The sequence below is a fragment of the Pleurodeles waltl genome, chromosome 2_2 (assembly GCF_031143425.1).
Source record: "Pleurodeles waltl isolate 20211129_DDA chromosome 2_2, aPleWal1.hap1.20221129, whole genome shotgun sequence".
NCBI classification, from domain to species: Eukaryota; Metazoa; Chordata; class Amphibia; order Caudata; family Salamandridae; genus Pleurodeles; species Pleurodeles waltl.
The window spans coordinates 1,181,019,700-1,181,263,492 of NC_090439.1; the positions used below are offsets into that span (position 1 = coordinate 1,181,019,700).

The window sequence follows — 243,793 nt, forward strand, 5'->3', positions numbered from 1 at the left end:
TTTTCAGGTTTCTTGATTTTCTTGAGTGGTGCCTCCACTCAGGAGGGAGATCTGGGATGATTCTTGAAGCCTGGGGGTCCCCTGCATTTCTTCGGGTTGGTCCAGTGTCCAGCTCCTCTGCAGCGGTGATTTCTTGGTCCTGGGTACAGCAGGCAGGGTTTGGCGCCTTTTTTTTTGCAGCATGTCCTCAATTCTCTTGCTGTGGTCTTCTTTTGGACCTGGTCTTCTTTTCTTCTTCGAATCCTTTTCAAATCTAAATTCTTGGTCTAGGGGAGCCCACTAAGTACTGAATTTAGTGGGCGTATTAGGGAGAACCTGGTAGTGTCCAATGGGTCACTTACCCTTGGGTGGCTACACCCACTACAGTGACCACTTCCTGTGGGAAGAGTCACTTCCCTAAACCATATTGGCTATTTTCCTCCATTCCAAGATGGAGAAAAATGAAATGAACGGTCCTCTTCACCTGCAAACTCTAGGGGTGGTGCATGCTCAGTGAGGTCACTCCTCCTACCCTTTGTGTGGTATCCTGTCGTTGCTCCCTCCAAGAGTCAGGGGTTGCAAAGGGGGAGGCCATCTGCTGCTAGCAGCAGGCCTTGGAATTGAGTTTCAAGGACGGTAGCCCTTTGAAGCTCACTGCCAGGGCAATGCACATTCCTGAGGGAGGGGGAGTTAGCTCCTCCACCCAGGAAAGGCTTTGTTTCCCAAACCAGAGAGACAGGGCTTTCCCCAGGGTTTGTGTATTGGCTGTCTGGATGTGGCAGGCTTGCTGGAACCAGTCAGCAACCATGCCAGGATACTTGGCTTTTTATAATACATCTAGTACTGGCACCAGTTTGGATTTATCATTCTGAGTTGTTTGATACCAAACAACCCAGGGTTCAGAGTAGCTATTATGTAGCTGGAAAAGTTGTATTGACCAGTGTCCAGCACATTTATTAAAATGGCTTCTCTGTTTACTCACTATGTCCCAGGTTTGGCAAGGATACAGTGGGGGCATAGCTCATGCAATAATGCCCTCACATGTAGTATGGTGCACCCTGCCCAGGGACTGGAAGGCCTGCTAGAGGGGTGACTTACCCATAACATATGCAGTGTAGGGTGGACAGGGCACACAGGGTGTGCCATGTTAAGTTTGTATTTTAGGTTTGCATCAGGACACTCTATGCTATTATGCTATGGCAGTCCTATGTGCATCTGGATGCATAGCTCTTGAGGGTGGCAAAATAAGTGCTGCTGCCCTCAGGGGCTTTCCCATAGTACCCCATGCCCTGGGTACCTAAGTATCTTTTACTAGGGACTTATAGTGGCAGCTAAAGGTGTATCCAATTACTTTTACCATGTCTTAGAGAAAGAACACTGGCACTGGGAACCTAGTTAGCAGGGTCCCAGTGCACTCCAGTCCAAGTTACATTAAAAAACAAGGCACAAAAGTGGGGGCGGGAGGTACTGCAACAAGGAGCCAGTCTCTCACAGATACCCCACTGTGTAATACTACTAATAGCTAATGTTATGTGGTTCCTACTTTTTAATAAGTCTGCATGTTTAGGACGGCAGCACTGTCGATTGTGGGAGAGTGAGTGCACCCCACATTTTTAGTAGCTGCCGGTCCAACTTCTAGCAAGCTCACAGGGCGTCATGCAAACTTCCAAGCCTTTTGGGTTAAAGGTGGTTACGGAAACCTGAATATAGCACTCCCGGAGAGGTTGTGAAAACAAACCGTACCCCTTTCATTGAGTTACTCACACGTCAAGGCGAGACATAAGATGAAAAATACATTTTGAATACATTTGCTGAGGCAATCGCAATCTGGTATAAAAACCATGCACTACGATAATTAGGCAGATGAAAGAAAGCAAAGTAACCCACATTATGGTCACAGTGAAGAAGATGAAGAACTCCACCATGTTGTATGTGGCTCTAGATTTTCTCGAGATTCTAGAGATTCCTACCTAACCCCATGTCTATGTTTGAGAGCATAGTGGTTGTGACCCTCTGCCTGGCCTGATCTAAGGGATTGCCCCAGTAACAGGCAATACCTCAATAATGAGGTGGACAGTTGCACAAGACACATCACACAGTGATGTACACAGGAGCACCTAGGAATGAACATCGCAGGCAGTGCCAGTGAACGCACCTTAGTACATAAAGCTGATATCCTGTCATCCTAGATCCAGAACAGAGTCAAACTGGCCTACAGGGCAATATGGCAGTGCCCGAAGGGCTGTTCTGACAGGTCAGTGGGTGGGCCTGTTTTTGACTGTTTGTGGGCCATTTCTATGCTCTGCTGGTACAGTTTTTGCCATTGATTTCTCTGATATTACCTTCTCATATCTTGGCAAACGCTTATACAGCTTGTCTGTAGAAGGTTAAAACTGCACTGATTGCTAAAGGGATCATTCCTAATTGATGCCTGGGCCATCCTTTCTCTCCTAATCTGACCCTGGTCTAGAATGGTGCAATGAGTGTCAGGATGATTTTTTTCTATGCCTTATTTAGCATAGGGACGATCCTTTATGGAATCAATCTATTACCTGTTTTGTATTGTATACATCATTGTATTTTGCATCTTCTTCATACTACACAAATTTGGATTGAATGACCAAAGGGATGTATTTGCTTATTTGATAAACTGATTTGCTGATTGATAATCATACTTTTGACTATAAATTTGCTAATTTGGACACAACACTCTGTCATTCGTGTGGAGTCAAACTGGCTTTACTGAAATTTGAATTGTGATGCTGATGGTACCTCCTTTCACACATTTTCAGTCGATAACAAAAGGTCCATAGGAACAGCAGCAAATTCTGTATGACGATTATGAAAAAGATTTTAGGTATAGAGATGTCTGCTGGATCACATCAATAGTAGACTAAGGTTTAGGTGGCTGGAAGTAAAAAGTAGTGACTGACAGAACCTCCATGCGGGGCTGCAGATTGAATTTACAGAAGACTCCTGACCTCTGTGCTTGGCTCAGTCTATGTGCTAATGGGTGAGTCTATACCCCAACATGCAGATTAATTTGTGTGTGCTTTATGCAGGACTATAGTAATGCTACACTACATAATGCGTGACCGTGTGTCCATGAACACAGCAGTTCTTGTGAGGAATCAGCTTGTGTGTCACTGTTTTCTAAACACTGGGTCACAAGTGAGCTCTTTGGGCTTCAGGCTTATGGCTCTGAAGAACTGGCGAAGGTCCAGGGAGGAGTAAGAGGAGGGTGGCAGGACATGGCATCACACTGGGAGTGAAACCCCAGCTCCAATTCCACCCCTGGCATGCAGGCAGCAGGTCTCAGTTCTGTTTACATTGTTCTGGAGAGATGCTAAAAGCAGTATTTACTAAAAACATTTTCTAACAAAAGAAGGGTGGGAGCACACAGCTAATGTTTAGTTTTTCACCCTTGTTGGAACAGCCACTGGCTGTATATTTCTAGACTAATGTTTCTGGATTTAGTCCTTCACCAGTAGAGAGCAACATGTCTTTTTGGGAGGTGCTGTAAATGCTGCCCAAAGTCTTCTCGGGTCTCTAACTGGGCATAGATGCCTCAACTAGAGCTCTTAAGCTCATTAGCACAAGGGAGCTTTTTCAAACAAAAGTAGGTTACAGACACACTGCCTCACATGCCAACACTCAATTTGCCCCAGTGCATTATGGTAAATGCAGTGCATGATAACACTTACTGAAAACATACTGGGTTCTATAGAGACTGGAGCAAAACATAGTATCAACAAGCAGAAGAGTCCAGAGTTGCTAGCATTTTCAGTTTAGAAGCTGGCAATTTCAGGCAGCTGGATAAATAAGCAAAATGATCACAGCCGCATGGAGGGCAAGCACACTTTTGTGGAAGCACATAAATTCTACCCAATCAAAACTTACTCCTTTCTTCAAATATGTGGGTGGAGCCCAATTCCTCCTCTAGTGATGTTCAATCAAGTGTGTTGCAACAGATGTGGTCTCAAGCCAGACCATAAAAAAGAAAGCACAGTTGATGGTTAATGACGTTCCCAAACACTGCACTCCCAGGACACAAACAGCAGTGCTCAGGTCAGGACTATTACCCAAGTCCTGGTCGGGGATTCTTATCACTGGTAGATAACAAGTGTTGTCAAAGCCAACATATCTGGCTGTTTTATAAGTGAATGCATGCAAAGAAAGTCTGATGAATGAGTGAGGACATGAATGAATGGGTGAATAAGTGAGTGCATGGAGAAATGTTTGTATTTGTTCACAAATGGATAAATGAGCAAAAGAGTGCATGAATCAATGAAGACTGATTACATCAATCTTTTTGTCTGAGTTTACAGACAACAGTAGTGATATTGTTCCAAAAAATATCAAGAATTACCAATACCATGCCATTGCATGCAGGGTGATGTCCTAGCCATCGATAAAAGATCTTAAGTCCAATTCCTGACCACAAATGGTACTGTTGCTTCATTACTTAGTCAAGGCTGCATGTTGCTCAAGACCCAGATTGGGAGAATGCAATCCCTTTGGGTGAACATATAGGCCCTCATTACAACCCTGGCGGTCAGCGATAAAGCAGCGGTAAAAAAAGAGGAATTTTGACCACAGCGGAAACCGCCAACAGAGACAGCCACTTTAACACACCGACCGCCACAGTGGTAGCAACAAGCACTGTGGCGGTAACCGCCAACAGCCAGGCGGAAGACAATGTACCGCCCATAGTACTACAACAAGCCAATCCACCAGCTTTTCCAGGGTGGTACCAATGCTATCAAAAGCACAGCGGAAACAGTACACACTGACCTCTCGACACTCAAGGAAGAACCACAACGCCATGGAGCTCGAACTGCGGATCTTCCCCATGCTGGTATACCTCCTCCCGTACCAGGAACACGAACGCCGGCGAAGACGACCACACTGAGTACTGCACCTAGCATACAAGGGGGGGAGGAAAAAGAGAGTGACACACACACATGCAACACCCCCCACCCCACCCCCAACACCATACACACAAACAGATGCAACAACATTACATATCCACCCTGTACCACTCAGGAATAATGCAAGGACAAAAGGAAGTGAGTAAAGCCAGTGTAATGATATACATTTTGAGAAATACATAATTAAAGCACAAAACAGTATCTATAATATATACAAATGGAGGGACAATGCCAAGTCCTCAGCCGGAAGATGGTAAAATGCCACTGCTCCTGGAGGGGCTACATGCCCTGTGCGATGTCCTGGGGAGTGCAAAGTCACAGTCTCTCTAGTGGGTGGTTTGCCCACTGCTTGATCCTGGGCAGTGCAAAGCCACACTCTCTCTAGTGGGTGGTTTGCCCACTGCTTGCTCCTGGGGAGTGCAAAGCCCCAGTCTCTCAAGTGGGTGGTTTGCCCACTGCTTGCTCCTGGGGAGTGCAAAGCCACAGTCTCTCAAGTGGATGCCTTCTTCCACTGGTTCTGGAGGGGGCTTTGTGCCCAGTGTGCTTCATCCTACCAACGATAGAGTGAGTGGATGCCTTCTTCCACTGGTTCTGGAGGGGGCCTTGTGCCCAGTGTGCTTCATCCTGCCAAGGATAGGGTGAGTGGATGCCTTAATCCACTGGTTCTGGAGGGGGCCTTGTGCCCAGTGTGCTTCATCCTGGCAAGGAGGGGGTGAGTGGATGCCTTCTTCCACTGGTTCTGGAGGGGGCTTTGTGCCCAGCGATGTAGATCCTGGATGATGCAAGTTCACAGTCTCTCGCTTGGGTGCCACACCTACAGTTGTTGCAGGGGCCAGGACGCACTACAGCCCATGTAGGCACGACTACACACTGCCCGCCGGTGATGACATCTGCTCAGTAGGTGCAGTTGCGGGGCTGGCGGCGGTGCTGCCAGTGGTGGGGGAGGCTCCAGCCCTTTCCCTGCAGCCTCAGACGGCTGTCCACTGGGGTTTCTGCTGCTGGCAGTGGTGCAGGTGGAGGTGCAGGTGGAGGTGCTGGCGGTGGAGCAGGCGGCGGTGCAGGTGGCGGTGCTTTCAGTGGTTGGGGGAGGCTCCGTCCCTTCCCCTGCAGCCTCGGACGGCTGCCCACTGGGGCTGCTGCTGCTGGCAGTAGTGCAGGTGGCAGTGCAAGTGGTGGTGCAGGTTACGGTGCTGGCAGTGGTACAGGTGGCAGTGTTGTCAGTGATGGGGGAGGCTCCAGCTCTTCTCCCACAGCCTTGCACATCTGAAGTGTGTAGGAGGCTGGCCTGGCTTATAGTGGGTCTTGCCACTGGCTTGGCAGGTCACACAAGATTTACAAAAGTCTTTTGTGTCCTCTGACATATGAGGCCAGTGAAACAAGGGGACAAGTCTTTCCCAAGTTTTCGTCTGGCCCAAATGCCCAGCCAAAGGAATGTCATGAGCAAGGGTGAGAAGAAACTCTCTGTACTACAAGGGAATGACCAATCTCCTGGCAGCTCCAGGTTTCGAGTCCCTTGACTCTGTGTACAAGAGGTTGTCTTCCCAGTACACCCTATGACTATCACTGACATCCCCATTTGCTGTTTGACAGCTTGCTGTCTCAAACCCTCTAGTGTGGGACAGGTTTGCTGTGCCACACTCAGCTCTTCCCTGGCAGGCCCCCCTCCACCCAAAAGCTCAGAAGTGTCTGCTGCCAGCTCCTCTGGTGTAGGTTCTGCACAGGGAGAGGATTCTTATTCCTCAAAAAGGGAATCATCTGTAGAGGGAGGGATAGTGGGCAGGGATTTACCCTTCCTACCCCTAGCTTTTGGGAGCACTTGGTCCATTGTTCCAGGATCCAAGTTTCCCTGTCCTTTTTGCTTCTTGGCCTGAGCCCTTGTCAAAGCAAAAATATACCCAGGAATACCCAGCATTGCTGCATGAGCCTCCAACTCCACTTCTGCCCAAGCTGATGTTTCCAAATCGTTCCCTAGTAGGCAATCTACAGGTAATTCAGTGGCTACCACAACTTTCTTTGGACCAGTAACACCCCCCCCCCCAGTTGAGATTCACAACAGCCATGAGGTGGCTAACGGTGTTGTTGTGAGCGTCTGTCACTTGGTACTGCTGACCAAGTAGGTGTTGATCAGGGTGGACCAGTTATTCTATCACCATAGTTACCCTGGCTCCTGTGTCCCTATAGGCCTCAACCTCAACACCATTGATTAGGGGTAGGTGCTTGTACTTACCCATATTAAGGGGACAAGCAACCAAGGTGGCAAAATCAATGCCACCATCAGAGACTAAAACAGCCTCTGTGGTCTCCCTAGCAAGACCATCCCCAACTACATTGCCAATAGTGAGCCCAGCTACACCCTTGGATTGGCTATTTGTAGTAGATTTGGGAGGTTTTGTGTTTTTCTTTGGACAAGTGGACTCAGTGCCCAATGGCCTTTGGCTTTACACAAAAAACACCAAGGCTTTTTCTGATTGTTTGAAAAGGATTTGGACCCACCACCCCCAGAGGATTTTTGTGGGCCTGATGAAGACTCAGAATGTTTACTTTTGTCCCCACCCTTCTCAGAAGACTTACCATCCTTCTTCTTGCCATCCTTGTCACCCCCTGAATGAACTTTTCTGTTCACCCTTGTTCTGACCCATTTGTCTGCCTTCTTTCCCAATTCTTGGGGAGAGGTCAGATCAGAGTCCACTAGGTATTGGTGCAACAAGTCAAACACACAATTGTTAAGAATATGCTCTCTCAGAATAAGATAATATAGGCTTTCATAGTCAGAAACTCTACTGCCATGCAATCAACCTTCCAAGGCCTTCACTGAACAGTCCACAAAATATGTCCAGTTTGGTGTCTCTGAACTTAATCCTGTATTGTTCAGGGGTTAAGCCAAATCCATCCAAGAGTGCATCTTTCAAAACTTTGTAATTATTGGCATCACTTTCTCTGACAATAAGGAACCTATCCCTACCCTTTCCAGTAAAAGATAGCCACAAGATAGCAGCCCACTGCCTTTGAGGGACCAACTGTACCATACAGGCCCTCTCAAGTGCAGCAAAGTAATTATTAATGTCATCCCCCTCCTAGTAAGGGGGGACTATCTTATGCAGATTCCTGGAATTTTGCTCTCTAACAGGATTGCTATCAGAAATACTGCCGCTGCCACCATGGAGAACTAACCCCAATCTCTGTCTTTCCCTCTCTATGTCTAGGGATTCCCTATCTAAGGCCATCTGCTGCTATTTAAGCTTCAGTCTGGTCCTTTCTACCCTTAGCTTTCTGAGTTCCCTTTCCATTAGGTTATCCTCAGGGTGGGTGGGTTGGGAATGTTTGGAAACAGAGGATATGTGGGAATTTTCAGAGAGAGACCTGTCCCTAACTGGCTGGACCCTAGTAACCTGGCCTCTAGGAGTGAAAGATGTCCTACTGACGTGTGACCCTCTAACACTACCAGTGTCACTAGGTGTCCTGCTAGGGGGCAGGACATTGTAAGAACCCTCCCCAGCTTCTTCAGGGAACTCCTCTGAGGCTGACTGGGAAGCTTCCCCTTTTTCTTCCCTCTCCTGAGATGGGCCAGACTGGTTCTGGTCATCTTCAATGAGCATGTTAAAGAGAAACTCTTTTGTTGGATTCTTACCTATACTTAAAACTCTATCCAGGCAGAGACCCCTCAAACTCTTATAATTCAAACTCTCATATGTTGCATTAACAGTTTTGGGAGTGGGCTCTACTGAAGACATGATAGAAAAGATTTAAGGATAGTGAGAGAAAGTTTTAGAACTTTAGAAAGCACAGAGAAAAACTTTTTCAAACTTTGGGAAAACTTTTTAGAAGTTTTCAAAACTTTTCAGAAACTTTGTTAAAAGTTTTAGAATAGAAAAGTAAACTGTTTTGGTTCAATGTACATGTACTTAACTATTTGGTATATGATTTTCTTATGAAAAGCACCAAATGACAAAGTGGTAAAGCAGTTGCAAGTACTTATCCCACCGCTGCACCACCAATGTAGGAGGCTGGCCTGGCTTATAGTGGGTACCTTGTGGTACTTACACCCTGTGCCAGGTCCAGTTATCCCTTATTAGTAGAATAGAGGTGTTTCTAGCAGCTTAGGCTGATAGAAGGTAGCTATGGTAAAGCAGCTTAGGCTGAACTAGGAGACATGCAAAGCTCCTACTATACCACTTATAACATGTAGCACAATATCATAAGAAAACACAATACTCAGAGTTACTAAAAATAAAGGTACTTTATTTTAGTGACAATATGCCAAAAGTCTCTCAGAGAATACCCTCACTTAGGAGGTAAGTAATATACACAAGTTATATTTACACAAACCCAAAACAGGTAAGTAACAGTAAGAAAAGTAGTGCAAACAATGTAGAATCACAATAGGATGCAAAAGGCAAACATAGGTCTAGGGGCAACACAAACCATATACTCCAAAAGTGGAATGTGAATCACGAATGGACCCCAGACCTATGGGAGACTGTAGAGGGTCACTGGGACTGTGAGAAAACAGTAAGGGTGTCCAAAATACTCCACCCCAAGACCCTGAAAAGTAGGAGTAAAGTTACCCTACTATCCCAGAAAGACACAATAGTCGTGATAGGGGGATTCTGCAAGAACCACAAGCACCAGGAAAACACTGAAGACGGATTCCTGGACCTAAGGACCTGAAAACGAAGGGGACCAAGTCCAAGAGTCGCGATAGTGTCCAGGGGGCAGGACCCCAGGAAACCCCGGATGAAGGTGCAAAAGGGCTGCCTCTGGGTGGAAGAAGCCAAAGATTCTGCAACAACAAAAAGGGCTAGGAACTTCTCCTTTGGATGGAAGATGTCCCACGGCGTGCTGGATGTTTGCCCTGAATGATGTGGGGGTACCTTGGCTAGTGCCAGGGTGCCCACACACTAAGTAACTTGGCACCTTACCTTCAAAAGGTGAGGGTTAGACATATAGGTGACTTATAAGTTACTTATGTGCAGTGAAAAATGGCTGTGAAATAACGTGGACGTTATTTCACTCTGGCTGCAGTGGCAGTCCTGTGTAAGAATTGTCAGAGCTCCCTATAGGTGGCAAAAGAAATGCTGCAGCAAATAGGGATCTCCTGGAACCCCAATACCCTGGGTACCTAAGTACCATATACAAGGGAATTATATGGGTGTACCAGTGTGCCAATGAGAATTGGTAAAATTAGTCACTAGCCTGCAGTGACAATTTTAGAAAGCAGAGAGAGCATAAACACTGAGGATCTGGTTAGCAGAGCCTCAGTGATACAGTTAGGCACCACACAGGGAACACATACAGGGCATACACTATGAGCACTGGGGTCCAGCCTAGCAGGATCCCAGTGACACAAGGGCAAAAACAAACATACATACAGTGAAAATGGGGGTTACATGCCAGACAAGATGGCACTTTCCTACAAAGTGCCATGGCCGGTGTTTTTTCCACATATGCTGCTTCAGCACCAGGCAACAGGTACATCCTTCCTGCGGCATCTGTGCCTTTTTCCTTGCCCTTGGCAGCTGGTGTTCCCTTTCTGCCATTGGCAGCTGGTGGTGCCTCCTTGCTTCTGCCAGCTGATGTTCCCGTCCTGCCATTGGCAGCTGGCGGTCCATTTTTGCCCTTGCTAGCTGGTAGTGCCTCCTTGCCCTTGCTAGCTGGTGTGTGTCCTTGCCCTTGGTATCTGGTGGACCCTTCTTGCCCTTGGCAGCTGGTGCAGGCACACTGGCAGTGCTGACGGGTGCCTCCTTGGAGCCTCTCACACCTGCAGTAGCTGCAGAAACTACAGTGGCCGTGGACCGGGTGGCTGAAGTGCTGGCCTGGGTTCTGCCCACCCTGGCCTGAAGTGAAGGACGGGGGGGAAGGGAATAGGTCAAGGGTGGAGAGGAAAGGCCTTTTAGGTACACTAGGGCTGGAAGAAGGTGAAGGTTTGGGAGTGGAGGAAGAAGGAGTGATTATAGGAGGTGTCTGTCTGCTGTGTTTGGGTGCAGGTGCATGGGCTGGATGCTGCCGTGAGGTGGATGGCTGTTGGGTGTCTGAGTGCTTGTGTATATGTACTTTGGGAGGAGGGGGCACAGACACAGTGGGAGAGGACACAGGGGAGGTGTGCATGGATGTGGGGGTGGTGACTGCCAGTGAGGGGCATGTAGTGATAGGCGTGATGGTGATGCTGGTAGTGGATGAGGAGGTAGTGCATGCTGGTGTGAGTGGAGACGCTACTGGGAGGGAGGTGGACGACGAGGAGGAGGGGGACACAGTGGAGGCAGTGGATGTTGGTGTGTCTGCATCTGGATGGTGCTTGTGTGAGTGCCTGTGGGATGAAGTGTGGTGCTTGTGTTTGCCTGAGCCACTTCTGTGTGTTGATTTGCGTGCATGCTGGTCTGAAGGTATGCTTGGGATAGGCTGGGGTTGAGGGGATTGGGACTGGGTAGAGGAAGTTGGAGGGGGAGGCTAAAGACAGGGACAATGGCTGCCATCATGGAGTTGGCCAGAGCCTGGAATAATCTCTGTTTGGCTGCCACCCCAGAATGAATGCCCTGCAGGAATGCATTTGTTTGTTGCAAATGCCCTGCAAGCCCCTGGATGGCATTCAGTATGGTTGACTGCCCAAAAGAGAAGGATCTCATGAGGTCAATAGCCTCCTCACTGAGGGCAGCAGGGCTGACTGTGGCAGGGCCTGAGGTGCCTGGGGCAAAGTTGATGCCCACCCTCCTGGGTGAGCAGGCACGGGAAACATGCTGAGGGGCTGCTGGGAGGGGGATGCTGGTACGGGGGTGGCGGCTGTACCTGTAGTTCGGGTGAGCACAGAGGTGTCCGCCATCGCCAGGGAGCTTCTATCCCAGGAGGTGTCGCTGTCCGAACTGTCCCCTCCAGTCTCCGCCGTGGTGCTCCCCTCGCCTTCCATCCCACTGGTGCCCTCACCGTCGGTGGATTCAGCCTCATGGGCCATGTAGGATGCAGCTCCCTCTGTCGCCAGTGCCTCTGCTCCTCCATCAGATGATGCTAATGCACACAAGGACAGGGTGACAAAACAAAAAGGGGGGGGACAGAGGATACACTTGGTCAATGCCAGCAACACCACCACCATTGACGTACACATCACACATCACACACCACCATTGACGCACACATCACACAGGGAACAGCCCTATGCACTAGGCCATGCACTAGCAGTTACAATTCTAGTCACCATGCTATGGGGTACATTGTCTAACGCCAATAGCTGCACACCTGAAACCCACAGGACCCTGCCCAGTAATAGATGCCCACTAGCATTTTTGGGGTTGGAGTACATCTGAGCCTTTCCATCATGGAACCTACCCTGCCATGTTTGTCCTGGTCTAGGGCACCCACAGACCCACATCCCCCACCCAAATAACACCTCAACATGCGCAATTTCATGATTCTGAAACTGTACTCACGCCCTTGTGGCTGCTGTGATGCCTTCAAGTGCCCATCCAACTCCGGATAGGCCACTGCCAGGATCATTGGAACATCAGGGGGATCAGGGTACAAAGGGCACCCCTTCCTCGTTGGGAGGCCATCTCCAGCTGGGCCTCCACCGTCTTCCTTGCACCGCGGCACAGGTCCTCCCACTGTTTACGACAGTGGGTGCTCCGCCTGTCAAAGACCCCCAGGGTTCGCACCTCCTTGGCGATGGCATGCCAAATACCCTTTTTCTGATGGGTGCTGACCTGCAGAAAAAGATATATAAGAAAAGGCATTAGTCATACCATCCGGCCTGTTACACTCATGGCCCACCACATCTCTCCCATCACCCTACGCACAGACATTGCCCACCATACATGCAGCACTCTGCCCAGGACCCCTCAGCCACCCCCCCACTCGAGGCTTACACACACAGCACTCCATACATTCATACCCCATGCATCGTGCTCACAGTTTACTCACCTGTTGGTCTGGAGGACCATAAAGTAAACGGTACTGGGGTAGGACCCCATCCACTAGTCTCTCCAACTCCTCTGAAGTGAAGGCAGGGGCCCTTTCCCCAGACACTCGAGCCATGGTCGCTTCCAGACACAGGTCACAGCAGCACTTGCAGTGTAGGTCCTCTCCTGTTGAAGGTCAGGTAGCAAGTGAGTGAATAGATAGAAAATGGCAGTCACATCTGGGGCTGTGCGTACCGTCACCGCTGGTGGACATCACCATTGGCTCCTGGAACCCAGAGGCCCCAAGGATAACCAACGAGGTGTTGCATGGCAGTCGTCGACCGCCTCCCGCAACGGCGCACAACGTCAGCTGAATTACCTCATTTCCATTTGTCCTTCCTCACAGGTCCGGCGGCCGCCATTGCAGGGGGGAACAGGCCATGGCACCTAACTGCATCACAGCAGACATAGGCACACCAACTGACCTACACGTTCACATACTGTTTCTGTAACAAAATGCAAGGCATTTTACTCTGAGGACATATTTGAATATGACCATCTGCTCACCGTTTCTCTCCCTAGAGTTCAACCACTGAGGATGAAAATGAGATCGAGACATTCCCCTGTGCACAGACCCCTGGTGGACCTGGCGACAATGGAGGGCACATTATCCTTACCTACAGACTTGAAAGGGCCACAATCCAAGACCTGTGTGCCCAATTGGAGCCAGACCTGATCTCAGCTATCTGCCACCCCACTGGTATCCCCCCTCTTGTGCAGATCCTGTCAGTGCTCCATTTCTTGGCAAGTGGGTCCTTCCAAGCGACAGTGGCCATGGCAGCAGGGATGTCACAGCCTATGTTCTCAAACATGCTGACCAGAGTCTTGTCAACCCTGATGAAAAACATGCGCAGCTACATCGTATTCCCCCAGGTGGAGTATTTGGCCACAGTGAAGGCTGACTTCTATGCACTGGGACATATTCCCAACAGCATTGGTGCTATTGCTGGTACACATACTGCCTTTGTAACCCCCGGAGAAATGAACAGGTGTTCAGAAATTGAAAGAGCTTTCACTCTCTGAATGTGCAGATAGTGTACCTGATGGATCAGTACATTTCCCATGTCAATGCAAAGTATCCTTGGTCTGTCCATGATACCTTTATCTTGAGGAATAGCAGCATTCCATATGTGATGTCTCAACTCCACAGGCACAGGGTGTGGCTAATAGGTGAGCCCATGGTCCCCACCCAGTGTCTGTTGGTATATGGGTGTGGGGTTGGCCCTAAGGGTGAGGGTCTGGCTAACAGGTATCCCTCGATATTTACCGATGACTCTGGTTACCCCAACCTCTCATAACTACTGACCCCAGTGAGGAATGCCAGGACAAGGGCAGAGGAATGTTAAAAGGAGGCACATGGGCGAACAAGGAGGATCATTGAACGCACCTTTGGCCTCCTGAAGGCCAGATTGCAGTGCCTCCATCTAACAGGTGAATCCCTCTGCTACTGACCCAAGAAGGTGTACCAGATTATCGTTGCATGTTGTATTTTGCACAACCTGGATTGGAGATGCCAGATGCCTTTTCTGCAGAAGGATAAGGCTGGAGATATTCGTGTGGCAGTGGTGGAGCCTGTGGACATTGATGAAGAGGAGGCAGAGGAAGAGGATGTGGACAACAGAATAACTATAATTCAACAGTACTTCCAGTGACACACTGGTAAGACACTGTAACTTCACCTTCCATTGTAGTTTTGTGTTGGACATTGTACATGGCAGCCTGATTTTCCAAATTCTATGGACACTTACTGTACTCTTTGGCATCTCTATTTTCAGATATCTGTGCCCCACTCTGGCTTCTGGTGTGTTTACTGCTGCCTACTACAGGTCATACCTATGTATACATAACTGTACAGTTGAATTGCAATGTTTACAGCTTGTTAAATTAATACATATTTCAATCAATTGACAGACTCCATACTTGTATTTGTTTCAAGGGTGTTTATTTATGTGCTAATAAGTGGAGGGGGTATTGCAATGGGCTGGTTTGCTGATGGAGGAAAGTCCAGGATAGAGTCCAGTCTATTGGTATCACAGGTGCATTGTCCAAGGGGGCATAGGAAGTGGAGCAATGGCAGTTCAAGGTGGACAGGGTCACATAGTGGGACACAAGGGTGACATTCAGGGGAGTCATATTTCCTGGTAGGGGTCTTGGCATTGTTCTCTGGCATCTACCTGGATCGCAGGGACCTTTTGTTGGGTGGTTCTCTTTCTGCAGGGGAGGGGTGCTGGTGGCCTGTTTTTCCTGTGGCGGGGCCTCCTGTCCACTAGCGTCAGCGGAGGTGGAGGGCTGTTCATCGGTGTGGCTAGTTGGTGTGAAACTGCCTCCCTCATGGTGTTGGCCATGTCTGCCAGCACCCCTGCAATGGTGACCAGGGTGGTGTGGATGTCCCTCAGGTCCTCCCTGATCCCCAGGTACTGTCCCTCCTGCAGCCACTGGGTCCCCTGCAACTTGGCCAGTATCTGGTCCATGGTCTCCTGGGAATGGTGGTATGCTCCCAGGATGTTGGTGAGTGCCTCGTGGAGAGTCGGTTCCCTGGACCTGTCTCCCCCTGTCGCACAGCAGTCTTCCCAGCTTCCCTGTTGTCCTGTGCCTCTGTCCGCTGGACCGTGTGCCCACTGCCACTGACCCCAGGTCCCTGATCGTCCTGTGTTTGTAGGGTTGCCTGGGGTCCCTGTAGTGGTGGACACGCTGCTGATTGACATGTCCTGGGGACAGAAGTATGGGCCCGCTGGGTGGGTGCTGTGGTGGTGTTTCCTGAGGGGGGAGACTCTTGGTGGTATGGTACTGTGCCTGGGTCACCGACTGTCTAGAGGTCCCTGATGGGCCAAGTTGGTCATCCAGATCCAGGCGTGCAGAGCTGCTGTCATCACTGTGGGCCTCTTCTGGGGGGGGGGGACTGGATGTTGCTGGCACCTCCTCTCCAGTGATGTTGTGTGGGGGTCCTGTGGGTATGTGAAAGCAGTGTTATTGTTACTGGGTGTGACATCTTGTGCATGGGTATGTTTCGACCTATGATTTGTTATTATCAAGGCAGCTTTGGCTTGTGTGAGTTGTGATTTAGTTGGCTAAGTGATTGTCACTAGTGTGCATGCTGTGGTGATGGGTGTCCATGCAGGGCTATGAGTGGTGTCCATGCATTGGTGGTGCATGCAGTGCTGGTTACTGGGATGGGTGGGCTGTGATGGTGGGGTATATGTGAGATGGTGGGTTGATGGGTGAGGGTAGGGGTGAGGGTATGTGATGGCATGCAGGTAGGGGGGTGAAAGTAGTAAAGATTTGACTTACCAGAGTCCAGTCTTCATGCTACTCCTGTCAGGCCCTGAGGATGCATGATTGCCAAGACTTGTTCCTCCCATGTTGTTAGTAGTGGGGGAGGAGGTGGGGGTCCACCGCCAGTCCTATGAACAATTATCTGGTGTCTTGCAACCATGGAACGCACCTTTCCGCGTAGGTCATTCCACCTCTTCCTGATGTCATCCCTTGTTCTGGGGTGCTGTCCCACGGCGTTGACCCTGTCCATGACTCTCCGCCATAGCTCCATCTTCCTAGCAATGGATGTCTGCTGCACCTGTGCTCCGAATAGCTGTGGCTCTACCCGGATGATTTCCTGCAACATGACCCTTAGCTCCTCCTCTGAGAACCTGGGGTGTCTTTGTGGTGCCATGGGTGTAGTGTGAGTGGTGTGTTTGGGGGTATGTGGGGTGATGTGTTGGAGGTGTGTGCTGTAAGGTGTGTGGATGGTGTATGGGTGATGGTGTTCTGTGGCTCTGGTTCTGTGGGTGCTCCTGACATGTCTCTCTCTCTCTGTTGTAAATTGTTTGTAGTGGTAAAGGGGTGTGGGTAATGTGGGTGTGTGTTTTATAGTGGTTTGTGGGTGTGGGTGTGGTGAGTGTATGTGTGTCAGGTGTGTGTAGTTTGAATTGTCCAATGTGGTGTTGTTTTGTTAGTGTGTGTGTATTTTGAGCGTGGCGGTATGTACCACCAATGGTTTACCGCGGTTGAATGTCCTCTGTGGTGATTTGTGGGTCATAATGCTGTGGGCATATTTCTGTTGGCGTAACGGTGTGGGTTTTGGTACCGCCAGTTTATCACTGACCTTTGGTGTGGCGGACTTGTGTGTGTGTCTGTATAGTGGCAGATTTCTATGTGTGGGTCATAATACGTGTAGCGGTATACCGCTGCGGTATGTTGGCGGCAGTCAGCATGACGGTAAGCAGCACTTGCTGCCAATGTCATAATCATTGCCATAGTGTCTTTGATATCTGCATGCTAGGACTCCTGCGGTCCTGGGTGGACTCTAGACAGGAATTATGTAATCTGATGGGATGTTGAAGTGTGGGTATAAAAGTTATAACACAATGCATGCAGATCCCAATGTTATGTTGAAGAATGAAGACGTCTGTTACAGAGCTCTGTGTGTGGCTTATTCATTTGTATGGTTCTGGGCTGGGGAAGACGCTACACATATCACCCACTGGGACAGAGTTTACAAGTGAAGTCGAGCTGTACCAAATTTAGATGTCACACCTTGGCCCAGCAGTGATCTCCCTACCTACATTTGTACCATCATTATGGTGGCTCCTCTGAAAGTGCCAGGCGTTTGCAGGATGGCTGCCATTGGTCTTGATTGCCTAAACAATAGGAGATGTTGCCAAGCACCTACTAAGTGCACATAAAGTATTCATGTAGTCTCACTGTACATTCCATGTCCCAGAGGTCCCACTGCTGGAAGGTTTCTTACTCAGTTCTATTCTGTTCCTACTTCCAAAGGGGCTATGCCCCCATTTTTCACAAATGTGATACCGGTCCAGTGGCTTTCCCCTACCCTGGATCCTGAACAAAACCCCACCCCCTCCTAGAGCTTGGTGAAATACCAACACAGCCCACACTGACTATCATATACAGTGCGTTCTGTTCATTCCTGATATTCCTGAGAAGCCATTGCACGGTAGACTTAGTGGTTGCTCCATGGCTTATGGTCTTCATTCTGGATCGTAGTGCCCTGGTGGGACTGAATGTTTGCTTGCTTAGTTTGACAGTATTTTCGAGCATCATTGTCATCCCTTAACAAGGGTTTGCTCAATCCCATCTACTGGATTTCCAAAGACGTTGAGCAAACCTGATGCTAGAGTTGCTCTCGCCAACCTCTTGTGTACCCTGGTTTGACTCCTACTTCACTTTGCCTGACTCTTGTCCTGCATCTTTTTTTTATTTAGATTTCCTCAATACTGTCTCCAGAATCCCGATCTCATCTGAGCAGGAGGCAAAGTAGCACAATCCAAAGAACACTCTAATCCCTGTAGATTGACATCTCCTGAGGAAGAGTAGACGGCCCAGACTCTACGGTGATGCCACTACAGCTGCTTTTTGAATCCAGCTTAAAATATATTGAACCAGACCTGAACTGGCAAAATCCAAGTTCTTGTGCTACTTATTTGCTTCAGCAACAATTCTTCAAGGAAACTCTGTCCATCATAAGAAACTTTACATATGCACCATGTTGAAACCCTCAGTTTAACCTTCACAATCTGTCTCTTTATTTAGATGTACTCATGGTGGAATGCACCCCTTTTTGATTTTAAGACATTAGATAAGCCAGCTCCATTTTTGGACCTGCAAACTGCAACCACTTCTGCCTTCCACGTGTGGGGAAACAAACCTATTACTTGTACATTTTACGCTTAAATCAGTTTCCCTTACAATCCATGGCCATTGATGTCTTCCAAGCGTCACACGTTGCGCCCACCATCCATTACTCAATTTCTGATCTTCATCTTTTCTTCCGGCAGTTCTCCTCACGTAGCCTGATATGAGTAATACCGGTATCCCTTCACTTCTGCGCTCTTAATAAATATAAATGATATATTTTTCTCAGGAACAATAAGGTATAGACAGGGCTACTGGAATTATGTGATTGTGCGGCTGTGGCAATTTTCGCATAATTATGAATTTGCCGCTATTGTGCAAAAGCCATCTTCTGCTGCATAATCTCAGATTTTAGCAAAAAAATGTGTTGTTAGCTCAAACGGTTCAAAAGTTACTAAAAATGTAATGACACCTGTTGCTGCACAGTGGAAGGCCATTTGCAAAGCTGGACTGGTCACCTTCCCGTTGGTCATTGCTATATTTGAGTGGTAAAGTGGTAGTAATGAGGTGCAACTAATGACCAGATAGTGCTATCAAGTTTAGAAATGACGTAATAACAAAGTAATCTTATTACAAAATGTGCCACATTGTGCTGCATAATTTTCCTTTTCTTGACACACAATTTATTCAATCTTGCCACATAATTTGGCCCACTCCTGCAGTATAATTCCAGTGGCCCTTTGGGTAGACTAATCTGGTAGCATTTCTACAGACAATAGGACTCTTGAACTAATGAGAGAAGCGTTAATTACACAAAATACAAACTCACAACATCTGAATGATTTTAGCTTAAAGTAGATGAATATTAAGCAATCCACAGACACATTTCAATTCAGTTACCTTGCTTTGCTTTAAGATTATAATTTGGTTGTAGGTATAATTCTCATTGCAGACAAATGTCTCCTTGCCATAAACATAATGTTCCATAAGGGAAGGAAGAGATAACATCTATGACTTGTTACTGTGGTAAATAAAGTTCAGTGATGGACATTCACACATCTCATGGCTGTTTTCAAGACTGTTGACTGAACTTGGGTTCCTCTGAAGCCAGGCTGTTAAACACAGCAGATACCATAAACAGACTTTGATGCAGTAGCTAATCTCTGTACTTGAAGCATGATGCTTGCATGCCTCTGTCTTTCACTCAATCCCAAAACCTGCAACCTCCCTTTTGTGCCCAAGAGTACAGTTTGTGGTTAACCTCACGACAATTCTGGTATGAATGTCACATGCTCCAGTAGTGAAGAACCAAAGTCCACATCGGGACTACTCCGCCCCTGGTCCTAGCCATTGGCGTGCCCCATTACTTGTATTGTAAAACAAGTTTTTGCACCTACAAAACCAAGAGAAGTCTGTAGCTCCTAAAGATATGTTGCGCTTTTTAGGTCTGGCGGCAGGTAACTTTAGTTGTCTGGAAAGACCTAATGTCACCAAACATCACATACCATAAAACCGACATCCACACATACACATACAGATACAGAAAGGGACTTGAGTTCAGTCTCCTTCAGCCGTTAGCTTGTTTGGGTGAGGCGTCTTCAGGGGTTCGCTTCCTGGACTGCCCATCTCATTTATGATCAGTCAATGGCATGTTGCTGATGTCTACATTAAGCTCAGTGACAATTTAGTTTGTTGATGAAAGTATGAGGTAGTGCCTTGAAGTGAAAACGTCTAAACAACTTGTGCACCTGCACTTGCTGGTGACTTAGCACCTTCCATCCCAGCAATGGAAGGCCTGAGTAACAGGGCTTTTGATTGACATTTGTGATGAGCCAATCAAAATAAGGCCATACTGAATATAAGTGAAAATACTGCACATGCCACCTCTGCAAAACTCCAGGGGTTCTTCTTGCACTATATGGATGCCACCTTGGAGAGGTATAATTGTAGTATTGGCGTGTGATGATTGCTTCTGTTGTCTTTTGTTTATGCCTATGTCTGAGAATACGCCCACAGTACCTGTGCTGCCTGCCACACTTACCACACTGTCATCAAACCCTTTGTCACTGCACATGGAGTGGCAGAGTCAGCCAGTCAAAAACAACTTTATTCGGTTTATCAATATACAAAAGTAAATAATCAATTAAAATTCATGTACAAAATTTCTATTTTGCAGTTTGTTCAATTGATCTCAGCCACCATGATCTAACCAATACTTACAATATATTTTCGGATACCAAGCACTTTGTGAAAAGTCATCTAATTGATTACCTATAAATACAACATTCATTGAACACTATGTCAATAAAATACATTAATATCATAAAATTATGAACATACTACAAAAAATATTAAAATGTATCTACAAAATGCTTGAACATATACAGTTCCAAATTTAGCATCTATTTTAAATTGATCAATTAACTAAAACCATACCAGATTAAAGCCCATATTTATACTTTTTTAGCTCCGCATTTGCGTCAGTTTTTGACGCAAAATCGGCGCAAAACGTACAAAATACAAGGCCCATATTTATAATTTTTTTAGCGCCAAATTTGTGTCACAAAAGCAGGGCAAACTTGCAAAATACAATTTTATTTTGTAAATTAGCGCCGTTTTAGCATCAAAAAGCGGTGCAAATGCGGTTCTACAAAAGTATAAATATGGGCCAATTGTATTTTGTAAGTTTACGCCGATTTTGCGTCAAAAAATGACGTAAATGCGGAGCTAAAAAAGTATAAATATGGGCCTAAATCTCTCAAGTGCGCGACATAACCGCATAAAGTGCAATCTTCAGAAGACTTTTGAACGTGTTTGAGGTGGCATTTGTGATGGGATGAAGTTCTCTCAAGACTGCTTGCATTTCCCCCCCTTGCAGGCCCAAGCAAAAAGGAAACTCGTGCCGGCGTTACGTTTAAGCTTTATCTGAACATTGTGCACTCCATGGTCTGTGTCCACAATTCGATCAAGACCTGCAGCTGTGGTTTCCCTCACTTCACCTTTCACCCTTGATTAAACCGCTTGTGACGGGGCAGACGTCATAGCGACTTTACTCACGGTCTGCTACCCAGTCCAATTTCATCCAAACTAGTAGTTCAGTGAACTAAGCCTTCAACATATCTGCTGCTACACTCGGTCATCCTCTGCATCGTTTGCTGAGGGCGCCACTTTGAATAAATTCAAAATAGCAATACATGTATTTACCTTGATCAGGCGTTTTCTAATGACGAGTAACAATATTACTGAGGGGCGTATGTGGTGCCGTCTAATCTAGACTTCCTCAGCTGCGTTCGTTAGTCATTAGCTGTATTTTCTTATTTTATGTCAAGAACGGAGGCTCATATTATGCTTCTCTTACTTGCTTTAATTTTCAATAGCAGCAGTCAAGAAAACTACAACTCCCAAAAGCCTTACAACAGAGAAGACAATGGGAGAGAAAAAACGTAATAACAAATGCACCAATCAGAACCATGGAAGCTATGCATACACCAAGCTTGACTGCGACCAGCCCTCTTTCTTGCTGCTCGCAGTCAAGATAAGTCACGTTCTCTTTCGCTTATATATATTTGTATTTATGGTGTCTATTATGTTTGTTTGACAATACTTGGGTATTTATGTTCTTTAAAAGTGTACCGGCGCGTTATTATCGTTTTTCTGACAGCGCACAGTGTTTTATTCGAGTTTCAGGACCCGTTTTCGTATAGCGCGCTCGCGCGCGTCTGATGCAACTTCTCCGCCTCGAACGTTCTAATGGACGCGCTTCACTGGTCATGTGGGTCAATATATAGCTTCCAGGTTAAGGCTTCCCCTGGACAAGCAAACGAGAGCTAAGTTAAGGTCAGAATGCCCCAGACCCTCTCTCTCTTCCAACATCACCACTACCCCAGTGATTGATGAATCACTTTTGACTTTCTTTTCTAAATTTGGCAAGGACCCCCAAAAAGGGGTAGATAAGGCCTGGTCGAATTGCCAGGACAAGCTCCTTGATCTGGTGGGTCCTCTAGCTCGTATTTTGGATCTGGCAGAATCAGCCAAACCAGACAATGCGGACATCGACCCTTCAGAACTCTCCCTCTGGACTGAGAGAGCATCCTGTTTGTTGGGCAACGCCAATGCTGCCATCACCCACGAAAGAAGGAAGGGATTGTTACTTAAATTAGATCCTAAATAATCTAATCTAGCGTCCATGGATCCTGGGATGAAAGTTGAGGGTCGTCTCTTTGGTGACTCGTTTATTAAGGATTTGGGAAGGTTTTTCGCAACCTTTTCCTCTATCGACAAGGCCCAGCAGAACATCAAAAAAGTGTTTAATCAATGGGTTTTTGCCAGGGCCGGTACAGGCAGGAGCCGCTCTACCGGCTGATTCACTCATCCACAAGGATTCAGAGGCTCCTCATTCTCATATTCGAACTATGGATATCAATCCTACAAGCCCCAGTTCTACCCTCAGAGAGGCAGAGGTTACAGGGGCCATGGACAACGCAGATTCAGATCCAACAAGACCGAATGTAAGCCTTACCTCTGGCCCTCCTCCAATAGGGGGCAGGCTACATTTTTTCATTCAAAAATGGCGCTCTTTAACTACAGATCCATGGGTTCTGAATACTATTCAGGGATAACAAATTGAGTTTTATTCACAACCTCACCAAGTTTATTTTCCCCCTCCACCAAGTTCCTCGACGGAAATGTCTCTTCTTATTTCAGAAGAAGTAAAGTCTCTCCTTTCCAAAAACGCCATTCAAATCTCATCTTCAGATCCCTCAGGTTTCCTCAGTTCGTTATTCCTAGTTCAGAAGAAAAACAAAAAGTTCAGGCGAGTCATAAATTTAAACTATTTCAACCAGTTTGTCGTCTACCGACATTTCAAAATGGAGACAATTCTTCATTTACGGGATATTCTCCTCCCATTGGACTTTATGGTACGATTAGATCTTCAGGATGCGTACCTTTCGGTTCCCATTCACTGGGCAAGTACATTCAGTTTCAGTGGCTCGGTCTAACTTACCAGTTTTCTTCCCTTCCGTTCGGTCTCTCGTCAGCACCCTGGTGCTTCACAAAACTGATGAAACCAATAATGGCGCATCTCAGATCCTTGGGCATCAGGTTACTGATTTATCTCGACGATATCGTTACCTTACATCAGAATCGCGAGACTCTTCTTTCCCATCTACAATTAACTTGTTCTCTTCTCTCCCAACTGGGGTTTCTAGTCAACGAAAAGAAATCAAGCATGGTTCCTTTGCAAAGAATCCAGTTTATGGGGTTTTAAATAGATTCTTCTTCCTCCACCCTTCATCTTCCCCTTCAAAAAGTGAACTCCATCAAATCGGAGATTCTGCGAACGCTCTGAAAATCTCAGATCTCTCTAAGATCCCTAGCCAGGATTGTGGGCCTCTTGTCCTCTTCAATTCAAGCTATATTTCCCGGCCCTTTACATTATTGAGCTCTTCAAAGATTAAAAATCCGTCATCACAGAAAAGGATCAAGAATCCCGCCTAGAACTCTAATGGTGGATAGACCATTTAGATGCCTGGAATGGCAGAACTATCTTTCCATCAGCCCCAGATCTTGTGTTAGAGTCCGATCCAAGCCTGACGGGTTGGGGCGCCCGCTGGGGACCAATCTCGACTGGCGGTACATGGTCGTTAAGGGAGTCCAGATTGCACATCAACTATTTAGAGATGCTTGCAGGCTCCTTTGCAATAAAGAGTCTGGCAAGAGGCAGGGTTCAGTTTACCATCCTCCTCCGCATGGACAATGTTTCGGCTGTCCGATACATAAATCATTTAGGAGGGACCAGATCAAAGCTGTTAGCAGACCTGGCAAAAAGCCTGTGGGAATATTGTTTGAGCAACGAAATATCGCTCACAGCGGAATATCTCCCCGGCTCCCTCAATCAGACGGCGGACTGGCATTCTCGCTTCCTCAGGGACTACAGCGATTGGAAACTTCATCCCTCAGCATTTCAATCTATCCTACACAAGTGGGGCCCCTTCAGTATAGACCTCTTTGCCTCCCGCCTCAACGCCCAACTCCCTCTCTTTTTCAGTTGGCGTCCGGATCCTTCAGCATTGGCCTCCGATGCGTTACTTCAGGATTGGTCCCAGTCAACCAATTATGCCGTTCCTCCTTTTATTATGATCACCAGAGTGCTGGCCCAAGTCAGTCGTCAGGAAGCAACCCTGGTCCTCGTGGTACCTTTTTGGCAATCTCAAATTTAGTTTCCCCCTCTGCTGGAACTGGCAATCGACTTTCCCGTCCTTCTCCCCTTTTTTTCCTTTCCTTTTGCTAGATCCCTTTGGGAATCCCCATCCTTTGGTACTCAACAAGACACTCACCCTTTCAGGATGGAAGGTTTCAGGAATGCCTCATCTACCATCCCAATTTTGGAAGAGGCTACTGACTTCATCAATAAGGCCTGGGCCCCCGGCACCAGGAAAGCATATTCTTCCGCCTGGTCTCTTTGGTCTAGCTGGTGTATGGGAAGGGACCTCAATCCCATTTCAGCAGATATAAATTATGTAATTAACTTTCTGGCGGCGCAAGCTAGTGCAGGTAAGTCTTACAGGACAATTAATTTATATAGGTCTGCTATTTCCATGCATCACGCCCGTGTCAACGGGAAACCGGTAGGTGAACACCCTCTACTCTGTCGGCTATTGAAGGGAGTAAGATTTTCAATTCCCCCATTACCTAAATTATCTGATGTCAATTTGGTTCTGAACTTGTTCTTGTCTTGGCAGGACAATCCTGACTTGTCTTTGAAAATGCTTTCAGCAAAACGTACTATGTTACTTTGCTTAGTTTCTATTAAGCGCTTATCTGATGTTAGAGCACTTGATGTTACTTCCCGACAGTTTGCCCCCACAGGGGTACTATTTTCCATTAACAAACGCACAAAAAACAACTTACTTACAGTCTTTTATCCATATTTTCCAGATCAACCTAAGCTCTGTGTGGGACAATGTCTCAAATGTTACGAAGAACGAACAGCTAATCTCAGAAAGTCCTCTGTTTCCCAACTGTTAATTTCTTTCCAAAAACCACATAAACCCGTATCTGCTAAAACTCTTGCCAGATGGGTTCGTTGGGTGAGGTACCTTGCGGGTATTGATACCTCCATATTTGGAGCTCACTCAGTTAGAGGTGCCATGGCTTCCAAGGCCTTCTGGGTTGGATCCAGGTTAGAGGACATTCTGAGATCTGCTGATTGGTCCAATGAAAATGTGTTTAGGACATTTTATTGTAAACCAGTTCATACTGCTACATCAATAGTGATTAATATGCTTTAAAATAGCATAATATGAGCCTCCGTTCTTGACATAAAATGTAGATTTTCCTAGTAGTGTATGACGGAAAGTATTAATTTTATTAAAGACACGGAGGCGATTATTATCCCGCCTCAACAAGGAGAGATTTCTGATTTGTCTTGTTTTTTCCCTCCCTTGCAGCTGCCTCCACTCCAGCTCAAACTTCTACCTGATCAGAAGATGGTTTTGCCAAACACCAACATATCGGCTGGTCAGTCGGATTCCTTCCGAAGCACTCCTTCTTCTCCCTACAGGATACCTGCTTCACTACGGTTTTGTCTAGTATTGATCCAGGACTTTTGTTCTCTAACTTTAGCAATTGCTATAATCTTTGCCATTTTTCCACTGTTTTCTCGTAATTCCTAGCCTTCTCGCATCAAGAAAGAGGGCTGGTCGCAGTCAAGCTTGGTGTATGCATAGCTTCCATGGTTCTGATTGGTGCATTTGTTATTACGTTTTTTCTCTCCCATTGGCTTCTCTGTTGTAAGCCTTTTGGGAGTTATAGTTTTCTTGACTGCTGCTATTGAAAATTAAAGCAAGTAAGAGAAGCATAATACTCGCCTCCGTGTCTTTAATAAAACTAAGGCCCATATTTATACTTTTTGACGCAAAACTGCGCTAACGCAGTTTTGCGTCAAAAAAATTTGCAGCGGCTAACGCCATTCTGAAGCACCATGCGGGCGTCTTATTTATTGAATGACGTTAGCCGGCGTTAGCCGCCGGCGCCGTCTGGTGTGCGTTAAAAAAAACGACGTACACCAGGCAGCGCCGGCGTAGGGGAAAATGGAGCTTGGGCGTCAAGAAATGGGGCAAGTCAGGTTGAGGCAATTTTTTCGCCTCAACCCGATTTGCGCCATTTTTTTTCACTCCCAACCCCCATAGAAATGACTCCTGTCTTAGCAAAGACAGGAGTCATGCCCCCTTGCCCAATGGCCATGCCCAGGGGACTTCTGTCCCCTGGGCATGGTCATTGGGCATACTGGCATGTAGGGGGGCACAAATCAGGCCCCCTTATGCCACAAAAAAAAAAAAAACACTTACCTGAACTTACCTTAATGTCCCTGGGATGGGTCCCTCCAGCCTTGGGTGTCCTCCTGGGGTGGGCAAGGGTGACAGGGGGTGTCCCTGGGGGCATGGGAGGGCACCTCTGGGCTCCTTCAGAGCCCACAGGTCCCTTAACGTCTGCCTTTTGCAGGCGCTAAAAAACGGCACAAAAGCGGGCGTACGTAATTTTTTTTGACCCGCCCACTCCCGGGCGTGAATTTTGCCCGGGAGTATAAATCCGACGCACATGCCTCGGAGTCGATTTTTTAGACGTGAACGCCTACCTTGCATCTCATTAACGCAAAGTAGGTGTCCACGCTAAAAAATTACGCAAACTCCATGGACTTTGGCGCTAGACGCGTCTAACGCCAAAGTATAAATATGGAGTTAGATTTGCGTCGAAATTGCGTAAAAAAAAACGACGCAATTCCGGCGCAAACGGAGTATAAATATGCCCCTAAAACTTTCTGTCATAAACTACTAGGAAAATCTACATTTTCCTCACTTGTTTGTCCTGCTTTCTTCGGTTCTCGTGTTTTTGTTGCTGTCTGTCGGCCATCTTGGCTCTTCTTCCTCGTTTTGATAAAGTAGACTTTAATTATAATTAAGGCAAACTGTACCAATAACAGTTTTTAGTGTTTTGTCACTACTGATTAGTCTCATACAAAAGCATGTTTCTTTTGCCCATATAACCCACTTCATTGTATCTGATGTTGATTATGAACATTCATGTGAGCAGGAATGCATAGTTTGAGTAAGGATTCATTGTAGTGCTTTCTTCACTTCAGAGATTGGCTAAATAGTTTTGTCAAAAATATTGTTCATAAAGTGCATTTTTCTCACACATTTCGGTGAGACATCAACGTCTTGCTTCTCTAATATTGTGGATGTCTATTAGTTTAATCTCCTAGAAAACCCTGCCTAAGCTCTTCCCTCCTCTTCCACATCTACCTCACCCAAACCTCACTTTACCACCATGATCTCCCAAACAACCCTACTAAATTCTCCCTCATTTATCTCACTTTTGACTCATCAAAACCCCTCCTGCTACTATGATCTACCTAACCCTTTCCACAGACTCTTCCATCCCCCCTTTACTCATCCCAAGCATAAATCCTATTAACATAAACTCCAAATTAACACTTCTGGATTCTTCCCTCCTCCACCTCTCCATTACTCAAGTCAATTCAACTAACAAACTCACATATCCGGGGCTCAAATTTACTCATAATAGTACTAAACCTGCACTCATATTTCCCTATAATAATCCACCACTAATTCCTCTTGGGTTCCGGAGTAGCGTGCTACTCACCGAAAAGCACTTTGACGCCTCATCAGGGGTAGTAAGTGCTATATAAATACTATTACAATACAATACAATATACATAACTGATGGATTATTTACAGTCTAATGGGGATCTAACAATAAACATTAGCATACAGTATGATCATAATTGGGTCCAATCCCATGAATACCCTGCTAGTTGTCCCTCATCGTTTTTCTACTGCGGATAGCCTGTTTAAAAAACACTACACACTCCAATGCAAACATCTGTATTATCTAACAGCTGAAGAAAGATTAAAGCCTCTTTACACTTTCGAATAGCTGATTTTCTTAATAAGGGTTTAAGGCATATCTGGAAATATCTCCTATAATAGCCACAGAAACACATAAAATGAAGTAGGGATTGGTTTGCCCTACCATTGCAGGGACAAGGTGGCAGCAAAGTACCCCACATGTCATTTTCATCATTAAAACAGAGTAGTTGCTATATTGTGCCTGACCTGGACCTGAAAAGTAACAATCTCTCTCATCTTGACATCTCTAACGTAAGGTACAGGGGAATATCACCAACTGGCAGAGTAAAATAAAATTTACAAATACTCGATTTGCTAAGAGCATCGTAAATCCTCTGTCGGGTGGTATACTCCTCAAATCTCTGCCTCACAACCCTCTTATCTAATTTGAGAATCGCATCAGTGTTGTTAAACAAGTCTGGAAGGCCAATATTGGTCAAGGAATTAGCTATGAACTTTAGCCATGGGACAGTGGGCCCTTTATCAAATTTCAAACAATCCTTAATTATTTCCCTGTTGAGACTCACCTTATTATTGCACCACACACTAACCCAGAGCAAAAGAGGTGCCCGCTTTATCACATCCGTAAAATATTCCAAATTCAATTTAGAAGGAGGGAGACTCAATAAACGCATACAAATTCTATTTACTTCAACCTGGATTGCTGAGGAATTTTGATATCCCCATACTCCTGTGCCATAAAACGCAGTAGGTATACATTGCATTTTGTAAATTTTCATAAATGGTGTAATCGTGGACCTGCCATATTTTCTTACTAAATTAAAAAGAGAGCCATCGGATCTACCAAGTTTCTGGCAGGCTACAGAAATCTGATTTGACCAGGAATTGTTTGTAGAAAAATCCAACCCCAGATAACAAAAATTCCTAACAGCGCTGAGGGAATTATCTCCCACACTCAAGGCCGCTACTGTTCTCATGCCATGTCTAATGGCCGTAATATAGTATTTAATTAAATTAATGTTCATATCAAAATTATGCATAAAGGTCACAAAAGCATACAACAGAACCAGCACAGGGAGATAAAAAAATAATGGTACATCCTGTGCAGAGCTAGAGACACTAACATTTAACTCATTTATGTAGAGAACAAGAAGGAGAGGTGGTAAAAAACACCCCTGCCAGAAAAGGTGTCCGACAATGCACCCTGCTGACCATAACGCACCTTGGCACCTAAATTTTCATGGAGACCATGTAAAAAGTTCACAAGGGCAGCATCCACTCCGAAGCCAATTAACATCATCCAAAGCTTACTTTTATTTACCCTGTTGAACGAGGTAGACACATCCATGAATGCCAGGTACACTGGGCTGTGCTTGGCAAAGGTATAATTACTTACAATGAGATGTAAATTCAAGCTTTGCTCCACAGTACCAAGACCTGGTCGAAAGCCATACTGACAGGGAGACAGTATTTTATTCATCGTGGTCCAAGCCTGCAAACGATTAAAAATAACTTTCCCTATTAACAGAGCTATCAACTAAAGATATGGGCCTGCAGCATTTGGGTGACCCCCTGGCTCCTTTTTTAAAAATTGGGACAATTATAGGGAGTGACCAAGACTCAGGTATCCTGTTGTATAATGAGTTATTAAATAAGTTTGCAAGTAAGGGTCCCCATAGACCTGGATCTAAATAGGTCCATGGGAATCCCATCCGGGCCTGGTGCCTTTCCACTAGAGCACAAAACTATAACCATCTCAACCTCCTGAACTGTTACTTGCAGCGGGCCTGAGAATGCAAGTGCTCTCAGCAAGACAGTCTCAAGCTCTCTATCTATTTCCTGTGAGTAAATATTTTTAAAGTGTATTACCCAGTCATGACCTGAGATATTGCTACTTAAACGGTTTGTTGGTGATACATCCCATTGATAGAGCCTACTAACTTTCTCCCAAAACACTTTACTATTACTTTGAGCAGCAGCTCGTTCCAGCATTTCCCAGAAACTGCTTCCTTTCTTTTATGGCCGCATTAAAAAATCGTCTTTGCCTCTTGAACCTCTTTTTTATCTCAAATTGCGATTAGCAATAGAACACTTTGCATCAAACCAATGGGGATGGTTTATTTTAGGCTTAAAAGGTTGTAATAACATATTCTTGGCAGCTTCACACAATAGCATATAGAGCTTGAATCACTCAACACCAGATCCTTCCTCTAGCCAGCCCAAAATAAGTGGGAGATTGTCTTTGATAAGGCCCATTAGCGTTGCTATAGGTTCTTTTAATTGCCACACTACCCTTAAACCATCCCTGGTATGTTCATTAATGCCACCAGACATTTTTAGGTTCAAGGGAAAACACGCATCTAGGCGGATAGCATTATAGTCACTGCATGAAGTTTCTATGACCACGCTATTTTTACACCACTGAAGACAATTTGTTGTAGCAAATATATAATCAATGACTGAACCATGACCCCCTCCTCTATATGTTGGCTTATCTGGGCTGGAGCCTTGGAAAAGATTAACTACATCTATCAAGTCATACTGGGCTACTACATTCCGCATTTTAGCATTAAAATCCCCACAAATTAACATGCTCAGTTGCTGAATGGTACTCTTCCCATAAAACCTTAGGCCTCCGATAAAACTAGGTCACCAGGTCACTATAAGTATTGGAAAAATTATTTTTATAAAAATTTACTAAATATTAACTAAAAGACCGCTTATTGTCAGGGCAGGAATAACATGAAAAACCATTTGAGTAGTGTCCCAGGTTTCTTGAAATACAATAAGATCATAACCCTCAATGAAATATAGGCACTATAGATTGTTAGATTTTGGGGGTCATTACGACCCTGGCAGTCGGTGCTATAGTGGCGGTATTACCACCAACAGGCTGGCGGTACCTACCTCCACTATTCGCCAAACCGCCAAGTCAACACACCGACCACCACGGAGGTAATGACAGCAGGGCTGGAGACTACAGTCGCCCATGGAAATATGACCCCTCCCACTGCCATGGTTTCCGTGGTTTCTGTAGCGCCATGGAAACCATGGCGGTAGACACTATCAGTCCCAGGGAATTCCTTCCCTGGCGCTGATAGGGGACTCTCCCGCCCCCCTCCCCAGAGGCCTCCCCCACCCTCCCATCCAACCCCTTCCCCACATATACACACATACACGCACATACATACACACCCATACACACACAAATACGCACATTCACCCACTCATGCATACATTCATACACACTCACAGCAACACTCAGAAACATACATCCAGACACACACTCACACCACACAACATGCACGTACACACACACCCACTCATGCACACACGCATTACACACGCATGCACGCATTCACAGTCACCCCCCCACACATGCACCCAACACCCCCCACCCCCTCTCCTTTTGGAGAACCCAACTTACCTGCTTGCAGGGGGTCCTCCGGCAGGAGACGGGACCCAGCGAGTCGCGTCCGCCAGCAAAACACCACCAGGGCATAGCAGCAGCGCCAACTTACCGCCATCCGCCGTCAGTCAGTAGCCACAGCGATGGTATGTTGGCGGCCGTCGCCATGGCAGTAGGTGGCATTTGCCGCCGAACTCATAATGAGGGCCTTTGTTTCTCAAGCCGGCCGCATTACAACTTAGCAAGGAAAATTGTCCATCCCACCATGGCTATTACAATGCCCCTCACTTCCTTGAACTTTTCCCCTCAATAAGGTATTTAACAAAGGCAAGGGAGTGGTGGGAGTGACCCGGTCTAAACAGGCTCGACATGATGTGAAAACACATTATGATAAGAAGCGTGTCTAACGGGGACACCCCCATCCAATTTCCTATCCCTGACACATAAGGCTACCTTCTGCAGGCCCCTATACTGTCAGTCCACCTTGTTAAGGTCTACAAATGGATCAAACCAGTTTTTACATATAATGCTGGAAATACCTAGGTGGCTGCACTAGGCTGGCTGAAGAAGTAATCATGGACTTTCGGGGGTTATTTGGTCTATAAAAAAAGCAAAGAGGTAACACTCTAAATTTGCCAGAGTTGCCAAAAGCCTCAAAGGCTGGAAATGGATTTGTGGATACCTACAATTTGCAATAATACAGTCACCAGGAATACATTTACCAGAGGGACCGAACCAGGTGACACAGTGGGTCAACAAAATATTCCCGTAATCGCTAACAAAAAACTTGGAATGATTCACTAACCAGTGACATACCTCATTTTGAAGTTGGAGAGTAGATTCTGAATATAAATTTGACTGGAAAGGAACACCGGCCAAAACAACAACATATGGACAACAAGCAGGAGGAAGATTAATCACCGGTAAGTATGAGGATGATGTAACGGCTGGAGACTCTTGTGGCGCCACACCAGGAATTGCTGAAGACACACTGGGAGCAGGTAGATTAACAATAGGGGCTAAAATGGATGCAGGCAGCTTATCTTGCAGACATAGGCCAGGGCACAGTCGGCTATATCCTGCTATCACTTTCTGACTAGTACTTTCGAGAGGAAGAACATTCAATAAAGTGTCCTGAAGGGATCTTGTCAGGGTTACTTCTAGCAGCTATAGGCCCCTGGAGTGGCAGCATTTGCTGTCCCTGACATATTCCTAAAATTTTCTCTACTTCTACTTCTAATTTCCCCCTTTCTCTCAGAGGGGTTAAACACTCATTCAGGGAAGTTATAACTTTTTGGTCAACTGTATCCCAATCCAGTATTTGTACAGTACCCAGGTTGTCTATTTCACCTTGCTTGATTTTGGTGCTCCACATAGGGGTTAGATGCCATGCTACTGACCATAGGGGCATCTGAACTAATTAAAGGAATAGGGCAATATAAGTCACTGATATCCTGCCCTTCTATCTCAGTTTCTACGCCGGTCGTCCCTATAATAGCGGTGTGAGGGGAACTTGCGCAACCGAAAGACAAACACCTCTCTGCCAAATCAATCTCCTTGGAGACAACACTAACTGCCCGCACCAGAAAGGAATCAATAGTTGTAGAATTGCATCCTATTGTCCTCTTACTGTAGGCTACCCTCTTCTTACCCATGACTGCTTTCTGGCCAGATATTGCACCCTACCAGTGGCCGTGGGCTAGATATGGCCCCAAAGCAAACTTTATTACACACCCTACTTAGTACACCATTTTCTATACTGTGTAAGCCAAAATCCAGTGCCTATACATTGGATCATAAGTCAAAAAAATCAAGAGAGTGTGCCCAGCCCAGTCTCTTCTTGCCGCTGACGGCTTCAATGAACTTTATAAGCTGTGCGTTGATCACATTTTCGGTTACCTTGGCTGGAAAAGGGAGCAGTGAAATAGGTCTGTAGTTTTTCAGCTCTGAAGGGTCTGCAGAAGGTTTCTTCAGGATTGGCTTTTTCTCTGTGTGTTTCCAGGTGCCCAGGAAGGTGGCAGTTTAGATGGAGCAGTTGATGGTGTAGTATAGCTCGGGAGCGATGATGGCGCTGGCTTGATTAAAGATGTGGTGGGGGCATGAGTCTGAGGGTGCCCCAGAGGTTGTGGTATTCATGAGCTTGAGGATATCTTCTGGGGAGAGGAGGGTCCAGTGTTCCACGATCAGTTAGAAATATGCGCCCATGGTGGCGCTGTGGGTGTGGGGGGCAGTCCTCTACTTGCAAATGTCCTGAATTTTACGGTGGAGGAGGGTGGCAAAACTGTCACAGAGGCCTTAGGAGGGCGGGATGTCTGTGGTGTCCTTGTGGGGTTTTGAGAATTCCTTGACTATGGTAAAAAGTTCCTTTCTGTTGTGCTCGTTAATGTTGAGTCTCTCCTGAATGGCTGATTTCCTAGTCGATCTGATGAGCCAGTGGTGTGATGTGACGGCATCTTTGAAGGCTTTGTGGTCTGTTGCACTCTTGCTGTTTCTCCACTTTCTCTCGAGTTGTCTGCATGCGCTCTTGGATTCTTGGAGGTTGGGGTAGAAGCAGATCGGTCTCCTGTGATGATTGCCAGCAGGTTTCCTTAGGGGAGCTAGGGTGCTGGAGCAGTCAGTGATCTATTGGTGGGGGTTGTGGGCCCAGGTGTTGACGTAGTGTCTGGTGGTGGGGAGTGGTGGAACGCGGTGGTGAGCTGGGCTTCATTGAGCTCGGTCCAGTTCCTGCACAGGGGGCTTTGGGCTTGGTGCTGTTCAACCGTCTTGGTGAAGGAGAAGTGGAAGCAGTGGTGGTCAATCCAGCTGAGGGCGTGTCCTGCTGAGTGCGTGGGGAGGTTGACCAGTTGCTTGAGTCAGAGTGTGGTGAGATTCTCCATGAGGCTAGAGGTGTTTGGGTTGCTGTGGTTGTCGAGGTGAAAGTTGAGGTTGCCAAGGAGTATGTAGTCAGGTGAGGTGAGGGCACGGGGCCAATGAAGTCGGTCAGTGCTTTGCTGAAGGGTGGCTAGGGCGCTGGGGTCTGTAGAGGAGCATTCAGAGAAGGGTGGTGTTAGGATTAGTCTGGATCTGATAGTGAAGGTGTTCAGCAACCGGGGTCTGGATATCAACGCTGGTCGTGCGGTGGAGTGACTTTTTGTGGATGATGGCCACACCTCCTCCTGGTCGGTTGACGTGGTCTTGATGTCTGACCTTGTAGCAGTCGGGGATGGTAGTGGCGATCTCTGGAGCTGAGGAGGTAGTGATCCAGGTCTCCGTGAAGAAGCCAGTATTGGGGTTAATGGACTTGATGAGATCCCAAACATCTATAGAGTTCTTGATGAGGGAGTATTCATCTGAGGTGTCTGGGAGGTCCAGCGGAGGGGGCGTTTAAGGTGTGAGGACAGGCGAAGGTGCAGTTGCGACAGTAGAACAGGACTTGGGTGTCCTTGGGCGAGGTGCAGTGGCAGGTGGTAGAGCCTCTGGCGTTGAGGATGTGTAGGGTTCTGGCGTCTTATCAGTGGATGGAGCAGGAACTAGGGTCTGTGGTGCTGGGCCTGGTCCAGGCTCTGATGGCACAGATGGGCTTGTGCCAGCGATGTGGCCGCACTGTGGCCACCATTAAAAAGGTGAGAGAAACGGGAGGGGTTGCTAAGCAGGGGAGGCATGGGGAATGGAAAACAGAGGCAAAAAAGTCAAAAAGGAGTAAACAACTGAAATAATGGCAACAGAGCAAAAAAGGCAGAAAAAGGGCACAGAAAAGGCAGAAGGCAGCAGAGAGAGATAGAGACAGAAGGCAACAGCTTGGCCACCAGGGATGAGGGGCAGGCGGAATTCTGCGGGTGGAGGAGGGCCTCAAGCACAACGAGCCAGGCAGGCTCAGAGGGAGAAATGCAGCAGCAGCAACAGGTGGAGCTGTGAGGGGAGCAAAGCTAATGCTGACCAGTGACATCTTAGAAGCGGGGTCCTAATTCAAGCCCAGCTGGGCCTGAAGAATAGAATTCTGGAGTGGTATAAGAGTCCTGTGCTGGTAGCAGAGGCCTGGGGCAGACCCAGCCTGGTCCAGCTGCACCTCACATACACATCCAGGGCTTGCACATGACGGCTCCACTGTGTCTGTTTCTGCTGTATCACCCTCTGGTCTGTGGCCACTACAGGGCAGGACACCTTACGTTTGAATTTTCAGTGTTAATATGCATATAGATTTATTTAACAGACATTACTTTCCTGCAGTGACTCTGAAGCTCAGGCACTTCAGAGGCAGTGAGAGGTCGGGACAACAAACTGAAGAAGGCTCTTTATAGGAGAGTGCCTGGTGCCATCTAGCGGTGATAACCATGGTGGCTGCCTCCTTAATTAATAAGCTTAAGTGGGCTCTTCATAGCATAGGATGTGACGACATCTAGCGATGTTTCCCATGTTTGCTGCCTACTCGTCAAAAAAATGAAGTGGGCTCTTCATAGCATAGGAACTGACGCCATTTAGTGGTTTTAACCATGTTTGCTGCCTGCTTGTTTAAAAACTGAAGTGGGCTTTTCATAGCATAGGTTCTGGCCCATCTAGTGGTGTTAATCATGTGAGCTGCCTCATCATTAACACACTGAAGTAGACTCTTCATAGCAGATGATCTGGCGCCATCTAGTGTTTTTATCTATGTTGGCTGCCTCCTCATTAACAAACTGAAGTGGGCTCTTCATAAGACAATGACCTTGCGCCATCTAGTGGTTTTGGCCATGTTGGCTGCCTCCTCATTAAAAAACGGGGTGTCTTTCTGCAAAATCCATGAACAAATGTAGCAAGAATGCAGGGAATTCAAAAAGCAAGGGACCATGGGAATAATGACCCCTTGGCAAACCCTTCTGCAAGATGGCCAGGATTTTATTTTGCCAGTGAATATGTGGCATTAACATACAGATTTTCATTACTTACGTGCAGATATGTTTTAAGTCATTCGGAAAGTGGGCTCTGGCCCAGGGTCCCAGCCTTTCAGAAGGTCCCCCTTATTACAGCCTTCCCAACTGTCTGCCAGAATCACTTGTCTTATTCTGACAGTCCTGCCCTGATAACCTAGAATGGTTCTGAAAAATGTATTCCTTTAAGTGCAATGTATTTTTGTTCACTTTTATTGAGGAGGAGACAGACTGGATGAAGTGAGAGTCCAGTACATACTTTTTTTTCAAACTTGTTGCACTTATGTTTTTTTTAGCCCAATGCTACCTCAAAAAACGTTAATTTAGAGCCAAACAGTATCTCACTCATGAGCATAGTGAGGGATCCAAATATTCTATGTTTAAGGAGTCCAGTGAATTGCACCTGTTTCATAATATTAAAAACTCACATGTAACTGTTTTGACTTCTGAAACATGTATTCTCAATATTAAATATAAAACATTTTAAACCGAACCAGTGCATGGCACATTTCTATATGTTGCATATTTTTACGTGGTCCCTGATGTCTCTCATCCATGGGAATAAGGTTTGCTTTGGCTGCTGCCTGCTATGTGTGAGGATGCTGAAACTCTTGCTGCATCTTCTACGTGTGATGGTGTGCATGATAGGACCTTGCAAAGTTGATCTTTACTGTGCTTGACTACGTATGTATCTACGAGAAGCTCACACTGTTCATGTCTCCTCTGTATCTGTAGGTAGCTCTTACTGTGATGGCCAGGAGTGTTTTGCAAGTGATGTTTGTAGAAATCTTGGCTGAGTTCTCCTTGATCTGCTGTTGCTTGCACTTTTCTGTGCAGCTTGTGAAGAAAGAATGCAAAGCTGATCTCTTACTTTGTCTCCTTGATAAAAGGGGAGTATCCAGAATTACTTAGATATACCTTTGCCACACAACGTCTGAGCCTGTGAGATAATGTAGCATGATATACTTCTGTGTGCCTGATTATGCATCATTTCCTTAACATAAATGATACCTTTTCATTATATTACTGAGCCTGCAAATGTTGTGTAACATGATGGATAATTTTACTTTGAGATGCTTTAGCATGTATGATCACTACAACCATAGAGGATCCCTGAAGTTAAAATCCACTGAGTCACTTCTACACCAGGTGACAGATGTGGGCCCAACGCATCCGGCTCTCTAGCAGCACCTCACCCAAACCCAAGTGATAAAGGGGATTTGTGGCAGCCGAGCGCATGGACTCTGAAAAACCTCTAAGGGAAGTAGTTGTGAAACAAGTGTCGCACCTTTCTCTCATTAGGTCATAAGGGCCATATTTATACTTATTGCCACAAAACTGCACTAACGCAGTTTTGCGCCCGAATTATAGCACATGATATGTGCCATTTTTCACCGCAATAGCGTCAAAAAGAGACGCAAATGGAGCAAACAGTGCTAAGGAGCCCTAAAGTGGATCCCAGAAGCCAGGAGAGATACCAGAAGCCAGGAGAGTCCAGGAGGACACAGACAAGACCCGGGGAGAGACAACAAGAAGAGGAAGTGTTCCTTCAGCGAAGAGGAGTATGATATCCTAGTGAGAGAGGTAATGGAGCACCAGCATCAACTCTTCATCACCTCTAAATTGCCAATTGGGAGGAGAGATGCAATTTGGCAACAGATTGTGGACAAGATTAACAGTGTGGCACAGATCAGGAGAAATGTCACTGAGTGCAAGAAATACTGGCATGACTGCAAGCACAGGCAAAGGAGAAAATGCCAAGGAACAGGAAGGAAGCACTGCAGACCGGAGGTGGGAGTCCAGCACCGCAAGATGACCTGGACAAGATAGAGGAGATGGGTGCAGCCGTCATCCCAGAGGAAATCGTCTCTGGTATTGCAGGACAGGACAGAGCAGACTACCAGGAAACAACACATATGCAGTGTAAGTTGCATGGGGGACAAAAATGCCTAACTACACAATGCATGTCAGCCCTGAAAATCAGGCAGTGGAAAGGGCAAAGGGGTACAGCACGGGACTCCCTGCACTGCCCATGCCAGGTGCATGGGCTGTGCAGGGGTGTTGGAAAATGGGTTATTGGTAAGGGCAGGTAGGCACCTACACTTAGCAATAGGCCACTAACCTCCACTTAGGTCCAGTTAGGTCTCAGTAAATTAAACCCAGCTCAACCCTTGGTAGCTTGGCAACAAGCGACAAGGCTTAACTTAGGAGACAGAGTGTAAAGCATTCAAATATCACAAAACAGTAATTAAATAAAACACAGGAAACAGTTTAAAAATCCACAACCAATTTATAAAAATAGATTATATTTATATCTTTAAAATGACTCAAAAACAAATAAAATCGGATAAGGGGAACAGGAGATATGAATTTTTAAAGAATTATTGTTTTTTAGCACCTAGAAACAAAAAGTGCCAATCGGGTCATCTGGTTGCACCTCGACCGGGGCAAAGTCAAAGTTTAAGGCCGACCGCGATGGAGCCCTGCTCGGCTACAGCTCGTGGGAGGCCTCGGTCAAAAGTTTACTTTCAGACTTAGGCGGTCATTCTGACCCTGGCGGTGAAAACCGCCAGGGCCGTGGTCCGCGGGAGCACCGCCAACAGGCTGGCTGTGCTCCTTTGGGCAATCTGACCGCGGCGGTACAGCCGCGGCCAGAAACGGAAAGTCGGCGGTGTACCGCCGGCTTTCCGCTGCCCAGGGGAATCCTCCATGGCGGCGCAGCTTGGTGCGCCACCATGGGGATTCCGACCCCCATACCGCCATCCTGTTCCTGGCGGTTTCGGCCGCCAGGAACAGGATGGCGGTATGGGGTGTCGTGGGGCCCCTGGGGGCCCCTGCAGTGCCCATGCCAATTGCATTGGCACTGCAGGGGCCCCCGTAAGAGGGCCCCACTTAGAATTTCAGTGTCTGCTTAGCAGACACTGAAATTCGCGACGGGTGCTACTGCACCCGTCGCACCCCTTCCACTCCGCCGGCTCCATTCGGAGCCGGCTTCCTCGTGGAAGGGTGTTTCCCGCTGGGCTGGCGGGCGGCCTTTTGGCGGTCGCCCGCCAGCCCAGTGGGAAACCCAGAATGACCGCCGCGGTCTTTTGACCGCGGTACGGTCTTCTGGCGGTTCCCGCTTGGCGGCCGGCTCCCGCCGCCCGCCAAGCTTGGAATCACCCCCTTAGTCTCTTTTCTGAAGATTTTCTTCAGCGGGACGAACCTGCCAGTCCAATCCGACCTCCTGGAACTCTTCTCCGGATACGCGTTGCGGGAATCCTCGGTGGAGATTTTTACCTTCGGACTTAGTCGTTTTTCTAGATGAAAATCCTTCGACTGGGGCAAACCTGGATCTTGATCCGACGTTCCTGGAGCCCTCCTCAGATACGCTGGCTGGGAGGTCCCTGTCAACTTTTTATCTTCGGACTTAGGGGGTCTTTATGACCCTGGCGGAAGGCGGAGAAGCGGTGGTAAGACCGCCATCAGGCTGGCGGTCTTTTTTTGTTGTATTATGACCATGGCGGTTACCGCCATGGTCATCCGCCGGTTCTCCGTTCCGCCAGGGCGGAGACGACCGCCGGGCTGGAGACCTGGGTCTCCAGCCCGGCGGAAGTCACTATACCGCCGGCGGTATTGTGACCAGGCTTACCGCCGTGGATATCCTGCGGTTTGAACCGCCATGAAATCCATGGCGGTAAGCACTATCAGTGCCAGGGAATTCCTTCCCTGGCACTGATAGGGGTCTCCGCCACCCCCCACCCCCACCCCGACTCCCTCCCCTACAACCCCCACCACCCCTGCCACCCCCCAAAGGTGGCAGGGCCCCCCTCCCCACCCCAACCCCCAACATCACATCACCCATACCCACACGACACGCACGCAGGCACCACCTACACACTTACACGTACACACACCGTCATACATGCCTACATCCACACACACAGTCAGACACACACACCCACATACAAACATGCACGCACACATCCATACAGACATACCCACAGACATACACGCACTTATTCCCAAAACACGCAACACCCCCGCAAGCATACACGTACTCACACACCCCCTCTACATACACAGACGCACACCCCCATGCACCCACACAACACCCTCCCACCCCCCTCCCCTAACGAACGATCGACTTACCTGTTCCGTCGATCCTCAGGGAGGAGACGGGAGCCATGGGGGCAGCTCCGCCGACACCACACCGCCAACAGAACACCGCCACGGCGAATGACAGGACGTGATTTGCTGGGCGGTGTTCTGTTGGCGAGGAGGTGGAGCAACCTCCACTTCCCCGCCTCCTGTCAGTATGGCTGTTGGCGGCTCTCCGTCCATAAAAGGACTGAGAGCTGCCAACGGTCATAATATGCCGAGCGGTCTTCGGCACGGCGGTCCCTCAGCAGTCTTGGAAAAAGACCGCCGAGGTTGTAATGACCACCTTAGTCTCTTTTTGGAGATTTTCTTCACTGGGACGAACCTGCAAATCAGGCCGGGTCGCGGTGGAGGCAAGCTGGCTAGAGTTGCCAATGCGGGTCGGTCCCTCTATGGAGCTTTTTTTCAAAAGTACTCCAAACTTCTCCAAACTTCTGGGGGTTCTCCCTGATGTTCTTTTAAGGTTCTTTTGGGGACACAGTTCACCCCAAGGGTCCAGAAGCTCTGAGATGGCTCTTGGGGGTGCAGACTACAACTCCCAGAATGCACCTGGCGCAAACTCCTTTTTGGCCACTGGGCAGTAGTCAGCTGGTTGATTTCTTCAGGAGTTGGTGCAGGGGACTCTGGCTGCCAGTTTTATCCTTGCTCCTGGGTGAAAAACAGGGGGGTCCTGATTCTCCAATCAGGTGCAGGGTCCTTCCCCCTGTGATGACCACTTCCTGGGAAGTGTGGCAAAAATCAATCCCAGGAGGCAACATTCTTCAAAAATCCATCATGGCTGAATCTGATTTTTGGGGGTTACATCTGGCTGAGCCCACCTACTGGTGTGGCTAAAAATCATAAACACACCCCTCTCCTGCCCTCTCCTAATCTAATCAAGGGGGCACCTAGTTGTCTGGGGTTGCAGGATATGGGGGTGTTGCTGGGTTGCTCCAAATGTGCTTCTCTGCCTTTGAAGACCAGTTTGGCAGCCCCCCCTTCCTGCCTCACCATCTTCTGAAGGGTGAAGCCATGCCACTTCATACCTCATCAAGGCAGCCTGGCCAGGCTGCCAGAGGCTGGCCAATCAGGGCACAGCAGCAAAAACAATGCAGGGCTGAAATTGGCAACTTTTCATGTAAAGTTTAAAACTCTTTACCTGAACAAGTTATATTAAATCCAACACCTGGAAGTTGTAGGATTTATTATAACAATTAATTTGATACCAAACTCTTTGTATCCATTACTTAAGGGGACTTTTAAAATTAAAATAAAGTCTCCTCATTCTAGCCTATGGAGGACATTCACTACAATGAGGGAAAAACAAATTTGGCTGTTTTACCACACCAGGGCTTATAAAACTATTTTATAAGGTCCCTGCTTATAGTTACATGGCACCCAGCCCTAGGGGCACATAGGGCACACCTTAGGGGTGACGTATATGTAAAAATAAGGTAGTTTAAGACTTTGAAACTACTTTTAATTCCAAAGTCGAATTTGCATATAACTTTAATTTAGAAGCAGCCAGCAAGGCGGGCCTGTCTTTAAAATGACACTGGGCACCTCAGCAGTGCACCTATGGGTGCACTACCTATGCTGTGGTCCCTAATCCTACATGCCCTACCATATACTAGGCACTTATTGGTAGGTTGACTTAGCCAATTAGAGTCAGGAAAACACCAGCAAAAAGTGGAAAATGGGGGCAAAAAGTTAGGGGCCTCTGCAATCAGCCCTGTTTTCTCACAAGGGGCATCCAGAGACACAGCACAACACAACACCAACAACCTGTGCATGAGAGTACACCGCCATGCCAAGGCTGCAGGAAATGCTGAAGCAGACCAGGAGGGTAGGTTTGAAAGTAAAACTGGTCTGGTGTCACAGGACAGCTAGTATTGTCAAAATGTAAACTAGAAGACAATGCCCAGTCCCAGGCCATTGGCTCAAGCAGCATTCACCATTGACAACAGTTGCCACTATTACCTGTGCTGTGTGTGCTGGTCAATTAGGAAATGGCAGTCAGGTGCCCATGGCACAAACACACTCAAAATGAGGGTTCAGTATGACATGTGATCCATCCCATCAATCCCTATCCATGTGCAACTCCTGTTAACTGCTCATGTCAATAGACCCAATAACCATTAGGCACCATCACATACATAATGATGTACACAGCAATAATCTCATACCTATGCTGTCCATTCCTGGGTATAGCCCTGTGCCTGTGCACAATAGCTGCAATGCCACCATGCAACATCTCAGGTGTCATAGTGCTGAGACAACTGAATTGAGGGGGTGGACATATGTGTGTAGGTATGCAAACACACCCGCACAGTCATAAGAGGAAATGGAACTCTGCCAGGCCCATCAGTGCAATGCAATGTAGCACACATACGCAAACATCAACATGAGAAACTACCAATGGTGACAACTGTATTGTTTCATCGAAATGAAAGACATGGTATGGTGCTAAGTCTCAGCACCACATAGGTGTATGCGAAAAATTATAGACTGGGACTGGGCCATATTGTCATGTGTGGTGCATGTGGCATCAGCACACCAACAATCATTGCAAGACCTCACTATGCTAATGGAAGCAGAGGGAGGGTTGATGAGGACAAGAAGGTGGCAAGCCACATTTTGGACAAAACACACATCTAGAAAATGTGAGGCAGACAATTGCCCACACTACATGTGACATGCAGGTGGGGCAAATGTGAGAAATTAGCCGCCTCTTTGTAGCCTTGTTACCCCCACTTTGGGCCTGTTTGTGAGTGTATGTCATGGTGTTTCCACTGTCTCACTGGCATCCTGCTAGCCACGGCCCAGTGCTCATAGTGAAAACCCTATGTTTTCAGTATGTTTGTTATGTGTCACTGGGACCCTGCTAGTCAGGATCCCAGTGCTCATAAGTTTGTGACCTATATGTATGTGTTCCCTGTGTGATGCCTAACTGTCTCACTGAGGCTCTGCTAACCAGGACCTCAGTGGTTATGCTCTCTCTTTACAAATTGTCACTAACAGGCTAGTGACCAATTTCACCAATTCATATTGGCATACTGGAACACCCTTATAATTCTTTACATAACGAATGCAAGAGCTCATCAGAGTTCCTCTGCATCTCTCTCTTCACCTTCTGCCAAGGAATCGACCGCTGACTGCTCTGGACGCCTGCAAAACCGCAACAAAGTAGCAAAGACGACTACTGCAACCTTGTATCGCTGATCCAGCCGCCTTCTCGTCTGCTTTCCTGGTGGTGCATGCTGTGGGGGTAGTCTGCCCCCACTCTGCACTAGAAGCTCCAAAGAAATCTCCCGTGGGTCGACGGAATCTTCCCCCTGCAAAGGCAGGCACCAAAAGACTGCATCACTGGTCCTCTGGGTCCCCTCTCGGCACAACAAGCGTGGTCCCTGGAACTCAGCAACTCTGTCCAAGTGACTCCCACAGTCCAGTGACTCTTCAGTCCAAGTTTGGTGGAGGTAAGTCCTTGCCTCACCACCCTAGACTGCATTGCTGGGTAGCACGCGATTTGCAGCTGCTCCGGCTCCTGTGCACTCTTCCAGGATTTCCTTTGTGCACAGCTAAGCCTGGGTCCCTGTCACTCTAACCTGCAGTGCACGACCTCCTGAGTTGTCCTCCGGCGTCGTGGGACCTTCTTTTGTGACTTCGGGTGAGCTCCGGTTCACTCTTCTTCATAGTGCCTGTTCTGGCACTTCTGCGGGTGCTGCTGGCTTCTGAGTGGGCTCCTTGTCTTGCTGGGCACCCCCTCTGTCTCCTCACGCAATTGGTGACATCCTGGTCCCTCCTGGGCCACAGCAGCATCCAAAAAACCTAACCGCAACCCTTGCAGCTAGCAAGGCTTGTTTATGGTCTTTCTGCGTGGAAACACCTCTGCAAACTTCTCCATGATGTGGGACATCCATCCTCCAAAGGGGAAGTTCCTAGTCCTCTTCGTTCTTGCAGAATCCACAGCTTCTACCATCCAGTGGCAGCTTCTTTGCACCCTCAGCTGGCATTTCTTGGGCATCTGCCCACTCACGACTTGAGTGGGACTCTTGGACTTGGTACCCTTGTTCCAGAGGTACTCTCATCTGGAAATCCATTGTTGTTGCATTGCATTGCTGGTGTTGGTCTTCCTTGCAGAATTCCCCTATCACGACTTCTGTGCTCTCTGGGGAACTTAGGTGCACTTTGCACCCACTTTTCAGGGTCTTGGGGTGGGCTATTTTTCTAACCCTCACTTTCTTACAGTTCCAGCGACCCTCTACAAGCTCACATAGGTTTGGGGTCCATTCGTGGTTCGCATTCCACTTTTGGAGTATTTGATTTGTGTTGCCCCTATACCTATGTGCTTTCATTGCAATCTACTGTGACTGTACATTGCTTGCATTGCTTTCTATTGCTATTACTGCATATTTTTGGTATTGTGGTATTTTTGGTATTGTGTACATATATCTTGTGTATATTTGCTATCCTCATACTGAGGGTACTCACTGAGATACTTTTGGCATATTGTCATAAAAATAAAGTACCTTTATTTTTAGTATATCTGTGTATTGTGTTTTCTTATGATATTGTGCATATGACACCAGTGGTATAGTGGGAGCTTTGCATGTCTCCTAGTTCAGCCTAAGCTGCTCTGCTAAGCTACCCTTTTCTATCAGCCAAAGTTGCTAGACACCTCTTCTACACTAATAAGGGATACCTGGACCTGGTACAGAGTGTAAGTACCCCTTGGTACTCACTACAAACCAGGCCAGCCTCCTACAGCAAACATTAATGAAAGGAACAATGCATGGGAACCAAAATTACAATGTACCACCAATAGGAAGTCAGTGAGTTCACATCACAACTGGCAACACACAGACACACTGATTGTACAATATCTCATTGCAGATCCTGTTGATCTATCTGTCCAGGACTACCTTGATGACCTGGATGACCAGCTGACAACCATCAGCCACGAAACTCTCCACGATGTCCTGGGAACCCTCTAGACTACACCTCCAATTGCAAGGAGGAGCACACGTGTAGCAGCCATCCCAAAAGGCCCACCCACCACCCCAATAGTACAACCTGCCAGCTCAAACACAGCTAAGGACTCTGATGACACAGGGACCACCTTTGAGAGGACAGTAGTGGGAGTACAGTGGGAGCTGGCCAAGGAGGTGCGGGTGGGGACGCAAACTATGGCAGCCAGCCTTGACGGGATGCACATGTGCATGATGACGTCCGCACAACAGTCAGCAGCCATACAAGCCACACAATCCCCAATGTAAGGAGTCCAACAGTGTGTAAGGGACCTCACCACTGCTGTGAGGGAGTTTCCATAACACCTGCCATTCCAATGTTGCAGCTGCATTCATGAAAACAAGCTGGACTCCATGCACCGGGAACTGGCCTCCCTCAGGGCAGACATGGCTGCCTACCACATTGATGTTGCTGCCTTACTCAACAATCAGCAGCTCCTCCTTGCTGCAGTGATGGCATATACAGTTCCACAGATGGCAGCTGCCGGGAATTTGGAGTCCACTTCTCCAACCACTGAAGTGTGTGTGGCCCCCTCAAACCCACCAGCACCACCATCAAGGGCAGAGGAGATGACACACACATCAGAGGATGAAGATGTGGAATAGATAATCTTCACCCGTAGAGGAGTACCCGGTAGCACCAGCCCATGCCGCATGGGCACTGATTTTCCTTTATCCTGTGCTTAACAACATGCCAGTGTTGCTACAGTTGGTGACATGCACTGTTCACCGACACACTGTTAACCTTACCATTTGTCTCTCACTACTCAATTAGCAATTCATGTTCCTCTGCACTGAATGGCACTTCATCTCAGCATGTCTAATGACATCTCCCTCAACCTTGCACTTGTGTTGCGTCACAATAGAATACTTTACATTAATGGGGTCACAGACCTTGACTATGTAAATATTTCACTACAGCATTTTAAATAAACAGCACCTATGCACCCACTTTGCCACTGTGTAATGTGACACATCTACTTTGCTGTAGATTTTTGATGCATGTAAAATGTCTATGGTCACAGAGTGTCAATACCAGAGTGCAGAAATAATGTGGGCAGATATCTACGCACAAGGGCCCTGATTTGTACTTCTTCTGCGCTGCAGTTGTATCATTTTTGAAGCAAAAGCAGTTCAAACTTACAAAATATCATTGTATATTGTAAGTTTGCGCTGCTTTTGCGTAAACAAATTAGGCAATTGCAGTGCAATAATAGTATATTTCAGGGCCAAAACATCTACAAGATGAAAGTCAATGCTGGTCACATCCCCTACAAGCAAGTCATTGTGTATGTGACATTTGCTTTAAAACATACATGCCTCACCCACAACATACAGCAGGAATGGCTGAGCAAGAGTGTTTGGCCAATAACGTCAGCTGGGAGTACAAGTAAAACACATAGGCGTGAAATTTGCATACTTGACCTCATCTGAAATTGACACTACTCAGTTTAGCAGTGTTAATATGAACTTCAGGCTGCAGGAAGACGTCCCACAGTGCCCAACATTCTGACACAGGACCCTATCAATGACAGCTTTAAAACCACACCTACCTGTCCAATGCATGGGAAACAGTTGAGTGGAGGCTACAATGGATGTCAGATTAATTGAAAATTAGATTTGTTGTAGCTGCCAATGTGACAGGTCAGTTGGAGCTGGGGAATTAACATGTCAAGAGAGGGATGTGGATGTAGTACGGAATACACAGGCCAACAGATAATTGGCACTGTACACTCATTCAAAGACCCTGAGCCTCAAGCATATGACACATGCAATAACGGAGTACATACATCTTTAATAACTATGTACAAAACAGAACTTAACACTATGTAACACATTTATTCTAACCTAATCTATCCTAACTATACAATACCCACAACTGGCCCTAACTACCCTATGCTAAGCGTACTTACCACATTTAACAACACACTCTAAACATTTGCCCCCCACCCCACGTATATGATGAGACACATGTAGGACAACATATACTAACCTAAACCTATACTAACTCTAATGCTAAACAAATAAATATATATATTTTTTTTTTTAAGTCTTTTTTTTTTACAATACACAAAAATCTCAACATTAACCCCTACCCACCCACTCACAAACTAACATGTAATAATATGAAACCCCCCAACCTACTTATCCTATCTAAACTCCTACCCCCTAAACCCACTAAAAAACTGGATGAGGAATGAGAAGGGAGGGGACTGAATTCGGGTGAGGGCAGGCAAGAGTTTACAGGTTTACCCTCCTCGTGTCTTCTTAATAGCTTTGAGCCTCTGGGTATTTTTGCCCACATCCCTATGTATAGTGTCAAGCTTTCTCAAAACTTTCCTCATGTCCCTCTGGAGCTCAGAAATTGTGACCATATTCAATGCAGCTGATGTGGTGGTCTGTGTTGCAGAGGTTGTTACTCCAGCAGGTGTGGTGGTTGGTGGTGCTGATGTTGAAGGTGCAGCAGGTGTGGTGGTTGGTGGTCCCGAGGTTGACGGTGCAGCAGGTGGGTCTAAAGTGATGGTGGCTGCTGTGGAACTAGCTGCCATTGTGGTGGTGTCTCCAACCTTTGTGACCAATGCCCGTCCCCCTTGGCTGAAAACCCGCAATTCTCCTGTGGCTCTCTCTCTCTGATAGCATCTTGCCATCCTTTGGTGCCCAGAATCGACGTCCAATATGTGTCGGTATTGCACTGCCTGCTTTTGGAAAGCCCTGATTTCCACCACATCCATGTTGGCAGCTGTAAAAATTAGACAGGCAACCATCAGTGTCATCATTGAGTGATGCATGTACAGATGATAATCTAACACTCTGCCTCAATTTGCACATGTAGTCCAAATTCAAATCACAGTCCAGATGACATAATGTCCCTGAGGAATGAAATGGCAACGCTGCCTGAACCATCAAGTATTTAACAACACAGAAGTGCACAACAAGAGGTGAACCAAATAAAGTGATGTGTGCATTGATGTAGTGCAATGTGTCACAGTGCAAAGGCAGCAACTACTTCACATGGGCCAGGCCGATTAATCTTTATCATCTAAGTCAACTTCAAAGGACACAAGACCAGTGACTTGTAGATGTAATTGGCACGATGGTATGCAGTTGCTAATCATAAGGGGTCAGCGTTGTTTGGGACACATGCATGCTTGAATGAGATGACTGTCATCTACACTGTGACCATCACATCTACCTACATATATTTTCTTCCCTTACCCCTGTGCCTCAGGGGGATGGGCATACAATACATCATCACAACTGTTGAGGACAACCAGGAAGACATGACCACTTGTACATGGATTTAGTGAGTGGAACCCATGTGAGGAGGGCTGCCACCTAGGAATGAGGTATCCATTGGTTATTCACATCACGTGTCCAGTTGTGGACAACCATCAACACCTGATCGGCCAACACAGTTCCAAAATCACCCACAATTGATGACAGCACACGTCTGGCCTTGACCTGCATGCACTCCTATTACACACCATATAAATGTGACGTAAATGGAGTACAACTTATGGGGCTAGATGCTGGGGACAATTACTTTTACAGTCCTACATGTATATTACAATACAGGGATGTACAATTTTGTGCAGAAAACTGATGCATCACTGTCTTGTGAAAATGAGGGTAGGATTCAGTGACAATAATCTGACACTGGAGCACTTCCAAGTCAATTGTGGGCCTACATGTGGCTACTAATCATTTTGTTCACATGCTGCTGCCTATTGAGCAGCACAAGACTCCCCAGATATGACTCTGCCTGTGAATGTCTTACCCTTGCACGGAGCACTATGTCAACTGTCAAGTAATATATCAGATTACGTGCCAGCTCATCATGCCTTGCAATGAGTGCAACGCACAAGAGACACTCACACAACAATTGCAATCACTGCACAGGACAGACATTATCACACTTACTGGATACGTCTAGGTCCTGAAATCGAGCCGGTTCCCCGATGGTATAGGGGACCGGTCGAACTGTAAGACAGGGAAAGGAAATATATACTCAATGTCAGATCACTGTACAAACGTGTGGACAACAAATCACAGTGTGTAAAATTTTATATGAGTGAGCTGCTGATCCTGCATGTAGACACTCCAACAGACATACCACTGCAAACTCACATTGACACTGACACTCCAGTGAGTGATAGACACACATCTGCACACAGGCACTGGGCCTAACAATCATGTGGTGCTAAACCTGACTACAAACATTTGTGGCTAATCCATTTCAGATGGTACTCCATGTCATGATTTGTATTTGGGTGACAATGTCAATGGTACTTCCTTGGTGTACTGCAATACAAGTGACTCAGGTATTGTGGCTTGTTCATCAAGGTACACTGAGTTACTGTGTGAAGGAAATGTGGCTCAATTTTCAGTCTGCAATTATCAAGCATTCAGTGGTCCAAAACAGATGTGGCACAGTTGTATGTGGGTCACAAATGCCTCATTGGCAGTGTCCCCTAAGCCGCATATAGCCCTTTTAGCAACATGATGTCAGGGAACATGTGTGTGTAATGATGACAATGTAGCGCTAAACATGGGTTGCCCACTTTGCTGTCCTGATACAGTAAAATGTGGTATGCTGACAGTGTCTTACCTGATCATCATTGACAGAATGCATGGCCACAGGTGTTCTTATTGCACCTGAAATGTGTTGCTAAGGGCCACATGTACCAAGATCAGGTTTTGTGAGTCACACATTGCGAGACTTAGCAACTCTCAATTTGCAAGTAGGATGATCTGAGGTACATCACTGTCAATGACACTGTTTGCAAATCACAAATGGGATAGCAAATGACCTACCTCATGAATTTTGATGAGGTAGGTCTCATTTTGCAACCCCCTTGGGAATGGTGGCACTCACAGGGATGGTGGCCTGCTGGGCTCAGCAGGCCACTATGTCTGTGACTGTTTTCAAATAGAGATGTATATTTTCATTTAAATGCAGCCATATTTCATCAACGGTAAATAGAAAGCATTTCAATAACCAATATTGTGACTTCAATAATTTTTTAAAGCAGTCAGTGGTCCGGGGGACCACTTCCTGCTCAGAAACAATTTTTATGCATGCATTCGCAAATGGGAAGGGATCCCACGGGGACCCCTCCCCTTTTACAGATGGGTTTGCACCAACTTGAAACGGCTGGAAACTGCACTTGTTTAGTGCCAGCATTTGCGGTCACCAAACAATCAATCAGCAGACTGCGACTCGCTAATAGGAAAGGAACGCCCCTTCCTTAATGCCACTAGCAAACCCTGTTTTGTGGTTGGGCAATGTGATAGCAGAATGGCAAAATTGGGGGGGTGCATTGGAATAAACATTTTTTCCTGATGTAAACACATAAAATCAGAAAATTAGGCCGTTTGTGACAATTAAAACTAGCTTGGTACATGTGGCCCTAAGTAATAGTCGGACATGACTCAGCAAATCTCAGGACTGAATTGTTAACATGTATAGACATGTACTGGAACACTAACAGTTTGTTCTACTTGCATTCAACATGGCCACAAACATTGCATGCAGCACGTCAAGACATCTGCTACTGTCACTCAGGAGCATTCTACTGTACATATTTGTCAATGTGATACTCACCAACAGGGCCACCGATCACCACACCCAAGTGGTCCAGCAGGTCCTGTTCTCTGGCTACCAGGTCAGCCCAGCGATGCTTCAGCTGGTGCTCATTCCATGTTGTGTTGAATACCTGTTTGAGGTGGTGGAGCACCTTGGCCCACCGCAGCTGCCTTGCCTCTGTATGATACCCCTGTATCACACGCCCACCCATCTCCAGCATCAACGGCAGAAAGTGGCACACCAGCCACACAAAGCCCCAAAGCGCCTCCTCCCCTATGTGGGTCAACCTTGCCCTTCCCAACATGTAGTTGCACAACAATGCAAAACAAAAAAAGGAAAAAAAGTAAGGAAAATAAATGTGAAAAAAGGAAACTACGAACCCCAAATAACCCAACTAATGTAATGCCCAAAAATACACCCAACAGTACAAATACAATCCAAAAGACACTAAACTACACAAAAGCACTTAAACAGGTACAAAATACAAGTAGGATACACAAAAGACACAAGAGAGATACCACAAGATACAAGAAACGTATTCAAGACACGAGCAACACCAAGCCACAGCCACACAGTCAAGAAAAAGCACAGACTGTAAAGTGAAACTGAAAGTACACCCACTGCACCATGGCTATCAACAGGATTTCCTATTACATCACTTCCTGTCCCCTTTGCGGCCCGTTTTCTGTTTTCCGTCTTGCATGTATTTTATTTAATGCATACGATGTTTGAGTGAATATTTTCGACACATGTGAGTCCAAATACCACGCATTGCTGGGAAACTTCTATTTCAATGGATATCCGCATGGGTGTGGTACCCTGGTAGAATTAACGCTAAGGGTCCATGTATGTTTAGTTAGCGTTTGGGTGATTTTTCAATGCATTTGTGTCAAACTTATAGACTCAAACTGTGTTTCTGTGATTTTCAATTATTTAACATGCATGCACCCTGTATCAAGATGGTGATAGGATGGTATGGCCTGCAGTGTGTGGTTTAGTGGCTGGCCACATGTGGTAGAGCATGCAACTGTGGCCCTGATTTATACTTTCTATGCACCGCAATACTGTCATTTTCTGATGCAAAAGCAGTGCAAACTTACAAAATACAATTGTATTTTGTAAGTTTGCACCGCTTTTGCGCCAAAAACTTACGGCAATGCAGCACAACAAAAGTATGAATCAGGGCCGGTGTGTTTTGTGTGTGAATGATCTGTAACAACAATATGTGTTTTTCTGAAGGAACGGCATGCAATACATTGGAGGTAATGCTCATGTATGAATGTGTTACAAATGGGTATCTACATCAGATGGCAATCAGTGATGTACAACAGTGTTGTAATATTTGTTGACTCATTTGATGTTTGACTTTTTGGGACATTGCATTTCACATGACAAACAAAACTTAGGGATGATTGAGGATGGCTGATGAGTGCTAGGCCGGATATGTTACCCTCACATGTCATTAATTGTTGGCTACGACTTCACGGTGACTTGTGTGTGAACTACCCATATGTCGGCCATGTGTACATGTTTGGTACGTACAGTGTTTGAGTCACTGTGCCTTAATTCCACCCATAAAAATTTTATGAATACGTCAGTTTGAAAATTACCTATGTTACTCATGCTGCTGTGGTGGACCTGATGCCCTGGATTAATGTGTTCACATAGTTCAAGTGTGTGGGCATGTGTGCCCTGTGTCAGGATTGGGCTCCATGGTGTTACAGGTTCGTGTGGGTCTAGTCAGGAGTCTGTTAGGGGCAACCATTGAGTTCACAGAGTATCTTGCAAGGAAGAAGTATACCAAAGCAGAAGAGCAGCTAAAGGCATAACAGGGAAAGACCAGCTATGGTAAGGCAGAAAAAACAGAAAAGTGAAGACAGAGCAACCTTAGTGTGAACAAATATGGAACTGGTCAGTAATGGACAAACATGCTGGGGTTATCACTAAGGTTGTACACAGGGTAGGGCTCAGAACTTTCCACAGCAACAGGGAATGTCAGTGACTCTGTACAGATTACAGCTAGTCACCATGCAAGCCCCATAGAAAGGTGGCAGCAGAAGTGAATCTGTGTCTGGACCCTTACGGCACAAACAAGGATTGTACTTACATACACAAGACTAGCCCTTGTTGGTCCAGCTGGAGACACAGTAACAATTCCTGGAATACAGCCATAGCACACTGTCACTGTTAGGCACTAATGACTACATGCAACACTAGACAAAAGATGGGGGCTGGATTTGCCTTCTAGAAATCAGGTGCCAACCCAAGTACAAAGGAAAATACTTACCAGACACGATAACCCAAGTAGAAACAGAAAGCGAGGGAACCAACTGTTATAAAGAAAAGGCTTCCACTTTCTAAAGTCAGACTTTATTTTCCATATCTAGTGCTCCATCTTCCATGATCTCCACACAGCCCTCTCTTCATGACAGAACCTCCCCAACATTCTACTGTCAATTCCTGTCTCTCTGTCAACTGTCAGAATGCTCCACTCTACAGGGGAAGGGAAGGTGGGACATACTACAATCTATAATAAAACCTACCAACCTATTTCTAATACAAACATATTACAGATGAATATTTCCATTAGTAATTATACTCTCAGAAAATATATTACAACACCAACTAGGAAGCAAAGCCAGGCACAGGGAACAAGATCAGGTTAACACAAAGGCTGGAACAGGTCCGGGTAACAGAAAGTAGGCTCTGGCAGAACAAACATGAACAAGGCTGAGAAACAGGGAGCAGACTCTGACTGGAACAAGCAGGAACAGAACTGGGTAAACAGAGAGCAGGTTCAGGTGTATTCAGGACTGTAACACAATCCAACAAGGGGTCTGAAACACAAGTGATTCATACTCCAATGCATACCAAGGAGCTTCAAGGAATGGCAGCTTCTAAGCAGTTCCAGGCAGCAGCAAGGCCATGGCAAAGTCATATGGCTGAGGTGCAATAGAGAGATCACAGTTGTGTGCAGCTTCAGTCTCTGACACATCCTGGAGGAGAGAATCCTGTATAAAGGGACAACCAGACTTTTCCCATCGGAAGCAATGGACAGAAGATTACAGGTCTTACCAACTACCAGGCAGTGCATGAAGTCCATGCAGGCTAACTTAGTTCTTCTATAGCATGCCATATAGAAAAGGGAAGCAGCCAGGAGTCAGAAAGGGACTCTGGGTGAGTGTTAATGATGATTCCCAGGGTACAGATAGTCCATTTACAGCGCCCCCTAGATATGGGAGGGCAGAGACTTAACACAAGGCAGTGGCAGGACTTATTTCCAGGGATGAGCTGTGCAGGGCATGTGTTGTGAATATTGCTTGTCATACCTGGGACACTCATGCTATCCATTTTCTGAAATTATGCCCCTCTTGTCACACAAGCTTCTTGCAGAGATTGCAAATGTCACACTTACTAATGTCAGGGGTCTGTTCATACATTCCTGTTTCCACTGATATTTCACATCCACTGCCTGATGTATGGTGCGCTTATTTACCTTATAATTAGAGATGTCATAGTTGTGTGTCATGTGCTACAGTAGACCATGGTGGCAATGTGGATGTGTGTCATTTACTGTGATCCTATGATATTGTCCTTCATAGGTGAAATTCAAAAGCTGAGTATTTTTTATATGCGTGTGATGTTTGCTGTACAAGCATACGTATCACACATGATGTTGCATCACATGTTCCTAAAGAACATGTGATGGAGAAAGAAGTAACCCACACCCAATAGATTCCGATTTAGCGGTAACATGGTTGCACTACATGACCAGGACATCCCATCCAATTAGACATATGTCATTGCACATGAAAAGCAACAGTGAGGCCCTTTGATTAGGCTTGGTGACAATGCACAACACATCTCCATAAGCTGGCAGAACTGAGGTGTTCAGTATTGACAATGCACAATTGTACCATGTGTGACTTGGTTCTAGGCAAACCTTTGTAGTTCCCTCTGCTAGTGGCTCATGTGCATCCGTGCACCTACACTACCAAACTTGCTCCAGGTAACCTGGCTAACTGCCTTGTGGAGGTGTATGTATCTGTGCAGGAAGGGCCATCTCCCTGTATATATGGTATTTTGATGGACTATTGGCTCTTTCAGTGTGTGCAGCAGTGTGCATTTTGCATTAGTGGCACATCAATATGTGTTCATAGCACAGTCCGCTTCCTTATTGCTACGTGGCAACGGCGCCCCAGGAGTGATGTATGATGTTTGGACTGACTCAGTATTTCTACAGTGTCGCCCACATGTGAGTCTGCATAATCATGATATGTGTCTCATGGTGTTAGACCTGCAGCAACACACATTGCACACCACTTCCACGGTACATATTGCTTGGGAGGGTGTCGGATTGGCTATGTGGCCTAATGTAATTGTAAATGGTTCATCTTCCAAGTTTTACTTCCATTGCAGGTCATGTCATTTTCACTGTGTGCTTTGACATTGGTCCCTTGTAGCTCTAGAGTGGCAGCGAATGTTATTGGCAGCCGTCATTTGTCCATAGGTGTGTATCCCATTGTGTCAGGGTGTACAACATAACTACCTGTGTCACACCTCAGTGTCGTCCTGCCCACATGTCAATGAAGTTTTGTATGTTTTGCATGTCCTACAGTGTTGCTGTGCTGTGTGTATATTGCCAGGTTTATGGACTCACCAACAAGGCCATTGCCATATTGTCCGTCCTGGAAGTGCTGATTGATCGTGCTGTGGCGGAAGATGAAAGAATCATGTACACTCCCAGGATACTTGGCCAAGATGTTGGTAAACAATCCCTGGTGGCCAACTATGGCCTGCACATTTATGGAATGGGTGTGCTTTCCGTTCCAGAATAGATGCTCTGTTGCTGCAGGTGGTAAGATCCGAACATGGGTGCAGTCAATTGCACCAAGCACATGCGGGAAGCCATGTATTTGATAAAACCCCTGTTTGATCTCCTGCTGCTTCTGCTGGGTTTTGGGGAAGCTGAAGTTGTGGGGTGTGAGGGAGATGATGGAATTTAGGACCTTGGGAAGGAAGGCAGAGAATGAGAGCTGTGATACCCCAGCGACCAGGGCACCCGTTGTTTGGAAGGAGCCACTTGCCAACATATGCAGGACAGCTAGCAGCTTGGTCACCAGTAGTACTGTATATTGTGTGGTGTCTGCAGGTTGGCATGTTATATGTGGATAAGTTTGCCGTAGCAGCTGCTGTGTGGCTTCCCAGTTGAGTCTATGCCTCCAGATGTACTGTTCCCTGAGGCCATGGAGGGTTGTCCTGGGTCTGAAGACCCTCTCCTGCCTTCTGCATTGACTTTGGGGTCCACGTTGAGGTGGTGGTGGCTGCTGCTGTTGGTTCTGTGCTCTGCGTCATCTAGCATGCTGCATCAGTAGCACCTCCATGTTGTCCTGTTGGTCTGTTGTATTGATTGTGTGTGTTTTCCTTAAGTAGTGGTGTGTTTGCCTCATTTTAACACCTGCCCAGAACCAGGCGTTAAAATTAGACACAAATCGGGCTTAGCATCGTTTTGCGGGTCTGCCTCCCACCCGTGCATCATTTTTGCCCTGTTGGATAAATATGGCGCTAAGGTGTTTGAGTCATTTTTTGGACGGGAATGCCTACCTTGCATCTCATTGATGCAAGTCGGTTTCACGCATCATTAAAATGATGCAAACTCCATATTTTTGATGTTACACGGGTCTAGCGTCAAAAATATAAATTTGAAGTTAATTTTGCGTGGAATTTGCATTTAAAAAAATGACGCAAATCTTGTGCAAACAGAGTAGAAATGTGGGCCTAAGATCTCCATTGTTGCATCTGTTTGATGCCAATTATGAGACTCAGACAGAAACCTCTAAACTCTTCTAGACCTGGTGCTTTATCCATAGGTAGAGTTTGGAATGAAGAATGGTGTGTGGAGCAGTCAGTGAGCTGAGTGCGGATTTTCAGAAGCTGGGTTCAATCTACTCCTCTGTATTATTTTGTTGCACACAATCACTAGAGGAGTTGGCTGAAGAAAACATAGTTTATTAAGCTATCACCATAGATCCTTCTCCTCTGCATGTAGATCATTGGTTCCCATATTTTGTTGTTTTTGCATAAAACTGCCAGAAAAAGGGGGCAGAGACAACCTAAAGTTAGGAATTCGTAATAATTTAGCATTGGAGAATCTATAAGCCCTTTGGGTTCTAAAATGGAAAAATGATTTGACAAATATAAAGGGCCAGTTAGTTGGAAAGATCTGAAGACCAAAACCAAGGTTTTAAAAAGAACCTGCTTATGATTAAGTAGCCAGTACAGTATATGAGCCCCTGAGAAGAGGAACTTTTTTGGGGAAACTTAAGGATAAGTCTTACAGCCGCATTCTCAATGACTTCGGCGCATATTCATACTCTGTTATTTGTACAATATATTTTGTAAGTTTGAGCAATTTTTGCATCAGAAAATGACGCAAATGGGGAGCAAACAGAGTATAAATATGGGCCTTGGATTCTCTGGGGTTGTGCTTAGCCAAGCCTAGAAAAAGGCTGTTGCAGTAATCCAACCTTGAGGTTATAAGAGCAAAGCCTAGAGTTCTCCTTGCTGCAAAGCAGAGAAATTCAAAGGTTTTTTCGACAAATTTATTCAGTGAAAAGCACGTACCACCACTGATAAAACCTGAGGTCAAAAGGACAGAACATTTTCAAATGACTCTTAGATTTCTAGCCACTTCTTCTGGATGAGGGGGAGGCCACAGCTTGTCAAGCAACCGGTCTCAGGAAGACCATATTGTTCTTCCCAAACAGTAATATTTCTGTTATCTCCTCATTGCCCTTGAGATGATTCATTTTCATCCAGCAGATAATACTGGTGAAGCAATTCTTTAAATTTTTCTCTGTGCCAAGATATTCTTTAGCCAAAGATAGGATCAACTGGGTATCATCTGCATAGAAAGTGGTAGAAATACAAAATAAGTTGATCTAAGAGATCAACAGAGCCACATAAATGCTAAATAATGATTAACTCAGTGACAAGTCCTGAGGAACACCATATCCCAAAGATTTATCTCCTGAAGTAAACTACCCAATATACACAATTTGTCTCCTGTTTGCAAGAAAAGACTGAAACCAAGCCACAGCCTTGCCATTAATACCAATTTCAGAGAGACACTGAATGAAGTAGAGAGTGAGAGATTGTATCAAACGCTGAAGATAAATCCAGGAGAAATAGGACTGCATCTTGGCCACTGTCCAGCATCACTTTTATTGTTTCTGACATCTCAAAAAAGGCCAATTCCATGGAGTTTCTAGTTCTGAGACGGAGTTGGGACAGATGTAGGGACTTGGAATTTACAAAAAGCTCTACTAATCTTTCATAAACAAGTTTTTCCAGCATTGTAGTAAAAGCAGGGAGCACCGAAATGGGCCTAAAATTGGAAAGAATAGGGGAAACAGCCAATGCTGTCTCAATAAAGACTTACTACTGCCATTTTGCAGGACTCAGGAATTAGTGCTGAAGAAAATGAAGTATTTGATAAATGGTTGAACACAGGATTCACAAACTTGATTGCCTGTCTAACAATGAGTGGTGGTCAAGGCTCCAAAGTAGAGCCAGATTTACAAAGAAGGACAGCATGTTCGACTTTCCCTAAGGAAATAGCCTGGAAGTCGGCCAAAGTGTTCATTAAAGGCACAAGAGATTGAGGAGGACTTTGAGAACTGTCCACCACTGCACTATTGGAGCCCTTTTGAATGGTATCAATTTTTTGTGGAAAACAATGTGATTGTCTATCACATAGAGACTGAGATGCAAGAATATCTCTTTAAGAGGCTTTAGGTTGCTGAAAGGTCTTTGCAATTTGAAAAATCTTTGTAGGATCATTACTTGCTGCCTCAACTTGTGAAGCGTAAAAGGACTTTTTGGCGCCCTGTACTGATTTATGATATCCTTTGACAGCTAGTTTATGTCTAATTAAATCTTGAGGTTTATGCAAAGACCTCCTTGTTTGTTCAAACTGTTTACAGATGAGCTTTTCCTTTTCCTTAACAAAGGTGCAGAAATGTTTGATCATTTTTTACCAGGGTGAACTAATGAAGTTAGATAATCTATGGCTTCTGTTATCCAATGATTAAATAGGCCTAGGTCAGTGGATAGCTCTCTTGTGAAAGAGGGGGAGGTGGAAGCTAACCGACTGACTAAATTGGAACAAGTTACCTTCTAGCCCTTACAAAGATGCATATTGATGGTGTCCATTTGTATAATATCAGGCCAAGGAGCTAATGCTAGATTGAAAGGGACTAATAAGTGGCCCAATTAAGCCAGAGCTTTTGGCACCCCTGGAAGTTGGTAATAACCAAGTCCAGAGTGTGGCCTGATGAATGTGTGGGGCCCACTAAGAGTTCGGGAAGGCTAAGATAAGCTAAACTATCAATAAGTCTCTTTGTAGCCAAATTAGAAGTGTCTTCAATGAGGCAATTAAAATCAAATCTCCTAATAGAGTGAAATTGGAGTATTGATGTATATGGGAAGAATGAGCATCTTCTAAGGAGCTAAGAAAGCTGGATCATGGGCCCAGCAGGAGACATACCAGTATACAAGCAAAGGAACAAAAGTGGCCTAATTTAAAATAAAGCAAAGGCAGTAATGGAATCCTAAAAACACTTCCCATGTGTGTCCAGTAGTCAACAAAAACAAGTGTGGTGTTGCTAAGTGGTCAATGATGTCCTGCTACATAAAGGCAACTCTGTATGCATCACAAAACATACACAACATGTAAATCTTTACTTAAAGACCACAGCACTCCAAAGAATTTATGTAAACAGTAATCGTATGTTATTGGAGAATCTGATGTTCAATGTATTTATCTCTGAATAAATACGTTATTCAACAAAGATCTACTTGAATAACACTTTCATAATTTAGTTGTATAGAAAGAAAGTCCTTCTTGATATAATTTAAATTCCCATTCAATTAAGTCCAAGAAGTGATAGTTTGTAGTCAATCCTTGTAGTAACAGCCACACATTCTTCTCAACAATGTCAGCCAACACATGCTTTGATATTTTGCCCACAATATTAGTGGCCCACAATTTTCTTGTACTCAGTACCCAAGAATGCAGTCACTACCGGTACCTTGTGGACCTCTCCTTTGCGCAGGTGCATCTTCTTTCCTCCTTTACAGCGCCTCCCTGATGGTGCTATGGCAGAATGCTTTCTGCTCATGCATCTCCATGGTTGCCCATTTCAATAACTATTTACAAGAAACAACACTGATGCCAAAGTTCACAATAACTATTGAAGCCCTGAACCACCACAAAAGGCAAATACTTACGGCAAATCTTTTGTAAGAACTTATGCCACAAAAATGATAAAACTGAATTATACCCAACACACTGAAAACAACACTGGGAATCACGCAGTGTTTCATTAAGTGTTTAATAAGATATGTTTTCTAGCTTTTCCTACTATATGATTTAAATAATGGTTTATTAGTTCATTCCATCTAAAATTGTTTGAAAACTGTAAAAATTACAATGCTGGATAATTTTTCCTTCATGCAGAATTTCTTGTTGGACATTTCCAGAGCTTACCATATGTGAGTCGGTCTGCGAAAGAGAAAGGATGTAGCCCACTGGGTAGACGGGACCGCCGCCAGCAGCAGCAACCTGTGACATTCTGTCACTTTTTAACATGAACATTGAGGAACATTTACAAGCCCCTGGGACCTCCTTGTGCCACATTAGTGTAATTTTTTATGCTAATGTGATGCAAAGAGGCAATTTTCGCTGCACCATGTTTACAAAGTTGCAATACATGCATAGCACCACTTTGCGACCGCTTAGCCCCATTATGGTAATGCCAGGCATAATGTATGCAAGGGGGGGCGTTACCCTGTTCGGATGCCCACAAAATGGTGCAGTGAAATCTACAAGATTTCACTGCACCAGTTTCGGCATAATTTTTAATGCCTTCTTAGAGCAGGTGTTAAAATGACGCACCTATAGAAACCTATGGACCTCCTTGCACTTTGGTGCACTAGCGTCAACATTTTTTACACTAGTGTAGCAAAGCACCACAGTAGCATAAAACATGTTGATGCTATAGTCCTAATGACTGCCATGGTGCAACGTATTATAAATATGGTGCACACAAGGTGTTGTTATGTGGGGCTGGGGATGATGCAAGAAAAGTGGTGCTTCAGTATTTTACACCACAAATAAAAAAAAAACATCAAAATCAAGCTCAAAATATTCCAGGCATGATATCTAAATGTCTGTTTGCAAAATCAAAATATCCTGCAGCCCCCCAAGGCAAACACACACACACATATATTGTCCCCCAGAAAAGGCACCCAAAAGTGTTTCCTGCCCCTGACAGAAAACAAAACAAGTGGAGCAAAGAGACTATGAAATAGTTCCGGGACTGAACTCCTGAAATGGTGTACGTGACCCTGCAGAATGGTGGTAAAATTGCTCTATGAGGGATGAAAAATGCTAACCCACTCACAAAGCACTTTATCGCTCACAAACAGAAAGGTGAAGCGTTATGTAATTACTAATACAGTACTCCCCAGAGAAAACTGAGCAGTTTGTTTTTTTCTGTCAGTCCACTGCACAAAACACTAGTCTCGACTTTGGCTCTTGCCTTCTTAGCACACTATTCTTCATTACACTCTATAATGAATAGAAGTGTCCTTAACAAACAAATATGCATCAATGACAAGCTATTAATTCATACTTGGTGAATGAATAATGACTGGATTCGATCCATCTGCTCACCATGTGTTGGATGGTCAGGGATTGCTACAAGCTTCTCTCTGTGGCTGGGGTGACTGGCATGAAGGCGCCAGTGGTGTGGACACAGTGTTGTGTGTGAGAGTTCTGTGGAAGTGACAGTAAAGGCGATGGTTGTTCAGCATGGTTTGTTTCCTAGGGGCTGGGCCTCACAGTGACTCTTCAGTGTAGAGAGCCAATGCTTAAGCCACGGTGTGTCTGGTAGTCTGGCCCTGGGTCCCACACACCCTTACGCCTGCTAGCTCAGACAGGCACCTCAGAGAGTAGGTACTTGGGGGGTGCTTATTGTAACGTGACTCTCTGGTGTCACGGTTCCCTGGAATTGTTCTTGTTGCACGGTTTCTACACATTCAGTAGAAATGTGTCTTTGGACCGACAGAACTTCATAATATAGGGACTTAGGGCCTGAGTTAGATATTGGTAGAAGGGTTACTTTGTCACAACGGTGACGGATATCCCGTCCGCTGAAATATAAAACCCATTATATCCAGTGTAACCCCTCTCCTAATATCTAAGTCAGGCCCTAACGCATCCAATATTATCGGTAAATGATGGTTCGGCTAGATCACAGTACCACATCTAAACATTACTTAGGGTCTGATTTAGATTTTGGTGGACTGGTTATAGGAAATAATGGGATTTATACTTCAGTGAGCAGGATATCCATCACAATTGTGACAGAGTAACCCACCCGCTGACTACTAAATCAGGCCATCAGACTGGGAAAAGAGATGAATCCTTCGAGCACAATGGAAGGGCATCGCAATATAGTATCTTTCCCTGAAACTAAAGAACAACAGTTTCTGAGTAAATGTGTGTATGGCAAGTGAAGGAAGAAAATACAATGGAAACTTTTGCTGTACAAAAATGCAATCTCTACAACACCTGTGGTGTAGTCTTGGCCTGTGAATGGGTTGAAGGGTGAAGGTCACAGTTAGCAGGGCTTGGTCACAGCACTTGGGCCAGGCACATAAACAAAGGCACCTGTGGGCAGAGCAACAAGCAGTGACTGCTACACAGAGGGCTCTGGGAGAGCCCAGTCTCTGTAGTGCCAGTCCTTTTAAGTGCCATAGCATATTGACAAGGTCATTCACTGTCTTTTTATGCTGTCTTTCTAGGTGTTGTGATTGACCTTGAGTAAGTGAAGTCTCTGCACAGGGTGGTCAACCATCCCACATTTTGCAGATTTGTCCTCCAGAGGCATTGTAGGACGCCAATCATCCAACATGTCAGTTCCCTGATGCTTTTAACTCTCTCAAACAACAAACAACTCTCACTTTCAGCCCTTTGTCAGCTATGAAAGAGGTGAAAGAGGTGAAAGAGGTAGCTATGGGTGCCTTGAGAGAGGAGCTACACCATGCAGGTTCCGGAGCAGGGTCTGCTTTAAAGATGCAACACCAGTTATCTGCTGATAAACAGCCCTCAATATGTAAATGAACCTGCCCTGGAAGCATGACATATTGTTTATTTCATCCATTTTGATCATGTTTCAAAGAGCTGACATATTGTTAGATGAGTGGAGAGAGGCACAGAGAAAGTGTAATCTTACCAGGATCAAACAGTTAGTTACAGCAGAAGACCAGAGAATGCAGCACACTGTAACTTGCTCCATTCACCACCATATTGTAAATTAATGAAATAACCATGAGACTGAGCACTTCCACACTCCCCAAGTAATATCCAGGTGTTATTTTTAACCACACCCTCACTAGAAGCTTTTACGTTGCTTCTAAATACTCCCAAAAACAAGCAGATGACTACATGCAAAAGTGATGTCTGAAGAGCACACTTTTGTGCATATGGGATGCTGGGCTTAAAAACTATGGCCCTCATTATGACCCTGGCGGTAATATGGTGGAAAGTACTGCCAACAGGCTGGTGGTACTTTCCACCATATTATGACATTGGCGGTTTGGCTTCACAATGTACCACACGACCGCCATGGCGGTAACAGCCAGCGGGCTGGAGATAGCAATTACCAGCCCGGCGGCCGTCACTGCACCACCGGCGGAATTATGACCCCGCCTACTGCCATGGTTTTTGTGGCTCCCTTCCTTGTCACTGATAGGGTCTTCCCCACCCCCACCCCCTCTCCACATTCCCCCCCACACCCTCTTCCTCTCCAAATACCCTACATTCACACCCAATTCACACACACACACACGTATACATACACCCATTCCCACAAGCATTCACAAATGAATTCATCATTCACACACACATCCGCACACACTTTCACACATACATGCAGGCACGCATTCACACAACATAACATATACGCACTCACACCTTCATACATGCACACACATTGAACACGAAACACACACCCGCATCCACGCAAAAACATTCACACACCCCCACACACACACACAACACCCCCACCCCAATCCCCTGTCAGAACATCCACTTACCTCTGTTCAGGGGGTCCTCAGGCAGGAGATGGAACAGGGCACTGCTGCCAGCAGAAGCGTCCACCAGCAGAACACCGCCAGGCCGTATTATAGGTCATAATATGGCTGGCGGCAGTTTACTGGAGTGGCGCTGCTGCTGGCAGCAGCGCCACCTTACCGCCATCTGCCGGCATGGCTATAGCCGGATTTCCACCATCCTTCAGGCGGAAATCTGTCTGTGGTCATAATACGGTGGACATCTAGTAGCCGCAGCGACTGTCTTTTGGCAACTGTCGCCGCAGCGGTAGGCGGTTTTTACCACCGGTGTCATAATGAGGGCCTATGTCTCCTGGTTCCGCTAGACCACAACTCGGATGGCAATGATTCTGATGGCCAATGGGCTGCCTTCCCTGGGGAATGCCAGAGCTGTGGGCTTCCCCCCTTTAAAATACAGTGTTTATTTCCAGCATATATAGGTGAGGGGTTGTATGATGGAACCAAGCATGCACCAACCACGCATGCCCAAACAAAGCGGTCGGAACTCCAACTCCGTTGTTCCATGCATGCCTTTTCCATGAATGCCTTTACAATGATTTTTCATTGTAAAGGCATGCCTAGTAAAGGCATGTGTGGAAACAGCATGCGTGGTTGTCGCATGCCACCTCCACCCTAAAAACAGAAGTACCCTGACCTCCCTTAAAAACCCTTAAAGCCTTAAAAAACTACCCCGATACCCCCGACCCACCCTGAGACCTAAAACCAACCCCCACCCCCAAAAATTACCCCAACCCCCACCCCGCACCTAAAAACCCGACCTCCCCACCACAGCCCCCCACCCGCCCCTAAAACTACCCCAACCCCCCACCCGACCCAAAAAACTAAAAATATGATGGCCCCCCACCCCGCCCCTAAAACTACCATGAACCCCCTAAAACCTAAACTACCCCGACCCCTCCACCCCGCCCCTAAAAACTAAAAATACCCTGACCCCCCACTCCTGACCCCCACTCCCACCCCTAAAACTACCATGACCCCCCATCCCCCTAAAACCTAAACTACTCCCACCCCGCCCCTAAAACTACATTGATCCCTCACCCCCGAAAACCTAAACTACCATGACCCCCCACTCCCGCCCCTAAAACTACCCTGACCCCACACTCCACCTGTAAAAACTAAAAATACCTCAACCCCCACCCCTTAAACTAACGCCACCCCACCCCCACACCCTAAAACCTAAACTACTCCGACCCTATCCCTAAAATTACCCTGACTTCCTTTTTCCCTGCCTTAACCACGCATGTGCGTTGTTCAACACATGCATGGTTAAGGCAGAGAAAAAGGCCTGCATTGTTCAGGTAAGCGTCGTTCCGCTTGCGTGAACAACACAGGCATGGCTCCAGACATGTTGTTCCAGATCTTTCCTGTAGATAAAGTGGTAAAGCTGATGTTAGGTGTGAAGAATCGTAGTTGCACGGCTACACCATCCCCAATTGACCAGGTCCTGAAGCAGTACGATACTGAAAAAAGTTCTTTGGTGTTTCCAAATTTGAGATTATTTACAGTTGTACATTTCCTATACTTGTATCTCAAAACTTGCAATAGTGACCAGTCAAGACTTTCTCTAGGGGCTGGTACAGGGAGTAAAACTCAAATACAGTGTGACTAGTATTCATGTTTGTTGGAAAATGGGTTATTGATAGGGCAGGTAGGTACCTACACCTAGCAACAAGCCACAAACCTCCACAAAAGTACAGTTAGGTCTCAGTAAATTAATCCCAGCTCTACCCTTGGTAGCTTGGCATCGAGCGTCAAGGCTTAACTTAGGAGACAAAGTGTAAAGCATTCAAATATCACACAACAGTAATTAAATAAAACACAGGAAACAGTTTAAAAATCCAAAACCAATTTATAAAAATAGCTTATATTTTTATCTTTAAAATGACACAAAAACGATTAAAATCGGTTCAGGGGAACCGGAGATATGAATTTTTAAAGTATTATTATTTTCTAGCGCATAGAAACAAAAAGCGCCAATCGGGTCATCTGGTTGCACCAGGACCGGGACAAAGTCAAACTTTCAGGCCGACCGCGATGGAGCCCTGCTCGGCTACAGGTCGCGGGAAGCCTCGGTTAAAAAGTTACCTTCTGACTTAGTCTTTATTTTGAAGTTTTTCTTCACCGGGACGAACCTGCCAGTTGGATCCGACCTCCTGGAGCCCTTGTCCGGATACGCGAAGTCGGTTTCCTCGGTGGTGAAAGTTACCTTCGGACTTAGTCGTTTTTTCGAGATGAAAATCCTTCGACCGGGGTAAACCTGGATCTTGATCCGACGTCCGTGGAGCCCTTCTCGGATACGATGGCTGGAAGGTCCCGGTCAACTTTTTACGTTCGGACTTAGTCTCTTTTTTGGATGTTTTTCTTTACCGGGACGAACCACGAAGTCAGGCCGGGTCGCGGTTGAGGCAAGCCGGCTAGAATTTCCGCGTCGGGTCGGTCACTTTATGGAGCTTTTTTCCAAAATTTCTCCAATCTTTTCCAAACTTCTGGGGCTTCACCCAGATGTTCTTTTAAGGTTCTTTTGGGGTCCACAGCTCACCCCAAGGGTCCAGAAGTTCTGTGATGGTCCTTGGGAAGTGCGGACTTCAACTCCCAGAATACACCTGGCGCAAACTCCTTTTTGGCCACTGGACAGTGGTCAGCTGGTCACTTTTTCAGGAGTTGGTGCAGGGGACTCTGGTTAGCAATTTTTCACCTGTAGCAAACAGGGAGTCCCTCCTTGAACCAGTGGAAGCCAGGCAAAGTCCTTCTTGTGGTGAAGCCCAAGTGTGCAGCTGGTGCAGTCTTTCTGAGTGCAGGGTCCAGGTGCAGGCCAGGGGTCCAGCAGGGCAGTCCTTCTTCTTCTTGTAGTTCTTTCTTCTTGAAATTTGGTGGGGATCTGAGGCGTGGGTGCAGGTCTGCCAGTTTTATCCTTGCTCCTGGGTGAAAAGCAGGGGGGCCCTGGTCCTCCAATCAGGGACAGGGTCGTCCCCCTGTGATGACCACTTCCTGGGAAGTGTGGCAAAAATCCATCCCAGAAGGCAACAGTCTCTAAAAATCCAAAATGGATGAATCTGATTTTTGGAGGAGAGATCTGGCTGAGCCCACCCACTGGTGTGGCTAAAAATCATAAACACACCCCTCTCCTGCCCTCTCCTAATCTAATCAAGGGGGCACCTAGCTGTCTGGGGTTGCAGGATGTGGGGGTGTTGCTGGGTGCTCCAGATGTCCTTCTCTGCCTTTGAAGACCAGTTTGGCAGCCCTCCCCCTTCCTGCTTCCCCATCTGCTGAGGGGAGATTCTCTCCCCCAAGCACATTCCTTTGTGTGAAGTCAGGCCACTTCACACCTCATTAAAGTAGCCTGGCAGAAGCTGCTGCAGGCTGGCCAATCAGAGCACAGCAGCAAAAACAATGCAGAGCTGAAATTGGCAACTTTTTAGGTAAAGTCTAAACTTTTTACCTGCACTAGTTATATTAAATCCAACAACTGGAAGTTGTGGGATTTATTATAACAATCAATTTGATACCAAATTCTTGGTATGTAACACTTAAGGAGACTTTAAAATTTTAAATAAAGTCTGCCCATTCTAGCCTATGAAGGCCATTTACTTCAATGAGGGAAAAACGAATTTGGCTGTTTTTACCTCACCAGGGCTTATAAATCTATTTTTATAAAGTCCCTGCTTATAGTTACATGGCACCCAGCCCTAGGGGCACATAGGGCACACCTTAGGGGTGACTTATATGTAAAAATAAGGTAGTTTAAGACTTTGGAAGTACCTTTAATTCCAAAGTCGAATTTGCATATAACTTTAATTTAAAAGCAGCCAGCAAGGCAGGCTTGCTTTTAAAATGACACTGGGCACCTCAGCAAGGCACCTAGGTGTGCACCACCTATGCTGTGGTCCCTAAACCTACATGCCCTACCATATACTAGGGACTTATAGGTAGGTTTACTTAGCCAATTATAATTAGCCTAATTTGCATATCCATTTTACACAGAGCACAGGCCCTGGGACTGGTTAGCAGTACCCAGGGCACCATCAGAGTCAGGAAAACACCAGCATAAAGTGGAAAATGGGGGCAAAAAGTTATGGGGCCTCTGCAATCAGCCCCAGTTTCTCACAATGTTCAAATTCAATCTCCAGCTGAGCTATAGTTATTAAGATGACCTAGTTTAGAATAAAACCTTGAAAATGTGCTACATGGCTCACAGTTCCCCTCCTCCCCACTCCTCCCCAACAAACATCATCTGTGCCATCTGCGTGCAATGTGTCTCCACATATGCAAAGCGTCTTGCAAGGTGATACTGGAAAGTTTCCAACCATACGTCCCAGGCCCAGACTGCATAAAGTGTCCGGAGGTGTGTGTAACTCCAGATGGTGATCACACCTTACATGCAATGAGCCATGGATCAGTCATGGGGCGGCAGGACAGGGCTTGAGAGCCAGGACTGACCTGGTCCTGCTCACTCAGACCCAAGCAGCAGCAGGCGGTTTTAGAGGTGGTGCCATGACAGAGAAAGGTGACAAAAGCGAAAAGAACAGATGATGGGCAGAATGCTGAAAAATGCAAGCATTTACCCCCAGTCACAGATCTGGGTTTAATCCACCATTTTCTGCTCACCACACCACCCTAGTTTAGAACCAGACAGTACAGCCCAAGATGCCAGGTCAGATCTTCCCTGGCCTGGAAACAAGCATTCTGGGCCCTTTCCACTTAGGTGGACAAAAGCAACAAAAAAAGCAGATAATGGATTGAATGCAGAAAAATGCAAACATTCACATCAGTCACAGATCTGGGTAATCCATTGTTTTTTGCTCACCACCTCACACCAGTTTGGACCCAGCCATATGCAAATCAGTGTTGACCTTGTTGCACATGAGAACAGCCCACTCCTTCAGCAGGTACCTACTTCAATGATGACCGGTTGCGTGGATCCCCTCTCCTGTGAGATGCGTGGATCCTGCCACTGTCCAACGTTGGTGGCGGTAAGAACTTGCCTCCCCACGATAGACAGTACTCCCATGTACTGCATGTTTTGCAGTTACCGAAGGCTTGTTGGCATCCTTCCACGAAGTTCTTCATGCATCTTGCATCTCCAGCATCTCCAGCCCCCAGAACTCAACTTCCTGAGTGGTTTTCCAGCAGCATGGGAGCCTTTGTTGTCATGCTGCATGGTCCAGTTTTGCACTTTCCTTGTACTTGTGTTGTGGGACACCTGTGCACGCTGCCTGGTCTTCTTTGGGCTCTCTGAGTTGCTGAGAACGCCCTTCGACTCCCCCTCCTGGGTAGAGTCCACCTGGTCCTTCCTGGTCCCTGGCAGCTCCATTTCCCAATTACCACAAGCTTTGCTTTTGCCAAGGCTTGTTGGCGAACCCCAGCGACGGAAACCAGACTGCAATCCTCCATCTGGTGTGGGACATCATTTGCACCAACCAGGAACCTGACACTGTCTTCTTGGGTGCAATAGTGACTGTTCTTCTTCGCCAGTGGTTCTTCTTTTGCACCTTCATCTGGGTTAGCAGGGGCTCCTGTTCTTCCTGGACTCTTCTGTGCTTCTTGGAATTGGTCCCATTCTTCCACAGGTCCTCAGGTCCAGGAATCCACTATTGGTTTATTGTAGTCTCTTTTGGTTCTTACATAATCTTCTTTTCGTTTCTCTGTGTGTTCTAGGAAAGTTACTGTATTTTACTCCTACTTTCCTGGGCTTTGGGTGGACTCTAGTACTTACCCTTGGGGTTTTCTAGTACTTCAAGCTCCCCTATACACACTACATTTGCCTAGGTGGGACATCAACATTCGCATTCCACTTTCTTAGTATATGGTTTGTGTTCCCCCAGACCCATTTCTAACTATTGTGATTTTCACTAATTGCACTGTTTTCTAACTGTTTTTGCATCTGTTTTTGCATACTAGTGTATAGAATTTGTGTATTACTTATCTCCTAAGGGAGTATAGTCTCTATGGTATTTTTGTTATTAGTGTCACCAAAATAAAGTACTTTTATTTTTGTAATACTGAGTGTTTTCTTTCAAGTGTGTGAGTACTATGTGACAATAGTGGTATTGCATGAGCTTTGCATGTCTCCTAGATAAGCTTTGGCTGCTCATCCACAGCTACCTCTAGAGAGCCTTTCTTCTAGACACTGCCCACATTTCACTAATAAGGGATAACTGGACCTGGTATAAGGACCTTTGGTACCTACTACAAACTAGGACAGCCTCCTATACCATCTCCCTCCTGCCCTCTATTATCCAAGCCCATGTCCCCACCCCATTCCTCCTGCCATCGGTGATCCAATGTTCCCTACTTGCCAACATTTTGAACTTGATAAACCTGATTTTCCCCATTGACTTACATTGAAAAAGAAGAGATTTTAGAAAGGAGGCAGATAAAATAAAGCCCCACTGGCTTTAAAAACACTGGGAATCTCCTGCCTGACTCCGGTCTGTGGGCATCCATGGCTGTATTCCCCTTGCCTCTTTTTTCTGCCATTAATGGTCTTTCACATTGCCACAGCTTCTCCTGCATGTCCTACATAGTTGAAATGTTACCCTTGCCCCCTTTCCCCCTGCCCTCGATGGTCTGCTGTACTACCACTGCCTCTCCTGCCTGCCCAGCGTGGTCAACTTGTTGCCTCTGTACTCTCCTTCCTGCCCTCACTTATCTGAGTCTGTGCCCCTGACCTCTGCCTCCCCACAGTATTTTATTAAACAACTACATTGCTAACATTCTATATTTAGAAAAAAAGTGTGGCACGCCAACGTCATATTGGATTAATCAGAACTGTAATACCTAAAGCATTTCCTTCAGAAATTATAAAAACGACAGGGTCTTATTACCATAGAAATTATTGTTAGTACTCTAAAAAACTAAAATGAGGGCATATTTTCTTTTCAAATATTGACAAAGCACTTTAAAATGATTAGATAGATTTATGTACCAAAATGAATGTGTTCTTGTCTAATGTAACTGATGCTCATGTAAAGCACTTCAATGACTCTGGCCAATTCTGCACTAATTATAACTGCAAGAACTAACAAAAATAATGTGTTTTGAAGACTTCTGTCATTGGGCTATTCTTAGGCTACATTTGGGTGATATTTGTGTTGCATTTGGGCTCTTCTTTCTCTGTTGGACATCTTGGAAAATTTATCGTTATAAAGCTTCCTACTGTTCTCATTTTTGACATTATGGCCCTCATTATGACATTGGCGGTAAATCCCACTTACCGCCACACTGACGGCCACCAACACACCTCCATGGTGCCGGATATCAGTTCACCATTTTATGACACACACACACCAATCCGAATGAATTCAGCCACATACACAAATCCGCCAGACCAAAGATCAGTGCTAAAGTGGCAGTACCAACACCCATACCGTTATGCCAACAAAACAACACCCACCACATTATGACCCACAATTCACCACGGCGGACATTCAATGGCGGTAAGCCATTGGCGGTGCATACCACCACCACAGAATAGACACCCACATACAAAATAACACAACATTGGCTAATACCAAATACACACACCTGACACCCATACACACACCACACCCACACCTCTATACAACACACACCCACATTACCCACAACCCCTTACGAACAACAATTGCCACCAGGAGACAGAGAAGAAGAGCACTGAGGCAACTAGACACACACACCACTTACACCCATACACCCCTCATGCACTCCACATCACACACCCCACCACATTAACCAATACACTCTCACCAACACACATCAAACAACACCCATGGCACCACAAAGGCAGCCCTGTTTCACTGAGGAGGAGTTAAGGGTCATGGTAGAGGAAATTGTCAGAGTAGAGCCACAGCTCTTTGGAGCACAGGTACAGCAGATATCTATAGCAAGAAAGATGGAGCTATGGCGGAGAATCGTGGACAGGGTCAATGCCGTGGGACAGCACCCAAGAACATGGATGACATCAGGAAGAGGTGGAATGACCTACGGGGGAAGGTACTCACAGCGTGGGAGGAGCAGGTACTGGCAATACTGCATCCTGAGGGACTCGCTGGGGTAGCCGTAGGACTGGACACTGGTAAGTCTGTATTTAACACTTATCACGCCCCATACCTGCATGCCATCGCACACCCTCACTCCCATCACTCGACTCTATCCCACACACTGCACCCACACATCTCACTAATCCCAATGCCAAGCCCTGCATGCCATATCAATGCATGGACACCCCTCCTAGCCCTGCATGGACACCCATCACCAAAGCATGCACAGCATAGGGAAACTAACACAACCACAATACATCACCTTACAACTGCAAAAGCTGGCAGGGCAACATCAACCATAGACGGGAAGCTACAGAAGTACAAATGTCATAACCTTGAAGCATAATACATCATTTACATCCCCACAGGTACCCCCGCCAATGTCAGTGGAGAGGAGGTGCCACCATCATCCAGTCCCCCAATAGAAGAGGTCCCCAGTGATGACAGTAAATCTGGACTTCAGGATCTGGAGGACCTACCTAGCCCATCAGGGACCACTGGACAGCAGGTCACCCAAGACCACTCACAGACCACCATAGAGCCTCCCCCATCAGGAACCAACACCACAGCACCCACCCAGCGTACCCACACCTCTGTCCCCAGGACACGTCTATCAGCAGTGTGCCCGCCTGTACAAGGACCCCAGGCCACATCTCACAACCAAGACAGTCAGGGACCTGGGGTCAGGGGCAGTGGGCACATGGTTTAGGGGACAGAAGCACAGGACAACAGGGACACTGAGAGGACTGCTGTGCGCCATGGGGAGGACAAGACCAGGAAACCGACTCTCCAAGAGGCACTCTGCGAGATCCTGGGAGCCTACCAACATTCCCAGGACACGATGGGCCAGATCCTTGACAACATACAGGAGATCAAGCAGCTGCAGGAGGGACAGTATCAGGGGATCAGTGAGGACTTGTAGGTCATCAACACCATCCTCATCTCCTTAGAAGGGGTGCCTGCAGACATTACCAAAATCATGAGGGAGGCAACAGCACAGCAGCAGGCCCCTACCACTAGCCAGTCCATCGCCCTCCATTTCCACTGCCACTAGTGGGCAGGGGGCCCCACCACAGGACCCACAGACCACCAGCATCCCTCTGCCTGCAGAAAGTGAACCCGTTCCGCAAACGTTCCCTGCAAACCAGACAGAAGCCAGAGACAATTGCCAAGACCGACGCCAGGAAAAAAGACTCTCCTGATTGTCCCCCTTGTGTCCCACTCTGTCACCTTGCCCACCTTGAACTGCCATCGCTTCCCTTCCTATGCCCCACTTGGACACTGCACCTGTGCTACAAACAGACTTGAACAATACCCTGGACTTTCCTCCATCATGAACCCCATTCCATTGCACTTTCCCCTTTGTTTTTTAGCACTACAATAAACACCCTTGGAGAAATCTCTACTACTAGTATTTCATGTATTGCACATTTGTATTGATTGAAACAGCTACAACCATTGCAAATGAACTGTACACAGTGAGAGTATAGAATTAATGACCTGTTGCTGGCTGTTGTGATCACATCAGGACATTGTTGTCATATCACCAACATCTGTAAAATGACAATCCATAGGCAACAGTAAGTAGGGGAAACAAGTGGGTAATGCCAGCATGCCAATGCCACACAGAATATAACAATAGTCATTGGAAGTTCTGATGGATCACTAATGTTCTGTTGTCCTCATCCTCATCCTCTGCCGACTCATCCTCACTGTCCTCATGGTCCTCTGCTGCCACATGGGCGTCTCCAGTCTCCTCCTCCTGCAGAAAAGGAAAATGGCGTCTGAGGGCCAGGTTGTGCAACATGGAGCATGCCATTACTATCTGGCAGACCTTCTTGGGTGAGTAGCACAGGGATCCACCTGTCAGATGGAGGCACCTGAACTTGGCCTTCAGGAGGCCGAAGGTTCTCTCAATTATCCTTCTGGTTTGCCCATGTGCCTCATTATAATGTTCTTTAGACTTGTCTTGGCATTCCTCACAGGGGTCAGCAGCAACAATAGGTTTGAGTCACCTGTAAATATTGAGGGACAACATTTAGCCACACACTATCCTATTTGGCAAACAGGTAAGGCATACACCAACATAAACTGTGTGGGATCGAAGGCTCACCTATAAGCCACACCCTGTGCCTCTGTAGTTGGGCCATCACATTTGGGATGCTGCTATTCCTCAGGACAAAGGCATCATGCACCAACCCAGGATACTTAGACTTGACACACCAACTGCTCAATCATGGAGTGGAAACTCTTACGATTCCTGTACACCTGTTCGTTTTGCCGGGGGAGACAAACGCAATATGTGTTCCATCAATGGCCCCAATTATATTAGGGATATTTGCTATTGCATAAAACCAGGCCTTTACAGTGGCCAAATCTTCCACCTGGGGGAAAGCAATCTAGCTGCACATGTGTTTCATCATGGCGGACAAGACTCTTGCCAGCACTATTGAGAATATTGGCTGTGACATTCCTGCTGCCAAGCCCACTGTCACTTGGAAAGAACCAGTTGCCAGGAAATGGAGCACTGATAGAACTTGCACAAGAGGGGGGATCCAAGTCGGATGACGGATAGACGAAATCAGGTCAGGCTCTAATTGGGCACACAGCTCTGTGGTTGTGGCCCTGTCCAGTCTATAGGTGAGTATTATGTGCCTGTCCTCCAGTGTAGCTAGGGGTCTGTACACAGGGGTATGTCTCCATCTCCTACTCATCTGCAGTGGAAGGTATGTAAGGGACACAAGAGTGAGTAGGCTGTCACAATTGGAACAACGATACCACAACAGCAGTCCACATCGTGCAATCATGTTTTGGTACAGTGGAATGTTTAAGTATGTGCTTTTTATCCTGTAACAAAGCAATTATCAATAGGCCTGTTCACCCCCCCCCAAAATGGTGACCGCCTGTTCTGTGTGGAGGGACAGGTGGAAGTGAGGTGATTCCTCCGACGTTGTGATCTGTGGCAGTAGGCGGTCGTGAACCGCCATGCAATTCCTCATTGGATAATATTGGGCCCTATGGGGTACAGTGGCCAATGGAGATGTATGCCGGGGGTGACGGTATACACCGCTGCGGAAGTGACCGCCATTTTATTTCACATTTCTCACTTGTTTCCTGACCTTCCACAGGAGAGGACCTACACTGCGTGTGCTGCTGTGACCGGTGTCTGGAACCTACCATAGCCCGTGTGATTGGGGAAAGGGCCCCAGCCTTCACTTCAGAAGGCTGGTGGATGGGGTCCTAACCTAGAACAGACAGCTGTATGCGACTCCAGACCAACAGGTGAGTACACTGTAGGCACAATGCATGTTGCATGAATGCATGGAGTTGTGTGTGAAGGCATCATGTAAGGGTGGGTGGGTTTCCTCTTGGCGGTGTACATGTTGTGAGCTGGCCTATGTGTTTTGCAATGTTGATGTGATTAGGTATGGTGGACCATGTGTGTGACAGGCTGGACTGTTCGTTTAGTGGAGTTCTCCTGTTTGAATTACCTCTGCAGGTCAGCACCCATCAAAAGAAAGTATTATGGAGTGCAATCGCCAAAGACATGTGGACCCTGAGGGTCTATGGCAGGCAGAGCACCCACTATCGGAAATGGTGGGAGGACGTGAGATGCTGGGCATGGAAGTCCACGGAGACCCAGCCGGGGATGGCCTCCCAATGATAAAGGGGTGCTTGTCAGACCTTGACCCCCCCCGATGGCCTGCATACTGGCGGTGGCCAACCCTGAGCTGGAAGGGCGCTTGAGGGCATCACAACAGCCACAAGGGGGTGAGTACAGTGGGTATCATTACAACTTATGGCCAGTGGGGTTGTATCCGGGTGGTGATGTTAGTGGGTGCCCCTAATGCCAGGCCAGACATAGCAGCATAGGTCAGGTTGCATGGAAAATAAAGGTATCCTAGCTTGGTATTATTCACTTCTAGGCAGGGCTGCGTGAGTGTGCTGCAGTTGGCGGTGTGTACTTCTCCTCATGCCTTGGTGACTAGCCATATCACTGGTAGTGGAATGAATAGTGCGTAGGCCTGTTCCCTGTGTGTGAGGGTGCTGTGTACGCCAACGGTGGTGTTGGTGCAGTCACTGACCCAGTGTATCCTATGTCTCTCTCCCCACCTTTCTTGTTTTGTCATCCTGTCCTTATGTGTATTAGCATAATCTGGCGGAGAAGCAGAGGCAGCAGTGACAGAAGGAGCTGCATCCCACAGGACCCTGGAGGCAGGGTCCCAAACGCCGAGGGAACCAGTGTAATGGAGGGACTGAGGGGACAACACAGACTCTGATACCTCCTCCCAAGGGAGCTCCCTCGTGGTGGCGGACACCTCTGTGACCACCCCAGCTGCAGGTACAGCCGCCATCCCCGTACCAGCACCACCCTCCCAGTAAGCTGTCAGAGAGTTGCCCTAGCCCGCTCACCCAGAATGGTGGGCATCTCCTACGCCCCAGGCACCTCAGGCCCTGCCCCATTGAGCCCTGCTGCCCTGAGTGAGGAGGCTATTGACTTTTTGAGATCCATCTCTGTAGGGCAATCAATCATTGTGAATGCCATCCGGGGCTGGCATCCCAGATAGAGCAATGCAATGCATTCCTGGAGGGTATTCATGGTGGACAGGCAACCCAAAAGAGATCGATTCAGGCTCTAGCCTCCTCTCTGATGGCAGCCGTTGTCCCTGTTCCCACCGTTCCCCCCTCCAACTTCCACTTCCCAGTCCCAATCTTCTCAACCCCAACCCATCCCCCAACCCATCCCAAGCACACAAACACACAAGCATGCACACAAGACAACACCCAAGAGTGTCACATACCATACTTCATCCCACAGGCACTCACACAAACACCATACAGTTGCAGACACGACATAATCCACTGCAACCACTGTCTCCCCTTCCTCTTCCTCCTCCACCTTCCTCCAAGTTACGTCCACACTCACACCTGCATGCAGTACATCAATATGCACTACCAGCATCACCTCACAAAGCAGAACACACACCTCACTGGCAGACACCTCCACATCATCTATCCATCTGTCCCCTGTGTCCTCTCCCACTGTGTCTTTCCCCCCCCAGGACACAAACGCAAGCACTCAGACACCCAACAGTCATCCACCTCACAACAGCATACAGCCCATGCACCTGCACCCAAATCCAGCAGACATACACCTCCAACAACCACTCCCTCATCCTCCACTCCCATTACTCCTCCCTCCTCCCACCCCATCGTCCCTAAAAAGTTTTTCCTTTCCCAAATTGACCTCTTCCATATCCCCTGTCCTGCACTTATGGTCAGGGTACCAAGGACACAGCTCAGCACCTCAGCCAAACAGTCCACGGGGACAGTGGTAGCACCACATACTCGTGGTGGTGAGGATACAAGACTTAGAACACTGAAAGGGAAGGAGCCAGCACCACCTGGGATAAAAGGAAAGAGTCCTGCACCAGCTGTGAGGAAGGAGCCTGCACCAGGTGTGAAGAAGGAGAAGGAGTCTGCACCAGCTGTGAGGAAGGGGAAGAAGCTCGCACCAGCAGTGAAGAAGGGGAAGGAGCCTGCACCAGCTGTGAGGAAGGGGAAGGAGCTTGCACCACCAGGCAGAGAGGGGGAGAACCCATCCACCTCTGCCAGGAAGGGTAAGGGATCCCCAACCCATGAACAGGAGGACAAGAGGCACTCTACACCAGCGGAAGCGGTCAGGCTAACACTGCCACCACCACCAGCTGTCACAGGGCTCCCACCGCCAGCCGTGGATGAGCATCCATCAGTGAGTGCAGGGGCTGCCCAGGAGCCTCCTTGAACCACCACCACCATGCAGCCATCAGTGAGTGCATGGGATGCCCAGGTGCCTCACCAAACCACCACCTCCATGCAGCCATCAGTGAGTGCAGGAGCTGCCCAGGAGCCTCCCCCCAACCACCACAACCATGCAGCCATCAGTGAGTGCAGGGGCTGCCCAGGAGCCTCCCCCAACCACCTCCACCATGCAGCCATCACAGCCGGCGGACGCTATGTAGTCCACCCTCCAGGGGCTACTGTGTGGGCTGCCCCCTCCAGAACCAGTGGACAGGACACCAACTCGAGAGACTGGCCTTGCACTCCCCAGGACAAAGCAATGGTCTTGTTGCCTCCTCCAGAACCAGTGGGCAAGTCACCTACTTGAGAGACTGTGGCCTTGCACTCCCCAGGACAAAGCAATGGGCATGTTGCCCTCACCAGAACCAGTGGGCAAGTCACCCACTTGAGAGACTGTGGCCTTGCACTCCCCAGGACCAAGCACAGGGCATGTTGCCCGCTCCAGAAACAGTGGGGAAGACACCCACTCAAGAGACTGTGGTCTTGCACTCCCCAGGACAAAGCACAGGGCATGTTGCCCTCTCCAGAACCAGTGGGAAAGACACCCACTTGAGAGACTTTGGCCTTGCACTCCCCAGGACAAAGCAATGGGCATGTTGCCTCCTCCAGAACCAGTGGGGAGGACACCAACTCGAGAGACTGTGGCTTTGCACTCCCCAGGATAAAGCAATGGGCATGTTGCCCTCTCCAGAACCAGTGGGCAAGTCACCCACTTGAGAGACTGTGGCCTTGCACTCCCCAGGACAAAGCAATGGGCATGTTGCCCCCTCCAGAACTAGTGGGCTTGTTCCCGAATCCGGCTGAGGTGACCTCCTCTGAGACGCCTGCCTATTTGCAAACTGATGCCCCTGCAGTGTTCTATCCGTATGTGCTCAGAATTTGAGTTGGGACTTCGAGTTGAGTTGAGTTGTGCCCTGTGGCCATGTGAGCCCTTTGAACTTTTGCCTGGGCAGTGTCTCTTTTTTGTACATGTGAACATATCTGTTTCATTGCCAAATCAACTTATTCATTTCGATGTTGATCTGATTGGAATCACTTTCATTAATTCCTGTTGTCCTTGAATTATTCTGACATTTTTGTGGGACAAATAGTTTTTGTAGTGCAGCTGGTTATGTGCATGGTGTGTGTGTGTGTGTGTGTGTGTGTCGGGTGTGTGTCATGCATGTGTGTGTCACTCTCTTTTTCCTCCCACCTTCGCTTGTGTGCTAGGTGGCTGGACTCACCATTGTCATCTTCTTTGGTGTTGATGTTCCAGGTGGAGCATAACGTAGAAGATCATTGGGTATACTTGCAGTTCGGGTTCCATGGTGGCATGGTTCTTCCCCGTGTCCTTACTGGTGAGTCCTTTCACTATTGAGCTCTGTTTCTGCTAGGCTTTTGTTGGTATTGGTACCACCCCAGGAAAGGTGGCGGTTTCCTGTGTCAAAATATGGTGGGTGGAACTTTGTTTTCCGCCTGGCTGTTGGCGGCTTTTCCGTGGTGACTGTTGTTTCCGCCCTGGCAGTTGGTGTTGGACATTGGCTGTCTACGGGAGATATCACCGCCACAGTGATAATTTGGCAGTAATTACCACCAGCCTGTTGGTGGTATTACCGGCACTTTATCACCCACCTCCAAGGTCGTAATGAGTGCCAAAATGAGCTCCCTCAATTTTGTTCCTTTCTAAATTAAATGTTTTAAGATTTACTAGTTTGAATCAAACAAGATGGCTTCTGGGGTGCCACACTTTTGTCATAAGTAAGACGGTTAGCACTCTAGTTGGTTCTTTAGAACACTTTGGGAGGCTGCAGTAGAAAACAAGGGAATCAACTGATAGGATGCTCCTGTTGGAAGTTCATGTTTTACTGAGAATAAAAAAAATTCTAGCTATCGCATTAACATTTTTCAAATTTATTAAGGACACGGCGGCGAGGATAAACAACATGAAACAACACAAAAAACGACATATCCCAGCAATCCTGGTAGACAATAGTGCCCAATCCCAGGCCTGCACTCCACATAAATGTCTCTGTCCCTTTAGTTCTTCCTCTTTCTTTGCAAAATAAGCAGAACAAAACAATCTGATCTACAACTGGATTCTTCAAGGTCCCAATGAAAACAAACAACTATAGTCATTGCCTAAACTGGCATGGTCATCTAGTCCTCCCTGAAACTCTGAAGAAGTCATGCCGGTCCTGACATAGAATAAAAAAAATTCTAGCTATCGCGTCAAGAGTTTTCAATTCTATCAAGGACACGGGGGCGAGGATTATCCCACCATTATTGTTATCCATCTGTTGTAATTTGTAATATGCATAATGTATTTCTGATATACTTTTGTTCCCTCCTGTATTTTTTCTTGAGTCATTGCCAGATTATTGGTATATTTTCTTTTGATTTAGCATCAGTTAATAAAGGTGCATGCCCTATGGAGACCAATGTGTGATTGGTTCCACATTTCGTCCATCATTTGTGTTTGTTTGCTTTTGTCTCCATAAGTGTGACGGGTATGCCCAGATGTGGGTCCCAGGCTCACTATGTCACTGGATTCAAGCTAGCCTGGCTGTTGAAGGGTGATACCCTGAAACCGTTCCCAGGATTCTTGTTTCCGGTCCAGGGAGGACCTGGCTTGGCAGTGCAGACTGGACTGTCCCCACTAACAACAGGGTCAAGAGTGATTTGCATATGGCTGGGTCCAAACTAGGGTGGCATGGTGAGCAAAAAAATTGATGGATTTAACCCAGATTTGTGACTGGGGGTGAATGTTTGATTGGTCCTGCATTCTGTCCATCATTTCTGTTTGTTTGCTTTTGTCACCATAAGTGTGCCCGATATGCACACAACGCGGGTCTGGGGCTCACTCTGCCACTGGATTCAAACTAGCCTGGCTGATGACGAGTGATACCCTGAAACTGGTCCCAGGATGCTTGCTTCCGATCCAGGGAGGACCTGGCTTGGCAGTGCGGGCTGGATTGTTCCCATAGGGAACAAGGGCAAGGCTGATTTGCATATGGCTGAGTCCAAACTGGGGTGGCATGGTGAGCAAAAGAATAGATGGATTTAATGCATGCCTTGCACCACTTTGTAAATATAGGCTGTGGAAAATGCCACTTTAGCTCCACCTTAGTGCAAAAAATAATGGTGCTATGGTGGCGCTAAGGTGGTGCTAGGGGCTCTTAAATCTGCCCCAAAATGTCCTGTCCTGAACCTTGACAAAACATACTGAAATCAGCCTTATATCCACCTGTCATGCACATGCAAGTGAGGGTGTTGCAATGCAATTGAGGTACTTATCAACTGCTCCACCAGTCTGAATCCCCAGGTGATCCAGTAGATCAGGTCTGCCCAACAGTGTTTGATCTTGGGATTGGTGCGCACTACTCCATATATCCGTTTCAGATGGTGGAGCACCTTGCCCCACAGCAGCTTCCGTGCCTCTATTGGGTAGTCCTGTATGACGCAGCCACCCAAAGTTAACATCATGGGGAGGTAATGTCTCACGAGCCAGATGGACCCTTCCAGTTCATCAGCACTCATCTTATGTGCTCTTCCTTTCCCACACAGTTTCCTCTCACTGCAAATCAAAAACCCCCCAAATAAAATAAGAAACTACCCCACGTAACCCCTAATACCCCAACAGAGTACGCTTCCCCAAGACAAACACCCCACCATACATTAACAATAACAGAACAATAACACTACACAAGACAAAATCCACAGGACAGCAACAGGACACAGCAAAAAACTCTCAAAAACTACCACTCCAAGACCAGCATCAGCTCCAAACACCCTCTCACAATCACAGACAAGAAGACTGTAAAGTAAAAGTGAAAGTGAAATCCTTGAACCAGGTATGCAGCAAGGAAGTCCTGCTTTATCACTTCCTGGGCATGTGTGTCATGTTTTCTGGTATGCGTCTTTTTTTTGGACGCTTCATGCCATGCGTGGTTTTTTCCATTAAGGCTGACAAGGCCCGTTGACTTGTGATAGTATGGAGTATTGTCGTTTGTGTAAACAATTTTTACTATAATGGGAATGCGTGATAATTCTTCCTATGAAAGCTGACAAGGCCTGTCGACTTGCAATTGACACGCAGGAGCCAAGCATTATTTTTTTGAATAACTTAGTATAGAGTATTGGCCTTAGCGTAAACATTTTTGACGCATAACAGGAATGCGTGGATTTTGTTGGATAGGGTGAAAGTGCACCCATATTCACATACCATGTCACAGGGACTATGCAAGTATATAGTCAGTGTGGCATGGCTACGTGTGTGTGCATGTGCATTCATATTGTAACAGTTGTAGGAGGCTGGCCCTATATCTAGTGTGCAAAACTATGCACAATGTGCAGGGGGTCCAGGCAACCACACATTGGTTTCCAGAGGTAAAAATTAGACCACCTAATGCTCCAATTTTTAAGGTAGCGGGTCGAGCAGGTAGGCTAAACCAGGAGTTGTGCTAAGTATTTGCTGTCCTCACAAATTCAATCATGTATTACACACACACTCAATGAATAACTCAAGACTAGACTTCATAAAAATACTTCAGACTTCTATATAAAGTTAAAGACCAAGATCTTTAAGATATGTTAAGTACTTTTTGAGATATGACTTTTCAAAGTTTTAATAAAGTTAGACTTTCTGTGCGTTGTTACGCACCATAAGAATCAATGGGCAGTCAGTTTTAAAAATGCATTAAGAATCGTACAGTTGAGTTACCATTCTCTTCTGTTGCAGGATGGTCAAAGGAGTCAGTGGACATGCTGTGCAAGCTGACGAGTCTCAGGCAACTTCCAGTTCTGATGGTAACAGCATTGGAAATACTCTTGACACAGGCATTGTATACTATTATACACTCCTTGTCCTGAGTACGGTCTTGCGAGCCATAAAACAAGAGTAAAACAAAATGTTTTGCCCCTCTGGATTGCACAAGGGGGATTTTGTGCCTGACTCTTGTGTGCCTCTTAAGAGAGGCACCCAACATAATCAAATAGAAATACAATTTATATAGATAGATCAATCACAGTCTGCCTCAATATTTGCAATAAATAAAAAGACAACTAAAGAAGACTCTATGTACACAATGCATTAAAAATGAATTCATAAATATACAATAATTTGCAAGAGGTTCACAAATGACCCACAAGAGTAGAGACACACCCAGCAAAAAAACATTTGATTGGTAAAACAAATTCCATGAATTATTGAAAGCCGTGGTCATCCTTCTTTTCTCATTTAGGAGCAGCTGTTGGATGTGGAAACATCTACCAATCCCTAGGAAGATCTTCTTGTTTAATCCTCAGGAGTTTGCGGACAATTCATGTGACACTGAATATCAAGGAGAAGCTGGACCATCACAACCTCCAAAACCACCCAAGGAATCTATTGCATTGCAGTTCTTCGAGATGGTGCCTGTAGGGAAAATGTTTCTTCCAAGCATGTTAAATGCAAACTGGATTGTAAGGAGTTCAGTAGGGGCACATGAAAACAGTATAGAGTGGGGGCAACGGGCATCTTGCACCACCTAAGGGCAATCCATTCCCAGTGTCTAGCTTGTGTCAAGATGCAGAGGAGTGCAGAAATAGATGCCTCCTCAGGTGCCTCTTTGTAACTCCAACCAGGCCAACCAGCACTGCCTCAGGTTGTGGCAAGTCAGGCTTCAAATAACCCAGCCTATCTGAGCAAAGGGCTTTTCTGCTATCTTTGGAATTTAAATTATTTTCTCATCAGGAGAGAATGCAGCAGCCCATGACAAGCCTGAAGAAAAGCACAAGTTCCCACCTATGCATTAGATTTCGTTTTCTTTTCTCAAAGTTTTTCTCACAGTTTACAAATCCTTATTTTCCTGAAGTCACTATACTTCTGTTTTCCACAATAAAATAAAGTTTAGAAGGAAACACTAACAAGAAAACTATTTCAAAAAGCAAAAACACTCTTCTTAGAGCCACATACTGTGGTAAAATTAAAGACAAGAATTAACATTTTTGATTTAGGGCAAGGTTCATATGGTCCTTTAGCTCTTGCGAGACTCTCATGGAAGTTTCTTATTAAAAAAGGGAACCTTATAATAGAAAAACAGTAGCTAATAACAATACAAGATAGCTTCGAAAAGAGCATATTTTCAGTTTTTTTGCATTCTTTTGATTTTTAACATTTGTTTATTTTTTATATTTTAAAGCACTGGAAAACTAATACATAATACTGTCACAAATTGTAACTGATTTTTTTTTTTAAACTGAACAATATAAAAAAATATATATATCTTGGAAAAAATAATTCCTCCCAAAAAATAATCTGTTTATGCAAGAAGCAAAAAAGAGGTTTATTTAAGTACACAGGATTACTATCCACTTGACCATAAAGTACCTGTTTGGGTACAATGTCCCCAGGTACACCCAGCACTGCCATTGAAGCTGAGCACCCGGATGGAAACCTAAAATGAAAACGCAACATGGCACATTATCTGTGTGATCTGTTGTTAGACCGGACAGCCTTAGGGTGGTCATCCTGGTTTTAGGACTCTGCAAACTTTACCACCGCTAACCAGTGCTAAAGTGAATATGCTCTCTCCCTCAAAACATGATGACATTGGCTCATACCCACTTGGCATATTTAATGTACTTGTAAGTCCCTAGTAAAGTGCCTGCATGTGCCCAGGGCCTGTGAATTAAATGCTACTAGTGGGCCTGTAGCACTGGTTGTGCCCCCACATAAGTAGCCCCTTAACCATGTCTCAGACCTGCCATGGCAAGGCCTGAGGTTGCAGTTTCACTGTCACTTCGACTTGGCATTTAAAAGTACTTGCCAAACCTGAAACTCCCTTTGTTCTACTCATAAGTCACCCCTAAGGTAGGCCCTGGATACTCCACAGGGCAGGGTGCTACGTGGTTAAAAGGCAGGACATATACCTGTGTGTTTTATATGTCCTGGTAGTGGAAAACTCCTAAATTCATTTACCACTGCTGTGAGGCCTCCTCCTTTCATAGGCTAACATTAGGGCTACCCTCATTTACTGTTTGAGTGGTAGGTCAGGAACAGGTAGACAGGTCATAGTTAGTATGGCCAGAATGGTAAAACAAAATCCTGCTGACTAGTGAGTTTGGATTTTATATTACTATTTTAGGAATGCATTTCTCTGCACTTAAAATCCTTCTGTGCCTTACAGCCTCTCTCCAATCTAGGTCTGGGCTGGGCTGGTTGACAGCTCCTTTGTGCATTTCACCCAGACAACCACAAACACAGGATGCTCAGTCACACCTGCACACATCTGCATACCAAATGGGTCTTCCTGGACTGGAAGGGTGGAGGGCCTGACACTTACATTTCAAAGGACATGGCCTGCCCTCACACAATGGACTGCCAAACCCCTTACTGGGGATTTGGCAGACAGGGATGTACTGAAAGGGGACCTTGTGCACTTCAAAACCACACTTTAAAGTCCCAGCCACTTCAAAGGCACTTTTGGTTATATAAACAGGGTCCCTGACCCTGCCAACCTAGACACTTCCTGGGACAGATACTCTGAACCAGATCCTGCAACCTGTCAAGTGGAGCTGCCTGGCTGCCCAAAGGACTCACCTGGACTGCTTTGCTGTGAAGGACTGCTGCCCTGCTGTTGCGCTGCTGTCTTCCTGGCCTCTGGCTCTGCTGAGAAGTGCTCTACAAGGGCTTGGATTGAGCTTGCCTCCTTGTTCCAAAAGGACTTCACTTCTACAAAGGAACTCATTGTGCGGTGAAAATCGCCCCATGACCTGCCGGAATCAACGTACAGCCTTCCTCGTGGTGAAAGAATCACTGCATCGCCAGATGTAGCCCGGCACCCCGAGAGGAGATCAATGCAGCGCCAGTGTTGGAATGATGCAGCCCAACTTCATGCAGGAGGAAATGATGCAGCGCCTGCCATGTGACAGAAACTACGGAACATTGCCCACTGGATCGATGCAGCAACTGTGACTTCATCCTGCATGCCCAGGATTTCCACGCCTCATCCCTGGGCATCAAAAGACCCCAAATCGCAAAGAGGATTCAAGCCTGAGCTCGGGTATTCAACGCAAAAGTCCATGCTGCGCTGAAAAGATTCAACACATCGTCTGTGTGCGCTCGGAAATCCGATGCACCTTCTTCGTTTTCCACGCATCTCCTCATCTGCGGTCTCCGTGAGTGTTATTTCGACGCATACTCTTATTATGTTTACTAAAGTGATATTTCAACTTGTGATTATCAAATCTTGATCGTTTTGACCTTAATTTATTCAGATAAATATCTCATATTTTTCTAAAACTGTGTAGTGAATTTTTGTGCTGTTTTCACTGTGTTACTGTATGATTTACCAATCAATAAATCAATCAATGTTTGTTAAGCGCAACTACTTACCCACAAGGGTCTCAAGGCACTGAGGGGGGCATGGAGAGTCCATCAGTGTGGAGGTTCTTCAAATAGCCATGTCTTCAGCTCCTTGGTGAAGTTGAGGAGGGGTGTAGTCTGTCAAAGGTAGAGCAGTATGGGGTTCCAGGCTGTGGCGGCGAGGTGGGAGAAAGAGTGGCCCCCTGTTCTTGTTTTCCTGATGTGAAGTACTTCGGCAAGAGAGAGCTGGGCTGAGCGTAGGGTCATGTGTGGTATGTGCAAATTCAGTAGCCTGTTCAGGTAGGCTGGTCCGATGTCGTGGAGGACTTTGTGTCAGTGGGTGTGGTTCTTGAAGGTGATCTTTTCTCTATGGGAAGCCAGTTTAGTGTGCGCTGGTGGTGAGAGATGTGACAGTGTTGAGGTAGGTCGAGTACCAGTCTGGCAGCGGCATTCTGTATGTTCTGTAGTTTGCGGGTGAGTTTCTTGCTGATCCTGCCATAAAGCGCGGTGCCGTAGTCCTGTTTGCTGGTAACGAGTGCGTGTGACGGTCTTTCTGTGTTCGAGAGGGATCCATTTGAAAGTCTTGCATAGGAGGCAGAGGGTGTGACTGAGTTGATTTGGTGGTCCTTTTTGAGTTTGGAGTCCAGGATGATCCTGAGGTTGCAGGCTTGGTTCGTGGGGGTGGGTGGGCTTCTGAGGGTGCTGGCCACCAGGAGTCATTCCACTCATCAGGTTGAGGGCCCATGATAAGTACTTGTGTTTTGTTTGCGTTGAGCTGTAAGCAGCTGTTTTCCATACAGTTGGCGACTGCTCCCATGCCTTCGCAGAAGTTGTGTCTGGCTGTGTTGGGTTTGTTGGATAGGGAGAGGATGATTTGGGGGTCGTCAGCATAGGAGACAATGTTGAGTTCGTAGTTTCTGATGATGGCGGCTAGAGGGGCCGCACAATTACTGCACAAATACTTTAAACATTGCCTTCTGAGTTAAGCCTGACTGCTCAGTGCCAAGCTACCAGAGGATGGGCACAGGATAATTTGGATTGTGTGTGACGTACCCTGACTAGGATTGTGGTCCCTACTTGGACAAGGGTATATATCTCTGCCAACTCCCCATTTCTAGCACTATCAATTGCTTTTTAAAGTTCTGTTGCCTGTTTCAGCCTTTAAGCTACTCAAAAGAGACCTTGGGCCTGATTTGTATATTGGCAGAGGGGTAACTGCTTCACAGTGGTGACGGATATCCCTTCTGCTGAAATCTAAATCATATTATATCCAATGGGATATAGATTTCTGCGGACGAGATATCTATCACTGTTGTGACAGAGTAACCCTGCTGCCAATATCTAAACCAGGGCCTTAGAACCAGAATTATACAAGCAAACTTAATTAATACTAGGTGGACACTCTAATTCTGACAATACTCACATATTATTGTTGTGACATATTGTACCATTCATCCTAGTCGCTTCCCACCAAGATAGGTGATGTAAGTACCATGCTCCATCTCTGCAGAATCCATCTAGGCATTGCCTGCTCTTGTGCTAATTTTTTATTAATTCACCTTTTGTAATGTGTATGTTTGCCCTTACTGTCCACTTTTGATACACACTGCCCACATTAACATATTTTCATACACATGCACATGTACATGTGTCTTTGAAAGGCTACTGATGTTACTTTTGTGTTGCAGTTGTTTCTGACAGCGTTAGGGCATCACACCACTTTCAAATATGTCATTGAGTTTTAAAAGTGCTGTATAGAAGGCACTGTCAGTGCACACACTTTAAAACCATTTGTTTTTAAAATTGGTTTAATGGGTGTCAGGAGGCACCAGTCACTCCCTAGTGCATTACCCTCTCCTAGAGCCACAGGTAGCTCCCCTGGGGGCAGATCTGCCTATTTTTATTAGGCTAATCTGCCCCAAGGGGGCAGAAACCACTTGACACCAGCATTTTGTTTTTTTCCGATCATTTCACGAAAGGGGAGCGACCCCTTAGGGAAAGGGTCGCTCCCCTGTGGGCAAATTTATTTTAGGTCACTTCTGCCCCCCTTGGAGGCAGATTGGCCTATTTTAATTAGGCCGCTCTGCCCCCAAGGAGGGCAGAAAGCACTAGGCACCAAGGATTTTTTTTAATTTGTTTTACAGAATGGGAGCGACCCCTTAGGCAAGGTTCGGACCCCTGGGGGCAATTTTATTTTAGGCCATTTCTGGCCCCCTTGGAGGCGGATTGGCCTATTTTAATTAGGCCGCTCTGCCCCCAAGGGGGGCAGAAACCACTACGAACCAGGGATTTTTTTAAATTATTTTTTACAGATGGGGAGTGACCCCATAGACAAGGTTCGCTCCCCTGGGGGACAACTTTATTTTAGGCCCTTTCTGCCCAACTTTGGGGTAGATCAGCCGATTTTTCTTAGGCCAATCTGTCCCCAAGGTGGACAGAAACCACTACACTCCAGGGATTTTTTTTGTGCCAATTTCACACACGGGTAGCGACCCCTTAGGCAAGGGTCGCTCCCCTGTTGGGCAAATTTATCTCAGGCCATTTCTGGCCCCCTTGGGGGCAGATCTGCCTATTTCTATTAGGCTTGGTGTATATGTGTTGTGTTTAGAAGAGGCAGCCCCTTGGGCAAGGGTCGCTCCCCATAAGAGCACATTACTGTTGGCCATTTCTGACTTCCTCGGTGGAAGATCAGCCTATTTTTGTAAGACACCAGAGAAGAAGTGTTTTCAAAAACAGAAAGTGAGGGTATGGTCATACCCCCACCCCAAATAAAGGGGACAAATTTGTTCTGCCACTAAAGGGGATAACAGTCTTTTAGCTCTCCCCTGCACATTCAAAGATGTTATCCCTACAGCAAGCAAGAGGACATTTTGCGTTTTGGTTTTACATTTGGGCTATGAGAGCTTGTCTAACTCTCAAAATTGTCCCGCGTGGAATGGTGAGGGCTGCACTTTTTGGACTTTGGGACGCTGCCATGCAGAATAATCTACGAGACCTAGATACATCTGAAAACAATATATCTGGGTGAGTCCAGGGTGGTGTGCTTCACATGCACACCGCACAATTTTCTTAGCCACAATGCCCTGCCCTGCAAACCTCAAACTTTGCTTGAAATGACACATTTTTGTGATGGAACATTCTGGAATCTGCAGGAATTCACAAAATTCCTACCACCCAGCATTGTCGCATCTATACTGATAATAATTCCGCCCCACTTGTCAGCCTAAAAATGTTTTTTTCCAAACGGCCCTTTTGGACCCACTTTGGTTCCCCCGTAATTTCAACATGACTTTGGCTCTTCCCTGTCACAGGCACTTGGCCCACATACACAAGAGAGGTATCATTTTTATCAGGAGTCTGAGGGAAATGTTGGGTGTTAGGAAATTTGTGCTGGTGCAGTGATCCCACACAGAAATGTGGCGGAAATATGTGTCTTTTAGCTAAATTTGAGGTTTTCTGAGGATTCTGGGAAAGAAAACACTAGGGGATCCACAGAAGTTATACCTACCTGGACTCCCTCGGGTGTCTAGTTTTCAGAAATGTCTGGGTTTGATAGGTTTCCCTAGATGGCTGCTGAGTCTAGGACTAAAAACGCAGGTGCCACTTACCCCCAGCAAAAACAGGTAGTTTCGTATTTGATAATTTTGATGTGTCCATGTAGTGTTTTGGGGCATTTCCTGTCGCGGGCACTAGGCCCACCCACACAACTGGGTAGAAGGAAGTTTTTGGCTCCCCTCATAATTCAGATCTTTGCAGCACCAAAATATGAGGAAAGACTGTTTATTTGCAACAATTTGAGGTTTGCTAAGGATTCTGGGTGACAGAACCTGGTGAGAGTGCTACAAGTTACTCCAGCCTGAGTTCCGCTTGGTGTCTAGTTTTCAGAAATGTCCAACCTTGCTAGGTATTCCTAGGTGCCGAATGAGCTAGAGGCCAAACTCCACAGCTAGGCACTTTGCAAAAAACAGGTCAGTTTTCTTTGGGAAAATGTGATGTGTCCATATTGTGTTTTGGGGCATTTCCTGTTGCGGGCACTAGGCCTACCCACACAAGTGAGGTACCATTGTTATTGGGAGACTTCAGGGAATGCTGGGTGGCAAGAAAATGTGATGTGTCCATATTGTGTTTTGGGGCATTTCCTGTTGTGGGCACTAGGCCTACCCACACAAGTGAGGTACCATTTTTATTGGGAGACTTCATGGAATGCTGGGTGGAAAGAAATTTGTGGCTTCTCTCAGATTTCAGAACTTTCTATCACCAAAATGTGTGGAAAAAGTGTTTTTTTTGCCAAAGTTTGAGGTTTGCAAAAGATTCTGGGTAACAGAACCTGGTGAGAGTGCCACAAGTTACCCCATCCTGAGTTTGCCTAGGTGTCTAGTTTTTAAAAATGCACATGTTTGGTAGGTTTTCCTAGGTGCCGGCTGAGCTAGAGACCAAAATGCACAGCTAGGAACTTTCCAAAAAATACGTTTGTTTTCAATGTAAAAGACTGATGTGTCCATGTTGCGTTTTGTGAAGTTTCCTGTCGCGGGCACTAGGCCTGCCAACACAAGTGAGGAACCACTTTTTTTGGGACACTTTGGGGAATGCTGGGTGGAAAGAAATTTGTAGCTCCTCTCAGATTTCAGAACTTTCTATCACCGAAATGTGAGGAAAAAGTGTTCTTTTTTCAAAGATTTGAGTTTTGCAAAAGACTCTGGGTAGCAGAACCTGGTGAGAGCCCAACAAGTCACCCCATTCTGGATTCCCCTAGGTGTCTAGTTTTAAAAACTGCACATGTTTGGTAGGTTTCCCTAGGTGCCGCCTGAGCTAGAGGCCCAAATCCACAGCTAGGCACTTTTTAAAAAGAACATGTCAGATTTCAATGTAAAAATGTGATCTGTCCATGTTGCATTTCCTGTCACGGGCATTAGGCCTCCCAACACAAGTGAGGTACCATTTTTATTGGGAGACTTGGGGGAATGCAGAATAGAAGAACAAGTGTTATTGCCTCTTGTCTTTCTCAACATTTTTTCCTTCCAAATGTAAGACATTGTGTAAAAAAGACGTCTATTTGAGAAATGCCCGTAATTCACATGCTAGTATGGGGACCCCGGAATTCAAAGATGTGCAAATAACCACTGCTTCTCATCACCTTATCTTGTGCCCATTTTGGAAATGCAAAGGTTTCCTTGATACCTATTTTTCACTCTTTATATTTCACCAAGTGAATTGCTGTATACCCGGTATACATTAAAAACCCATTGCAAGGTGCAGCTCCTTTATTGGGCCTGGGTACCTAGGGTTTTTGATGAAACTACAAGCCCTATATATCCCCGCAACCAGAAGAGTCCAGAAGACATAACAGTATATTGCTTTCAAAAATCTGCCATAGCTGGAAAAAGTTAAAGAAGAAAATGTGGACAGAAATGGCTGTTCACTTCAATTACAATATTATTTTTTTATTTTAGCTGTTACTTTCTGTAGGAAACCCTTGAAGGATCTACACAACCGACCCCTTGCTGAAGTCAGAATTTTGTCTACTTGTCAGAAAAGTTTAGCTGTCTGAGATCCAGCATTGGTTTCTCACCTATTTCTGTAACTAACTTGAAGGAGGCTAAAAGCACAAAAAATAGTTAACATGGGGTATGTCCCAGTAAAATGACAAACTTGTGTTGAAAAATTTTGTTTTCTGATTCAAGTCTGCCTGTTCCCGAAAGCTGGGACAAAGGTGATTTTAGCACTGCAAACCCTTTGTTTATACCATTTTCAGGGAAAAAACACAAGCTTTCTTCTGCAGCCCTTTTTTCCCATTTTTGTTTTTAAAAAACTAACTTTCAGCTGTATTTTGGCTTATTTCTTGGTCTCCTCCAGGGAAACTAGAATCCCTAGGATGTTGGAAAAAAAGGATGCAAATTTGGCGTGGGTAGCTTATGTGGACAAAATGTTATGAGGGTCTAAGCACAAACTGTCCCAAATAGCCAAAAAAAGGCGTGGCAGTTGAGGGGAAAAAGACTGACAGCAGAGGGATTAATATACATTTTGAATGTGTTATTGCTGCACTATGCTCCACGTCAGTTAGATGGGATAGGCCCAGCTGGCATTTTGTTGGCCTGTATTCAGAAAGCAGTTAGCGTTCTAGGTGCTGGAGTGTTTTTCCCCCCGCTTCCAGGCTTTATTTGAACACTACCATGGAGTGGAACCGAGCAGGCACACCAAAGCCAAGCCTGTATGTACCTGTCTGAGCCTGAATGGATCTAGCTAGAATGATGTGTCTTCTGCTCACCTGAGTGCCCCCTGTCCCGCAACTTTGGAGGTATGCCTTTATACTATTAACTGGGCCACTGGTATCTTGAGTTGTTGCCACTGTGACTTTCAGATTTCTACCCAGTCTGCAACTCTAGAATCCAGGAATAAGACAGCTATCTATGTCCCTGACACCTACACCCCTAAGACTTTTACTTTTTGCAACTACATTTTACAACTTATTGCTTTTTCAATATCAACAGCTGCTCCCTAGCTAAATACCAATTAGAAATATGTTACTTCTTAATTGGCAAAATGTCAATTATAAGTAAAATCTGGCTCAATGATGCCTCAATACCTTACATAATTGCTACACTTCCAACAGACTACCGCATGACTAGATTGGATTGCCTGGACAGAAAAGGCACTTGGATTGTGATTGTTTTTAAAGTCCACTACCAATGCAAAAGGACAAATCTCTCTATTCCTGACTGTGAGTCCATATTTTTCCACCTTTGCCTATCTAACAATTTTATCTTGTCTAGCATACTGATCTTTTGTACTCCTGGACTTGTGGGTAGTTGGTGTTTCCAGCTTTCAGAAGCCCTTTCATTCTTAAATGTTCCAACTTCAATGTTCTAGGCGATTTTAAAATTCATTTTGGTATCCCTACCTGAAGCATGGCATCCTCTTTCATATAGAGGCAGTTAATGTTTATTTAGTACATAATGCCCCCAATAATGTAATAGGGAATTTACTTGAATCTCTCTTTTCCAACTTGAAGGGATTGTCGGTAGAGTGTCCAATTCATCTGTCTGATCATTTTGCAATTCCTTTCTCCGTCTCACTTTCCTCCACTTCTACTGTTGAATCTTGTGGCCGGCATCTTGTTTGAGGAAATGGTCCAGATCCAAACCTTCTACTCTCAATTGTCTTCTACAGGCATCCACACCTGTTCTGAGTCATTTAATGGACTTAAATTCCCTCACTATTGATATTTGGGTTCAGTCATCGGTCCCAATGCGCCACATTTCTTGCCTCCCACTACCCCCACCTAACGACACCATGGTTGCACTGTATTTATAATACGCCGCACCACAACGGTCATTAGCACAATATTGTCAATATTTTTTATGCTATTGTGGCGCCTTGCTGCACTAGCGTCAAAAGAATTGACACTACTGCAGCAAGGTTAATATGGGTGCGTCATTGTTACACATGCTCTCAGGGCGGAAGAAAAAAATGGCGCAGTGAAATGTTGTTAATTTCACTAAACCATTTTTGAGCTTCCCTGCGTGGTAACACACACCACTCCCCTCCTTGCATACATTATGCCTGGCCTTTGCAATGGGTTACAAAGTGACTGCTTCAAAGAGGGAGCAAAGAAAGGGAGTGTGGAGGTTAAAAGAGAGATTTTAAATAGCAAATAGAAATTCAACTTGGCAGAGGGGTTATTTCAAGACAAATTAATGTCTTTCCTTACTTCTATAATTTGATTTGATTAAAATTGTCAATGAGAGTTTCAAACAGTAATTTGAACCTTTAAAGAGGTACAACAAATATCCTGGTAAATTTTGTAAACCTCTTTATTAGTTTTAGGAGCTTTCTATAAACAGTATGGGATTTCTGGGGCAAAAATATGAAAAATGAAGTCTTCCTTAGTGTAATAAATCTGACGTACAATTTCAAAATAAACTTTTTGTGTGCATTATTGATGAGCTTCAAGCATAATACAAATTCAACAGTTTACAATTGTTCTGTATTCACCATTTCTCAAATACTGGGAAGTCTGTTATGGACCTGTCCTCTTCTAAACTCCATGCACATTAGAATAATATTGGATGTTGAGGAGGAAAGAAGAGGAAACCTTACTTGAATGGTGGAGGTACTATCCCCATCAGACGGTTTCCACCTACTCCATCCTAGCTCCACCTTAACTACATGGTAACCTCAAGATGGTGCATTTAGTGGCCTGAAATAAGTGGGAACTTTGATGTTTCAGCTTCACGTTCTGCTATTTGTTTTCTTTGGCATCCACAGCCCAGTGATTGATGTTTCCTTCTGTTAGTTTGTTCTGTATGTTTGGAGTTTATCGCAGAAGGTATTTATTGAAACTAAATAAATTGAGCACTATCCTGAGTTTGTTCTTTGTGTTTATATTACCTGTGTCTCATTTTTAGAATTTTATAAACAAAACTCTCATCAACATTATTTAAAGGTCTGTAGTGCCATTCTTGATTAATGGCTAATTGATTTTACAAATAAAAACGTGCTAGCAGGTAAAGAACACTAAGTTCATTAAGTGTACCCAAGACCTGCCTATGAGAACAATGTGTAGTCGCCATGCTTGCCTGTTTGTACCTATGATCTTCTGTGGAGCAGTGTTTCCATGTCAGAGATTCAATGAAGCATATTTAGACTTTGACCCTCAAGTAGTAGAGTTGGTGCATTCATTCACTCTTCAATCAAAGATCACAAGTGATTCAAAACATCTAGATTAGTATCCTTAACAATACATTCAGCTCACTTGCACTTACTCGCTTCTTAAATCGAATCAATGTTCAATGTACCCTTTTCTTTTTTGTTCTACTGTGCACTCAAAAATATCAAAAACAATTGTAATTAGTGCACAGTCTTATTTCCGTCCCAGTTTCATATGCTTCATATGTTTTCAAAGGTTTCTCTTTTTCTGCTCCGAATGTAATTGTCGCATTTGTTGAAACAATGGTAATATAGATGTCCTTATGTTTGTTTTTCTTTTTGAAAATTCAATAAAGATTATTTGAACCAAAAAAACACCTGGTTGTTATGATACTTGTTTTGGACAGAGAAGCTCAGGTGTTAACATCTATCTGGACCAGCACTTTTCAATGTGGGTAAGTGGGAACAACCACGCAGAAACAGTAGACACACCCACAACAATGTGATGATAACATAATTTAATTGAAAAAAGAAGTACTTTAACATATATGAGTATTATCATAGAAGCATAGGAGCTATCCCACACAGTTGCATAGATTCAAAGAATAAACAGTCATTAGTGTATCATGGTTGTCAAGGTTTACAGCCTTTTAGAGCTAATATGTTGGCAATCGTTCTCATTGATGCAATGTGTAGAATGTGACATGATATTCAGGTTAGCTCCCAACTGGTGATGCGACTGTATGATCGTTTGAATCAGATGCTCAATATCCTTCCACAACTAATGCACATTCCAATGCATTCTCCTCTTGTCCATTGAACACGGTTAGTGTTCTTTCTTCTTAACAGTACCTGGATCACTGCTGAGGGCGACAAGTTTGTGCTCTACAAATCCAGGCTACATTACATAACACTACAAAACAGACTTTTGTTCTTGTCAGTCATTGTTTGGCTACTTAATCTTACAGGTTTCTGTCCCACCTCCCTGGAAATGTTCCTGTCTTGGAGAAAGGAAGTGCTGCCAATATATATATATATATTGCTTTCAAACCCCTTTGCAGAGTAAAGTCTAGCAAAAGCTACACCTTTAAGATGTTCTCTGGAAACAGTTACGGGGGAGGAATCTGTGAGCAGCAGAAGCTGTCAGGGAGCTGAGCAGAGACTGCTGTGAGGAAACAGGCAGAAAATGCATCCACAGAGATGAAAATTTGACAGTGAGCTGCCTGTCAAAAGACCATGGAGGAGAACTGTGAGGGAGAAACCTCTTAAGAGGGGGAGACTTTGTGAAGAAAAAGAGAGAAAAGATGATGAGCAGGTGGAGAAGTGGCAAATAAGATTGCAGAGAAACAGCTAAATGTGCAAAAAGCATTGAAGGAACATGGTGTGAAGTAGGTGAAGGGTGTATAAACATGGAGGGGTAATTAAAGCACGGAGGGTCACAGCACAGTAGTGGCGGGTGGGAAAAGGACTATGTTTCCTGGTGCTGGGAGCAGTCAGGGCATGGATGGATAAAGATGGCCTTTGTTTTTGGTGCACCAGTGGTGTGTCAGCTGTGCACATCCGCTGCTACTCTGTGCTGCCACCTCCAATAAGTAGGCCCTGAGAAGGGGTTTGGAGAGCAGGGGACAGTGTCAGGGTGGGGAAGGGGTGTTGTAAGCAAGAGAGCACTGAATGTGGGAAAACAGGTAGGGAGCACAGAAGGAGGCTGGGGGAGGAAAAAAGCAGGGGAACACCACAGGGAGGGGAGACAGAACAAGAAATAGCAAAACATTATCAAAAAAGTAGCAACACCAAAGTTGAAAAGAATAAAAGTGGCACAAAGAAAAGCAAAAATTTGTGACAGGGTGTAAAGAGAGGAATCAAGCATTAAGGGATGCTAGGTGTTAAAGGGAGAAAGCTGGCAGAAATTAGCAGAGAGAACGGGTAAGAGAGAACAGAGATGAGCAAGCGTGGTATAGAGAAAGCCAAGCAGAGAAGATCAAATGAAAAGTTGTATCAATCAAACGTAAAGAGAAGTAATTGATGAGTCGACAAAGGGACTGAGTGGGAAAGGACAGGGCAGTGAGAACAGGAGAAAGAGGTGAATGGGGAAAAGGGAGCAGGGGAGAAGTAGCTGAATGGCAGAAAAGGGCAGGACGCTTCAGGATATCTGTCCAAAATCAGTGACGGAACCCATGCTTGAAGTTAAACTGAAGGAATATGGTGGAGAAAGGACAGGACTCAAATATAAGAGCTACAGAAAGAGTACTTCTAATGCAAAGGTATACTCAAGACAGGGAGATGGAACGGTTCTGTGGAAGGAATGTAGGAACGGGCATTGCTGGAGTGAGAAAAGGTGGAGACAAATAGATGCCTGTGGCAGTAGAAGGGAGCTGTGTCAGGCAAGGAACGGAAGAGAGGCAAGACCATAGGCATGAGAAGAAGTACAAGACAAAACCAAAGGATATTTGGCAGTAATTATGAGGGAAAACAAATCTATAGGATCATGAGAAAGAAATTAGGTCATGGGAGAGAAATGCCTGCATTTACTCTATTCTTCAAACCATGAATCAGGTCCTATACATGTTCATACTTCCAATCCTATACCTTGTCAAAAAGAAATGATTAAAACGCAGACTCCTATACACATCATCCTAGGCAGAAGACAACATTGGAATCGAGCTCAGAAACCTCCCCATCAGTTTATAAAATGATAATTGTGGGTGTCAGCGGCAGGTCCATATTCTGCTTTAGGTGTAGTCAGTCCTCACATCAACCAGAGACTCAGCAGCGCCAGCATGGAGCTCCCGACTACAGCCAAAAAGGAGATGTCTGGAAGAAAAGGGGAAAATGCTCATGTGATGTCTAAGAACACAAAAAAATAAAAGTTTCTTAGAACACACCTGCTACATCTCCTCAACTTGCCCTTTATTGCCTGTAGCCACAGCCCTGTGGCCACTTCATCTCAGTAACGTTTATCCTTTGTATTTTACAGGGCCCGGGTTCCCTTGTAGGAGATGGTTTGGGAGTAATGCCTTCCCTCAATCCAGCTCTCTCCAAACACAGTTCATGGTTTGTACAGAAAAGACTTGCATTATAATGCAGCTGTCCTCTTTGCTGAAGACAGAGCTTTGTCATTGGCACAGGGATCTGGGATACGAGGACTTGATGAACATCAGGCATTCTCCCTTGTGTCCAAGATTGAGAGATGGTGACAAACACCTCAGGGCTTAGCAAGAAGAATGCCTTCCTTCAAAGACTAAAACCACACACCAGAAAAACATGCTTTTTTATTTTTCTAGTGAATCACATTCAATATACATTGTTACTGAGCTTCTGTCAGCAGCATCAGATGAAAGAGAGGGGCACCTCTGTGCGTAACAGCAACTTCCAACTTCCAGAGTTTAGATGGGTAATTAAGAAAAGGGAACAGACTACAATGTGTTGATTACCTGCGTGCGATCCAGAGTTTATATCCAGGTATCCTAAAAAGGAGCAAAAAGAAGCAGAAAGTTAATATTTCCTTTCTTTACCTCTGGTCAAACTGATACTATGGACTTTATTAAAACTTTTTGTAGTCATAGTGAACTAACAATATTACTGCAATGCTCTGGGCACTGTGCTAATAGCAACCTGCATGACTAGATCTTTGGAGAGATTGTGCCTGCAATGCTATATTGACTTTCCTCCAGCATTGGTAATGTTATACTCTAGCAATAATGCACTACTGATACTGCACCCACAGTGCTCTTATGATGCCAGCCTAGTAGTTTTGTAGAGAGAAACGATAAGTGAATCTGGAAATATCACATTATTGATATTGTCTATGATTAAAAGAGGCATGAAAACCCCCAGGTATTTGGGGATCCTTCTCATGAATATATGAAGTAACTCTAGGAGGGAGCACAATGCATCACAAGTCATTGCAGCTCCTGGGGTCTTAAAGAGACAGAAGCTTACATTTCTCAGCTTTCCACCATAAGCCCATCAGGCTGCACTTTTCCCTAAATGATAGGCAGGTTTTTAGCTTTTGCTTATCTTAAAGTCTTTAAAAAATGCTTTTTAAGAATATATCAATCTATATTTTGGGAATGTCTTGCCTTACGCTTCTGAAGGGTGCTGGTTACCACATGAGCACATAGACAATGGCACCCTGTGTCCATTATTCTGTGTACCAATATTTAACATGTTCCAGAGTTCATGTTCTATCTGGGGAATAGTTCTAACATTTGTGACTTCAATGAAGATTCCTGTAATTCAGAATGAGGACTACAAGTAAGTAACAATTTCATATTTTTAAAAAACATTCAAACAAAGAAGCTGTTTAAAACAGATTATACAAGGCTATCTTGAGTCCATCTATGATTCTTCCATTATTTCTGTTACTTGTCTATAAATATTTATTAAGTATGTTACTTTATATTCCGCCTGAGATAAATCTCTTCATTCATTTTTTACTACTTCTTATATGACTTCTGGTCTAAAATGACCTCTTTTTCAACAGTATGTGAAAGCTCCTAGGATGCAATCAGTTAATACACATACTTGTTACAAAGTAGATTTTGATATCCAGACCTATTAATACTAACTACCACATCATCAAATAATGAAGCAACATTAACCCTAGAGAGTGTTCAGCTGGTGGGACATCAAGGGTTCCCCATGGTTCATTGAGAGGAGGTAGTAGCTTCTCACTTGGGCACAGTTTCTTTACTGTGGTGAGGCATACCGCTCTTCTCTGACTTGTGCATCTCTTTAGCCAGCATGTTGTGATGAGCAGCTGAGATAGATGCTCAGGCATGTGAGCCTGGAGCATGTAATTTCCCCAAACAAAGGTTCACCTGTGACTACAACCCTCTCCCATCTGCTTTCAGTATGTATTGTTTTTGGCTTGCAAAGTCAACATTCCCCAGTTTTCTCTCAGAAAATCAGAAGTTTGTACCACAAGGACCACTTTATGCATTACCTGGATTGAGATTTGAACTAGTGTCCAGCTGTAATAAACTGGATGATAAATAATGAACCCCGGCAGCCAGTAATGTTACCAGCATCAACTTGATGACACATATGAGTCTGAAAGTGCTTGCTAGACACAGAGATTTATGGAAGAGGGGTGAAGGTCTACTCTGATCCCTGATCTAAAAGGCCTAGAGATTGAAGCACTTTTCTCTGCTTAGAAGCATCCCCTACAAAAGGATACCACAAGAATCTTGTGTGGACTAGGTTGGCCAGTCTCCTGAGATGGCGGTGTTTCCCAACAAACCAAGTCATGTCAGACAGAAATTAACTGACCATGAAGACAACAGTGTGCACTGTGTCGGGTATAGTCACCCTGCTCCATTAACATATTTTCCCAATTTGACCCCCCTCTTGACTGTTGCATAACTTTCTCCTCTGTGTATCTAATTTGCTGCAAGAATGTTTAGTGATACTCAGAACAAATGCCCTCTGCGTAGTACCCTTTGACCTATTAATTGGGAACCCAAAGAGCTCTACATTTCTGGTAATCCAGACAAAGGGGGTCATTCTGACCCCGGCGGTCTCAGACCGCCGGGGCCAGGGTTGGCGGGAGCACCGCCGACAGACCGGCGGTGCCCCGCAGGGCATTCTGACCGCGGCGCTTTGGCCGCGGTCAGTGCAGGAAAACCGGCGGTCTCCCGCCGGTTTTCCGCTGCCCGTCAGAATCCTCCAAGGCGGCGCAGCATGCTGCGCCGCCTTGGGGATTCTGACACCCCCTACCGCCATCCTGTTCCTGGCGGTTCGCCCGCCAGGAACAGGATGGCGGTAGGGGGTGTCGCGGGGCCCCCGTAAGAGGGCCCGCTTGTATTTCACTGTCTGCATAGCAGACAGTGAAATACGCGACGGGTGCAGTAGCACCCGTCGCACCTTCCCACTCCGCCGGCTCGATTACGAGCCGGCTTCATGGTGGGTAGGTCGTTTTCCCCTGGGCTGGCGGGCGGCCTTTTGGAGGCCGCCCGCCAGCCCAGGGGAAAACTCAAAATACCCGCCGCGGTCTTCCGACCGCGGTACGGTATTTTGGCGGCTCCCACCGGGCGCGCGGTGACCGCGCCCGGCGGGAGTCAGAATGACCCCCAAAGTGTGCCCACATATCCAATCAGGGCCATGGGTCTGTGTGTTGGCCCACTGTAGTACAAAGTGCCTGGGACATGGCCCAGGTGAGAGGTCTGGCTGGCTTCAGGCTGTAATACCCTGGCCCTGGGCTCTCTACCCTGGCCCTCCATGTCACATGGAACTCGGGAGAGAATTCTGCAGTCCCAGGATGTCTTCCCCTGCCTTCCCAGGTTAAGAAGCTCTGACTGGGCACCAGATCTGAGCTCTTGCAGGCTCTGGCAGGCCTTTGGATGGAGGTTCCCAGCCTCTGTGTGTCTCTGAAAGTGATTGGAATGGGGTCTCAAAGGCTTAGGGAGACCTCCCCTGCCTGCTCAGTATAAGGCTGGGCCAGGGTCAGGGCTGTGGCTGGCCCAGTAGACGGAAGCCACCTACCCTGGGGTTTTCCTTTTGGCCCACTGTCTCATAAAGTGTCCTGGAAGGGGGCCTGTAGGTTCCTGGGCCCCAGGTTAGTGATCTAGCTGGCCCAGGAGTATAAGCCCAGCCCTGGGCTCCATTAACTAGATCACAATGTCCAAAAAGTTACTGGGACGGGGTCCTGCATACCTGTTGACTTCAACGCTACATGTCTGGGTTAGGACACTCTTGCTTTGCCCTGGGGCAGAGCTGCAGTCTACCAAAGGGTAGAAACCCTGGCCTTAGGCTCCATTCTCTGGCCTTCTCTGCCACTTAGAGCAAACAGCTCCTGTGTTTTGTTGAGGGAAAAACACACTGATCAAGCCTGGATCAGACCTCTGATGGACCCCTACCCTGGTCACCCCTTCTAGGCCTACCATATCACAGACAGTTTAGGACTGAGTCCTGCTGTCCCAGGTTTGCTTGGGAGTTAAAGCTCCAATCGGGCCTGGGTCAGATCTCAGTGAGGTCTTCCCTCAGCGCCATGCCCTAGGCCCCGCCCTGGCTTTCATTAGTTAGGTGAACTTATAGTACCATTTTATTTCATTTATGTGATCAGCCATTTGTGGGGTTGGTCTTCTATACAAAGTGACCTCAGTTTCGTTTTATATTAATTCAACTGGAGTCCTCTTCAGCTGTAATCTAGCTGGTAATAAACTTGCTGCTCCCTTTACATTCATTTAGGGCGTGTTTATCCCTCTGGCAATTAACCTACTTTGGTGTACCTAAGCTGTACATGTTTTCATTCACCATTCACATACATATGCATTATCTTTATATGTGTAGCTTCCTTTTGTGACCAAGAGCCAGTTAGCCCCTAATGGTCTGTATTAACCATTTATGAGGTGCTAGTCTGTCACAGAGACATTTGCTTGGTTCTGCGCTTATTGTAAAAAGCATTCTGTCTTGGGTGCTTATGGTACTTATGGACATTCTGGACTTGCCTGGGGTGGTAAAGGTAGGCTTCATTTTTTGGTTATTTTTGTTTTTACATGAAAGGGTTAATTCCCCTCCATATGTATCTATTATTCTGGGTTAGGTGATTTCTATCAGCTGTCAATTGTTTAGGAGATTATATTGGTCCCATTCCATTTGCCTGCCTTCTGATAAGAGATGTTTTCTTGCTTAGAGATAAGTGCGGGCATCAAAAGGGTTTTGGTCTCCATTTAATTGTGCATGTTCACTCCTGGGATTGTTGGTGTATTAGTCACTGGTGATGGCAGTATGGTTTGGGTCCATGAATGAGGTATGCATCACTATTGGTGTTTGTGTGCTTCTGTTCTCACTATCTTCAGCACCTTGGGGGTGTTTTTGCCTTTTCCGTATGTCTATGAGCAATACAAGGAGTTTTTCCTGTTTGAGTGGGTTATTGGAGCACAAATCTTGTCATATGTTATTCCTTTTGAACCGTTGTACAAGGTTCTTTTTAATTGTTGTACCATGAAGAAGGTGGCTCCCACCGAACCGCAGGTCAGCACTAAACCCTGGACTGCAAGGCACCGGACATTGGACGACAAAACTATGAAATGTACCAGGTTGAACTATAGTAAACTTTGGTTTCTTCTGTAAATCAATCATTTGGCATGAACAAAGAGAATATGTGCCATAAGTAATAAGTGAGACTTATTGGGCCTCATAGTGGTATTGCACAGATGTAGCAATGGATATACAATTTGCAGTCAGATGCTGCATAGGTGGATATACCTACTGACATCATAAATAATTGTCCAATGTCAGGAGTTGACTGTTAGGGATTTTAATGCTGTTGATTGAAGTTTGAGTAGCAAGACAGAATGGATGGCATGTTTGGGGTGAATAAGTGGATATTTGGTGGTTGAATGTGCTTGTGTGAAACACCCGGGAAGCTGAATTGACAAATATCTAATTTTGGATTGTATTATTTTAGTTAATTGAGGTTTTTGGATAGTGTGTATATTTTATCAGTAACATTTGAACACAATGTATGGTAAGAATCAATGTGAATGATGCAATAAACTTAAAAAAAAAAAAAATTGTCTAACATTTGGCTCCAATCCTTTTTTGAGAATATATATCTATTTCGGCTATATATATTTGTTTTCTATAGACTGGAGCTGTTATGTATTTTTTCCTGGAGGTTGCTCCCTATATTTAGCACTGTGTTTGAGGTTAAGCACAGCCAGGGATCCAAGATGTTGGATACATTTTCTTGAATTTCACCTTCTGTACTGCCAGTCAGTTTGCATGAATTACAAGAAAGGCAGGCAGCCTTCCTTTCTGATCATTAGAGACAAGGTACTCTGGTACATCAGATCATTCTCCCCAGGTGCTGCAACGTCCAAAGCCTGCCTGCCCTGGCTCCCAAGGTCCCGGGTCCATGACTGCCTTCCAACCCTTTCCCTAGAGCCTGCCTTCCTGGAGAGCAGACAGGGATGTGAAGCTCACATTCCCCATGCATGGCCCCCTGCTCAAGGATGGTTTAGCCATCATTCTACTCTGATAGATTAGGCACATATCTATTTAGGGACGGACTGCCTGACTACTCTCAGCTATTGTTTCAAGGAAAGAGCTTCCAACCTGCCTGGATTTTCCAATACAATGGTCCGCCTTTTGTGGAGGCCATCAAGCACAGCAAAGACCAAGCAGCCTGGAAGCGTGAGTCTTCTTAGTGATCTGGCTAGATTGGATGGGGTCAGATGATGCATGTCCTAGATGCCACAATGGTCCAGGCCACCCACACCTATATATAGCACTTATTCATCTACCACATTTCAACAGCAGTTCAGAACAACTGTTCCACAGGGAGACCCAGCCACAGAGTCCAGCACCCATGTGTCTCACTCAAGCTGCACATCAGCCCACATCTCCATTCCATTGTTGTGGAGCAGGCTTCCTGCGTGATTGTCCTGTCTCCCCAGCTTACTGGAGGGGATCAAGGGCTGCTGCAGTAGTCTTCAGAGGGGTGTTAAGATTGGTCTGGGATGGGCACCAGCTGCAGGTCCCATGCATCAAGTTTAGCTACTGGTTCATCCTGGTAGCAGCACATCACATTGGTAGGTTGTAATTCTATGGTCTAAACAGGGGTAGGTAAAGTGTCTATCCCGATGAGTAGGTATATGGACAAGAATCATATGATTAGTATTTAATTTGAATAGAGAGTGGGAATGAGGGTTTTGATTGGAAGAGCGACAGAAATGAGCTTCAGACTCAGTTTATAAGGGGTTGATATATTGCAAGGAAGCCTAATGATCAGCTCTCAGGTAGTGAAATACACGATGCATATGCATTCCTGTATTCTCAAGGTACGTGCTCTTTTGTGTGGATTCCAGGTAAAGATCAATGAACGGTGACTGGATGTTATGGAATATGTCTAAGTTATCCTACCATTTAAATATGAGATGCTCATAGGAGACTATCTCACACGTTTCTTGTAAACATTCATCATTTGTGGTTAAGTGCAGTGCTCTCCAGTGCCTTAATATACATATCTTGTGGGTAGTCATAGCTGGGTCTTATATGTGATGTTTGTGTCCCATCAATGGGAGTGAGTCTACTGTATCATGAAACAAGACCATTTCAATTTCAGAGATAAATTGTCTCTTAATGTGTGCCTAGTTTGAGACCGGAGGCAGCCTATATCTGGGCAACAGTGGAGGATGTGTACTTTATCACATCCTGATTGGTAGCTGTAGGAAAGTAGCCCTTTTCTAGACTGTTACCCCCACTTTTTGCCTGTTTGTCAGTGTTTTTTACTGTTTGTCAGTGTGTTTGACTGTGTTCACTGGGATCCTGCTAACCAGGACCCCAGTGATTATGCTCTTACTCCCCTAAAACTCTGTATTTCACTCCACATTTTGCATACTGGTGCCCCCTTATAAGTGCCTAGTTTATGGTACTAAGGGACCCAGAGCATTGGTGTTCCAGGGGATCCCGATGGGCTGCAGCATATATTTTGACACTAATAGGGAGCTCATGCAATATTTTTGCAGGACTGCCACTGCAGCCTGCATGAAAATGTGCAAGCACCCTCTCACTGCCATTTTACACTGCACCAGGTCACTTATAAGTCACCCCTACGGCAGGCCTTCCAGTCCAAAGGGCAGGTTGCAAAGTAAATGTATGTGAGGGCACTCCTGCACTAGCAGAGGTGCCCCCACAAACTCCAGGCCCATTTTCTCAGACTTTGTGAGTGCGAGGACGCAATTTTATAAATGTTATGGACATAGGGCAATACCTATGCCCAGCTACATAATGGTAACTCTGAAAATGGTCATGTTTGGTATCCTAAGAGGACCCCCAGTATTGCCATAAGAGCCTTCTGAGGTTTTAAAGGCAGCCCCAGCTACTGTCTCCTCACAGACAGGTTTCTGCCTTCTTGTTGCTTGAACTGAGCAAACCCAGGAAGGCAGAACAAAGGATTTCCTTTGGGAGAGAGATGTTACATTTTCTCCCTTTGGAAATAGGTGTTACAGGCTTGGGAGAGGTGGCCTCCCCAATCCACTGGTAATGCTTCGAAGGGCGCATTTAGTGCCCTCCTTGCATAAACCAGTCTACACCGGTTCCCCCAGCCCCTGCTCTGGTACGAGACTGGATAAAGGAAAGGGGAGTGACCACTCCCCTGTCCATTACGTCCCCAGGGGTGGTACTCAGAGCTCCTCCAGAGGGTCCCTGGGTTTTTCCATGTTGGAAACAAGGTTGGCAGGGAACTCTGGGAACATACGAGTGGCCAGGCCAGGCAGATGAAGTCAGAGACCCCTCCTGATAGGTGGTCACTCAGCTAGGTGACCAATCCCCCTTTCAGGGATATTTAGGGTCTCTCTCCTGGGTGTTTCCTCAGATTCAGATTACAAACCTCCAACAGGAATCCTCTCCATCTTCCACTTCAACTGCTCACTAAAGAAACTGCAACTGGACCCTCCAGGAACTCTACAATACTGCAACATAGAAGCAAGACACCTTCTGCAACACTGTATCTTCAGCTCCTGCCAGCAACTGGAACTGTTTCCCAGTTGTGCATCCTCTGAGGACAGCCCATCTTCAGCCTGCACCAGAAGAGCGAAGAAATCTCCCTTGGGATGAAGGAGTCACTCCCCTACTTCTGCAAGCCCCATCGGCATCAATGACCGGTGGCGTGGATCCACTCTCCTGCCGAGCTGCATGGATCTTGCAACACAGGTAGTGGACTGAAGTGGTCCCGATGGTCCTCTCATCCAGCTGTCCAATTTTGGTGGAGGTAAGAGCTATCCACACAGAACCGTAGCCCGGCGCACCGCATGTTTTGCAGCTGCCAAGGCTTCTTGGCATCCTTTCACAGAGTTCTTCCTGCAACTTGAAGCTCTGGGCCCACAGCACTCTATCCTGTGAGGCACAGCTTCCTGAGTGATTCTCCAGTGGGAGCCTTTGCTGCAGTGTTGCGTGGGCCTCTTCTGCAGCTTCTTTGTCCCCATGCTGTGGAACTCCTGTGTGCGCTGCCTGGCCTTCTGTGGCCTCTCTTAGTTGGTGAGAGCCCCCTTGAACTCCCCCTCCTGGATAGAGTCCACCTGGTCCTTCCTGGTCCAGGGCAGTGCCATTTTCCGCTAACTGCGAGCTATGCAGGTGCCAAGGCTTGTTAGTGGACTCCCGTGACACAAACCACACTGCAATATTCCATCTGGCGTGGGACATCATTTGCACCAACCAGGAACCCGGATCTGTATTCTTGGGTGCAATCCTAACTGTACTTCTTCACCAGTGGGTCCTCTTTTGCACCTTCATCCGGGTTAGCAGGGGCTCCTGTTCTTCCTGGACTTGGTGCCCTTCTTCCACAGGTCTTCAGGTCTAGGAATCCACTGTTGGTATCTTGCAGTCTCTTCTGGTTCTTATTTAATCCTGTTTTCTCATTTCTGTGTGTTCTTTACAAATGTTCCTGTACTTTACTCCTATTTTCCTGGTGTCTGGGGCTGGGTCATAATACTTACCTTTGGGGTTTTCTAGTACTTCCAGCTCCCCTCTACACACTACACTTGCCTAGGTGGGAAACCGACATTCACATTCCACTTTCTTAGTATATGGTCTGTGTTCCCTCAGGCCCATTTCTAAATATTGTGATTTTCAGTAATGGCACTGTTTGCTAACTAATTTTGTGCCTATTTCTGCATTCTAGTGTATATATTAAGTGTATTACCTACCTGCTAAGGGGGTATAGTATCTATGGTATTTTTGGTATTTCTGTCACCAAAATAAAGTACCTTTATTTTTGTAACACTGAGTATTTTCTTTCATGTGTGCGAGTACTGTGTGACTACAGTGGTATTACATGAGCTTTCCATGCTCATCCACAGCTACCTCTAGAGAGCCTGGCTTCTAGATACTAACTACACTACACTAATAAGGGATAACTGGAACTGGTATAAGCTGTAAGTGCTATAGGTACCCACCACACACCAGGCCAGCCTCCAACAGTAGCACCGTCAGCAATTTGAATGGAGTAGGAGGCCTGCTGTCATTAGCTTCTGGGGTGTCCCTTACCATTCTTGAAGTGACTTACAGAAGCACAATTTCATTCTGGATTCTTGCAACTGCATATCTAAGTTTCCTATGATGTTCTATGATGTTCTCTCAGTCAACCTCCATGTAGTTAGGGTGAGTGAAGTTTGTATTATAGCTGTTGAACTATCACCTAAGAGAACCCTGACATTACCCCCATGTACAGACCCCAGTGTCTAAAGTATTGGTGAATAAGGGAATCAAGTATTTCTCTTGGCTGCGCTCCTAATACGTTGAGACAATATTCTAGGATTTGAGTTGCCCTTCATTTACCAACTGATTAAATGTAAGTATGTCTGCTCTTTGCCATGTTGCCAAATGGATGGGTAGACCTCCGTTTGAAATGCTTGCATTGGCCTTTATCAGTGCTTCTTATGTTATGTAGTATATTATGTGGAGTTCATTTGTGCCTGTTTGCCTAAGAAGGTATTCTGGTGCTTTAAAGGTTTTTGAGTCAAGCCTAGGTGGCCTTACTCAAGGAGCTAAGCTTTAAGAGCAATGTATGAGAAGTCACAGATGCCCATATTTCTATTTTTTTACACAAACCTCGCGTCAAAAAGTTTACAGCCGGCTTACGCCATTCCAAGATGCCAGCAGGGTGTCATATTTATGAAATTGCGCAAGCTGGCGGTAAAGCCTGGCTAGCGTCGAGAATAACAACGCTATCTGGGTGGGGGTGGCGGTAGGGAAGAGCAACGTTGTGCCTCAAGAAATGGCGCTAGCCTGTTTAGAGGCAAAAACAATGCCTCTGACTAGACTAGCTTCATTTCCTGACACCCAAATCCCACAGAAATTACTCCTGTCTCCTGTCTTAGACAAGACAGGAGTCAGGCTCACCACCCCAATGAGCATGGCCAGTGGGCCCAGTTCCATGCAGGGGTGCCCAAGAAAGGCCTCCCAGGGAATAAAGAAAATAAATAAAAAATACATACCGGGACTTACCAGGGATGAGTCCCCCATCCTGTGGGGTCCCTCTGGTGTGGGTGGGGGTGTCCCTATGGCTTGGCATGGGCACCTGTGAGCCCATTCCATGTTGTTTCACCATGGAAATGGGTCCACAGGTCTTCTAATGCCTGCCTTGACCCTGGGGTGAAAGAATGGCGCTAGGCAAGCTTAGCACCATTATTTAAGGCTGCCTCCCCCTCATGTGTGATTTTAGCACAGGGGAGAAATATGGAGCTAAGGCCATGGAGTTGTTTTTTTAACAGGAACGTCTACCTTGCATCTCATTGATGCAAGGTAGGTTCCCTCATCCAAAAAATTACGTTAACTCCAAAATTTTGGTGCTAGAACGGTCTAGCGGCAAAGTATAGATTTGCACTGAACGAGCATAAACGAGCATAAAAAATGATGCTAATTCAGTGCAAACAGTGTATAAGTATGCCGCAGAGTCCTGACTGGCTTTGGACTGTGTAGCATGTATGCTACTCAGAGCCCTGGTGAGCGGAGGTGCTTGGTGGGTTGGTGGATCTGCACATGGGTATTCAGGTAGGCTGCTTCTGTGTTTTGTAGTGCTTTGTACACATGGTAAAGGAGCACAAACTGTGCTTACGTATGTATAGGAAGCTAGTGTAGTTCCCTTAGGTGTGATGTGACACTAGGCCAGTGTGGGAGGTGAAGATAAATTTGACTGCTGCATTCTGGGTGGTCTGAAGCCTTTTGTAAGTTGGTTGGTGATTTGCCCATAGAAGGTGTACCCATAGTCTAATTTGATTGTGATGACTGCTTAGGTGTCAGATTTTCCTGGTGTCGCTGGGTAACCCCTTACATATCTTTTTCTTGCCTGTGTTAAGTTTGAGGCAGTTGGACTTCAGCGAGCCGTTCACTTCGGCCATGAGTTGAAGTTATTTATGGTGCTAGATTTTTCGTCCAAGAAAGACAATATTAGTTATGTGTCGTTGGCTTAGGTGAGTAGGTTGATGTCTGTACAAAAAAAGAAATCTGCCAGAGGTGCCATGTAGATACTGAAGAGTATCAAGCTGAGTGAAGAACCCTGCAGGAGTCTTGTGACATTGTCTGATTAGGATGGGATGGGAGAGTATGTTGAAGACTGCAGAGAGGTTGAGTAGGCTGAAGGTTGTGGTTTCTCCTCTGTCAAGGATCCTAAAAATGTAATCTGCTGCTCTGATGTGTGCTATCTCTGTACTGTGATTTGGTCTTAACGCAAATTGTGTGGGGTTGAGGACGTGGTTGGTTGGCGAGGAGGTTGGTGGGGAACCTGTTGATTGTTTTTTGGGGATTTTGGCTGGATATGGCAGGAGGGAGATCAGTTGATGGATAGTGAGTTTGGCTGGATCTGTTGAGAGCTTCTTCAGGCAGGCAATGACGGATGCAAGCTTCCAATATTCTGGGAAAGTGTTGATGTAGGAATTGAGGAAGGGGATGAGGGCTTAGCAGATGGGATAGAACACTTGTCGAAAGCATGGTGTGGGTGAGGGTCAGATAGGGTCCCAGAGTGGATGAGTTTTATGATTGTTGTGGTTTCCTCTGTGGTGACATGGTTCCATGATGTCAGGGTGTTGCCTTTGTCTGATACCGGAAGACTTATTCCAAGGTTGATAGGGTCCAATTGTGAGCCTAAGTTAGTGTAGATGGCTGTGATTTTGTAGCAGAATGAGTCTGAAAGTTTGTTGCACAGTTTTTCATTTGTGATGTTGCTGATGGTTGTTGCTGCTGTGATGAAGTGCTTGATGATAGCAAAAATGTATTTGCTGCTGTTGGAGCTGTTGTGAATGGTTTCAGCGCGGGCCTTCCTGTTGTTTTGCAGAATTTGCTGGCCTCTGGGCTGATTCAAATAAGTCCTTGTCCGATTCTTATCCGCTCACTTTCCATCTCCTTTCTAGTTGCCTGCAGTGCCATTTATTTCTTCTGAGTTCATTCTTTTACCAGCTGGGGTGCATCGCATTCTTGCTACTTGGCTTGTTTTCTGAGACCATAGGCAGTGCTCCAGTTGTTAAAGTGTTGCTAGATACGTGGCCTGTGTGCTCGGGTGGGCTTTTGTGGAGGGCGGAAGCCCAATCCACCTCAGATATGTTGTTCTAGTGTTGGCAGCCAGGTCCTGTTGTGGTGGTGCTTCTGTGGTAAGGAATGTTGAATGAGAACCTGACAATAGTGTAGTTGGTCCACATGACGGAAGTAGGAGTGTTGAGAGTGATAAAGTTGAAAGGGATAAAAACAGGGACCACAATGCATCCACCGGCACAGATATAATGTAATATAATGTAATGTGGATTTGTAGAGTGCAAACCTGTCACCCATGAGGGTATCAAGGCATTGAGTAGGTACAGGCCATGTAAGCAGGGTCAGGTGAAGAGCCAGGTTTTCCATTTCTTGTGGAACTCCCTAAGAGACATGGCGGTCCTAATGTGCTGGAGTGGTCGTTCCAGGATTTAGCTGCCAATTAGCCGAAAGCCATGGCTCCTGTCTTACTTCAATGGATCTGGATTAAGCACAAGTGAGGCTGAGGGGAGGTTCCTATTGGGTTGCTGGCAATATAGTCAGTGGTTGAGGTAGGTGGGACCCAGTTTGTACAGTGTCTTGTAGGCAAGTGTGAGTATCTTACACTGGCAGCATTTGTGTGACTTGGGAGCCAAGGAAGTTGAAGAATGATATGCTTGTGGAGAGGAAGGTTGAGTACTAGTTTGGTAGAAGTGTTTTGGATGGTTTGCAGCTTGTGCAGCAGGTATATGGTGGAGCTGTAGTAGTAGCAAGTGTTGTTGTAGTCCAGTCGGCTTGTGAGGTGGGCCTAGGTGGGGGTTTTTCTGGTGTCGAGAGGGAGCCATTTGATGGTTTTTCTGAGCATGCAGAGTACATGATCTCAGGCAGAGGTGAAGGCATTGATCTGATATCTTATGGTTAGGTTGGTGTCCAAGTTGATGTCCAGGTTTCTGACCTGATTGAAGGATATGGGGGTGGGGTCTAGGTCTGTGGGCCACAGGTGGAGCTCTAGAGTGAGCTCTTGCTGCCGAACATCATAACTTCCATCTTGTCAGAGTTGAGTCTAAGGTAGTTATCTTCCAACCAGGTTGGCCATGTTGGCCATGTACATTTTAATCATGTCTATGTCTTCTAAGAGGGATAGGATGAGTTGGGTATCATCGGAGTAAGAAATGATGTTGAGTCTGTGGTCCATATGATGCTTGCTAGAGGAGTCATGTATACATTGAAGAGAGCAGGGCTGAGTGAGGAGCCTTATGGGACACTGCAGGTGAGGTCTGTGGCCTATCCACGTGAGAGCTGGTCCTTTGATTCTGATTTCATGGAGTCTGGAGATGAGTGTTTGGTGGGAAACTGTGTTAAAGGCGGTGGAAAGGTCCAGGAGAATGAGTACTGATTGTGAGCTGTCCAGGTGTTTGTAGTGTTTAAGGTAGTGGGAGAACTGATAGTTGATTGCCTTTTCTATGACTTTGGCTGGTAGGAAAAGCAGGGAGATGGGTTTGTAGCTGCTGAGAATTTCAGGGTCCAAGGATCATTTCTTGAGAAGTGTGGTGACTTTGGCATGTTTCTAGGCATCCAGGAAAGTGGCTTTAGTGATAGAGGTGTTGATAAAGGTTTTGAGTGCCATGCTGATTGTGGGTCTGCCTAAGTTGAAGAAGTGGTGGGAGCATGGGTCCATGGGGCCCCCATTGTGTGGATTACATTGTGGCTGCTGTGTCTTTATTGGTCAGTGGGGTCAACTCCATGAGTGGTGGGGGTCAGAAGTTAGAGAGGAATGGTAGGGTGTAGTTGATGTTTGATGTTTCAAGTCCATCCACCTAATTTCAGAAATATCCCTTTTCTGATAGCATTAATTTTACTTTCATCCTGAAATTGGCCAAGTTGTCATCCCTGGACCACCATCACACTATGGCCACATGCATTTCTTTGAGAATGATCTCTAGTGAGACTTCTAATCCTGCAGATGTGACTATGGAGTTGTTGTTTTGACCCCTGGCACCCCACGATTTCAGTGAAAGGAAGCTATCATGAGGTCTTTCCTGAGGCCATCATAGTGTTATATCTTTGGGGGGATAATATGGTGCCCACTGCATAGTCCTGCTTCCAAGTTACACTCTTGTCCTGAGAGACACTGGCCTTCTAGTAGTCCCAGTGGGGCCCTTACTTCTCTCAGGAGGAGGGTAGTGTATATGTACCCCAGATCACATTACATGGTCTATTCCATGTCTTTATTCCTTAAGGTCTTTAAGTCCAGGGTAGGTTGGGCCATAAGTGGCACCCAGGTTACTGTATGATTTTGCAGGAGGTAGGGCAAGGTCCTTGAGGGTGGAAGCAGGGAGACCCCATGGCACACATTGATGAGTGATCTGGTAGGGCCTAAGTGGAGTGGGTATTAAGGGATGGGGGATGCCAGTCTGATCCCCTAACTGTGATGGTACTACCTGTCACACAGGAGATGAACCAGGTGTCAGGTAAGTAGATGGGACCCCATGATATATGCTACGGTTCTGTAGTTGTTGAATGGATGGAAAGGTTGCCAGAGGCACAGGGACCTCAGTGCTGTAGCTCTGGCATCAGTAATCTATTTGAAGTGCCTCAATGTATGCTGTGTGAACTCTCTTATTCAGCATACAAGCATCAAAGGTAGGTCACAAATTTCCAAACAGGAAGGCGTGCCAAGGAGCGCAGGGGACTGGCACTTACAGTTTTCAGGCCTCCGTGGTACAACAATATGATAAATCAATAATTTCCCATGTTCCCCCTTGGTTTCTGACTCTATTCTGTCCAGAGGGGGAGTGTTTTGCACACTAAGTGAAAGTGATACTGGTGGCAGAGCTCCCATGGGTTGTCAGGACTCTACTCAGAAGTGGGTATCTTCCTCTGTTTTCTAACTACCCCTCTTACACAACAGTAGCTGTCCATGTTCACATTGCTATAGTACACATGCATTGCATAACTCTTTGTCCCACAACCACTTACACATAACAAGAAACACCTCCAAAAACATTAACCTACAAACTTTCAGCATTATACTGGAGAGTAGATAATTGCAGAACAGGGTATTTTATGATGGGCTTCTTATGTAGCTTACACTGATTACAAAAAAGAATACCTCACAGCAATCCACAAGATAATATGGAAGTAATGGTTTATACCTGAAATCCCAATCGGAGCCATTTCAATAGTTACAGTGTTCTTAGCAGAACGGGATGAAGATGAACACTAAAAGGGAATAAAAAAGTTGAGGATAATTAAGTTTTCACTTCACATCTAGAACCTCCATCACATGTGTAATTCTCTTTCACCCAGAACACCAAACACCCCAATCATGCCACCCCTTGTTTCTGCATCAAATCACATTTTGTATTGATTTTATACCACACACCTCCCTCACCATGTCCCAGTACACCCCTCACATCTGGCATTCCTCTCAACACTAAACTTCAAATCAGGAATACAAACTAGTCCAATTGTTCTACCATGTCAAGCACGAAAATTACCCTTTGCACCCTCTGTATCCAACAGGTTCTCAGTTTTGGAACCAGCTCACATACATGCCCCTTCTACAAGGGGCACATAATGGGATGCAGATACTACTTCTTTCTTAAAAGCGGACAGTTGGATAAACTTCTGAGTGGTTACAGGTGGAGAAAAAACTGCAAGTGCAATGAAGTGACAAGTTGACATAACTGTACCCTGCTGGTGGTCCCTACTATATTGAGGGATACTTCCTTAGTGCTGTTCCTGAAGTCTGCCAATAAAAGCTTCAACAGAAACTCTGAGACTTAAAAAGTGTTTGGATGTCTAGAGCTTCATTGGAACCGTGTGCAAAGGTATTTGATTTTGAGAGGACCTCCTTAAAAATGACTAAGTTCAAAAGGTAGAAAGCTTGACCAGAAAAAGGTGTGAAAAGTATCCAGACAATAGGGTAACTGAGGCATCTGCTAAATTTGGATACCTCCCACTATAAGCTTTGCCTGTCAAAACCAAAGGCCTCTGAGAGACCCAATGGGTGTCTACACTTGAGGGGGACTAGCCCTCAGTATTGTCCTGCTGGTTTCTTTTGAATTCCATTTAGGAGAATAAGTCAGAAGATAAACTGTTCAACCCACTTGCCATATCTGACTCATGCTCCATCGTTGTTGGCCTGATGACAATCAATCAGGATTTATAAAGCGCAGCTAATAACCCAATAGGGCATCCAGGAACTATATGGGCAAGTGAAAGGGAGACAGAGCTTAGTCTTCTTGATGGTTGGTGGAAGTTCAGGCAGTGGTTAATGTGCACAGGTCCTTGGTTGTGTAGAGCCTTGTGTGTATGGGTCAGCAGCTTAAATTTGCATCTCTTCTGTATAGGGAGCCAGCGGAGTTGCCTGATGTGGGGTGTGATGTCGGTTTGTAATGGAGGCCAAGTAAGAGTCTGGCTGCAGCATTCTGTATGGTCTGAAGTCTCTGTATGAGGTGCTCGATAATTCCTAAATAGAGGGCATTGTCGTAGTCCAATTGTCTGGTGATGGGTCTTGTGTCTCATGTAAAGGGGTAGACACTACAAGGAAGCAGGTAGAGGAGATAGTGTTGATCTGTGATGTCATGGTGAGCTTGTTGTCAATGATGATTCTGAGGTTCTGGTGTGGTTGCACGGAGTGGATGTGGATCCTAGGTCTGATGGCCACCAGGAGTTATGTGATTTGTTGTTGCTGTTGCCCAAGATCAGTACTTCCATTTTGTCTTTGTTCAGCTACAGATGGTTGCTCTTCATCCAATCAGCAGTGCCTGTAATGCATCTGTGGAAGCTGGTTCCTGTGGGGAGGGGTCGTCTGTGAGTGAGACGATGAGTTGGGTGTCATCTGCGCAGGACATTATGTTGAGACCGTGGGAAATAATAGTGTTGGCCACTGGGGTCATATATGCGTTGAAGAGTGTGGGGCTGAGGGATGAGCCCCGGGGGCCCCCGCAGGTGATCTCCTTGGGTTCGGTGATGGAAGGTACATCTTCTGGGTTCTTCTGGTAAGGAAGGAGGTGATTCTTCTGAGTGCGTCCCCTTGGATGGTGACGTGTTGGAGTCTTTTGATCAGCATGTGGTGAGATACGGTGTTGAAGGCTGCTGAGAGGTTGAGGAGGATCAAAGCTGCTGTTTGTCCTCCATTAAGGAGGGTTCCGGATGCAGTCTGTGGCAGCGATCAGGGCAGTTTTGGTGCTGTGATTGCTGCGGAAGCCGGATTGGGAGGCATCAAGGAGCTGGTTCTGCTCCAGGTTTGTCATGAGTTGCTTATTGATTATGTTTTCCAGTACTGTCACTGGGAATGGCAGCAGAGAGATTGGCATGTTGTTTTTGAATATGCTTGGGTTGGCGGAGGGATTTTTGAGTAGTGGTCGGACTTTAGCATGTTTCCAGGTGTCAGGAAATGTTGCGGTGTTGAACAGGGTGGTGAGTTTCTGGCCGATCGTTTGGTTTCCAAGATTGAAGATGTAGTGTGGGCATGGGTCTGTGGGAACTCCAGAGTGGATGGATTTCATGGTGGACCTGGATTGGAGAGGATGTTCCAGGTGGTCAGTATATGGTTCATGTCGATTACAGTGATGGCGTATCTGTCAAGGAAGTCCGTTTGTGTGGGTTGGGGTTCAAAGTTTCTGTATATGGTTACGATCTTGTGGTGGAAGAAGTGGGAAAGGTTGTCACATAGCTCCATTGAGGGTGTGATGAGGTTTTTGCTGGCAGCTGGGTTGGACAATTCCTCAACAATGTTGAAAAGTTAATTAGTGTTGTTGGTGCTGGTTTTCGATGCATGTGGCAAGTGCTCTCTTCTTTCCTGCCCTCAGCAGGAGGTAGTACAGACTGAGGGAGGTCTTGGTCAACTGCAAGCATTGACTTCTGATTAGTGCTACTCGCTCATTACCCACACCAGGTACTACCTTGGATGGTTTTCTGCAGTGGGTGGTGGGTGATTAGTAAGGAGATTGGATTAGCAATATTTATCCCACCCCTTTCCACTAGATTTGCAGCCTTTGCAGACTTTGCCTAAGGTAATCTGAGGTAATTTTCTGTTGAGAAGGTAATCTCTGTTGAGAAGGTCCTGAGTATATCAGAGGGGATGCCAGTTACCTCAACACCTTAACAGGCACTGATAGAAAGTGGGAAAGAGGTAGGGGGCTACATTTAAGGAACAGTGCCCTGGCCTTTCAACTCGATTGCAAAGCCCGGGCCCCAATATCATGAGGACAGATGGCGAAGGAGTCCCCAAGATAATGGAGGATCTTTGTAACCGAGTCGTGGCATCTTTGATGAGTGCACTGAGTCCAATTTTGGCCCACCCAGAGAAAATAGACAAGGTACTGAGAAAGTACTGCCTAATCTGAACCTTGCTCTTGCGATGCATCCACCTACTGCAGTGCCTTCTGCCAACCCTAAATGGCTCTCTTGTTACCTAGCCCATTGCCTGCATCAGCGGAGCCTACCACTTTATCTAATGGTTCATTGGATGAAGTAAGGGGGTCAGAAGTGTGTTCATGGAGAGCGAAATCAGATCCCAAGCTAGAACGAAGGGGTGGAATAATGCTGCGGAGCAAGCCAATCAGCAAGGTAATGGGCCTTCTGATTCCCTGAACATAGGCCGAAGAACTTCCAGGAGCTTTTCTCAATGGAGATTTCTATACTACAACTTCCCCCACAGGCCACTCCATTTGTTCTGGTTCTTAAAAGTGTCCATCTTCTGAGACCACATACACATGAGAACTATGATCAACTACTAAATAAGGTGGTGCACTGGATAAACCGCAGGCTGTGGGGCCCAGGGCAATTCCATAGTCAGATTAATTTTGTACTTAGAGTCTTATGGGTAAGAAACCTCCCAAAACCTGATAGCAATGATTGTATAATTATTAACTTTAAGAATAGAGTGGTTATCAAAGCTAGTCTGATAAGGCTCAACTACAATTTGTCAGGTCCATATTAATTAAGGCACTCCCTCTGAGCATTTTCCTACAGACCAATTTGAAAAATAACCCCACTGTCCACCAATCTCCCTCATCCTGTGACTGTCATTAATAGGTTTAGGCCTATTATGCAACTACACCAGATAGACTGACTTTCAAATCAGGCCATTGCCCTCAGTCAGTCAAGTCCCACAAACATTGACCATTGGAAGAATAGCCACTGACTCATTACACCAAACAAATCTAATTCTATTGAGAGAGGCATCCTTAGGAATATCCTTGAGAATGGTGTAGACAAAGCCATACGGCTAGCATCATGGAACGTGGCAGGTCTAGTGCACAATCTGTAAATCCAGATTGGCTAAATCTAATTGAACATTATGCATTATGCAGTAGTTTGCTTGTAGAAAATGTTGTTGACCGACACTGTGTCTATTATGGTTTTGTTATCTACATTACATCAGCCACAACAGGTTCCCTGGGCACATCCAAGGGAAAGCTAATTGCGCTTGGTTTCCTGGGTCAGGTTCTATGGACAAGCTTGAACTCTCCCCACTATCAACAAATGTTAATAAACTACCTAACGAAGTACATGCTATTGATAAATGTTTACAACAATGTTTTTGATTCAAGCAATATTTTTATGGCAAAAATATTGCAAGAGGATATTGAACGTAACATGAGCAAGCATAAAGGGCAGTTACATGACTGTGTGGATGGGGGATTTCAGGTCAAAGCATTGACATTGGCTGAGTCTTGTGGGCTGGTGGGTGATGATGGGGTTCCCATCACACATTTTATTTATAACCCATTTGGAGCTGAACTTAATTTGGTACTTATGAAATATAATTCAATATTTGCCTTTGATTCCCTGACCATTGCCTCATTATATTCTACTTTAGGAAAATTAAGAGATTGGGCAGCTGAATGTATCCTATCATATTCTCCCTTTAGTGATCATAGCCTCATAGCCAAATAAATTTGATGTGCTTTCTTTGCGAAGAGACAGTTGAAGGTCAATCCTTTACCACTGACCTATATGAACAATAAAGCAGTGATTATGAGTTGGACAAACGTTGACGTGCTCTGTTATATCTGCTTTAACTGGTTCATCATTTCCTGATTTCCTATTGTGCCATGTGACAATACAAATATGCATCTGTAGGTTCCCCTCCTGACTAATGTCATAAAGGCTTCTTTGATAATGGGATACCCTAACGCTTAGGGATACCCAATAATGGGAAGGATTTAGTTGGAGCGCTTGAAACCTGGGTAAGTGAATGACATGCTCTCTGAACTCCAATTTGGTTTTCGCACTTGGTCTTGGGAAAGTAGAGCAGTGCTTTAGGTTATACCCTTTAGCAAACGAGTATAGATTGGCCAAGGAAGTAAAGGTGTATTTAGCTTTTATATATTTGAGTTGAGCATTTGACTCACTTAATAGATTTAAGCTCTGGAGTACTATGACAGAGCTTGGGGTAAAGGTGAACACTGTTAACTTCTTGAGAGAACTCCACCTAGAAGTTACTGCTAGCGTGAGGGTTGGCCCTGGGGGGGGGAGACAACTGAAGCCTCCAAACTTGCTAGAGGCATACACCTGGGCTGTGTTTTAACACCATTTATTTTTTCTTTATATGTTAAAGGCATAGAAGAGCAATTACTGGACGTAAATGTTGACTGTCCATGAGAAGGTAACTGTAGTGTTCCAGCATTGGTGTATGCCAATTATACAATCCTAATGGCTAGAACTGCGATTGACCTTCAGTGGCTGCTTGACGAATTCTGTGCTTTTATGGCTAATTAAGAAAAACCCACATAAGGGTCTTTGGAGTGAACAATAATCAATTTTGCACTGTCCCTACATTTCCATATCCTAGTATATTGTTTGTAGACACACTTTCCTGGGGCCCACTGAAAACTACCAGTACTACTGATCTAGCTAGAAATATAGAGGTGGTTTTCAACTCTGCAACTAGGCTAGATAACAAGCCCATCAGAGAGTTTCTAACAATATACAAGGAAAAATAAAGCACACATGCAAGTTATGAGGCTGGTGTCTGGAGACTAAGGCCCTCATTACGAGTCTGGCAGTCCTAGGGCCGCCAGACCACCACCAATGCAGAGATCTGGCCTGCACATTATGACCGCCTGCCTGCACTGCCACTTTTTCAATGCCCGGCGGCATCGCGATTAAGGGTGCGCTCGCTGACTGCTTTTACATGGCAGTTGCAATGCCATATAAAAGCTGGCAGAGACGGGGGCATGCACTTGGTATGGGTGGTGCAGGGGCCCACATGGCTAGCCCCGTCGCGCTTTTCACTGTTGATTATGAGCTGGTGTCAATGTTGTGGCCTGTTTCCAGCTGGGCCAGCGGTAAACTCGTACGAGGGCCACACTCGTGGTGATGGTCAGACCACTGCAGTCCAGGTGGTCTGACCACCACATTACAACCCTGGTGGTTGGACCCACCATGGGAACACCGTCAGGACAGGTGGACATCAGACAGAGTTGTACTCAGCCCCAGGGGCACTGAAATCAGCACAGCCGTGCTTATTACAACTCTGCTTTCTACCAACCGCCATGGAGAAGCTGGCAGAAAGCCAGTGGTGGGGCCACGAGAGTCCCTGCACTGCCCATGCCCAGGCCATGAGCACTGCATGCCCCACCCCGCCCAGCAATGTCAGAATGTGCACTGTCTGCTTTGCATTCCAAGGGTACTGTGGAGTACGGTATTGGCCTTGACTCCCTTAAGAGAGCTGAGACCAATATTATGGCACTGTTCCTGCCGGGAAGCCTGGTGGGTGCCTTGTAATACAATGCAGTCCACCAAGAACATTGTACACAAACAAATTTCCTTCCACCCAGCATTCCCCCAAGACTCCCAAAAAGAATGGTATCTCACTTGTGTGGGTAGGCCTAGTGCCTGCAACAGGAAATGCCCCAAAACACAACATGGACACATCACGTCCCAAAGAAAACAGATCTGTTTTTTGCAAAGTGTCTAGCGTGGATATGGTCCTCTAGCTCATCCAGCACCTAGGAAAACCTAGCAAACCTGGACATTTCTGAAAGCTAGACACGTAGGGGAACTCAGGATGGGGTGACTTGAGGGACTCTGTTACCCAGAATCCTTAGCAAACCTCAACATTTACAAAAAAAAAACACTTTTTCCTCATATTTGGGAGCTGTAAAATTCTGGAATCTGAAAGTAGCCACAAATTTCCTTCTACCGAGCATTCCCCCACGTCTCCCGATAAAAATGGTACCTCACTTTTGTGGGTAGGCCTATCGCCCGCCACAGAAAATGCCCCAAAACACTACGTGGACACATCAAAATTTTCAAATACTAAACTACCTGTTTTTGAGTGGGGGCACCTGGGTTTTTGGTCCTGGGCTCAGCAGCCTTCTAGGGAAACCTACCAGACCCAGACAATTCTGAAAACTAGACACCGAAGGGAATCCAGGGAGGTGTGACTTGCGTGGATCCCCAATGCTTTCTTACCCAGAATCCTCAGCAAAACTCAAATTTAGCTAAAAGAAATCACATTTTTCTCACATTTATGTGTGGGATCACTGCACTGGCACAAATTTCCTACTACCCAACGCTCCCCTTGGTCTCCCGATAAAAATGATACCTCACTTGTGTAGGTGGGCCAAGTGCATGTGACAGGAAAGAGCCAAAAACCTGTCAAAATTGAGGGGGAACCAAAGTAAGCCCAAAGGGGCAGTTTGAAAAAAACATTTTTAGGCTGACAAGTTGGGCAGAATTTTTATCGGTGTAGGTGCGATAATGCCGGGTTGTAGGAATCTTGTGAATTCCTGCTGATTCCAGAAGGTTCCATCACAAAAATGTGGGGAAAATTAGTGATTTCAAGTAAAGTTGGAGGTTGCAGGGTATTGTGGGTAAGAAACATGCATGTGAAGCACACCACCCTGGACTCAACTAGATGTTTAGTATTCAGATATGTCTATGTCTGGTAGATTTTTCTATATGGCAGCGCCCCAAAGTCCAAAAAGTGCAGTCCTCACCATTCCAAGTGGGACGATTTTGAGAGTTGGACAAGGTCTCATGGACCAAGCGTTAAAGAAAAACCCAAAATAATCAAATGTCCCCTTGCTTGCCATTGGGATAAGATTTTTTAGTGTGTGGGGGAGAGCTGAAAGACTGTTACCCCCTTCAGTTGGGGTAGGGGCATAACCATGCACATACTGGTTGGTAGCCACCACTCAACTATTTTTTTTAATTCCCTGGCATCCAGTAGCCTTGCTGCCCCCCGTGGAGTGGGTCTGGGGTAATTGCCCCATCTGCCCACCAGTGGGCAGAACAACTGTGTCCCCATTTATTTGGGGTGAGGGTATGGCCATACCTCCACCCTCTTTTAAAAATAAAATCTTCCCTGGTGGGCTTTCTGCCCTCGCTGGGGACAGATGGGCCTTACAAAAACAGGCCAATCTTCCCCCAAGGGGGGCAGAAATGGGCAACATTAATGTGACCCCATGGGGAGCGACCCTTGCCCATGGGACTGCCCCCCAAACTAAACACACACACACACACACCAATCCCTGCTGCCTAAGTGGTTTCAGCCCCCTGGGGGCAGAGTGGCCTAATAGAAATAGGCTGATCCGCCCCAAAGGGGGGCAGAATAGGTCTAAAACAATTTTTCCCCCGGGGAGCCACCCTTGCCTAAGGGGTCGCTCTCCATCTGTAAAAAAAGGAAAAATAATAAGAAATCCCTAGTGCTTAGTGGTGTCTGCCCCCCTTGGGGGAAGATCGGCCTAATTAAATAGGCCGATCTGCCCCCAAGAGGGGTACAAATGGCCTATTATAAATTTGCCCCCCAGAGAAGTGACTCCCCTTGCACGAAACTGAGATATCTAAGAACCATAAAAAAACCTCATAAAGTGTTTTTTTAAAATAGATGCTACAGGAAACCCAAAAAAGGAAAGTAAAAAGCATTAGTTTAATGCAAACCAAAAGGGATTACTAAAACAGAGTATGAAAACCAACCCGAAACTATAACCTAGTGAAAAACACTACTATTAATACAAATAAGGGCCTCATTACACGGCTGGCGGTCTTGAGACTACCAGCCTCGTGGTGACGGTCAGGATCGCCGCTGCTGTGGTGGTGGCCCGTGCTGTCAGACAACTAGGGTTCTGCTGTCTCCGCTGTGATCGGTGATCCCAACGAGTTGACGGCCGATGGAGGCTGCAATCAGCATGCAGCGCCACCCTACCGATTACGACCTTGTTCTCCGTCAGCCTTTTCATGTTTTACCACCTTGAAAAGGCTGTCGGAGAACAGGTGCAGGGGGCCAAAGGGGGCCCCACGCACTGCCCATGCACTTGGCATGGGCAGTGCAGGATTACCCTTGCCCAGCACCATTGCAATGTTGAGAAGGTACTGATGCGCACTGTAGGCAACAGAATTGCAGGTGGCTCGATTTCACAGACAGGTTTCTGCCATCCTGGTACTTGATCTGATCAAGTCCAGGAAGGCAGAACAAAGGATTTCCTTTGGGAGAGGGATGTTACACCCTCTCCCAATGGAAATAGGTGTTACAGGCTTGGGAAGGGTAGCCTCCCCCAACCTCTGGATTTGCTTTGAAGGGCACATTTGGTGCCCTCCTTGCATAAGACATTCTAGACTGGTTCAGGGACCCCCAGTCCCTGCCCTGGCGCAAAACAGGGCAAAGGAAAGGGGAGTGACCACTCCCTTGTCCATCACCACCCCATGGGTGGTGCCCAGAGCTCCTCCAGAGTGTTCCAGGGTTCTGTCATCTTGATTTCCAGATGGAAGGGCACTCTGGGAGCATCTGAGTAGCCAGGCCAGGCAGGTGACATCAGAGCCTTCTCCTGAAAAGTGGACACTCACTTCACTGACCATTCCCTCTCTCAGGGCTATTTAGGGTCTCTCTACTGGGTGCTTGTTAAGCTCGGATTGCAAGTCTCCAGAAAGAATCCTATGCATCCTCAACTTCAACTTCTGACCAAACAAACTGCATCTGGACCATCCAAGAACTCATCAAGCCTACAACAAAGAAGCAAGAAGCCTTCTGAAACATTGCATCTTCAGCTCCTGCCAGCAACTGCAACCGTTTCCCCGTCGTACATCCTCAGAGGACAGCCAGTCTTCAGCCCGCACAGGAAGAGCAAAGGAATCTCCGTTGGGGTTGAAGGAGTCATACCCCTGGTTCGGCAGGCAACCTCTGCAACAACAACCGGTGGCGTGGAACCCCTCTTCAGTGGAGCTGCGTGGATCTTGCAACATGGGTGGTAGACATAAGTGTTCCAGATGGTCCCCTTGTCCAGCTGTGCAAGTTTGGTGGCCTTCCCATTCCACGCAGTTACCCCTTGCACTGCATGTTTTGCAGCTAAAAAGGCTTAGTTGTATCCTTCCATGTAGTTTTCCATGCATCTTTGAACCTGAGCCCCCAGCACACGATACTGCGATGCACAGGTTCCTGAGTGATTTTTCGGCAGCGTAGGAGCCTCTTCTGTGTTGCTGCGTGGGCCTCTTTTGTAAATCCTTTGTCCCCATGCTGTGATACATCTTAGTGGGCTGCCTGGTCTGTTGTGGGCTCTCTAGAACGCGGAGAGCCCCCTTCAACTCCCCCACATGGGTGGGCCCAGGCAGCACCATTTTCTTCTAACCACGATACTTTTGTGTTCCATGTCTCATGGGGCGACTTCAGCGATGCACACCAGACTGCAATCATCCAACCGGCATGGGAGGTCAGCGGTACCAATCAGGAACCCCAAATCCGTCTTCTTGGGGACAATCCTGACTTTTCTTTCTACACCAGTGGTTCCTCTTTTGCACCCTCTTCCAGGTTAGCAGGGGCCCCTGTTGATCCTGGACTCTTCTATGCTTCTTGGACTTGATCCCCTTCTTCCACAGGTCCTCAGGTCCAGTAATCCACTGTTGGTGTCTTGCAGTCTCCTCTGGTTCTTGCACAATCCTGGTTGTCATTTTTGTGTGTCCTAGATAAAAGTTCCCTAACTTTACTCCTACCTTTCTGGGGTCTGGGGTTGGTTCTAGTACTTACCTTTGGGGTTTTCTAGTACTTCCATCTCCCCTCTACACACTAACCTTGCCTAGGTGGGAATGTGACTTTCCACTTTCTTAGTATAAGGTTTGTGTTCCCCCTAGGTCTATTGTGTTCTATGGTACTTGCATTGTTTTCTAATGGTTTTATGACTATTGCTGCATTTCACTGTATATAATAAGTGTTTTACTTACCTCCTAATGGAGTATATTCTCAAATGGTATATTTGGCATTTGTGTCACCTAAATAAATCCTTTATTGTTGTAACACTGAGTAGTTTCTTTCATGTGTGCAAGTGTTGTGTGACTACAGTGGTATTGCATGAGCTTTGCATGTCTCCTAGTTTGGCCTTGGCTGCTCATCCACTCTACCACTAGAGAGCCTGGCTTCTAGACACTGCCTTCTTTTCACTAATAAGGGATAACTAGACCTGGTATAAGGAGTAAGTACCTTTGGTACCCACTACAAACCAGACCAGCATTGTACACCACTGCAATCTGAAACATTTTATACAAGCAAAACAAACATTTTCTATACACAATCCACAGTCCATAGTCACACACAATTGTTAACTATAAAATAAATTAAAATGTAATCTAAAAAAACACTAAACAAAACTACAAACATGTATATTGATTTTACTGATTACATATATTTGTTTTACAATTTTTAGTTAATATGTTTTAAAAAAATATGTATTATCATTCCTAAAAGCCAAACCATAAAATAATCATAATTTACAATCTTAACATTAAATATACATAAAATTACATTTTAAACTTATAAAAAAGTAAAAATATTATTAGTGTGAAATGCTATAATTTTGAAACAACTTTTTGAATATTTGCATTGTGACACATCTTTTTTCACAAACATTATAACATGCTAAACTGTATATAACAGAAGTATGATTGTTTTATTTTTTTTAATAATCTGTATGTATTCGTAATTGTTTTATAATTTAAACATATTTTAATAATAAAATATATTTATATATTTAAATGTAATACCATTAGTATATATATTTTCATTTTTCATAAATGAAAATGTGATAATATAATTAATTTATAAAAAATAAATGTAAAAATGTTACATTATTAATTTGTATATCATTAAAATAATTAACATTGAATGTACTTCAAAATGTAAATTTTTTCAAACATTTGCCCATCCTAAGCCCTTAAAAACCCAATATTTTGCTGCTAAAAAACATGTTTAAATTCTTTACATCTACATTAATGCACCTAAAAGCAGACGATTCAGCAATTTCATAAATAGTATATGATCTTAGAAAACACAATCTAATAGATATATAGATTTAAATACACCACAATAAATTACATATTCATTAACATTAACAAACAATATTACATAGAACTATATTTTCTAAATCTAAAATTTTCACATCGATATTAAAAACAATACTTAAGAAAACTATTTTACCTGTGATATTCTGTTGATATTTTTTACATACTAATGTAGTGAATACAATATTTTTGTATCACAATATTTTTTCCCTGAACTTTTTTCTAAACACTCGGCCACAGTCTTCTTCCCTGATTTTGTCTTAAGGGATGCATACATCACATACATTTTCAATTCCAGGAAAGCTACTCCCTACAAGACAATTCCATCTGTACGACATGTGAGTGTTAGTTCAGGTGGTGGATTGCCTAACTCAGGAAGCAATCTAATTCCTTGTTGGGGTGAACCACCAAAGTCAATAAATAAACCTGAGCTCAGTTCTTGATATCCAAGGCACAGTGCTGACAGGCTTAACTTAGGGGCAATGTGTAAAGTGTTTACACAGTACCACAAAAGCAAAAAACCCATAACACAACACAATAAAAATGCCAAGCCCATTTGGAGAGATAGATAATAGTTGTGCCTCACTGCACCCCCACTCCTCACTGCATACACACCCTTAATTCCCTATGCTCACACCAGTAACTCATTATGACTGTGCTCACACCTGCTTTCAGCAGGACTCACACATCTGCTCCTTTAAAAAGTCATTACATTGTTTTACTGCATCAACCCTCATCACTTACCTGGCAGGTATTTGATGGTTTGATCTGGCACAGAGACACATCACATCTCAAATATACTTGAGACAGTTCTTTAAAGATGAAGGTCTCTATCTCAAACATGACTACCAGCGACTGGCCATTTTGAAGCACATGTACGTTCACATCCTGCGTCACTGCACAGCTGTGAAGAGAAGAGCATTGTGAAGCTAGATTACAATGGCTGCTTATAAATCACAACAACCCCTAAAGGATACGGACTCTCAATGTGTGCATCAGTTTACCATCCATATCATGCATTCACCACCAAAGAGCTTGTCAAGTAGTTTCTTGATCTAGAAGCTTATCATTTCGTTATAGCATATCAATCTGGTGTGAGAAATGTAGTTGCTGTTTATCATGCTTACCTCTCCAGGAGTTTGATACTGAGGACAGTAGCTTGTATGAAGATGTGGTTCAAATGTATCTACTGAAAGCATTGATGTGGAACACTGAGAAAACTTGTCTAGCTGAAGAAGAGACTTTAGTAAAAGTAATAAGGTTTGTCTTGAGGAGTGGCATAAAAAACACGCTTTAGAAAACAAATCCTTTTGGGGAAATCAGGATGAACTCCAGCTTTATGAGGTGCAATTCATTATAGGTGGGGCATTGATAGCAACAATGTTGAAATGTGTTGGCTTTTGGTCCCCCTGTCTTACTAAAGTGGAACTAAAAAAGTGGAGAGTCGATTTGTTTTATAAACAATCCTGAAGCAAGTAAGCTCATATGCATGTATCTAATAATGTATGTTAAAATCAAACAGATTCAGAAAAAGAATTACTTTTTTTGATCTTGACTTAGGGCCTCATTAAGAGTTTGGCAGTCTAACTGCCAGACCACAGCGGTGGGCGGCTGCCAAACGACTGCCATATTGGCGATGCTACTGACCACGTATTAGGAATTATACAGTCATGACCTCCAAAAGACTGCCAATATCCCAACACCTCCAGGACTCTGGAGGGCAGGAAAGAGGCCAGCCCAGCAACCAACCACCAAACCTATTACAAGTCGAAAATCTCCATGGCAGTCTTGCATTGGAGGTCTTCCAATGGTGGTGCGAACTATGGCTGTCAGTGGTCCCCACAGCAGTACACAACACCACATTGGACAATTTTGAAATAAACACAGCTGACACACAGTTACACACTCAACACACCTACCAACCATACTTTAAAACACACCCATCAACAGACCACAATCCTTTGCATCTTCCACACCAAACACAGAAGCTAGAGCAACATCAGAGCAAACCAGACCATAGATTAGGCACCCCACCATCTCTCACAAAGCACATATCACACATCCTCTGAACACCTCCAACACAGATATATGTATCCTATCACACTATGTACTCTCCCATTCCCCCTCATCACACAGCACCTACAAATTATTTTCTTTATCACTTCTTTACCACCACCATGTCACCACAAAAACATCTGCATTTCACATATTATGAGTTAAGAGTCATGGTGAACGAAATCATTAAATTAGAGCCACATATATTTGGAGTCCAAGTCCAGCACACCACTATCACTAGGAAGATGGAAATGTGCCAAATGATACTTGACAGAGTGAATTTTGTTCCCCGCACAAGGGACGACATCAGAAGAGATGGAATGACCTAAGGAGGAAGGTACATTCTATGTCCGCCAGGCACCATCTGGCGATCTACTTGTATGGTTGTGGTCCCCCACCTCCTACTTCACAGTTCACATCATGGGAGGAGAAGGTCTTGGACATTGTTCACCCTGAGGGCTTGACAGGGAGTCAAGTCTGATAAGTCACAGCAACAAAATGTTCCTTGCAAAATGGATTTGTATGCATGCTCACTGATCCACCTGTAGTGTAGCCATTTTTAATATAGCTTCATGCACGTTAGTTTAACATACTAGGCCGCTGTGCATTTTGCCCTAGATATATTTTATTCAGCTTTGCACTGTTATTTTACAATAACCAGTTTTACGGTCTTGTTTTAATTTCCTCTATCACACTGTTTAGCTTAGTTCAGCACTGTGTTCTCAAATAATGCATTCTTGATCGCCCTGTGCTTCAGTCAAGGCCACAGTCTGGTACATTGCTGGTAAACGTGGTAGAAGTTTAGTCTCCAGTATTTGTAGAAAATACACATCCTTACGTAGGGACATTTTCTTAGAACATCTGCCTGTTAGTTATAAAAACACTTCCTAGTCCTAGTATACGTCAAGAGGGAGATTTCAGCCAAGGACCGACAATTAGATGCTGAATACCCTGTTGCAGATGCTGATGCAGATTACAAGCCTTTGCTCAGGTATGCAGGTTTATGTCCTCCCGGGGAAACCTGAAAGGCAGGCATAGAGCTTCACATGCTGTACTCAAAATATAACTTAGAGAGAAAATAATCTAGCGGCACTATGATCGCCTTATTCTTGTGCTTCACTCTCATCGTTACTATTTTAATTTTACTGTGTTGTATAGTTCTGGTTATCGCAGCTCACGCTTTGCTATCCAAAGTGCAGTTGTTTCATTATAAGACCGTACTGTGTATGAGAGTGACCACGACTTCCCTGAGAAGTACACGATATGGCACCCCACGTTGGGTGCCATGTCGCGAAGGCTCTTATTATTCTAATGAGACTACAGGATTTTGAGCGGCAAGATCATCCACCGTGGGTCAGACTTAGTCCCCCACACTGTGAACGATCTTGCTGCTCAAAATCCAGTAGTCTCATTAGAATAATGAGAGCTGTAGTGTAGCCATGTTTAATATAGCTTCATGCACGTTAGTTTAACATACTAGGCCGCTGTGCACTTTGCCCTAGATATATTTTATTCAGCTTCACACTGTTATTTTACAATAACCAGTTTTACGGCCTTGTTTTAATTTTCTCTATCACACTGTTTAGCTTAGTTCAGCACTGTGTTCTCAAATAATGCATTCTTGATCGCCTGGGCTTCAGTCAAGGCTAAAGTCTGGTACATTGCCGGTAAACGTGGTAGAAGTTTAGTCTCCAGTATTCTTAGAAAATACACATCCTTACGTAGGGACATTTTCTTAGAACATATGCATGTTAGTTATAAAAACACTTCCTAGTCCTAGTATACGTCAAGATGGAGATTACAGCCAGGGACCGACAACTAGATGCTGAATGCCCCGTTGCAGATGCTGATGCAGATTACAGGCCTTTGCTCAGGTATGAGGGTTGATGTCCTCCCGGGGGAACCTGAAAGGCTGGCATAGAGCTTCACATGCTGTGCTTGAAATATAACTTAGAGAGAAAATAATCTAGCGGCACCATGATCGCCTTATTCTTGTGCTTCACTCTCATCGTTACTATTTTAATTTTACTGTGTTGTATAGTTCTGGTTATTGCAGCTCATGCTTTGCTATCCAAAGTGCAGTCGTTTTCTTAAACCAGTCTTTAAAACTTAAACTGCCTTTGTCATTTATATATGAGATCGTACTGTGTATGAGAGAACCGGTTGTGATCTGAGTGACCACGACTTCCCTGAGAAGTACTAATATGTCAGGCGCTCGGCTGCCCAATTGTCTATACCATTAGGGAGAGGTGAGGCACTGCTAGTTAGCCAGAGAAAAACTCGGATTAGAGTGACAAGTGTCATCCACCGTGGGTCAGACTTAGTCCCCCACACTGTGAACGATCTTGCCGCTCAAAATCCAGTAGTCTCATTAGAATAATGAGAGCCTACGCGACATGGCACCCCACATTGGGCGCCATGTCGCTTAGGCTCTCATCATTCTAATGAGACTACTGGATTTTGAGCGGCAAGATCATCCACAGTGGGTCAGACTTTGTCCCCCACACTGTGAATGATCTTGCCGCTCAAAATCCAGTAGTCTCATTAGAATAATGAGAGCCTACGCGACACACCTTTCCCCACCTTCAATGTCATACCACTCAACAGTCCAGTGTCCACCTGTCCATAAACCCATGTCTGGCCTCCTACATGCCACTCACACCCACCTGGGGGAACAAGATCTTTTTATAGCGAGTGAAGTACAGGAATTGACAGCACTACAACTCCCTGCAGGCACTGTTCACTATCACTAATACCAGAACAGAGTAACCTAATCCAAATCACTACCTTTGTCAACGCCATATTGAGGTGTAACCACCTGAGAGGATTTAAACTGTACAGTGTGTGGGTAGGACAGGCAAAGACAGCAATGCCATAGTCATGAGGCACGTGTAACGTCACTCTACTCATGCAATACTTTGTTCTCTGCTACTAGGACCATGCCACCTTTAAGTTGAGTGCAGTGGCGGCTCCAGTAGGCGGAGTATTGCCTCTAAGATATTTTTGGTACTGTGTCACCCAAATACACTAACTTTATTTTTGGTAACACTGAGTATTGCCTTTACTTGTGTATAAGTACTGTGTGACTATAAGTGTTATTGCAGGAGCTTTGCACGTCTCCTAGTTCAGCCTACGATGCTCTGCTATAGCTATCTCTATCAGCCTAAGCTGCTAGAACACTACTACATTTCACTAATAAAGGATAACTGGACCTGGTGTAAGGTGTAAGTACCCAAGGTACCCACTACAAACCACACCAGCCTCCTACAATATTGTGTTCTACATGTATGATGCACCCTATGCATTTTACACGCCCCACCAGTTGGAAAAGTCACCATCCGCCACTGGTTGAGAGCACATGTGAATATATACAACTAGCACACAATCAATACCTAATAGTGATTTTTCATCATTTGTGGGATGTACAATGTGAAGTTCATGTTATACAAATGAAGAATTCTTAAGATGGTAATGTAAGGAGGGCTATGTCACAGGCAGTGTCAGGCTAAGGATTACTAGCAACACGACACAAGTGTTCACTCACACCAAACATTTTATTTGCACCGTACAACCCACAGGCTGCTGATATGTCTGAACTGTCATTGCCAAGAATTAGTAAACATTGTTGCTTCTGGCTACTTCTCTCAAACTACCATCATCTTGGCCACAGAAGAAACAGCTGTGTTGGACCCAGTCCCATAGTATAGGCAAACAGAATTGTGTATGTTGTTACTAGCTTGACACTTACCAAAACAAGGTCCATTCAACTTAATATACTCCATGACACAGATAGAGGACAGTACAACATTCCCTAGTTGTAGGAGGCCGGCCTGTTTTGTGGTGGGTACCACAGGTACTTACACCTTATACTAGGTCCAGTTATCCCTTATTAGTGAAATGTAGTCAGTGTCTAGAAGCCAGGTTGTCTAGAGGTAGCTGTAGGCAGAACAACTGGGAGACATACAAAGCTCTTGCAATATCACTGCAGTCACACAGTACTTACACACAAGAAAGACAATACTCAGTAATACCAAAAATAAAGGTACTTTATTTTAGTAACACAAGGCAAATAATATCTTAGAGGGTATACTCCCTTAGGAGGTATTATACATAAAATATACACTATTAACCAAGTGCAAATAGTGAAAATCACCATAGGTTACAATGGGCAAAGGGGGAACACAAACCATATACTAAAATAGTCAAATGTGAATGTCTGTTTCCCACCTAGGCAAGAGTAGTGTGTAGAGGGGTGCTGGGAGTGTAAGAAAACACCAAGTAAAATAAAGTACCTATCCCAGAGCCTAGGAAAACAGGAAAAAATGTACAGCAAGTTTCCCCAGAAGACAGTAGAAGTCGTGGGAAAGAATTATGCAAAAACCAAGCAAGACTACAAGACACCAATGAACAATTCCTAGACCTGTAGATCTGCAGAGAGAGGAGACCAAGTCCAAGAACAGCTGAAGAGTCCAGGAGTAGCAGGAGCCCCTGCTAACCCGAATGTAGATGCAAAAGTGGATTCTCCGGTTAGAAGAAAAAGTCAGAAATGCACTAAAGAAGACAGCTGCAGGTTCCTGCTTGGTGCAGGAGATGTCCCACGTTGAATGGATGGATGCAGGCTGGTTTTCATCGTTGGATACCGCTAACAAGCCTTGGCTTAGGCAGAAGCACATTTGGCAGGAAAAGGTAATACCTGGACCCAGGAGGGACCTGGGAGTCTCAACTCAGACTGAGGAGACAGAGGGGGCTCTCCACACTTCAGAGAGCCCTCAGAAGGCCAAGCAGCACCCACAGGAGTCCCAGGACATGGGGACAAAGAGTTGCAAATCGTGGTCATTGCAGCACTACACAAAGGGATCCCACACCGCCAGAGAACAACTCAGTGAGCTGAGTATCAGAGGATAAAGTGCTGGCGACCTGGGCTATGCTGTGCATAAAGAAGCCTTAGGAGCTGCAAAACATGCGATGCACAGGGGTACTCTCTGGCTCGGGAGGCAAGCTCTTACTGCCTCCAAATTTGGACAGTGGGCTTTTGGACAGTCTGGGTCACTTCAGTCCACCACCTGTATTCCAGGATCCATGCTTGTTTTCAGGAGAGTGAACCCAGAGTACCTGTCATTGCTGCAGAGAGGTGACTGCTGAAGCAGGGAAGTGATTCGGTCACTCCACTGGAGATTACTTCAGTCCTTTGGTGCAAGATGAAGACAGGCAGTCCTTGGAGTATGCACAACCTCGAAACTGTTGAAGTTGCTGGCAGAAGCTGAAGTTACAGAGTTGCAGTAGCCTTCTTGGATACTTTGTTGCAGTTGTAGAGTTCCTGGAGCAGTTCTGAAGTTAATACAATGGTAGAAGGTGAAGCAGAGGTTGCAGAGGATTCCTGCTGGAGTCTTGCAAAACCGAATCTGAGGAAACACCCAGACGAGAGACAAAAAATAACCCTGACAGGGGGATAGGTCACCTAACCAGGTAAGCACCTATTAGGAGTGGTCTCTGACATCACCTGCTAGCACTGGTCACTCAGATGCTTCCAGAGTTCCCTGACCATCCTGAAAACAAGATGGCAGAACACAGAGACACTCTGGAGGAGCTCTGTGCACCACCCCTGGGGTGGTGATGGACAGGGGAGTGGTCACTCCCCTTTCCTTTGTCCAGTTTTGCTCTAGAGCAGGACCTGGGGGTCCCTAAACTGGTGTAGACTGGATTATGCAAGGAGGGAACCATCTGTGCCCTTCAAAGCTACCACTCCCATGCCTGTAACACCTATTTCGAAAGGGAGAGGGCGCAACACCCTGTCCCAAAGGAAATGCTTTGTGCTGCCTTCCTAGGATTGAGGTGCTCAAGCCCTAGGAGGGCATACACCTGTCTGTGAGGTGGCAGCAGCTGGGGCTGCAGTGAAAACTGGTATGTCAATATGGGGGATCCATGGTGGAGCCTCCAGGGTGCATGGAAATGCCCCCCCTCAGTACCAGAATCAGATTGTGGGTACAATTCCAGCTGCTAGACACCTCACATGACCACATTAGGAGTTACCATTGTGAGGCTATATATATGTATTGACCTATATGTAGTGCACACTTATAATGGTGTATCCGCAAGTCTGGGAACATGGGCCTGGACAATGTGGGGGCACCTCTGTTAGTGCAGGAGTGCCCTCACACACACATACTATGCACCTAGCCTTCAGGGTCTGAAGGTTAGATATATATGTGACTTATAAGTGACCTGGTGCAGTGAAAATGGCTGTGAAATAGTGCTTACACTATTTCACTCAGGCTGCAATGGCAGTCCCGAAGAAGTGTTTGTATGAGGTCCTTATGGGTGGCAAAAGAAATGCTGCAACCCATAAGGATCTCCTGGAACCCCGATGCCCTGGGTACATAGGTACCACATACAAGGGACTTATAAGGAAGGTCCAGTATGCCAATTTAGAGTGGACAAATGGGTTACCAGTATGTAAGTACAAATTTGGAATCAGAGAGAGCATACGCACTGGAGTTCTGGTTAGCAGGACTCAATTGACGCAGCCAAGCATACTGACAAAGCAGTAAAACATACTGACATGTAGGCCACAAGCTATGAGCCCAAGCTCCTGACTAGCAGGATTCCAGTGAGACAGTAAAAAAACACTGACAAACCAGTCAAAAATGGGGGTAACCATGCTAGAAAGAGGCTAGTTTCTCACACTAGTCAGAGGCCCATTCTATTACAATGGTTAGGCATCTGGTGGCATGTTACATACCTATGTCAGCAATGAGGAACCACATCAACATCTAGATACAGGGCATACAAGATCATTATCAACACAATGTGAAGAGAGAATGGATGGATTGCACAGGATGACATCTTACAAGGCCATATGATTACACACATGAAACCACTGGACCAACATACCAGGGCAAACAGGTCTGTTCTGTAGCTTAGATAACTGCCCTTTGTCCAGGCAGCCTGAGCATGGAACCCACACAACCCAAATTTGTGACAAACAGTACCTGGATCAATTTCATGTCCTCCTCACATGTCAGACCAGCCATAGCCACCAGCCAATGACATAGCTCTGAAATGGTCAGAACACACTAATTGGAGACAAGGGGAACATAAGCAAACAGTCATAATACATCTATTCATATGAACAAACACATAAATATGACTGCTCTAGGGAAGTAATCTTCCCATTTTTATCCTAAAGGACACCTCTCAACTGAACTTCTTGGCCTCACTAGACCGTACTTAGGTCATTTCCTGTTATGGAAGTAGAGGTCTCACACACTTCATAGTGTCATGCTTCATCCTTGACTTCTACTCCCCTTTTCGGTAGGATCAGTGCCACCAGGGAGGACTCAACTGTCTAGCTTCCTTGGAGCAGAGGGGAGTTCTTGATAAATAATAACTGGATAAAAAGACCAGGATCCAGATTCGTAAAATACCTTGTGTTCACCCCTGTTATTTCCTCTATTAGATGGGGAGCACAGGTATTGTTAAAAAAACATAAGGAGAAACAACAAAAATAATGATTTGTGATACCCACTCAAGCCAACATGTTTCTGCCCATTTTATAAGCCCTTTCGGGTCTCGGGTTTTCATCAAGGTCCTACCTTGCTTTGGTATACATCTCTGTTAGGCACCCATAATTTGGGAGTCACTAGTTTCATGGTCCATGAGAGGGGCAACACCTTTTATAGTCACACCCTCTTCAAAGGAGCATCTGCTGCAAGTACCTATATGTTCCCCTCGTCACGCCGAACTGGACAGGTCCACAAAAACACACTACTTCGACATTGATGGAATCAAAGTTCTTCCTGTTGTGATAGACCTGTTCATTGCCATGCATTGGAACCAGGGCTACATAGGTTCCATTAATGGCTCCCACAACATGTGATATGTGTGCCAAACCACAGAACTCTTCTTTCACATAGGCAAAATCCTTATGTTGGGGAAAACAAATATAGATGTCCAGGTGTTTCAACATTGCTGAGAGAACATCCTTCAAAAGCAAAATGAACATAGGATAGGACATCCAAGCAGATAGGGCCACTGTGTTTTGTAAGGAAACTGTGGCCAGGAATTTCATCACTGACATGACTTGTACTATTGGTGGTGTGCTATTTGGATGACATATGGTTGGCATCAGATCTGGCTCCAACTGACAACAGAGATCCATGATTGTCTGCCTGTCCAGGCGGTAGATCTGTATGACATGTCTGTTCTGCATGGTCTGCAAGTCTGGTAATGCACAGTCCACAGTAGTGTGTCTGATCCTTCTCCTTCTAGGGTAATTTGATGGGTCAAAAAGAAAAAAAGGCAGTCACCTAATGTATTCATAGCAAGTTACATCTTACATGCCATGTATGAAAAGTGTCATATCATGTGAGTCACTGTAAACATGATGCACAATACACACCAGGGATGAAACATGCACATTAGTGAAACGTTAACGCCTTGCTTATCTACATGTGTGTACAAAACCTTTATCCAGTCAGCTACCTCACATCCAAATTACTCCATAAACTGCCTGTGATTCAATGCCCCAAAACATGGAATACACATGTGGGAGAGGGTGGTGAGTGTATCCTGAAAATATGTTGTCACATCTCCATGACCATAAGCCTACATTATAACAGAAACAGTTGACCTACATGACAGGACAAAGCCTGCACTCAATATTCGCAAGGACATCATTTTAATACTTGTGACAAATCACAATATATTGTGTAATTGCATTGCATACCTCTAAAATGGCGGCTTCCTGACCTATGACCGCCGGCTGAAGTCATCATGGCTGTAGGTGGATGCTACTATGGCAGACTATGCCATTGGATAACACTGCTGCCTGTGGCAGTCTTCGGACAATGGCAGTGTCTGCTGGCAGTGACAGTCGCGTACGTTGTGGATGTGGCCACTACTTATGTTATCTTTAGTCATTCTAGGCTTAAGACTAGTTTGTATGAATGTGTCTACAAGGCCTTATAGGTGCTCTCAGTGTTCATTTATGGTTGAGTCAATGGGCATGTAACTATGTCAAGTGACAGGTTTGTAGTCCTGAGACAATATGGTGAAGGTGCATTGAGTGTTGCCTGAACCAACTTGTGTTTGATGCACATGTCTAGTTGTAGGAAGGTAACCTCTTTCTAGCCTTGTTACCCCCACTTTTGGCCTGTTTGTGACTATGTCAGGCTGTTTTTACTGTCTCACTGGGATCCTGCTAGCCAGAACCCCAGTGCTCATAGTGAAAACCCCATTTGTCAGTGTGTTTTATATGTCTCACTGGGACCCTGCTAGCCAGGTCCCCAGTTCCCATAGGTTGTGGCCTGAATGTGTTCTCTGTGTGCTGCCTAACTGTGTCACTGAGGCTCTGCTAACCAGAACCTCGGTGCTTATGCTGTCTCTGATTTTAAAATTGTCACTGCAAGCTAGTGACCATTTTTACCAATTCTCATTGGCACACTGGAACACCCTTATAATTCCCTAGTATATGGTACCTAGGTACCCAGGTTATTGGGGTTCCAGGAGATCCCTATAGGCTGCAGCATTTCTTTTGCCACCCATAGGGAGCTCAGACAATTCTTACACAGGACTGCCACTGCAGCCCACGTGAAATAACGTCCATGTTATTTCACAGCCATTTTACCCTGCACTTAAGTAACTTATAAGTCAGCTATATGTGTAACCCTCACTTAGTGAAGGTTAGGTGCAAAGTTACTAAGTGTGAGGGCATCCTGGCACTAGCCAAGGTTCCCCCACATTGTTCAGGGCAATTTCCCTGGACTTTGTGAGTGCGGGGACACTATTACATGCGTGCACTACAGATAGGTCAATACCTATATGTAGCTTCATAATGGTAACTCAGAATACGGCCATGTAACATGTCTAAGATCATGGAATTGTCCCCCCATGCCAAATTTGGTATTGGGGTGCCAATCCCATGCATCCCCGGGGCTCCAGCATGGACCCCGGGTACTGCCAAACTAACTCTCTGGGGTTTTCACTGCAGCTACCGCTGCTGCCAACCCACAGACAGGCTTCTGCCCTCCTGCGGTCTGGGCAGCCCAGTCCCAGGAAGGGAGAGCAAAGGATTTCCTCCGATAGAGGGTGTTACACCCTCTCCCTTTGGAAATAGGTGTTAAGAGCTTGAGAGGAGTAGCCTCTCCTGGCATCTGGGAATGCTTTGAAGGGCACATATGGTGCCCTCCTTGCATAAACCAGTCTACACCGGTTCAGGGATCCCCCAGCCCCTGCTCTGGCACGAAACTGGACAAAGGAAAGGGGAGTGACCACTCCCCTGTCCATCACCACCCCAGGGGTGGTGCCCAGAGCTCCTCCAGTGTGGCACAGACCTCTGCCATCTTGAATGCAGAGGTGTGAGGGCACAATGGAGGCCTCTGAGTGGCCAGTGCCAGCAAGTGACATCAGAGACCCATCATGATAGGTACTTACCTGGTTAGGTGGCCAAGCCTCCTCTGAGGGCTATTTGGGGTCTCTCCTGTGGGTGTCTCGTCAGATAAGGAATGCAAGAGCTCACCAGAGTTCCTCTGCATCTCCCTCTTTGATTTCTGCCAAGGATCAACCTCTGACTGCTCCAGGACACCTGCAAAACCGCAACAAAGTAGCAAGATGACTATCAGCAACATTGTAGCACCTAATCCTGCCGGCTTTCTCAACTGTTTCCTGGGGGTGCATGCTCTGAGGGCTGTCTGCCTTCACCCTGCACTGGAAGCCAAGAAGAAGTCTCCTGTGGGGTGACGGAATCTTCCCCCTGCTAATGCAGGCACCAAACTTCTGCATCACCGGTCCTCTGGGTCTCTTCTCATCTTGACGAGTGTGGTCCCTGGAACACAGGAGCTGGATCCAAGTGACCCGACAGTCCAGTGGTCCTTCTGTCCAAATCTGTCCAATGCTAGACAGTAATCCTGTGTACTGCATGATCTGCAGCTGCTAGGGCTTCTGTGCACTTTTGCAACGAATCCTTCGTGCACAGCACAGCCCAGGTCCCCAGCACTCTGTCCTGCAGTGCTCAACTCGCTGAGTTGACCACCGGCTTCGTGGGACCCTCCTTTGTAGTGTTGAGATGACTGCCGTGCTCAGATTTCTTGAACCCTTGTTCAAGTGCTTCTGCGGGTGCTGCCTGCTTCTGCGTGGGCTTTCTGTGTTGCAGAGTGCACCTTCTGTCTCCTCCTCCAAGGGGGGACCACCTGGTCCGTCCTGGGCACGGGTAGCACTCATTTTCTTCAACTGCGTCCTTTGCAGCTAGCAAGGCTTGCTTGCGGTCTTTCTGCATGGAAACATCGCTACATCCTCCAGCACACCGTGGGACATCTTTTGTGTAAAGGAAAAGTTCCTGCCATCTTCTGTTGTTGCAGAATCTTCAGCTTCTTCCACCCGGAGGCAGCCCTTTTGCACCTTCATCTGGGGATTAGTGGGCTCCTGGCCCCCAGGACACTTTCGTGACTCTTAAACTTGGTCCCCTTCCCTTACAGGTCCTCAGGTCCAGGAACCCATCTTCAGTGCTTTGCTGTCTTTTCAGAATCTCCTATCACGTTAGTGTGTTTCTGCGGAAGTAGGGTAACTTTACTCCTACTTTTCAGGGTCTTGGGGTGGCGTATCTTGGACACCCTTAGTGTTTTCTTACACTCCCAGCGACCCTCTACACACTACACTAGGCCTGGGGCCCCTAAGTGGTTTGCATTCCACTTTCTTAATATATGGTTTGTGTTGCCCCTAGGCCTATTGCATCCTATTTTATTCTACAGTGTTTGCAATACTTTTCTAACTGTTTACTTACCTGATTTTGGTTTGTGTATTTTACTTACCTCCTAAGGGAGAGTATCATCTGAGATATTTTTGGCACATTGTCACTAACATAAAGTACCTTTATTTTTAGCAACCCTGAGTATTGTGATTCTTATGATATAGTGCTATATGATATAAGTGGTACAGTAGGAGCTTTGCATGTCTCCTAGTTCAGCCTAGGATGCTCTGCTATAGCTACCTCTATCAGCCTAAGCTGCTAGAATACTACTAATCTACTAATAAGGGAGAACTGGACCTGGCACAAGGTGTAGGTACCATCAGATACCCACTATAAGCCAGACCAGCCTCCTACACTAGGTGAGGTGTTATGACAGCCATCCCAGCATAATTCTGCCACAAGATGTCTGTAATGTGTAGTCACATGTGGTGCATTGACAGAAGGAGGGTTGAATGCATGTTGTATGTGTTGGTTGGCCACCATTTTAGATCTCTCTGTGTTTGCACAGTGATCTCTAGCCATATATGACCTTGTAGGACTGTGGTTCTGAAGCTAGGTAATGTCTCACTATGCCCATCCGCTCTGCACATAGGCAGCCAATATAAATTGGCTGTAGGCTACATAATGTACGGTGATGCCTGTGATGTTTTTGGGCATGGTGTATTGAGTAGGTATGCCTCCTAGAAGGGGACCTGTAGAGAAGGGGACCTGAGTATTCTCACTCACTCCATATCTGGGCATCCGGGCTCGTTGTAAATCCCATTTCCACCACACGTATGACACTGTGTCCACTCCCTGTATCCCTGGACAGCATGTGATGGTGCCAAATCATGCCTTACTGCCAATATGCAGCTTCCTGAGGCCATGTCCACTGATAACTATGGGAATTGCAATTAGGGCAGGGTCATAATCTGTGACTTATGTACTCATATAATCTCTGACAATGTGTGTCGCATAGCCATGACAGATCCATTGATCCCACAGCCCTGTTGTCTCTTTCATCCAGCTCTGATGTGTCCAGTGCAGGCGCAGGTTATTTTGGACATTGCATATATGCAGGCAGTGTGCTGTTGAGTTACATGCCATGCTATTTGACTCTGCGGTTATGGTTATAAAGCAGAACGTGTACAATGCAGTGCCCGGTTCCTCTTTCAGTACTATAGGTTTTGTGAACACACATGTGTGGATGTATGTACCTTAATGTTGATGTAACTAATAGATCACCACCACCAGAACTAGCAGGTGCCTGCATCTGTATCATAGATGGACAGGCTTGCCTCTTTGTGTGCTCAACATGTCACTCCCTTCAATGAAGGTTCAAGCACTGTGGTTCTGTATGTAGACCTGCTGTGACATGTCAGGACTGCATGCAACAGGTGACATTTAGAGGTGGCAGATGTTTTTGTGCACTGTTTACAGTGTGATTTACCTGTCAACTGCCACTTTGTGAGATGTGTTCTATTGTTTTCTTGGTCAATGCCATTTGATTAGCTCATGTCCCATTAAAGTTGTTGCTCTTCTACCTGGTCAGTGCAGGGCATGAGCTGGGGGATATGTATTGTGCACCCAAATAGGGAGTGCTTGCAGTCATATCTCTGAGTCCAATGCATTCTATGTGCCAAAGGTGGACAGGATGGTCAGGACAGGATGTCATTAACTAGGTGCACTGACATATATGTGAATCAGTCCTTTTGTATGGGTCTTGTGAACATAATATTTTGTCTTGTCATTTGCATCTAAGCAGGTCAACGCCCATCGGAAGAAGAGTTTTTCTAGTGCGGTCGCCAAGAAGGTACGGACCCTGGGATTCACAGCCGGTGGAGCGCCCACTGTCGGAAGAGGAGGGAGGACTGAGACACTGGTCCGGAAGAACACAGAGGCCCAGATAGGGATGTCCTTCCAAAAAGGACGGAGTGCCCGTCAGACAATGACCCCACTAATGTCCCAAATTTTGGCAGTGGCCGATTCACCTTGGATGGGCTTTTGAGGTCTGCACAGCAGTCATAAGGGGGTGAGTACATAGAAAACTCATGATTGAACCTTTCACACGTGATTGAGTGACAGACCGCTCCCCCTGACAATGTAGCATGTGTTATGTGTCACATATCTTCTGGGCTAAAATTGGTGTAGATGGGTCATGTGTTTTCAATTGGTGCTTCATTTGCAGCTGGGGACTAGGACTAAACTATGGTGTACCCTCAGTTGAAATGCCCAGCATGGAGGAGATGTGACTGTTTAATGTTCAGATATCCTGTTTTAACTGCCCTGGCGGTTGTTAGTTTCGACCAACAAATCACTCCTGACAAATGTTACAGTCCAAAGGTAAGTAGGATTTGGGTTACTGTCCTCTGTCATTGGCCTTGGGATATGTTTAGGTTGACATCATCAAACCAGGTGCACATTTTCTCCATTGTATATTAGATGCTGTTGTACAGTTGTCTACTACACCAACACTAAGATGCAAACATGGAAATGGGTGTGAGACATTGGTGGGGGATAACCAGGGCCTAGCAGGGCCATTCATGGGTGTATTCTGGAGACATGTCTTCATGAGGTTTGGGACCTGACTTCATTTTTGTTCTATGCAAACCCATATGTGGTGCACATCTGGGTGACCTTGCTACTACCTCTTCCTTGACTCATTTTTGAAAGGTGTGACTTGTGGAGATGTACATTGTTGAGGTGTGTCTATTGTGACAGGGATGTTTCCATGTCACCTAATCCTAATCCTGATATGGCATGTTTTAACCAGTGTTGACTGCCTTTCCTTACCAACATCACTTATTGTAGAGACATAATATTGGTGCAAGTTAGTTGTGTGCACAGCCTTATGTGAGTGTAATTGGTAGGGTACCTTACGATGGTATCCAATTGATGGTTTCTGGTTCCATGGGGACATATGTAGGTTGACATTGTCAAACCAGGTGCAAGTTTTCTCCATTGTATTTTGGATGCTAGTGCCTCACAGCAGTCTGTGGTGCATGGCTGTCTGTCATACATGTGACATGACTTACATGTGGCACAAGTTTGAAGTGGAATGGTCACCTAGTTGGGTTATGGTTAGTGTGGTAGCTACACTTCATCCATGCTATTTTAGTTATCTGAGACCAAGATTAGCTCATGTGTTACCTTTGTGATTCCAGATGGCATGCATGGTTCTTTACTGGCACATAATGTTGGCACTTTGCTGGCACTTTATGCGGTTGGCCGCTTGACATGATGTTATATTTAGTCTCTCAAAGTTGTGATTGCTGTGTCATCATGTACATGTTATGACCTTACTTCACCTTCTTTTGGCAGTATCAGTGCTGGCAGGCTAAGGAGACGGGGCTGTGCCAAGTGGTGTCAATCTCTGTGGGTCAGATGGCCATTGTGAATGCCATCCAGGAACTGACAGACCATATCCAGCAAAGCAATGCATTCCTGGAGGGCATTCACAGTGCAATCTCTGGCCTACAGAGATAACTTTGGGCTCTGGCCTCCAAACTGACAACAGCCAGTCACCCTTTGTTTTCCGTCCCCCCTCCATCTTCCTTTCCCAGTCCAAATCTACCTCATCAGACAAGGCTAGCACACACAAACATAAGAACCACAAAACACATCACTGGCATGCACGCAAACCACATCCACCTGCAGACACAGCAACAAGCACAATTTTGCCTGACACTCCCTATCCCCAACATCATACACACAACATTTGGCACACGTACATACACCACATCACCAGTCACTTATCCAGCCACCACACCTATCATACCTGCAGACGTCTACCCCAGTCATCACATCCACAGTAATCACAACCACAGACACACCTACATGCATCACATTCACCATACCTACAGTCACCACCCCAGCAGGCACCCACCCACACACCACGGACTTACCCAGCACCTCCAGCCCCCCCAGACCCAAACAGTGGTGATCCAGACTACCACCACAAGTCTGGAAGACTAGCGACCAACCTTATGTTCCATTCACCCTCCTATCCACAATACCTATTCAAAGACACCCCTCAGAAATGTTCTGTGTCACTCACTTTTATTTTCATACAGATGCCAGATGTCTGGTCGTCCTTAAGTCAGAGCCAGCTGTCTACAAGATGTCAATGTGTAACTAATTTGGTGTCCCTGCACTGCCCACAATATATTTGTCGTCAGTGCAGGGCCCCCCCATAGCCATCAGCATTGGCTTTCCAAAAACCTTTCCATGGCAGTGAGACCACCAAGGAAAGTGGAGTCATAATCAGCAAGATGGCACTGAGGCTAGTGTCACCATGGCTGACCACAATTCCTACTGCAGTCAGAGAAGGCAGTCTTTTGGCAGTACGACTGCAGTAGTTGCAATGTGGCGGTCGGCCTGGAGTGCAGTGGTCTGACCGCCACTGTGAGGCTGGCTGTTTCAAGACCACTAACCTTGTAATCAAGCCCTATCTCTTTATAAACCCTCACTCTGTCAGTTGTCTCCCTCTCTCTATGGTATCTCATCAGTTTCTCTTTTCCTCCTCACCTATCTCATGATATCTCTCTAAACAAAGTCTTTCACAGCTGTCTCTCCCTTTTCACCCTCTCTCTGAATTGTCTTTTTCACTTGTCTCTCAAACCTGACTCCTTAGTACTTCTCCCACCTTTCACACACTGCTCACTCCTTCAACCATCTCTTGCCCCTTTTCACTTCTCTATATCATCTACCTTGCACCAGTCCCTTTGCCCACCCCTCTCTCATCTGTCTGTTTCCTCTCTATCACCTCTCTAGATTAATTCCCCCTGTTTCAGTGGTCTCTTTATGAAATATTTCTCACCTGTCTAGTCCCTATCCACTCAGTTGTTTCTATCCCCTCTCTGGCACCTGTACCCCCTATTTCTCTGTCTCTCTCTGAGCTCTCTCACACCGGTGTTTCTATGTCACCTTTCTTACAACTTCTTCTCTCATCTGTCTCCTAAATACCTCTTTTCCACCTGGTGCCCTCTCTGCAGTGTTTTATTTAGCCCTTTTCTCACACCGTTTGCTCTCTATATCTCTATTGCACCTTTCACATCTATATGACTGCCACATCTCTGTCAATCCCTCTGTATGTCAGCTGTCTTTTTTTAGTACTCTGTCTTAAAAGTCTTCCTTGTCTCTCTCTCTTTCTTTCACACACCTGTCTGTCTCTACCTCTCCTACATATAGCTGTTTGTCTCTAATTTATCTTTGTCATATGTCTGTCACATCTGTCCCCTCTCTGCTGGCTGTCTCTTTTTTACCTGTCTGTCTTACCCTTCTCGCTTATGTCTTTCTCTCTCACACCTGTCTGTCTCTATCTCTCCAAACTCTCCTACATATATTTTTTAATCATTCCATTTCTTTCTCTCTCTTTCACACTTACACATACACAGACACACACACACACACACACACACACACATTCCCCTTTGCTGCTCCCTCATTTCTCTTTCAACAATTCTTTTCTCCCTACTCTGTGCTGTATTTTCCCTCTCCCCTGACATGTCCAGAGACAGCAAGAGACATGGAGCCACCTTTTGCCAGGACTTCTCAATCACCATCAATACATGATGTTGCAAGTTCTATTATTTTCAGGTTACCACTGTTCTAGGTTCTTGCTGAAGATGCACGGTGCAAACATAGCTCAGCCCGTGCCCCGCAGGTCACAAATGGTAACATTTTATTTCAGTGCTGTGTAGTTTCAGTGCTGAATCTTTTTAATGACAAGCAACATGTTAATGTTGGAAGCGGGGTAAGCATACTTAAAAGACAAAAGCTCAGGAAAGCCCAGCTTAGCATTCCTGACACTACTCTAGGGATCTCTTATGACAGAAGTCGCAAGGTTAGTACCAGGGGTCACAAGGGACAAGCTAGAAGTCACAAATGTGACTACTGGGAACCCCTAAATGATGTCCGAGGTCTTCTAATAATTGCATTGCAGTTCTATGGTGGCACCCACATTCCACTCTGCAGAGACAGAGAATATGTTACTGAAGAGGAAGACAGGTAGAGAAGTTTGGAGAAATGGTCACTTACCCGTCTGCAATTAGTTCAACGCCGAGATCAGCGGGGTTGTTGCTGGGGGCAGCAACACACCTGTCTGCCCTTAAGGTAAATGTGTCTCCATCCAAGAATGAAGTTGAAATACCAATGTAAACTGGGGTTCCGACTGTCAGGGTGTCGCCTTCTGTGAGTGGGTCAGCAAAGGAATTCGACTTAAAGGCGGCCATGGTGGCGGTAATTGGTCCAGAGCCATTCACTGGTGGTAGAGAAACGGTGCTGGATAAATAAAAAAGAGATCTCAGGATATGTACAAGAGAATGTGTGCTAATTACATCAAGAGATTTATGATTTATTCATTTGAAGTATTGATTAATAGACCCAGGATGTTATTCAATGTAGTTATTGCGTGCAGTTCTTACACACAGTACTGTTATTCTCAATGGAGTTTATGAAAAATAATGCTAGACCGCAGAACATTTTTGGCACTGTCAGATGTCCTTGGTGGAAAAAGAGACCTTGATGCAAACAACATTTACCACAGTATTATAAAACTAGTTCTCTATTGGATTAAATGTCATGTTGTTAAGTGTTAGACAAAAAACTGACAGCCTTTCCTTTCACACTTCCTGTATCCCACCAAGATTGTCAGATAGTTGACTTTACATTCTCCAAATTTGCATGTTGAAAGAATGAATAGCAATTTGTCATAAGACATAGCCTGCATTTGGCTTCTGTCTTTGAAAGCACAGCATAAGAACATTTAAAGGCATTTTTAATATTCATTCACCTTCTGAATTCTACCTTGATTATTTTGAGGGTGCTGTAGCACCATTTTCCCTTACTGCTTCTAGTGTTCAATGGCTCAGGTCCTTCAATGCTGAAGCCTCTGATGCTAAAGAACGCAACACTATTGGAAAAAGAAACTATAGGTCCAGTTCTGAAGCATCAGTAGAAAAAGATGCGTTCTCCGATTAGATTAAATATTCCAAACAAGACATTCAGCCCATTTTTAATTAGAAAATATGCAAACAAATTGGTGAAAAAGGGAAATGTTCAGGATGTTAACTCTCCATCAAATTGTCATGTTCAGCATAGAAATTGAATATGTAGTCTACATTTGTAAGATGCGTCTTTCAGGTGACCATATGTGCAACTCACAGATTTTTCATGAAATTCAAAATTGCCAAAAAGGACTAACAATACAAAGTTTTCACATGCATCCGAGTGGAGGCGGATCTGTAGATTGTATATTAATAGGAAAGCAGACATGCACATAGGAAGAGGGGTACTGCCTTTCTTTTTCTGGCCGACGCTGGTTTATACTTTTCTTCAATGTGAGCGTATTTGTTCGCCATCACCGTGAGTCCCCTTCTCACGCATTCATCTTTACTGTGCAATTCATTAAAGGTTTCTTAGAAGGTGTTCAGAAAGATTTTCCTCTAGTTAGAAGACTTCCTCCAGCCTGGGAATGGAATTTGATTCTCTCCAGGTAGACATGGCCTCCATTGGAGACAATATTGAAAGCTCATGCACCATCTTTTGTGGAAGCTGCATTCCTTGGTGGTGATTACTTCAGCCAGAAGGGTGAGTGAATGTCAAGCTCTTTGTATTGATAAGTTGTTCCTAATATAATTTCTCTAAGAACTAATCTTTCTTTTTATCAAAAGTAGTTTTTGACTTCCTCTTTGACTTACTACAACCGATCCCACAGTGCACTGTGTTGGGGTAGATCCAAAATGGTAACACCCCTCTGCCCTTGGCTGCTGCTGCCCCAGACAGAGGTATGTTTATGAAAATGAGCAGTCCCCTCCTACTGAGCTACACCAGTAAAACCAGCCTTCCTCCCCCTTGGGTGGTGATAAAACTGAATATAAAAAGCACAGGCAACAAAAGGCTTATCTTCCCCATGCCTCTTGTGGACTTCCACATCCACTTAGGGGCGACCTGTGTAATGTTAAACAAAAAAAGGATTCTTTCCTTTTAAAAGGATTATTTAGACAGGTTTGCAGACACGTTTAAAGGCTGCAGGTGTCAAACTACACAGGTAGGCCTGAAGCCATGATTTGGTAGTCGTCTAGTAGATGAGAGAAGATGTCCACAGGTGACACATTTACATTTGCTCGCCATTCGCTTATTTCCTATACCATATCCTGTGGAATCATGGAAAGTTTTGAAGAGCAATGTAAAGTCAACCAATTCAACTATTTTAATATGAGCCGGATAAAAATGGTGTTGACCAGACAGAACTAAATACTTTCTCACACAAACAAGAAATCCACTTTCCTTTATTGAAGAATTAGAAACAATACTTCATTTTTGAAACACCACAGGCATGATGACACATTTTCTCACAGCAAAAAGATATCCACTTTTGTTTAATCAAGAATTATACACTGTATTTCATAGTTAAACATAAAGAAAAAGGTATATTATTAATAATTAGGAAAACATTAGGTGGATTGTCACTTTGCTTGTTTAGAATTGTCATGCATCCTGTTAATCCACTTAACTATCTCCCTCTCTGATTTCATAAACTATGCTGTCCAAGAAATAACTTTTGTTCTGGCTCATGAGAGAAGGATCCCAGAATACCTGTAGATTCTCACACCTCCATTTGTTTAGAGAAAGTGTTCTCAGAAAAGCATTTATAGGACAGCAAATTATGGCCCTCATTCTGACCCTGGCGGTTCTCTACCGCCAGGGCCAACGGGGGCGGGAGCTCCGCCGACAGGCCGGCGGTGCCCCCTTGGGCATTCTGACCGCGGCGCTTTGGCCGCGGTCAGAACGGGAAAACCGGCGGTCTCCCGCCGGTTTTCCACTGCCCGTAAGAATCCTCCAAGGCGGCGCAGCTCGCTGCGCCGCCGAGGGGATTCTGACAATCCCTACCGCCATCCTGTTCCTGGCGGCTCGCCCGCCAGGAACAGGATGGCGGTAGGGATTGTCGTGGGGCCCCTGGGGGCCCCTGCAGTGCCCATGCCAATGGCATGGGCACTGCAGGGGCCCCCGTAAGAGGGCCCGCTAGTATTTCACTGTCTGCGTAGCAGACAGTGAAATACGCGACGGGTGCAGTAGCACCCGTCGCACCTTCCCACTCCGCCGGCTCGATTACGAGCCGGCATCCTCGTGGGAAGGGAGTTTTTCCCTGGGCTGGCGGGCGGTCTTTTGGAGACCGCCCGCCAGCCCAGGGAAAAACTCATTATACCCTCCGCGGTCTTCTGACCGCGGAGCGGTATAATGGAGGGCGGAATCCTGGCGGGCGGCCTCCGCCGCCCGCCAGGGTCATAATGAGGCCCTATGTCTTGATGTTGGAGGCTGGCCTGGTTTGTAGTGGGTACCTTGGGGACTTACACCTTATACCAGGTCCAGTTATCCCTTGTTAGTGAATGCAGTAGTGTTCTAGCAGCTTAGGCTGACTGAGGTAGCTATAGCATAGCAGCTTAGGCTAAACTAGGAGACATGCAAGTCTCATGCAATACCACTTATAGTCACACAGTACGTATACACAAGTAACGACAATACTCAGTGTCACTAAAAATAAAGGGATTTATTTGAGTGACACAGTAATAAAAATATCTTAGAAACAATACTCCTTCTAGAGGTAAGTATTATACACAATATATACACTAGACACCAAAATTAGACAAGTAAATAGTCATAGAACAGTGCAAACAATAGGAAATACTGTAGAATGCAATGGGAGAAAATAGGTCTAGGGGCAACACAAACCATATACTAAGAAAGTGGAATGCAAATCATGAATTCCCCCCTAGACAAGTGTAGTGTGTGCAGAATCGCTGGGAGAGTTAGAATACAGTAAAGGTAAGTAAATTACCCACCCAGAGCCCAGAAAAGCAGGAGTAAAGTGCTGCAAGTTTCCCTAGGACACACTACACTTGTGATTGGGATATTGTAGTAACCAACCAAGTCTACAAACAACAACTGCTGGATTCCTGGACCTGAAGACCTGCAAAAGAAGGGGACCAAGTCCAGAAGTCGAAAGAAGTTCCAAGAAGGACAGGAGCCCCTGCCAACCAAGAAGAGGGTGAAAAAGCAAAGTCCCAGGTTAGGTGAAGACTGCAGAAATGCACCCTAGGAAGATGCCAGCGGCTTACTGCATGTTGCAAAAGATGCCCCACGACGTGAAGATGGATGCAGACATCATTTCGTGTTAGAAGTCGCAACAAGCCTTTGTTACGACAAAAGTGTGTTTTGCATCAAAATGGCGCTGGCTGGACCCAGGGGGGACCTGGGGGCCTCACCTCTGTTTGAGGAGGAAGAGAGGGGCTCTCCGCACATTAGAGAGCCCTCAGAATGCCAGACAGCACCCATAGGAGTCCCAGGACATGGGGACAAAGGAGGTGCAAAACGTGGTTCGTGCAGCAGAACAAAGGAAGGTCCCACGCTGCCAGAGAACAATTCAGCGAGTTGAGCATCGCAGGATGGAGTGAAGTGGACCTGGGCCCTGCTGTGCATGAAGGCATTTTACAAACCGTCACTCTCAGGAAAGGGAAGGTCTTACCTCCTCCAAATTGTATCAGCAGGACCTCAGGACAGTCTATGTCGATGAGGTCAACCTCTGTGTCCTTAGGAGCACGCTCGTCACTGTGAGAGGAGTGCAAGGGTACCAGTTGTCATCTTAGAAGGTGCCTGCTGGAGCAGGGGAGTGACTCCGTCACCCCACAGGAGATTTCTTCGGTCCTTCTGGTGCAGGATGAAGACAGGGAGTCCCCAAAGCGTGCACACTGTGGAAACTGTTGTAGTTCCTGGCTGGAGCTGAAGTTACAGAGGAAAAGTATCCCTTTTTCAGCGGTTCCTGGAGCAGGCTGTGGTTGATTCGAGGTCAGAGGATGAAGTAGTAGGTGCAGAGGATTCCTGAAGGAAACTTGCAAGCAGAATCTGAAGAGAACCCACAGGGTAGATCCTAACTAGCCCTGAGAGGGGGATTGGCTACCTTATCAGGTAAGGACCTATCAGGAGGGGTCTCTGATGATACCTGCTGGTACTGGCCACTCAGAGCCCTCTAGAGTGCCCCCACACCTTGCAAAGCAGGATGGCTGAAGTCTGGGACACACTGGAGGAGCCCTGGGCACCACCCCTAGGGTGGTGATGGACAGGGGAGTGGTCACTCCCCTTTCCTTTGTCTTGTTTTACACCAGAGCAGGTGACAAGGGGTCCCTAAACCGGTGAATACTGGCTTATGCAAGGAAGGCACCATCTGTACCCTTCAAAGCATTTCCAGAGGCTGGGGATGGCTACCCTGCCCAGCCTGTAACACCTATTTCCAAAGAGAAAGAGTGTAACACCCTGCTCTCAGAAGAAAATGCTTTGTTCTGCTTTGTTCTGCCTTCATGGGACTGAGCTGCTCAGACCCCGGTGGGGCAGAACCCTGTCTGTGAGGTGGCAGCAGCTGTAGCTGCAGTTCAAGCCTCAGAGAGCTGGTTTGGCACTAATGGGGGTCCATGGTGGAGCCCCCAGGATGCATGGAATTGGCTCCCCAATACCAGACTTGGGCGGGGGGACAATTCCATTATCATAGACATGTTATATGGCCATGGTACGGAGTTACCATTGTGAAGCTACATATAAGTATTGACTTCTATGTAGTGCACAAGTGTAATGGCATCCCCGCACTCACAAAGTCCCAGGAAAAGGCCCTGAACTATGTGGGGGCACCTTTGCCAGTGCAAGGGTACCCTCACACTTAGTAACTTTGCACCTATCCTTCAGCGAGTGAAGGTTAGATATATAGGTGACCTAAAAGTCACTTAAGTGCAGTGGAAATGGCTGTGAAATAACGTGTGCGTTATTTCACGCGGGCTGCAATGACAGGCCTGGTCAAGGGTTTGTTTGTGCTCCCTATGGGTGGCAAAAGAAATACTGCAGCCCATATGGATCTCCTGAAACCCCAATGCCCTGGGTACCTAGGTTCAATATACCAGGGACTTATAAGGGGGTCCAGTGTGCCAATTAAAATTGGTAAATGAAATCACTAGCCTACAGTGCAAAATTTAAAAGCAGAGAAAGCATAAGCACTGAGGTTCTGGTTAGCAGAGCCTCAGTGACACAGTCAAGCACTACTGACAACACACACATTAGGCCACAAACCATGAGCACTGGGGTCCTTGCTAGCAGGATCATAGTGCGACAGGCAAAACACACTAACATATAGGTTTTTATCTATGAGCACTGGGGTCCTGGATAGCAGGATCCCAGTGACACAGTAAAACCACACTGACACACACTCACAAACAGACCAAAAGTGGGGTAACCATGCTAGAAAGAGGCTACTTTCTCACACTTGACTTCCCCTCTACTAAGAGAACCTGTTTTACAAGATATTTCCTCTACAGTTGTCTTCAGTTTTTGTGAGGTGCTCTTTCTGTGGGAGAAAGAAAGCAGCTAGTGAAGTGTGTGGTTTGGTAATACCTAGTTATTTTGGCAAATAGTGTGCATTTTGCTAAAAATGTCTTAAATTGCTTTAAAGACAGGAACACCTCAGATTGAGAGCACATCTGGAACATGTGAGATCCAAGAAAAACTGAAGGAAGAAAAAAGGGCAGCCTCAACAGATCCAACAACTCGTAAACACTCTCCTTGAGAGAGATCTAGAGCAAAGGAGTCAAAAGATATTAGAAGAAATCAACATCACATGGTGCCGTCAACACTTCAGGTCAATGTCAAATATCGTAAGTAAGACATCAAAGGCTTTGGTTTAATCCGGATGTGCTTTCCCTTAATTTTGGACCATCATCAACACCACAATGGACATCATCACAAAATATCTATGTTTATGCTATTGATGCATTCCAAGATTGCTCATTCCTCTTTTAGGTTCGGAGATCACAGATAGCTCCAATACGTTCACAGTCATAAAGAGCAAGCTCTTTTTATCACACTCTTCTCCACTGTCGAAGTGAAAAATGTACAAAACAACACCATTATCCACAATCGTGTTGATGATCCAGTCTGTTCATTCAATGTTGCCACTTCATTTTCTCAAGACTTGAATGGCTGTTGCATTTTTCAGTGTTGGCGAGATTAATGTCAAGGTTTTTCACATTACTGTTCAAACTATTGCTGAACAAAGGCAGTGACATTCTCTAAAGGGGACTCCTCAGCTTCTGAGTACTTGCTTCATTATCCCAGCACAAGATCAACTGAAAGTTCAGTTGTAAATCTTCAACCTACCTCAAATTCCAAGAATGTTTTTGTGACCAACATCAATGTTGCCAAAGATTCCATAAAATTCCATCCTTTTATCAGAAAGTCCATACTCTGACAACACTCCTGAAAAATACAAAAGCCACTCATCTCCTTAAGGATCCATTTATGGTTCAAGCTTGGAACTAAAGTTGGACTACTACTGATACCCCAACTGCACTGGCAGCTTCTCCTTCTAGAGTATCGGCATTAGTTAATATCATCTCATGAAATCCTTGTGAGCAGGGCAGCTAAATGAAATATTACCTTGAATATGATTCTGGTGTTTTAGAGGGATCATTCAATCAATCAATTAATCAGTTGATTTTAGAGCACAACTTGTCACCCATGGAGGTATGCAGACACAGGCAGGTTCCATGGTCTTAGTCAAGGAGCCAAGTTTTCAGCATCCTACAGATGTCCTGTAGAGCTGGGGAGGTCCTGAGGCACAGACCGAGACTGTTCCAGGCTTCTGCTGCAAAGTAGGAGAAGGAGCGTGGTCCTGCACTGCTGCTTTGTATGCTAAGGGTATGGGCCACTGCAAGGGAGACAGCGTAGAGGTGTCTGAAGGGTTTGTGGAATCTCAGGCAATGGCTGATCTAGGTGGGTTTAGGGTTACGCAGGGCCTTAAATGCACAGGTGTGGAGCTTAAACTTGCATCTCATCTGAACGTGGAGCCAGTGGAGTTTTTGAGGTGGAGGCTATATAGGTGTTTCTAGGAAGATTCAGGATGAGTCTTGCTGCTGCGTTCTAGATGGTCTGTTGTCTTTGCATTTGATTGGCCTCGATTCCCATGTAGAGGGTGTTTCTATAGTCCAGTCGACAGGTGATGAGGGCTTGAGTGATGGTGTGTCTTGGTTTTGGGGAAGCCCCTTGAAAGTTTTATATATGCACTGGATGAAGAAGCAGGAGGCTGACACTCCGTTAACTTGGGACCTCATCGTGAATTTGCTTTCCAGGATGATACTGAGATTTTTGGCATGCTCAGCTGGGATTGGAGTGGGACCCAGTTCTGTGGGCCACCAGGAGTCATCCCAGTAAGAGTTATCAACGCCGAAGATCAACACATCAGTCATCTCTGTGTTGAGCTTGAGGTAGTTACTTCTCATTCAATTAGCAATGCTGATCTTGAATTGGTGAAAGTTGATTCTTGCTGTGTTGAGGTTTTCAGAGAGGGAGAGGATGAGTTGTGTGTCGTCCGCATAGGATATAATATTGAGTCTGTGAGACCTGACTATGTTGGCAAGGGGTGACCAGTAGATGTTGAAGAGGGTGGGGCTGAGTGCTGAGACTGAGGGATGGTTGATGTGGGTTTAGAGGTATCTGAGCAATTCTCATTTCGTTTTTTTGCACTGCATATTCACTGTTGCATCATGCTGACCTTGTCTAGTCAAAGTCTGTTTAAGAGTAGTCCACCACAATATTTTTTGTCCATTTCTTCTCATTTAAGATTTAGCGGCAGCATTATTGGCTGCGACTCTTGGAAAAGTACTGCCTCTAGATATCTGGGAAGACCCTCCCCTGCCATTCACATACATCACTGTGCCTACATTGTCATAGAAAATGCTCCATATTAAAACAACGTAAAGAGGGTACACATAGGTAACAAAAACATAAACAATATCGACAAATAATAATGGCTCTATATGCAGTGTTTCCTTTTTACACTCAGCCCTTTCCACCAACACTTACCCGATAATAGGATGTAGCGCCGTGAGCAGGCTGATCTGCATTGTCATGTTATATGTACATGAGAAGTTGAGTCTCAGGATACTGCCGACTGTAATCCCACTTTGATTGTTGGGGGCAATGTAGAGGGCATTTGAATAAGTCATCTTGTAATTATTTATCTAGAACAGAAATCACAACAATAGAGAAACTGAAATGATTGTTGTGAAAAATACCACCCTTACTTCCACTTATGTTTGTATTTTATTGTCTTAGCATGATAACATGCCCACCATTGCGGAAAAATACAATTCTATTGTAAAAAACAATAATTAAACATACACAGCAGCTGTCAACAGGAAGATGGGATGGAAGGAACGAAAAGAGGTTGGCGAGCTTTGAGCAAGATAATTCAACCTTTGAGATTATTATAATAGATGGAATGTATAACCCTGACAATTAAACTAATTAATCTAATCCAATGTTCTGAGTGCCATTTTCCCAACTTCCCATGTCTGAAAGGAGGTCAATATTTCCTCTTTCACTTTCATGATCAATAAAGTGTACCACTGCTGGAAGCCGTGCTGGCTGATGCCCCTTCTGCCCTGGCTGCAGGAACCTATTGGGGCTCCCTTATTTGAAAACTTGACCTAAAGCTGCTGCATGATTTCCAGTATTGTTAACACATATTCACTCACTGAAAAAAACAAAGGTTAAGTTAACGTTTTGCTTAGGTGAATTTGTCAGTGATAACATTAACTTTTTGAACTCAATATATCACAGAAATTCACCAGTTACAGTTAAAAGCACTAACTATAGCTTGGGCCCCCGCCATGCACTGCTTATGACCTCATATATTACATCACCCATTACTTATTCTATGACACCATTTATAGCATCATTGATCACATCACTGATGACATCATTGATTACATCACTGATGACATAATCCGATGTGTGCGACTTTGTTTTATAGTTTACATAGTGGTGGGTAACTACCATATTACTTTTCTACCTAATTGTGCACAGCCTGTGTCCAGCTAATGGGTTTATGTGTTTACAAAACATGTGCTCCTAATGCATCAAAAATGTGTGGAGGTTATTGAATAAGTTATGAATCATTGTATTCAGGAGTAACTCTGTGTGCATGTGACAATTGTTAACTTGCAACCAGTATGCTCCATGCAGGTGTTTTAGTTCTGCAGAAAAGGTTTCCAATATGAGCAAAGATTCTACATAGTTGCAGCCTTGAGTATTTAGACAAAATCATGTCAGCATGACAATTTCTATATGACATAGAAGACTATGTGCACCATTCCTATGTGCTGGTTTTCCATTTTTAAATTACTCCACATTATCCCCTAGACGAAAAGTGGAGTTTTTTAAAGTAACTTATGCAGACAACCCCCAGTACAGATTCTATTACCCAGGTTATATTTGGCCTCCGTACACTTTCTTATAGCTCCCACAAAAAGCATGGTTTAAAAACCTTCCCAATTGCCCTTGCCTTGTCATTATTGCTCACAACAAAGTACAGTCCATCTTTTATTTTTTGCCCTCTTTTCCAGTCCGTGTGAACTCCATTTTTAACCCAGTTTTACATCCTTTAAATTTTAAATTGTACAAAAAGAGCATCTTGTATTTACATCAGCAAGGTTGGGCAGAGGTTTACTGTGCTGTTATTAGTTTCATAGGAGGGTCAATACATCTTAGGAAAGATATCATCAAGTACACTCAGTCTATATTTTTTCTAATGTATATTCATCAGCATTTTCTAGCTTTACCTAAATGTTTTTGTGAAGGTTTAATTGGTTTGTTTATACAATTATTATTCAGTTATGCCATGATTTTACATCCTTTGTGCTTCAGTCAAAGAGCCAGGTCTTAAGGTCCTTCCTGAATTGAGGCAACAATGGTGACTGTCTGAGGTGAAGGGGCAGGGTGTTCCAGCTCTTTGCCACAAGGTATGCTAACATTCTTCTTCCAGCTGAGGTCTTCCATATGTGGGCTACAGTGGCTAGTGCCTGTTGAGTGTCAGCGTGTGAGGTAGGTGGGTTGTATGTCATGAAAAGCCTTGTATGTGTGGACAATGAGTTTTAACTTGATCCTTTTCTCAATGGAAAGCCCGTGGAGGTCTCTTAGGTGTCTGGTAGTGTGCTCGTGGTGGGGGATGTTCAGGATGAGTCTCGCTGAGGCATTTTGGATGTGTTGTAGTTTCTTCAGGTTCTTCTGAGTGTTTCTTATGTTGCATATGCTGTCATTATTCTAATGAGACTACTGGTTTTGAGAGGCAGAATGGCCTGTGGTGTGGGGAACTGAGTTTAAACCCACTACAGGTGACACCTGTCGGCCTCATCCGGGTCTCGCTCTGGCTAACTAGCAGTGTCTCATCTCTACCCTAGAGCAGGGATGATTGAGCAGCCGAGCGCATGACACAATTGACTCCTCAGTGAAATCGTGGTCACTCCGATTGCATCCGTTTCTCTCAGTTACATTAGCCTCACATTTACAAGGACAATTAGAGGCATTATTTGTTTCAATACGATTGTAATAAAGCAACTGCATCTTAAATAATAAAGCACGTACTGCAATAACCAGGACGATAAAGCATGAAAGGATTAAAATTGTGACAAGGAGAGTAAAGCATAAAAATAACGCTATATATTGTCACTAGAGTTGCTACTATAATTCCCACCTAGACTATATTAGAGAACAACATGTTAAGGTCTAGTTCTGCCCTTTAGGTTCCCCTGGGAAGACATCATGCCTCATACCTGATCAAGGGCCTAAAGTCTGCATAAGCAGCTGTAGCGAAGCATTCAGCAATCAGCATATAGTATTGGTCATCTGGCTGGAATCTCCCTCTAACGTGTATGGGACAGGGAAGTGTTTTTATAATAAAACTGCTGATGTTCTGAGAAAATGTCTCTACGTAAGGATGTGTATGTTTCTCTGGATACCAGAGACAACGCGTTACCACGTTTACGGGCAACCTATCTTACTGCAGCCTTGAGAGAAGCACAGAGTGAACAAAATGTCTTTTTAAGAACACAGGCGGTCATTCTGACCCTGGCGGTCAAAGACTGCCAGGGCGGAGGACCGCGGGAGCACCGCCGACAGGCCGGCGGTGCTCCAATGGGGATTCCGACCGCGGCCGGACCGGCAACACTGGCGGGCTCCCGCCAGTGTACCGCCGCCCCATTGAATCCTCCAAGGCGGCGCAGCTTGCCCTGGGGGCCCCTGCAGTGCCCATGCCACTGGCATGGGCATTGCAGGGGCCCCCGTAAGAGGGCCCCTAAATGTATTTCACTGTCTGCTGCGCAGACAGTGAAATACGCGACGGGTGCAACTGCACCCGTCGCACAGCTTCCACTCCGCCGGCTCGATTCCGAGCCGGCTTCATCGTGGAAGCCTCTTTCCCGCTGGGCTGGCGGGCGGCCTGAAGGCGACCGCCCGCCAGCCCAGCGGGAAAGTCAGAATTACCGCCGCGGTCTTTCGACCGCGGAACGGTAACCTGACGGCGGGACTTTGGCGGGCGGCCTCCGCCGCCCGCCAAGGTCAGAATGAGGGCCACAGTGCTGGACAAGGCAAAGAACAGCTAAATAGAGAGAAATAAAACAAGACCACAAATGTGGCTATTGTTATAATAATAAACTAAGCTGAATAAAATATATCTAGGTTTAAAGTGCACAGCGGCAGGCCTAGTGTGCTAAAATAACGTGCATGGAGCTATAACTAAAATGACTGCACAACACTGGCGTACAGGGCATTGTCAGTCGAGTCTGGTGGTGACAAAGGCATGAGTTACAGTTTTGTGGAAGTCATTTGGGATCTATTTGAAGATCTGTAGTCTCGCCCTATTTAATGCCATCTGTATTGTTTTCTATGAAATGTTCTATGATTCACCTTTATGACATTAATGCTAAATAAAGTTTGATTGGCTGACTTACTGAGTGTACATTGTCATTACTAAATACTTTGTAGTACTCTGTGGTGTATTTACAATGCATGTTTCACTGTCTGCAAACAGTGCAGTAGAGAGTAAACTCTTCATAGAGTAAACAGATTATTTTGTGTCATTTTTTTCAGCATTTTTAACTCCTACTGAGAGCAGGCGTTAAAGGAGGCACCCCATTGATTTCAACGGTCCCAAATGGACTTTGCAGGATAAGCATCAACATTTTTGACATTAGTCCTTGAAACCTCCGAACTAGCATCAAAAATTTTGCAGCTAGTTTCCATAAGATACAGTCACACATGGTGTCGCTAGGGGGGATCTAGGGGCACAAGGAAACTGGTGCTGCTCTGGGTACAGCGCCACTTTCCTTAAATTAGGCCCTTTGTATCTTGAGGAACTTCACTTTCTTTGAACAGCTGTATACAAATTTAACACTATTCCCATAAATGTGCGATTGATTATTAATGTGAACTATGCTAACCATGAACTGTATGCTATAGGGCCAATGTTGCACATAACACATGCTTGATAGGAGTTGTATCTCTCATGGCATTAATGATGCTTCATATTATTCTGAGCTATTCTGTGCTTACCTTCAGGTCTCTAATGTCATTGAATAATGTGTACAAAAGACGTTTGGATTATTTCATCAGTGACGTCATCATGTATATCATAGATCATGTCATGAGTGATGTAATATGGAAGATCATAAACAGTGGAAAGGGGTGCAAGTTATAGTTCAATCAATCAGTCAATCAATCAGTATTTGTAAAGCGTGACTACTCACCCGTAAGAGCCTCAAGACACTGGGGGGAGGGTAGGGGCCTCATCTGAAGAGCCTTATGGTTAGCTCAAAATGGGCTGAGGTGGAGGGCATATATATACATTTTTAAAAATGGTAGCTCCTATTTTGTTGTATTTGCTGCAACCCCATGGAGTCCCCGGTATCATGGTAAAAACTGCCATTTTATTAAACAAAACATTTTGGCACCCACACCGGGCCTAGGAGACCAAGGTATCCCAACCTTACACCCTTATATTGTTAATTTTTACAACTTCAGGACAGGAGACTAAGGGCATGGTTTAGAACTCAGCGGACGGTTACTCCATCACAACGTGACAGATAGCCCGTCTGCCAAAATCTAAATCCCATTGGTCTCATTGTGACGGAGTAACCCATCCGCCGAGTCCTAAACCGTCCCCTAAGTCTCTCAGTCCTGACAGTAGCATTTTTCCTGTGTTTGTTGCAGCCAATCAGAGTGCTCGCTCCCGCTGGAGTCTGATTCACACAGGAGTGAAATGGCCCAGGGGAAAAAGCTCCCTGAGCCTAACAGAACACACCATTTTTAAAAACTGGGTTTGAGGAACTCCCACGTGAGTGCCTCAGACCCACTAATCATGTAGTTTAATATCTCAAAAACTACTGAATGATTTGCAGCAAATCACATAAAGCACAATCTGTAAACCAAGATCTAGCTTCCTGCTAACTGTGGTGTAATTTTTGCAGCAGCGTTGCTGAAAAAAGTATTTGGAAAATGCATTGGAATTTTGTGTTTTGGGACCCCACTATTTTATCGGCACCCGCTTGATGAAACACCCAGAAACTTCCATGCACCTTCTTGGACAGTTGCATGAAGATTCATCAAATGGGGTCAAAGTTATAAGTAAAACACAAAAAGGTATTTTCAGTTGAAATGCTGACCTAACTATAACTTCCCAGTGGAGACCTGCAGTTTTCAAGAAATGTGTGATCAAAGAAGCACTGGGTTGGCTTGAAGGAGTTAACAAGTGCTAGGTGTATCTGGACAGTTAGTCCTCTGGGAATACCAGAAAAAAATAGAGCCCTCTGATTAGACAAAGGAGCTTTTTCTAAAGATCTGATTAGCTGAGTGCAACCCAGAGAAAAATGTTGCGGCTGCCTGTAGGAAAGTCCTCCTTTTTGTCCCGGTCACCCCCAAACTTTTCGGACAGGTATTGGTGGTTACTGACTCTTAGCTGTGCCCTGGGTACAGTTTACCAATCCCAGGGGCAGTGCTCTGTGTAAAGTGGATATGCAAATTAGGCTAATTAAAATTGGCAAAATTAACCTACCTATAAATCCCTAGTATATGGTAGGACATGGAGGGTTAGGGACCCCAGCATAGGTAGTGCCCCCATAGGTTCACTGCTGAGGTGCCCAGTGTCATTTTAAAGGCAGTCCTGCCTTGCTGGCTGCTTTTAAATTAAAGTTACATGCAAATTCGACTTTGAAATTAAAAGTAGTTCCACAGTCTTCAAGTACGTTATTCTTACATATATGTCACCCCTAAGGTGTGCCCTATATGCCCCTAGGGCTGGGTGCCATGTAACTATAAGCAGTGACCTTATAAAAATAGTTTTATGAGCCCTGGTGAGTTAAAACAGCCAAATTCATTTCCCCTCATTGTAGTGAATGGCCTCCATAACATGGCTCTCCTAAGTACCTGTGATGTAATAACAAGCTATGTGCCTTTGTTTCCCCTTCATTGCATTAGCACTCAGGTGTGAGGCTCCAGACAGCTCCCAGCCAGGATACTCCAGCAAAAGGAGGCCCGAAGAGGCCCTTAGCTTCGGCCTTTGTTTTGTGCCCAGGTGGAATTTAAAACAACAAAACCCCCTTGCTGCCTGAGAAAGTGTGGGGGCTGCTGAATGTGTCCTGCGTGAATAATACTCGGGCGCGCTCAGCAGGCTCAGCTTCCTGGCAAGATGGAGAGCCCCCACCCCATGATAATAGTGGGTGGACGCCATCTACCCATGTGTGCCCCCGACTTGTGCCCTTCATACATATACATAAATATATCCATACACAGATGGTCGATTCATTCACAACGAAGTACTGAGTCCTGCTGTGAACAGGAATGAGTTACTATTCCTTCCCATTTATTTCCCGCTCATGAAGTAAATATTTTATGACAATGACCACCTTTACTAGCTGAGAGGCCTGAAATGCACACAGTGTGTCCTTTCTTACCGCCAAGGTATTTCCACACCATCCTCTCTGTGGAACGGCTTTAACTTGGGCCACACGTTCATTTCCCACCAGCCGCAGAGAGGTTGTGGCCGTACAATTCCTATCAGCGAAATACATCTGTGAGAGGCTGTACTTCAACCTCTCCAGGAGGCACTTGTCGAGAGACAGTGTCATTGCTGATCCTTCACACTGGACAGTGGGAAGGATGTCACTGCGACCTGCAACACAACACGACTGGTTCAGAAATAGTCACATGACGGATAGAATATTTAGCACACTGGTAGGATAGCATTCTGCACGGATATCATTTCAATGGGTAGATAACATGGAGACAAAATAATCAAAAAATGTGCTCTGGCTTTTTCTGGTTGAATACTTCAGGTTATTTGCAGTGAGAACAGAGTTTCTCTGAAAGGTTGGTGCTCACGTTTGCAGTACATCACAGACATGACCCGTTAAGTAAAGGAGACTATTCACTGTCTTTCTTTAGGTCTTGCTAGAGGCAGCATTAGCTACGTGAAAAGGTCAGTTACCGACACACAAAGTAAACTCAATATATAACACACAGCATATGCAATACCTTCCACTCCCTCTCACTTGGCCTCCTGAATACATGAGGGTTCCCGCACCTCCCCAACCAATCCCAGTAATATCATAAAATCACCTCCCCCTCCTTACCTACTGTCTAGGTCTCGGCTCTAGACTGCACGCATGCGCGTCTCAATTCCGAGACACGCCGTATCCACATTGTGAGTGATTGATTCAACATGTGATAGCCAAAGACCTGACCAGGCCACCTGTAAGGAGGGTTAGTCCTTATTGCCTTAGAGCCTGGGATGTGAGGCTGATTAAAGTTAGAATTGTGCCCAGCGGACAGACAAGAAAAAGTGCAACATGCTTAAAACATTAATCAAGTTGTACAGCAATAAAAAACAGTATACCATTTTAAAACGTGAACAAGCAACTTCAGAGGTCTATTAAAACAGAAATTTCATTAAACATAAGATCCGGCGAAAAAACAATTCCCACTGGTTTTCTCACTTGCATAAAAGGAATGGAGGAATATAGGATACTATGCAACTCCCTTTCTTACAAATAACTACAAAAAGAACCGACTTTGCCCCTTTAATGTGTGTGCTAAGCAATCCTTCACAATCACTCAATTCGCAACTTGTCTGAAATACACATTCATACAGCAACAACCTGTTAAACTCTGTAGTTTTCACTGGGACACACAAAACAAGCAAGCCATCAAAAAAACTTTGTAACAGGTAAAAAAATGAGGGTCGACACATCTCATGCTGAACAAATAAATACAGCATGAAGCCAGGCATCTTTTTTTATTTTCAGCTGCATTCTTCCTCATGTGCTTGCCCACCATTTTGTTGTGAGTTTATGTCTATAAGACTTGGTTGATATATAGTGGTGAGGGGATTTTTAAACTTCCTTTAATTTTCATTTTTGGCATTGCTAATGTAATTGTGGTGAGTAAAGGGTACTTGCATGTGTGTTGGCACAGTCACATTGGATAAGTAAATATTACCTTCATAATCATTTCCCTGCAATGCTGCAAAATGTTATGCAGGGTGGGTCAGGTGCCCCCAGCAAGACAGGGCAACTGAAATCTTTGTTCTCCATGCCTCCTTCTTTGCTGGCCATAAGGCACTCGCCATTTTGTTTAGCAAGTTTGTTATAGTCCGCCAATTTGTTTTTGTGCTCTATTCTTCCTTCTTTGCTGACCCTGTGGCGGTGGCCATTTTGTGTAGCCGGTGTGTACTGTTTGTCAAAGGCCCCCATTTTGCCTTTATTCTCTATGGGTTCTTTTATGCTGGACATGCGATGACCACCATCTTGTGGTGCTCATGAGGTGTATGTTTGGTGGCTATTTTGTCTTTTTTTTCCTATGCCTCCTCCTTTCATGGCAATATGGTGGATGAGATACCTACCACCATTTTGTACAGCACATGTGTTTCATCTCTTTTCTGCCACTTTTAAAATCCATTTTCTAGGAATATTGAGGTCTATGACATTTGACAGTGCTGTTGTTTTTTATTCATTTATTAGTTGTTTGCCTGTCACCACCTGCCTTCCATAGGATCCCTTGGGCCTCGCAAGGGCACCAACAGTTATTTAAATAACATACTTGATTTTTGCTTGCCTCCAGAAGAATTTGCCTGGCACCTGGAGTGGCATGAGCAAAAATGTAATTAATTTGTCCTACTTTTGCCGGACAGAGCTTGTATGGGCCCTAGATGGACAGAAGAAATTATTGATTTGATATATTTGATTCCCATAGAGTTCCAATTGGCTATGTAGGTAAACCAACAAGTATTGAATTATTTTATTAGATTTTTGCCTACCTCCTCCTGTCTCTTATAGAGTTTTCATGGCTCTGGATGCATACCAGCAATTACTTAATTCATTTATTAAATTATTGTTTCTGCATGTCTACCTCGTATAGGCTTCTCATGGTCCTAGAGGGACATAAACCTACTGATTTCTTTGTAATGTAGTCATGAGAAAAATATTGAGTTCATTCATGGTTTGGGAACACACAATTACTCAATACAGCAATTGAGATGATTATGACAAAAGCAAACAAACACAAATGATGGACGGAATGCGGAACCAACCAAACATTCGCCCCCAGTCACAGACCTGGGTTAAATCAACAATTATTTTGCTCACAATTTCACCCCAGTTTGAACCTTGCATATGCAAATCAGTCTTAACCCTGTTCCCCATGGGAACAGTTCAGCCTCAATTGCAACAACTTCACTTGTATCACATAACCTAGATTCTGATGGCCCACCGTTCACTCATTTTTTGTTGCCTGCAGGCACACAAGACTTCACATATGATACTGATACAGAAATAAGTCTGGGAATTAGCTGGCAGTGCTATCTGAGTCCTCCTCTGCTAAGCACCTCTGCCCATGATAAGTGGAAAGTGCTAATAAGATGGCCCCACAGATGGAGGATGTCTGTCAAGAAAGTACAGTGGAAGAAGAGGCCTGTTGCCACCATTGGCATCATGACCTAATTACAGTATTTTTCAGAAAAACATAACATACCTTCTGCATCCGTTTCTTGGCAGGGAGAGACTAAGAGGTTCAATCCTGCATCGGCTGCACCACCATCACCGAAACCCGAGCCTATGTCTCTCAGTGCAGGGAAACTCAATTTTAAGGATATTTAAACACAGCCCCATGTCAACCTCTGAGAGAGATAGGCCTTGCAGCATTGAAAAACAAAAATCTTTCAGTATTTCACTGTTAGGACATGTAAAAACACACTAGCAAATTTCCATGTCCATGTCGACATGTCTAATGTACACTGCACCCTGACCCTGGGGCTACCTTGGTACCAGTTTAGCTGACACAACTTTTAATAATGGTGAAATGCTTGGGTCGATCAGAGATCTTTTTAAGGAGGAAACACGAAGCCCAAGGACATACTTTTTCTCTTTAGCTCTCTCCTATGTTGTGTGCAACATCTGTGATCATCAAAAAGCTCTATTTGTTTACCATTTAGGAACCATTTGTAGGTTTTGTTAATCCTACGACTACATTCCATTGCCTTTGTCTTATTTAGATTAATTATCAGAGAAAAGGCTGATAACTCTCCCATGAGCCTTTGTAGCCCTACCTTTGTTTAGGTGATAGGAATGGCATCATCAGCATAAAACAGATTAGAGATAAACATGGAATCTAACCTGGATGCATGTGAATTAACTGTATTAAGTTCCATATACAAATATGCTAAAAACAAATTAAATAAATAAGGTGCAAAGACACTTTGCTTTAAACCCTGATGAGTAAAAATGTTCTTAGATAAAACAGTTCCAACCCCAACACGTATCCTAACCCAGGATAAGTATAAAGAAGCTAGAGAGCTTTAAAAAGGCCGGGGGTATACCCAGTAATAAATGTTTTCTCCAGAGCAGGTTTCGATTTAAAGAATCAGATGCTGTCTTAAAGTTGATGGAGCAAGATGCATTGATTGTATCTGTAATTCTGTCTATCGATTAACAATGATAGTTTTAACATATTGGTAGATTCCTGTGCGCAGTGGTTCGCATTGCCAATGGTTTTCCCCTGTGCAAGAACCACTGTGGTAATTTGTGGCTCATAATCTGGAGGGTGGAATGTTGTTGGGGTGGCGGTGCTGGTGGTGGGACAACCTCTATTCCACCCTTGAGTACCCTGGCGGTCTCCGATTTTTGGCTGTAATTGGCGGTCTTCAGTGTGTGACTCATACTACAGAGGTCGGAATACCGCCTACATGGCAGTCTATTGGCGGCCGCCACCGTGTCTGTCTTGCCAAAAGAACGTAATGAGGACCATAGTCTTTTTGAGTGATCTGATCCCCACAAACAAAATAATCATTAAATCCATATTAAAATCCCCTGTTACTAATATATCAAAAAGACAAGGTTCCTGTAGTTGTACCATCCTCACATTAAAAAGCTCTGATACTATTGAGCACTTTGTTTTTACGTTAGGGGGTATATAAACATTTATTATATACAGTGGAATTTTACTGTCTTTATTCCATTTTTTCAGTTTAACCACTATTATTGTTTTCTAATTTCACCTGGGCAGCCACTATCTTCAAAGCTATGTCCACAAACATTGTTAAGCATCCCTTTGTGAGCCCCAGATTTTTGGTTTTAATTGCAGGTTTAAAGAAGCCTACCTACCCAATTATTATAAATTCTTCAAGATCCCATGCTTCTTAAAGACACATTATCTGATTTCCTTCGAGCAATTGAGCAGAATCTTTTTTTGAGATTTAGTTTGTGCTCCATTAATATTCCATGAGCAAATAGTTATAAAGTCATGTTGTATATATATTACATTACTCTTAATTGGTCACGTGCTAATCTTACCATGCAGTGCCTCAGTTAATTATCCTACATTTGCTTTTATGCCCCTTTTTTTCTCCATGATACTTGATGGCTGTCGCTGCTTGGCACATTACTCTGTCCTACAACATGCAGATCTCAAAACTGAATATGTCTGGTCCCCCGTCATATAAATGAGCAACTTAACTCAATTCCTCAAGATGCCATGATATTTTTTTCCCTCATTACTAGTTGTACCACTGAACTATTTTGCAATGTTACCAAAGTAGTTTCCTACACCTTCCCCTTCATTGGGCCAAGAAACTCAATTGATACTTGTGAGAAAACAGGGCTGATTGAAGAGGTCCCCTAAGAGGCCCCCTAACTTTTTGCCCCCATTTTCCACTTTTTGCTGGTGTTTTCCTGACTCTGATGGTGCCCTGGGTACTGCTAGCCTGTGCTCTATGTAAAATCAATATGCAAATTAGGCTAATTATAATTGGCTAAGTCAACCTACCTATACGTCCCTAGTATATGGTAGGGCATGTAGGTTTAGGGACCACAGCATAGGTAGTGCACCCATAGGTGTACTGCTGAGGTGCCCAGTGTCATTTTAAAGGCAGGCCTGCCTTGCTGGCTGCTTTTAAATTAAAGTTATTTGCAAATTCGACTTTGGAATTAAAAGTAGTTCCAAAGTCTTAAACTACCTTATTTTTACATATAAGCCACCCCTAAGGTGTGCCCTATGTGTCCCTAGGGCTGGGTACCATGTAACTATAAGCAGGGGCCTTATAAAAGTAGTTTTATAAGCCCTGGTGAGATAAAAACAGCCAAACTTGTGTTTCCCTCATTGTAGTGAATGGCCTTTATAGGCTAGAATGGGGAGACTTTATTTTAATTGTAAAAGTCCCCTTAGGTAATGGATACAAAGTGTTTGGTATCACATTAATTGTTATAATAAAGCCCACAACTTCCAGTTGTTGGATTTAATATAACTTGTTCAGGTAAAGAGTTTAAAACTTTACCTGAAAAGTTGCCAATTTCAGCCCTGCATTGTTTTTGTTGCTGTGCTCTGATTGGCCAGCCTCTGGCAGCCTGGCCAGGCTGCATTGATGAGGTGTGAAGTGGGCTGGCTTCACACAAAGAGATGTGCCTGTGGGAGGGAATCGCCCCTCAGCAGATGGTGAGGCAGGAAGGGGGAGGGCTGCCAAAATGGTCTTCCAAGGCAGAGAAGGACATTTGGACCAACCCAGCAACACCGCCACATCCTGCAACCCCAGACAACTAGGTGCCCCCTTGATTAGATTAGGAGAGGGCAGGTGAGGGGTGTGTTTATGATTTTTAGCCACACCAGTGGGTGGGATCAGCCAGATGTAACCTCCAAAAATCATTTTCAGTCATGATGGATTTTTGAAGAATGTTGCCTCCTGGGATTGATTTTTGCCACACTTCCCAGGAAGTGGTCATCACAGGGGGAAGGACCCTGCACCTGATTGGAGAACACCAGAAGAAGATGTACTGCCCTGCTGGACCCCTGGCCTGCACCTGGAACCTGCACTCAGAAGGACTACACCAGCTGCACACTTGGGCTTCACCACAAGATGGACTTTGCCTGGCTTCAATTGGTTCAAGGAGGGACTCACTGTTTGCTACAGGTGAAAACTTGCTAACCAGAGTCCTTTGCACCAACTCCTGAAGAAATCAACCAGCTGACCACTGCCCAGTTGCCAAAAAGGAGTTTGAGTCAGGTGCATTCTGGGAGTTGTAGTCCACACCCCCAAGAATCATCTCAGAGCTTCTGGACCCTTGGGGTGAGCTGTGGACCCCAAAAGAACCTTAAAAGAACATCTAGGAGAAGACCCAGAAGTTTGGAGAAGTTTGGAGAACTTTTGAAAAAAAGCTCCATGGAGGGACCAACCCGCCGCGGAAACTCTAGCCGGTTTGCCTCAAGTGCGACCCGGCTTGATTTGCGGGTTTGTCCCAGTGAAGAAAATCTCCAAAAAGGAGACTAAGTCCGAACGTACAAAGTTGACCGGGACCTCCCAGCCAGCGTATCCGAGGAGGGCTCCAAGGACGTCGGCTCAAGATCCAGGTTTACCCCGGTCAAAGGATTTTCACCTAAAAAAAATGACTAAGTCCGATGGTAAAAATCTCCACCGAAGATTCCAGCGACACGTGTCCAGAGAAGAGTTCCAGGAGGTCGGATTGGACTGGCAGGTTCGTCCTGCTGAAGAAAATCTTCAGAAAAATGACTAAGTACGAAGGTAAACTTTTGACCCGGGCCTCCCGCGGCCAGTAGCCGAGCCGGGCTCCATCGCGGTCGGCCTTAAACTTTGACTTTGCCCCGGTCGAGGTGTAACCAGATGACCCGATTGCCGCTTTTTGTTTCTAGGCGCAAAAAAAACAATAATTCTTTGAAAATTCATATCTCCGGTTCCCCTTATCCGATTTTATTCATGTATGTGTCATTTTAAAGATAAAAATATAATCTATTGTTATGAGTTGGTTTTGGATTTTTAAACTGTTTCCTTTGTTTTATTTAATTACTGTTTTGTGATATTTGAATGCTTTACACTCTGTCTCCTAAGTTAAGCCTTGTCGCTCGTTGCCAAGCTCTCAAGGGTTGAGCTGGGTTTAATTTACTGAGACCTAACTGGACTTAAGTGGAGGTCAGTGGCCTGTTGCTAAGTGTAGGTACTTAACTGCCCTTACCAATAACCCATTTTCCAACAATACTATATCGCTCAAAGCGTTTTTTTGATAACAATGACATTGCATTTAAACAATTCAATATATTCTCTCTATTCAAGATATCCTGTGAGTCTCTGGATTTATATGTGGGGGTGAAAATTATCTTACTTGATGAAGTCAAAAGATGGGTAGCAGAGTAAAATTCCTCATATCTTACAGGTATTTTAGACATGCATATTAATTTGCTGCTACCAACATTTTGCTGATCTTTATCCCCACACAGTCCACCGCCTGACTCGTATCAAATTTGTTGCTTCCCTTGCATTCATCAACAGTATTCTTAATTGCTTCTAGTTGTTGTGCTCTCAATTCCTTATTCTTTGAATCCTGAGTCCCTTGTTGACATCCATATTTGTGGTCTCCTTCATGTAACTCTACAGTATTTTTAATTACATCTAGTTGTTTTACTCTTAATTTCTTGTTATCTGAGTTGTGTGTCCCTTGCTGAGATTCTACATTCTTTCAGCCATTCTGGACTGAAGTTATAAGGGGCTCATCTACTTTCATTGTCCTTGTTAGTGGATCATCTACCTTTATTGACTCAGCATCCAAAGCCTTGTTTACATGGCTATCCTGAAATCTATTAAAATTGTAAGGATGTTATATATTGGGCCCCAGTTTGCCCCACTATAGATACCATCTCACATCTTTTTTCTTTCTGCTTTCGAGCATCTAGGACCTCCAGTCTTGCAAAACATGCTTGACTCTTATTTCTATCTTTAAGCAATTTCTTTCACTTTTTTGTCATTCCCCACTATGATAAATGATTTAGAGTTTGCATTTTGGTGCCATTTAATATTTTCTCTGTCTCCACTATGGGCTTAGCTTTGCCACTTAAAAGAACACTAGTTTGCAAGCCATTACACTTCAATTCAACATTGATTTATATAGATTCAACTAATTTAGCATCATTTTTTATACAGCAGTCCATAAATGCATGAGTTTCACACTAACAGGTGTGTCCCTATTCCTGATGCATCTTTAAATACAGCACATCCATGGCATCATTAGGGGCTCATAGGGCAGCACAAGAAATCTGACACATCGGGCTGATGTGTCCGATTCTTTTAAATGGCCCTAAGTGTGTGATAAAAATATGAAGGTCACTGACAAATAGACTTTTATAAATCAAGTTATGGTTCTGAATCAAATGTAACACAGCCCTGAAATTAGGCAGATATCTTAAGCAATAACATCAGTGATGTTGTTTGTCACATATTCAATGATGTCATGTGAGATGCCATAGAATTTTCAATATGGGTTGGACCATGAACCATAGCTGATAAATGTAATCTGTGTCTCTGGTCTTGTTTCTCTCTCTGCAGTCTATTCATCCCTAGGACAGCTGTGACTATGTAGAAAAATGCTGCTTTTTGTTCAGGTTATCAGAAATGTATCTGCAGATTGTAGAACTGTACTGGTAGAAATTATTTTGGGCTGTGTAGAGTGAGAAGATTGTGCTGCCTTCCTCAACTGTGTTTCTGTAGTCATTTTTGACTGCAAAGAATGTTACTATAATGCTCTACTCAGTACAGGGATCACCAAAGAGTATTTCTCATTCTGTGTCTATGGGGAAGCACTGATGCTTACAAACCTTAGACACTTACTTGCATTTATGTATTTGATTCGTTGACACTTGCACTCTGTGTATCCAGCACTGTTAGTGCACAGCTCGTTATCAGCACACACAGGATTACACTGCAGCACACCTGGAATAACACAAAACAACAGGTCAGAAGATTTCATGACAGTCTGGGAATTTTATGGCACCTTAATGACAACACCGTCAAGCGCACCAAAACTGTGTCTTTATGGCAACACTGCAAAAAACATCAACGTTGTGCCTAGGTGCAGCACAATTACTAATGCACCTATATGGCAACGGTGCCAAAAAACACCAAACTGTGCCTAGGTGCAGCTCTCCACACTGCTTGTGTAGTGACAGCTTTTAATTCTGAAGTGATCCTTGTCACCAGCATGTGTGAGAAGAGGGCACACATGTCTTGAAAGCACAAGATCCTTCAGCTGTCATGACTTACAGGTTTAATATATGTCTCTGGGCCAGACTGGGAACCCGAAGCAGACCTGGCAGATTTTGTCAGACCAATCCCCCTAGCGCCCAACCACTACAATGGGGCTTGAGGGGTTCTCCCTGAAAGAAATTTTTGAAAAAATTCTATAAAGCATTTTTCATTATATATTCGATTGCTTTCGTTTTTAAAACATTGTAAATGATGATCTTACAGTACACCAGGACACAGCCCCTATTAGGGCTCTTCAATGGTTCCTTCATCATCTCAGTCCCTCTCGTCTCCCATAGCCCCTCTCTTACATGTACTTCATTTGGTTCATGGTGCCTCTCTTACCAGCGTAGGGTGTTGGAGCACTTTGAATCACAAACACATACAGAGATAATGAATCATACACGTGTAATCAGTGTATAGGAATTGATACATAATACAAAGGGGAAAACAAGGTGCAGGATTCACGTCATCAATACTAGTAGAGTGCTTGGTCTGTGGAAGGATAAACTCAGGATTCAGAACATAACATAGTGATTAGGGTTGACTTTACGGATCATAAATTATTTCTACCCAAACAAACCCTTTTAAGAAAAAAAGAATATAATAAAAGATGGGACAAACACAATATTGGCGGTAAAAGCCGCTTACCGCCGTGCAGAAGACCGACAAAACACACCGCCGCAGCCGCGGAAATCCGCCACAGCAATTATGACCCACAGCACGGACTCCGCCAATATTCAGACACCCACACAAGTCCGCCACACCAAAGGTCAGTGAGAAACTGGCAAAAACAAAACCTCCACCATCACGCCAACAGAAATACGCCCACACTATCACGACCCACGAATCCACGCAGCAGTCTTTCAACTGCGGTATTCCATTGGCGGTACACAAAATACACACACTCTTACAAAACACAGCCACATTGGACAATTCAAAATACACACACCTGATACACATACACACACCACTCCCACATACCCAATACAATATAAGAAACACACCAACATCACCCACAAATCCCTAAGACCACAATTTAGAAGAAGCACAGAGAGAGACACCACCATCAACAATACTAGCATCCACAGGCACACAACACCATCACCCACATAACTTCCACGCACCTCACACAACACTCCACTACATATGAGCACACTTATCACCACACACATCACCCACACCACCCCATGGCACGGCAAAGACACCCCAGGTTCTCGGAGGAGGAGCTCAGGGTCATGGTGGAGGAAATCGTCCGGGTAGAGCCACAGCTATTCGGATCACAGGTGCAGCACGCCTCCATTGCAAGGAAGATGGAGCTATGGTGAAGAATAGTGGACAGGGTCAACGCAGTGGGACAGCACCCAAGAAATCGGGATGACATCAGAAAGAGGTGGAACGTCCTACGGGGGAAGGTGCGTTCTGTGGTCTCAAGACACCAACTTGTGGTTGAGCGGACTGGCGGCAGACTCCCCCTCCCCCCACAACTAACAACATGGGAGGAGCAGTCTTGGCGATTCTGCATCCTGAGGGCCTTGCAGGAGTAGCAGGAGGAATGGACTCTGGTAAGTCAAAACTTAACTACTACATCCCCCACCCTACCTGCATGCCATCACATACCCCCACTCTCACCCTCACCCCCATCACTCCTACTCCTCACAAATGTTCCACTATCACAACCCACACATCTCAACACCAAGCCCTGCATGCAACAACAAACCATGGACACCCATCACTAAAGCATGCCCACTGCACATACCCATACAACCCCCTAAACCATCATCACACAAGATACCACACAGGAATGCAAGCACTGGGGTACCTGGTCACCCACCCATTGTACACCATGGCACACACAGGTGTAATAAACATCCTTTTATACCCCTGCAGGACCCCTACCCAACATCACCGGACAGGAGGGTCCACACATGTCCACACCACCAACAGAAGAGGCCCACAGTGATGACAGCACCTCTGTCCACCTGGATCTAGATGACCAGCCCGGCCCATCGGGGACCTCGGGACAGTCGGTTCCCATCACACAGTCACAGGCCACTACAGAGATTCCCCCCTCTGGAAACACCAGCACAGCACCCACCCAGCGGGCCCATACCTCCGTCCCCAGGACACGTCAATCAGCAGTGTGTCCACCACTACAGGGAACCCAGGCTAACCCACCACCCCAACAACAACAGGGACAGCAGTCCCTCCCAGGAGACGATGGCAATGGTACTGGCCAAGTTTCAGGAGACCCAGCGCCTGCAGGAGGAACAGTATATGAGCTTCAGGGAGGAACTCAGAGCCATCAATTCCACCCTGGGCGCCATTGTAGGGGTGCTGAAGGAAGTACTCAACACCAGGAGGGACACTGTGGCACAACAAGGGGCCCCTGACACTAGCATGGACGATGAACTGCCCACCACCTCTGTCGGCGCTAATGGACAGGAGGCACCGCCACAGGACCACCACACCAGCACCCCACCCCCTGCAGAGGGAGAACCACCCCACAAACGGTCCCTGAGATCCAGGACAAAGACAGAGAATGATGCCAAGACTCCGCCAAGAAATGAGACCACCCTGAATGTCATCCTTCTGTCCCACTTTGTCACCCTGTCCATCCTTAAACTGCCCCAGCTCCACTTCCTATGCCCATTTGGGCAATGCACCTGTGAGACTAATAGACTGGACTCTGCCATGGACATTCCTCCACCATCCCCCCTCACCATTTTGCTACTCCTCCAATATTTTGCACTTAAATAAACACCCTTGAAGCACGAAACAATCTGGAGTCAGTCTGATTTCGAAATAGTGTATTAGCAATTACAGTGTCAAAAAGCTCTTTCATTTGTAATGTCAACATACCTATGTCACACAGCTCTAGTCCATGAGGAATCAAAGCAGATGTCACACTGTGGGACCCACATCTGTGAAATCGTAAGGGAAAGTGACAACTCAGTGACCATACACTGGGTACAAACGACAGAAAGTAGAGAGGTAGTAGTGTTAAAGTACATGTAGTAGGCAGGTTAGTATTCTTACCTGTGTCTCACTGGAAATATTGCTGAATCACTGAGTCCCTGTTGTCCATGTCTTCTTCTTTTTTGCTTCCTCGTCTTCACTGTCCACAGGCTCCACAGCTGCAACAACACCGCCATCTGGACCATCCTCCTGCAGAAAAGGCACCTGTCATCGCAAAGCTAAGTTGTGAAGCATACAGCAGGCCACGATGATCTGGCACACCTTCTTTGGTGAGTAGAATAGGGATCAACCTATCATATGGAGGCACCTGAACCTGGCCTTCAGGAGGCCAAAGGTCCGCTCGATTATCCGCTGTGTTCGCCCATGGGCCTCATTGTAACGTTCCTCTGCCCTTGTCCTGGGATTCCTCACTGGGGTCAGTAGCCATGACAGGTTGGGGTAACCAGAGTCACCTGCAAATGGCGAGGGACAACTGTGAGACACACACTAACCTGTAGGGATAACCCCAGACCTCAGACCCAGACAACCATTCCCACTGTCTTGCTTCCAGGTGCTCACCTAATAGCCACACACGGTGCCTCTGGAGTTGACCCATCACATAAGGGATGCTGCTATTCCGCAGGATGTAGGTGTCATGCACTGAGCCAGAGAACTTGGCATTAACATGGGAGATTTACTGGTCGGCCAAACATACCATCTGTACATTCATGGAATGATAACTCTTCCGGTTTCTGTACACCTGTTCACTCCTGCGGGGGGGACCAAAGCCACATGTGTCCCATCAATGGTACCTATGATGTTGGGGATATGTCCCATGGCATAGAAGTGTCCTTTTACTGTAGGCAAATCCTCCACCTGAGGGAAAATGATGTAGCTCCGCATGTGTTTCAGCAGGGCAGACAACACTCTGGACAACACGTTGGAAAACATAGGCTGGGACATCCCTGATTCAATGGCCACAGTTGTTTGAAATGACCCACTTGCAAGGAAATGGAGCACTTAGAGCACCTGCACTTGAGGGGGGATTCCTGTGGGATGGCGTGTAGCTGACATCAGGTCTTGCTCCAGCTGGGTACACAGTTCATGGATTGTGGCACGGTCAAGCCAGTATGTGATGATCACATGTCTTTCCTCCATTGTCGACAGCTCCACCAGCGGTCGGTACACTGGAGGATGCCGCCATCTCCTCACATGTCCCAGCGGACGGTGCCTATGAAGGACAACAGCGAGCACAGAGTCAAGTTACGTACCCAGAGCTTACACAGAACACAAATCATAATCCAAAAAGTGGCCTGTATGTGTGTTGAGTCTAGGCCTAGGTATGTGTGACGCAGTTAAAAATGAAGCCATGTGGGCCCCTGAAATGGCGGCTGCCTGAGCTCTAAAGTGGGACAATGGGATGTGAGGTAACTGCGCTCGCGTTGTACACCGTCGCGGTAGGCGGTCGAAGACCGTGGAGCAATGCTGCATTGGTTAACATTGGACCCTATGGGTCCCATGAGCCAATGACGATGTACGCTGGCGGTGACGGTACGCACCGTCGCGTACGTGACCGCCATTTTCTATCTGTTCAATCACTCGATACCTGATCTTCGACAGGAGAGGACCTACACTGCAAGTGCTGCTGTGACCTCTGTCTGGAAGAGACAATGGCTTGAGTGTCTAGGGAAAGGGCCCCTGCATTCACATCAGAGGAGTTGGAGAAACTTGTGGACGGGGTCCTCCCCCAGTACACGCTACTCTACGGTCCTCCAGACAAACAGGTAAGTACACTGGGAGCATGCTGTACGGGCTATGCCTGTGTGGAGTGGGGTGGATGTAAGAAGGGGGGGATATTGCGGCGTGCATGAAACGACAGTGAGTGCATGTGCCACATGGCAAGGGTAGGGATGGGGGCCAATGACTGTGACGGTGCAGTTGGTAATAAGTTTCTCTTCCCCCTGTACAATTCATGTAGGTTTGCACCCACCAGAAAATAGATATTTGGCGTGCCATCGCCAAGGACGTCCGGACCCTGGGGGTCTACCACAGACGGAGCACCCACTGCCAGAAAAAATGGGAGGACATTTGCCGCTGGAGCAAGAAGACGGCGGAGGCTCAACTGGGGATGGCCTCCCAATGTGGGAGGGGTGCCCGTCGCACCATGATGTTCAGGATCCTGGCGGTGGCGTACCCGGAGTTGGATGGGCGCTTGAGGGCATCACAGCAGCCACAAGGGTGTGAGTACACTCTCATCCTGCTGATTTTGCACGCAGTGGAGGGGTCTGGGTGGGGGAGATGGGCTGTGGGTTTCCCTGTGCCACAGCGAGTTTCGTAGGCAAGGTCCCTCCAGAAGGCAGGCCATGTGGCACCCCACACCACCTCTGTAGAGTGCCAAGTACACCTAGTCATGCCCCTGTGTCATCCATGTGTGCAGATGTCATCCATAGCCTAGTAGGCCATTTCCCAGGGATTGAACAGTGGAGCCCAAGAGCGCGGTGTAGTACAGGGGGCTTCTGTTTCTGTCGTGTCCGCCAACGGTAGCGGTAATGCATGCACTCAACATGTTTTTCTTCTGTTGTCCCCCCCCATTTTTGTGGTCTCACTGTTCTTGTTGTACATTAGCATCATCAGGCAGAGGAGCTGTGGCACCGGAGCACGAGGGGGCTGCATCCCACATGACCATGGAGGGCCAAACTACGGACTCAGACTTCATCAGTGGGACGGAGGGAGAGGGGAGCTTCACGGCGGGGACAGGAGCTGAGACCAGCGACACGGACTCATCCTCTGATGGGAGCTCCCTTGTGGTGGCGGCAACATCTGTGCCCCCCACATCTACAGGTACAGCCGTCACCCCCCCTGCCAGCACCGCCCTCCCAGCAGCCCCTCAACCTCTGCCCCGTGCCCGCTCACCCAGGAGGGTGGGCATCACCTTTGCCCCAGGCACCTCAGGCCCTGCCATTGACCTCCTCAGGTCCCTCACTGTCTACCATTTTTAATGCCATTGAGGGAGTAGTAAGGCAGTTGCAACAAACAAATGCATTCCTGGAGGGCATTCATTCTGGTCAGGTGGCCCATCAGCGAGCTTTTCAGACTCTGGCCTCAGCACTGATGGCAGTCATTGTCCCTGTTTCTAGCCTCCCCCCTCCAACTTCCTCCACCCAGATCCAATCCCCTGTACCCCAGCCTATCACAAGCACACCCACAGACCAGCATGCACACACGTCAACACACAAGGGAAGCTCTGGCAAACATAAGCACCACACATCCCACAGGCACTCAGGCAAGCATCACACACATGCAGACACACCAACATCCACTCCCTCCACTGTGTCCCCCTCCTCCTCGTCTCCCTCCTCCCTCCCAGTCTCGTCTGAACTCACACCTGCATGCACTACATCTACAGCCACTACTGCCATCACCAGCACACCTACCACCAGACCCCGCTCACATGCAGTCACAACCCCCACTACCAGTCACATGTCCCCTGTGTCCTCTCCCAGTGTGTCTGTGACGCCACCTCCCAAGATACACAAACGCAGGCACACACCCACCCAACAGCCATCCACCTCACGACAGCCTCCAGCCCATGCACCTTCACCCAAAGTCAGCAAACAAACACCTCCTACAACCACAACCTCTTCCTCCACTCCCAAACCCCTTCCAGCTACCCGTCCCAGTGTCTCCAAAAAACTTTTCCTATCCAACCTTGACCTCTTTCCCACACCTCCCCCCCCCCCGTCCGTCTCCTAGGGCCCGACTCTCCACGTCCCTACCTAGCACCTCAGCCACAATATCTCCAGGACCAGTGGTGCCTGTAGTCACCAGAATCTGGAGTGCACCGGCCACCATGGCAGCCAGTGTGGCACGGAGCCACAGCAAGGACAGTCCCCCACCTGTGAAGAATCAAAAGTTGACCAGTGCCCGGCGGGAGAGGGGGAAGACTCCAGCCACCAAAGCCGCTCCCAGGGGTCCCGGTAGGAGTGTGGAGTAAGCTGCGACACCTTCCAAGGTGGGGAAGGGCCACAAGAAACCAGGAAAGTCTGGGAAGAGCAGCACGGCGGAGAAGACCGTCCTCATCCCCGCTGCCCAGGAGACCACCGCCATCATCCCCGCTGCCCAGGAGGCCACCGCCATCATCCCCGCTGGGACAGAGAGGACTGCAAAGGAGCCCTCCGACTCTAGCACCGCTGAACAGGGCACCGCCGCTCCAAGCACCGCTGAACAGGTCACCGCCGCTCTACCCCTGCTGAACAGGGCACTGCTGCCTCAAGCACCGCTGAACAGGGCACCGCCGCCTCAAGCATTGCTGAACAGGACACCACCACCTCAAGCACCCCTGAACAGGGCACCGCCGCCTCAAGTACCGCTGGCCCATGAGCGACAAGGGCACTGATGCTACTGAGTCTGTCACGAGCAGGATGAAGCACTCTGGGTACCATGCCCCCTCCAGAACCAGTGGAGAGATACATCCACTACCTCTGTCCTTAGCAGGATGAAGCACTCTGGGTACCAAGCCCCCTCCAGAACCAGTGGAGAGATACATCCACTACCTCTGTCCTTAGCAGGATGAAGCACTCTGGGAACCATGCCCCCTCCAGAACCAGTGGAGACTGTCATCCACTTGAGAGACTGTGGCTTTACACTCCCCAGGATGCAGCAGTGGGCAACCCACTCACTGTATAGACTTGAGAGACTGTGGCTTTGCACTCCCCAGGATTGAACAGTGGGCAACCCACCCACTGTAGAGACTTGAGAGACTGTGGCTTTGCACTCCCCAGGATTGAACAGTGGGCAACCCACCCACTGTAGAGACTTGAGAGACTGTGGCTTTGCACTCCCCAGGATTGAACAGTGGGCATGTGACACTCTCGTGGATTTGGCGTCGTGCACTCAACCGGCTGAGGTGCCCCTCCTTTCCCTCCCACTGAGGTGCCTGTTTTCTTGCTCTCTGATGCCCCTGCAGTGTTCTCTCCGTCATGGTCGGGGATCTTGTGTGGGCCTAGCCCATACCGTGTGGGCCCAGTGTTCCACGGACTTCATTGGAGCACTACCTGGACTACTAAGCTTGGTGTATATTTTGTTTATGGTATATATATATATTTTTGCATACTTGATTTTAATATATTACAATGGTTACACTCAGTTCCTTTTGTCTTTGCATTCTTTCGGGGGGTTGGAGGGTGTAATTATAATGTATAAATATGTATTAGTGTGTGGGTTGTAGTGGGTGAGGGTGGGGGTGTTGCATGTGTGTGTCACTGTTTTTTCCCTCACCCCTCACCTGTGTCGTAGGTGCAGTACTTACTGTGGTCTTCGCCGCCTGGTAGAGGAGCAGGAAGACTATCGCAGGGAGAATTTGGAGTTTGGCTCCATGGTGTCCTAGTTCCCAGTGGGGTGTGTAGAGGTGAGCGTTTTCCCTTCGAAGTCCTGTTTCCACCGTGCTTTTATCCGCGGTGAATCCGCCCCGGAAAAGGTGGCGTATTGGTAAGTTGTGATACTGTGGGCGGTACTTTGTCCTCCACCTGTCTGTTGGCGGAGACCGCCAAGCTGTTTGTCTGTACCACCATGGCGGTCGGAGTGTTAAAGTGTCTGTCTTTGTTGGCGGTTTCCGCCACGGTCGTAATTCTAATTTTTTCACCGCCGGCATGTTGGCGGTCTTACCGCCGCTTTAACACCGTCCGCCAGGGTTGTAATGACCACCATAATTCTAACCTGTAAAATGCAGATTGCATGCACCACTTTGATGGCAGTTCATAGCTCACTGTTCTAGATTATGATTGTAACTTATGAACTACATGGAAACAAAAGGAGCTCTGTGAGAAAAGCAGTATCCCACTGAGCTATACACATATAATATTCTTCTGTAATCTGCCTGGCAAATGTCCTTTACAGCAGACACATTAACCCTCTGCGCTAACTTAGATGAGTCAAAACTGCGACTAGACAAAATCCCATCTCTCTCCAGCAGGTACATTATTCATAAAAGTTATGTTGGCACGTTTGATGATGCCTGAAAACTGATGGATATACAATGAACTCTGCAGTGCTTTTAAATCTGCTGCCCTGCTAGAAAACTGTACCCCAGTGCCAAAAGTGGCCTGACCCCTCCAGACTCATGGGGAAACACCGGATTCCAGGTCAGGCCAAACTGGCCATGTGTGTGCCTACATACACAAAGCAGACTGTGGAAGTGAATGCGTCTTTCATTCAATGACAAGGGTGAGTTAGTGAGACCTCTCCTGTGTGGTGTGTTGGTGGGAGTAGTCACAGGGTGTGCGCAGGCGTCTACATGTACTGGATCTACTCATTGTGGACACACAGAGCATACTATAGAAGAGAAGGTGTATTTCACTCTGACAAAGGTGAATCACTGAGATCTCTCCTGTCTGGTGTGTTGGTTGGAGCAGTCACATGATGTGCTCGAACGTCTACAGGTACTGGATATATACACAGTGCACACACAGAGCAGACTGTGGAAGAGAAGGTGTCTTTCATCTGTGACAAGGGTGAGTCACTGAGTCACTGAGACCTCTCCTGTGTGGTGTGTTGGTGAGGGCATTCACAGGGTGTGCATGAGGTTCTATATGTATTGGATCTACACACAGTACACATGCAGAGCAGACTGTGTAATGGATGGTGTCTTTTAGTCTGTGCCAAGGGTGAGTTAGTGAGACCTCTCCTGAGTGGTGTGTTGGTGGGAGCAGTCACATGGTGTGCAGGGGGCCTACAAGTAGTGGATGTACACACAGTAAACACACAGAGCAGACTGTTGAAGTTGAGGCATCGTTCAGTCTGTGACAAGCTTGAGTTAGTGAGACATCTCCTGTGTGGTGTGTTAGTGGGAGCAGTCACAGGGTGTGCCCGGGTGTCTTTGAGTAATGGATCTATACAAAATACACACACAGAGCTGGGTTCCTACAAGTACTGGATCTACACACGGTATATACACACACAGCAGACAGTGGAAGTGAAGGCGTCTTTCACTCTGTGACAAGGGCAAATTAGTGTGACCTCTCCTGTGTGGTGAGTTGGTGTCAGTAGTCACAGGGTGTGCTCGGATGTCTACAGGTGCTAGATGTACACACGGTGCGCACAGAGCAGACGGAGGAAGAGAAGGTGTCTTTCATCTGTGACAACGAGGAGTTAATGAGACCTCTCCTGTGTGGTGTGTTAGTGGGAGCAGTCACAGGGTGTGCACGGTTGCCTACAGGTACTGGATCTATACATGGTACACACACAGATCAGACTGTGGAAGTGAAGGCATCTTTCACTCTGTGACAAGGATGAGTTAGTGAGACCTCTCCTTTGTGGTGTGTTAGTGGGAGCAGTCACTGGGTGTGCACGGTTGCCTACAGGTGCTGGATCTATACATGGTACACACCGATCAGACTGTGGAAGTGAAGGCATCTTTCACTCTGTGACAAGGATGAGTTAGTGAGACCTCTCCTGTGTGGTGTGTTGGTAGGAGCAGTCACAGAGTGTACACGGGTGTCTACAAGTAGTGGATCTACAGACCGCACACACATAGAGCAGATTGTGGAAGTGAACGTGTCTTTCACTCTGTAACAAGGCAGAGTTAGTGAGACGTCTCCTGTGTGGTGTGTTAGTAGGAGCAGTCACAGGGTGTGCACGGGTGCCTACAAGTACTGGATCTACTCACGGTATACACACAGAGCAGACTGTAAAAGTGAAGGCATCATTCACTCTGTGAAAAGGATGAGTTAGTGAGACCTCTCCTGTGTTGTGTGTTAGTGGGAGCGGTCACATGGTGTGTACAGGTGCCTACAAGTACTGGATTCATACATGGTACACAGAGCAGACTGTGGAAGTGAATGCATCTTTCACTCTGTGACAAGGGTGGGTTAGTGAGACATCTCCTGTGTGGTGTGTTAGTGGGAGCAGTCACAGGGTGTGCATGGGTGTGTACAAGTACTGGATCTACACACAGTACACACACAGAGCAGACTGTGGAAGTAAAGGCATCTTTCCCTCTGTGACAAGGTAGACTTAGTGAGAACTCTCAAGTGTGGTGTGATAGTGGGAGCAGTCACAGGGTATGCACAGGTGTCTACATGTACTGGATCTACACATGGTACATGTACAGAGCAGGCAGTGGAAGGGAAGTCGTCTTTCACTGTGTGACAAGGGTGAGTTAGTGAGACCTCTCCTGTGTGGGGTGTTGGTGGGAGTAGTCACAGGGTGTGCACGGGTGCCTACAGGTGCTGGATGTACACACAGTGCACACACAGAACAGACTGTGGAAGATAAGGCATCTTTCATCTGTGACATGGGAGTGTCACTGAGACATCTTCTGTGTGTTGTGTTGTTTGTAGCAGTCACAGGATGTCCATGTATATCTATAAGTACTGGATATATACACAGTGCACACACAGAGCAGACTGTGGAAGAGAAGGTGTCTTTCATCTGTGACAAGAGTAAGTCACTGATACTTCTCCTGTGTGGTGTGTTGGTGGGGACAGTCAAATTGTGTGCACATGGGGCCTACAGGTACTGGATCGAACTGGGTAGACATGAAGAACAATCTGTGGAAGTAAAGGTGTCTTTGACTCTGTGACAAGGGTGAGTTAGTGATACCTCTCCTGTCTGGTGTGTTGGTGGAAGCAGTCATGGGGTATGCACGGGTACCTACATGTACTGTATCTACACACAGTACACATGCAGAGCAGACTGTGGAAGGGAAGGTGTCTTTCACTCTGTGACAAGAGTGAGTTGGTGAGACCTCTCTTGAGTGGCGGGTTAGTGGGAGCAGTCACAGGGTGTCCATGGGTGCCTACAAGTAGCAGATCTACACACGGTACACAAACAGAGCAGACTGTGGAAGTAAATTAATCTTTCACTCTGTGACAAGGGTGAGTTAGTGAGACCTCTGCTGTGTGGTGCATTAGTGGGAGCATTCACAGGGTGTGCACAGATGTCAACAGGCACTGGATGTACACACAGTGCAGACTGTGGAAGAGAAGGCATCTTTCATCTGTGACAAAAGTGAGTTAGTAAGACCTCTCCTGTGTGGTGTGTTGGTGGGAGCAGTCATGTGGTGTGCAGAACAAGTACTGGATCTTCACATGGTACACACACAGAGCAGACTGTGGAGATGAAGTCGTCTTTCACTCTGACAATGTGAGTTAGTGAGACCTCTCCTATGTGGTATGTTAGGGGGAGCAGTCACTGGGTGTGCACAGGTGTTTACATGTACTGGATCAACACACATAACACACGCAGAGCAGACTGTAAAAGGAAAGGTGTCTTACTCTGTGACAAGGGTGAGTTAGTGAGACATTTCCTGTGTGGTGTGTTGGTGGGAGCAGTCACAGGGTGTGCACGAGTGCCTACAAGTACTGGATCTACAGATGGTAGACACTCAGAGCGTACTGTAGAAGTGACGACGTCTTTCACTCTGTGACAAGGGTGAGTTAGTAAGTCCTCTCCTGTGTGGATTGTTGGTGGGAGCAGTCACAGGGTGTGCACAGGTGTCTACATGTACTGGATCTACATGTGGTGCACATGCAGAGGAGATTGTAGAAGGGAAGGCGTCTTTAACTCTGTGACAAGGGTGAGCTGAGACCTCTCCTTTGTTTTGTGTTGCTGGGAGCAGTAACAGGGTGTGCACAGGTGCCTATAAGTACTGGACCTACACATGATACACACACACACACAGCAGATTGTGGAAGTGAAGGCATCTTTCACTCTGTGACAAGGGTGAGTTATTGAGACCTCTCCTGTGTGGTGTGTTAGTGGGAGCAGTCACAGGGTGTGCACAGATATCTACAGGTACTGGATGTAAACTCGGTGCACACAGTGCAGACTGTGGAAGAGAAAGTGTCTTTCATCTGTGACAAGGTTGTGTCACTGAGACATCTCCTGTGTAGTGGGATGGTGAGGACAGTCACAGAGTGTGCACAGGCACCTACAGGTACTGGATTAAACAGGGTAAACATGCAGAGAGAACTGTGGAAGGAAAGGTGTCTTTCACTCTGTGGCAAGGGTGACTTAATGAGACCTCCCCTTTGTGGTGAGTTGATGGGAGCAGTCACAGGGAATTCAAAGGTGTCTACTTGTACTGGATTTACACACAGCAGACATGCAAAGCAGACTGCAGGATGGTGAGTATAGCTCAGAAATCGAACAGGATCCTTCTCCTGGTCAGACCATGAGAGAAGCGATCTGCTTTTTGGTAGGAAACCTATGATCACATAACACAGTATCCAAACTCTTTGACGCAGACAAGCCCACCTTCCCTCCTCCAGACTGCAACAGAGCAGCAAAGGAGGTTTTGATAAACCATCAAAAGGAGCAGAAATATGATCAGAAACAGGTTAAACAGGAAAATATGCTAGAAGGATACAATCCAAGCACTGTTAGGTTCCACTCCTCTGAGGAAGGGTTCTCCCATGGCTTGCACCTCGGTTCCCCATCTTCATAATAAAGTGCTGAGATTTGCAAGAGAGACTCCCATTGGCCCCATACAATATCTCCTGCTTACAGAAAAAGTCTACTGTCCTATCCGGTACCTATTACAGAGGCCTATTACAGCAAAAGGAGGAGTGGCAAGAAGGCCTTGCAGGGTTGACACAGTGACACTTCTATCAGTTACCCTACTAAAGTATTAAGTCAGGGGAACATGCACTTCTTCACTCTTGGTTCTCCATCTCATCCTTGCAACTGCTCTATGATCAGAACATTTTCCAGTGATTGAAAAGTCCCCTTTAGCAGCATTTTCTGATTGATTAGTGAAACCATAACCATAGATTATCCTCTTCCTTGCCATAATCCTGAGCAGCTTGGTTTGAGATTGTGTCTTCATTTCTTCCAGTTTGTAACTCATCCTCCCTCACCTTGAAGCTGCAGAAGTTGGCCAGGACATCTCTAACTGGAGAACTGGTGATCTTTCTCCTGTCAGGCCTCCGGTGACCTCTTCCAAAAAGAGAGGAGAACAGAGCAGCCAGAATATCTAAATCTGCTCTCTGCTTACTCCTCTAGCTCTCAGCACGAATACTGTTCCACCAACAGTAGCTCTCCAAGGCCACACATAACATTATTGTAGCTCTGTATTGAACCTATGTTGCAACCAGGTATGTCTCAAGGGATGTTTTGACTTCTAGCAGGTGCACAACCTTCTCTTTCTCTCCACTGCTATCATGGCCACTGAGTCAAAATCGGATTGCAGGAAGTCAGTCTATGGTCCTTGATCACAGTTTCATTCTAGACGGTCCCAGGACAGAGGGTTTTTTTTCAGTTTGGTTTTAAAAAGTTGCAGACTAGAAAGATGACTTTCCTTCTTGTTGACTGGCCCATAACTTGGAGCAGGAGTCTTACAATAGCTTCATTCAAGTGGTGTCTCTCTCTTACTCTCCTTCTTCTGAGGCATGAAGTTGTTTCAGGCACAAGTATAACAAAATGCACAAAGGAGGTGCCACTGTGTTCAACACCAGGGTCATGTAATAAACAGTTACTGTTGATGACAGAGAGTGACTCTGATGATCATCGGTGCCAGAGTGAGAATCCAGCCATGAACCACAACATACATCAGGGATCAGAGGTCAGCATCGAAGTTGCTCAAGGTTGCAGCAGGGAGACTGTGGCCCGTATTTATACTCCGTTTGCGCCGAATTAGCGTCGTTTTTTTCGACGCAAATTCGGCGCAAAACTAACGCCATATTTATACTTTGGCGTTAGATGCGTCTAGCGCCAAAGTATGGGCAAATCGCGTCATTTTTTTGCGTGAACGCCTTCCTTGCGTTAATGAGATGCAAGGAAGGCGTTCCCGTCTAAAAAAATTACGGCGACGCAAATGCGTCGTATTTATACTCCCGGGCAAAAGTCTCGCCCGGGAGGTGGCGGGTCAAAAAACCCCGCATTTGCGCCACTATTTAACGCCTGGGTCAGGGTAGGCGTTAAGGGGCCTGTGGGCTCAAAATGAGCCCACAGGTGCCCTCCCCTGCCCCCAGGGACCCCCCCTGCCACCCCTGCCCACCCCAGGAGGACACCCAAGGATGGAGGGACCCACCCCAGAGACATTCAGGTAAGTTCAGGTAAGTATAATTTTTTATATTTTTTAATTTTTTTTGGGTGGCATAGGGGGGCCTTATTTGTGCCCCCCTACATGCCACTATGCCCAATGACCATGCCCAGGGGACATAAGTCCCCTGGGCATGGCCATTGGGCAAGGGGGCATGACTCCTGTCTTTACTAAGACAGGAGTCATTTAAATGGCGTCTGGGCGTCGAAAATAATGGCGCAAATCGGGTTGAGACGATTTTTTTGCCTCAACCTGACTTGCCCCATTTTAAGACACCCTAACGCCATTTTCCCCCTACGCCGGCACTGCCTGGTCTACGTGTTTTTTTTCCACGCACACCAGGCAGCGCCGGTCTGCTAGCGCCGGCTAACGCCATTCCATAAATACGGCGTCCGCATGGCGCTTCAGAATGGCGTTAGACGGCGCTAAATTTTTTGCCGCTAAACTGCGTTAGCGCAGTTTAGCGTCAAAAAGTATAAATATGGGCCTGTGTATGTTCCTGACAAAGTGAGACAGAGAAACAGCTAATGACAGTGTTCTAGTGACATGTATCCAGGTCAACAATGCAAGCTATAGACACAATATTAAGCTATTCAGCTTAGGGTCTCAATCGGGGGCGGAGGCACTGCATCACAGTGCTTAATCACAGACAATGGAACCATTGAGGACAGTGTCCTTCACTCCCTGCCTGGGAGGATTTCTGATTAGTCTGTTTGCTTGCTTGACAGAGAACTCCTCCCTCCGTAGGGTGTGTCTGAGTTGAGGGCTTTAGTCATGTTATGACCCACCTCCACTCACTCATGCCTTGTCTGGCTGCCTGTGTCCACCGCCATGCAGTTTCTCTATGCATCTATAGGGTAGAATGTGGCTCCTTGGCAGGGAGAGCCACTTACAGATGAATGTGGACTACTTAATGAAGAGTCCAGCCTTTTGCCTCACCATTCCACTGAGGATCTCAGGAACTCAACACCGTATGAAGGCACCCCACTCACCCATTAGCATATTGGAGAGCAACATGTGTCCCCCACATGAGCCACACTGTGGATGCCTTCTCCCAGGCGTCATCATTTCACCTCTTATGGGGGGTAAGAAAGTCAGAGCTGGTGCAGGTAAAGGGTGTCTCACTGGCTTACATCTAGAGTGCTCCAGCCAGCATGATGGGACCCCAGAACGCTTCAATTTATCAATGTAGTAAAAGTACAGCTAAAACTGGAGGTTGATAAATCATACTTTCAAAAATAGTTCTCACATAGTACAAAACAGAGTAGCCTTTACTGGTGTTTACTTCTGGACAGCTAATTTAAAACGACAATGGACTACACTACTGCATGCAGCTTCACATACATTGGCAAAACTAAGATGAAGAGACATCAGCTCTTTTGACTGCACACATATAATTAGCTAGTCTACCCTGTATGAATTTGAGCACTTTATGTGATGTAACAAATGAAAGCTGATCACTACTTAAGCCTGTAACTTGAGTTCCATGCCTGAAGGAATTAACAGCCCAAATGTGGATGAAGTTTGGTGTCTGACAAATTACAGAAGATAAGCCTTGAATTTCTGTGTGAAATTGGTGGTAGTAAATAGCCCTATATCATCACTAATGGTGTGGGGTAGTAGGAACTGAAGATAAGACTAGGTCAGTCTTTTTACAGTGGTGTTAATAAGGTCACTATAGATCCTCAGGTCGGGAAGTCATAGTTGGAAAAATGTCCAAGCTAGGGGCTGCTGTGTTGTCCTACAGGGGGAAGGGGGATTTCCCTTACGGACTAGGTGGTCTCACACACATAATAGTGTCTTGCTTCATCATATGACCACCTAGCCCCACCCAAGTAAGATGATACTACTTGGGCGGACTCGACCTCGTGGTTAAAAGAACCCGAGGGAGTGCTGAAATTAAACTGGCTGGATAGTTACATTGATCCAGAAGGGGAGAATAATAAAATTACCAAGCATGTCGCCAGTGGCTTCTGCTAATTTTAATAAAGGTGCATGCTGGTAAGGCTAAAACTAAGGGGGAAAGGCTCGTTGGAGAGTAATGTCTCTTGGAGTCTAAAAGAAAAAATGGATGACCAACATGTTTCTGCCCTCACTCAGTGCTGGTAGGTCAGGGGCATTCGTCAGGGTCTGAGCACACACAGTAAGTGGGGTACTCAAAAAGTGAAAAATGTGTATGGCCTACCTGAACGAGTAGTTCATGGTGGGGTAGGCCTGTAGTAGATAAAAATAAATGCGTCAATAGATAAGCCACTGATAGTTCAGAAAATATATGGGGTGAAAAAAACGTGGCAAACCACTGCAAAGCACACAGCAAAAATGTGAACAAATTGTGCCAAGCACTCACAAACACATGCAAGGGTGACTTACCCCAGAGTAAGGGCAATCTGCCTCTGGTCTGGCTAGTGCCGGGGGGGGGGTTTCCCTTGTAGTCACACTCTGGGGAGATTAATGGGTTTAGGAAGGATAGAGGTGAAGGGTCATGAGATGAAAAGAGGATGCACAAGACTTAAGGGAAAAAGTAAACAGAAGAGAACCAAGCTTAAACCAGAGGAAAGGCACATGGGAAAAGAGAGACAAGGAAGCAGGAAATGGGGAAAAGAAAAGGGGGTGGAGGGGGAGCGAAGGGCGGCAGAAGGGAGGGGAAACAGGGAATAAACAGGAAAAAAAGGGAAAGAAACAGGGCCCCAAAGGGGCCTCACTTACCACTCCAAAGGGAATACCAAGGGGGGGTACCTACATGCCGGAGCCAGGCCGCTCTGGTACTGACTGCATGGTTGGTCTGGAATATATGTGGATCAAGAGCCAATCAGCGGGGGGCGCCGGGCGGAATCTAATTAAGAAATTGTCAGGTGGATCGGGCATCGTTACGGGACCACGCCCTGAATCCGGCCGCACCCTCTCGGGGGCTGTGCCGGTGTGCAATGCTTGAATTAGCCACCCGCTCGATGAATATGGCCGTCAGTATTAAACCCGCGGGACCGTTGTGTTATAGAGGCCCGCGGGTTGGAGTGTGCCAAGCAATAAAGAAGTGACGTGCTCGAGTAGAGCGTTTGCACCGCGATGCGGTTTGCAAACGCGGGGGGCGCCCTGTGATGACGCGCTGCGAGGAGCGCGGCGCGTCCTATGGGCACACGGGACTCTGGGAATTGGAGTCCCGTGTTGCAGGTATACGTCGTCCGGCTCAGACGACATGGAAAAGGGGAGGAGGGGGGGAGAGAATGGGAGGGTACACAAGGAAAGAGAGAGGGGGAGGGGGAGGAAAGAAAGCAGGGGGGGGGAAAGGAGCATACAAGAAAAAAGAAGAAAAAAAGGAGAAAGAAAAAAGGGGGGGAGTTTAGGTGGGAAGAGAGGGTGAAAAGAAGGAAAGAAGAGAAAAGAAAGGAGGAAAGGGAGACAAAGCAAGCAGACAAAGGAGGCAAGGGGAAAAGAAGGAAAGAAGAAAAATAGAGGGCCTACACAGGCCTATACAAGAAAAGAGAGAACACAGAAAGAAAAGGAGGGGGAAACAGTGGGGGGCAGGGGGAAAAAAAGGGGGGGGGAAACACAGGGCAGAGGAGGACTCATAATAGGTGGAGAGAAAAGGGAGGAGCGAGGGGAAGCTGGGACCTGGAAGCGGAAGTACAGATAAAGAAAAGAAAAGGTGTGAAAGATGAGGGACAATAGCTACAATGGCAGGGGTTATGGAAATAACTCTGAACGGATGCATGCTGCCCAGGTCAGAGATAGTGACATGGGGTATTGGTAGTGAGACCCCCGATGGGACCTTAGGGGGAACCTCACATGGGAAAGGGTCGTCATTGTCTTAGTTCTCATCTTAGAGCTGACCACTGTATATTATCGTTCAATCCTCTAATGTCCGTTTGCAACCTCCATATCCACCTTTGTTCATACAGTAAAAGTTTTTGTGTGGCATTAGTTGCTGTTGATTTTAGTTGGTCCAACACTACCCATTGCATGTGATCAGGATGGTGATTGCTGGACACATAATGCTCGGTGAGTCTTGTGGCATCTCTCTTGCGTCGGATGGTGCTCCTATGCTCGCAGATGCGTGTGCCCACTCTTCTTGTCGTCATCCCAATGTATCTTTTATCACAGGGGCATGTGATCATATACACCACGTTTTTGCTGTTACAGTTCGTGAGTTGTCTAAGTTCCCAGGGTGTCCGTAGTCCCACATCAAGTGTAAGAGTTTTTTTGGTAAATGCGCAGACACTGCAGCTGCCGCATGGAAAGTGGCCTTTAGCGGGACAGGGGCAGGAGGGGGAATACTCGGAATAATTGGCCTACACCATGTACAGGCCCTCCGCCCCCGCTACTTAATATGCCTCCCTGGGCTTGGCCCTCCCCCTATGGGCCACCAAACCAGTTCCAAGCCCCTATGTATCCCCAGCCACAAACAACCTGGTCCTATCCCAATGTTCCTTTTTTTGGGAGAGGCCCCGGACGGCGAAGGGGCAGGAAAAAAGGAGTCAGTTGGAACCTGAAGGAAGGACCAACGGACGACGAATCACCCAGCACAAGCAGGGTTTAAATAAGGGGTCCACTACCGTTGTGAACCTAAGCCCAAGAGTATTAAACAACAACGAACTCCAAGCCCTAGAGAAAGGTCTGGGTTTTGTCCCTACCCCCAAACTTGACATCTTTAAACTAAGGATAGAACTAGCAGAATTTTTTCGTAAGATTAGGCTAAGAACCTTTTTCCTCATGAACCCGGAACCCAATACAGAACAAGAAAGGAACACCGGGTTACGTCCCAAATCAAAGTTCACTCCTCCCTCCCAACTGATGCCACCTGAAGTTCTGGCATTTGAAAAATCAGTGAGCAGGAGGATCGACGACCTCCAGAACACACAAAGGGAGATCTTCCACAACATTAGCACCGAAGAACTTACAGCCCTTCACAACCTGAGCAATGACTCTTCCATCACCATTAAACCAGCGGATAAGGGTGGTGCCATAGTGATAATGTCCACAGTAATGTACAATACTGAATGTCTACGTCTACTAAACAATGAGCATCACTATAAGAGACTATCAAGGGATCCGACAGAAGAGGTCAGAGAAGAGATCACTTTCCTGATCGAGAAGGGTATGAACAACGGTTGGATCACCAAACATGAGGCTGCCTTCCTCATCCAACCCAACCATAAAACCCCATACTTTTATATTTTGCCTAAAATCCACAAAAATAAACATCCACCCCCGGGAAGACCAATTGTCTCTGGGATTGGCTCCATCCTGGAACCACTATCCCAATTTTGCGACTGGTTCCTCCAACCATTCGTGAAACAAATCCCCACATACCTAAAAGATACAACAGACTTGCTTTCCCTTATCGATACCCTAGATTTTGACAAAGACAGAGAACATCTCATGACACTGGATGTAGAATCACTATATACCAACATTCCACAGGAGGCAACCTTGGAAGTGATCAGTGACCTACTCAATAGGGGTGTGTGGAACTACATCACCCCTCCAGAATTCATCCTGGACTTAGCCCATTTGGCCCTCACCAGGAATTTCTTTGAATTCGATAAGAACTTCTTTTTACAGATCCAAGGCACTTCGATGGGGAGCACTTTCGCACCTAGCTTGGCATGCCTATATGTAGATCACTTTGAGAAAGAAATGGTTCTCACTGAAGAGAACCCGTACTTCAACCAGATCAGGTTATGGAAAAGGTACATAGATGACATCCTGATAATCTGGAGAGGTACAAGGGAAGAAGCAACCACCTTCATCAATTGGTTAAACACCCTGAACCCCTTTCTGAGATTTACAGCCACACTAGGTGACCCAGCTGTCTCCTTTCTTGACCTAGTAATATCCGAAAAAAATGGCTCCTTGATAACAGAAGTTTTTTATAAACCTACTGACCGAAACACTCTCCTGCAGTTCCAGAGCTTCCACCCACGCTCCCTCAGGGAAAACCTCCCAGTGGGTCAGTATCTCCATCTTCGGCGGAATTGTACCGAATTAACGGATTACAAAAAGCATGCTCAGCAGCTCACAAGCAAACTTCGAGCCAGAGGGTACCCAGACCACCTTCTGAGGAGGGCTGACAAACGTGCTCGTGTGAGCCCTAGGGAAACTTTGCTACATCCCAGCAGCAGAACCAGCAAGAAAGACCCATTGATCTGTGTGACTACATTCAACCCAGCGTCTAATGTGATCAAAAAGATACTCAATGAAGACTGGAAAATCCTCACATCTGGGGGTCTTCCCTTTCAGATCCCAATGAATGCTTATAAAAAAGCTAAAAGTATCCGGGACATGATTGTACATACCCGCCCGCGGGTAAACCTCACCCCGAACAAACAAAGGACACTCTGGGACCTCCCTCCCGTTAAAGGCCACTTTCCATGCGGCAGCTGCAGTGTCTGCGCATTTACCAAAAAATCTCTTACACTTGATGTGGGACTACGGACACCCTGGGAACTTAGACAACTCACGAACTGTAACAGCAAAAACGTGGTGTATATGATCACATGCCCCTGTGATAAAAGATACATTGGGATGACGACAAGAAGAGTGGGCACACGCATCTGCGAGCATAGGAGCACCATCCGACGCAAGAGAGATGCCACAAGACTCACCGAGCATTATGTGTCCAGCAATCACCATCCTGATCACATGCAATGGGTAGTGTTGGACCAACTAAAATCAACAGCAACTAATGCCACACAAAAACTTTTATTGTATGAACAAAGGTGGATATGGAGGTTGCAAACGGACATTAGAGGATTGAACGATAATATACAGTGGTCAGCTCTAAGATGAGAACTAAGACTATGGCGACCCTTTCCCATGTGAGGTTCCCCCTAAGGTCCCATCGGGGTCTCACTTCCAATACCCCATGTCACTATCTCTGACCTGGGCAGCATCCATCCGTTCAGAGTTATTTCCATAACCCCTGCCATTGTAGCTATTGTCCCTCATCTTTCACACCATTTCTTTTCTTTATCTGTACTTCCGCTTCCAGGTCCCAGCTTCCCCTCGCTCCTCCCTTTTCTCTCCACCTATTATGAGTCCTCCCTCCTCCTCTGCCCTGTGTTTCCCCCCCCTCCTTTTTTTCCCCCTGCCCCCCACTGTTTCCCCCTCCTTTTCTTTCTGTGTTCTCTCTTTTCTTGTATAGGCCTGTGTAGGCCCTCTATTTTTCTTCTTTCCTTCTTTTCCCCTTGCCTCCTTTGTCTGCTTGCTTTGTCTCCCTTTCCTCCTTTCTTTTCTCTTCTTTCCTTCTTTTCACCCTCTCTTCCCACCTAAACTCCCCCCTTTTTTCTTTCTCCTTTTTTTCTTCTTTTTTCTTGTATGCTCCTTTTCCCCCCCCACTGCTTTCTTTCCTCCCCCTCCCCCTCTCTCTTTCCTTGTGTACCCTCCCATTCTATCCCCCCCTCCCCCCCGCTTTTCCATGTCGTCTGAGCCGGACGACGTATACCTGCAACACGGGACTCCAATTCCCAGAGTCCCGTGTGCCCATAGGACGCGCCGCGCTCCTCGCAGCGCGTCATCACAGGGCGCCCCCGGCGTTTGCAAACCGCATCGCGGTGCAAACGCTCTACTCGAGCACGTCACTTCTTTATTGCTTGGCACACTCCAACCCGCGGGCCTCTATAACACAACGGTCCCGCGGGTTTAATACTGACGGCCATATTCATCGAGCGGGTGGCTAATTCAAGCATTGCACACCGGCACAGCCCCCGAGAGGGTGCGGCCGGATTCAGGGCGTGGTCCCGTAACGATGCCCGATCCACCTGACAATTTCTTAATTAGATTCCGCCCGGCGCCCCCCGCTGATTGGCTCTTGATCCACATATATTCCAGACCAACCATGCAGTCAGTACCAGAGCGGCCTGGCTCCGGCATGTAGGTACCCCCCCTTGGTATTCCCTTTGGAGTGGTAAGTGAGGCCCCTTTGGGGCCCTTTTTCTTTCCCTTTTTTTCCTGTTTATTCCCTGTTTCCCCTCCCTTCTGCAGCCCTTCGCTCCCCCTCCACCCCCTTTTCTTTTCCCCATTTCCTGCTTCCTTGTCTCTCTTTTCCCATGTGCCTTTCCTCTGGTTTAAGCATGGTTCTCTTCTGTTTACTTTTTCCCTTAAGTCTTGTGCATCCTCTTTTCATCTCATGACCCTTCACCTCTATCCTTCCTAAACCCTTTAATCTCCCCAGAGTGTGACTACAAGGGAAACCCCCCCCCCCGGCACTAGCCAGACCAGAGGCAGATTGCCCCTTACTCTGGGGTAAGTCACCCTTGCATGTGTTTGTGAGTGCTTGCCACAATTTGTTCACATTTTTGCTGTGTGCTTTGCAGTGGTTTGCCACGGTTTTTTCACCCCATATATTTTCTGAACTATCAGTGGCTTATCTATTGATGCATTTATTTTTATCTACTACAGGCCTACCCCACCGTGAACTACTCGTTCAGGTAGGCCATACACATTTTTCACTTTTTGAGTACCCCACTTACTGTGTGTGCTCAGACCCTGACGAATGCCCCTGACCTACCAGCACTGAGTGAGGGCAGAAACATGTTGGTCATCCACTTTTTCTTTTAGACTCCAAGAGACATTACTCTCCAACGAGCCTTTCCCCCTTAGTTTTAGCCTTACCAGCATGCACCTTTATTAAAATTAGCAGAAGCCACTGGCGACATGCTTGGTAATTTTATTATTCACCCCTTCTGGATCAATGTAACTATCCAGCCAGTTTAATTTCAGCACTCCCTCGGGTTCTTTTAACCACGAGGTCGAGTCCGCCCAAGTAGTATCATCTTACTTGGGTGGGGCTAGGTGGTCATATGATGAAGCAAGACACTATTATGTGTGTGAGACCACCTAGTCCGTAAGGGAAATCCCCCTTTCTCCTGTAGGACAACACAGCACCCCCTAGCTTGGACATTTTTCCAACTATGACTTCCCGACCTGAGGATCTATAGTGACCTTATTAACACCACTGTAAAAAGACTGACCCAGTCTTATCTTCAGTTCCTACTACCCCACACCATTAGTGATGATATAATTTCTGTAGGGAGGCGGTGTGGGCTAGCAACACTCCCATTGCTCTCCTTTTGTGTACATATAGTAAATAGCCCTAAACATTAATTTAAGGGCACGCCAACCCACACCACGAACCCCAACCCTGAGGGGCACTGTTTGGCGGTCAGGAACTTGCTGAAGATGGGTTCAAAAGCTGCTGGGGGAGCCATTTATGTCCCTTAGGGCAAGATCAGGAGGCCAGCAGACTAGCCCTTGAGTGACTCTGGGGTCCTGGGATGCTGATGGTTTGTAGGTCCAGTTCTTCTTCCTAGGCAAAAGGGCAGAAGGGGCAGAAGGTCAGCACAACAGGGCAGCAGCTCCTTCAAAGTAGGGGTCCTGCAGAGTGGCAAACCTTACAGCAACACATCAGTCCTTCTTACTGATAGAGTATCCACAGCTCCAAAAGTGTACTGAAGTCGTGGTGTCTTAGGTCCTTCTTTTATACACAGTTTTGCCTTTGAGGTCGGGAGAAGCTTATAAAGTCATGCCTTTGATGTACACAGATGATATGCCTTCACTTCCCTAGCTCCAGACTAACTTCAAAGGGTTAGGGACCGGTCACCTATCACCTCTGGTTCTTCTGGATAGCACTAGTGACTACATTGGGTAGTCGATTTCTACTTTGAAATATTTTGTGACACCACCTTAAATGTCTTAGATATTGGACAGTCAGTAGCTTATATGTCTTCCGTTCTTTGAAGGATTACTTGTTGACAGAGGGTTTGCAAAAAACAGTGCAGAAATTGCACCCTTGAAAGTTGTGATACTGTGGACTGTGGTATACCAGGGTTTCCACCTGCTGAATAGGGTTAACCCACTGATCGCAAGAAAGATCTCAGTTCTGAGCTGTGCATTGTCACAATTAGCACTGTTTGAATGGAGTACTGTTTCCAGTCTTGACCTCCTGAAAATCAGTTTAGAATTACGGCTGTTTTCACCCAAATAGGGATTTGCAAAGTGTCTGAATGACCTCAGTATTTGTTTATGGTGAACCACCTACTCATTGAATAAATATGGTAGTTGCTTTCTTCTTGAAAGGCAATATGCCATCCATGTGCAAATTGTTGATATGGCCCTTGAAAACATACCAGTATAGTTATTTCTCACTGATGCACATCATTGCGATAACTGTTAATAATGCATGTGCCACTGCACTTAATTGATGGCTTTGATTCACTGTTGTCCAAAGAATGTCGTATAGTAGTACTAACTGTTCAGCTTTAGATGAGCAGACCTGTGTATATTTAGCACCACTTTTAGGTTTGTTAAGATGGACCTTTTCATGAGGTGCAAGGCATAGCTAAAGACTCATAAATTGAAAGGCATGAGATGGATAAAATAATTGACCAACTGCTCGATGAGAAGACCTCTGTTCGATCCATCCTTGAAGAAATTGTTGAAGCAGACAGCCAAATGGAGTCCCACCATCACAGAATCACAGCATTCCTTTTGGTAGGCCAGTGCTTTTTACACAGCACACATTTAGAAATACAACTTTTGCTTACATTAAACGTCACATGCTCCATTGAAGCCAGTTTTATAATAGCTAATCCATGCCAGGGTTCCATTTTCTCATCCTAAATATTATGAAAAAATCCAGCAAGGTGAAACTGCATCTTCCAGTCTTTCTACAGGTCATTTATTTGTAAGACTGTCAGATCTTTCTTTCTTGTTCTACATTTGTAAGTTCAGTTAACCAGTTGCTTTGTGTTATTGTAGTTCTCTGTGAAAAAAATGTTTTTTTCTTATTCTAATTTTATACACAAATACTAGACATTTTAAGCTGTGTAGACACCTGACACATAACATGCTTCGTGTTTCTGTCTCTGAAGTCCAAAGTCTGGTGAATTGCTATATCAACAGCTTTTTTATATTTTTGTAATGCCCCCTACAATCTGTGTAGTTTGTTCCAAATAAAATGACTTTTGAGGTTTTCTAAACTCTACCACCCATCTATTTCTACCCCCCTCCCTTTTCAGTTTGAGCATAACAGCGCGCAAGCGCTGCTTTTTCGACACGTTATTATCTAATAGGACTTTTAGCCACACCCACTTCACGCCCATCACTATAGCTCGTTCATGGCTTTGCCCTTCAAAAATCCTTTGTTATCAATTGAAAGTGTTTCTCCCTCCTTGGGGTGCTTTGGGTACCGCCTTTGACATCGACCCTGTTACATGGCTAATTGCACTTTTGCCAGTATGTTTGACTGCGAGCAAACTTATTTTCCTTTTGTGTGCGTAATCATGAGCATGTAACCACTCATGTCTTCATAAAGAGACTGAGCCTAACGACCCAATGAGACTTGTGCCTCTTGTCTGTCTGAATTCTCCCTCTCTAGAACTACAAGTCCCTTTTCCTTTTGTGTGTCTCCTTAATGCTCAAGGTGTGACGCTTTGAATTGGCTCACTTATGTGAAATTGTATTACTTTTCATTTTTAATTTATGTTGCAAGAAAAGTCCGGTTAGAAGATAACAATGCTAATAGCTCTAACTCGAGCAAATGCGAGACACATTGCATTGCAAATGTTTGTTTTTAAGTACAGCCTGTTTTCCTTAAAGAAAAACAGGATGTATTTCAAACAAACAAATGAAAAGTTTTGTTTTCCTTTTTTAAGAGTAGGCAGTGGTCTGTGTACCCACTGCCTTCTCTGAAACATTTTTGCTTCCCGCATTCACATAGGGGAAGTGGTCCCCTGGGGCCCCCTTCCAATTTGTGCATTGTTTACAACCAAACTAAAATTAGGGGCAAAATGCGAATCATTTGCAACTGTATTCCCGGTCGCAAAAGTTTCACAAATATCACTGCGAGTCAGTATTAGGAAGGGACACCCTTAACACACCCCTTCCTAATACTGAATAGCAAACCCTATTGTGCAAGTCAGTAAAAGGTTACTGATTCACAAAATACGGTTAGTAGATGTAGAAAGGCTTTTTTAGCATTCGAAAACAACCCAATATGCTGTTTGTAACTGCTAAATCCTTTCATACATGTGGCCCTCAGTTACCAATAAATAACTTAACAGAAATCAAGACACACAATGTACCTGTTGTCACAACATGTGTGCTGCTTGTCGCGGTCCCAGTTGTTGTGGTTCTCGTGGTGGTTGGTGCTGTAGAGCTGATTCCTGTTAAAAACAGATACACGCATTGTTAGTGGTCTGATGACTGATACGGACTACCTCTCCTTGTAACATTGTAATTGTTGAAATAAATAAACGACCATCATGAGGTAGACAAAAGCAAAACCTCCTCAACCTACCCATGAAAGAGTAGTTCTCATGGGTGTTACAGGCACCTATAAAGTAACACGTCATTATATTATTACATTTTGAATGTCATTAGGATGCATAGACCTTTGACTGTGTTTATGACCCACACCTCCCCTCTTCAGGACTTCACTGGTCATCTTGCTGTTGCTTAGCAACTGGTACTCATGAGGAGAAACCTCTGCCCAGACAGTGTTAATGAGTAAAAATGAGAACAAATGTAGTAATATTAGCATAAATATGTTATGCTGCATAATTTGTCTACTCCACACCCTGCTCACGTGAAGTCACCACCCCCACTACCATTCACACGTCCCCTGTGTCCTCTCCCAGTGTGTCTGTGACACCACCTCCCAAGATACACAAACGCAGGCACACACCCACCCAACAGCCATCAACCTCACGACAGCCTCCAGCCCATGCACCTTCACCCATAGTCAGCAAACGAACACCTCTTACAACCACAACCTCTTCCTCCACTACCAAAGCCCCTCCAGCTACCTGTCCCAGTGTCTCCAAAAAACTTTTCCTATCCAACCTTGACCTCTTTCCCACACCTCCCCCACCCCGTCCGTCTCCTAGGGCCCGACTCTCCACGTCCCAACCTAGCACCTCAACCACAATATCTCCAGGACCAGTGGTGCCTGTAGTCACCGGAATCTGGAGTGCACCGGCCACCAGGGCAGCCAGTGTGGCACGGAGCCACAGCACGGACAGTCCCCCACCTGTGAAGCATCAAAAGTTGGCCTGTGCCCGGCGGGAGAGTGGAAAGACTCCAGTCACCAAAGCCGCTCCAAGGTGTCCTGGTAGGAGTGTGGAGTCAGCTGTGACACCTTCCAAGGTGGGGAAGGGCCACAAGCAACCAGGAACGTCAGGAATGCAGGAGCCCACCGCCATCATCCCCGCTGTCCAGGAGGCCACCTCCATCATCCCCGCTGGGACAGAGAGGGCCGCCAGCAGAATCCCGCTGGGACAGAGAGAACCACCAGCACAAGCCCCGCTGGGCTAGAGAGGACCGCCAGCACAAGCCCCGCTGGGACAGAGAGGACCGCTAGCACAAGCCCTGCTGGGACAGAGAGGACGGCCAGCACAAGCCCCGCTGGGCTAGAGAGGACCACCAGCACAAGCCCCGCTGGGACAGAGCGGACCGCCAGCACAAGCCCCGCTGGGACAGAGAGGACAGCCAGCACAAGCCCCACTGGGACAGAGAGGACCGCCAGCACAAGCCCCACTGGACTAGAGGGGACCGCCAGCACAAGCCACACTGGCACAGAGAGCAGCTGAGTCACTGCAAAGGAGCCCGCCGCCTCTAGCACCTCTGAACAGGGCACCGCCGCTCCAAGCTCCGCTGAACAGGGCACCGCCGCTCCAAGCCCCGCTGAACAGGGCACCGCCGCCTCAAGCACCGCTGAACAGGGCACCGCCGCCACAAGCACCGCTGAACAGGGCACTGTCGCCTCAAGCACCCCTGAACAGGGCACCGCCGCCTCAAGCACCGCTGGCCCATGAGCGACAAGGGCACAGACGCTACTGAGTCCGTCACGAGCTGGATGAAGCACTCTGGGCACCATGCCCCCTCCAGAACCAGTGGAGAGATACATCCACTACCTCTGTCCTTAGCAGGATGAAGCACTCTGGGCACAATACCCCCTCCAGAATCAGTGGAGAGATACATCCACTACCTTTGTCCTTAGCAGGATGAAGCACTCTGGGCACAATGCCCCCTCCGGAACCAGTGGAGACTGTCATCCACTTGAGAGACAGTGGCTTTGCACTCCCCAGGATGCAGCAGTGAGCAACCCACCCACTGTATTGAATTGAGAGACTGTGGCTTTGCACTCCCTAGGATTGATCAGTGGGCAACCCACCCGCTGTAGAGACTTGAGAGACTGTGGCTTTGCACTCCCCAGGATTGAACAGTGGGAAACCCACCCATTGTAGAGACTTGAGAGACTGTGGCTTTGCACTCCCCAGAATGCAGCAGTGGGCAACCCACCCACTGTAGAGACTTGAGAGACTGTGGCTTTGCACTCCCCAGGATTGAACAGTGTGCAACCCACCCACTGTAGAGACTTGAGAAACTGTGGCTTTGCACTCCCCAGGATTGAACAATGGGCATGTGACCCTGTCGTGGATTTGGCGTTGTGCATTCAACTGGCTGAGGTGCCCCCCCTTTCCCTCCCCCTGAGGTGCCTGTTTTCTTGCTCTCTGATGCCCCTGCAGTGTTCTCTCCGTCATGGTCAGAGATCTTGTGTGTGCCTAGCCCATACCGTGTGGGCCCAGTGTTCCACGGACTTCATTGGAGCACTACCTGGACTACTAAGCTTGGGGAATTTTTGTTTATGGTGTATATATATATTTTTGCATACTGGATTTTAATATATTACAATGATTTCACTCATTTCCTTTTGTCTTTGCATTCTTTCGGGGGGTTTGGGGGGTGTAACTATAATGTATAAATATGTATTAGTGTGTGTGTTGTAGTGGGTGAGGGTGGGGGTGTTGCATGTGTGTGTCACTGTTTTTTCCCTCCCCTGTGTCGTAGGTGCAGTACTTACCGTGGTCTTCGCCGTCGCCGTTCGTGCTCCTGGTAGAGGAGCAGGAAGACTATTGCAGGGAGAATTTGGAGTTCGGCTCCATGGTGTCCTGGTTCCCCATGGGGTGTGTAGAGGTGAGCATTTTCCCTTCGAAGTCCTGTTTCCGCCATGTTTTTATCCGCAGTGAATCCGCCCCGGAAAAGGTTGCGGATTGGTAGGTTGTGATACTGTGGGCGGTACTTTGTCCTCTGCCTGTCTGTTGGCGGTGACCGCCAAGCTGTTTGTCTGTACCGCCATTGCGGTCGGAGAGTTAAAGTGGCTGTCTTTGTTGGCGGTTTCCGCCACGGTCGTAATTCCAATATTTTTACCGCCGGCCTGTTGGCAGTCTTACCGCTGCTTTAACACCGACCGCCAGGGTTGTAATGACCACCATAGTTCTAACCTGTAAAATGCAGATTGCATGCACCACTTTGATGGCAGTTCATAGCTCACTGTTCTAGATTATGATTGTAACTTATGAACTACATGGAAACAAAAGGAGCTCTGTGAGAAAAGCACTGTCCCACTGAGCTATACACATAAAATATTATTTTGTGATCTGCCTGGCAAATGTACTTTACAGTAGACACATTAACCCTCTGCGCAAACTTAGATGAGTCAAAGCTGCGACTAGACAAAATCCCATCTCTCTCCAGAAGATACATTAATCATAAAAGTTATGTTGGCATGTTTGATGAAGCCTGAAAACTGATGGATATACAATGAACTCTGCAGTGCTTTTAAATCTGCTGCCCTGCTAGAAAACTGTACCCCAGTGCCAAAAGTGGCCTGACCCCTCCAGACTCATGGGGAAAAAACAGATTCCAGGTCAGGCCAGACTGGCCATGTGTGTGCCTACATACACAAAGCAGACTGTGGAAGTTAATGTGTCTTTCATTCAATGACAAGGGTGAGTTAGTGAGACCTCTCCTGTGTGGTGTGATGGTTGGAGCAGGCACATGATGTGCTTGAACGTCTACAGGTACTGGATTTACACACAGTGCACACACAGAGCAGACTGTGGAAGAGAAGGTGTCTTTCATCTGTAACAAGGGTGAGTTACTGAGACCTCTCCTGTGCGGTGTGTTGGTGGGGGCAGTCACAGGGTGTGCATGAGGTTCTACATGTATTGGATCTATACACAGTACACATGCAGAGCAGACTGTGTAATGGATGGTGTCTTTTAGTCTGTGTCAAGGGTGAGTTAGTGAGACCTCTCCTGAGTGGTGTGTTGGTGGGAGCAGTCACAGGGTGTGCAGGGGGCCTACAGGTAGTGGATGTACACACAGTAAACACACAGAGCAGACTGTTGAAGTTGAGGCATCATTCAGTCTGTGACAAGCTTGAGTTAGTGAGACATCTCCTGTGTGGTGTGTTAGTGGGAGCAGTCACAGGGTGTGCACGGGTGCCTTTGAGTAATGGATCTATACAAAATACACACACAGAGCTGGGTGCCTACAAGTACTGGATCTACACACGGTATATACACACACAGCAGACAGTGGAAGTGAAAGCATCTTTCACTCTGTGACAAGGGTGAATTAGTGTGACTTCTCCTGTGTGGTGAGTTGGTGTCAGTAGTCACAGGGTGTGCTCGGATGTCTACAGGTGCTAGATGTACACACGGTGCGCACAGAGCAGACTGAGGAAGAGAAGGTGTCTTTCATCTGTGACAACAAGGAGTTAGTGAGACCTCTCCTGTGTGGTGTGTTAGTGGGAGCAGTCACAGGGTGTGCACAGGTGCCTACAAGTACTGAATCTATACATGGTACACACACAGAGCAGACTGTGGAAGTGAAGGCATCTTTCACTCTGTGACAAGGGTGAGTTAGTGAGACCTCTCCTGTGTGGTGTGTTAGTGGGAGCAGTCACTGGGTGTGCACGGTTGCCTACAGGTACTGGATCTATACATGGTACATCTTCCACAGTCTGATACACACACAGATCAGACTGTGGAAGTGAAGTCATCTTTCACTCTGTGACAAGGGTGAGTTAGTGAGACCTCTCCTGTGTGGTGTGTTGGTGTGAGCAGTCACAGAGTGTGCACAGGTGTCTACAAGTAGTGGATCTACAGACGGCACATACATAGAGCAGATTGTGGAAGTGAACGTGTCTTTCACTCTGTGACAAGGCAGAGTTAGTGAGACGTCTGCTGTGTGGTGTGTTTGCAGGAGCAGTCACAGGGTGTGCACAGGTGCCTACAAGTACTGGATCTACACACGGTACACACACAGAGCAGACTGTAAAAGTGAAGGAATCTTTCACTCTGTGAAAAGTATGAGTTAGTGAGACCTCTCCTGTGTTGTGTGTTAGTGGGAGTAGTCACATGGTGTGCACAGGTGCCTACAGGTACTGGATTCATGCATGGTACACACACAGAGCAGACTGTGGAAGTGAATGCATCTTTCACTCTGTGACAAGGGTGAGTTAGTGAGACATCTCCTGTGTGGTGTGTTAGTGGGAGTAGTCACAGGGTGTGCACAGGTAGCTACAAGTACTGGATCCACACACACTGCACATGCAGAGCAGACTGTGGAAGGAAGGTGTTTTTAACTTTGTGACAATGGTGAGTTAGTGAGATCTCTCCTGTGTGGTGTGTTAGTGGGAGCAGTCACAGGGTGTGCATGGGTGTGTACAAGTACTGGATCTACACACAGTACACACACAGAGCAGACTGTGGAAGTAAAGGCATCTTCCCTCTGTGACAAGGGACACTTAGTGAGAACTCTCATGTGTGGTGTGATAGTGGGAGCAGTCACAGGGTATGCACAGGTGTCTACATGTACTGGATCTACACATGGTACATGTACAGAGCAGGCAATGGAAGGGAAGTCGTCTTTCACTGTGTGACAAGGGTGAGTTAGTGAGACCTCTCCTGTGTGGGGTGTTGGTGGGAGTAGTCACAGGGTGTGCACGGGTGCCTACAGGTGCTGGATGTACACACAGTGAACAGACTGTGGAAGATAAGGCATCTTTCATCTGTGACATGGGAGTGTCACTGAGACATCTTCTGTGTGTTGTGTTGTTTGAAGCAGTCACAGGATGTCCATGTATATCTATAAGTACTGGATATATACACAGTGCACACACAGAGCAGACTGTGGAAGAGAAGGTGTCTTTCATCTGTGACAAGAGTAAGTCACTGATACTTCTCCTGTGTGGTGTGTTGGTGGGGACAGTCAAATTGTGTGCACATGGGGCCTACAGGTACTGGATCGAACTGGGTAGACATGCAGAACAAACTGTGGAAGTAAAGGTGTCTTTGACTCTGTGACAAGGGTGAGTTAGTGATACCTCTCCTGTCTGGTGTGTTGGTGGAAGCAGTCATGGGGTATGCACGGGTATCTACACACAGTACACATGCAGAGCAGACTGTGGAAGGGAAGGTGTCTTTCACTCTGTGACAAGAGTGAGTTAGTGAGACCTCTCCTGAGTGGCGGGTTAGTGGGAGCAGTCACAGGGTGTCCATGGGTGCCTACAAGTAGCAGATCTACACACGGTACACAAACAGAGCAGACTGTGGAAGTAAATTAATCTTTCACTCTGTGACAAGGGTGAGTTAGTGAGACCTCTGCTGTGTGGTGCATTAGTGGGAGCAATCACAGGGTGTGCACAGATGTCAACAGGCACTAGATGTACACACAGTGCAGACTGTGGAAGAGAAGGCATCTTTCATCTGTGACAAAAGTGAGTTAGTAAGACCTCTCCTGTGTGGTGTGTTGGTGGGAGCAGTCATGTGGTGTGCAGAACAAGTACTTGATCTTCACATGGTACACACACAGAGCAGACTGTGGAGATGAAGTCGTCTTTCACTCTGACAATGTGAGTTAGTGAGACCTCTCCTATGTGGTATGTTAGGGGGAGCAGTCACTGGGTGTGCACAGGTGTTTACATGTACTGTATCAACACACAGTACACACGCAGAGCAGACTGTAAAAGGAAAGGTGTCTTACTCTGTGACAAGGGTGAGTTAGTGAGACATTTCCTGTGTGGTGTGTTGGTGGGAGCAGTCACAGGGTGTGCACGAGTGCCTACAAGTACTGGATCTACAGATGTTAGACACTCAGAGCGTACTGTAGAAGTGACGACGTCTTTCACTCTGTGACAAGGGTGAGTTAGTAAGTCCTCTCCTGTGTGGATTGTTGGTGGGAGCAATCACAGGGTGTGCACAGGTGTCTACATGTACTGGATCTACATGCGGTGCACATGCAGAGGAGATTGTGGAAGGGAAGGCGTCTTTAACTCTGTGACAAGGGTGAGTTGAGACCTCTCCTTTGTTTTGTGTTGCTGGGAGCAGTAACAGGGTGTGCACAGGTGCCTATAAGTACTGGACCTACACATGATACACACACACACAGCAGATTGTGGAAGTGAAGGCATCTTTCACTCTGTGACAAGGGTGAGTTATTGAGACCTCTCCTGTGTGGTGTGTTAGTGGGAGCAGTCACAGGGTGTGCACAGATATCTACAGGTACTGGATGTAAACTCGGTGCACACAGTGCAGACTGTGGAAGAGAAAGTGTCTTTCATCTGTGACAAGGTTGTGTCACTGAGACACCTCCTGTGTAGTGGGATGGTGAGGACAGTCACAGAGTGTGCACAGGCACCTACAGGTACTGGATTAAACAGGGTAAACATGCAGAGAGAACTGTGGAAGGAAAGTTGTCTTTCACTCTGTGGCAAGGGTGACTTAATGAGACCTCCCCTTTGTGGTGAGTTGATGGGAGCAGTCACAGGGTATTTAAAGGTGTCTATTTGTACTGGATTTACACACAGCAGACATGCAAAGCAGACTGCAGGATGGTGAGTATAGCTCAGAAATCGAACAGGATCCTTCTCCTGGTCAGACCATGAGAGAAGCGATCTGCTTTTTGGTAGGAAATCTATGATCACATAACACAGTATCCAAACTCTTTGACGCAGACAAGCCCACCTTCCCTCCTCCAGACTGCAACAGAGCAGCAAAGGAGATTTTGATAAACCATCAAAAGGTGCAGAAATATGATCAGAAACAGGTTAAACAGGAAAATATGCTAGAAGGATACAATCCAAGCACTGTTAGGTTCCACTCCTCTGAGGAAGGGTTCTCCCATGGTGGCTTGCACCTCGGTTCCCCATCTTCATAATAAAGTGCTGAGATTTGCAAGAGAGACTCCCATTGGCCCCATACAATATCTCCTGCTTACAGAAATAGTCTACTGTCCCATCCGGTACCTATTACAGAGGCCTATTACAGCAAAAGGAGGAGTGCCAAGAAGGCCTTGCACGGTTGACACAGTGACACTTCTATCAGATACCCTACTAAAGTAGTAAGTCAGGGGAACATGCACTTCTTCACTCTTGGTTCTTCATCTCATCCTTGCAACTGCTCTATGATCAGGACATTTTCCAATGATTGAAAAATCCCCTTTAGCAGCATTTTCTGATTGATTAGTGAAACCATAACCATAGATTATCCTCTTCCTTGCCATAATCCCGAGCAGCTTGGTTTGAGATTGTGTCTTCATTTCTTCCAGTTTGTAACTCATCCTCCCTCACCTTGAAGCTGTAGAAGTTGGCCAGGACATCTCTAACTGGAGAACTGGTGATCTTTCTCCTGTCAGGCCTCCGGTGACCACTTCCAAAAAGAGAGGAGAACAGAGCAGCCAGAATATCTAAATCTGCTCTCTGCTTACTCCTCTAGCTCTCAGCACGAATACTGTTCCACCAACAGTAGCTCTCCAAGGCCACACAGAACATTATTGTAGCTCTGTATTGAACCTCGGTTGCAACCAGGTATGTCTCAAGGGATGTTTTGACTTCTAGCAGGTGCACAACCTTCTCTTTCTCTCCACTGCTATCATGGCCACTGAGTCAAAATCGGATTGCAGGAAGTCAGTCTATGGTCCTTGATCACAGTTTAATTCTAGACGGTCCCAGGACAGAGGTTTTTTTTTCAGTTTGGTTTTAAAAAGTTGTAGACTAGAAAGATGACTTTCCTTCTCGTTGACTGGCCCATAACCTGGAGCAGGAGTCTTACAATGGCTTCATTCAAGTGGTGCTTCTTCTGAGGCATGAAGTTGTTTCAGGTACAAGTATAACAAAATACACAAAGGAGGTGCCACTGTGTTCAACACCAGGGTCATGTAATAAACAGTTACTGTTGAGGACAGAGAGTGACTCTGATGATCATCGGTGCCAGAGTGAGAATCCAGCCATGAACCACAACATACATCAGGGATCAGAGGTCAGCATCGAAGTTGCTCAAGGTTGCAGCAGGGAGACTGTGTATCTTCCTGACAAAGTGAGACAGAGAAACAGCTAATAACAGTGTTCTAGTGACATGTATCCAGGTCAACAATGCAAGCTATAGACACAATATTAGGCTATTCAGCTTAGGGTCTCAATCGGGGGCTGAGGCACTGCATCACAGTGCTTAATCACAGACAATGGAACCATCCAGGACAGTGTCCTTCACTCCCTGCCTGGGAGGCTTTCTGATCAGTCTGTGTGCTTGCTTTACTGAGGACTCCTCCCTCTGTAGGGTGTGTCTGAGTTGAGGGCTTTGGTCATGTTATGACCCCACCTTCACTCACTCATGCCTTGTCTGGTTGCCTGTGTCTACCGCCATGCAGTTTCTCTCTGCATCTATAGGGTAGAATGTGGCTCCTTGGCAGGGAGAGCCACTTACAGATGAATGTGCGCTGCATAATGAAGAGTCCAGCCTATTGCCTCACCCTTCCACTGAGGATCTTAGGAACTCAACACCGTATGAAGGCACCCCACTCACCCATTAGCATATTGGAGAGCAACATGTGTCCCCCACATGAGCCACACTGTGGATGCCTTCTCCCAGGCGTCATCATTTCACCTCTTACGGGGGGTAAGAAAGTCCGAGCTGGTGCAGGTAAAGGGTGTCTCACTGGCTTACATCTAGAGTGCTCCAGCCAGCATGATAGAACCCCAGAATGCTTCAATTTATCAATGTAGTAAAGGTACAGCTAAAACTGGAGGTTGATACATCATACTTTCAAAAATAGTTCTCACATAGTACAAAACAGAGTAGCCTTTACTGGTGTTTACTTATAGGACAGCTAATTTAAAACAACAATGGACTACACTACTGCATGCAGCTTAACACACATTGGCAAAACTAAGAGGAAGTGACATCAGCTCTTAAGACTGCACACATATAATTAGCTAGTCTATCCTGTATGAATTTGAGCACTTTATGTGATGTAACAAATGAAAGCTGAATACTGCTTAAGCCTGTAACTTGAGTTCCCTGCCTGAAGGAATTAACAACCCAAATGTGGATGAAGTTTGGTGTCTGACGAATTACAGAAGATAAGCCTTGAATTTCTGTGTGAAAGTGGTGGTAGTAAATAGCCCTAAACCTTAATTTAAGAGCACGCCAACCCACACCACGAACCCCAACCCTGAGGGGCACTGTTTGGCGGTCAGGAACTTGCTGAAGATGGGTTCAAAACCTGCTGGGGAGCAGTTTATGTCCCTTAGGGCCAAATCAGGAGGCCAGCAGACTAGCCCTTGAGTCACTCTGGGGTCCTGGGTTGCTGATGGTTTGTAGGTCCAGTTCTTCTTCCCAGGCAAAAGGGCAGAAAGGGCAGCAGGTCAGCACAACAGGGCAGCAGCTCCTTCAAAGTAGGGGTCCTGCAGAGTGGCAACCCTTACAGCAGCACATCAGTCCTTCTTACTGGTAGAGTATCCACAGCTCCAAAAGTGTACTGAAGTGGTGGTGTCTTAGGTCCTTCTTTTATACACAGTTTTGCCTTTGAGGTCAGGAGAAGCTTCTAAAGTCATGCCTTTGATGTACACATATGATATGCCTTCACTTCTCTAGCTCCAGACTAACTTCAAAGGGTTAGGGACCGGTCACCTATTACCTCTGGTTCTTCTGAATAGCACTAGTGACTACATTGGGTAGTTGATTTATACTTTGAAATATTTTGTGACACCACCTTAAATGTCTTGGATATTGGACAGTCAGTAGCTCATATGTCTTCCATCCTTTGAAGGATTACTTGTTGACAGAGGATTTGCAAAAAACTGTGCAGAAATTGCACCCTTGAAAGTTGTGATACTGTGGACTGTGGTATACCAGGGTTTCCACCTGCTGAATAGGGTTAACCCACTGATCGCAAGAAAGATCTCAGTTCTGAGCTGTGCATTGTCACAATTAGCACTGTTTGACTGGAGTACTGTTTCCAGTCTTGACCTCGTGAATATCATCTTGGAATTACGGCTGTTTTCACCCAAATAGGGATTTGCAAAGTGTCTGAATGACCTCAGTATTTGTTTATGGTGAACCACCTACTCATTGAATAAATATGGTAGTTGCTTTCTTCTTGAAAGGCAATATGCCATCCATGTGCAAATTGTTGATATGGCCCTTGAAAACATACCAGTATAGTTATTTCTCACTGATGCACATCATTGCGATAACTGTTAATAATGCATGTGGCCACTGCACTTAATTGATGGCTTTGATTCACTGTTGTCCAAAGAATGTCGTATAGTACTACTAACTGTTCAGCTTTAGATGAGCAGACCTGTGTATATTTATCACCACTTTTAGGTTTGTTAAGATGGACCTTTTTCATGAGGTGCGAGGCATAGCTAAAGACTCATAAATTAAAAGGCATGAGCTGGATAAAATAATTGACCAACTGCTCGATGAGAAGACCTCTCTTCGATCCATCCTTGAAGAAATTGTTGAAGCACACAGGCAAATGGAGGCCCACCATCACAGAATCACAGCATTCCTTTTGGTAGGCCAGTGCTTTTTACACAGCACACATTTAGAAATGCAACTTTTGCTTGCATTAAACGTCACATGCTCCATTGAAGCCAGTTTTATAATAGCTAATCCATGCCAGGGTTCCATTTTCTCATCCTAAATATTATGAAGAAATCCAGCAAGGTGAAACTGCATCCTCCAGTCTTTCTACAGGTAATTTATTTGTAAGACTGTCAGATCTTTCTTTCTTGTTCTACATTTGTAAGTTCAGTTAACCAGTTGTTTTGTGTTATTGTAGTTCTCTGTGAAAAAAATGTTTTTTTCTTATTCTAATGTTATACACAAATACTAGACATTTTAAGCTGTGTAGACACCTGACACATAACATGCTTCGTGTTTCTGTCTCTGAAGTCCAAAGTCTGGTGAATTGCTATATCAACAGCTTTTTTATTTTTTTTGTAATGCCCCCTACAATCTGTGTAGTTTGTTCCAAATAAAATTACTTTTGAGGTTTTCTAAACTCTACCACACATCTATTTCTACCCCCTCCCTTTTCAGTTTGAGCATAACAGCGCGCAAGCGCTGCTTTATCGTCACGTTATTATCTATTAGGACTTTTAGCCACATCCACTTCACGCCCATCACTATAGCTCGTTCATGGCTTTGCCCTTCAAAAATCCTTTGTTATCATTGGTAAGTGTTTTACGTTTGTCCCTCCTTGAGGTGCTTTGGGTACCGCTTTTGACATCGACCCTGTTACATGGCTAATTGCACTTTTGAGAGTACGTTTGACTGCGAGCAAACTTATTTTTCCTTTTGTGTGCGTAATCATGAGCATGTAACCACTCATGTCTTCATAAAGAGACTGAGCCTAACGACCCAATGAGACTTGTGCCTCTTGTCTGTCTTAATTCTCCCTCTCTAGAACTACAAGTCCCTTTTCCTTTTGTGTGTCTCCTTAATGCTCAAGGTGTGACGCTTTGAATTGGCTCACTTATGTGAAATTGTATTACTTTTCATTTTTAATTTATGTTGCAAGAAAAGTCTGATTAGAAGATTACAATGCTAATAGCTCTAACTCGAGACACATTGCATTGGAAATGTTTGTTTTTAAATACAGCCTGTTTTCCTTATAGAAAAACAGGATGTATTTCAAACAAACAAATGAAAAGTTTTGTTTTCCTTTTTTAAGAGTAGGCAGTGGTCCGTGTACCCACTGCCTTCTCTGAAACATTTTTGCTGCCCGCATTCACAAAGGGGAAGTGGTCCCCTGGGGCCCCCTTCCAATTTGTGCATTGTTTATAACCAAATTAAAATTAGGGGAAAAATGCGAATCATTTGCAACTGTATTCCCGGTCGCAAAAGTTTCACAAATATCACTGCGAGTCAGTATTAGGAAGGGACACCCTTGACACACCCCTTCCTAATACTGAATCGCAAACCCTATTGTGCAAGTCAGTAAAAGGTTACTGATTCACAAAATATGGTTAGTAGATGTAGAAAGGCTTTTTTAGCATTCGAAAACAACCCAATATGCTGTTTGTAACTGCTAAATCCTTTCATACATGTGGCCCTCAGTTATCAATAAATAATTTAACAGAAATCAAGACACACAATGTACCTGTTGTCACAGCATGTGTACTGCTTGTCGTGGTCCCAGTTGTTGTGGTTCTCGTGGTGGTTGGTGCTGTAGAGCTGATTCCTGTCAAAAACAGATACACACATTGTTAGTGGTCTGATGACTGATACGGACTACCTCTCCTTGTAACATTGTAATTGTTGAAATAAATAAATGACCATCATGAGGTAGACAAAACCAAACCTCCTCAACCTACCCATGAAAGAGTAGGACAAAGAAACACATTATTCTCTTACACAAAAAAATCAGTATTTTAACTGCTCATAATTATGTGAATAGAAGAAACCTTATGCAGGTGCCTTTGCATTAGGCATTTCAATGAGTTGCAGCTGTAGGTGGTTCTGTGTCTGTATCTGGAACCAATCCAACCTAACAAGTTTTACCCACAGTGCCACACTAAACAGACCCCTGCCTTATGCAAATCAGTATTGACCAGATCCTCCTGGCCATTGTTCAACCCACACTGCCATGTGATGCCCCCTCTGAACTACTGTAGATGGAGAGGGGCAAGAACCAAGATGGACCTGCCAAGGAAGAATCTCAGGAGACAAAATTCAACCAGAGAGATTCCATCTTCTTCATTATGGAATATAGCTTAGCCTTGGTGTGTGGGTGGATAGCAGAGAATTGTATGGAATTAAAAACTTCAAAAAATGAACTATTTATCTCTCTGCCTGAATTTGTTCAGTTGAACACTCTACAACACATCCTTCTTCCTGAAGGGAGCACCAGAGAATCCAGACCAGTGTCAGACTTTTCAGGCTTCATCAGTGAGGTATAGCTTGGATCATCTGGGAAAGAGATCAAGGTGCCCACATCTGAGTATGCCCATGGTCTCTTAGGGAACTGCATATAAAACTCCTGAGGTATTGGCAATAATGCATACAAATAGTCTAATCTACTGGCATTGTCTCAGGATACTGTTCTGCAGTGAGATAAGCACTTGCTTTCTTGACCAGCACTTGATAAAACATTTTGATGGAAGTAGGCCTGCACTAGTGAGTGAGAAGAAAACAGAAAACCACAAGTAGAAACTTTGCTATGGAAATGGCCTCAGTCTTGGAATCAAGTTTGAAGACATGAGCAGTGCAATTAGTCACCCAAGAGCCACAAAATCTCCAGAAAACCAGGGTAGTAGAAGCAAGACCGAAGAAAAAATATGAACATAATCTTGAGCATGTAACCACTCATGTCTTCAGAAAGAGACTCAGCCTACACCACCCAATCAGACTTGTGCCTGTTGTCTGTCTATATTCTCCCTCTCTAGAATCACAAGTCCCAGGAGGCAGCTTGTCCTCCCTCCCACTGCTTCAGATCTTGCTCAGTTGGCCATGGGACATTATCATGATGACTGAACCATGTTACTCATCTATGTACCCTTTATCGATCTGTAAACCCTGCATTCATTCTTGAAGCCACTGTCAAGTCCCACCTCTAAAGCCTACATCTCCTTTTTAAATGATGAAGCCATTGAGCTCAGTGGTTAAATGTGAGGAACCCTTTTGACTCAATTGTGGGTGGTGGCCCACTAGTACATCTATAGCAAAAATACCATTGCCAAAGTTGGGTTCTAAACTTCTGTAAAATTTAGACATCCTTAGAGGACATTAGAGACCGGACCCTTTTACCTCTGGTTCTTCTGGATAGCACCAGTGACTACATTGGGTAAGTGATTTGTGCTTTGAAATATTTTGTGGCACCCCTTTAAATTTCTTAGGTACCGGACAGTCAGTAGCTTACATATCTTTCATCCTTTCAAAGATTACTTGTTGATAGAGCCTTGAAAAAAACAGTTCAGAAATTGTACACTTGAAGGTTGTGATGCTGTGGACTGTGGTATTCCAGGGTTTTAACATGCTGACTACGGTTAACCCACTGATCGCAAAAAAGATCTCAGTTCTCAGCTGGGCATTGTTGCTATTAGCAGTGTTTGACTGAAATATTGTTTCGAGTCTTAACCTGGTGAAAATCATGCAGAGAAAACGTGCAATTTGCAATAAGTTTAGAATTATGATTGGGGCACAAATGGCTGTTTTCACCCAAATATGGATGTTCAAAGTGTCTGAATGACCTGAGTATTTGTTGATGATGAATCTCCTGTTCTTTGAATAAATAAGGTAGTTTATTCCTTCTTGAAAGGCAATCAGCCATCCAAGGGAAAGTTTTTTAAATAGCCCTTCAATACATACCAGTATAGTTGTTTCTCACTGAGGCACATCACTGTGATCACTGCTAGTAATGCACAGGGGCTGGCACTTAATTAATGGCTTCAATTACCTGTTGTCCAACGAAAGTCCTATACTAGTACTAAATGCTCAGCTTTAGTTGAGCAGAATTGTGTATATTTAGTACAACAATTTTTAAGTTCATGGACATGGGCCTTTTCATGAGGCGCGAGGCATGGCTAAAGTCTTTTAACTTGAAAGGCATGAGCTAGACAAAGTAACTGGTGAACTGCTCAATGACAAGACGTCTCTTCGATCCATCCTGGAAGAAATTGCTCAAGCAGTACAACTAAAACACAGACAGCCAAATGGAGGACCACCATCCAGAAGTAGTCATCTGAATCACAGAATCATAGCATTCCTTTTGGTTGTCCAGTGCTTTCTAGTCCTGGAAAGAGAGGCGTTCTTCTTCAAACTACATCACTATTTACTTCCTCTGTAGCAATTAATTTGATGATGGCCTTAGTGACTGTGCCTCAACTGCCTATAGACCAGACATTTTATTTCATATATTTCTACCTACGTTTCACACGTTTACAAATACAACTTTAGCTTACTTTAAATGTCTAATGCACCATTTAAGCCAGTTTTATAATAGCTAATCTATGTCACCGGATCCATTTGCTCATCCTAATTCGCATGAAGAAATCCAGCAAGGTGAAACTGCATCTTCCAGTCTTTCTACAGGTCATTTATTTTTAAGAATGTCAGATCTTTCTTTCTTGTTCTACATTTGTAAGTTTAGTTAACCAGTTGCTTCATTTAATTGTAGTTCTCTGTGAAAAAATATTTTTTTCTTATTTTAATTTTATACATAAATATTAGACATGTTAAGATGTGTAGACACCTGATACATAACATGCTTAATGTTTCTGCCTCTGAAGTCCATAGTCTGGTGAATTGCTATATCAAAAGTTATTTTGTTCTTTTGTAATGCCCCTACAATTTCTGTAGTATATTTGAAATAAAACATCTTTTGAGGTTTTCTAAATTCTACCACACATCTCTTTTTAACCCACCTCACTTTTTAAGTTGAGCATAACAGCGCGCAAGTGCTGCTGATTGTTTCTACGTGTTGTTATCTATGTGGACTTTTAGCCACACCCCCCCTCACGCCGATCACTATCGCTCGTTCATAGGCTTGCCGTTCTAAAATCCTGTTATCATTGGTAAATGTTTCACGTTTGTCCCTCCTTGGGGCGCTTTTGTTACCGCCTTTGACATCCACCCTGTTACATGGCTAATTGGACTTTTGCTGGTATGTTTGACTGCAAACAAAACTATTTGTCCTTTTATGTGTGTCCTTCATGCTCATGGTGTGAGGCTTTGAATCGGGTCACATTATTGAAATTGGATTACTTTTCATTTTCAATATATGTGGCAAGAAAAGTCCAGTTAGGAGTTTACAATAATAATAGCTCTAATTCAAGCAAATGTGAGAACTATTGCATTGCAAATGCTTGTTTATAAATACAGTCTGTTTTCCTTAAAGAAAAACAGGATTTTTTTCCAACAAAAAAATGAAAAGTTCTCTTTTCATTTTTTAAGAGTAGGCACTGGTCTGTATACATTCTGCCTGCTCTGAAAAAATGTCGGTGCCCCCATTCACAAAGGGGAAGTGGTCCCATGGGGGCCCCTTCCAATTTATGCATTGTTTACTCCAAATAATTTTTTTGGGAAAAATGCGAATGATTTGCGACCGTATTGTCGGTCGCTTAACATTTGCAAATACCAATGAGAGTTGGTATTAGGAAAGGACACTCATTACACACCCCATCCTAATACTGAATCGCAGACCCTATTGTGCAAATCAGTAATAGGTTACCGATTCGCAAAATGGGGTTAGTACATGTAGAAAGGCTTTTTTAGCAGTAGAAAATAACCCAATATGCCGTTTGTGACTGCTAAATTCTTTCATACATGTGTCCCTCAGTTACCAATAAATCATTCAGCAGAAATAAAGACACAAAGTGTACCTGTTGTCTCAGGATGTGTGCTGCTTGTGGTAGTCGCAGGTCTTGTGGTGCCTGCGGTGGTTGCTGCTGTAGCGCTGATTCCTGTTAAAAACAGATACACAGATTGTCAGTGGTGCAAGTACTGATACCAACTACCTCTCCTTGTAACATTGAAATTGTTGAAATAAGTAATAACGCCCATGAGGAAGACAAAAGCGAAACCTCCTAAACAGACCCATAAAAGAGTAAGCCTCATGGGTGTGACAGGCACCTCTAAAGTAACACGTAATTTTATTTTTAAATCTTGAATGTCATTAGGATACATAGACCTTTGACTCTGTTTATGACACACACCTCTAGGTGCATAGCTCCTCTCTTCAGGCCTTCACTGGTCATCTTGCTGTTGCTTAGCAACTGGTACTCATGAGGGGAAACCTTTGCTCGGACAGTGGTAATGAGTAAAAATGAGAAAATACTGTAGTAATACTAGCATAAATATGTAATGCCGCATAATTTCTCTTCTCTTGCTGTATAATTTAGTCAACCTTACCACACAATTTCATCAACCCATGCTCCATCATTCCAATGAACCTTTCCTCTAGCAAGGGCAGCTATTTTTAATATGATGACAGACCGTGAAGTAACCCATACTGGGCCTGTATTCGTCCCCCCAATTAACAGTCTATGGCAGGTGGTTTCAAATGAGGACTGTGACTTTGGGCCACCAAAGAACACCCCTGCTTTCTTTCACAGATTTGTTTAACAAATTTATTTACGCGCACAATTATACATTCTCATTAGAGTGCTTTACCCAAGACCCTGACGTTTTACATGAAAACCAATAAATACATTTTTTTTTCAATCACTGGGACGTAAAATTATTTGAGGGAACAACAGACTGTTTAGCTGAAGCTAGCATCTGGTCTTGGTTCAGTTCTGAAGTCGGAAACTCTAACGCCTTGTTTACATCACTTCACTATATTCACATGCCTACTAAAAGGCCTGCTCCATCACAAAGAAACGCATTATTCTCTTACACAAAAAAACATCAGCAATTTAACTGCTCATAATTATGTGAATGGAAGAAACCTTATGCAGGTCCCTTTGCATTAGGCATTTCAAAGAGTTGCAGCTGTAGGTGGTTCTGTGTCTGTATCTGGAACCAATCCAACCTAACAAGTTTTACCCACAGTGCCACACTAAACAGACCCCTGTCTTATGCAAATCACTACTGACCAGATCCTCCTGGCCATTGTTCATCCCACACTGCCATTTGATGCCCCCTCTGAACTACTGTAGATGGAGAGGGGCAAGAACCAAGATGGAGCGGCCAAGAAAGAATCTGAGGAGAAACAATTAAACCAGAGAGATTCCATCTTCTCCATTATGGAACATAGCGTAGCCTTGGTGTGTGGGTGGATAGAAGAGAATTGTATTGAATTAAAAATTTCAAAAAGGACCTATTAGTCTCTTTGTTGAATTTGTTCAGTTGAACACACTACAACACATCCTTCTTCCTGAAGAGAGCACCAGAGACCCCAGACCATTTTCAGCCTTTTAAGGCTTCATCAGTGAGATATATATTGGATCCTGTGAGAAAGTGATCAAGGGACCCACATCTGATTATGCCCATGGTCTCTTAGGGAACTGCATAAAAAAACTCCGCAGGTATTGGGAATAATGCAACCAAATAGTCTAATCCACTGGCATAGTCTCAGAATGCTGTTCTGCAGGGAGATAAACACTCGCTTTTTTGACCAGCACTTGATAAAACATTTTGATGGGAAGTAGGCCTGCACTAGTGAGTGAGAAGAAAACATAAAATCAGAATTGGAAACTTTGCAATGGAAATGGCCTCAGTCTTGGAATCGAGTTTGAAGACATGAGCAGTGCAATTAGTCACCCAAGAGCCACAAAATTTCCAGAAAACCAGGGTAGTAGAAGGAAGACCGATGAAAAGACATGAACGTAATCATAAGTATGTAACCACTCATGTCTTCATAAAGAGACTGAGCCTATACCACCCAATCAGACTTGTGCCTGTTGTCTGTCTATATTCTCCCTCTCTAGAATCACAAGTCCCAGGAGGCAGCTTGTCCTCCCTCTCATGCTTCAGATCTTGCTCAGTTGGCCATAGGACATTATCATGATGACAGCACCATATTACTCATCTATGTACCCTTTATCGATCTTTAAACCCCTGCATTCATTCTTGAACCCACTGCCAAGTCCGACCTCTAAAGTCTACGTCTCCCTTTTAAAAGATGAAGCCATTGAGCTCAGTGATTATACGTGAGGAACCCTTTTGACTCAATTGTGGTAGGTGGCCCACTAGTACATCTATAGCAAAATTACCATAAACAGTTGGGTCCTAAACGTCTGTAAAATTTAGACATCCTAAGAGGACATTAGAGACCGTACACCGTTTACCTCTGGTTCTTCTGGATAGCACCAGTGACTACATTGGGTCGTTGATTTGTGCTTTGAAATATTTTGTGGCACCCCTTTAAATTTCTTAGGTACCGGACTGTCAGTAGCTTACATAACTTCCATCCTTTCAAAGATTACTTGTTGATAGAGCCTTGCACACAACAGTGCAGAAATTGCACACTTGAAGGTTGTGATGCTGAGGAATGTGGTATTCCAGGGTTTCAACCTGCTGAATAGGGTTAACCCACTGATCACAAGAAAGATCTCAGTTCTGAGATGTGCATTGCTGCAATTAGCAGTGTTTGTCTGAAGTATTGTTTCCAGTCTTAACCTGGTGAAAATCATGCCATGAAACAGTGCAATTTGCAATAAGTTTAGAATTACGATTGGGGCACAAATGGCTGTTTTCACCTAAATAGAGATTTGCAAAGTGTCTGAATGACCTGAGTATTTGTTGATGGTGAATCTCCTGCTCTTTGAATAAATAAAGTAGTTTCTTCCTTCTTGAAAGGCAATAAGACATCCAAGGGACCGTTTTTTAAATAGCCCTTGAAAACATACCAGTATAGTTGTTTCTCACTGAGGCACATCATTGTGATCCCTGCTAGTAATGCACAGGCGCCGGCACTTAATTGATGGCTTCAATTCCCTGTTGTCCAACGAAAGTCCTATACTAGTACTAAATGCTCAGCTTTAGTTGAGCAGAATTGTGTATATTTAGTACAACAATTTTTAAGTTCATGGACATGGGCCTTTTCATGAGGCGCGAGGCATGGCTAAAGTCTTTTAACTTGAAAGGCATGAGCTAGACAAAGTAACTGACCAACTGCTCGATGACAAGACCTCCCTTCGATCCACCCTGGAAGAAATTGCTCAAGCAGTACAACTAAAACACAGACAGCCATATGGAGGACAACCATCCAGAAGTAGTCATCTGAATCACAGAATCATAGCATTCCTTTTGGTTGTCCAGTGCTTTCTAGTCCTGAAAGGAGAGCTGTTCTTCTTCAAACTACATCCCTCCGTACTTCCTCTGTAGCAATTCATTTGATGATGGCCTTAGTGATTGTGCTTCAACTGCCTATAGACCAGACATTTTATTTCATATATTTCTACCTACGTTTCACACGTTTACAAATACAACTTTAGCTTACTTTAAACGTCAAATGCTCCATTTAAGCCTGTTTTATAATAGCTAATCTATGTCACCGGATCCATTTGCTCATCCTAATTCGCATGAAGAAATCCAGCAAGGTGAAACTGCATCTTCCAGTCTTTCTACAGGTCATTTATTTTTAAGAATTTCAGATCTTTCTTTCTTGTTCTGCATTTGTAAGTTCAGTTAACTAGTTGCTTCGTTTAATTGTAGTACTCTGAGAAAAAAATGATTTGTTCTTATTTTAACTTTATACATAAATATTAGACATGTTAAGCTGTGTAGACACCTGATATATAACATGCATATTGTTTCTGCCTCTGAAGTCCATTGTCTGGTGAATTGGTATATCAAAAGTTATTTTGTTCTTTTGTAATGCCCCTACAATTTCTGTAATATATTTCAAATAAAACAACTTTTTAGGTTTGCTAAACTCTATCACACATCTCTTTCTAACCCACCTCCCTTTTTAGGTTGAGCATATCAGTGTAGAAGCGCTGCTTTTTCTACGCGTTGTTATCTGTTTGGACTTTTAGCCACACCCCACCCTCATGCCCATTATTATCGCTCGTTCATGGGCTTGCCCTACAAAAATCCTTTGTTATCATTGGTAAATGTTTCATGTTTGTCCCTCCTTGGGGCGCTTTGGTTACCGCATTTGACATGGACCCTGTTACATGGCTAATTGAACTTTTGCTGGTATGTTTGATTGCAAACAAACTTGTTTTTCCTTTTGTGTGTCCCCTTCATGCTCATGGTGTGAGGCTTTGAATCGGGTCACATATGTGAAATTGGATTACTTTTCATTTTCAATATATGTGGCAAGAAACGTCCAGTTAGGAGTTTACAATAATAACAGCCCTAACTCAAGAAAATGTGAGACCTATTACATTGCAAACGCTTGTTTTTAAATACAGTCTGTTTTCCTTAAAGAAAAACAGGATGTATTTCAAGAAAAAAATATAAAAGTTTTCTTTTCATTTTTCAAGAGTAGGCACTGGTCTGTGTACATTCTGCGTGCTCTGAAAAATGTTGGTGCCCCCATTGACAAAGGGGAAGGGGTTCCCTGGGGGCCCCTTCCAATTTGTGCATTGTTTACTCCAAATTAAAATTCTTGGTAAGATGCAAATGTTTTGCGACCTTATTCTCGGTCGCATAACATTCGCAAATACCAATGAGAGTGGATATTAGGAATGGACACTCATAACACACCCCATCCTAATACGGAATCGCAAACCATATTGTGCAAGTCAGTAAAGGGTTACCGATTCGCATAATAGGGTTAGTACACATAGAAATGCTTTTTTAGCAGTAGAAAATAACCCAATATGCCATTTGTGACTGCTAAATTCTTTCATAGATGTGTTCCTCAGTTACCAATAAATCATTCAGCAGAAACAAAGACACACAGTGTACCTGCTGTCTCCGGATGTGTGCTGCTTGTGGTAGTCGCAGGTGTTGTGGTGCCTGCGGTGGTTGGTGCTGTAGTGCTGATTCCTGTTAAAAACAGATACACAGATTGTCATTGGTGCAAGTACTGATACTAACTACCTCTCCTTGTAGCATTATAATTGTTGAAATAAGTAATATCGCCCAAGAGGTATACAAAAGCGAAACCTCCTAAACCGACCCAAGAAAGAGTAAGTCTCATGGGTGTGACAGGCACCTCTAAAGTAACACATCATTATATTTTTAAATCTTGAATGTGATTAGGATACATAGACCTTTGACACTGTTTATGACACACACCTCTAGGCGCATAGCACCCCTCTTCAAGCCTTCACGGGTCATCTTGCTGTTGCTTAGCAACTGGTACTCATGAGGAGAAAGTTTGCTCAGACAGTGGTAATGAGTAAAGATGAGAAACTAATGTAGTAACACTAGCATAAATATGTTATGCTGCATAATTTGTCTTCTCTTGCTGTGTAATTTAGTCAACACTACGACACAATTTCATCAACCCATGCTCCATCATTCCAAGGAACCTTTCCTTTAGCAAGGGCAGCTACTTTTAATATGATGACAGACCGTGAAGTAACCCATACTTGGCCTGTATTCGTCCCCCTAATTAACAGTCTATGGCAGGTGGTTTCAAATGAGGACTGTGACTTTGGGCCACCGAAAAACACCCCTGCTTTCTTTCACAGATTTGCTTAACTAATTTTTTCACGTGCACAATTATCCATGCTCATTACAGTGCTTTACACAAGACCCTGACGTTTTACATGAAAACCAGTAAATACACATTTTTTTTCAATAACAGGGACGTAAAATTATTTGAGGGAACAACAGCCTGTTTAGCTGAAGCTAGGATCTGGTCTTGGTTCAGTTCTGAAGACGTAAACTCTGACCTCTTGGTTACATCACTTCACTATAATCACATGCCCACTAAAAGGCCTGCTCCATCACAAAGAAACGCATTATTCTCTTACACAAAAAACATCAGCACTTTAACTGCTCATCATTATGTGAATAGAAGAAACCTTATGCAGGTCCCTTTGCATTAGGCATTTCAAAGAGTTGCAGCTGTAGGTGGTTCTGTGTCTGTATCTGGAACCAATCCAACCTAAAAAGTTTTACCCACAGTGCCGCGCTAAACAGACCCCTGCCTTATGCAAATCAGTACTGACTAGATCCTCCTGGCCATTGTTCATCCCACACTGCCATTTGATGCCCCCTCTGAACTACTGTAGATGGAGAGGGGCAAGAAACAAGATGGAGCGGTCAAGAAAGAATCTCAGGAGAAAAAATTCAGCCAGAGAGATTCCATCTTCTCCATTATGGAAGATAGAGTAGCCTTGGTGTGTGGGTAGGTAGAAGAGAATTGTATGGAATTAAAAAATTAAAAAAAGGATCTATTAGTCTCTCTGCTGAATTTGTTCAGTTGAACACTCTACAACACATCCTTCTTCCTGAAGAGAGCACCAGAGACCCCAGACCCGTTTCAGCATTTTAAGGCTTCATCAGTGAGGTATAGCTTGGATCCTGTGAGAAAGTGATCAAGGGACCCATATCTGAGTATGCCCATGGTCTCTTAGGGAACTGCATAAAAAACCCCAGAGGTATTGGAAATAATGCAGACAAATAGTCTAATCCACTGGCATTGTCTCAGGATACTGTTCTGCAGGGAGATAAGCACTCGTTTTTTTGACCAGCACTTGATAAAACATTTTGATGGGAAGTAGGCCTGCACTAGTGAGTGAGAAGAAAACATAAAACCAGAAGTAAAAACTTTGCTATGGAAATGGCCTCAGTCTTGGAATCGAGTTTGAAGACATGAGCAGTGTAATTAGTCACCCAAGAGGCACAAAATCTCCAGAAAACCAGGGTAGTAGAAGGAAGACCGAAGAAAAGACATGAACGTAATCATAAGCATGTAACCACTCATGTCTTCATAAAGAGACTGAGCCTACACCACCCAATCAGACTTGTGCCTGTTGTCTGTCTATATTCTCCCTCTCTAGAATCACAAGTCCCAGGAGGCAGCTTGTCCTCCCTCCCACTGCTTCAGATCTTGCTCAGTTGGCCATAGGACATTATCATGATGACAGCACCATCGTACTCATCTATGTACCCTTTATCGATCTGTAAACCCTGCATTCATTCTTGAAACCACTGTCAAGTCCCACCTCTAAAGTCTACATCTCCCTTTTAAATGATGAAGCCATTGTGCTCAGTGGTTAAATGTGAGGAACGCTTTTGACTTAATTGTGGGTGGTGGCCCACTAGTAAATCTATAGCAAAATTACCATAAACAGTTGGGTTCTAAACTTCTGTAAAATGTAGACATCCTAAGAGGACATTAGAGACCGGACCCCTTTTACCTCTGGTTCTTCTGGATAGCACCAGAGACTACATTGGGTAGTTGATTTGTGCTTTGAAATATTTTGTGGTACCCCTTTAAATTTCTGGGTAACGGACAGTCAGTAGCTTACATATCTTCCATCCTTTCAAAGATTAATTGTTGATAGAACCTTGCTAAAAACAGTGCAGAAATTGCACACTTGAAAGTTGTGATGCTGTGGACTGTGGTATTCCTGGGTTTCAACCTGCTGAATAGGGTAACCCACTGATCGCAAGAAAGATCTCAGTTCTGAGCTGTGCATTGTTGCAATTAGCAGTGTTTGACTGAAGTATTGTTTCCAGTCTTAACCTGGTGAAAATCATGCAGAGAAACAGTGCAATTTGCAATACGTTTAGAATTACGATTGGGGCACAAATGGTTGTTTTCACCCAAATAGGGATTTGCAAAGTGTTTGAATGACCTGAGTATTTGTTGATGGTGAATCTCCTGCTCTTTGAATAAATAAGGTAGTTTCTTCCTTCTTGAAAGGCAATAAGCCATCCAAGTGAAGGTTTTTTAAATAGCCCTTCAAAACAATCCAGTATAGTTGTTTCTCACTGAGACACATCATTGTGATCCCTGCTAGTAATGCTCGGGCGACGACACTTAATTGATGGTTTCAATTCCCTGTTGTCCAACGAAAGTCCTATACTAGTACTAAATGCTCAGCTTTAGTTGAGCAGAATTGTGTATATTTAGTAACATTTTTAAGTTCATGGACATGGGCCTTTTCATGAGGCGCGAGGCATGGCTAAAGTCTTTTAACTTGAAAGTCATGAGCTAGACATTGTAACTGACCAACTGCTCGATGACAAGACCTCTCTTTGATCCATCCTGGAAGAAATTGCTCAAGCAGTACAACTAAAACACAGACAGCCAAATGGAGGACCACCATCCAGCAGTAGTCATCTGAATCACAGAATCATAGCATTCCTTTTGGTTGTCCAGTGCTTTCTAGTCCTGAAAGGAGAGACGTTCTTCTTCAAACTACATCACTACATACTTCCTCTGTAGCAATTCCTTTGATGATGGCCTTAGTGATTGTACCTCAACTGCCTTTAGACCAGACATTTTATTTCATATATTTCTACCGATGTTTCACACGTTTACAAATAAAACTTAAGCTTACTTTAAACGTCAAATGCTCCATTTAAGTCAGTTTTATAATAGCTATTCTATGTCACCAGATCCATTTGCTCATCCTAATTCGCATGAAGAAATCCAGCAAGGTGAAACTACATCTTCCAGTCTTTCTAAAGGTCATTTATTTTTAAGAATGTCAGGTCTTTCTTTCTTGTTCTACATTTGTAAGTTCAGTTAACCAGTTGCTTCATTTAATTGTAGTTCTCTGTGAAAAAATATTTTGTTCTTATTTTAATTTTATACATAAATATTAGACATGTTAAGCTGTGTAGACACCTGATGCATAACATGCTTAATGTTTCTGCCTCTGAAGTCCATTGTCTGGTGAATTGCTATATCAAAATTTATTTTGTTCTTTTGTAATGCCCCAACAATTTCTGTAGTATGTCTGAAATAAAACTACTTTTGAGGTTTTTTAAACTCCACCACACATCTCTTTCTAACCCACCTCACCTTTTAGGTTGAGTCTAACAGCGCGCAAGCGCTGCTGCTTTTTTCTACGCGTTGTTATCTATTTGGACTTTTAGCCACACCCCGCCCTCACGCCCATTACTATCGCTCGTTCATGTCCTTGTTCAAAATTCATGTTCATGTTCAAAATTCCTTTGTTATCATTGGTAAATGTTTCACGTTTGTCCCTACTTGGGGCGCTTCAGTTACCATCTTTGACATCCACCCTGTTACATGGCTAATTGGACTTTTGATGGTATGTTTGATTGCAAGCAAACTTCTTTTTCCTTTTCTGTGTCTCCTTCATGCTCATGGTGTGAGGCTTTGAATCGGGTCGCATTTGTGAAATTGGATTACTTTTCATTTTCAATATATGTGGCAAGAAAGGTCCAGTTAGGAGTTTACAATAATAATAGCTCTAACTCGAGCAAATGTGAGACCTATTGCATTGCAAATGTTTGTTTTTAATTACAGTCTCTTTTCCTTAAAAAAAAACAGATGTATTTCTAACAAAAAAATTAAAAGTTTTCTTTTCATTTTTTAAGAGTAGGCAGTGGTCTGTGTACATTGTGTCTGCTCTGAAAAAATGTTGGTGCCCCCATTCACAAAAGAGAAGTGGTCCCCTGGGTGCCCCTTCCAATTTGTGCATTGTTTACTCCAAATTAAAATGTTTGGTAAAATGTGAATGTTTTGCGAGCGTATTCTCAGTCGCATAACATTTGCAAATACCAATGGGAGTGGGTATTTGGAAAGGACACTCATTACACACCCCATCCTAATACTGAATCGCAAACCCTATTGTGCAAGTCAGTAATAGGTTACCGATTCGCAAAGTAGGGTTAGTACATGTAGAAAGGCTTTTTTAGCAGTAGAAAATAACCCAATATGCCGTTTCTGACTGCTAACTTCTTTCATACATGTGTCCCTCAGTTACCAATAAATCATTCAGCAGAAATAAAGACACAAAGTGTACCTGTTGTCTGAGAATGTGTGCTGCTTGTGGTAGTCGCAGGTGTTGTGGTGCCTGCGGTGGTTGATGCTGTAGTGCTCATTCCTGTTAAAAACAGATACACAGATTGTCAGTGGTGCAAGTACTGATACTAACTACCTCTCCTTGTAACATTATAATTGTTGAAGTAAGTAATAACTTCCATGAGGTATACAAAAGCGAAACCTCCTAAACCGACCCAAGAAAGAGTAAGTCTCATGGGTGTGACAGACACCTATAAAGTAACACGACATTTTGTTTTTAAATCTTGAATGTCATTAGGATACATAGACCTTTGACTCTGTTTATGACACACACCTCTAGGCGCATAGCTTCCCTCTTCAGCCCTTCACTGGTCATCTTGCTGTTGCTTAGCAACTGGTACTCATGAGGAGAAACTTTGCTCAGACAGTGGTAATGAGTAAAAATGAGAAAATAATGTAGTAATACTAGCATAAATATATTATGCCGCATAATTTGTCTTCTCTTGCTGTATAATTTAGTCAACCCTACCACACAATTTCATCAACCCATGCTCCATCTTTCCAATAAACCCTTCCTTTAGCAAGGGCAGCTATTTTTAATATGATGAGAGACCGTGAAGTAACCCATTCTTGAAGCCACTGGCAAGTCCTACCTCTAAAGTCTACATCTCCCTTTTATATGATGGAGCCATTTAGCTCAGTGGTTAAATGTGAGGAACCCTTTTGACTCAATTGTGGGTGGTGGCCCACTAGTACATCTATAGCAAAATTACCATAAACAGTTGGGTCCTAAACTTCTGTAAAATGTAGACATCCTAAGAGGAGATTAGAGACCGGACCCCGCTACCTCTGGTTCTTCTGGATAGCACCAGTGACTACATTGGATAGTTGATTTGTGCTTTGAAACATTAGTGATTGTACCTCAACTGCCTATAGACCAGACATTTTATTTCATATATTTCTACCTACGTTTCACACGTTTACAAATAAATCTTTAGCTTACTTTAAACGTCAAATGCTCCATTTAAACCAGTTTTATAATAGCTAATCTATGTCACCGGATCCATTTGCTCATCCTAATTCGCATGAAGAAATCCAGCAAGGTGAAACTACATCTTCCAGTCTTTCTACAGGTCATTTACTTTTAAGAATGTCAGGTCTTTCTTTCTTGTTCTACATTTGTAAGTTCAGTTAACTAGTTGCTTCATTTAATTGTAGTTTTCTGTGAAAAAATATTTTGTTCTTATTTTAATTTTATACATAAATATTAGACATGTTAAGCTGTGTAGACACCTGATACATAACATGCTTAATGTTTCTGCCTCTGAAGTCCATTGTCTGGTGAATTGCTCTATCAAAAGTTCTTTTTTTCTTTTGCAATGCCCCTACAATTTCTGTAGTACATTTCAAATAAAACGACTTTTTAGATTTTCTAAACTCTACCACACATCTCTTTCTAACCCACCTCCCTTTTTAGGTTGAGCATAACAGCGCGGAAGCGCTGCTTTTTTCTATGCGTTGTTATCTGTTTGTACTTTTATCCGCACCCCGCCCTCACGCCCATTACTATCGCTCGTTCATGGGCTTGCCCTACAAAAATCCTTTGTTATCATTGGTAAATGTTACACGTTTATCTCTCCTTCTGGCGCTTTGGTTACCGCCTTTGACATCGACCCATTAACATGGCTAATTGCACTTTTGCTGGTATGTTTGACTGCAAGCAAACTTGTTTTACCTTTTTTGTGTCTCCTTCATGCTCATGGTGTGAGGCTTTGAATCGGGTCGCACGTGTGAAATTGAATTACGTTTCATTTTCAATATATGTGGCAAGAAAAGTCCAGTTAGGGGTTTACAATAATAACACCTCTAACTCGAGCAAATGTGAGACCTATTGCATTGCAAATGCTTGTTTTTAAATAGAGTCTGTTTTCCTTAAAGAAAAACAGGATGTATTTCAACAAAAAAATGAAAAGTTTTCTTTTCATTTTTTAAGAGTAGGCACTGGTCTGTGTACATTCTGCGTGCTCTGAAAAAATGTTGGTGCCCCCATTGACAAAGGGGAAGGGGTCCCCTGGGGGCCCCTTCCAATTTGTGCATTGTTTACTCCTAATTAAAAATTTTGGTAAAATGCGAATGTTTTGCAAGCGTATTCTCGGTCTCATTACATTCGCAGATACCAATGAGAGTGGTTATTAGGAATGGACACTCATCACACACCCCATCTTAATACGGAATCGCAAACCCTATTGTGCAAGTCAGTAAAAGGTTACCGATTCGCAAAATAGGGTTGATACATGTAGAAAGGCCTTTTTAGCAGTAGAAAATAACCCAATATGCCATTTGTGACTGCTTAATTCTTTCATAGATGTGTCCCTCAGTTACTAATAAATCATTCAGCAGAAATAAAGACACAAAGTGTACCTGTTGTCTCAGAATGTGTGCTGCTTGTGGTAGTCGCAGGTGTTGTGGTGCCAGCGGTGGTTGCTGCTGTAGTGCTCATTCCTGTTAAAAACAGATACACAAATTGTCAGTGATGCAAGTACTGATACTAACTACCTTTCCGTGTAACATTATAATTGTTGAAATAATTAATAACGCCCATGAGATAGATAAAAGCCAAACCTCCCAAACCGACCCATGAAAGAGTAAGGTGGTCATTCTGACCCTGGCGGTCAAAGACCGCCAGGGCGGAGGACCGCGGGAGCACCGCCGACAGGCCGGCGGTGCTCCAATGGGGATTCCGACCGCGGCGGTAAAGCCGCGGTCGGATCGGCACCACTGGCGGGCTCCCGCCAGTGTACCGCCGCCCCATTGAATCCTCCACGGCGGCGCAGCTTGCTGCACCGCCGCGGGGATTCTGACCCCCCCTACCGCCATCCATATCCCGGCGGTCCGACCGCCGGGATCCGGATGGCGGTAGGGGGGGTCGCGGGGCCCCTGGGGGCCCCTGCAGTGCCCATGCCACTGGCATGGGCATTGCAGGGGCCCCCGTAAGAGGGCCCCTACATGTATTTCACTGTCTGCTGTGCAGACAGTGAAATACGCGACGGGTGCAACTGCACCCGTCGCACAGCTTCCACTCCGCCGGCTCGATTCCGAGCCGGCTTCATCGTGGAAGCCTCTTTCCCGCTGGGCTGGCGGGCGGTCTGAAGGCGACCGCCCGCCAGCCCAGCGGGAAAGTCAGAATTACCGCCGCGGTCTTTCGACCGCGGAACGGTAACCTGACGGCGGGACTTTGGCGGGCGGCCTCCGCCGCCCGCCAAGGTCAGAATGAGGGCCTAAGTCTCATGGGTGAGACAGGCACCTCTAAAGTAACACGTCAATACATTTTTAAATCTTGAATGTCATTAGGATACATAGACCTTTGACTCTGTTTATGACACACACCTCTAGGCGCATAACTCCCCTCTTCAGGCCTTCACTGGTCATCTTGCTGTTGCTTAGCAACTGGTACTCATGAGGAGAAACTTTGCTCAGACAGTGGTAATGAGTACAAATGAGAAAATAATGTAGTAACACTAGCATAAATATGTTATGACGCATAATTTGTCTTCTCTTGCTGTATAATTTAGTCAACCCTACCACACAATTTCATCAACCCATGCTCCATCTTTCCAATAAACCCTTCCTTTTGCAAGGACAGCTTTTTTTAATATGATGACAGACCGTGAAATAACCCATTCTTGAAGCCACTGTCAAGTCCTACCTCTAAAGTCTACATCTCATTTTAAATGATGAAGCCATTGAGCTCAGCGGTTAAATGTGAGGAACCCTTTTGACTCAATTCTGGGTGGTGGCCCACTAGTACATCTATAGCAAAATTACCATAAACAGTTGGGTCCTAAACTTCTGTAAAATTTAGACATTCTGAGAGGAGATTAGAGACCGGACCCCGTTACCTCTGGTTCTTCTGGATAGCACCAGTGACTACATTGGGTAGTTGATTTGTGCTTTGAAACATTTTGTGGCACCCCTTTAAATGTCTTAGCTACCGGACAGTCAGTAGCTTATATTTCTTCCATCCTTTCAAAGATTACTTGTTGATAGAGCCTTGCAAACAACAGTGCAGAAATTGCACACTTGAAAGTTGTGATGCTGTGGACTGTGGTATTCCAGGGTTTCAACCTGCTGAATAGGGTTAAACCACTGATCACAAGAAAGATCTCAGTTCTGAGCTGTGCATTGTTGCAATTAGCAGTGTTTGACTGAAGTATTGTTTCCAGTCTTAACCTGGTGAAAATCATGCCGAGAACCAGTGCAATTTGCAATAAGTTTAGAATTATGATTGGGGCACAAATGGTTGTTTTCACCCAAATAGGGATTTGCAAAGTGTCTGAATGACCTGAGTATTTGTTGATGGTGAATCCCCTGCTCTTTGAATAAATGAGGTAGTATCTTCTTTCTTCAAAGGCAATAAGCCATCCAAGGAAAAGTTTTTTAAATAGCCCTTGAAAACATACCAGTATAGTTGTTTCTCACTGAGGCACATCATTGTGATCACTGCTAGTAATGCACAGGCGCCGGCACTTAATTGATTGCTTCAATTCCCTGTTGTCCAACGAAAGTCCTATACTAGTACTAAATGCTCAGCTTTAGTTGAGCAGAATTGTGTATATTTAGTACAATTTTTAAGTTCAAGGACATGGGCCTTTTCATGAGGAGCGAGGCATGGCTATAGTCTTTTAACTTGAAAGTCATGAGCTAGACAAAGTAACTGACCAACTGCTCGATGACAAAACCTCTCTTCGATCCACCCTGGAAGAAATTGCTCAAGCAGTACAACTAAAACACAGACAGCCAAATGGAGGACCACCATCCAGAAGTAGTCATCTGAATCACAGAATCATAGCATTCCTTTTGATTGTCCAGTGCTTTCTAGTCCTGAAAGGAGAGACGTTCTTCTTCAAACTACATCACTACGTACTTCCTCTGTAGCAATTCCTTTGATGATGGCCTTAGTGATTGTACCTCAACTGCCTATAGACCAGACATTTTATTTCATATATTTCTACCTACGTTTCACACGTTTACAAATAAAACTTTAGCTTACTTTAAACGTCAAATGCTCCATTTAAGCGAGTTTTATAATAGCTAATCTATGTCACGGGATCCATTTGCTCATCCTAATTCGCATGAAGAAATCCAGCAAGGTGAAACTACATCTTCCAGTCTTTCTACAGGTCATTTATTTTTAAGAATGTCAGGTCTTTCTTTCTTGTTCTACATTTGTAAGTTCAGTTAACCAGTTGCTTCATTTAATTGTAGTTCTCTGTGAAAAAATATGTTGTTCTTATTTTAATTTTATACATAAATATTAGACATGTTAAGCTGTGTAGACACCTGATACATAACATGCTTAATGTTTCTGCCTCTGAAGTCCATTGTCTGGTGAATTGCTATATCAAATGTCATTTTTTTCTTTTGCAATGCCCCTACAATTTCGGTAGTATATTTCAAATAAAACGACTTTTTAGGTTTTCTAAACTCTACCACACATCTCTTTCTAACCCACCTCCCTTTTTAGGTTGAGCATAACAGTGCGGAAGCGCTGCTTTTTTCTATGCGTTGTTACCTGTTTGTACTTTTAACCGCACCCCGCCCTCAAGCCCATTACTATCGCTCGTTCATGGGCTTGCACTACAAAAATCCTTTGTTATCATTGGTAAATGTTACACGTTTGTCGCTCCTTGGGGCGCTTTGGTTACCGCCTTTGACATCGACCCATTAACATGGCTAATTGCACTTTTGCTGGTATGTTTGATTGCAAGCAAACTTGTTTTTCCTTTTTTGTGTCTCCTTCATGCTCATGGTGTGAGGCTTTGAATCGGGTCGAACGTGTGAAATTGAATTACGTTTCATTTTCAATATATGTGGCAAGAATAGTCCAGTTAGGGGTTTACAATAATAACAGCTCTAACTCGAGCAAATGTGAGACCTATTGCATTGCAAATGCTTGTTTTTAAATAGTCTGTTTTCCTTAAAGAAAAACAGGATGTATTTCAACAAAAAAATGAAAAGTTTTCTTTTCATTTTTAAAGAGTAGGCACTGGTCTGTGTACATTCTGCGTGCTCTGAAAAAATGTTGGTGCCCCCATTGACAAAGGGGTAGGGGTCCCCTGGGGGCCCCTTCCAATTTGTGCATTGTTTACTCCTAATTAAATATTTGGGTAAAATGCGAATGTTTTGCATCCGTATTCTCGGTCTCATAACATTCGCAAATACCAATGAGAGTGGTTATTAGGAATGGACACTCATCACACACCCCATCCTAATACGGAATCGCAAACCCAATTGTGCAAGTCAGTAAAAGGTTACTGATTCGCAAAATAGGGTTAGTACATGTAGAAAGGCTTTTTTAGCAGTAGAAAATAACCCAATATGCCATTTGTGACTGCTAAATTCTTTCATAGATGTGTCCCTCAGTTACCAATAAATCATTCAGCAGAAATAAAGACACAAAGTGTACCTGTTGTCTCAGAATGTGTGCTGCTTGTGGTAGTCGCAGGTGTTGTGGTGCCTGCGGTGGTTGCTGCTGTAGTGCTCATTCCTGTTAAAAACAGATACACAGATTGTCAGTAGTGCAAGTACTGATACTAACTACCTGTCCTTGTAACATTATAATTGTTGAAATAAGTAATAACGCCCATGAGGGAGACAAAAGCGAAACCTCCCAAACCGACCCATGAAAGAGTAAGTCTCATGGGTGAGACAGGCACCTCTAAAGTAACACGTCAATACATTTTTAAATCTTGAATGTCATTAGGATACATAGACCTTTGACTCTGTTTATGACACACACCTCTAGGCGCATAGCTCCCCTCTTCAGGCCTTCACTGGTCATCTTGCTGTTGCTTACCAACTAGTACTCATGAGGAGAAACTTTGCTCAGACAGTGGTAATGAGTAAAAATGAGAAAATAATGTAGTAACACTAGCATAAATATGTTATGACTCATAATTTGTATTCTCTTGCTGTATAATTTAGTCAACCCTACCACACAATTTCATCAACCCATGCTCCATCTTTCCAATAAACCCTTCCTTTTGCAAGGGCAGCTATTTTTAATATGATGACAGACTGTGAAGTAACCCATTCTTGAAGCCAATGTCAAGTCCTACCTCTAAAGTCTACATCTCATTTTAAATGATGAAGCCATTGAGCTCAGCGGTTAAATGTGAGGAACCCTTTTGACTCAATTGTGGGTGGTGGCCCACTAGTACATCTATAGCAAAATTACCATAAACAGTTGGGTCCTAAACTTCTGTAAAATGTAGACATTCTGAGAAGAGATTAGAGACCGGACCCCGTTACCTCTGGTTCTTCTGGATAGCACCAGTGACTACATTGGATAGTTGATTTGTGCTTTGAAACATTTTGTGGCACCCCTTTAAATTTCTTAGCTACCGGACAGTCAGTAGCTTACATTTCTTCCATCCTTTCAAAGATTACTTGTTGAAAGAGCCTTGCAAACAAGAGTGCAGAAATTGCACACTTGAAAGTTGTGATGCTGTGGACTGTGGTATTCCAGGGTTTCAACCTGCTGAATAGGGTTAAACCACTGATCACAAGAAAGATCTCAGTTCTGAGCTGTGCATTGTTGCAATTAGCAGTGTTTGACTGAAGTATTGTTTCCAGTCTTAACCTGGTGAAAATCATGCGATAAACAGTGCAATTTGCAATAAGTTTAGAATTATGATTGGGGCAAAAATTGCTGTTTTCACCCAAATAGGGATTTGCAAAGTGTCTGAATGACCTGAGTATTTGTTGATGGTGAATCCCCTGCTCTTTGAATTTATAAGGTAGTATCTTCTTTCTTCAAAGGCAATAAGCCATCAAAGGGAAAGTTTTTTAAATAGCCCTTGAAAACATACCAGTATAGTTGTTTCTCACTGAGGCATATCATTGTGATCACTGCTAGTAATGCACAGGCGCTGATACTTAATTGATGGCTTCAATTCCCTGTTGTCCAACGGAAGTCCTATACTAGTACTAAATGCTCAGCTTTAGTTGAGCAGAATTGTGTATATTTAGTACAATTTTTAAGTTCATGGACATGGGCCTTTTCATGAGGCGCGAGGCATGGCTAAAGTCTATTAACTTGAAAGGCATGAGTTGGACAAAGTAACTGACCAACTGCTCGATGACAAGACCTCTCTTCGATCCATCCTGGAAGAAATTGCTCAAGCAGTACAACTAAAACACATACAGCCAAATGGAGGACCACCATCCAGAAGTAGTCATCTGAATCACAGAATCATAGCATTCCTTTTGGTTGTCCAGTGCTTTCTAGTCCTGAAAGGAGAGACGCTCTTCTTCAAACTACATCACTGCGTACTTCCTCTGTAGCAATTCCTTTGATGATGGCCTTAGTGATTGTACCTCAACTGCCTATAGACCATACATTTTATTTCATATATTTCTACCTACGTTTCACACGTTTAGAAATAAAACTTTAGCTTACTTTAAACGTCAAATGCTCCATTTAAGCCAGTTTTATAATAGCTAATCAATGTCACCGGATCCATTTGCTCATCCTAATTCGCATGAAGAAATCCAGCAAGGTGAAACTACATCTTCCAGTCTTTCTACAGGTCATTTATTTTTAAGAATGTCAGGTCTTTCTTTCTTGTTCTCCATTTGTAAGTTCAGTTAACCAGTTGCTTCATTTAATTGTAGTTCTTTATTAATTTTATAATTTTGTTTTTATTTTAATTGTATAATTTAAATTTTATACATAAATATTAGACATGTTAAGCTGTGTAGACACCTGATACATAACATGCTTAATGTTTCTGCCTCTGAAGTCCATTGTCTGGTGAATTGCTCTATCAAAAGTTCTTTTTTTCTTTTGCAATGCCCCTACAATTTCTGTAGTACATTTCAAATAAAACGACTTTTTAGATTTTCTAAACTCTACCACACATCTCTTTCTAACCCACCTCCCTTTTTAGGTTGAGCATAACAGCGCGGAAGCGCTGCTTTTTTCTATGCGTTGTTATCTGTTTGTACTTTTATCCGCACCCCGCCCTCACGCCCATTACTATCGCTCGTTCATGGGCTTGCCCTACAAAAATCCTTTGTTATCATTGGTAAATGTTACACGTTTATCTCTCCTTCTGGCGCTTTGGTTACCGCCTTTGACATCGACCCATTAACATGGCTAATTGCACTTTTGCTGGTATGTTTGACTGCAAGCAAACTTGTTTTACCTTTTTTGTGTCTCCTTCATGCTCATGGTGTGAGGCTTTGAATCGGGTCGCACGTGTGAAATTGAATTACGTTTCATTTTCAATATATGTGGCAAGAAAAGTCCAGTTAGGGGTTTACAATAATAACACCTCTAACTCGAGCAAATGTGAGACCTATTGCATTGCAAATGCTTGTTTTTAAATAGAGTCTGTTTTCCTTAAAGAAAAACAGGATGTATTTCAACAAAAAAATGAAAAGTTTTCTTTTCATTTTTTAAGAGTAGGCACTGGTCTGTGTACATTCTGCGTGCTCTGAAAAAATGTTGGTGCCCCCATTGACAAAGGGGAAGGGGTCCCCTGGGGGCCCCTTCCAATTTGTGCATTGTTTACTCCTAATTAAAAATTTTGGTAAAATGCGAATGTTTTGCAAGCGTATTCTCGGTCTCATTACATTCGCAGATACCAATGAGAGTGGTTATTAGGAATGGACACTCATCACACACCCCATCTTAATACGGAATCGCAAACCCTATTGTGCAAGTCAGTAAAAGGTTACCGATTCGCAAAATAGGGTTGATACATGTAGAAAGGCCTTTTTAGCAGTAGAAAATAACCCAATATGCCATTTGTGACTGCTTAATTCTTTCATAGATGTGTCCCTCAGTTACTAATAAATCATTCAGCAGAAATAAAGACACAAAGTGTACCTGTTGTCTCAGAATGTGTGCTGCTTGTGGTAGTCGCAGGTGTTGTGGTGCCAGCGGTGGTTGCTGCTGTAGTGCTCATTCCTGTTAAAAACAGATACACAAATTGTCAGTGATGCAAGTACTGATACTAACTACCTTTCCGTGTAACATTATAATTGTTGAAATAATTAATAACGCCCATGAGATAGATAAAAGCCAAACCTCCCAAACCGACCCATGAAAGAGTAAGGTGGTCATTCTGACCCTGGCGGTCAAAGACCGCCAGGGCGGAGGACCGCGGGAGCACCGCCGACAGGCCGGCGGTGCTCCAATGGGGATTCCGACCGCGGCGGTAAAGCCGCGGTCGGATCGGCACCACTGGCGGGCTCCCGCCAGTGTACCGCCGCCCCATTGAATCCTCCACGGCGGCGCAGCTTGCTGCACCGCCGCGGGGATTCTGACCCCCCCTACCGCCATCCATATCCCGGCGGTCCGACCGCCGGGATCCGGATGGCGGTAGGGGGGGTCGCGGGGCCCCTGGGGGCCCCTGCAGTGCCCATGCCACTGGCATGGGCATTGCAGGGGCCCCCGTAAGAGGGCCCCTACATGTATTTCACTGTCTGCTGTGCAGACAGTGAAATACGCGACGGGTGCAACTGCACCCGTCGCACAGCTTCCACTCCGCCGGCTCGATTCCGAGCCGGCTTCATCGTGGAAGCCTCTTTCCCGCTGGGCTGGCGGGCGGTCTGAAGGCGACCGCCCGCCAGCCCAGCGGGAAAGTCAGAATTACCGCCGCGGTCTTTCGACCGCGGAACGGTAACCTGACGGCGGGACTTTGGCGGGCGGCCTCCGCCGCCCGCCAAGGTCAGAATGAGGGCCTAAGTCTCATGGGTGAGACAGGCACCTCTAAAGTAACACGTCAATACATTTTTAAATCTTGAATGTCATTAGGATACATAGACCTTTGACTCTGTTTATGACACACACCTCTAGGCGCATAACTCCCCTCTTCAGGCCTTCACTGGTCATCTTGCTGTTGCTTAGCAACTGGTACTCATGAGGAGAAACTTTGCTCAGACAGTGGTAATGAGTACAAATGAGAAAATAATGTAGTAACACTAGCATAAATATGTTATGACGCATAATTTGTCTTCTCTTGCTGTATAATTTAGTCAACCCTACCACACAATTTCATCAACCCATGCTCCATCTTTCCAATAAACCCTTCCTTTTGCAAGGACAGCTTTTTTTAATATGATGACAGACCGTGAAATAACCCATTCTTGAAGCCACTGTCAAGTCCTACCTCTAAAGTCTACATCTCATTTTAAATGATGAAGCCATTGAGCTCAGCGGTTAAATGTGAGGAACCCTTTTGACTCAATTCTGGGTGGTGGCCCACTAGTACATCTATAGCAAAATTACCATAAACAGTTGGGTCCTAAACTTCTGTAAAATTTAGACATTCTGAGAGGAGATTAGAGACCGGACCCCGTTACCTCTGGTTCTTCTGGATAGCACCAGTGACTACATTGGGTAGTTGATTTGTGCTTTGAAACATTTTGTGGCACCCCTTTAAATGTCTTAGCTACCGGACAGTCAGTAGCTTATATTTCTTCCATCCTTTCAAAGATTACTTGTTGATAGAGCCTTGCAAACAACAGTGCAGAAATTGCACACTTGAAAGTTGTGATGCTGTGGACTGTGGTATTCCAGGGTTTCAACCTGCTGAATAGGGTTAAACCACTGATCACAAGAAAGATCTCAGTTCTGAGCTGTGCATTGTTGCAATTAGCAGTGTTTGACTGAAGTATTGTTTCCAGTCTTAACCTGGTGAAAATCATGCCGAGAACCAGTGCAATTTGCAATAAGTTTAGAATTATGATTGGGGCACAAATGGTTGTTTTCACCCAAATAGGGATTTGCAAAGTGTCTGAATGACCTGAGTATTTGTTGATGGTGAATCCCCTGCTCTTTGAATAAATGAGGTAGTATCTTCTTTCTTCAAAGGCAATAAGCCATCCAAGGAAAAGTTTTTTAAATAGCCCTTGAAAACATACCAGTATAGTTGTTTCTCACTGAGGCACATCATTGTGATCACTGCTAGTAATGCACAGGCGCCGGCACTTAATTGATTGCTTCAATTCCCTGTTGTCCAACGAAAGTCCTATACTAGTACTAAATGCTCAGCTTTAGTTGAGCAGAATTGTGTATATTTAGTACAATTTTTAAGTTCATGGACATGGGCCTTTTCATGAGACGCGAGGCATGGCTATAGTCTTTTAACTTGAAAGTCATGAGCTAGACAAAGTAACTGACCAACTGCTCGATGACAAAACCTCTCTTCGATCCACCCTGGAAGAAATTGCTCAAGCAGTACAACTAAAACACAGACAGCCAAATGGAGGACCACCATCCAGAAGTAGTCATCTGAATCACAGAATCATAGCATTCCTTTTGATTGTCCAGTGCTTTCTAGTCCTGAAAGGAGAGACGTTCTTCTTCAAACTACATCACTACGTACTTCCTCTGTAGCAATTCCTTTGATGATGGCCTTAGTGATTGTACCTCAACTGCCTATAGACCAGACATTTTATTTCATATATTTCTACCTACGTTTCACACGTTTACAAATAAAACTTTAGCTTACTTTAAACGTCAAATGCTCCATTTAAGCGAGTTTTATAATAGCTAATCTATGTCACGGGATCCATTTGCTCATCCTAATTCGCATGAAGAAATCCAGCAAGGTGAAACTACATCTTCCAGTCTTTCTACAGGTCATTTATTTTTAAGAATGTCAGGTCTTTCTTTCTTGTTCTACATTTGTAAGTTCAGTTAACCAGTTGCTTCATTTAATTGTAGTTCTCTGTGAAAAAATATGTTGTTCTTATTTTAATTTTATACATAAATATTAGACATGTTAAGCTGTGTAGACACCTGATACATAACATGCTTAATGTTTCTGCCTCTGAAGTCCATTGTCTGGTGAATTGCTATATCAAATGTCATTTTTTTCTTTTGCAATGCCCCTACAATTTCGGTAGTATATTTCAAATAAAACGACTTTTTAGGTTTTCTAAACTCTACCACACATCTCTTTCTAACCCACCTCCCTTTTTAGGTTGAGCATAACAGTGCGGAAGCGCTGCTTTTTTCTATGCGTTGTTACCTGTTTGTACTTTTAACCGCACCCCGCCCTCAAGCCCATTACTATCGCTCGTTCATGGGCTTGCACTACAAAAATCCTTTGTTATCATTGGTAAATGTTACACGTTTGTCGCTCCTTGGGGCGCTTTGGTTACCGCCTTTGACATCGACCCATTAACATGGCTAATTGCACTTTTGCTGGTATGTTTGATTGCAAGCAAACTTGTTTTTCCTTTTTTGTGTCTCCTTCATGCTCATGGTGTGAGGCTTTGAATCGGGTCGAACGTGTGAAATTGAATTACGTTTCATTTTCAATATATGTGGCAAGAATAGTCCAGTTAGGGGTTTACAATAATAACAGCTCTAACTCGAGCAAATGTGAGACCTATTGCATTGCAAATGCTTGTTTTTAAATAGTCTGTTTTCCTTAAAGAAAAACAGGATGTATTTCAACAAAAAAATGAAAAGTTTTCTTTTCATTTTTAAAGAGTAGGCACTGGTCTGTGTACATTCTGCGTGCTCTGAAAAAATGTTGGTGCCCCCATTGACAAAGGGGTAGGGGTCCCCTGGGGGCCCCTTCCAATTTGTGCATTGTTTACTCCTAATTAAATATTTGGGTAAAATGCGAATGTTTTGCATCCGTATTCTCGGTCTCATAACATTCGCAAATACCAATGAGAGTGGTTATTAGGAATGGACACTCATCACACACCCCATCCTAATACGGAATCGCAAACCCTATTGTGCAAGTCAGTAAAAGGTTACTGATTCGCAAAATAGGGTTAGTACATGTAGAAAGGCTTTTTTAGCAGTAGAAAATAACCCAATATGCCATTTGTGACTGCTAAATTCTTTCATAGATGTGTCCCTCAGTTACCAATAAATCATTCAGCAGAAATAAAGACACAAAGTGTACCTGTTGTCTCAGAATGTGTGCTGCTTGTGGTAGTCGCAGGTGTTGTGGTGCCTGCGGTGGTTGCTGCTGTAGTGCTCATTCCTGTTAAAAACAGATACACAGATTGTCAGTAGTGCAAGTACTGATACTAACTACCTGTCCTTGTAACATTATAATTGTTGAAATAAGTAATAACGCCCATGAGGGAGACAAAAGCGAAACCTCCCAAACCGACCCATGAAAGAGTAAGTCTCATGGGTGAGACAGGCACCTCTAAAGTAACACGTCAATACATTTTTAAATCTTGAATGTCATTAGGATACATAGACCTTTGACTCTGTTTATGACACACACCTCTAGGCGCATAGCTCCCCTCTTCAGGCCTTCACTGGTCATCTTGCTGTTGCTTACCAACTAGTACTCATGAGGAGAAACTTTGCTCAGACAGTGGTAATGAGTAAAAATGAGAAAATAATGTAGTAACACTAGCATAAATATGTTATGACTCATAATTTGTATTCTCTTGCTGTATAATTTAGTCAACCCTACCACACAATTTCATCAACCCATGCTCCATCTTTCCAATAAACCCTTCCTTTTGCAAGGGCAGCTATTTTTAATATGATGACAGACTGTGAAGTAACCCATTCTTGAAGCCAATGTCAAGTCCTACCTCTAAAGTCTACATCTCATTTTAAATGATGAAGCCATTGAGCTCAGCGGTTAAATGTGAGGAACCCTTTTGACTCAATTGTGGGTGGTGGCCCACTAGTACATCTATAGCAAAATTACCATAAACAGTTGGGTCCTAAACTTCTGTAAAATGTAGACATTCTGAGAAGAGATTAGAGACCGGACCCCGTTACCTCTGGTTCTTCTGGATAGCACCAGTGACTACATTGGATAGTTGATTTGTGCTTTGAAACATTTTGTGGCACCCCTTTAAATTTCTTAGCTACCGGACAGTCAGTAGCTTACATTTCTTCCATCCTTTCAAAGATTACTTGTTGAAAGAGCCTTGCAAACAAGAGTGCAGAAATTGCACACTTGAAAGTTGTGATGCTGTGGACTGTGGTATTCCAGGGTTTCAACCTGCTGAATAGGGTTAAACCACTGATCACAAGAAAGATCTCAGTTCTGAGCTGTGCATTGTTGCAATTAGCAGTGTTTGACTGAAGTATTGTTTCCAGTCTTAACCTGGTGAAAATCATGCGATAAACAGTGCAATTTGCAATAAGTTTAGAATTATGATTGGGGCAAAAATTGCTGTTTTCACCCAAATAGGGATTTGCAAAGTGTCTGAATGACCTGAGTATTTGTTGATGGTGAATCCCCTGCTCTTTGAATTTATAAGGTAGTATCTTCTTTCTTCAAAGGCAATAAGCCATCAAAGGGAAAGTTTTTTAAATAGCCCTTGAAAACATACCAGTATAGTTGTTTCTCACTGAGGCATATCATTGTGATCACTGCTAGTAATGCACAGGCGCTGATACTTAATTGATGGCTTCAATTCCCTGTTGTCCAACGGAAGTCCTATACTAGTACTAAATGCTCAGCTTTAGTTGAGCAGAATTGTGTATATTTAGTACAATTTTTAAGTTCATGGACATGGGCCTTTTCATGAGGCGCGAGGCATGGCTAAAGTCTATTAACTTGAAAGGCATGAGTTGGACAAAGTAACTGACCAACTGCTCGATGACAAGACCTCTCTTCGATCCATCCTGGACGAAATTGCTCAAGCAGTACAACTAAAACACATACAGCCAAATGGAGGACCACCATCCAGAAGTAGTCATCTGAATCACAGAATCATAGCATTCCTTTTGGTTGTCCAGTGCTTTCTAGTCCTGAAAGGAGAGACGCTCTTCTTCAAACTACATCACTGCGTACTTCCTCTGTAGCAATTCCTTTGATGATGGCCTTAGTGATTGTACCTCAACTGCCTATAGACCATACATTTTATTTCATATATTTCTACCTACGTTTCACACGTTTAGAAATAAAACTTTAGCTTACTTTAAACGTCAAATGCTCCATTTAAGCCAGTTTTATAATAGCTAATCAATGTCACCGGATCCATTTGCTCATCCTAATTCGCATGAAGAAATCCAGCAAGGTGAAACTACATCTTCCAGTCTTTCTACAGGTCATTTATTTTTAAGAATGTCAGGTCTTTCTTTCTTGTTCTCCATTTGTAAGTTCAGTTAACCAGTTGCTTCATTTAATTGTAGTTCTTTATTAATTTTATAATTTTGTTTTTATTTTAATTGTATAATTTAAATTTTATACATAAATATTAGACATGTTAAGCTGTGTAGACACCTGATACATAACATGCTTAATGTTTCTGCCTCTGAAGTCCATTGTCTGGTGAATTGCTATATCAAAAGTTCTTTTTTTCTTTTGCAATGCCCCTACAATTTCTGTAGTGCATTTCAAATAAAACGACTTTTTAGGTTTTCTAAACTCTACCACACATCTCTTTCTAACCCACCTCTCTTTTTAGGTTGAGCATAACAGCGCGGAAGCGCTGCTTTTTTCTATGCGTTGTTATCTGTTTGTACTTTTATCCGCACCCCGCCCTCACGCCCATTACTATCGTTCGTTCATGGGCTTGCCCTACAAAAATCCTTTGTTATCATTGGTAAATGTTACACGTTTATCTCTCCTTCTGGCGCTTTGGTTACCGCCTTTGACATCGACCCATTAACATGGCTAATTGCACTTTTGCTGGTATGTTTGATTGCAAGCAAACTTGTTTTTCCTTTTTTGTGTCTCCTTCATGCTCATGGTGTGAGGCTTTGAATCGGGTCGCATGTGTGAAATTGAATTACGTTTCATTTTCAATATATGTGGCAAGAAAAGTCCAGTTAGGGGTTCACAATAATAACAGCTCTAACTCGAGCAAATGTGAGACCTATTGCATTGCAAATGCTTGTTTTTAAATAGAGTCTGTTTTCCTTAAAGAAAAACAGGATGTATTTCAACAAAAAAATGAAAAGTTTTCTTTTCATTTTTTAAGAGTAGGCACTGGTCTGTGTACATTCTGCGTGCTCTGAAAAAATGTTGGTGCCCCCATTGACAAAGGGGAAGAGGTCCCCTGGGGGCCCCTTCCAATTTGTGCATTGTTTACTCCTAATTAAAATTTTTGGTAAAATGCGAATGTTTTGCAAGCGTATTCTCGGTCTCATAACATTCGCACATACCAATGAGAGTGTTTATTAGGAATGGACACTCATCACACACCCCATCCTAATACGGAATCGCAAACCCTATTGTGCAAGTCAGTAAAAGGTTACTGATTCGCAAAATAGGGTTAGTACATGTAGAAAGGCTTTTTTAGCAGTAGAAAATAACCCAATATTCCATTTGTGACTGCTAAATTCTTTCATAGATGTGTCCCTCAGTTACCAATAAATCATTTAGCAGAAATAAAGACACAAAGTGTACCTGTTGTCTCAGAATGTGTGCTGCTTGTGGTAGTCGCAGGTGTTGTGGTGCCAGCGGTGGTTGCTGCTGTAGTGCTCATTCCTGTTAAAAACAGATACACAGATTGTCAGTGGTGCAAGTACTGATACTAACTACCTTTCCATGTAACATTATAATTGTTG

At 45.3% G+C, this 243,793-nt stretch overlaps 1 protein-coding gene across 1 annotated transcript; it reads right to left on the reverse strand.

Moving 5' to 3' along the window:
• Window positions 1–95,927: 95,927 nt before the first annotated feature.
• Window positions 95,928–236,239, reverse strand: LOC138283052 (uromodulin-like). Its single transcript, XM_069221193.1, has 15 exons — window positions 236,159–236,239; window positions 228,685–228,765; window positions 226,265–226,345; window positions 221,271–221,351; window positions 216,290–216,370; window positions 212,071–212,151; window positions 198,915–198,995; window positions 171,423–171,524; window positions 162,220–162,437; window positions 155,297–155,454; window positions 146,438–146,680; window positions 127,366–127,525; window positions 114,489–114,555; window positions 98,820–98,852; window positions 95,928–98,199 (listed from the first exon to the last, which is right to left on the reverse strand). The coding sequence occupies exons 1-15, from the start codon at window positions 236,235–236,237 to the stop codon at window positions 98,135–98,137; spliced, it is 1,611 nt and encodes a 536-aa protein (XP_069077294.1). The 5' UTR covers window positions 236,238–236,239; the 3' UTR covers window positions 95,928–98,134.
• Between the last annotated feature and the right edge of the window lie 7,554 nt (window positions 236,240–243,793).

Coding starts and splice junctions, on each gene's coding strand:
- LOC138283052 (XM_069221193.1), bottom strand. CDS start 236,237: ATGAGCACTACAGCAGCAACCACCGCTGGCACCACAACACCTGCGACT. Junction 155,455..162,219: donor GGTGTGGAAATACCTTGGCG/GTAAGAAAGGAC, acceptor TTTCTGTTCTAG/ATAAATAATTACAAGATGAC. Junction 146,681..155,296: donor GCGCTACATCCTATTATCGG/GTAAGTGTTGGT, acceptor TTATTTATCCAG/CACCGTTTCTCTACCACCAG.